The sequence below is a fragment of the Lissotriton vulgaris genome, chromosome 11 (genome assembly GCF_964263255.1).
Source record: "Lissotriton vulgaris chromosome 11, aLisVul1.2, whole genome shotgun sequence".
NCBI lineage: Eukaryota > Metazoa > Chordata > Amphibia > Caudata > Salamandridae > Lissotriton > Lissotriton vulgaris.
This window is the reverse complement of record NC_141699.1, coordinates 913,414,028-913,702,385: the sequence shown is the minus strand read 5'-3', so window position 1 is coordinate 913,702,385 and position 288,358 is coordinate 913,414,028. Positions and strand designations below refer to the sequence as shown.

At 44.3% G+C, this 288,358-nt stretch overlaps 1 pseudogene; it reads right to left on the bottom strand.

The window, feature by feature from the left end:
- Positions 1–132,979: 132,979 nt before the first annotated feature.
- LOC147683682 (uncharacterized) lies at positions 132,980–134,517 on the bottom strand (annotated as a pseudogene).
- Between the last annotated feature and the right edge of the window lie 153,841 nt (positions 134,518–288,358).

Here is a 288,358-nt window from a genome sequence, read left to right as displayed (position 1 = left end):
ACCTCAGGCAGGTATCAGTATACCCTGAAGAACAGAGATTGGATGGCATTGAGGACATGGAGATGGAAAGGAACCAAACCAATCAGAATCTAGACCACTTAACCCAATTGGGTGAGAATTAACTTCCTTATTGAATTATGCACTTCCAAGTTACTTTAGGTAGCTACACTATAAAATGTCATTTCATCATGTGTTACTTGTCTGGCAACATGTTGCATAGTTGCTTTGGTGATCCCTCTTGCTACATTTCAAACCAGGCTTCCGATTCCAACACCTTTGATTTGTTCTCCCAGTTGGTACCCTTTTTCTCTTCTTCCTAGATCCTTGTCTCCCCTCCATCAATGTGTTTGTGGTGCCTTGTTGAATGTATGACGGAATTCCGCATGTGTTTTTCACCATGCCTTAGGAAATCCGTCATATGTACAAATGTGTCTTTAGCACACATTCGTTCTGCACACGTCATTTTAATGACTTGCCTTGGGGGGGTACTGGATATTGGAATAGTTTAATTTACTGTTCCAACTCCAGTCTGCACAAGAGTAGGAAAGGTGTTGGACTTTAATTCCAACACCATTCCACCATTGCACCCCCTCAAAGGAAGTTGCTGTAAGGACTTGCGTGCAGAACATTAGAGTGCTAAAGATGCATTTGTTCTGTTGCCGGTGCTGTTAAGGTACAGCATGATTCCGGCTTCATCCTAAAGGACTTTACTAGCCTTGTTACTGTGTATTTCCTCCTGTATTTTCCTGCCAATCTCCAACAGTCCCACAAATGCTAGAAAGACTGCTGGTATTTTTGTCAATGATCAGTATTCCGCTTCATTTTGAGACTGGTAAGCTGTATTTCAATTGCCTTAATAATGTTTTCTATGAAAAGCTGATTCCATATGAATCTATTGTTCAGTGAGTAGATCAGAAAACCAGTGAAATAAAATCCTGCACTACATGAGAGTAATACCTGGGACTGCATCATTACCAGGGGATGCGATTTTTGTTTCCCTATTCCAACCACCATTATCCCTAGGTTGTCTCTTCCAGTAACAGGTCAGTCTCCTGCTGGGTTACGGACTCTGGCGGGTGAGGCTATCCATCAGTTTCATTGTTTGACTTCTTGAGTATTTAGCTATTTTATATCGGATCTGTTGGCATTTTATTTTGGTTGTGTGGCTAAATGATCGGAGGCTGTGTGGTAGGATTTTTTAGACATTTGTTGTTTTTTGAGCACGTGTGAGATAGGGTGCATGCCATTTAATAGTGGAAGGACTGTCATAGGTTTGCAGGAGCCTGACATATTTATAGCAACTTGTATGATGATTATTGTATGGGGTTATGATATTAGGTGAGTTGGCATACAGTGTTGGAAATGTGATCATATTTTGATTGGCTAGGTGGGTCAGTGGTCCTTATAAACTGAAAGGCTATTGAAAGACACTTTACTAACCATGGGTAAAATATAGATTAGTTGGGAACACAGGAAAGAAGGATTTTCATTTTGAAAATTAAAAAAAACAATGCCCCCCTCGTCATTGAAACTTACTCCCATGGGAGGTGGGCATTGAACACTTTTTATTGCCTCCTACCCCCAGGTATTTCCTGGTGGTGATGAGCCCTAGAAATCTACTGCATATCCAACTCTCTCAATAAGGTTGGTGGACATATAGCCAATCTTCCAATGGCCCTTGCTCCATCTGAGGGATTTGACCATGGCGGAGAACTTGTAGTCTTGGCCATCAATAAACCACAGATTTGCACAGTAGCGGCCCGTAGATATCAGGGGGGTGCTGTGGGGCGGGTGGGGGAGCCGACAGATGATGACTAGGGGAAATTAAATAAATATTAAATTTTCTTCCATCGTCGTCTGTTTTCAAGTCAAGTCAAGTTAAAGTAGGCTTTATTTCGATATGAATATATCTTTAAAGGCATCACAATGCAGTTTTAAAATACATAAAAAGCCTTATTTGAATACATATGAAGCATTAATTCATAAGAAAAACAGTTATACAAAAATTGATTATGTAATACAAATGGCGGCAATAAATTACATAAAATAGCCATAAAATCTCAATTAAACCTTTTGGACCTGATCAACCAGGCCCAGTTTAAAAACGTTGCTAAGCCACAGACAAGTAGGGGCCGTGTGTCCGATTTCAGAATGCGTAGGGCATCACCACAATGTCTTGTACCTAATTCTTTGCAGAGGGGTTTCAACCACCTAATGCGAGGGGCATTGTATGCGGGACAAACAAAAAAAAGATGAGGTACTGTCTCGATCATGGTCTCACAGAATGGGCAGAATGGAATGGTCTGTGCTGGGGGCTTCCATCTGGCAGTCAATTCGTGGACAGGCAGCACTCGGACTCTAAATTTAAAATATAGAGCCCTATCTCTAGGTTTAGTGATGATATCGAGATAGGGCTCTCAGAATGCTACCTCCTTATGCAATAGGAATTCGAAAGTAGAACTACCTATATTAGGATTTAAGTTCCTCGAATCCCTTACCCATTTCCAATAAGAGTTTTTCCGGACAGACTTGGGGAGTGCGGTCCTAGACTGCCAAATGTTTCCAAGACCCACTTCTCCAAGTAACCATTTCACATCCCTTAACCATCTTATTTTATGCCAGCCAGGCATTGATAAAACCTCTTTTAACCCCTCCGCATAACTCGCAAGTTCCGGAACTCTCCATAGGCGCGCCCAGAGGAGAAGAGGGCATAACCTTGCCTGATCCTTGATAGAGCGACAGCCAGTATCAAGGAGTAGGGGAACAGTGGGGGCACTATAAGGGAGACCCATCAAGTCCTTCAAGAATTTGTGTTCAGAACAGGTTAACTCATCCACATTCTGCGCCCCCCAGAGCTCTGCCCCGTACAACGCCGCACTCACACCTCTTGCCTTACAGATATCCAGTACCGGGGGGGGTTTAAAGGTAGAGGAACGCTGTTCTTTGACCAGGGCCCCCACCACCCTTTTGTGATTTAACAGCATTTTTTGAAGATGACAGTTCCACCTCATGGTGTCGGTGAGGCGGATTCCTAAATAGTCAAACTCCTTGACCCTTTTGAGGCATACTGAGTTCAACCCGGGAGGTCTGCCTATCCTCTTCGGGGGATTCAGGATCAGATATTTGGTCTTCCCCGTATTGATTTCTAACCCCCTCGCTTCACAAAATGATTGGAACCTATCAAGGAGGCTCTGCAGCCCAACCGGGGTCTTCGAAATCAGTAGGGTGTCATCTGCAAATAAGAGTGTAGGTATTCTTTTGCCCTCCAGGGATGGAGCATCTGCAGGGTATTGTAAAAGATGCTCCACCACACCATTAGCATATAAGGAAAACAGTGTGGGGGCTAAAACACAACCCTGGCGGACCCCTCTATTTACAGATATTCTAGCAGTCTTTTGGCCCTGATTTCCCCACCGAACCTGGGCAAAATTATCTTCGTGGAACTTAATTATCAGGGGTAATAGGTACAGTGGCATGCCCAAATCAGATAGGACCTTCCATAGACGGTTGCGGGGCACTAGGTCAAAGGCAGTCCGTAGGTCTATGAAGGCGAGATACAGACTGCCTTTGCCCAACAGAACCGCCTTCCACTATAACAACAATAAGCGAAATAGTTGTTTAATGGTCCCTGTACCAGCCCTGAAACCTGCCTGGAAATCAGAAAGTATCCCATTCTCCTCTACTCACTGTTGCACTCTCCCCAAAACCACCTTGCCTGCAACCTTCTGGGTGGAGTCCAATAAACTTATAGGGCGATAATTAGCGGGGTCGTCCCGACTCCCTTTTTTGAAAATCGGGACGACCTCAGCGCCCATCCATGAGCTTGGAAGGGGGGCATCATAGAAGCTAGCATTAAGTAGGGATGCTATGAGCTTTCCCCATTCTAGTTTGGAGATGCGAATCAAGTCTCCTGGAAGTCCGTCCAGTTCAGCAGCTTTGTTTGGGATAAGACATGAGATTGCAACCTCTACTTCCTTCCCTGTGAACAAACAGATCTCGTCTAGCCCAAGGAAGTCTAAGGAATAATTCTCAGTACAATTGTCCTCCACACCCGAGGCCGCGGTATACAGTTTAGAAAAGTGATTAAACCATGACACCTCTGGGATATTATATGTTACAAGGGAGTCCAAGGGTTTATCCTTGGCTCTGACCAAATCCCAGAAACTCCTAGAGTCCCTCCCAGCACTCGCCAGTTTTAGGTCACACCAATGTTGATCCTCCCACTCTTTCTTCGCTATACGGATAGCGCACCCATACGTCTTCCTGGCAGTACTGATTAAGCTACTGTTCCTAGTTTTAACCGCCTTAATTACATCTCTTTTGGTGCTTCGGCAAGAGGCAGAATGCGAGCCTGGGTTGCATTTGGGGTGCCCCAACCTGCTGGCCCTGTGTCCTGGATTCTGTATGATGAAAAGGTCACCCAATGCTTTAGTAGTGTTGCTAAATATAGTAGAAACCTCGTGGGGATTTGCTGCAACAGTGTCCAAACTGATGAGAGCACAGACCATAATAGATCTTATTTCCAGTATCTTTCCTTCATCCAAAGCAACCTTTTCCCATTTCAGGCGTCTCCCACAGTTAGAGGGGCGGACTTCGGACGCGACTTTCAGGCCTGGGGTACTTGGGGATTTTTCCTACCCAACCAACTAGAGGACAGTGACAGAGATAGTGGATTGGGATCACTGTCAATTGAGGGCAGAACTGCCATGTACAGCAAAAATTCCCAGAAACTAAAGTTCAACAGAATGTAGTCAATTCGAGATGCATGGCCTACCCTGTTAAAAGTATGGGCCCCACCAATATCTGACTTTGTCCGTCCATTAACTGCCCTGACACCATGTTCCAGAGTCAGGGCAGTTAAGTGGATTGCTCTTGGGTCCAACTCTTGATTGGTGGAATTGAGAGGAATGGGATACCTCTCCTACCATCGTCCTCTTGGCAGCCCAAAATGTCATCCACCGCTAGGGGTTCAAAGGTGCAATTGAAATACCCTCCTATCATTATAAATGAGTCGACACAACCAGAACTAAGTTCGCCTTCGGGAGCTAATAGAGTCGATGAGGGCTTGCTTCCTTTTGAGGGTCTAGCATAAACATTAAAAATCTCTAGGAACTTCCCCCCAGGGGGCCCTCTAATTGATAATCTCTGTAAATCCAGAGACCTGGTGAATCTGCTCGTTATACAATAACCCAGAGAAATACTTATCCAGATCAGTAATCCACCTGAAGGGCGACCTCTCCCTGAGGGGGGAAGGATTGCGGAAACAAAATAGGTGGTATATCAGACCTTATATCGAGGTTCCACGCACCAAGTTTCCTGGAATAAGCATATTCCAAAAGCCTCAATGAAGAGGTTCCATTCGGGCATATCCAGATTACGCGATAAGCCCGCTATGTTCCAGCTAACTATTTTCAGCGTCTCATCCTCTGCCATAACCGGTGTAAGAGAGGGGCTCTGAACAAGCAAACCATCCCCAGGCCCAGAATAATTGGATCAGCACTCCCTAGCATCTTCTGGTTGGGGGCAACAGGGGCGGAGTCGCCAGGGTTTAGGTGCATGATCGAGACCCCAAGATTGGAGGCAAGAATGCCATCAGGGACCTGAGGTGCAAACTTATTTAACTGAAGCTCGGGAGAGTCATGCGTGCAATTTGGCTCGATATTTTTTTCAGACCTGGCCAACACTCTGCTGTCCGATTCATGGACAACAAACGTATGATAAAGTCAATCCACCCCCTCTAAGCCTGAAAGAGCCTCGTAACGATTTTGGAGGGGTATGAAGTGATTGTCCTGAGAATAAGTTAGGACCCTAAGATTGGGCATATTAACCAATGAGGATCTGGGGTAAAAATAGGTCAAATCATAGGGTATGATGGAACTATTACCATTTTCTGGAAACCAGTTTAGAATATAGCTTACTGTTCTATGGTCCCTAAAATTTATGACAATGATGTCTCCCTTTTTGTCCTTTACTCTACTTCCAAGCCATGGGAGACGGCGAACATGTAATATCTTGCCGTTTAAATGAGGAGGAAGGGGACGATTCTGCCTGAGCCAACGCGTGGTTTTGTTTTTTAGCTGGGCATAATTTTCCCTCTTTCCAACCTCTAATATTGGGACTCCAGTAAGGACCACCACCAGCGGATCCGCCTCGGGTGGCAAGTCCACTTGGAGACCCCTTGGCTTTGTGAACCTGACTGGACTTAATTTCCTCTGCTTGTTTGAAGCAGTGGATTTATCAGGTGGTCTCTCTCCCTCCTGTGTCTCTCTGGGAACATGTTGTACAGTTTGGAACGTAGGTTTATGGATGACTAACTTTGGGGATTTGGGTTTTTCCGGCTCAATGGTATGTGGATTTTTTTGAGCAATAGTATTTGGAACTTGTACCATAGGTGGGGGAGCCAATGCTGGCATCACATTGTGCTTTGGAGCCCCTGAGGTTACCGCTAGTGCTTCCTCTAATGATTTAAGGTGATCTTCTAGTCTAGTTAGTCTCTCTATCAACAACAAAGTTGAGCATTTAATTGACTGTTCCATAGTTCCCTTCAGATCCATATCGTGAGGGTCTCGTATCAACCGTGGTGCTGGGGAACCTTGTACTGGTACAGTGGATGTCTTTGGTGGCAAGCCATTAGAAGGTTTGCCAAAGTCAGTATGGCTGATCTTTTTCCTCTGAGGATCAGTTCCCCTTCTCCTTCTTTTTCTTGGGGGTGAGCCTTGTGTTCTAGGTTGCTTTGTATTAATAGGCTTTTTCCGCATAACCTTTACTGCCGGTAAGGGTTTGTTGGATATAACTTCCACTACTGGTAATGGTTCACAGGGAGAAGATGAAACAAAATCCGAAGTAGAAGTTACATCTCGCAAAAGGAGTGGGATTGGGATACTGTTAAATATTGTGTCAGAATCCTCATTTACATCGGGACAACTAATATGCAATGATGTATCTAGCTGCGATAGACCAGGGGAGGGACGTTTGTTTTTAAGTGATTCAACAGAGCGGCGTCGCTCAGCGCGTTGCTCTGCGAGTAGACTTTCCCTCTCAGTATCTGGAACTTCCCTAAACACAAAATTATCCAATGTCCCTTTGTTACCACCATTAGCCAAAGGCAATGATCCTTTTGTTGAGCACGAACTCATGATGTGTTGCAATTTGGGCCTAAAGCAATATAGGGCACATGAACATATAAACAGCTATAGAAGGTAGGAGAACAACCCCACTATATTAGCACTTACTAACTAGTATGACACTTTACTTTGGGATGGTGGACAGAATAGCTGGAATGACGACAGAAAGTCGGCCCAGGCCGGCCTCCCTCGGCTCCTGAGGGCAACAGAGGGCCCGTCCTTTGCCCGGGCTTTGCCCGGCGTCCCGCTCGACGGGGGAAAGGGCAGATTAATAGGTCACGTGACAGGCCATGGGCGGGGCTAGCAGGGGGCGCCGGCAAGCAGTAAAACGCCGTGCAGAGACTCCTGGTCAAACAAGTCCCTGCAGCGCTCCTCCCCTACAGGTGTTGGTCTCGCCCCCAGTGCACACAAGTTCCACGGCGGCCCCTCCAAAAAGTCAAACGCGAAGCCGGTGCGGCGAGTCTCGGCGGCAAGACAGGGCAGGTCAGCTCAAGGGATCCCTGCACCAGCCACCTCCAGGTGGGTCCTCTCTCTAGTACAGCGTCGTCTGCAGAACTTCCACCCCACCCCACTGCTCTTATCTGCATGGACCACTCTTGTGTTACCCTGACTCTGAATCGGATCGGCAGACCACAACGTTGGCAGGGGGGAACTCTGTCCCCATTTTGATGGAGCTTCCTTTGAGGCAACATATAAATCAGGCCCTTAATGTCAACATATGGATAGAGCTGACATATTTTGCACCATGTTTAGTCTTTTAGTGACCTTAGGCCCTGATTTAAATATAAGTGGAGATGGTGCTTCATCGCAACAGCGATGGAGTTCCCTCACTGCCAATATAGTGGTCCACCTGGCGAATTTACATGTGAGCGGCCTTAAGGTTAATCACAGCGGAGACTACTCTGTCTCGGCCTTGATTAATCCCCTCTGATAGCCCTGCGGAGTAAAGGCCATCAGAGAAATGGATAGATATCTGTCCATCCATTTTGGAAGGGCAGATATGTAGTCATCCTTTACTGTTTCTTACTACCAGATAAACCTGGCAGTAATAAACAAAAAAAAATGTTAGAATGTTCCCCTCACATTATAGTTTTTCTTTTCAAAATGAAAATCCTGTTTCCGGATTTTCTTTTTGAAAAGAAAAATTGGATAATCTGTGCTACAGGGCTGCATCCTACTGATGCAGCCATGAAGCAGAGAATAAAATTCATTGACACGAACCGCAGTCACAGGGGTTCCAAGTAATGCTTTTTTAAATGATTGCCTGCCTGGTGATTGTTTATCAATTTGGAGGCAGGTCCTTCTACAAGGACAACCAAGTGACTTAGGGCTTGATTTAGATCTTATTGTAATGATCCTGCCATTACATTTACAATGGTTTCACCTCACACCTACAAAGGCATCATAGGCAATAGCCGCTGTCAGAGGGAGTCCAGTCAGGATTACTGCTGGCATAATTACTGTGTGCCTTTCTGTCTGGGAAGACTGTGGTGGGGATACTGCCATACTTGAGTTGGCAGAATTGAAAGTGATCAGCTAAAAATGTACCTCTTTTTCTGTTTCCCACTTCCTTTTCTGTCCTAAACCCCACTGTCTGGGACCTTCCCTCACTGCTACAACTTGAACACAATGCTACTCAACTCCGTTGTCACTGGTATCAAAAGTACTTTTTCTTACACTTTTCCTACTATGAATCGTGTGTGAACATTTGCTTTACCCTCGTGCATTTTTACATTGCCCTTACATGTAATTTGTTTCTTTTATGTTATGCATTAGTGTTCATTTTACTGCTTATCAAGGGTAAATGAACACACCTGTATTGCCACTGAATTGTATTTAATAATTGAGTGTGCATTCAATAGTGTGTGTATGTTGTATGTGTGTGATGCTATATGTTCAAAAAGGGCGAGGCACAGTACCAACATATATTTTTTAACCAATCACAACTTATGTGTCTATTGACATATTATAAAAGTGGTATTTACCAGTCTCGAATCCACCAGGGACTAATTCTGCGAGTCATCTGCAGCTAGGACAACCCCAGCACAACAAATAAATCTAAGTTAACTTAGCACAAACCCTCCGACCTGAAGGTGACAGAGTACTATTAGCCACCAATGGAGTCCGCCGCATCGGCGGAGATGTGCCACTTATGTGACCGTGAACAGTCTGCTGATGCAGACGGTGGTTCAGCCAGCCAACTTCTAAATAAGGTGGACAATACTACGTCAGCTCGACAGACTACTTGTTACCGCTGCCTCGGAAGGATGACTGGAGTCCTGCCAAGATCTAAATCACACACTTTATCCATTGCCATGGCGGACCGATGGGAAGTAGGCCTGGATTCAAATCAGGCCCTTAGTGCCTCTAAACCCTAGTTTGAAAATATAAGATAAAATCAGTAGTCGAATGGTATAAAACACCCCAAGATTTTCCTTTTTTCTTGAATATCTAACTAACTTCAATGCAACAAAAATAGCGATTTTTAGAAATTGGCTTTCTGGATGGCAGAGGTATGCACCCTGCCAATCAGGAACCACAATCCCTATCAGGGTAAGTCAAATACACACCTTAAATTACCCTGTGCTCACCCTCTGGTAGCTTGACACAGAGCAGGCAGGCTTAATTTACGAGGCAATGCGTAATGTATTTGTGCAACACTTCAAACAGTAACACAGTGAAAACACCACAAATAGACTCCACACCAGTTTAGATCAATAGCTTAAATGTTTATGAACAAAACAAGACTAAAACAACAAAACTCCAATTTAGTATAACTGGAGTTACGAATTTTTAAAGATTAGTTGAAAATATAGGGCTTAAAAGCGCCAACCAAGGCTATCTGGTCGAGTTAGACCGTGACATATCTGAAAGTTCAAGTCAACTGTGATGGAGCACAGTTCAGATGCAGGGACCAACCTTCGCCAGCTGAAAAGAACCTTAGATGCATCGTCATCGAAGAACAGGATTGTAGGCGATGTGTCATCATCGAGCTGTGCAAATCGAGGATGTGTCAGCATCAATTCTTATTTTTGTCTTATCTGTAAACATGATACAAAATAGGAATAATATTCGTCCAACCACAAAAATGAATGCAAATGATCTTTGCATGTTGGAAAATGTGCATCTTGAATAACAGAAACTGATTTCATTTATTGGAGATATATCCTCTCTAGTGATACAATGTCCCAAATACTCCATACCTTCCACCTTAAACTAACATTTCTCATTTTTAATAGTTAGCCCAGTACCCTGCTGAATTTTTAACACCCTCCTCATAATCCCCAAACACCAACATATCATCTTGGAAATATGTCACACTGGGGATGTTGTTTAATAAATGGTGCATAGCCCTTTAAAAAAGCTGAAGCTAGGCCAAACGCTAGGCCAAAAGGCATCTGTTTGTATCTATAAGCTCCTCCAGGTGTGACAAATTATGTTAATGGTCTTGACTCAGAATGTAGCACTATCTGGTGGTAGGCTGAGGAGAGATCATAAGTGGAAAAACTTTTGCTCCCTTGAAGGTGGTAAACAACATTGGGCAGAGGATGAACATCTACCCATTTTGCAGCATTTAAATCCCTTAAGCCTACGTACAACCTGATGTCAGCATTCCCCTACTTAGCCATTACCACCGGAGCTAACCACTCTGACAATTCTATTTCCTTAATTGTCCCACTCTCACACAACCTATGTAATTCTTGACACAGGTGTCCCGTCATCATTAGTGGCACACTCCAGGGTTTATGGGCCACAGGCGTCACCTCATTGATGAACACAATCTTATTCATGAATCCTTTGAGAGTCCCCACTTGATCCTTGAATACATCCAGATACTCAGTGATGTATGGTACCACAGCTTCCACCTTACTTTTGAGCACCCAGCACCTGATCTGTATGATTGGGATCTAAACTAATACCCACATCCCTTTGTTGAGGCCGACCCAACAGACATGAACCCTCCTTGGCAAAATATACTTTAGACAATATATCCCTGTTGGAATTCTAGTGGATTGCACTTATGCGGAACTCTGTGAAGTGACTAAAAAGCCATGCTGTGCTACAGGGAGCCCCGTAAGTGACAATATATATTAGGCTGTGCCGTTCACGCTGAATTTTAGCACTGGGACTGGGTTCTGGAAAACCCTCGAAATGCATCATGAATAGCGCAAGAGAGCATTGCTTTTTTCTGTCACTAGAGTAGATGTTCTACTCGAGTAGCAGCGTCCTCAACGTGAACGGAAGGTTTTTCAATGTAGACGTAGCGGCCATCCTCGACTGCCCACATTGAGAAATATTACCAAGAGGTGGTCTAGAGTAAGATTTTCCTTGATCCTGCGCTTGCCAACTTAGCGTTGGCGAGCAAGGAAAAAACTCTGCTTTGCTACGCTGAGTGCAGGGTGTGAAAACGTGGTAAAATCCACAAGCAGAGCAGACTGTTGCACCCAGGCCTACTTTTATGGACAAAGGCACATTTCATAATAGTTTTAGCTGTCATTTTTCTGAACATGGACAGCTACCAGTCAAACATTTTGAGGACATTACAAGTTTTTCTAAAAAAAAAGAGGAAAACCAAGCACAACATGATCTGAAAACATGGGCAGTTCTATCACACAATAGGTCTATTCTTGTCACTTCACCACAAGAACTATCATATATGTAAAGTGTATTTTTGATATGCTCACATTATGGTTGACACTGATGGCCTACATTGTTTTGAGTTTTGCACACATCCGACCTTCACCATGCAATGATTAGATCAGCAATAGCATTTGTGAACATCTTGCACTGTTTTGAACTCTAATAATATGAAGTAAGCTTCATTCTAAGCAATAGGTGGTACTTTATTCTGAGCTGCCAGCACAAGGTCAGACTTGTAGTACTTTGTAGCTTCCTGTGGAAATAGAACATGCTGCACATGGCTTAACAGGTGAAACATACAAGACAGATTTAAATGTCTCAATTCTATATGCCACCCTTAACTCCTTATCACCTAAACTCTCTCTTTACCTGTTGTGTAATACATGAGAGCATCAAATAAATGACAATCATTGTGTAAGACCATGTTGCAGTATTATTTGAGTGAGCCATTTCAGATAATCGCGCTGCTGGTAGGCTCCCTAAGAGACAGAGGGAATCCAGATCGTGGAATAAAATGGTGGGTTCTGAGTTAGCAGTAACACTCACCTCTTCAGCACACCAAATGCCCCTAGACATGGAGGAGGCCACCACGCTATATACTAATTGGCTGGAGGCAGCCTATAATAAACTAGCCCCAAAGAAAATCCTATTTCTAAATAGGGTACATCCCACCGCTCCATGGTACACGAGGGAACTCAGAGACCAGAAAGTGTGTTGTAAACGGTTGGAGAGGACTTGGAGGAAAGAGTATAAAGAATTGGAGAAAAGTATTTATAAACAAAGCCTATTGAGTTATGCTACTTTTCAAGAGAAAGCAAGTGTTCTTTGCTAATCAAATTAACTTAGCTAACAATTCGGCCAAAGAGAGTTTCAAAACAGTAACTAGTCTAGAACACCCCCGCCCAGCAAATATTTTAATGAGCCAGGGACTATGTAATGAAATTGCCAGGTTTTTATAGGAAAAAGTTGAGGCCATTTTTTCAACGTTCAAAGGACCAACAATTATTGGACAGTGGACCCGACAAAGGGTCATATGTCAGTTGCTGGTCCACAGTCAATTTCTGACAAGTTTGCACCACTATCCGCTATGGACACTCTTAATCTTCTTATGTCCACTAAATCAGGATCCCCTTATGATCCGTGTCCTGTCGCGGTGCTAAAACTAGCCCCTGAACCTTTTGTCCTGACACTTAACTCTCTATTTAATGCAAATAATATATTTTGTTTGGTACTTTCCCAAATCCTGGAAAATTACTTCAATATTACCACTTCTCAAAAAGCCTAGTTGGGACCTCAAGGATCCAAACAGTTTGCGACCCATCTCACGTCTCCCATTTCCAGCAAAACGTTGAGAAAAGAGAATAAATATACAATTGAGCATTTATCTGCGAGAAGCTCAAGCTCTGGATCCTACCCAATATGGCATTAGAGAGGGGCACAGCACGGAGTCCGTGCTACTAAAATCTATGAAAGAGATTAGGGTTGCCCTAGATCCGGGAGGCAAGGCCGCTATGATTGTGCTGGACCTCTCTGCGGCCTTCGATACAGTTCATCACGATCTGTTGATGGACCGATTCCAGAACTGCGGAGTCCAGAGCAAAGCATGGAAACTTTTGAAGTCTTTCTTCTCGGACAGATTGCAAATTGTCTCATTAGGTGAATTTTGCTCCACACCATTTAGTCTGCCTTGTGGAGTCCCACAGGGGTCATCCATGAGCCCAACACTCTTTAATGTGCATGTGTCCTCCTTGGCCCCCTTTATTTATTACTTTGGCTTTTGCATAGTCCTCTTACGCTGACGACACACTAATCATGGTGTCGGTGCTACGTAATCAGGAAATTGGAATAGGAAAACAGTTCCATGATTGCATGGAAGTGGTGGGGAGATGGATGTCTCAAAACTGTCTAACTCAAGTAAAACGGATCTTGTTTGGGAATGGCCCTAACTTTTGGACCCCGAGCTGGTGGCTGGATTCTGTGCGTTCTCTCCCCCCACCCACCAGGAAATTAAAAAACTGGGAGTTTTAATAGACAACAGACTAAATTTTGGTGACCAAGTCAACACAGTAGCCTTGGCCACGTCATATGTCCTTAGAACATGCAAGAAAATAATGCCTTTTTTGCCAAGGGAACAGTCAGTGAATGGTGATTACATCACTAACTATGTCAAGGCTAGACTATTGTAATAGCCAATATCGGAACATTCAGGAGCGTTTTCTGCATAAACTTCAACTTTTGCAGAACGCGGTTGCTAGACTGCTAACGAGCACATCTAAATTTGCATCTGTCTTGATGTCAAGAAGCATGGTTTATCATTCAGGCCCTGGCAGGTGATGGGGTATAACTCTCCAAACCTGCTCACACTAACTTCACTTGAATGAAAGAAAGGCTTATAGTGGTCCCAGAGTGTGAGCGCCAGTTATCAAAAGGCCTCTTGTCTTTGGAGAATGCACTGCACAATGGCACCTGAAAACAAAACTTCATTTACGTAGGAATCTTTGAATTCTACCACTGTTGTAAATAAAAGTTACCATTTTCAAACACTGGGTATAACGTTCCTAATGTTTCAAGGCATCGGTGCAAGACAATTGATCTATAATATTGCTGCAACCAGGACCTTGCTATTTTAGACTCATGATTTCATTTGGAATTCAATTGGTTCCATGAGAAAATGAAGAACTATGGTTAGTATTAAGAAGTTCTGTTGTGTTAATAATTCAAACTTTGACCTATTATTTGTATATTGACTTGGAGAAGGTAATGTCTTTACAGAGGTTGTTCAATTCGAACTCCAGGTTACTTATCGTTATATAACGGAGACAATTCTTGCACTGAACTGTTCAATATTCAAGATATGTATATACGACTCTGTGCAAAGGTACCATTGGTGTTTTGGCTAGTATATATGCAATGCTAGATTGATAATTGTGCATTGCTTTTCAGTTGCACATACTCATTAAGCATATGTATCTGAACGCTCAGCTTATTTTCAGAACAAAGAGAGATTGTTACATACAAACACTTTTCAGGCATATCTTTTGCACAATTCAGTTTAGATGCAACACCTTAATAACTGGTTATTAAGATATGTTTTCTTGCCTTAGATATCCACTTCACCCTGCAGATGTCAGTGCTTCACACAGAGATGAGCCGGTGTAGTTTTATCCAATGTTTCAGTTTTCTCTTCCGAGCACTATATACCATGAAGGAAGGACCCGGCCTTTATGATGACACACCCACAATTCCACCAAGGCCCATTTACGAAGAAGCCATCGAGATCAACATGCGTGAAGTTTTAAATGCAATAAATAAGCTTCCCTTCGGCAAAGCACCAGGATTGGATAAGCTTCCGGGGGGCCTTTTCCAGGAAGAACCGAAAATATGGGAACCTTACCTATGGGTTTTATTTAATGCTATCATGAAAGGTATGCTGATCCCTGAAACATGGGCAGGGGAAGGAATTGTCACAGTCTTCAAATAGGGTTCACCACTTCTCCCTGCAAACTACAGACGATCAGTTTGATTGATGTCACACAAAAACTGTTTGCACGTGTACTTCTTGATCGTCTTCAGGGGTGGATGGAAGAACACGAAATATTGGGCCCATATCAAGCCAGATTCAGAAAGAACATTTCCACCGTCAATCAAATATATAGACTCCAACTCATATTTTAGAAAATGGTGTGAATGTAGAGTGAATGGAGAGTGGCAGCCTCAAATTAATCTTTGTGGATCTGACAACAGCATTTGATTTGGTGCCCAGAGTGAAGTTATGGGGGGTACTTAAAGACATGGGGATCCCGCTACCTTCTGAGCATGCTCATGAGATTGCACAAAAGTAATGTTGCCCAAGTAAGGCATGGGACAGGAGGTGAACTAACTTCCTGATTCCCAATTGACCGAGGAGTAAGGCAGGGGTGGGTTCTTGCACCTACCCTGTTTTGGCTCTTTGTCAACGTATTGGTTGCCCAACTTACTGAGGTAAAGGACAATGACGCCCTTAAGCTAGCAAGTACAAAGATTCCAGCAATGATGTTTATGGATGACACCCTTCTAATGTCAAAATCGCCCATGGACATCCAGACGGTTTCAGATAGCTTTGTTATCTTTTGTAACAAAAGGGGGCTGGAGATTAACACCCTGAAGGCCAGGTTTATGGTCTTCAACCCAGCCAAAACAACCAGCTCCATCCCTTGTCTAGATGGCACTATGCTGGAGAAGGTGTTGTTCATTTTGTTCAATAAACCTTTATTCGTCTATCAAAAGTACGTCATACAAAGAAAAACCATGTATAGACTATAAATAACATCTTTTCATTTCTTACAATAAAACTGTACATCCAAATTCATTTTAGTACATTACCAAAAATAAAGCCATAGTGATCAGAATTCTATTACTAATATTCTAAAGTTCCTTGAATCATGTCATTTCCTTTCTGCTAGATACTCAAAGTTGTTCTCATGTTAATAGCTTTCAGGATGAGCAGGGCAACACAGTGACAAGTCAGGGGATCACCCAATGTCACCAAGAATGTCACCGCTTCTTTGTGTGACCTGATATGATGGCTAAGGAAAAGAGGCTTCAAAAGAAAACATCTAAAATTCTTATAAAATTTGCAAAATAGCAAAAAATGCATTGTACTCTGCTTACTCCTGTTGTCACATGGACATAGCATATCTTTAGGTGGATGAATCTGCATAATAGGGAAAGCTACAAGATAATGAGCAGTGCCACATCTTAATCTAATTCGCACAAATAAATGATGGGCATAAGTCACATGTAACAGATATTTTTTTGTGCTTGCCTCTATGCTATTTGAAATATACTGTAACACAATAGATTTGTCCTTTTCCGCCTTAGATCTCATGTCCAACCTAAGTTCTAGGAAGGTGTTTTTAATCTCTTTCTTTGTGTACATCCGTGTCTTAGAAATTTCTGACAATATTGTTACCTCATACACGTTTTGCAAGGCGGAATTAATATATGACAACCATGGCAGTTTCTTCCCTTTTCCATACTGATTCCCAGAATACTAATGGTTGTACCAATAGGAGGTCTTCTGTAAACTGAAGACCTGTCCCATAATGTGCAATGGTATTAGAAGCTGATGGTGGTAAATATAGCAAGCGTTTCAGGAGAAGGTGTCAGCATTTGATTATTTGGGTTTCACTCTTAAACCTGGTAGCATTGGTGTGAGTCTCCCTTCCATTTTTTATGGCTTGCCTCCTCTTTTTTTAACTTGTTTGCTGGTTAGACGCTTTGGGCACTGTGCCACTGCTATTCAGTGCCACAGTGCAAGTGCTCCCTGTGTTAAATTGATGTATTGATTAGTGACTCTATGATTGAGTTATTTGATTTACTTGTCAGACCCTAGTACAGTGCACCATGTGTGCCCAGGGCCTGTAAATCAAATGCTGCTGGTGTGCTTGCAGCACTGGTTGTGCCACCCACAGAAGCAGCTTGTAAAAGTGTGTCTCAGGCCTGCATTGCAGAGCCTGTGTGCAGTCTAGTACTGCCATGTTCGAATTGGCAAAATCACCCACTTTACAGTCCCTAAACCTTCCCTTTTCTAAATTTTAGGTTCCCTAAGGTGGGCCCTAGGGCAGGGTGCATTGTATGTAAAAGGTAGGCCATGCCCTGGTGTGTGTGGCATGACCTAATAGTGAATTACAGCCTACTTTCTTTTTCACTATTGCAAGGCTAGCTGTCCCCGTAGGCCAGAATGGGCAGTTTGTTTATAACATCTTATAATCCTAACTGACACAGGGGACATGGTAGAAATTCGAATTTAGTATGCCTGAACTCAGAATGATAAAATACATCTTTCAGTGAAGTTGGTTTTAAAGTTCTGTGTTTGAAAATACCACTTTTAGAAAGTGTTTATTTTCTTGCCTAAACATCCAGTCTGCCTCTGCTAGCGTGTGTATTGTATGTGTGGTTTGTGAGTGACAGGGGCTGGGGTAGCTCCAGGAGACAGGGTGAGTCAGCACAAGGCAGAATAGACCTATCTGCATGTAGATGGGTGGGAGGAGTAGCATCTGAATAGGGCTGTGCCTGCCTTCCACAATGCTAGCTCTACCTCCTGTGGTGTGTCTGATGACCCTGGCCAACCCTGCCAAAGGAAAGAAGGAGTCCTGTAAACAAAGTGCTCCAGGACTGCACAGAGCAGGTTTGGACTAGGTACAGGCCCCTCTGCCTTCAGAGGACAAAGGATTTTGCAGCATAAATATGGGGACTCAGACCCCAAGACTTTAGATCTCTTCTGGAACAACAAGACAAACCTCTGCCAAGGAGAAGAACTAAGGAAGCTGTAGGTGTTAGACTCCCCCCACCAGTGTGCTGTGTTGCTGGGTTGGCCTACAGTGGTGTCTTCAGTGTCAAGGAGAGGAGAAGCAACTTTCAAAGAACTTTCATAATTTTGCAGAGTATTACATATTACTCAAAGGGCTTGAACTTGTGCTTGCCTCCTGCTGAAGTCTCAGGGGCAAAAGACTTCACCACCAGCTCCGCTCTGAATTTCCATGCTGGGAATTCTGTCTGCAGAAGCCTGCGTGTCGTTGGGAGCTGGACGCGTGACTCAACGAGAAGAAGCATGTCGCAGTTGCAGTTGTTGCCGTCGCATCGCCAGAGAAGTATGTCGCCGCAGCAGAGGTTGCCGCCCCATCCCAAGAGAAGCGTGTTGCCGCCGCACAGCTGCCGGGCGAGCAAGCATCATCTTCGCATCATTTTATCAAGGGCACCATCTTTTCGCATTGCACTGGATTGTCACATTGCATCGAGAAGCCATATTGCTGCATCATAACCATAATGCAGTACGAGAATCAATGCATCACCTCCTCTCCGATGAGGACCAAGACGCGTTCACTACTCTGCGCAGCATTGAGGTGTGACCCATCGTCTCCCCCGAAGCAAGAACCCAAAACATCTCCTTCCCTGCGAACCTTTTGTTTGTTTTGCTTTATGTATCCAGGTACTTTTGTGAGAACTGTGTCGCACTTATCCTCAACTTGAAGTAAGTGACTTCTACCATCTTTAAGTCTATTTTGAGTAAAGTATTGTGGATTTTTGTCGTTTGTGGTCTTGTAATAAGTCTAATTAAAGAATACCATTTTTATAAAACCTGTGTTGTGTCCATTTGTAGTGTTTTCACTTTATTACTGTATGTGTTCATAAATGCTTAACACACTGCCTCTGAGGTAAGCCTGTCTGCTCATGCCAAGCTACCAAGGGGGTGAGCAAGAGTCATCCAGTAGTGTAATCCCCTTTCTCTAACTTAAAAGCAAGGGTCCCCATTTGGTCAAAGATGTATACCATTGCCAAGTAGAGACCCCCAGTTCTAATATTGGTGGCAGCGGTGACGATTTGGACTTGCATTTGCAATCATATTAGGTGATCGGTATACACTTCTAGTGAGTGCAGACCAAACGCGACCACATACTATTTTGGTAGATTTTTTTTTGTCCTTGGACTGCCGTGAGTAGACCAGTATCTGTAGCATCTATGGATCTAGATTTTGAGGAAGAGAGGTTGAAAACCTACAATTTGAAACAACTCATGCATCTCTTCAGAAAATTGAAGTTGCTACCACAGGCATTTCCAAAAAGGATGAAACCAAAAGGTGCTGAGGGCCTGGGAAAAAGCAAGAAATTCACCTGAGCTGGTGGTGGAGCCAGCTGGGGATGCAGATGGGCAGCTGGATAGGCCAGTCTTTCCAGCTAGGGAAGGGGTACCCTCCCCGCATGGCAGTAGCGTCTTTTCCAAGGACCTGTTCCCCAGAGAGCTTGAAGACAGGTAGAAAAATAGGATGCACATGCTGGAGATGGCTAAGCTTAAGATGGAGGGTCAGAGGGAAATAGAGAATAACAGGTTGTCCTTGGAGAGAGAGAGAATGAGAATGGAGCATGAGAGAATGTTGAGGGAGTTAGAGATCAAGGCAAAGGGCTTAGAGATCAATCAGTCTGGTGTCAGCACACCATCTGTTCCTGCAGAAGGAAGGGTATATTTCACAAGGATGTCATCAAGGATTTCCATAAGCATGAAGATATTGGGCAGTGGTTTGCAGCCTATGAGATAGCAATGTTTGCCCAACGGATCCCTAAAAAGCATTGGGGAGTGGGGTTGTGGGCCTGCTTTGTGAGTGAAGCGAGGGATACCTTGTTAGACCTACCCTGTGAAAATAGGATGTCTTGCGCCCACATGAAGTAAGCCCTGATGACAAGGTATGGTTTCACCCCAGAACTCTATAGACAGAGGTTCAGGAATTGCATGAACCTGAAGGTAACCACTTGGGTAGACCACATATCTTTCTTTTGCAGAGCTATGGATGTTGGGTGAAGTGTAGCAAAGTGGATACTTTTGAAGCCCTCTATGATTTGTTTGCATGGGAGCCCTTGTCTGCTAATTGTTTTCCAGAGCTATGCCAGCACCTATTGATAGCAAGTTAGCTAACCCTAGGAAGCTTGCTGAGGAGGCGGACAGCTGGGTCAGTACCAGGGTCCACAAGGGTCATGTGGGTGACTCCCCCAAAGGTGGGCAGGGTTCCCAGCAAGGGAGTGGGGGGGACAAGGGTAAATAAAGGGAGTTCCAAAAAGGCCCCCAAAGCAGCTCCCAAGGGAACCTAGGGATGGGTTCCCAACCTCCCCCTGAGAAGAAGCAAGAGGCCCCAACAGGTAAACCTTTTCAGAGGGGCCCATACTAGTGCTTTATGTGTGGTAAAGTGGGCCACCGTTCGTATGATGCACAGTGCCCCCTGATGGATTCCAAAGCACCACCACATGCACCACCCCATCAGATGGCGAGTGTAGCCCTGGGGGGAGGAGATGGGTGGTCAAGGTGGGTGGGGTCCCGCAGAAATGCTCCTTGTCTCTTTAGGAGATTTGAGATGGTCCCTAAATTTCAACTGCCTGATAAAACTAAAAAATACAGGGAGTGGGTGACCATCAATGGTCATAGAGTTGAGGCTCTTAGAGACACCAGAGCCAGTATGACAGCTGTCAGGTGTCACTTGGTGTCTGAAGAGCAGGTGGTCCTCAATGCATTTTCCCAAGTTGTTGCTGCTGACAACACAGACAGCCACCGCAAGGTGGCTCTGGTTCCCTTCAAGTGAGGGGGGGTCTCAGGTGGTCACCAAGTAGCTGTGAGGACAGCCATGCCTGTTGATTGTCTGTTGGGCAATGATTTAGAAAGCCCCCCTTGGGAGAAGGTGGGGAAGAAGGCTCATTTCGAGATGTTGGGTCTGCCGAGTGGTCGTGTGTAACCACTCGGTCTATGGCAGCCAGTAGGGTGTTCAAGAGGTCCTTAACCCTGAAAGTAAGGCCCAGAAACCTGCCTTAAAGAGAAGAGGTAGGGTGCACTGGAAACCCACCCAAAATGTTCCCAGAGTCCAGGAGGAGGCAGCACTTGAGGGGGATGTCCTGGAACCTACAGGGGAACACATTGCTGAACTGGGGGACCTACCTGAGCTCACCCAGTGGCAGCAAGATGGAGTACCCTCCAGGGAGGAATTGTGTGCAGAGCAGAGGAAGTGCCCTTCTCTTGTGGGTTTGCGGCAACAGGCTACAAACCAGGCAGCTTGTGGTCAGTCTTGATCACATTGGACCTACTGGGAGAACAACCTCCTGTATACCGAGCCCAAGGTTGCTGAGCCTGGGTCAGCCCATGTGCTGGTGGTAGCCCAGCGCTTCAGAGCTTTCCTACTGGGTTTGGCTCATGATGTGCCTTTAGGTGTACATCTGGGGCAGGACAAGACATTTGAAAGGCTTGTCATCCACTTTTATTCGCCCCAGATGCGGAAGAGTTCAGACACTCATTGTAGACTTGTCAAACTTGCCAGGCAAGTGAGAAAAGTGGAAGGAAGCAAAAGGCTCCTCTCCAATCTTTCCCTGTACACTGTACCCCCTTTGAATGGGTGAGCATTGACATTGTGGGGCCACTGTACCCCAAGACAGCCTTGGGCAACAGGGTTATCCTGGTCTTGGTGGACCATGCTACCCGGTACCCAGAAGCCATCCCGCTCAGGACAGTGATGGCCCCTGTGGTGAGACGTGCACTGATGGGGATTTTCTCTCCTGTGGGGTTCCCCAGACAGGTGGTGTCAGGCCGTGATACAAACTTCATATCTAATTATATGAAGTCCCTGTGGCAGGAGTTTAGTGTTACATACAAGATCACCACTCCTTACCACCCCAAGGTAATGGGCTGGTTGGGAGATTCAACCGAACCCTTAAAGGCATGTTTATTGGCCTTGAGGAGCCTATGAGGCATAAGTGGGACGCCCTCTTGCCATCCTTTTTGCCTACCGTGAGGTGCCACAGAAGTCCCTAGGGTTCAGTCCCTTTGAACTGCTGTATGGACACCCGGTAGGAAGACCTTTGAGTCTGGTCAAGGAAGGCTAGGAGCAATCTCCCAAGAAACTTCCCCAGGATGTAAACAGTTACATGCTGGTCATCAGGATCCAGACTAGGCGACTCAGACACCTCACTCAGGCGAATCTGGAAGCCAGTCAGGAGGAAATGAAGCAGTGGTATTATCATAATGCCACTCTGATTTAGCTTTAACCTGCTCAGAAGGTTTGGGTCATGGCCCCTGTAGGGCCTTGTGTGCTCCAGGATAGGTGGACCAGACCATTTGAGGTGGTGGAGTGCAAGAGTGATGTCACCTACCTGGTGAACTTGCGGTCTCCTTGGAAACCTTTGCGGGTCCTGCATGTTAACTGCCTGAAGCCCCACTTAGAAAGGTATGAAGTGGACATGCCCCTAGCGACATATGTTGGAATGGAGGAGGAGACTGAGCCTCTCCCTGACCTTCTGTCTGCAACAGAGCAAGATGGATCAGTGGATAGTGTCATCCCCTCTGCCACATTGACTCCTGAGCAGCAGGGTGATTGTCACCAACTATTGAGGCAATTCTCTGATTTGTTCTCCCTGGTTCCTGGTGTCACTCAGTGGTGCGTCCATGATGTGGGCACGGGGGACAGCACTCCTGTGAAGCACAAGGCCTACAGAGTGACTGATAAGGTCAGAGCCTACATCAAGGAGGAGGTCTCCAAGATGTTTGCTTTAGGGGTAGTTAAGTCCTCTAGCAGTCCTTGGGCCAGCCCAGTGGTCTTGGTCACAAAGGCTGCAGCACCTGGTGCTTCACCAGAACTTTGGTTCTGTGTGGATTACCGAGGACTCAATTCAGTCACCAAGACTGACGCACACCCCATCCCGAGAGCTGATGAGCTTATAGATTGGTTGGGGGCTTCCCGGTACCTTAGTACGTTTGATCTAACGTCTGGGTACTGGCAGATCGCCTTGACTGATGTTGCAAAAGAGAGGTCTACATTCTCCACACCAGATGGGCACTACCAGTTCCGGGTTATGCCCTTTGGGATGCAGAATGCCACTGCCACCTTCCAGAGGTTGGTCAACCAGGTATTGGCTGGACTGAAGGATTTCAGCGCCGCCTACCTGGATGACATAGCAGTGTTCAACGCCAGCTGGGAGGAACACTTGCGCCACCTCCAAGAAGTGTTGTTGGCCCTGCGCAGAGCAGGCCTCACAATTAAGGCCAGCAGATGCCAGATTGGGCAGGGTTCAGTGGTGTACTTGGGGCACCAAGTAGGGAGCGGTAAGGTGGCCCCCCTGCAACCCAAGATAGATGCCATCCTGGCTTGGGCACCACCCAAAACCCGCACTCAGGTGAGAGCCTTCTTAGGTCTCACGGGTCACTACAGGAGGTTTGTCAAGGGGTATGGCAACATTGTGCACCCCTTGAATTCGCGGACTTCCAGGAAGCAGCCAAGACTTTTGATCTGGACTGATGCCTGTCAGACGGCCTTTGACACCTTGAAGACTGCAATGTGTACAGCACCAATACTCCAGGCCCCCAACTTTTCCAAGGAATTTATTGTCCAGATGGACGCTTCAGAGCATGGCATGGGGGCTGTTCTAGCACAGATGAATGAGGAGAGCTGAGACTTACCTGTAGCCTTCATCAGTAGGAGGTTACTGCCCAGGGAACAGAGGTGGAGTGCGATAGAGCGAGAAGCATTTGCTGTGGTCTGGGCGCTGAAGAAGCTAAGACCCTACCTGTTTGGGACTCACTTCCGGGTTCAGACAGACCACAGGCCCCTCAGATGGTTGATGCAGATGAGGGGTGAGAACCCAAAGCTGTTGAGGTGGTCCATTTCCCTACAGGGGATGGACTTCACAGTGGAACACCGCCCTGGTACAGATCACGCCAATACTGATGGTCTGTCCAGATTTTTCCGCCTTAGTGATGAGGACTCCCAAGGTGAAGGGTAGTTCTCCCCACATTTCAGCTGGAGGGGACACGTGTTAGACCAGGCATCATTGGCATGAGTCTCTCCTCTATTTTTGTCTGTTTGCCTCCTCTGTTTACAATGTTTTGCTGGAATATTGCTTTGGGCACTGTGCCACGGCTGATCAGTGCCACAGTGCAAGTGCTCCCTATGTTAAATTAGTACATTCATTGGATTCCATGTTTGGCTTATTTTGGTTTACTGTCTGTCCCTAGTCTAGTGCACCAGGAGTGCCAGGGCTTGTAAATACAAATGCTGCTGGTGGGCTTGCAGCACTGGTTGTGCCAAACCTATACCAAGGACAAGAAGCCTGCTGATACAAGGACTTGCCTGCCCCTTCTGCCAGAGTGCTGTTTGCTGGGGGGAATCCTGCAGTTGCTTCTTTATTTTTTCCAAGGAACAAGGAGATAGGAACTAAGTGTGTACTCTCAAGCTTTGCCAAGAAAATCTCCAAGGGCTGGAAGAGTGCCAGTCTCCTGTTGAAGTCACAGGGTTAAAGGACTTCTGCTAAAATTGCCTGTTGCTGGAACGTGGGAGTCCAGCACACCTAAAGAAACCAGCAATCACGTCGCCGCCGATGCCGCCGAATCGACATCGTGAGAACGGCTCCAGTGTCCCGCACCTTCGATGCCGGCAGCCGGGCCCGATCGCCTTGACACCACAGTCCCTCTCGACGCCGTGAGCGCTGCTCACTCTTGCAACGACGACATCAACAACGACGCCGTATCCTGCTTTGCCACCGTGAGCGCTGCTCCGGCCCGACATTTCTCGACGCCGCTGCGGATCGCCCCGACTCCAAGGCTCGATTGACGCCGACGCCTCGACGCCGACACTTCTCGACGCCGTGGATCATCGTTTTCTTCATTCTAAAAGGTACTGTGTTTTTGGGGTCTGTTTCGACTCCGGGCTCGACGTAGCGCTCCTCGCGGACGCCGCTGAAACTTTGGAATAGCTTTACATTGTTGCCAAGAACTGTGCTTCAGAGAAGAAGAGTTACTTTTATTGCTAGAGAACTATTTACGAAGAAGAAACTTTACCTGAACTATTGTTTTTCCTTCCAAAGAGTATTTATTGAGATTGCGGTATATTTTTGTCGTTATTTGGTCTGGTGCTAAGCCTTATATAAACGTCCTTATTTTTATCATACCTTCTGTGTTGTGTCCGTTTGTGGTGTATTCACTTTATTTCTGTATTTGGTCTTAAATGCCTAACACACTGCCTCTGAGATAAGCCTGTCTGCTCTGCCAAGCTGCCAAGGGGGTGAGCAGGGGTTATCTGAGTGTGTGATCCCCTGCCCTGACTAGAGGAGGTGGGTCCCTATTTGTCAGAAGTATTTACCTCTGCTAACTAGAGACCAGCCGATTCTAAGAGTCTCCCTTCCATTTTTTTACGGATTGCCTCCTCTGTTTTTGACATGTTTGCTGGTTAGACGCTTTGGGCACTGTGCTACTGCTATTTAGTGCCACAGTGCAAGTGCTCCCTATGTTAAATTGATGTATTGATTAGTCACTCCATGATTGGGTTATTTGATTTACTTGTTCAACCCTAGTACAGTGCACCATGTGTGCCCATGGCCTGTAAATCAAATGCTGCTGCTGGGCTTGCAGCACTGGTTGTGCCACCCACAGAGGTAGCTTGTAAAGTGTGTCTCAGGCCTGCCATTGCAGAGCCTGTGTGCAGACTAGTTCTGCCATGGCGTCTTGGCAAGTGCACCCACTTGCCAGTCCCTAAACCTTCCCTTTTCTACATTTTATTCACCCCTAAGGTAGGCCCTAGGGCAGGGTGCATTGTATGTTACAGTTAGGTCATGCCTTAGTATATGTGTCATGACCTAATAGTGAAGTACAGCCTATTTCATTTTCCACTATTGCAAGGCTACCTGTCCCGTTAGGCCAGAAAGGGCAGTTTGATTATAAAATCTTATAACCCTAACTGACCCAGGGAACATGGTAGAAATTCGAATTTAGTATGCCTGAACTCAGAATGATAAAATACATGTTTTAGTGAAGTTGGTTTTAACATTCTGTGTTTGAAAATGCCACTTTTAGAAAGTGGGTATTTTTTTGCCTAACCATCCAGCCTGCCTCTGCTAGCTTGTGTTTTGTATGTATTGTTTGTGAGTGACAGGGGCTGGGGTGGCTCCAGGAGACAGGGTGAGTGAGCACAAGGCTGAATAGACCTATCTGCATGTAGATGGTTGGGAGGAGTAGCACCTGGGTCTGAATAGGGCTGTGCCTGCCTTCCACAATGCTGGCTCCACCTCCCCTGGTGTGTTTGATGGCCCTGACCCACCCTGCCAACGGAAAGAAGGAGTCCTGTAAACAAAGAGCTCCAGGACTGCAAAGAACTGGTTTGGACTAGGTACAGGCCCCTCTGCCTTCAGAGGACAAAGGTTTTTGCAGTATAAATATGGGGACCCAGTACCCAAAACTTTAGATCACTTCTGGAGCAACAAGATGAACGTCTGCCAAGGAGAAGAAACAAGGAAGCTGTAGTAGTTGGACTGCCCCCCTGCCAGTGTGCTGTGTTGCTAGGGTGGCCTACAGTGGTGTCTTCAGTGCCAAGGAGAGGAGAAGGAACTTTCAAAGAACTTTCATCATCTTGCAGAATATTACATTTTATTCCAAGGGCTTGAACTTGTGCTTGCCTCATACTGAAATCTCAGGGAAAAAATACTTCACCACCAGCTCCCCTCCGAATTTCTTTGCTGGGAATTCTGTCTGTTGAAGCCTGCGCGTCCATGAGAGCTGAAAGCGTTACTCAACGAGAAGGAGTGTGTCGCAGTCGCAGCTGTTGCCCTTGCATCGCCAGAGAAGAGTGTCGCCACTGCGTCACCAGAGAAGCGTGCCTTTGTCAAAGCTCTTACCCTACACATCACCGGAGAAGCGTGTCGCTGCCGGAGACGTCGCCATTGCATCACCAGAGAAGCGTGTCGTAGGGCCTGTCGCGGTTCCAAAGTTACAGAGTCGCCGCGCGGCCACAGGGTGTGCACACATAATCTTCACCTAATCGTATCAAGGGTGTCATCTTATTACAGCACACCGGATTGTTCCATCACAGCGTCTTCTTGCCGCGTCGTAACTGGAACGCAGTACGAGAATCAATGCATCACCTCCGATCCGGTAAGGACCAAGATGCATCCCCTACTCTGTACAAGCATTGAGGTGCGATGCATCATCTCCCCCGAAGCAAGGAACTGACACATCTCCATCCCTGCTAACCTTTAGTTTCTTTCTGCGTTATGCATCCGGGTACTTTTGTGAGAACTGTGTCGCACTTATCATCAACTTGAACTAAGTGACTTCTACCATCTTTAAGTCTATTTTGAGTACAGTATTGTGGATTTTTGTAGTTTGTGGTCTTTTCTTAAGTCTATATAACCTATTTTTAGTCTATACCTATTTTTATAAAACCTGTGTTGTTTCCATCTGTAGTGTTTTTGCTGTATTACTGTATGTGTTCACAAATGCTTAACACACTGCCTCTGAGATAAGCCAGTCTGCTCGTGCCAAGCTTTGAAGGGGGTAAGCTGGGGTTATCCAGTAGTGTAATCCCCTTTTCCTGGCTTAGAAGCAAGGGTCCCTATTTGGTCAAAGGTGTATACCATTGCCAACTAGAGACCCCCAGTAGTTCTAACAGTCACCCTGACAGAAAATATGGAGTGGGGGCCACAAATAGCCAAATCTAAGCCTAGGTTAGCCCAGAGTACCGGAGGAATTGCAAAATTACTTAGAAATGCCTCCTCCAAACCGGTTGGGTCTATAGCAATGAATTATAAGGTGCAAGCCATGGGTGCGACAATGTATTGGCCTGAATTGTGGGGTCACTGTTGCTGTAGTAATGTGAGTAAAGTAGAGAATAGCTTTATGAGACAGATTTTCAGTCTCCCCTCTAGTACCCCCCTAATCCCCCTAAGGCTGTATCTAGGAATTAGACCAATTGGGGATGAGATTGGTCTAAGATCCCTAACTTTTTGGCGCAGATTGTGGGTGACCCCGAAACTGGCAGTTTATTGATCAGAATTAAAAGAGCTATTGAGTTTCCCGGGTGTAGAAAAAAATCCCTTGGTTGCATACGTCAAGGATGAATGCAGCAGGCTGGGAAAACCAAGACTTTGGAGTAATCCAGAGAAAGCCTGTCATGGTAAAAACCTATTGAATGAACAAACTTGCAGCCATCCAAGAGAGTTCGACCTTAGGAAACTTGACAGCCACATTTCTATTACAAAAGACAAGTATATAATAGAGCCCTTCCTGGATGATATCCAACCATCCACCGCAAGGAAATTATATGTCCAGTTTAGATTTGCTACCCTGCCGCTCCGTGTCTTTTCCTGTAAATGGAGGCAACCGAAGGAGTCAGGTCCGTGGCGGGACTGAGGGGGAGCTGGACCGTAATACTGAGAAACCAATGTGAATTGTCCACATCTCAATTATTGGAATTTATTTAGAAGAAGGCAAGTGTAAATCAATGATACCTGAGCAGGTAATTTTATTTATACCCATTACTCATATTTTTTGTTTTTTTATGAAATTTCTTTTACAGACAGAAAATATACACTCTAACAATCATCACAATGACTAAACAACTTATACAAAAGGAAAACAATCAATATGGCAAATGGAAACACAGAACACAACATATTAACACATCAGTTCATTAATATTTACAAATGAATTCCTATTCCATGACAACTAAAGCTCAGTGAAAGCAAGAGCAAGAACTGTATTTTTTTTTTTACAGAAACACTTAATGAAACACTTGGCTCCTGCAGAATGCCGACGCGTTTCAGGTTCGAATGACACGTTTTCGAACCCTCATCAGGGCTTTATGAGTTGTCTGTGAGTGAAACATAAAACAACAATGGGCCTTTAGTGAAAACCTAATACTCAAATATGATGGTAACAATGGACGTTACGTCCCTATACACGCAAATTCCCCAGGAAGAGGCCCTGGAAGTGATCGAGCTGTACCTAGAGATGCGAGAGCGTCCTCATAGGGTACCTACATGTTTTATTCTAAAGTTGGCTGAAATCGCCCTCAAGAAAAATTATTTTGTATTTGATGACCAGTTTTACATGCAAGTGAAGGGCACTGCCATGGGGTGTCCTTATGCCCCAGAAATGGCATTGCTCTACATGGCACAATACGAAATGAGATTCATTGACAGTAACAACTCATACAAAAGAAATATCATTCAATGGTGGCGTTACATTGATGACGTCTGGCTCCTGTGGCAGGGGAGCCAGACCGATTTAACTAGATTCCACGAATGGATCAACATGAGGCACAGCGACATAAAATTTTCCATGGAAGCGAGTAACAATAGAATGACTTTCCTGGACGTAGAAGTCACTTGCCTGGATGGAGCATTGAAGGCCTCACTACATAGAAAGGCCACTGATAAAAATACAATCTTGCATCACAGCAGCCACCATCCGAGAAATTTAAAAACTAATCTACCTTTTGGGCAACTACTGCGTATACGCAGGAATTGTACGGAGATGGGTGATTTTGATCACCATGCAAAAACATTTTGCGAAGAGATGACACATAGGGGTTACCCAAAGAAACTCCTCAAGCATTCATACAAACGTGCAAGGTTCATGCCAAGAGAATGTCTGTTACAAACAAAAGATAGAAAAGAACTGGACCGTTTGGTGTGCATGACCACATTTGGTCCCAACACGCACAAAGTGAGACAAACTATTCTCAAAAATTGGCACTTACTAGACGGGCTGGAATGCCCCTTTCCCCGCCCCATCTTCACCTACAGAAAGAACAAAAGCATTGGACAACAAATTGTTAGAGCCAATGTAGCATTGCCAAAACCGAAACATGACATTTTGTCTTGCTGGAACATGAAACCAATTGATGGGCATCATAGATGCGGCAATTGCGTGGCGTGTTTCAGCACAATCAAAATCAGTGAATTTGTCCACCAGGACACCAAGTGGAAGCACTCTGGCTTCTCTAATTGCAAGACTAAAAACGTCATATATGTCATCCTGTGCCCATGTCAAAAGATCTATATTGGGAAAACGAACCAGCAAGTAAAGCTACGCATAAGTCAGCATATTCCCGAATAAAAAGGAAAGTGTTAACGGCCCCCATGGTCGAACATTTCATGGAGAAATCCCATTCAGAATTAGAATTCAAATGGTCGGTACTTTTCACAATTGGTACAACACAGCACCCAGCAGACATCGAAAAGACGAAACTACAAAAAGAAGCCTATTTAATTCTTACATTTAATGGCACACTCACAGGGCTGAACAGTATGTCTGAATTATCAAGGTTTTGACTGCTTTCCGACAATAGCTGCCTTTCAATCAGAAAATGACTCCCGACCAGTCTTGTTCAAACATGATTAATGCGGACGTCCGGGACTTGTAAATACGTTTTTTACATCCCTGCCTCAAATCTCTGTTTTATAATCGAGTTTTCTCAACTCCATTTCATAATTGCCAGAGGTATCACGATCTGGTTTCCTCCAGGAAACATTTGGCGCTTCTATCATTAGGTATTGGACCACATGTCCCAGAATGCATCAGGACGCCAATCAGTCTCGTATTCAAATAGCACTAAGATGGCCCCCGCGCGTTGTCAGGCATTCGAGCTGAAGCCTCACACTGGGGACATCGATTGTTCAACCGCAGGTAAGAACAAGCTCTGCTTGCTCGCGTGCACGGTCTGTTTACATTAGCTCACGGCGCCCCCATTCATGCCGCCTCGCTTTTTTTTTTTTTTCACAGAGCGCGCCCTGAAACACGGAGCCGAATTATCGAGCTCCATCTACAAACGCCTGGGTGACTGAGACACATGCCGCCAACCCAGGTAGGCTGCAGTCCGCCCTTACAAAAAGTTGTTGTCAGTCCTTCGACACACGTATTAGTATTGACAATTCCTCCGATTTTGTAGGTCGGAAAACAACATGCAAATTGTTGTTACAGATCGGATTATATTTTCTCCACTGCATTATCAAGACGAGAGGTACGGGGTCACTTTAAATTTCCTCAATTTTGTAAAGAAGCTATCATTCTCGCACAGTACTAGCCTGTCGTTTTTTTGAAATAGGATAAGATCAGCGACCACAATCTCCTCCCTCTAAAGAGGCGCCGGACGGTGCATGTAGAGGTAGGTGGCATTTAATGATACTACGCCACCCTTTAAACATGAGATCAGAACATCCAAATTCTCAAATAGTGTACACTCTATTTTATTATAGAATCTAACCACAGGGGTGCCGTCCCCCATGTCCACCACCTAAAATCTAAGGAGCCTGATACTCACAGGTACATTTCCTTACAATCCTATTGATTAGAGGCAACTATTTGAGTATTAGGTTTTCACTAAAGGCCCATTGTTGTTTTATGTTTCAATCACAGACAACTCATAAAGCCCTGATGAGGGTTCGAAAACGTGTCATTCGAACCTGAAACGCGTCGGCATTCTGCAGGAGCCAAGTGTTTCATTAAGTGTTTCTGTAAAAAAGAAAAATACAGTTCTTGCTCTTGCTTTCACTGAGCTTTAGTTGTCGCAGAATAGAAATTCATTTGTAAATATTAATGAACTGATGTGTTAATATGTTGTGTTCTGTGTTTCCATTTGCCATATTGATTGTTTTCCTTTTGTATAAGTTGTTTAGTCATTGTGATGATTGTTAGAGTGTATCTTTTATGCCTCTAAAAGAAATTTCATAAAAAAACAAAAAATATGAATAATGGGTATAAATAAAATTACCTGCTCAGGTGTCATTGATTTACACTTGCCTTCTTCTAAATAAATTTCAATAATTGAGGTGTGGGCAATTCACATTTATTTCTCAGTATTACGGTCCAGCCCCCCCTCAGTCCCGCCACGGACCTGACTCCTTCGGTTGCCTCAATATAGAGCGGGTTTCAACTCGCGAGAGTGTTAGGGACAGTAAACAATTTTCCCCAAGCTGGGCGAAGGGTTCTTTCCCTTCAAACAGTATGGCAGAAAAAGACACACTTTCCTTCAGTGAAAGCCATATTCAATCTCTCATTGCCTCGTCACCCTTTGCTTCGATTTCATTAAGCACAACTGCGAAGCAACAAAACAAATCTGAAAAACTCATAAGATTGTGTAAAAACACGTTAGAACTGAGCTCCATGGTCATTTTCTCCTTAGACATTTGAAAGGAGGGACTATCCCTTGGGGGTTCAAGGTGAAAAATATACCTGTAATCTTCACCGAAGACGAAGAGTATAAGAAAGGGTTCAGCTTCATAAAAACCAAATGTAGCAGGGACCTTATGGTCCATATTATAAAGACCGCACAACGTCTATGCCTCAAGGAGGTTGAGGAGATTGAGGAACTAACGAAAGCTATTGTCGAAAATCCAGCCATCATAGACGCTAAAGCGCTCCTAGACAAAATCGAGAAAGACATACAAGTCTTTAAGGACATTACTATCAACAACAAAACCACTAAATACGAGCGTGACATTAAGACTTTTAAAATTGAACAGGTATATCCTTTCCTTAAAGAAGACTATTATTCCCTTGTCGACTCACGCAGGGCGCTGTACGACTACCAAGGCAGATCACGCAACCGATTTACCACTTTTTCAGAAACCTCTTCTTCAGGGTCTTCGGATTCAGACACCAGGGGGAACAACCCCAGGAAACAAGTGTCTTTTTTAGACAGTGGCCAGCAACCAAAAACCAGATACAAACCAGCATGGGAAATGCGAACAAGAAACAGGTTCTACAAATCGTAGAGAAACCCAACGTCATTGTGAACCTATCAGATAGAGTTTTAACACATGATGAGAAGTCTGTATTAAATCTTGGACTCAAGTTTGTCCCCAGTAGAAGGACTCACTTCACTAAATTAAAAATAGAGACTCTAGAGTTTTGCAGGAAATTGAGGTTCGGGCCTTTTTCTTCCATCAACCCACTCCAGTGGATAAGGAAATGACGGGCCTAAGGAACAAGTCTAGCTTTGTTCCCCACCAAAACATCCCTAAACAGGTTCTGGCTTTCAAACAGGTGCTATTGGCATCCATTAACAAAATGAAGAGAACTACAAAATATGTACCTCAAAACATCAGTTTCTGCCAACGCAAAGCGATACAAAGCTTGAAAGATGACCCCTCGCTGATAATTAAGCAGGCGGATAAAGGGGGTGCAGTCGTGCTATGGCCCAGAGACCAATATCTGAACGAAGGCTTGAAATAAGTTAACAATGAAACATGGTACCGAAAGTTGCAAGAAGATCCCACAAAACATATCCAGGGTCTCATTTCACAGATATTGACTTAGGGCAAGGAGGAAGGATTCCTTGGCCCTAAGGAATTTGTTTTCCTCAATAAACAGTTTCCGCGCATCCCAATATTGTATCTTCTACCAAAGATCCACAAGAGCCTGGCCGACCCTCCCGGAAGGCCCATAGTCTCCGGTGTGGATTCCTGCTTGGAACCCATACCTAAATATGTCGATTTTTTCTTGAAACCTTTTATCAGAAACGTCAAATCATTTCTGAGAAATACTACTGATTTCCTAGTTAAGGTTGAAGGAACATCATTCGACCCCGACACAACAAATGATGGTAACAATGGACGTTACGTCCCTATACACGCAAATTCCCCAGGAAGAGGCCCTGGAAGTGATCGAGCTGTACCTAGAGATGCGAGAGCATCCTCATAGGGTACCTACATGTTTTAGTCTAAAGTTGGCTGAAATCGCCCTCAAGAAAAACTATTTTGTATTTGATGACCAATTTTACATGCAAGTGAAGGGCACTGCCATGGGGTGTCCTTATGCCACAGAAATGGCAGTGCTCTACATGGCACAATACGAAATGAGATTCATTGACAGTAACAACCCATACAAAAGAAATATCATTCAATGGTGGCGTTACATTGATGACGTCTGGCTCCTGTGGCAGGGGAGCCAGACCGATTTAACTAGATTCGACGAATGGATCAACATGAGGCACAGCGACATAAAAATTTCCATGGAAGCGAGTAACACTAGAATGACTTTTCTGGACGTAGAAGTCACTTGCTTGGATGGAGCATTGAAGGCCTCACTACATAGAAAGGCCACTGACAAAAATACAATCTTGCATCACAGCAGCCACCAACAGAGAAATTTAAAAACTAATCTACCTTTTGGACAACTACTGAGTATACGCAGGAATTGTATAGAGATAAGTGATTTTGATCACCATGCAAAAACATTTTGCGAAGAGATGACACATAGGGGTTACCCAAAGAAACTCCTCGAGCATTCATACAAACGTGCACGGTTCACGCCAAGAGAATGCCTGTTACAAACAAAAGATAGGAAAGAACTGGACCGTTTGGTGTGCGTGAGCACATTTGGTCCCGACACGCACAAAATGAGACAAACGATTCTCAAAAATTGGCACTTACTAGACGGGCTGGAATGCCCCTTGCCCCGCCCCATCTTCGCCTACAGAAAGAACAAAAGCATTGGACAAAAAATTGTTAGAGCCAATGTAGCATTGCCAAAACCGAAACATGACATTTTTTCTTGCTGGAACATGAAACCAATTGATGGGCATCATAGATGCGGCAATTGCGTGGCGTGTTCCAGCACAATCGAAGGCAGTGAATTTGTCCACCAGGGGACCAAGTGGAAGCACTCTGGCTTCTCTAATTGCAAGACTAAAAATGTCATATATGTCATCCTGTGCCCATGTCAAAAGATCTATATTGGGAAAACGAACCAGCAAGTAAACCTACGCATAAGTCAGCATAGGTCCCGAATAAAAAGGAAAAGTGTTAACTGGTCAAACATTTCATGGAGAAATCCCATTCAGAATTAGAATTCAAATGGTCGGTACTTTTCACAATTGGTACAATACAGCGCCCAGCAGACGTCGACAAGGCGTTACTACAAAAAGAAGCCTATTTTATTCTTGAATTTAATAGCACACTCACAGGGCTGAACAGTATGTCTGAATTATTCCTACAATTGATTTTATAATTGTTTGCAATTAGTATTGTGCCTTTTAAAAACTTTTAAATTACTGTCACCTTCATAGCGCTTGTGATTTGGCCCCCCTGTGCCCCGTTCCACCGCGGCTCCCTGGTGCCGATTGTTGTGGAGGGCTAGACGGGCGCCATCTTTAGTCAGGCTCGGACCCGGCTGGACCCGAGTTAGCGGTCCAGCGGAGGGAGGGGCTGTGGTTATAAATAGAAGCGGAGTAGGTGGGTCTGAGCGTTTGTTGGAGGTGGTGGCAGCACCTCGATATTTCGCTTTGCGAAGGCGAGCAGATTGCGAGGGTTCTCCTCTGCTCTCTCCCACTGAATTACCGAGTCATCTGTAAAATTTCCTACAATTGATTTTATAATTGTTTGCAATTAGTATTGTGCCTTTTAAAAACTTTTAAATTACTGTCACCTTCATAGCGCTTGTGATTTGGCCCCCCTGTGCCCCGTTCCACCGCGGCTCCCTGGTGCCGATTGTTGTGGAGGGCTAGACGGGCGCCATCTTTAGTCAGGCTCGGACCCGGCTGGACCCGAGTTAGCGGTCCAGCGGAGGGAGGGGCTGTGGTTATAAATAAACATGCACTTTAAGACGCACAGCGGCCACGCGCAGCGGGCGCGCCGTCTGCGCGCCGAAGGAGCGCCCGTCCGTGCCTCGGACGGGCCTAGGGCCAACATCTCTACTAACGCTCCCAGGCGCCCCTCTAATAATTTCATGCGGTACTCACGCGGGTACCTCATGACGCTGAAACCCAGTCCCTGCCCATGTAACACCTCTTGGGAAGTGGGAAACAGCGCATCTCGAGTCTGCCAGGTCTGTAACTTTTGCTTTCAGCCTATGCTCAACTATGTACACCTCCGATCCTCTGATTCTTCACTGGTTCAAGCGGGTTTGATCAATGCCAGGTCATTGGTTAAACATGCCGCAGATATCTATGAGCTGCTGAGTGAAAGTCAACTAGATTTACTTTTTATAACGGAAACCTGGCTTAATGAAACCTGTGCCCCCTCTGTTGAATTGGCCATTCCACGCGGTTTCAAGATTTTTAGATCTGATCGACCCCTAGGTAGAGGAGGTGGGATTGCGGCTGTCTTTAGGGAGCAGTGGATTTTCTCTTATGACTCCCAACAACAACTGCCTGAGGCCGAGATGCTCCACTTTTCCCTAAAATTCAACGCTCATTCCTCCATAGGCGGTACGTTGGTCTATCGCCCTCCTGGCCACGTGGGTAATTTTGTACAAACCCTAGAAGAGTTAATAGTCCCTCGGATCTTACGCCATTCCCGGTATCTCCTCCTGGGGGACTTTAATATTCATGTTGACTGTTCGGACCTCCCAGAGGCAGTTCGCCTTACAGAAGCTCTTGCTATGGCCCAGTTAAGACAATGGGTGGATGCCCCAACCCATCTAGGAGGACATATCTTGGATCTGGTATGCTCAAATTTCGACATTACTATGGCCCAACCTGAGCCAGTAATCTGGTCGGACCACAAGCTTGTCAGATTTTCCTGGCCTCTTTCGACTTCTGCTGTGGCTCAACCCCAAACTGCCCACACACAGAAGATTAATTTGAATACCCTCTCTGAGGGACTTGATGCGTCTCGTCCTTTGCTTCCCCCTGACATTGAGGCTGCTGCCAGCGCATTTAATTCATGGATGGAATGCGCGTCTGCTGCATCAACTAACAGCAGCCGGGTTTGCAGGCTTCGTTCTACCCCCTCCAAACCTTGGTTTTCCCATGCCCTCCGCGACCTCAAATCAGGCTGCAAAAAGCTTGAGAGGGCGTGGAGACAAGCTTATCTCCCTGAGGCAAAAAAAGATCTGCGGGCCGCACAAAAAAAGTATTATGCAGCCATTAGATCTGCCAAGTGCAGCTATTTTACAGGACGTATTAATAAAGCGAACAACAACAGTAAGGAAATCTTTACTATTGTAAAAAGCTTTACATCTCCCTGTGCTTCTCAACCTAAGTTACCTGCATCAAAGGAATGGTGTGAAGAACTATCTGAGTTCTTCATTGAAAAAATTGTTAAAATCCAGGAGGACCTGCAAAAGGTTTGTAATGGCTCCACATTACCTTCACTTACTCTGCTTCCCTCAATGCCCCCACGCACGGAGCAGCTGGCTGAATTCACCCTCCAATTAAATTCTGATATCAGCTCTACTATTGCTGCTTTAAAATCAGGATCTCCTTCTGACCCTTGCCCGGCTAGAGTATTTGCGGGCCTAGCAGAAACAGTGGGAAATGAGGTTACCCAGCTTATTAACCTCTCACTCCATACGGCTACTGTCCCCGCTTGTTGGAAGCAAGCAAAATTGCTCCCATTGCTTAAAAAAAATGGTCTAGACCCGACCACGCCGTCCAATTTTCGACCTATATCTCTGCTCCCAGCTCTTGCAAAAATCTGTGCAAAGACCGTCTTCAAGCAGCTGGATAAATTTGTCGAATCAACAGAGGCTCTACATCCAGCTCAGTCTGGCTTTAGGGCCACTTATAGCACCGAGACGGCCTTAGTTGAAATCTCGGAGGCCATCCGGGAGTGTCTTGACGAGGGTGGCAGAGCGGCTCTGATTTTATTGGACCTCTCTGCTGCCTTCGATACGGTGCCTCACTCCCTCCTACTCGCCAGACTAGCTGATATTGGTGTTACCGGCCCTGCACTTGATTGGCTAACTTCATTCTTAGATAACCGCACACAACAAATTTGGCTGCCTCCTTTTGCCTCCACCCCTAAATTACTTTCTACAGGTGTTCCCCAGGGGTCCATCCTAAGTCCCCTACTTTTTAATGTCTACCTTACCCCTTTGATTTACCTTGCTGAACAGTTGGGTGCAAAAATTATGGCATACGCCGACGACACGCAGCTTTTGTTTACCTGGCCCAGAGGTAATTTAGATGCGTCGGTGGCCCAACATTGTTTGTCCTCTGTCTTTCAATGGTTAGCACGTGCCCAGTTGAAATGCAACAAAAGTAAATCTGAGATCTTGTTGTATGGCTCTTTCCCTGAGGACTTTAATGAGCGCCTCTGGCCTGCTGATCTACCCCCTCCTAAAGTCACATCTGGCCCAGTAAAAAACCTAGGAGTCTGGTTCAGTAAGAACCTTAAGTTTGAGGATCACATTAAGAAACTCACGGGGGTCTGTTTTGCCACCCTAAAAACTCTACGTAGGTTCTTCCCTCTCCTGCCGAAAGAAGCCAAAGAGACCGTTATTCGCGCTTTGATTCTCTCTAGATTGGATTACGCGAATGGACTGTTTGGCGGATTACCAGCATATTTGATCCACCGCCTCCAGGTCATTCAGAACGCTGCTGCCAGGCTCTTATTTAATGTTCCTAGGCGTTCCAGTGCACACCCTCTGCTGTGTGCTCTCCATTGGCTTCCTGTTGCCCTTAGGATTCAGTTCAAAATCCTAGTGATGGCCTACCGAGCCATTCATCAAACTGGCCCTATCTACTTGTGGAAAAGGTTCCGTTTGTATGTCCCTAATCGCCTCTTGTGATCGGCCAACCTGTGCCAAATGTCCGTTCCCAAATTCAAATACTGTAGACTTGGCGGCCAATCTATTTCGGTAAGAGCAGCAAAATCCTGGAACACCCTTCCCCTTCACCTAAAAACTGCTTCGACTCTCATTGTTTTTAAGAAAGGACTAAAAACTCACCTCTTTAATACAATAGTTTAACTGTTTTTCTTATGTTCAGTTATTAGTCATTAGTCCTCTCCCAAAATGCTCTGCCTTCAGCGCGCCAGGATACTATTTTTTTAGTAATAGAGCGCGATACAAAAGCCTTTAATAATAATAATAATAATAATAATAATAATTATCAAGGATTTGACTGCTTTCCGACAATAGCTGCCTTTCAATCAGAAAATGACCCCCGACCAGTCTTGTTCACACATGATTAATGCGGACATCCGGGACTTGTAAATACGTTTTTTACATCCCTGCCTCAAATCTCTGTTTTATAATCGAGTTTTCTCAACTCCATTTCATAATTGCCAGAGGTATCACGATCTGGTTTCCTCCAGGAAACATTTGGCGCTTCTATCATTAGGTATTGGACCACATGTCCCAGAATGCATCAGGACGCCAATCAGTCTCGTATTCAAATAGCACTAAGATCGCCCACGCGCGTTGTCAGGCATTCGAGCTGAAGCCTCACACTGGGGACATCGATTGTTCAACCGCAGGTGAGAACAATCTCTGCTTGCTCGCGTGCACGTTCTGTTTACATTAGCTCACGGCGCCCGCATTCATGCCGTCTCGCTTTTTTTTTTTTTATTCACAGAGCGCGCCCTGAAACACGGAGCCGAATTGTAGAGCTCCTTCTACAAATGCTTGGGTGACTGAGACACACGCCGCCAACCCAAGTAGGCTGCAGTCCGCCCTTACAAAAAGTTGTTGTCAGTCCTTCGACACACGTATTAGTATTGACAATTACTCCGATTTTCCAGGTCGGAAATCAACACGCAAATTGTCGTTACAGATCGGATTATATTTTCTCCACTGCATTATCAAGACGAGAGGTACGGTGTCACTTTAAATTTCCTCAATTTTGTAAAGAAGCTATCATTCTCGCACAGTACTAGCCTGTCGTTTTTTTGAAATAGGATAAGATCAGCGACCACAATCTCCTCCCTCTAAAGAGGCGCCGGACGGTGCATGTAGAGGTAGGTGGCATTTAATGATACTACGCCGCCATTTAAACATGAGATCAGAACATCCAAATTCTCAAATAGTGTACACTCTATTTTATTATAGAATCAACCACAGAGGTGCCGTCCCCCATGTCCACCACCTAAAATCTAAGGAGCCTGATACTCACAGGTACATTTCCTTACAATCTTATTGATTAGAGGCAACTATTTGAGTATTAGGTTTTCACTAAAGGCCCATTGTTGTTTTATGTTTCACTCACAGACAACTCATAAAGCCCTGATGAGAGTTCGAAAACGTGTCATTCGAACCTGAAACGCGTCGGCATTCTGCAGGAGCCAAGTGTTTCATTAAGTGTTTCTGTAAAAAAGAAAAATACAGTTCTTGCTCTTGCTTTCACTGAGCTTTAGTTGTCACGGAATAGGAATTCATTTGTAAATATTAATGAACTGATGTGTTAATATGTTGTGTTCTGTGTTTCCATATGCCATATTGATTGTTTTCCTTTTGTATAAGTTGTTTAGTCATTGTGATGATTGTTAGAGTGTATCTTTTCTGTCTCTAAAAGAAATTTCATAAAAAAACAAAAAATATGAGTAATGGGTATAAATAAAATTACCTGCTCAGGTGTCATTGATTTACACTTGCCTTCTTCTAAATAAATTTCAATAATTGAGGTGTGGGCAATTCACATTGGTTTTTCCTGTAAATGGTCAAAAAACTGCCTTGCGAGGGTGCCCTGCCTGCAACTGTGAGGAAGAATCAGAGCTCAATGTTTTCTTTTTTTGCCCTGGCTACAAACAAGCAAGGCAGCGCTGGCTTATCCAGCTGTGCAGGAATCTAGTGTTCGTGCACTGTGAGGAGGCATTTAGAGTCCTGAAGTTTGACACCCGCTAGCCCATTGTTTTTGCTGTATCTCAATTCTTCATTTCAATGCGGAGCCGGTGCTGGAATTTTTTTAATCTGTTATCATAGTCGCAAGCGCACACACTGTCCCTATCTGCTAATAGTAACATCTACATTTTTTATCCTTTTAATGTCTCAAATTCTAACTTTATTGATGATCTAAGTGTGTACTCTTTCTTTGTATGTGTAACTTTTTATCTCTAAGAAGGCTTTTGATACGATTTCCCTGGATCCACCATTTTATGACCCCTGCAAAGCACCTTAACGCTGTTTAAAACCAACTGCACTTGTAAAGCCACCAATGATTGGTCCTATTTTGTGCTTGCCTCTTCCTGTTATGCCTTTTGTAATGCACATATAACGCACAGGCCATTGGATTTGGACATGTGTCATTGTACATTGTTTTTATGGGATATTAAGGTGATGCACATGCACTTTTCTAAAGACGGATGTATTCATTTTATTCTCTAATGAAATGTATTGTACTGTGCATGTACGTTTATGGTCTTATTGACCGAAATAACGTTTTTTTTAACTGAACTGGTATATTCTGCTTTGTTTGCATTTTTGGTGCTCGAAAACTGATTTCTCATTAGTAAAACCAAGTTTAATATGAATCAGTCAAAGACAGAAAATCTATTCAGTACAGTCACGGTTATTTCTGCTAAATGTTTTTCTAAAGGCACTCTTTACAGCTTTGTTTCTCAAACTGTACAAAACGGGGTTGGCAAAAGTAGTGACATTCATGAAAGTAAAATTGAATAATCTGTTTTTATCCCAAAAATAGCTGGACTTTGGCCGTAAATATATAAATAGAACAGATGTATATGATAAAATTACCATACTGAGATGTGAAGCACAGGCATAAAAAGCGTTAACTCTCCCATCCTTGGTCCGTATTTTCAATATTGCATGAACAATGTAAATGTAAGATACCAATATAAGCAGGGCGGGGACATTGAATGTTAGAGAGCCAATCAACTGAAACACTGATTCATAAATATAGTATATCGACGTGCAGTTTGAGGCCAGTATGATCACTTGTGCAACATCACAATAAAAGTGGTTTATCACATTCGACTCACAGTATGGCAGTGAAAATACTAACACAGTCTGTCCCAGTGAAGACATAAAACTGATTATTAATAGTATCACAAGAAACGTCCTGCAAATAGTGCCAGTGATGATGAGTTTATACCGTAAAGGATTGCTCACAGCTACATAGCGATCATAAGCCATAACCACCACCATGAAAAGTGACCCACTGCCCAGGAAAATAGTAAAAAACATCTGGACAGCACATCCATTCGAGGAAATTCTGTAATTCCCAGTGAGGAAGCTGACTGTCAGTCTTGGCAACACAGTCAAAGTGGTGCCTAATTCTAGAAAAGTAAAATTCCAGAGGAAGAAGTACATAGGGACATGAAGCCGACTGTCAGCTATTATTATTGTCAACAAAGCAATATTTTCTAGAAAAATTACCCAAAAAATTAGGGAACAAATGACAAACAGCAAGATGTGAAGCTCTTGCATTGTTGAAAATGCCAATAAAACGAATTCTGTCACTAGACTCTGGTTTCCTCTTTGCATTTTATCTGTGGAGAGAAAAAGAAATGAAAATTGAAAATACAACATTCAATCAGCCTGGGTTCGATATTTAAGGGTATGAGAAGTTGCGAAATTTTTTCACACAATCGCCACATATTTTGTGCAAAAACGACAAAAAATGGCAACGGTTTTGTAAGTCTATGAAAATTGGACTTTGGATTGCCGAGACACTCGTGAGAAAAAACATTAGGCAAGGTCTGCACTTGTATGCGAAATGTTTGTGAATTACCAGAGCTACACGGTTTCTGAGTCTTTGAAAAAAAAAACTGAAGCAAGCCTTACAGTTGCTTACACAAAGTTTTCAAGTTTCCAACACCAACTAACAATCACTGTAGAAATGTACGCTAGTGAATGGGGCTAAGAAAGACTCGACATTCTGCATACTTCCAGAAGCCACAGTATCGAGAAATCTATGAGACTATTCTTGCTTAACTAAAACGTCACACACACCTAGTGGCAGTATGTTCAATGTTTAAAATAATGATTGCTGGATCTACTAGCAACAGCACAACATCTGATTAGTTACACCTCTCGTACATATATTAGCGATAGAATTAAAAGATATAATGTCGTAAAAGTGGACCCTTGTTTCTTCATATTATGTTATAAACTGTTGGATCTGGACCTCTCCACAGGGTCACACCCAAACCTTTTGCCTTTTACTCTCCACTTTTATTTTCATCCTTTTTTGTTGGCCCTGGGGCTCTGTGCACTTTACCACTGCCAATGAGTGCCAAAGTCCTTGTGCTCTCTTCCGAAATCACAGTCAAATTGGACTATATCCAATTAGCATATTGAATTTACTTGTAAGTCCCTTGTAGAGTGGTATAACACATACTAGGGCCTGTAAGTTGAATGCTATCGGTGTGCCTGCAGCACGTATTGTGCCACACATCTAAGTAGCACTCTGAATCTTTCCCCAGGCCTGCCATTGCAGCTTGACAGCAGTGCCCTACTGCCATGTAGACTAGGTAATAAAATCCTCTTGCAAAGCATTAAACTCCCCTGTTAGTATGTATAAGTCACCCCTAAGGTAGGCCCTAGGTAGCCCATAGGACAGGGTGCTGTGTAACTGAAAGGTTGGACACATACTTTTAAGTTTTACATGTCCTGGTAGTGACAAACTCCCAAATTCATTTTTCACTACTGTGAGGCATACTGCTCCCATAGGATACCATGGGGGATTCTTGATTACATTTAATTAGCTTCAATTCCTAATTGAGACGAGGTAGATATTTCATATTCGGTACCTATGGACTTGTAATGATAATCTCTCTTTAATGGTAACGTAGGATTTGTCATTACAATTGTGAAAATGCCACTTTTAGAAAGTTGGCATTTTTCTGACCTTCACCAAAGGGGTACTCGACCTCGTAGAACTGTCTTCGACTACAACCCTCTGCTTCATCCCACTGGAGGTTTTCGACTTCCATTTCGGCAACGATGTCCTAAGATACAAATACGCACTGCAGCTTTGATCCACGACCATCTGACGATGATGATTCCTCTTCGGACACTGCTGCAGCCTTACCCCACTGAACTTCTACTGTATCAGACATTTTTCTTTCAAAATGTTATAATTTCGAAGGTAAGTGCTGACCTGGCCCATCCCACTTCTTTTATCTAAACCGGGCTCCATTGTGGTCAGCCTTAACTTCCAACTTAGACCCCATCTCGAACGACCAGATGTCGGCGGTTGGTCCTTTGATCTTTTAAGCACTATTTTGAACTTTACACTTTAAAAAAAAAGAATTCTGATTCTACTTATGAGATGTTTGTCATTTTTTATTAAAATCTACTTTATATTTCTAAATTGGTTGGGTATTTTTCTTGGATTGTATTTACCTTATTGTTGCTGTTTGTGGGCTGCACAAATACTTTACACATTGCCTCCAAATTAAGCCTGACTGCTTTTTGAGCCAAGCTACCCAGGGTTAAGCACATGTTAATTTAGTGAGTTTTGTGGCTCACCCTGCAAGGGATTGTGGCTGTTGCTTGACCAGGGCTCACACCTTAGTTAACCAACAACCCAATATGTCACAATCACCAATATGACAAATTATTACCCAGCCAAATTATTTATTCATTTATGATTTTTATGCTCTGGTCAGAGTTTGTAAGCTTCTCTCAACAATTAGTAGGCTATTTCAGGAGAATGCTAATGACGCACTAGGAAGTGGAAAAGAAGTTGAATATCTTTTTTTCCAGTTATTTGCTGACAGATGAATGCCATCATACTGGATCAAACATGTACAGAATAAGGTACAAGGATCTTAGCAGGCTACTAGTTGGATTTTATGGTTTTGGTGGAAATGGGTGGTAGCCATTCTGAAACATCAATTGGAACATCTGGCTAGGAAATGACGGCTTACAAAGCCTTAACAATGCCGGTTCTAGAGCAATAAGTAATGGTCAAACAGATTCATGTTTAACGAAGGATTTTATTAGGAGTTTGACGACAGACTAAGTAGCAGGTACATAGAGGCTAAAAGTTCCTTTGAAGCAGGATAATTAAAATAAGTGTGAAGTTGACTTATCTCAGATATCAGGGATAGCATTTTAGATTAACTAGTCTTGTTAAGATTAACCCTAAATATTGCACGGAATGGCCACTGCCTTTCAGCTGTCTGTTGTCAGGTTTGATAAATAGTTGGGATAAAGGTCTTTTGATTAATATACCAAGATGCAGCCTTCAAGGGTCTTGTAAGTCTGGCGCAGAGTTCTCGTTGTGCTTGATAGGATATCAGCATGGGGTCTTCAAGTCAGCCATGAGGTGTCACAAGCCAAAAATGAGTCATAAATGATCACAGATTCTGCATTCTTTGAAGCTTCAAGGACTTCTTTTAACAAGCCTATGGACCACAGGGTGTGTGGGCAAGTGATCATGTGTGAGGTGACTGATTCATTGCTTAATCAGCAGTGTCTATTCATTATCCACATTGAAAGAGTGGCTAAGAAACTATGAGGTTGCATCACTTGCTGGCCGTCAGAGATTGTCATTGCACAACCCTAGCTGAGAAGCATTGGCTGCTCAAAGATTGGGAAAAACACTAGGGAATGAATTATGAGATTTACAGAGAGGCAATGACATGTAAATTATGATTGTGTAGGGAGGTAGAGTGTATATGAAGAAATGAGATTTCAGTTTTTTCGACTTTACAGCAGTACAGATTTTTCAGGGGATACTGTTCCATATCCTTGTAACATAAACTGGGTAGGTCTGTCTTAGATTTATTTATTTCTTCCATACGTTCATTTCCAGTGTGACACTATCCTGGCTCCGGCTTTAGTGCAGTCGTTATGAGGTGGTTAGTTTGATGACTAGGTATGTAGGGTACCTTTCTGTTGGCCTGTTAAGTGGAGGAGCTTTCCTTGAATATAGTACAGGCCTTGGATGGAAAAACAAAGCAATTTCTTCAATGTCCAATTCGGTTTTAGGGCCTAACATAGCACAGAAACGGCATCAATAAAAACCACGGACAAACTCAAAACCATTCCTGAAGAGAAGGCTCTGCAGCTCTAGTCCTCCCAGACTTGTCGGCGGCGTTTGACACTGTCGATCATCCCACTCTCATTGATCGCTTAAAACAAATAGGCATTACTGGCAAAGTACTTGACCTACTTAGTTCCTTTTTATTTGACAGGGAGCAGTCGGTTATGATGAAGAATGATACATCTAAATGTTTCTCTCTCCCGGACCCCACACAAACCCCTCACCCACACACTAACCCATATCTACACTAATTTGGCATTGTGCGCAACTTCATTCCATTTCTCACTTCCAGATTGCAACTTTGACTCTCTCCATCTCCAGGATTGTCTGTTATTTATGTCATCCCAACCGTTCTGCCATTATATCCATCTAGGAACGAACTTGATGTTGAAATAACAAAATGACCATCATGCTTCATCTCTCTCAGACTTTTTCATAATATAAAATAATATAAACCTGGAGGAATCAACTTGGTGCCCTAAAACAAACAAACATTTACCACTGTCAATTCTTCCCATCTGTAAGCATTTTCATTCACTTGTCCAAAATACGATCACTATTCATTTTACCCTTCCATTCTTTTTCTGAAATTACACCATCTGTAAGTGCACAGCATATTCTTTGGGCCAGTACTCCTCCTGTCTCTTCTCCACATTGCTCCATTCACTCACACAGTTATCAACTAATGTAGACAACTAATCTGCAACCTTGTTCCTGATCCAGGCAAATATTCAATATCAAAAGTAAATTCCTGCAAGCTGATGATCCAACTCTTTATTTTGCTTGACACTGCTTCTAAGCTCTTCTTCACACAAATGTATTCAAGTGGTTTGAGGCCACAATGTGCTTTAAATGTGTTACCCCGAATTAAACTCATGAACGTATTCAAAGCCCAAAACACGGCCCAGGCCTCTCTCTCTATAACAGAGTAATTAACTTTGGCCTCTCATAAGGCATTTGAGGCAAACTTCATGATGTCAGTCAATCCCTATAGTCTCTTCACCTGACACATGTTCCTGTACTACTACAGCCCCAGTCATTTTGAGCTTACATCAGTTGCAATAATAACGAGTTTCTGCCCAGGAACAATTTGTGTTATGGGAACATATGACAAACGCTTTTACATCCTCAAACTCATTATTGCATGTCTTGACCCACTCAAAAGTCTCTTTTTTCTTAATTAATCCACTCATATGATATACTAAATTGACAACAATCCTCCTGTAGAATTCTACCATTCCCAAAAAACGAATGCAATTCCTCTTTGTTTTTGGGAGCAACCAGACCCAAAATAGTGTGTATTAACATGTCTTTATGTTCCACTCCCTCAGCAGTCACTCTGTGGCCCAAGATGTTGGGTTCTTCACATCCACACTTGTATTGTTTCATTGTGACACTAAAACCATTCTCTCGAAATGTCTCTAGAATCAATCTCACTATTTTGTCTTGCTGTGGATTGGTATTACCACACACTAACACATTTTCCTGGTAATAAAATATGCCTGGTATAGTTACAAGCATTGAGGACATATCACTCTGGAAAACAGAAGCTGTGGATACCAGTCTAAATGGTATCCACTTAAGCCTAAATGCCCCGTGGACATAATAGATGCTGTAAGTTGTTGTAAGCATATAACCTCACCTAATGGTACACTGACACCAAGTCCAACATTGAGAAAAACTTGCCCCAGCAAGCACTGCTAAAATCTCTTAAATGTTAGATAGAGGAAATCTTTCCAAAACCACTTTCTTGTTGAGAGCTCTCAGATCGACACATACACAGTTTTCCCACCACCTTTGTCGGCTACCATGATGATCTTGCAAACAGATTGGTAACCTTTTCACCTTTAATTCCACAGGAACAGACCCTTTCTTAATTTTATCTTCTGTACACATGTCCTAAGACAGCCTAGCTTTTATTTGAAGACCCCTGGAAACTCCTTTTCAAAAGTCAATTGTTCATGAATGCAGGAGTGTAGCATAGTCAATAATCCTAGGGGAGTGAGTCTGAGATTTCCCAACTAGCAACAAACTAAAAAAAATATAGGGGACTCTGAGGGTCACTGAATGGTGGTAATGGACTGGCTTAGGGCCATTTGTTTTCAATTATTTGCAAAAGCAAGGCCTCAGTGAGATAGTCTGGACTACGTTGTTCACTCTAGTCTGTTCTTCATCCCAGCAATGTAGGTCAAAGGGACCCAGCAGAGAAGACTAGCATAAGCCAGTATCTAACATCAGCAAACCAGGCTTAGGATGAGCAGCAAGTTTAGGTCTTTTAGTAGGCCAGGCTCAGCAGCAGAGAATGCTTGGTAGAAGAAAGGAATCAGGGAGAGAAGGCTAAGTTAAAATTTCAAAATAGTAGAAAATGCAGCAGAAATCTAGCAATGTGTAAATACATAGGCACCCAAAACTCCTAGAAAGGAAACTTTGAAACTACCTGTACCATAAAGCACTGTAGTGCTCTACACAGCAAGGAACCAGTTATGTCTATTTCATTTTCCCCTTTAATAGCAAATGTAAAAATTATATAGCAATTTTAAAAATATGATAATTATGTGTGTCGATTTGGGTGCAGATGGACATTGCAATTTGATTTGTTCTACTGGGTCTACAGCTGTCCATTGCTTTCTACAAGTGGCTGTAACATGTTGAGCTAAATTTCCTAATGATATGGCTTTTATGGCATTCAAAGTGTTTTAATTACTGCCCGATGTGAAAACTGGTAGGACCCCACCCACTTAAAACCCTGCAGTTGGCACATGGATGTGGAGTGCATGGCAGGCAAAGGCCCTATTAGATCCATGCCCTGCCTGTGAATCACACATATCTTTGTAGGTCGCTTTGCCTTTCCAGGCCCAGTCTTAGAGGTGAGTGAGTTAAAGAAACCTCAAGCCAGATGCCTGGCTCTGGCTCATCTCAAAGCCTCTTGGACCCTCGAATCCACAATGTGTTAGGCTTTCATGTGGAATCTCTCTCTCCCCCATTCTAACCTAATGCAACACATGACAAAGTTGTGAACTGCATGAAATGGGTAGGGGAATAACATATCTATCTAGAAACTGAAAGCAGAAAATCTAGGATCATCAACAGCTTCCCCGCTTTTCAAATTGGATGATCCAAAGCAAATATGTTATTTCACCAAATCTCCTTTTTCTTCATTATCACATTTGAGAGTACTTTAAAATGCATACATTCAAGAAGAACGCTGTACAAAATACTTGTCTTTGATTTAAATTACAATGTTACTCCATCTATAATAAGAATCTAGGCCACATACATGGTGCACATCACATCTGACTCACCTCTCATTTCACTAGTGGTGTTGTCGTTGGGGCTAGGCCTGAATATTTTTAAGTTTGTGTTTTACAGGTATCACTTTTAATAAATGCCTCTCTACACAGTGATACAATCTGAAGTACTAAGGAGAAAAGCTTCCACATAATAAAGATAATGTATTGTTTTGAATTTTGGTGTGACTCAATGATGTTTTTGCTTGATTAGCCGGGTCTGGTGGCTCAGTGGACTAATGCATCCACTGCAGGGGCCTGTGTTCGACCTCATGGTCACAGGTTCAAATCCCGGCGGGTCCACTCAGCCTTTCATCCATCTGAGGTCGATAAAATGAGTACCATTGAGTTGGGTAACAATAAACATCTGTTATTCAGCGCCAAGAAACCGCTGGGTGAACGTGCGCTTTACAAATACACATGTTATGTTATGTTATGTTATGTTGATGCTTTTGCAAACTTTACATGCCAATCTATTTTGATGGCTCAGCTCATGCACAGGCTGTTAGAGCTACGCCATCCATGAGCTTGGGTTTGACTTAGCTGTCTCTCTTAAAAAGTTGGTTTACTCACCTTTACTCAGTCTGTAGCAACAGTGACTTGATGATGTCAATGTTGCTGCAGACATCCAATCCAACTGGTTTTTCCAGCCAAAGACGCGCCTAAGGATTTATTGTGGGGTGTCCCACCCCATACTCCCCTCTTAAAACTACGTCCAGCATGAATGGTTTGTACCTGAGTCTGGTGCTATGCATTTGGCTCTAATATACTTTTATATCCATTTACACTAGCCACCCCAACATTTTGTACCATCTTACTGAAAAATCTATTGTTGTACTCAATTCTACCCTAAAAGAATCCCTTCATCTTTATGGGATGACCTCCATAACAATCAGGGTGTATCTCTGTCTCTTTAACAATAACATTTTTATAAAAACAAATCTTTTTAGCACCTTTAAAAAAATAATAGTTAATCTCAAGCATGAATCAAACATGATCTCAATCTCTATGATATCAATATTCACTACATCTTTTGGATAAACTATATCAATATCATTCATCTGCAAAACTATTTCATCACAAATTTCAATTCTTGAACAATTTCCATTTCTCTTTCACAATGTGTTGCATCTGTAAGTAATGCCCATTTTCCCACACTTGTTGCGTATCTCTTTTATAGCAGGACACTATTTATAGCTGGCAATATGTCCTGTCTGTCGACAACAAAAACATTGTTATTTGAAATTGCCATCATTACCATCAGGACCATTGCTAATTTCTCCTTTCTTTACTTTTACAACATTTACCACATCTTTGCTTTATATATATTTCTTAATTTCCTTTACACAAATCAACATATCTTCCATTTGTTTAGCCACAACTAGCTCTAGCTCCATCTGTGATCGCTTACCAAAATGGTAGCGCTCCAAAATGGTGCTAACACAGGAAGGAAATGCATGTCCAATGTTGTATGCAAATATAAAAAACATTTAAACAACTACAATCGTCTATACTTAAATCGGAAAGATCTTCCAATATCTTCTGTCCCTCTGAACCCAAACAATGTTGCAGTAGTGCAACGTTCCTTTCCAATTCAATGTTTGGTCCACATATTGCTGCATGACACAATCGTATACATTACCTACGTCTTCTTGCACTAGTCACAGTGTGTGAATCACTGTTAACCACAGCAACCCACTAGTATTGTATGAATCACTGCAAGATCACTAAAATGCATTCCTTGCACCAGCTTCAGTTAGTTTATGGATCAAATGTGACCAAAGCAATCAACTTTTAGTGTGTGGATCATTGTTAAAGTGCAAGTTCAGTGTAACTTCCATGTTACTCCTCAGTCATATCCATAGATGGCGCTGGCTCTGATCACCCACAGAAAAAGCAGATAATGTAGAATGCCAGGGAACTCAATTCCAAATGCAGATTCCAATTAGATTATGGGTGTGCCAGAGGACCTCCTCTTACAATTAGCTGCTGATTTCCCCTTCGAAAGTCTTTTTTTTGCTCTCTATTTTATTTTATTTTTTTACTGAAATTACATCTGAATAAAAGCCGGGAAATTTGTGTGGCAGTTCCTTTCCCATTTGTGGGAACAAGCAATACTTTCCTGACCACACAACATTGATTTTCACCCTCCACAAGAGACCTCAGACTTCCTTGCAGTCAGCCTCATTCACGTCTGGCACAAACAGAAGACTGTAACTTCTTCAAGAATCTGTTAATCCATAAGCTGGATGGTTGAAAACAGGCGCACAATAAGTCTTATCAAACTGTGCACTGCAGTGTAATTTTTTTGATGCAGCGGAGGTGCAATCGGTGCTTTACACTGCTCCGTATTTACAAACTGATGCATTGGGCCCAAAGTGTCAATTTGTAGAGGCCAGCATCATAATATACCTGTGCCAGGTATAATGTATGCAGGGTAGGGGTTTCCACTCCAAAAGTCATGTAGAACTGAGCAGTGAAATTTAAAACTTTTCACTGCGCCTCTCCACAACTCGACTGCGTCAAAATCCCTATGCCTTCTCAAACTAGGCATAAGGATTGACTCAGGGCTTTTAACATGGGACTGGTCTCTGTGTGTGTTCTGATGCATTGCTGGAGTTGGTTCAGTCTTAGGACTAACTCCAGTAATATGTCACTTTAGCACCAAAAGATGTATCAGAATTTCTGATGCATCCATGAATCCTTCGTAATTCAGCACATCCATGATGCGTTAGGACATTTTCAGGACACACAAGAAATCTGACGCGCCAATGTGTCAGTACTTGTAAATATGCTCCATAGTTTGCTCAAACTTATTGGACAAATTGGTATAAAGGTTCACTACCCTGTTCCAGACTTTGCCATGCATGGAGCTACATGAGAAGTTACATGCCTTTATTCCACATTGAAGATCTATTCTTTTTTCCTCCCAAACAATGTAGTGCATATTCATGTCTCTCACAGAATACTTGTGTGTTGAGTAGTCCCTGAATGCTACGTGCTGCCCGTAGTCAGTGTGAAATTGCACTCAGCACAAATGAGTATAGGCTGAGAAGTTGAAGCAGGTTCATTTATCCAAGACAGGACACCCCAGCCACTGCTCAGGCAACAGACATCTCAAACAAATAGCAAAGTAACCAGCCTCTAAACAATGAGTATTCTGTAACCCTCATTACCTCCTAATAAATCATCCTCGTCACATGACTAACAAAGTGAGCTTCAGATCCACACCAGAACCCTCCAAAGCAAAGAAGTCAGTCTCACATGCCTTCCATCCCTTCCCAATATGGCCAACCCAGTTCACCCATGACCTCTATAAGAGGCCGGTCGGCCCAACCCATCAGCCTGTTTTTTTGGTTCTGCGCTGCAGATCCTCCAGAACATCAGGTAAGTTGGGGCGAGGTCCTGCTCCAGCAGGTCCCAGGGTCCTGGGGAGAAGGCCCTGCTCTAGCGGGCTCACACGCTGGTTCCCCCACCTTCTGGCCCTTGCTCTACCATTTGGGTTCCAGCTCTGCCCTGGCGGGCCCTGGTGGTTACGGGCTCTTGGGATTTGCCCCCCCCTTGTATTTTGATGCCCAGCTATAGCGGGCTCGAGGGTTTGGGCTTTGCCGTTTGGCAGCCCGTCTCTGTGGGCTCTGGCGGGGAGTGATTCCAGCCCTGGTCCCAGGGGCAGCTGCGAGTTTCATTTAATGTTGGGCAGAAACAGTTCCGGCCTAGGGCCCGACTCGACCTGCTGCTGCCTTTACCATTTTGCAGGCTCCCGCAGTTCTTGGGTCAGGTCTCTTTCCCTGTATCAGGGGTGGGCATCCTCTGGTTCCTGCTCCTCCCCCATGTCTGGTGGCGTTTCTGCCCGGCTCTAGCGGGCTCTGGGGCATGGGGTTGTCATGGGGGGCCCTGCGCGGTCGGGCCCTGTTGGGAGCTCTCGAGGCTGCCTGTCACTTCCTGCTCCTGCAATTGTTTTATCAATATTCAGACTCGTGGCCCTTTGAATTAGGAGCAACACCATTCCCTTCCATCTCCAGTGGAGGCTGCTCACACCTACAGTTGGTTATCACCACGTTGACGCTCATTTGGATTATTTGTTACCAGGTCTCCTCATTGTATCTTACTTTTGCTTCTCTGGCTCTTGTTGTGGGCTGCTGCCACGGCCTCTGTCGGTTCCTGTCCTGACAGCATGTCGCGACTTCACCCGCTCCTATGGTGCAGGGTCGGCACTGGGGCCGTCTTGCAGGCAGCTCCCTTCGGAGCTTTGACACAGCAGCAGGAGTGGAGGGCCCTGCAGGTGATGCTTTTGCCAAAGTGACGCTTGGACCCCGATTGCGGGAGCGGGCTGCACTGCGTATACTACAGTGTCTTTTGTGCCTCCCCTTCACGCACATTATTCTCTTATTATTACTACTGTCCCACATTGGTTCACTTCCTCCGACATGTGGGTTGTGTTTCATTATGTATTGTGCATTTTCCGGTTTGTGTTTACTGGAACTGTGCTACGCCTTCCTGCTTTTGGTCCAACTGTTTGTTGACGGTCGCTTGCTCCCTCGTATGCGCACCTCGTTGGTCTCCCGCAGTGGGATGCGTCCCTGGGTTTACAACTGTCAGTGGGCGAGTGTTGTTGTGCTCTTGTCTTGGCTCGGTTGGGTCCTGGTGTCCCAGTCCTGTTTTGTGGGTGCAACATACTCTTGGAGAGTGAGCTATATCTTTATTTGAAAGGATTCATGGAGGTGTTTTCTGCCTCCATTTCCAGCGGTATGTCTGTTTGTTGCCTTTTCACTTTCACTCGAGGTTATGCTTAATTTTCCCTTTCGGGGTGTGTTGGTTTCCCCCGTTATGCCTTTTGTTGCTGGACCTGCTTCTTAGGCTGGGTGTTTATGGGAGGGGTGGGGATGTGGCCTTGTGGCTAGAGCTGTCAGCCCTGAGGCTGGGGTAGCTGGTTCGTGTCTGGGCTGCGACGCTCAACATCCGGTGATTCTTGTATTTTGCTAGATGTTCTTTCCCTGCTTTCCAATGCTCACTGTCGACTGGGTCCTCTACATTTCTTTATTTTTTGCCTGCAGGTCATTCCTGACTTTGCATTGTGGTGCGGTGTTGTGATTTTATTTTTCTTACAGCAGCGTCATGGAGTCTGGTGTACGCTGTCACATGCACTGATTTACTCTGCCTTTGGCCCTTCCGGAGGCTTCTGCCAGGTAGCTTTTGCTATATGGTTCATCTTGTGCCTCTAGTACACTGCTCCGACAGGACTGGGGTAAATACCTTCCTATTGCTGTCTGGTGTCCCATGTGGTCCATGTTGCTGCATTCATTCAGGTTGTGAGTTCCTGTCCTGGTGTTTGCCGGGTACGTTGGGGGGGTGTAGTGCGGGGCAATGTCTCTGTCTTGTTGGCTGTGTGTTGCCCCTGTCTCCTTCCATTTTTTGTTTTAGGCCTGGGGTACGTTCGTCCTGTATGCGCCTGTTCCCGCCTTCTCTCCATGGGGTGCGGGGTCTGACCTGCTCAGGCCCTGGTTGGTCACCCACCTGGGGCTTTCTGGGGCTGTTGGCGGCTGCAGGTCTGATGGGGGCATGTTGCTGTTGGCACATGTCCGTCCTTCTCTGGGCTGCGTCTGTAGTCTCTGATTGGGATTTTTGCTTTTGCTTCTGGTCCTTTGGGCTTGCCCTCTCCTGTAGGAGTCCGCGCTCTTGGTTTCTCATCTAGGTTCTTGGCTCTGCATACGGCTGCAGGGGCTCTTGTCTGGGTCCTGCTTCTCCTCTGCACCTGACCTTTGTCCACCTACTGCTGCGCCTCTCAGTTGTTGGTCTTGGCGGTCTCCCTGGTGCTCCTCTGGGGGGGCCTGGTCTGGTGGGGACTTGGGGCCCTTCCTGTTCCTGGCGATCCTCCTTGATTTTTCCTCTGGCCCCCTTCCTTTTGGTTTGGGTCATCCTCTGAAGGTGTCCTGATGCCTTGTGGGCTGACTGTGCTTAGCATGGTCCTTTTCTTAGGGGCTTGTACCTTCCAGTCGTTCTCACAAACTGCTGGTCCATCCTGGGTTCTGGTTCAGTTTCCTCTTAGCCTGTTACCATGAAGGGACTTTTCTCTGTCCCGCACTCGGTTCCGTTGGCCGGTGGTTATGTCTCCACGGTTTTGGTGCGGTCTGTGTTGCTGGTTTCTGTTCTCTTCCCTTTCCTTTTGGTCACTGGTCGGGCATACGATACCCCCTGCCATGTGTTGCAGCCCTTTCCGGCCTGTGGAGCTGGGGGGCATGTTTGGGTTCCCGGTCGCCCTGCTGGAGGGTTCCTGGTCTGGTTTCATGTGGCCTCTCCTTGCCTTGACTGGAGTTTGCCCTGCCCTGCGGGGGGTTCTCTGGTGTATCTTCTGGACTGGATTTTACCTGCCTCGTTCTCCGCGGGATTGCTGGGATGACCCCTTTTGGCAAGGCGTTGCTGTCTTTGACAGGGTCTCCTTTGTTCAGGTTTCACTGTGGGTCCCTGGTGGTGGATCTCTCTGCCTTCTCGTCCCGGCTTCCAGTTCTGCGCTTTCCTCTGGTCCCTATGCTTACGGGCGTATGGGATTGTCTTGCCTGGGCGGGGTATTTGCCTCGTTGGTGGTGCCCTCCTGGGGGCTTCTATCTTGTTGTCTGCTGCTACGTGTGTTGGGCCATGGAGCTATAGCTCGTCGTTGCGTATAGCGCTTCAGGGGGCATGGCTTGCTCTGGTCCAGGATTTGTCTCCTGCTGCATCTTTCGCCTTTTCCCACATTGGTGTGTGTTTGGGTGGTGCCTTTACTTGTCCGGGGTGGCTGGGTTTGCCTGGCTACCGTTCCCCGGGTGGGGACTTTTGATCCCTGTGTGGTCTTTGCATCCTTTCTTCCTTGTACCTGGTTTTGGATGCATCTCTGTGGCTTGATGGTTGTGGTCTCTGCCTATTACCCTGTTGGTTCTGTGTTATGGACCCGGTTTCTGGGGCGTACTTTTAGGTACTGTAGCCTGCGGGCTCAGGTTTGTTTCCTGATGTTGTTGATGTTGCTCGGGCTCGTTAGCCCAGTTCTTCTGTCATTCTCAACTTGGGTGTGTTGCTACCTGTGGCCTTGCCTCCCTGTGGGCTCCTGTTCCTTTCGGCCTTTCCTTGTTAGGCTGTATCGGGCCTGGTTGTTGGTTGGCTGTATGGCCTCCGGGGTGCTCGCTTGGGCCGCTTGCTTCCTCCTTGTGGTACATTGCTGGGACATTTTGCTTTGCCCCTGGGCGGGGAGGTGTCACTCCTCCGTGCTCCTTTCCCCTCCCTACTGAGTTCTGTATGCTTTCTTGGGCGTGGTAGCCCCTGGTGGGCTTTCGCTTCCTGGTGGCTGGGCCCTGGGCCTGGTCCCTTCCACTCTTCGAACTCCATGGATGGCCTCCTCGGTTTTCAGTTTCTCACTGTTGGCCGGTTGGTTTCCCTTGTGGTTCGGGTCATTCCGGCAGCTTCCAGGGTCTTTTTGCCTTGTGCCTGCCTGGTTTTTCTCTTTTAGTGATGCTCTTCCTTCTGGGGGGTCCTTTGTGCGACTGGGGTCAGTCTCCCGCATGTTTCTTTCACAATTGCGGGTGGGGTTTTGGTGACCTTCATTTTTTTGTTCGGTTGGCATGCTGGGTTCCTTTTGCATCTCGATCCGTTGCGGCTCCTGCCAGTATGTTTGATTGCATCTGGTTCCTCTGCCCCGTTCCCCTGATGGTTTCGGCTGTCTCCTGGTTGGTGGTCCTCCTTGCGGTGTTGCTGTGTTTTGGGCGGACTCCATCTCTTTTCTGCTGTGGCTTGTTGGGTCACTGTGGTGGGATTGCCCTGTTTCTTCGGTTCCACTGTCTGGGCTTTTTCTCCCCTCTCGCTTTTGGCTGTTCGTTGGGCAGTCTTGGTGTGTTTGGTCTGGCTTGCTGCTTTCTGGTCTGGGGCCTATTTGTTGCTGCTTTTGACTCCGTGCCCTCTCTTTCCTCTTTCGGCCATTGGTCCGGGTGGATTTTCTGGTGGCCCTAAGTGTCTCTGGAGTCCTGGTTTTCGGCCCTCCCGGTGTCTCTTTCCTGGGCTGGTTCTTCCTTCTCGTGGTTGCCTCTCTCTTGGGTGGTTCTCCCTGCTCGAGGTTGCCTCTCTCGTGGGTGGTTATTTCACTTGTCTGGTCTTTTGGGTTGGCTTAATAAAACGTTCTGGGCTACACAAGCACAATCACAAATAACATCTTCAAAATGCAGAAAATAGTGCACTATGATGAACATGTACACATGATTCATGCCTAACATTGCTGTCCAGACAAGCATCTCTCCCCTGAATTCGGGATATTACTGGCTATATCCAGTATTAGTAACTCTCTATGAAGCAACAATAGATTAAGCGCTTATACATGAGATGCACCCTTCTTCTTAGTAAGTGTGGGCAAAAAATCTGTTCTGCTCCTGACATTGGCGGATTTTCTGCAATTTTGCGATCCGTGAATCACGCAAAATTGCCAAAAAACCTGCAAATCTGCTCGCGCACTGATTTTTTTTGTTGGCCCACAGGAAGCACAGTTAACAAGGCAGGTGCTCGAGTTAAAGCTAAGTTTGTAACCATTTTAGAATGGTGCCGGCAAGCTGCCAGAGTTGAAATTGCTTACTTGTAAGTTACAACTTCAATTCTGGCAGCTTGCCGACGCCATTCTAGAATGATTACACAGTTAGCTTCAACTCGGGCACCTGCCTTAAGTCTGTAAGTGCTTCCTGTTGACCAAAAATTGAACCTCAACAGGAAGCACTTACAGATATAAATAAAGCAGGTGCACAAGTTGAAGCTCAAATTCAGTAACGTTTTAATCAGCCCAAAACATTAGTGAGCAGGGTCGAGGCGGGGCAAGTGTGCTTTAACCCCATATCTGCTGTTGAAAATTAGCTTGAATACTCGAGGGAGGTCTTTGCATCCATGAGTTTCTCGAGTCCAACCCCCTTGTAGTTCCTGTGACCAGGAGGCTGCTTTCGCCTCACCTGCTGCCCTGCTCGCTCTCTGACCTAATACACAAGAGGCATGTGACAAGCATAGAAGCCCCGCACCACAAACTAGCGGTATCAAACGTCTTTCCGCCCTTTCCCAATCCCAACTATGATGGACAGCTCACTCGAGGAACCTCAGTGTATTTTGGCGTGGTGGCAAGTTACAGGCACACATGGTCAGTGGAGACAAATCTTCTGGCCCTTTACGCAGCTGCAGTGTAGGAAAAGCAATATAATTTACCCAAAGAGGAAGCACTTACTGATTAGCCAGTAGAAAGTACTCCAGTTGAGTAGAGGTATTGCACAAAACGGTGGCAGCTTCGTGGATAACTATGCAGGGCAGGATTCATTCTGGAATGAGGCTCCTGTCACAAAAATTAAACCTCAACAGGAAGCACTTACAGATATAAATAAAGCAGGTGCCCGAGTTGAAGCTCAAATTCAGTAACATTTTAATCAGCCCAAAACATTAGTGAGCAGGGTCGAGGCTGGGAAAGTGTGCTTTAACCCCATATCTGCAGTCGAAAATTAGCTGTAATACTCGAGGGAGGTCTTTGCATCCATGAGTTTCTCGAGTGCAACCCCCTTGTAGTTCCTGTGACCAGGAGGCTGCTTTCTCCTCACCTGCTGCCCTGCTCGCTCTCTGACCTTATGCACAAGAGGCATGTGACACGCATAGAAGCCCCGCACCACAAAATAGCGGTATCAAACATCTTCCCGCCCTTTCCTAATCCCTACAGCTTTTGTAAGCTTCTTAAAACATGGTTATTCAACCAGTAAGGCTTCTGGGTATTGGTCCTTCTGAATAGTCACATGCGCCGAGACACCTTCGGGTAATTGTCGCGCAATAAAAATCTCAAAATAAATAAAATAAAATAAATAAACTATGATGGACAGCTCACTCGAGGGACCTCGGCGCATTTTGGCGTGGCGGCAAGTTACAGGCAAACATGGTCAGTGGAGACAAATCTTCTGGCCCTTTACGCAGCTGCAGTGTAGGAAAAGCACTATCATTTACCCAACGAGGTAGCACTTACTGATTAGCCAGTAGAAAATACTCCAGTTGAGTAGAGGTATTGCACAAAAAGGTGGCATCTTCGTGGATAACTATGCAGGGCAGGATTAATGCAGGCACGAGGCTCCTGTCACAAAAATTAAACCTCAACAGGAAGCACTTACAGATATAAATAAAGCAGGTGTCCGAGTTGAAGCTCAAATTCAGTAACGTTTTAATCAGGCCAAAACATTAGTGAGCAGGGTCGAGGCTGGGCAAGTGTTTTTTAACCCCATATCTGCAGTCGAAAATTAGCTGTAATACTCGAGGGAGGTCTTTGCATAGATGAGTCTCTCGAGTGCAACCCCCTTGTAGTTCCTGTGACCAGGAGGCTGCTTTCTCCTCACCTGCTGCCCTGCTCGCTCTCTGACCTTATACACAAGAGGCATGTGACACGCATAGAAGCCCTGCTCCACAAACTAGCGGTATCAAACGTCTTCCCGCCCTTTCCAAATCCCAACTATGATGGACAGCTCACTCGAGGAACCTCAGTGCATTTTGGCGTGGTGGCAAGTTACAGGCACACATGGTCAGTGGAGAAAATCTTCTGGCCCTTTACGCAGCTACAGTGTAGGAAAAGCACTATGATTTACCCAATGAGGTAGCACTTACTGATTAGCCAGTAGAAAGTACTCCAGTTGAGTGGAGGTATTGCACAAAACGGTGGCATCTTCGTGGATAACTATGCAGGGCAGGATTCATTCTGGCACGAGGCTCCTGTCACAAAAAATAAACCTCAACAGGAAGCACTTACAGATATAAATAAAGCAGGTGCCCGAGTTGAAGCTCAAATTCAGTAATGTTTTAATCAGCCCAAAACAATAATGAGCAGGGTCGAGGCTGGGCAAGTGTGTTTCAACCCCATATCTGCAGTCGAAAATTAGCTGTAATACTCGAGGGGGGTCTTTGCATCCATGAGTTTCTTGAGTGCAACCCCCTTGTAGTTCCTGTGACCAGGAGGCTGCTTTCTCCTCACCCGCTGCCCTGCTCGCTCTTGGCCTAATACACAAGAGGCATGTGACACGCATAGAAGCCCCGCACCACAAACTAGCGTTATCAAACGTCTTCCCGCCCTTTCCAAATCCAAACTATGATGGATAGCTCACTCGAGGGACCTCAGTGCATTTTGGCGTGGTGGCAAGTTACAGGCACACATGGTCAGTGGAGACAAATCTTCTGGCCCTTTATGCAGCTGCAGTGTAGGAAAAGCAATATCATTTACTCAACGAGGAAGCACTTACTGATTAGCCAGTAGAAAGTACTCCAGTTGAGTAGAGGTATTGCACAAAATGGTGGCATCTTCGTGGATAACTATGCAGGGCAGGATTCATTCTGGCACGAGGCTCCTGTCACAAAAATTAAACCTCAACAGGAAGCACTTACAGATATAAATAAAGCAGGTGCCCGAGTTGAAGCTCAAATTCAGTAATGTTTTAAGCAGCCCAAAACATTAATGAGCAGGGTCGAGGCTGGGCAAGTGTGTTTTAACCCCATATCTGCAGTCGAAAATTAGCTGTAATACTCGAGGGGGGTCTTTGCATCCATGAGTTTCTTGAGTGCAACCCCCTTGTAGTTCCTGTGACCAGGAGGCTGCTTTCTCCTCACCTGCTGCCCTGCTCGCTCTCTGACCTTATACACAAGAGGCATGTGACACGCATAGAAGCCCTGCACCACAAACTAGCGGTATCAAACATCTTCCCGCCCTTTCCCAATCCCAACTATGATGGACAGCTCACTCGAGGCACCTCAGCGCATTTTGGCGTGGTGGCAAGTTACAGGCGCACATGGTCAGTGGAGACAAATCTTCTGGCCCTTTACGCAGCTGCAGTGTAGGAAAAGCACTATGATTTACCCAACGAGGTAGCACTTACTGATTAGCCAGTAGAAAGTACTCCAGTTGAGTAGAGGTATTGCACAAAACGGTGGCATCTTCGTGGATAACTATGCAGGGCAGGATTCATTCTGGCACGAGGCTCCTGTCACAAAAATTAAACCTCAACAGGAAGCACTTACAGATATAAATAAAGCAGATGCCCGAGTTAAAGTTCAAATTCAGTAACGTTTTAATCAGTCCAAATCATTAGTGAGCACGGTCTAGGTTGGGCAAGTGTGCTTTAACCCCATATCTGCAGTCGAAAATTAGCTGTAATACTCGAGGGAGGTCTTTGCATCCATGAGTTTCTCAAGCGCAACCCCTGTGTAGTTCATGTGACCAGGAGGCTGCTTTCTCCTCACCTGCTGCCCTGCTCGCTCTCTGACCTTATACACAAGAGGCATGTGACATGCATAGAAGCCCCGCACAACACACTAGCGGTAACAAATGTCTTCCCGCCCTTTCCCAATCCCATCCATGATGGACAGCTCACTAAGGGTACCTCGGCGCCTTTTGGCGTGGTGGCAATGTTACAGACACACAGGGTCAGTGGACACAAATCTTCTGGCCCTTTACGCAGCTGCAGTGTAGGAAAAGCACTATCATTTACCCAACGAGGTAGCACTTATTGATTAGCCAGTAGACAGTACTCCAGTTGAGTAGAGGTATTGCAGAAAACTGTGGCATCTTCGTGGATAACTATGCAGGGCATGATTCATTCTGGCACGAGGTTCCTGTCACAAAAATTAAACCTCAACAGGAAGCACTTACAGATATAAATAAAGCAGATGCCCGAGTTAAAGTTCAAATTCAGTAACGTTTTAATCAGTCCAAATCATTAGTGAGCACGGTCTAGGTTGGGCAAGTGTGCTTTAACCCCATATCTGCAGTCGAAAATTAGCTGTAATACTCGAGGGAGGTCTTTGCATCCATGAGTTTCTCAAGCGCAACCCCTGTGTAGTTCCTGTGACAAGGAGGCTGCTTTCTCCTCACCTGCTGCCCAGCTCGCTCTCTGACCTTATACACAAGAGGCATGTGACACGCATAGAAGCCCCGCACCTCACACTAGCGGTATCAAACGTCTTCCCACCCTTTCCCATTCCCAACTTTGATGGACAGCTCACTCAAGGGACCTCTGCGCCTTTTGGCGTGGTGGCAAAGTTACAGGCATACATGGTCAGTGGAGACAAATCTTCTAGCCCTTCACGCAGCTGCAGTGTAGGAAAAGCACTATACATTTATCTAACAAGGTAGCACTTACCGATTAGCCAGTAGAAAGTACTCCAGTTGAGTAGATGGAAATCGCAAACAAATCCGCGAGTTTGCGAGAAAATCTGCGAATTCCCAGACTTTTTTTCGATTTTGCACAAATTTGCGGACCGCAGATCTGAAAAATTCGCCCCTACTTACTTCTTAGTCGCTATACAGATGTACAGGTCGGACCGGATGGTCTAAGGCCCCAAAGAAATATAGATCTCATTTCTTAATATCAAGGTCGCGGCCTCTTGCACCTATACCAGAGAAAGTTGAGATGGTTTTTCCTGAAGAAGGTATACACACCGAAACGAGCATAGTGTTTCCATCTACTGCTAGTTCTTTAATTGTTTTCCAGTTCATCTATTTTTTCTCGCATTTTAGATTTATGTATAGTATGTGTGAGCCATTCCTGGTTTTTGCTGTAGCACGATATTTGTTAATTGTGTTGAGGATTAGGCAAAAGATGAGCCAGCAACCAATGCCCTGACAATCACGATGATCTGTGCCCTCTCTGATTGAACACCACTTTAATTACTAGAGGAGGCCAGAATGTATGTTGTAAATAATGTTGATATGATTTTAGACTTGTCTCAAGTGTTATATGCTGTCCTAAGACTAACATAATTTGTTACCAGCTCTGTCTCTACAAATGGCACAATGTACTTTTCCAGTCCACATCACAGGACTTTTTGCTGAGGTTTGACAGTGTTGCCACTGCAGATACATGCCAAACACTAAAGATCTAATACTGAAATTCATTTAGTTTGCCTGGTTGTTCAGATTATATATATATTAATATTTATATCTGTAAAATATTGCCTGCCTTCTGCACCCTCTTTCACCATAGAACATCATCGCACTCCTAGATAGAGGGGTAGGTGTGGAGGTGTGAAGTGCTGCTTCTCAACATGAGGAAGAGGTTGGTGCTGGGGGTGTTCCTTTAACCTGTCAGTCTGGAGCCAGTGTAGGCATTTCTGTTCAGTACATACAAATAAGATTGGCTGCCAGGCATGCAGGACATGGCAACATGGGGGTAGTTGTGGTCAGAATGGGTGTGCTGCTAGCATGGCCCGCACTCTGTCATTGCATACCCAACTCTGTGACACCAGAGCTGTCTACCAACATCCTATAGGGTGATTAGATGGATGGCAGTTTTGTCTGTGAGTTCACCAGGAAGGAGCAATTATATAAGTAACCATAAATGTAGCCTTCCTAGTGCAGCAACACTACCTTGCCCACCAGGATGGCTCAGCCCAAAAGAGCAGCACCACCATTCCCTCATCCCTGCCATCCACCACCGTAACCTCCCGCTCCTCTCAATTGCAACCCTGGCAGGCCAAGCAGAGGAACTGTCTATGCTGCCCATCTTTCAGGGTTATATAGACACCTCCTAAGAAAACTGGACATTGATTGTCAAACAGCACATGATTTTGTATATCTTTCTTTTGTAACAATGAAACTTTGATTGGTATATGTGTATTTCAACCGTAAGTGAAATAAGTTACCACTGTATGGAGGTGGAGGAGAAATTCGAGGATGGTTCTCCATTTCTGCAGGGCATAACTGAGGACCCCTGAAGCCCTAAAATCTGGGGGGGGGGTGGCAGGGTTCCTTGTTTTGGAGGGGACCACATCACCTCCCAAAGCCATCCCATTGCATACCTTGCAGAATGTGTGCAATGTCATGGACTAAGAAAGAGAAGCATTCTTGGGAAAGTCACTAGGCTTTCCCAAGCAAGCCACCTGCATCATGGGAGGAGGCATCCCTTCAGGAGGACCCTATTAAGCCAAGACCAATGAATATCTGTGTGATCTGGGAAATGATATGGCCCCTCATAATATTTTGTAGGGAGGCCCCATCATTTTGTATTACGCCACTGATATTTGCATGCCCCATCTGCTCATGAAAATCAATTAGGGGTCATTTGTGGTAGTTGCTAACCCTGCTTGCTCTTTGCAAATCCTGGCAGTTTCCTTGCAACTGCAACCTTCTCCCGGCCACATCAGAAAGGACTTGCCGATTAATGTTTGTTTTTTTAAAAGAAAATATGTGTGAGATACCTTGTCTTTAAAATAGCCAAAATACTTATTAAGCATTGAGTTATTTTCTCTGCCTTTCTATTGTCCAAACACAGAGCTTTAGGATTTTTGTTGCTTGAATCGAGACCAGGCCTTGTTTCCAGTTTTGGTTTTGCACTCGCTCACAAGCACCACAATACTTTTGGGCTGCTAGCGAGTTTCCAACTGTAACAACACCTATGTAGTACTGATTACAGTCGCAAACTCAGCACTTGAGTAGTTTTTGTGCTCAAGAAGCAGCTAAAGAGGTTGTTCGAGTGTATTAGTTTCATCAATGGACTGTTTTTTGTGCGCCGAGCCTTTGTTTTAAAAAACTTTTTCTCCCAACAGGATGGAATGGCCCCAGAGACTCCAACTCCCTTTTCCTGTCCAGCAGGCTCCTCCCTGTGCTTTGTCCATCTCCTTTTTCCTTTGGATTTCGAAGGATCACTATCCTCAATGCTGCATATGTACTATTGGATTTAAAGACTTTGTATTTGAAATTTTACAAGTACGTTAAAAAAACTCTTGTATAAAGGTGTTGCTTGTGTGATAGAGAGCATGCACCAGTATTTATTTGTACTTCTTATTCGATTTTCAAAGTTATTTTGGTGGTTAGCCTGCATTTTTAGTAGGGCCATAGTTATATTTTTGCATTAAGTATTCTTCTTTTGCAAAGAAACAATGCTGCACATTTCAGTACATTTCCCCCATGTTTGTTAAATTAGCAATATTTATTTATTTTACTATGTGGCCTAGTGTTACGAGCCACCCACCTGAATCCCTGATGGTTCCCATAGGGTGACACTAGATCGCTGATTTCCTCCTAGTGCCTACCACCAGGGACAGGAAATGACACTGTATTGGTGGCAGGCCCCAAGGGAAAAGGCAGTTGGAATTGAGAAATACAAGCAAGACGCTGTGGTGCTCCACCAGTGCAGGTAGTGTGGGGTCACAAAGGGCCTGTCACACATCTTGTGTTAACGCCTAGTCAGAGGAGTATCTGTGAAGAACAAGAATAGTGATTTAACTCACAATGTAGTGTTCAAACAATAACATCAAAACATATTTGCGTGCTATTTGTTCATACCCCGACCAGAAATCTATTAGTGCTCTGTCTTTCCGATCAGAAGGATTGTGTCACCTTTGAGTATGGATTCTCAATTAATCACTCGACGGATGTCCTCACAATTATTCTGTGGTGTCCCAAATGTAGTCCTTGTGTCAAGCCGGTATCTGCCCAACTGTACTCCTAGAGCGCACTGAAGTTCTAGAAAGGTTCATTCTTAGCAAAGCCCTGTCAGTACACTATTCTGCGCTTTAAAAATCAAAGGATTGCTACTGAGCTCACAGAAAAAAACACAAGAATAGTAAAAAACAAAAATACCTGATGTCAGTTTTTTTTCTTTTGTTGGCATTTTCTTTCTCTAGGGAATTCAATGCTGGAGCGGTCGCCGGGCAAGGACCAGGTCAGGAAGCGGCTGCAGCCTGAAGGGGAGAGCTGGAGCAGCATTTAGACGTGAACTGGAACTGAAGAGGGGGCTCGGCGTAGGAAATTGGGTGAGTGGGGGACAGGAGGAAACCAGGGTAGGAGCAGTCTTTGAATAGAAAACAGCTGCTTGTTTCTGGAAAATAACACCTGTTGATTTCTGGCACTTACGCCTCATGAGTTTGATTGGCAAGGGCACCTGCTGCTGCCGCCAGGGTCATGGAAAGTTCTACCTGGGGAAAGTAATTAGTCTTGAAGTGCACCTGCTGCTGCACCCAGGGCTATGGAAAGTTCAACTGGAGCATATAATTTAGTCTTAGAGTGCACCTGCTGCAGCCCCGGATTCATGGAATGTTCAACTTGAGCATAGTAATTAGTCTTGAAGTGCACCTCTTGCTGGCCCCAGGGACATGGAACATTCAGATTTGGCAGAGCTATTAGTCTTGACAGTTTCTCCTCATGACTTTAATTAATAGATGCATCTGTCACCGATACCAAGATTCTTGAGTGCTCCTATGGATTTTTAATGAGCAGACTATTGAGTTTAGTCAACTGTCTGTTAAGGCCAATAGCTCCCACTATGCCACCAGGGAAGAAACACACAGCAACCCACACCACAAAATGAGCATGTAATTCGGGGAAGGGGGAGGGAACAATGAAAAAGGAGAACTGTCTAACTAAATCACAGGTGCATAGAGGGACTAGCAGTGACTTTGACCCTGACACCTAGTCTGCCAAGGGGCCCTTCAGTGGGCCCAGGCCAGAGCTAGTAATGGGTGCAGGAAACAACTGTTTCTGTGGAATATGCTGCTTTAAAACATCATTTAGCTCTAGGATGGCATTGCATTAAATTCAAAATGTTTTTTTTGTATTTCATGTTTTTTGTTTACAAAAGTGTATATTTGCAATAATATTTGATGCCTTGGGAGGATGTGTGTTGTTGTAAATTTGTGTAGCTCAGTTAATTTTTGTTTTTGACATTGCTGAATTAATAGCAGTGTTTTCTTCAGTGTTACCATGCCTCCTTTGTCTGTCCAATGTGTGTGTGTGTGTTTTCTATGGGCCACCATTGATTTGTCTCTGTTCTTATACCATTTGGTTGGGGGCCATTTTGTGGAGTCTGTGTTCTTAGGTCTGAATGTGTTCAATCAATCAATCAATCAACAATTTGTAAAGTGCACTACTCACCCAGTAGGGTCTCAAGGCTCTGGGGGAGGGGATCGTTACTGCTCAAAAAGCCAGGTCTTGAGTTGTTTCCTGAAGGAGAGGTGGTCCTGGGTCAGTCGTAGGTGGATGGGGAGGGAGTTCCATGTCTTGGTTGCCAGGTAGGAGAATGATCTTCCTCCAGTGGTGGCTCTGCAAATGGGTGGTACGGCGGCGAGGGCGAGGCTGGCCGATCGTAGCTGGCGGGTGGGTGTGTAGAAGGTGAGGCGGCTGTTGAGGTACTTCAGGCCCATGAGAGCCTTGTGTGCATGGGTGAGGAGTCTGAACATGATCCTCTTGTTGACGGGGAGCCAGTGCAGGTGTTCTATTTGTTCTCTATGCCTCCTTACTTCCTGTTTGTTGTTTGCCCATTTGGCTGAAGGCCATTTTGTGTATCCAGACAGTGTGCCTTTTGTCAGATGAGACTCCAGCCACTCACCTGAATGTCCAGGAAGATTTGCAGGGGCGATGCTAGATCCAAATCCTCTTGGGACAATTCTCAAAGCTACTGGAGGAACAGCAGGCTTGGCAATTGTCCCAAAAGGGAAGGGGATTGTGAGGACAAGAGAGAAAAGAGATTACACCGCAATCATCTGCCACCTGGACCCGCCAGGATCCGAGTTCTTGTGAGCAGGTGTTATGTGTGTATCTTCTTTCTGTAAACAATAGGCGGAATATGCTCAGACATCAATGAAACATAATTAGCTGTAAAAGAGAATCAAGCTGTGCCTAGAATTAACTTAATAATAACTGTTGATGCACAGTAAATCTCTCTTGGGTACACACTGGAACCATGATTCTACTCTATCTGGACATCCGGGTTATAAAAAGACCTTAGAATTACGTTACCAAAGCTTTTGGTGACCCACGCAGGCTAAAGACGTAGAACATGTGCACTCCTGTCCCACCTGCATTCAAGCTAAATCATCACATGTTGCACCTGCTGATCTATTACAACCCATGCCCATACCACCCATGCCTTGGCATACAATTAGTATGGATTTTGTCACTGATTTATCAACATCATTTGGGTAGTAATCGACTATTTAACTAAAATGGCTCATTTCCATCCCTTAAAGAAAATGCCCTCAGACAAAGAACTAACCACATTATTCATACAACACATTGGTTGTTAGGGCACACGGCCTGCCAACCATCATAATTTCCGATAGGGGCCCTCAATTTATTTCCAGGTTTTGGCAAACCTTTTGCTCGTCCCTAAAAATTGATTGTCATCTATCTTCTGCTCATCACCCACAAACTGATGGACAGACTGAACTATTAAAAAAAAACATGGAACAAAACCTATGTTGCCTAATGTCTACCTGGACAACCGAATGGGATAAAGCTTTACCAGGAGCAGAACGTAAATCACAGAAACATGATTAAAATAGACCCCAGAATGATGTTGACAAATGACACAGGTATGGTGGGAGTTCTGTACATGAGAATTCCTAACACCTTTGCCAATGGCTTGCATGTGTTCTTTGTTGTCCATGCCTCCTTGGTTGCTGTTTTTGTTTGGCCGCGTGGCTGGCAGCCATTTTGTGCATCCAGCTAGTGTGTATTTGCCATAGGCTTGCATCTGTTCTTTTTTCCCATACTTCCTTGGTTGCTGTTGTTGTTTGGCCATGTGGCTGGCATACACTTTGCGCATTAATCCAGTGTGCCTTTGACGTAAGCTTGCACGTGGTCTTTGTTTCCCAAGCCCCCTTGCTTGCTGCTGTGGTTTTAGCCATGTGGCTGGCAGCCAATTTACCCGTCTAGCCACTGTGCTTTTGCCATAGGCTTCTATGTTGTCCTTGTTCCCCATGCCTCCTTGCTTGCTGTTGTTGTTTAGCCATGTGTCTGGCAGCCATTTTGCGCATCCAGCCAGTGTGCCTTTGCCATAGGCTTGGATGTGTTCTTTGTTCTTTGTTCCTCATGACTCCTTGCTTACTGCTGTTGCTTGACCATGTGGCACAGGCTGGAACCATGTTGTGCAGTGCATTCAGCCAGTGTGCCTTTGCCATAGGCTTGCATGGGTAGCTGTAATATCAGTTTAATCATTTACTTGAGGATCATTTTAGTATGTATATTAAGAATATGGTTTTAATGAATAGTGCTTATATATTACATGAATTAAAAAAAAAAAATTAGCAGCTTCTTGCCTTACAATAGGTTTCTTCTCCCACACAAACATTGGCAATGACTGAATTTTTAACGTGAATTTTTATTTAATCTTTGACATTTTTTTTATTGTATTTTTTCTTTTATATATTTGAATTTTTTCTTAATTTTACTTCTTTTAATTTTAAATTTCTATTTAATTTTTCCATTTTGCTTTGGTTGATCCATTCATCCTTCTAACCATCCACCATAGGTGCAGAGCTGCGCGAATGCATTCAGTTTTTTTAGGTATAATTCCATTTTCTCCTGGCCACCCTAGCTGCGGTGCATTGCAGACGCCTCACCATAATGCATTTTTTTAGGATCATTCCAATTGTAATGGCCCACATTGCCTGCCATGGGCACAAACCAATCTCCATTTTTTAAAAGATTGTTATTCCATTTACCCATGCAGTTCCCTGAGTGCCACAGGTGACTCTTTTCGAATATATGGGCATAAAGGAAAGAGCTCCATCTGTGTGTTGTGTGTTATCCTGAAGGGGAATGGCATTTTATGATGGTGTGGTTTGAATTTAAAGTGATTATATTAGCTAAGTAACCAACCACACTAATATTGCCTTTGTACTAAAACTGTAACAATGCCACGTTTCACTAAGTGTTTTTCTTGATTGTTTGCTTTAGGTGCACAAGAGAAGAGACATCACCCACAATACTGCCAAAATGAAGGCCTGTACAGTGACGTCACACGGCAGTCCCCCAATCGCTTCCACTTGTGTAGCTTAGTGCCACTGCCAATTGAGAGCTTTAAGATAACCCCAGAGAAATTTGCTACCAAAAAAGTGGTCAGTAAGAAGATGCAGCTTTCCACCAGTGGTGTGTCAGTCCAAACCTTTTTCGGAAAACTTTGTGTGCCTGCTGCATTGGCAACCAGGGAGCAAGCTGAGAGCAGCACTCCCCCTTCAACAGCACCGCCCACACCTAAGCCCAAGTCCATGTCTGTCAGTGAGGCAGCAACAGCAATCATGGCAATGTCCAGGAGCAGTGACTTTGAATTTAATTTATTCCTTTTGCAAATTAGTATCCGATCATTTCATGAAACAGACCAAAGGGGACAGCAGCCGCATCCAGCAATACTACATTTTACTGATATCGGAGAAGAACTGGAGGTTGAGCATCCTGCCGAGCAAGAACCTCTTCCTTTAGAATATTGGCTACTAGACCTTCAGCAAGGAAAATGAAGAGTACTACTCCACCATCTTCTTCAAGCACCACTTCTGATGATAATGATAGAGACACACAGTGGACCCTGCCAGAGTCTGGGAGACACCAGGAGAGGCAATGGAAAAGAAGAGTTCTTGAAACCCTTAGAATGATGGATGGGGATGATGAGGAGGAGGATGACTACAATAAGCTAGTCATTGTGGAAGGTGACACAAAGGAGACTGACATTTCTATTTAACCTGCGTCGGTGGATGTGGAACAGGTAGCACCACCAGCTCCCATATTTGCAAAGACTCAGCTGAGACCAGCACTAACCATTACCTCAGTAGAAGTATGTGCTGCAGAGCGGCAAATGATGACACACACACCTACCTCCAGTTGTTCAGGCTTTTACAGTGCCTAAGTATAAAAGTACTTCTGCACAGGTTGGGACTTTTTTATGGTTACCAAAGATACAGAGAAAATTGCAATATGCACCATTTGCAAAATGAGCGTTCATCGATGTAAGCCTGGTTCACATTATGGTACTGGAGGCAAAATGGCCCATATGAAAAAACATCATGCAATCCAGATGGAGGAGCACCTTAAAAAAATAGATGAACGTGGTTGTGGTGGTGAAAGTGAGGTGAGCCGGGGAACATCAGCTCCAAGTCTAATTAACTGTAGGAGGTGATGAGGAAGAAAAGGAGGATTTCCTCTTGTAAAGCAGCCCTGTCCCAAGCAGTGCGCCTGCAGAATTACCTGTCTTAGCAACTTCCCAAATGGCACAAGACTTAGAGTCAGATGAGTTCACCATGGCATACAGTGATTGCCTCACCACGATGCTCACTGAGTCTACTACCACCTACTTCTCAAAAGCCACATGCATCAGTGGCCCCTGAAAAGAAGAAAAGAATACAGGCTACTAATATAACTGGCATGTTTAGGCCTTACAACCACAACCACCCAATGGCACACTTGCACAATGGGTAGCTGGCAAAAATGTTTAGTGATGGACTGTCTCCCTTTTTCTTTTTTGGAAAAAGTGGATTCTTAGAATTTTTGTTGCTTGGACATGCTTTGTAGCAAAGTTTTGTTCACACTGTCCACCTGATGAAAGACATGTGGAACAGTTGTCAGGTGACTGATTACATGTGCATCACTTCACACTGGATCTCTTTGGTGCGGGTAAAGCAAAAGATATCTGCAGACGATGGTCCTTAAGAAAGTTTTAAGAGTGTTCGACTACATGCAATATTTGGCATGTTTGCCATGGAGAAATCACTATAGTTGCAAACATCAAATTTAACAGCAAGGTATCTGAATGGCTATGACCCAGAATTTGATTTGCTGCCACAGACAATTTCAGTAACATAGTCAAGGCTTTCTAAAAAAATAAGACATAGTCAGCAACATCCAGACCACCTGTGGAAGAATCTGCCCTCAATTCACCTCTTATTTTAAAGCCCAGAATTAGTTGTGGATTATTCAGCATGCAAACTGAGTAGCAGTTAAAGCTCTGATACAGGAGGTTCCAAAATGTTGGAACACGGCCAATTTGATGTTGCAATATCTGTTTGAGCAGTACAAACAGTTCAATGATTATGTCATTCAAAGAGGATGGGATGCAGTGGGGAAAGCTATGACCATGGATGTGGAGAAATGGGGCCTAGTCAATACAGTACAATGGGCCATCTATAGAAGGTGTCTAAAAAGGTAAGCCATCGCAGGTGTGAATGAAAACACAGAAGCGCATGCCTTGGTTGAGAGCTTACTCTTTTGACTGGATTCCAATGCAAGGATGCAAGAATATATCATCTCATCCAAACAGTTCCCATGTGCCACAGTACTTGATCCACGGTACTAAAAAATTGTGCCCATTTTCATTCCTTTGCATGAAGGGGATGTTTCAAAATGCAAGAGGTGGATTGTTGAGGAAGGAGGAGGCCTGGAAGAACAACGACTGGAACTTATAGTCCCACCCGCAGTTCTGGGGTGTCACCTTCAACTTCCAGAGAGGGCAGTCATGTCTCACAGGAGCCAACAACACCATCAACAAGAACAACAGCAGCAACAGCAGCAGAAGAACTGGACCCAGCCTCTGCATTGTATTGGTATAAATCGGCAGGGCTTAAGTCCAGTGCAGAGGCGATGCAAAAAGAGTTTGAGCAAGTGTCAGCCCAATGACCATTCAGAGTATATTCCAGGAGTATATGAATGATCCAAAAGCAGTCTATGAGGAACAAAACCATTTATGTGATGGTATGGGAAGATAGACCAATGGCCAGATCCCAGGAGGCTGGCAATAAAGTATCTGGCTTGTCCTGTAGCCAGTGTGTCTGCTGTGCAGGAGTTCAGTGCACCTGGTGCTGTTGTTACATTGAGAAGGACCGGTCTCTTGCCTCAAACCATGGAGATATTGACTATGAAAATCAAAATGGATCAACATTTCATACCACATAATTACACCATTCCTGAAACAGCATAGGAGGAGGATGATGATGATTGGTCAGAATCAAGTGTGTTAGCTGACGGGAGACAGCCATTACAATGCAACTTTTACAACGCGATGCCATTACAATGCATCTTTTACATCGCAAGGTCCATTACAACGCATGCCATTACAACACATGCCATTACAACGCAGATACCATTTCAACACATGCCTTTACAATGCAATTTTGCTTAATTTTTGTAATAAAATGTAAAATAACCACTGGCACGGGATGCAGAGAAAATAACGGTTTGGGGTGGGGAAGTGTATTAAAATGTGGGCAGAAACGGGGGTAATTATTTTAATAATCAAATAAAAAAGGTATTTTTTTAATAATTGAGTAAATTAAAATTAGGAGCATGCAACATATTTTTAAACTGTGTAAAATAACCACTGGCACAGGATGCAGGGAAACTAGGGGTTTTGGGTGGGGAAGTGTATTAAAATGTGGGCAGAAACTGTACAAACTGATCAAAAAATAAACGATCAATAAAATTAATACTCAGGTAAATATTTTAATGATTAAATAAAAAAGTTACTTTTTAAATACCCGAGTAAATTTTAAAAAAAACCTGGAAACATATTTTATCAATTTGCAAAATACGCAAAGTACATGGGTTGCAGAGATAATAGGGGTTTTGGTATTTATTAAAATAAAAGAGAGAAAGTTTTAAAAGAAAAAGTGCAAATACGTATGAGGATATAAAACAAAACTAAAACTGTTTGACAAGTTTCAGGTTTACAAAAATACGTGCGCAAGTTAAACAGTGGAAATGTGAGAACATGTCAACTGTAAAACGTGAGCAAAAAATAGTGACTTCGATAAGCAAAAAGTATATAAACCACACCTGTTGGGCGATTAGTTTGGTTTCTGAGAATCAATTACGGGAGATCAAACTATGAGCAAGGTAAACTTTTCGAGCATCAGATTCATCTTCAGTTTATCTTCCATTTCCTTAGAGGGAACATAAAGTTAATGTATATATTGTAATATATAAAACATTATGTTCCCTCCAGAGTAGTTGGATGTAGGTTGACAGAAGGAGGAAAGAATTTTAAAGAGAGGTAAATTAATGCTATAAGGTTATGCTTCATATATTTTTTAAATGCAAGAATGTTATTATGATTTGTAAATGTAGAGTGTATAAGTATAATTGAACTTTAGAAAAGTAATGACCTAAGAACAAATCATGTTTTATCGTAGATCAAAGATGAGTAGCTTAGTGTCTGTGATTTATTTACGAGTGACCAAACTATGAGCAAGGTAAAGTTTACGAGCGTCGGATCGATCTTCATTTTATCTTCCTTTTCCTCAGAGGGAAAATAAAGTTAATGTATATATTGTATTATATTAAACATTATTTTCCTCTAGAGGAGTTGGATGTATGTCGACGGAAGAAGGAAACAATTTTGTAGAGACGTAAATCAATGAAATAAGTTTATACTTCATATATATTTTTCAAATGCAAATATAATATTATGATTTGTAAATGTAGTAAAATAGAACGAAGAAGTGGTTAAAAGAAGGTTTGAAATATGTACAAATAAAGTTTAAAAAGGATCAAATAATTCTCTTTTTCTTCTAGAGTGAAAATGGTTTTATCAGTATGTATATTGTGTAGTGCTGTGCACTATTTTCACTCATGAGGAAGTGGAGGTCTATTGTGGTGAGCAGCAAACATGAAAAATAATTAATTATGTCAATGAAAAAATAATAAAATATTGCTTTTTAACAGTCACAGTGATTTCATAAAGAGTATTTGAAAGGAAATGTACAAAGAACAAAAAAAAAATATGATGTAGTGAGGGAGTGTTTGTTGTAGCACTTTATATGAAAGTAAATCATACCCTCCTAGAATAATAAGAAGACGGGGCAACACTTTAAAAATGATATGAATAGAAAAAGGGAGTGTGCCAACGCGTAAGAAAATCGGTTTGAATACCGATTTTGTATGTCACCCGTCTGATATGTTGATTGTTTAATGTATGCATAATTTAATAGAATAAGAATTAATAAAAATATTTTCAAACCATGTCTTTTTTTCTGCTGCGTAATTACACTTATACATTTAATGCGAGTAAGTAGTAATCCACGGTAAAGAAGAAAACAGAGCACTATTAATATAGTTTATAAATAATGATTGTTCCAGATAAGTAGTATTGTACAAGCTAGATGTATGACGATACCACGCATGCACAAACTACATTTTTAAATTTAAATAAAAGCCAATGCGCATTTTGTTGAAGATGCAAACCTGTCATACATTTACAATATTTGGTGTAAGGAAGTTCCACCCTCAAACACAAACGTACACAGAAAATCATTATTTATAAAGGCAAGTGAAAAAAAATATTTTTTTTACCTTGCCTGTCCGCCAACTTGTGACCACTGTACCAAGTTTATAGTGCAAAATACCTTCCTGCAACTGCTATTTTTCACATTGGCATTTAATGTGCTACGTCGATGGTGAGGGAATGGTTAACGAAACTTTAAGATTGAATCATTCAAAGCCAATCAACTTTATGCGATGGAAGCTCCGGTTTAAAACTCTACAGCCAATAAGATGTCTCTGCCACTCAGCGCAGGGGAAGGGAATTGTTGCTGTTAAACCTAACATCATTGGTGTTAGTCTCCCTTCCATTTTTGACGGATTGCCTCCTCTGTTTTGATATGTTTTTGCTGGTTATATGTTTTGGGCACGGTGCCACTGCTAATCAGTGCCACAGTGCAAGTGCTCCCTATGTTAAATTGATGTACTAATTAGTTATTGCATTATTGGGTTATTTGATTTACTGTCAGCCCCTAGTCCAGTGCACCATGTGTGCTAAGGGGTTGTAGATGAAATGCTCCTGGTGGGCTTGCAGCACTGGTTGTGCTACCCACAGAAGCAGCTTGTAAAGTGTGTCTCAGGCCTGTCATTGCAAGGCCAATGTGTAGTCTGTGACTACCATGTTGACTTGGCCAAGTGCACCCACTTGCCAGTCCCTAAGCATTCCCTTTGCTTCATTTTAGACACCCCTATGGTAGGCCCAAGGGCAGGGTGCATTGTAAGTATAAGGTAGGACATGCTCTGATGTGTGTAGCATGTCCTAATAGTGAATTACAGCCATTCTCGTTTTTTACTATTGAAGGCTACCTGTTCTCCATAGGTTAGAATAGGCAGTTAGATTATTACATTCATATAATCCTAACTGACTCAGAGAACATGGTAGAAATTCGAATTTAGTATGCCTGAACTCAGAATAATAAAATGCATCTTTTAATAAAGTTAGTTTTAATATTCTGTGTTTGAAAATACCACTTTTAAAAAGTAGGTCTTTTCTTTTCTAACTATCCAGGCCTATCTCTGCTGGGTTGAGTATTCCTTGTCTGGGTTTGTGAGTGACAGGGCTGGGGAATTCCAGGAGACAGGCTGGGGCAGCCCAGTGGGGAATACAGAGATCTACATATAGATGGGAGGGAGAAGTTGCACTTGGGACTTGAATAGGGCAGGGCCTTCCCTCTACAATGCTGGCTCCACCCCCTGTGGCTTGTCTGATGTCTCTGCCCTGCACTGTGAAAGGAGAAGAGGAATCTTGTCAACAGAGTGCTCCAGAGCTGTATCTTCCCTCCCCTGTGCTGGCTCCACCTCCTGTGGGGCGGCTGATGTCTCTGCCCTGCACAGTGAAAGGAAGAAGAGAGTCATGTAAACAAAGTGCTCAGGACCTGGTTTGGACTAGGCATAGGCCTCTCTGCCTTCAGAGAACAAAGGATTTTGGGGTGTAAATATTGGGACCCTCATCCCAAGAAATTAGATCACTTCTGGAACAAGAAAACTTTCTGCCAAGGAGAAGTACCTAGGAAGCTACAGGAGTTTGGACTGCCCCTCTGGCAGTGGGCTGTTTGCTGGGTTGGCCTGCAGTGGTTGCTTCATTGCCAAGGGAATAGAGAAGGAACTTTTTAAGGACTTTCATTTATCTACAGAATATTCTCCAAGTGCTTGAACTGTGCTTTCCTCCTACTGAAGTCTCAGGGACAAAAGACTTCACCTCCAGCTCCCTCCTGAATTTCCTTGCTGGGAATTCTGACTCCAGTCACTTGCGTGCCGCTGGGAGCCGGAAGCGCGACACATCGAGAGGAAGCGTGTCGCCGCCGCAGCTGAAATCTATGCAACGCCGGAGAAGCGAGCCTTCACCGCATCTCCCTGGAAGCGTGTGTTCATCAAAGCTATCTGCTATCTCATCACCGGAGAAGCGTGACACCATCCTGAGAGTTCCAATCGTATCACCGGAGAAGCGTGTTGCAGGGCCTTTCGCAGCTCCAAAGTACAGAGTCGTCGCAAGGCTGCCAGAGAGTCATCGCATCGTCATCGCATCATCGCATCATCGCATCAAGGGTGCCATCTTCTTGCATTGCAACCGGATCATCGCGGCGCCATCTTGCGCACCATAACAGGCCCGCAGGCCGAGAATCTACGCATCGCCTCCACATTGGTAAGAAGCACGACGCATCCCCTACCCTGCGCAAGCTTTGAGGCACGATGCATCATCTCCCCCGGATCCAGGAACCGACACATCTCCCCTTTTGCGAGCATTTTGTTTACTTTGCGTTACGCATCCAGGTACTTTGTTGAGAACTTTGTCGCATTTATCATCAACTTGAACTAAGCAACTTGAATCATCTTTTAAGCAATCTTAAGTGTAGTGTTGTGGATTTTTGTCGTTTGTGGTCTTGTGTTTCAGTCTATATAAAGGATACTTATTTTTATAAAACCTGTGTTGTGTCCATCTGAAGTGTTTTCACTGTATTACTGTGTATGTTCACAAATGCTTAACACACTGCCTCTGACATAAGCCTGTCTGCTCGTGCCAAGCTACCAAGGGGGTGAGCAGAGGTTATTAAGGAGTGTAATCCCCTTATCCTGACTTAGAAGTAAGGGTCTTTATTTGGACAAAGGTGAATACCATTGCCAACTAGAGACCCCCAGATCTAACCGTTGGTAATACTTCTACTTAAAATGGTTGTCACTCAATGAAAATTAAAAATAGTGAATCAGAAGTCCTTTAAACTCCGCGCAGGCGGTAGGAATGGCTGCTAACAACACAGACAAAAAATGAGAATTACGAACCACGCCTAGGGACAAAACACATGCGTGTTTCTAAAAAAGAAGATTGCAAGGTGCAGCATTCCGCACTACGTGATATAAATATGGGTTAGCGTAAGATTCACGACCCATATGTGAAGGGTGTATGGTTCGGTACAAGTTGTTAAGAGATGAGTTATAGTGTTATGCATGGAACTGAACTAGAATTATTTTGAATTATATTGAAGTATTTAAATAAATTAGAACATTGGAATGTTGTGAGCTCTATTGTAGACAATGGTTTGCTCCCTGCTTCTACGGGGAGGTAATGGACCGCAGAGCAACATTCCAATGTCTTACAAAGGCTTCTCTAAGCTTGAGGTTATATAAAGTCATTCGAGCCTCAAGAGGAATTAGTTTTATTTGTTAAAACATTCAGCCCTCTAGTGGCAGAATGTTGTAATTACCTTATAGCTCTTCGTGCCAGGGATATAAAGGCTATTAAAGTCTCAATTTTTTCAAAAAAGTACCTCGCATTTGGATCTGACCTTTAACCTGGCATTTAAACTCCTACACTATCCCAAAAATACCCTATGCACCACCCTGGAGTTAGAATAGTAATTTTTACTCTTAAACTATCCAGCACTATCCAGCACTTACTATACAGGTGCACCCCCCCCCCCGGAGTTAGAATATTAAATGTTACCCCTACACTATCCAGCACTTACCCTACAGATGCAGCCCCCTGGAGTGAGAATAGTGATTGTTACCCCTACACTATCCTTCACTTACCCTACAGATGCACCCCCCTGGAGTGAGAATAGTAATTGTTACCCCTACACTATCCTGAACTTACCCTACAGATGTACCCCTTGGAGTGAGAATAGTGATTGTTACCCCTACACTATCCTGCACTTACCCTACAGATGCACACCCTGGAGTGAGAATAGTAATTGTTAGCCCTACACTATCCTGAACTTACCCTACAGATTTACCCCCTGGAGTGAGAATAGTAATTGTTACCCCTACAGTATCCAGCACATACCCTACAGGTTCACCCCTCTGGAGTTAGAATAGTAATTTTTACTCCTACACTATCCAGCACTTACCGAAAAGGTGCCCCACCCTTGAGTGCTAATAGTAATTGTTACCCCTACACTTTCAGCACTTAGCATAAAGATGCACCCCCCTGGAGTTAGAATAGTAATCGTTTCTCCTACACTATCCAGCAATTACTCTGTAGGTGCACCCCCTTGGAGTGAGAATAGTAATTGTTACCCCTACACTAACAGCACTTACCCTACAGGTGCACCCCCCTGGAGTTAGAATAGTAATTGTTACTCCTACACTATCCAGCACTTACCCGACAGGTGCACCACCCTGGAGTGAGAGTAGTAATTGTTACCCCTACACTATTCAGCACTTACCCTACAGGTGCACCACCCTGGAGTGAGAATAGTAAGTGTTACCCCTACACTATCCAGCACTTACACTACAGGTGCACCCCCTGCATTGAGAATAGTAATTGTTACCGCTGGTATGTAACTTTTACCACGGATTTTTTTACAACGCATACCATTACCATGCATACATTTACAACGCAGGTCTTTTTACAACGCATACCTTTACAACGCAATACACTACAACGCACATACTATTACAACGCATACCATTACAACGTAAGTATTATTATAGGTAAGTTTATCTTTTTTTTAAAACATTTTTTAGTGGTATTTGGTTATGGGGTACAGGGTTATTTTTACGTTTTAGGGCTAGGTATGGGTTTTGGGGTACAGGGGTATTTTTAGGTTTTAGGGCTGGGTTTGGGTTTTGGGGTACAAGGGTATTTTTAGGTTTTAGGGCTGGGTTTGGGTTTTGGGGTACAGGGGTATTTTTAGGTTTTAGGGCTGGGTATGGGTTTTGGGGTACAGAGGTATTTTTAGGTTTTAGGGCAGGGTTTGGGTTTTGGGGTACAGGGGTATTTTTAGGTTTTAGGGCTGGGTTTGGGTTTTGGGGTACAGGGGTATTTTTAGGTTTTAGGGCTGGGTATGGGTTTTGGGGTACAGGGGTATTTTTAGGTTTTAGGGCTGGGTTTGGGTTTTGGGGTACAGGGGTATTTTTATGTTTTAGGGCTGGGTTTGGGTTTTGGGGTACAGGGGTATTTTTAGGTTTTAGGGCTGGGTTTGGGTTTTGGGGTACAGGGGTATTTTTAGGTTTTAGGGCTGGGTATGGGTTTTGGGTTATAGGGGTATTTTTAGGTTTTAGGGCTGGGTTTGGGTTGTGGGGTACAGGGTTATTTTTAGGTTTTAGGGCTGGGTTTGTATTTTGGGGTACAGGGGTATTTTTAGGTTTTAGGGTTGGGTTTGGGTTTTTGGGTACAGGGGTATTTTTAGGTTTTAGGGATGGGTTTGGGTTTTTGGGGACAGGGGTATTTTTAGGTTTTAGGGCTGGGTTTGGGTTTTGGGATACTGGGGTATTTTTAGGTTTTAGGGCTGGGTATGGGATTTGGGGTACAGGGGTATTTTTAGGTTTTAGGGTTGGGTTTGGGTTTTGGGGTACTGGGGTATTTTTAGGTTTTAGGGCTGGGTTTGGGTTTTGGGGTACTGGGGTATTTTTAGGTTTTAGGGCTGGGTTTGGGTTTTGGGGTACAGGGGTATTTTTAGGTTTTAGGGCTGGGTTTGGGTTTTGGGGTACAGGGGTATTTTTAGGTTTTAGGGCTGGGTTTGGGTTTTGGGGTACAGGGGTATTTTTAGGTTTTATGGCTGGGTTTGGGTTTTGGGGTACATGGGTATTTTTAGATTTTAGGGCTGGGTTTGGGTTTTGGGGTTCAGGGGTATTTTTAATATATATTTACAAATAATACAATTAAAATTAATTTCATTAATATAATTTTTTAATAATTAAATAATGAATAATTAAATTAAAAATTACAAAAAAAAATATTTAAAATATATATTAATATTATATACTTACCTATACTTACGTTGTAATGGTATGCGTTGTAATAGTATCTGCGTTGTAGTGTATTGCGTTGTAAAGGTATCCGTTGTAAAATAACCTGCGTTGTAAAAAATCCGTGGTAATGGTATGCGTGCTAAAAGTACGCGTTGTAACATCATATATCCGTTACCGCTACACTATCCAGCACTTAGCTGGAAGATGCACCCCCTGGAGTGAGAACAGTAATTGTTACCCCTACACTATCCAGCACTTAGCCTAAAGATCCCCCCCCCAGGAGTGGGAATAGTAATTGTTACCCCTACACTATCCAGCACTTACCCTACTGATGCACCCATCAGGAGTTAGAATAGTAATTGTTTCCCCTATACTATTTAGCACTTACCCTATAGGTGCACCCCCCCTTGGAGTGAGAATAGTAATTGTTACCCCTACACTATCCATCACTTACCCTACAGTTGCACCCCCCTGGAGTGAGAATAGTAATTGTTACCCCCACACTATCCAGCACTTACCCTACAGGTGCACCACCCTGGCGTTAGAATAGTAATTGTTAATCCTACACTATCCATGACATAACCTACAGGTGCACCACCCTTGAGTGAAAATAGTAATTGTTACCCCTACACTATCCAGCACTTACCCTACAGATGCACCCCCCTGGAGTGTGAATAGTAATTGGTACCCTTACACTATCCAGCACTTGTCCTAAAGATGTACCTCCCTGGAGTGAGAATTGTAATTGTTACCCCTACACTATCCAGTACCTTCCTTACAGTTGGCTTATGAAACAGCTAAAAGGTAATAAAAATGTAATAATCTAAACAACATACTATATAGAGTAGTAGTTAATGAATAATATATTATTTTAATTTCCGTAAAATGTACACACACTGTTATTTGCTTAAAAAAATATATTATTGATTTGATATCAAAATATATTTTAAAAAGAACTTTATCATCTATATATAATTATCAAAATAAATTCAATTAAAATAAAAACTGTTTATTATTTACATTAAGTTAAATATAATGTTAAAGTCCTTTTTCTTTTTTTGTTGCTCGATATGACGTTTACGTGTATACGTCAAACATGTAGGCAGCCATTTTGATTAGCGTCGTCGGAAAGAGCTGAAGCAAGGGAGAACTGCGCTTAGGTTAGAAACTTTTTAAAAGTTTATTTATTTCGTACATGAGTGACTTTTATTGCAAGAAGAGAAGAGGGAGCCTTATAGAAGTAAATATTATGTTTACAATGTTAAATCGTTACATGTCACAAACCATGGTGTTAGTGTATGCCCATGTTGGTTCACGTGTTTACATTGAAAAAAACTAATCATCGGAAATTTCAAAATGGATTTGTAAGATAAAGACTTGAAAAAAAATATCTAAGGTTAGGTGACCCGACTTATAACTTTGATATAATGTTTAAAAATAAACCCAATTTAATAGAGTTGTACAATTTTGGGCAAAACAGGAAAGTAAAAGTTTAGTGAGTATTAGTAATGGAGAATGTGAGCAACATTATCCAGGTAGTCTGTACCCACACACAACGATAAATGTTGTAAAGTTTCCAATTGTCTTTCAGACATTTCTTTAGTTTTTTTGCTAATTCGTGGGTTCAGACTACCTGTTAATGCTTGACTCATTCTCATTTCTTGAAAATATTGCTTCTTCCTCAAAGTTTCCAAAAAATGATAAAAGTTAGGGTGTGCTTTACCAATTGTGTGGTTGAAGGAGTTGTGCCATCCCTCTATGGCATTGTTTGTCTTTGTTTCTCCTTCTAAACAGCTTGAATAGCAGTTCCACCACTTCACATGGAAACGTGGCTTCCTCCTGCGACCCAATCTTTTTAGATGCCCAATACATATGTCTTCAAAATAATTGGGTAAGGGTGACAATTTTTCTTCATTTGTTGTATAAAAGTCAGATTCAGTAATTGCAGTGTAGTACTCGTCTACAATATCAGGAGGAACAAAGCAAAGTAAAGTTCGTTTTTTTTGTTCGAATTGCAGTTTACTATCCGATACGTAATATACAACTAAGGATGTTTTTTGTATCTTACGCCAAAATGCTGGGAAAAGTGGAAAAAACATCCTTGAATTTGGGTATCCTTGTATGTTTTATAAATAACATTGATCACTGCAAATTCAAAATCAATAATAATTTTCCTAGGACTTTTGTTGGATGTTAAAAGTTCAGTGTAAGTTGTGCATTGCTTATCAGGTAGCAAACTGTATAGCAAGGGGACTACTCTATTATTAATTTTGGTATGAATACTGCATATTTGGTTCAAGGATGGGACTTGCTTTGAAAAGTCCCAACCATCATCCAAACATCACTATTCTCCAAGTTAACTAGATTACATGGTGTACTAAAGATGAGGATCAGTTTTTGAGGGTTTTGGTTGTCATCTAGTAAGAAAGGTTCATTAGAAATAGATAAAGAGAGCTCAGGAGGAATAAGAATGACAGAAATGATTTGTGGTGTATCTCTTTGTGGGTTACTTGCCTGTCTTTCACGTTGTATAATTCATCTCAGATTGGGAATATTGGGCATACTGCTGGCAACATGACTTGGGACATGTTGTGCAACCTCCCTTAAAATAGAACCACAGGAGTCATTGAAGGTGCATGCAAAATCCTTCTTTTAATTTATAGTTTCTCTCACCTCAATCTCCATTGCAGAGGCAGAGTAGTTACGATCTGTAGTTTTTAAAACAGACTCACCCAGAGTAACCGCTCTCCCTGTGCAATGTGTTGAGTAATATTGCACACACAGCCAATGACACCTTGGTTCTGTTAGTCTCTCCTTGCAATAAATGTATCCTGCATATTTTAAGAGGCGGTTTCCCTTGCTCGAAGTTATATAATGTGCTGTGTTGTCAGTTGACATTATCTGAAAAGATAAGAAAAATTAGATTATATTTTATTCATTATTTCTTTGTTTATTTATTTTTTATTTTTATAAAACTTTTGGAAATGCTTTGAAAAACTTTTTTCATCTATTTTATTAAAAAGTAAATATTAGTTTGTTCCAGTTTTTATACCTTTTGGTTTGGTTGTTTTTGCTTCAAGTTGCTCTCTGTTGACCTTTAATTTGGTCTTTGTATTGTAGATTATTTTAATCTGGAAGAGAAAAGGAGATATGTTTCCTTGATTAATTAATTTTTTTAATTTTAAGTATGTTGGTTGTTTAGAAGAAAAAGGTGTAATTATAATTTTTAAAAAAAAACGTTTTTTACAAGATCTTACCTTTACTATTTCTTTAAGAGGTTCAGAAGATGCTCGTAATTTTGTTTCAAAGGACTCGTAAAGCAGTTGTTTTATGGATTTCCAATGAGATCGTTTCTTATGGTTGATGTCTGTGTAAATTCATGAAACATACTTTTTATTAGTTTTGGAATTGAGATTATCTTTTATGCTACCTAGAAATGCATTATTAAAGGGAAAGAAGTAAAACATGGTTAACAATATTGAAATAATGATGCTCATAATAATAATCAATATTTACTAAAGTACATTCGAATTGTGATGCTATAAAAATCTTGTAGAAATGTTTGTTTTTAAACATTAAATGTTTTATTTTCTGTTTTTTTTTATACATTGCCAACTTTTAAAAAAGAGAGAGACATGTTTAATTTGGTCTTTGTAGTGTAGATTATTTTAATCTGGAAGAGAAAAGGAGATATTTTTCCTTGATTAATTTTTTTAATTTTAAGTATGTTGGTTTTTTAGGAGAAAAAGGTGTAATTATAATTTTTAAAAATACATTTTTTACAAGATCTTACCTTTACTATTTCTTTAAGTGGTTCAGAAGATGCTCGTAATTTTGTTCAAAGGACTGGTAAAGCAGTTGTTTTATGAATTTCCAAAGAGAACGTTTCTTATGGTTGATGTCTGTGTAAATTTATGAAACATACCTTTAATTAGTTTTGGAATTGAGATTATCTTTTATGCTACCTAGAAATGCATTATTAAAGGGAAATAAGTAAAACATGGTTAACAATATTGAAATAATGATGCTAATATTAATAATCAATATTTACTAAAGTACATTCGAATGGAAAGGGGCGACCACTCGGTCCCCCCGAACGTATGGTTGGGTGCCCCGATCCCCCCGGGAAACCATTTTGGGCGGGAGGCGTGTCTCGGCTGGTATGCCCGAAGTGGCGTAGCCGGGGCGCGCCTTTTCCCGCCCAAGAGGGGTTCTCCTAGACACCTACACCATTGGACACGCCCCCGTAGGCAGATGGAGGAGGGTCCACGCCCTCCCGAGGAAGAATAAAAGGAGCAACAATCCAAGGAAGCATCCTCTTGTTCCTGTGCTTTGAAGCTGCACCTCCTCGTTGCACGTGAGCCCGAGACGGAACAAGGAGCCAATTTTGAGAACTTGTAATTTTTGTGTTTCTCCTTTCAGTGATTCCGAAGCTTTGGAACCAGGACCTCGAGTCAAATATCCGTGAACGATGCCTGGCAAGAAGGTCGGAAAGAAGGTCGGGACCGAACAAATGCTTCGCATGCTGATGAAGGACATGGCGAACATGAAGAAGCAGATGGCGGCAAGGAATGGTATGGGTAGACCGAAGAAAGTCATCGGTCCAGCATTGCCGGGAGTAGTCCCTGCCGGGAGAGGTAAAAGGGCCAGGAATAGGGCGGCAGGAGGGGAGGCCCCGGTTCCCGAGTCACCTCCGGCGAGCCCGGTCAGTCCGGTGGAGGCCCCAGTTCTGATCCCGAACGCGGGACTGCCGATCCCTGTGGTAGTTACATCTGTTAACGAGGGGGATATGCCTCCCGAGCTGGCCGCCCAGTTGGTGGCGTGGTTGGGCAAGAACAACGAGGGTGCTGTGGCACCGGGAGACACGGCCGAAGAGGCCAGGTTAATAATGAAGCAGTTGCTGCAATCGAGAGATGCTGCGAAGGCACCTTGTCCTCTTGTTTCCCCGCAGGTTCCCTCGGAACAACCGGCGTCGAGCGTTGGAACAGCAGCGACAACAGATCCAGCTACTGGCTCGGGTAAGCAGCCGTTGCCAATGGCGGGGGAGGGATCGTTACCCTCGAGGAGGGAAAAAGTGGTCCAACATATCCCGATGGATGTGAAAGAAAGGATCTGGGCGGATAAATATGTGAACATGTTTTCACTGTTGACCGATCACTATGAGATAGAGCACGTTAAAAATCAGAAGGAGTTGTTGCATCCGAGTGTATGGCGTGCCAAAATGGCGGGTTTCAGAGTAGATGAAACGATCGCTAATTGGGCCAGGGCGTTTGGAATGTTCACTGCAATCATGGGGGAACGTAGGCCTGAAGTATTGTTGGAATTAGCTTGTTACCAGACACGTATTATGGAATTTTATGAAATGTATGAAGGCAATCAATGGATGGGTTATGATAACAAATTTCGTAAGGCCAAGGAGCACGACTCATCCCTGACGTGGGATTGTTTCGACTCCATTTCCTGGCAGAAACAGGTTATGCCGAACTCAACCAAGTCATCTTCTTTTGGCGGGAATGGGGCGGAGCCTTCCCGCCATTATTTGGCGGCGCCCTTTCGGGCGGGCGCCAACAGTGATCAGCACTCAAAGAATAATGGGAACTCGGGTAGAAAAGGGATCTGTTGGAGCTTTAACAGAGGCAAGTGCACTAGGCCACAAGGGACATGCAGGTTCAGGCATGAGTGTGCAGGGTGCGGACAGTCTTCACACCCCGAGAGTTCGTGCAGAGCCAAAAATGGTGATACAGGAGGTAGAGGGGAGGCCAAACAGGTCTAATATCGACCGAGGGGCACCGTTACCTACTCCAGTTGACATCATGGCAATGATCCCTTGGCTGAATGAATACCCTGATCATGCTTCCGCCGGGGTGTTGCGAGACGGTTTCTCATATGGTTTCCACATCCCGGCGGGGGATTTTCGGGGGGAAGCACAGTGTAAAAACCAACTATCGGTTCAACAAAATACGGCGGTGGTACAGGCAAAGATTGCAAAGGAGGTGGCCCGAGGTCGGGTTGCGGGACCATTTGGGAACCCGACAGTTGTTAACTTTGTTTGTTCACCGTTGGGAGTAGTCCCCAAGAAGGACCCAGGTGAGTTTAGGTTAATCCATAATTTGTCCGCTCCTAGGGGTCTTTCGGTGAACGATGCGATTGACCAGGGAGTTTGTTTGGTGCGGTATGCATCCTTTGATGAGGCCGTCGCCATGTTGAATCGCCTGGGCCCCGGAGCGCTGATGGCTAAATCAGATATCGAGTCAGCGTTCCGGTTGCTCCCGGTACACCCACAGGATCAGCGTCTCTTAGGTTTTGTGTTTCAAGGACGCTACTACATGGATAAATGTATGCCGATGGGTTGCTCCATCTCTTGTGCGTATTTTGAGAAGTTCAGTACTTTTTTGCAATGGGCGTTCACCAGAGCCACGGGCTTTACGCAGGTTATGCATTACCTTGATGATTTTCTGTTTCTGGGGGCAGCCGGGGACACGGAATGTGCACAGGCTTTGAGTGAATTCTGTAATCTCATGAAACGATTTGGCGTGCCACTGGCACCAGGCAAGACAGTGGGGCCATCTACGTCACTCGAGTTTCTGGGAATTGAGCTCGATTCTGTAGAGGGGTGCTTCCGTTTGCCCAAGGAGAAGGTAATGAAATTTAAGGCCTCGCTTGAAATGTGCCTCGGCGAGAGAAAAGTTATTCTCCATCAGTTGCAACAAGCTGTGGGTCAGCTTAACTTTGCCCTTAGAGTGATACCGATGGCCCGCCCCTTTTCCCGCTCTATCGCACAAGCCATGGTTGGCCTCAAGGAAGGGCACCACCGCACAAGACTGTCAGCAGAGGTTCGCCAGGATATGCGCATATGGCTGGCATTTCTGGCGGATTTCAACGGTCACGTCGTGTGGAACAAACCGCCAGCTTCCTCCGAGGAGCTGGGGTTGTGGACTGACTCGGCAGGGAGTGTGGGTTTTGGCGCCATCTTTGGTAATCAATGGTCGGCACGAACATGGCCGGCGTGGTGGCACGATAGTGGGCTCACAGGTAACATTGGGTTTCTTGAGCTGTTCCCCATTCTGGTGGCCTTGAAAACATGGCCAGAGGGGTTTCGTGATCGCTCTGTGGTGTTCTGGTCTGATAATATGACCGTGGTTGAATGTATCATAATCAGGCAGCACGCTGCAAATGGATTTTGAGATTGCTGAAAGAAATTGTCCTGCTATGTATGAGACTAAACGTCCACTTTAGGGCAAGACACGTGCCGGGGGTACTGAACCAGGCAGCTGATGCACTCTCTCGTTCCCATATGCAGGCCTTCCGGGGTTTTCTGCCCTCAGTGGACTTGGTGGCGGCACCATTTCCCGAAGCTCTCTGGTCTCTCGGTGCCCCGGATTACAAAACCTCGTGGGAGAGAGTCTAGCACCCAGGACAAGGAAGGCATATGAAGGAGCGTTCCGTTCCTATTGGTCATTTTTGGGTTCAGCTAGGGGGGAGCATTGGGGGCAGGAGGAGTATGTCCTGAAATTTCTGGTATCACTACATCAGGCAGGCCGATCACTGGCAACAGCCAATAGGCACAGGGCCGCCATTGCCTTCATGGCGCAGGCTCATGGCATCCTGGATCCCACATCGTCCTTTCTCGTAAAGAAGGCACTGCGTGGGTGGCAACGCCTTGAGGGTCGTAGAGTGGATGAAAGGCACCCGATAGGTCTAGCAAGGTTGTCCGTGTTAATGTCCGTACTCCCTGCGACATGTTCATCTCAATCAGAGACGGTGCTGTTCCGGGCCGCTTTTGCATTAGCATTCCATGGGGCTATGCGGGTGAGCAAACTGGTAGCAAGGAATAAGCAGGATACGGGGGGAGGTCTGTGTCGAGAACTCATTCAAATTAAGGGGGAGACGATGGTAGTCTCAATTGCCAGGTCCAAGACCGATCAGGGAGCGATCGGGGACAGTGTGGTAGTTCAGTGGATTCCGGGGTCTCCCATGTGCCCGGTAAAATGCGTGGAGGAGTATTTAGCGCAGAGGGCGGCATCATGGGGGGGAAGCTTGCTGAGGCACACCGACGCCACCCCACTGACTAGGTTTCAGTTTCAGCGGGTGTTAACAATGGCAATCGCGGCAGCGGGCTTGAACCCGACCGATTTTGGGACCCATTCCTTCCGGATAGGGGCTGCTACAGAGGCTACAGCCAGGGGTCTGAGTGTTGAAAAGGTGAAACAGTTGGGGCGTTGGTCCTCGAACTGTTATAAAAGGTATGTGCGGTTGCACATGTTGTGAAGCTAATGTCATGCACTCACGCTTCTTGTTTTCTGTTTGGTTTACAGTTTCGCGAGCAGGCTTTGCAGGGCGGACTGTGCAGTTGACCCGACACCTGGGGACCAGCGGTCAAAGATCACCGGCTGAGGGAAGAGTGGTGTGGGTCGTTGGCCACTCATACGTGAGGCGCGCCGCAGACGTATTCAAAGCAGGTGACATGATTCACGTGGCTGGGGAATACGGGTACAGGGTTACCTTCCACGGAAGGGGCGGGCTCTGTATTGACCAGTTTCAAAGTTTTGTGGAGGGACTGTTAGTGCGGACAAGGTCACCGCCATCTGTAATCATAGTACATCTTGGGGGCAATGATTTGGTGACCATTGGTCGACGAGTACTTCTTGAGTCAATGTTATCCGCAGTAAGCTGGTTGGCGAGAAGGGTTCCGGGGTGCACGATCGCATGGTCACACATGATTCCTCGGAAGGTGTGGCGGGGGGCCCACTCTGTGTCAGCTTTAAATCAGTCAGTAAAGAAGGTTAATAACAAACTGGGTAGGTTGTTTCGTAAAGGAAAATTGCATTGTATTCCACATGGATGTATCCGGGGGGACCATATGTATCTGGAGGATGGGGTCCATTTGTCCCCGGAGGGAAATGTCTTACTCATAGGAGACTTCATAGCTTGGTTAAAGAGTTTGTATAGCCATGACCTTTAGTAGGAGTTTTGTGGGGGGTCCAGATAGCCGGTCAACTATCCGGCCTGTGGCGGTAAGGTCATGATCGGTGAGCAGTAATTGGAAGATCCCTAGAGGTGGGGCGCAACCCATTATGGATTGGAGCGCCCGGGGGGAGGCGGCCATTGGCCCCTCACACGGGGAGGCGGTACCCTCTAAGGATGGGGCCACCGAAAGGGAAGGCGGTCATAGGCCCCTCCCTGGGGAGGAGGGGCTACGGGCCCCTCCTGGGAATTTCCGGGGGCCAGGACATCCACGACGGCGGATGTGGTAAGCAGTGTGGGGTGGGAGGGGGGTCTACGCTACCTTCTAGACACCTCACACGAGTCCTCGGACGACCACCAAGATGGCGTCGAGTAAATATGGGGCCCCCGCTAAGACAAGGGAAATTGGAAGTTGGCACAGAGGTACAGTCCTCTGTGCGCCCGCCCCTCACAAGTAAGGGGGGGAGTTCTGGTATTAGGGATCTGACACCGGTTACGACCTTGCCGTTGGCCCGTAATGTTAGGATGTACAATTTGAAGTTTGAGAAATGCATTTACAGGATGTTTTAGAATCGGCTAGGAGAACCTTTGTATTAGAGATATGTTAAGGTTAGCCAATAAACATCGGAATGTGTAAATGAAATTGTACATGATATGAAACTGTTTTTTAAATGTTTTAATTTTGTTTCATATTTTTAATAAATACGGCCGGGAGGGTAACTCCCTCCCGCCTTCCAAAAGTTCAAGGACCGTTTCCGTCTTCCCATTCTTGGGGATTGTGTTGGGAGGGGGTGACGGGTATCCCGGCCATATGGAAAGGGGCGACCACTCGGTCCCCCCGAACGTATGGTTGGGTGCCCCGATCCCCCCGGGAAACCATTTTGGGCGGGAGGCGTGTCTCGGCTGGTATGCCCGAAGTGGCGTAGCCGGGGCGCGCCTTTTCCCGCCCAAGAGGGGTTGTCCTAGACACCTACACCGTTGGACACGCCCCCGTAGGCGGATGGAGGAGGGTCCACGCCCTCCCGAGGAAGAATAAAAGGAGCAACAATCCAAGGAAGCATCCTCTTGTTCCTGTGCTTGGAAGCTGCACCTCCTCGTTGCACGTGAGCCCGAGACGGAACAAGGAGCCAATTTTGACCCACCCACCAACCCCTGATGGCAGCGATTTGTATTGCAATAAAGTCGATTAACGAGGATATTATCTCTTTTTCAGGTTGTTTCTAATAAAGTTTGGTTGTTTGATGTGACGATAAAATGGTTGCTCTTTAGCATGTACTTAGGCGAAGTATCGCAGCTGAGTTGTAAGAGGTGTTATTGCAGGGTTAGAAGTTTCTACTTTGAAAGGCGCAGTATAACTCTTTATTCCGTCCTCATTAGGTTAAAAAATGTCGTATTTATTTTTTGGTCGGGCGGTAAGGTCATGATCGGTGAGCAGTAATTGGAAGATCCCTAGAGGTAGGGCGCCACCCATTATGGATGGGAGCGCCCGGGGGGGAGGCGGCCATTGGCCCCTCACACGGGGAGGCGGTACCCTCTAAGGATGGGGCCGCCGAAAGGGAAGGCGGTCATAGGCCCCTCCCTGGGGAGGAGGGGCTATGGGCCCCTCCTGGGAATTTCCCGGGGCCAGGACATCCGCGACGGCGGATGTGGTAAGCAGTGTGGGGTGGGAGGGGGGTCTACGCTACCTTCTAGACACCTCACACGAGTCCTCGGACGACCACCAAGATGGCGTCGAGTAAATATGGGGCCCCCGCTAAGACAAGGGAAATTGGAAGTTGGCACAGAGGTACAGTCCTCTGTGCGCCCGCCCCTCACAAGTAAGGGGGGGAGTTCTGGTATTAGGGATCTGACACCGGTTACGACCTTGCCGTTGGCCCGTAATGTTAGGATGTACAATTTGAAGTTTGAGAAATGCATTTACAGGATGTTTTAGAATCGGCTAGGAGAACCTTTGTATTAGAGATATGTTAAGGTTAGCCAATAAACATCGGAATGTGTAAATGAAATTGTACATGATATGAAACTGTTATTTTAATGTTTTAATTTTGTTTCATATTTTTAATAAATACGGCCGGGAGGGTAACTCCCTCCCGCCTTCCAAAAGTTCAAGGACCGTTTCCGTCTTCCCATTCTTGGGGATTGTGTTGGGAGGGGGTGACGGGTATCCCGGCCATATTGTGATGTTATACAAATCTTGTAGAAATGTTTGTTTTTAAACATTAAACGTTTTATTTTCAGTTTTTTTTATACATTGTAAACTTTTAAAAAAGAGAGAGACATGTTAAAAAATTTGCATTACATTAGAAATTTCTTGCTTTCTCACCTTGCATATGATATTGAAAATATTGCTTTAAAAAGTGAATATTATTTTGTATTCTGCATATAATATCTGGTAGGAGTACGTTCTTTTTTTATTTTAAAAATAGCAAGACACTACTATAAGAAATAATTTTCTTGTTGAATAAAGACAGATTATATTATGTATATTTATTTTGCTAATGTTACCTTTTCTTCAATGATGTCTCGTCCTTGTTCGTAGAAAGTGTTTCTTTTTTCTTCAGATCTGTTTGAGTAATTTAAAAAAATAATTAGAAAATGTTCTATGTTTATAATGTGATTGTAAGTCTAAACTAATGTATTTTTTAAAAAATGGTACTCACAAAATGTTATGTGCTATCTGGATGAAGGATTTTGGGGACTTGTATTCCTTGAGGAATTTTCTTTTCTTTGTATAATCTTCGCTGTGAATACACTGTAATCAATATAAAAACATACTCTTAGGTAGATCATATAGGTTTATAAATATTAAAATGAACTGCACATTTCATGTTTTTGAGAATATTGTACAAGGTTGAATGAATATACCTTTTTAGATATTTTAATTATCTAATCCAGTATGTATCTTTTCATCAGAGGCAGATTCATTTAATTATTCATAATTATTTATTTTATTAAAAAATTCAAAATCATTGTTTTGTTGTTTTTTTATTGATTTAAATTATAAATAAAATGTTTTGACTTACTTTCAAGTTTATTAAACCAAAAACATTGAGGGGCATATTACCAAGCAATAGCGATAATTATCGCTATTGCTTGGTTAGAGACAAAAAATTACCGCTGAGCTGCGGCGATTTTTACCGCAAATAAACTTTGGTATTACGAAGGTTTATCGCAAATGCGATAAAAATCGCCGCAATGCATGAATATCGCTGAAAAGTCAGCGATATTCATGCATTACCGAGCTAATGCTCTTAGCCATGTTATCCACCTCCCATTGGATAACATGGCTAAGAACTGCTCAGGGCAGGTGTTAGCTTTTGGAGATATTCGCGCTTAGCGCGAATATCTCCAAAAGTTGGTAATAGGAGATAGCGATGTTAGCTACTGTTTTCAGTCTCTAACATCTTGGCACGCCCACTTTGCATGTCATTAGTGATAAATATCACTGACATGCAAAGTGGGGCCCAAGATGGTCGCTATCTCCTATTAGCTGTCGCTAACTGGTGTTAGAGACAGCTAGGTAATAGGGAGATAATTTTATCTCCGCTTTCTTGGCTTTTAAAGCCAAAAAAGAGGAGATAAACACCCTTGATAATATTCCCCTGAGTTTTTCTCGAATCTTTAAATTCAGTGCACAGGTTTGGAATAAACTGCAAATTAAAACAACATATTTAAAATATTTAAAAGTATTGTTTTTTTTTCAAAAAAGTTACTTAGATATTTATTAGCAATTTATTATACTTGCTTGTTTATTTTCAGAGGCTGTTATGTGACTTCGATGCGACTTTTTGTGTGAGAGAGAGTGTGGGCTTACAATGCTTCAGCTCTCGCTAGTAGTCAGTTGACCACGGTTTTCAAAATTTTGGACGTATTCTTTTTATACTTTTTTTGAGTACCACCATTATTTAAATCAAAATATCTGTTGTGTTTCTTATTTTTTCCTTGTTAATTTGATGTGTAAACATATAATTTAATATTCTTTTTAAAAAGGGCCAGTTTCAATGGTTTGTGTTTGTTTTGTCCTCAATTTCGTGTTCTAGATGACGTATTTCATGTCATGGAAACTGTAGTGGGACTTTTTTTAACCCTTGTATATGAAATGGTGCTCTTCTTCTTTTCGATTTTGAAGACTTCCTTTCGAAATATATTATATTCCGATATTTTTAAATATTAAGTATATGATTGTTTGTTTCAAATTTGCAAGTTTGTGATTTCCCCCGATATTTTAATACTCAGTAAATACCTGGGTATTAAAATTACTACCCGAGTATCCATTTTCTAAATGAGTACCGTTTGTATAATTTGTTTGTTCAATTTCTTAACACATTTCAATACACTTACCCACCCAAAACCCCTATTTTCCCTGCATCCCGTGCCTGGATTTATTTTACTAAATAATTTTAAAAGAATATATTTTTGCGTTGTCATGATATGCGTAGTATTGTACTGCTTAGTACTAGCACTAAAATGCCTTTTATATATATTGCGTTGTAATGGTTATTGTTGTAAAATATTGTGTAGTAACAGCATATGTGTTGTAAAAAATGCTTTGTAAAAGTATGCGTTGTAAAAGCATGTGTTGTATCATCATACATCCTTAGCTGACCAACATCTGGGTGAACCACCTGAGTTTGAGGAAAAATTGTTTTTTGTTAAGCATCTTTCTTTGAAAAAAATGTAGCTAGTGGAACATTATGCTTGTGTCAGTTTTATGCTGCCCCACCAATTTTTTGTCACATATATAGTCTAATTACAGTTGGACCAATGTGCAGTGAAGAAGCCTCCATAATTTCTTCTCGGAATTTGAGACAATGCCCGCCTCCTGTGCATGCCTATCCTTTTTGGCATCACTTAGCAGGGCTGCCCCAAAAGATCATTGATTTACAAGAGTGCCAATTATCCCATGTGTTACCTGCATTAAAGATACAATTGTTTAACTACTACCTAATCTACCCCGGCTTGAATTGGAAGAGCTAACTAAAACTATTGCAATAGTGAGTGAGTGATTGTGAGTGATGATTGATGATTCATGTGGTGGCAGATAGTGAGGGAGAGTGTTTAACTGTAGTTTGTACTCTTGATTGAGATTATTTGTAATCTTTGGTGTCTGAATGATGAATGCTAATTTTTCCTTGTGGTGATTGTCCTTTACAAACTTGCTTAGTGAAAATCAACCTGTACGGTCCACTTCTATGATCCATATTTTTTTCATCACATAGAAGATATGCCCCCGTAGTTCATTTGGTTTATAATACTGCCAAATTCCAATCTGTTGCTTGCATCAAAGAGGAGATACAATTGTGCACCTACCACCGTGCTTGGATTGGAACAGGTAACTTTTGCACCAATGAGTGAGATATTATTGCGTGACTGTGATTGATGATTGATGATTCATGTGGTGGCGGACAGTAATTAAGGGTGTTCAACTATAATTTGGAAGGATGGAAGAACTCAGGGTGGGACTACCTCATCAACCGCTAGAAAAAAGAAATTATCAATTTGAATTGAAACCATGACTTTGAGGCCTAGAGCTCAACTATGTTGAATGGAGAGAGGTGCTTTGATTTAGGATATGCTTCTGAGTATGTGTATTGCACAGGGGGAAAAAGTGAAACTCAGAGCCCTCTAGTTTTTTGATCTTCTCTGAGTCTTCTTGGTCTACTCCTCACGAAGATTAAATTTCTTCTATTCTTCTCCTTGACTCTACAATGTAGTTTCTGTTTTACAATCCGCAGGCCTTCTCATCTCCTGCACGAACGAAAGGCAAAAGGTAAGCTTAACACTCCTGCCTACCTACCGGACTGGTCCAGACCAGCACCCAAGTGTGATGGACATTCCCAAGTAGAATGCCGATTCACCACCCAATTTGGCAATACAGTTTAATTTTTCTTTTAAAAATCTTATTTTTGTAACTGGGTGGGTTCATTACTCCATAATTAGAATTTTTCAGACCTAGAATACAGAGCATTTAGATAGCTAATAACTTGGATCTGTTGGGTAGAATGACTGTTTGCAATGCATTTAACTGTACTGTGTCATACTGATTCTTTTGTTTCCTTCCCCAACAGATTGATGATGAAGATGTGCTTCTCAACACCCAGATTAATCTTATCCTTATGTAATATGTTTCTTTGTCACACCTTTCCTTACATCCCTTTTCCCATCCATTCATCAAATACCCAACGCTCTTCCCCTGGGCTGTGTGATTTTGAGATGTGTGACCTAATTACCGCATAAATGGATCACACACTTAATGGGTTGGATGTGGTGAAAGTAACACCATCTTCCAGCAGGATTTTCTATTACTTAATGTAAAAGAGCACAATGGTCTCATTTATCCACCCACAAATAAAGGTGATCCATATTGTAGTTTTGGAAGAAAGTCAGTCGTGAGCATCATCAATCAGGCTTAGTGTTGTGTAAACGCTTAACCTTGTCCACTCCAGATTTTGAGCGCATCTTTCATGACTCAATCAATATATTCTTTATTCAGTTGCCTTACTTTTTAGGAAACCATAAAAGTACATAAGAAACATTTCATGATGTAAAACTTTTAAAAACATGGATGAAAAAGAAAGCAGATTTAATTTTACATACAATTATTGTTACAGTGCAGGAAATTCAGAGAACACAAAGCTGGTTAAAGTACTAGTGCATCAGGAATTAATCATAGTTATGGCGATATTTAATACAGGCCTTCAAAAAACAAGCAATAGATTGAGCACAGTGTTCAGAATCTAAAAATTGTAGTGCAAGGAAGGCAGGGCGACAACATCGCAAACCCAGGTGTCTCAGTAGAGGAATAATCCATCTCCTTCGTGGGAACTCATAATATCTACGGAAGAAAACTATATGCATTAAAGATAGTACCGAGATTCCCTCACACAGACACTCTGTGAGGGTCTTAGACCAATCATTCTGCTTCGGGAAAGTTATAATACGATGATAGATGTTAAAGCGGAACCGAGTCAATAGATATTTCTCATAGGTATTCAAGTTGTACAATAGATACGGTTGCACCCCGGGAGCGGTCTGTATGGTTAGGATCTGGCGGATAGAGATTTTACTGATTTCTTGGGTTAGTCATAACTCTCATAGATGGGATAAACATGTAGTTTTTAGATTTTTCCTTGTTGCTTCTAGAATAGGTAATGGATGGAAAAAATAGGATGCTAGTTTACATCTTTCAGAAAATTACACACGTAGGCCAACCAAGAGATCTTGTTCCAATTTGCCAACCCAAGACAGTCAGTATTAAGAGAACGTGTCAATTTGCAGCGATCCATTGTCCAAACACTGTGCCATAAGAGATTTGGCTGGATTCTGATATTATCTGTTATATAATCCAGGCCTAGTTCAATGTGACAACCGTAAGTCGGAGAGCTCTGCGGGACTGCCAACAGATATCTTATAAAACTGTTCTCTACCTTCTGTAAGGGATCTACAGCAACATGACCCCACACCCCAGCACCATATATTGCTACACTGAGGCATTTCGCCTGATATATTTTGATCATTTCTTGGGGAGGCCGCTTCCCTAACTTTTGGGCGAATGCTACCAGAGCAGTCACAGCTCTGAGAAATAACAGTTTTCTTGCAATGATGGCCTGCTGCCAGCGTGATTTATTATCAATTAATATTCCCAAATATGGATAAACGTTGGTACATTCCAATTTGGTGTTATCAATAAAATTAGCTTTTGAATTTTTTACACTATTGCCTGCATGCATTACAAAGGTTTTCTTAATGTTAAACATGAGGTCTAGGGATGCTATGAATTTGCGATATCCCTGAACTTGAACTTGAACTTAGCAAGGAAATACTGTAATTGAAGTGGTGTTCTAGCCATAATCACTGTTTTGTCCGCGTATAGTAATGCGGGAATTGGTCGACGATCAAATTACGGACAGGTCCTGACTCCCTTCCAACATTGCAAGTTCTAAACCATTAGTATAGAGGTCAAAAAGAAAGGGAGCCAGGACACAACCCTGTCTGACCCCCTTTGTCACGGGAAATGAGTCGGTGAGTTCCCCTCCAAGGCCATGTCTAACTCTGGCTGATGCCTCAGAGTAGAGTTCTCGTAAAAAGACGACCAACGGGGTATCTACACCCATTTTCAGGAGTATTGATCACAGTTTTGAATAGGAAACACAATCGAACGCTGCGGTCAGGTCTACATAGGCCAGATGTAAATGTCCACTCTTTGCACCAACATATTTTCCCATTAACAGGGAGAGATTTAATGCTTGCTCTAAAGTTCCTAGTCCCTCCCGGAACCCGTCTTGTAAATCAGATATTATCTGGTTTTCGTTGGCCCAGTCCTGTAATCGTTCGAGAACTATTCGGCCAGCCACTTTACCAAGGGAATCCAAGAGGGAAATGGGCCTGTAGCAAGCTGGGTTATTTCGGTCTCCCTTTTTAAATATGGGGAGCAATGTTGAGGTAGACCATGATTTAACTAAGCCTATCGAAGTTGCAGCTTCGAGGACCCGAGTAAGAATTGGTGACCATAAGTCCAAGTTATGGTTGAATATATCCACAGGCACCCTGTTTGGGCCTGGAGCTTTCCCACCTTTAGAGGCTCCCAGGGCAATGATCACTTCGTCATGGTCAAACACTAGTTGGATCGGGTAAATTGGTTGATCAGGAGGGGCGCCCCCGGTCTTCCACTATACAAGTTTGATTTACATCTACACTAGAGCAGAACATTTTAGAAAAATGATTAACCCCAGGCGATTGCGTCCACCGCTACTTCTATTTTTGGGGCAGAATTTGAAACTGAAGAAAGGGAGCTTTAACTGCACGCCAGAAAGTAGTACTATCGTTCATGCAACAGCTCATATGGAGTAGTCCCCATAGGCCATTTTTTATTTCCGTCCTACACTTTTTTATGGCCAAATTGTACTCCTTTCTTAATTTAATAATTTCATCTTTCTCTCTTTTGGTCTTGCGTAGAGCAACTTTTAATCTGGAATAAGCCTTCGTACATTCTGGATTAAACAACCCTTTTTTAATCTATTGTTAGTTTTCTGTTTTCGAAATAGCTCATCACCTATGATATTGGTAATGTCCAGAAAACTGGACAGGATCAGCTTGTGTGGAGATTCTAAATTAAGGTGAGTTTCCAATAAGGGGAGTGCTCGACTCACCACTTTGGTTGTAGTTTTAACAGGATCTACTTTTTCCCACTTTATAGAATACCCATTTAACCGATCCAAACTCAGTGCTTGTTGATTTAGTAAGCTGGAAGGGCTACACTTTTTGAGGGCACTTAACACTGACAGGGTAATACTATTTGGAAAGTGGTCACTGCTGGCATTATCTCATGTGTTAAAATTACACAAGTGATCTTTCAAGTTTTGAGATATAAATATGAAATCAATTAAGCTAGAAAAGCCCCTTCCATTAAAAGTGGGGGAAAACTCAACGGCGGGGACTACTAGTTCATTCACAAAACCCAACTCCAGAGTAAACAAGATCTCATTGAGGCAATTCCCATTATTGGTATGTGAGAAATGAGTTAGGTTTCTCCCGCATTCATCCTGGATTCCGCATTTTATAGTGTTGTTATCTTTACAGAGTGTTAAATTGAAATCTCCACCCCAAATCAAATTAAATGATGTGTTCATATATTTATTCCGCATTTCCATTAAGAAGTAGAAAATATTATTTAAAACATGGATTGAATCCTGAGGAGGCAAATTATTATAAAAATGTATTAAACAATAGGTGGACGATTTATTCACCACTATTTTAAGGATTTGATAGTTGACTTCCTGCTTCAGCTCAACTATATCTTTGACTAAGATCTTATTTGAGATATATAATATCAAACCTCCTTTAGCCCTTCCCGAAACAGAGGGTTGAGCGTATGAGTTGTAGGACTTGTACCCCTGAAGATGAATTGGGGAAGTTAACCAAGTCATTGTGAGGTTAAGGTTAGGATCTTTTGGAGCTCCAAATTTTAGATGGTCACCAAGTACATTAGAGACTAAATCAGGGTTGGGGTTAGAAACGGATATAGGCAACTCTGCCAAGGTTGGAGGAGACCCACCATCATCTGGGGATCCATCTGGAATTAAAGATTGAGGATACATAAGTAGGTTAGGGTTGCCAGTAGACTTATCTGAAATTGTCATTTCAAACTGGGTAATAACCTTGGTGGGAGAAGAGTAGAAAGAACTCTGTATGTCCGTAACATTTAGTCATTCGTTGTCATCCAACCCTGATAATACATTAAATCTATTCTGGGTGAAATACAATTGGGACTGATTTTGGGCACCAAGTTGATTTCTCCAAAAAGGGATATTCAGATTTTTCCTAACTGGGGGTAGAAGAAACAAAGGGGTAGAATATTAATCCCAAGCGGGTCTAGGGGGTAGGTTGCACCTAATCTCAAGAGCTAATTAACTAAAAGAGGGGAAGCAAAAGTCATGATTATGCAATCACCTCTGAATATTTTCTGCCTAGATCCCACCCACTTGACTCTCCTAACCATCTGAAATTCCTGGAATTGATGTTTGCTCAAAGCTACCCTTGTACACAGCCAGTGTAATGATTTATTTTTAACGCAGTCCAGCATTCTTCAACTGGGGTGCATTGTTGAGGAGCATTGGTTAGTACTGTGATGAAGAGAGTAGTTTCTAGAGCTAGTTCTAAGTATTGGGCTGCTACGTTTGTTTTTTGCAGCGGAAAGATACGTTGAGAGAAATGTTGGACTTGGCCAGGGGTGGGTATATGTTTTTGAGGAGGGCCAACCTGGATTTCTAATGGCCTAGTATCAGAGACGTTATCCTGGGAATTAAACTGTTGGAGCCCCCGTTTGTCATAAATTATTCTTGAGCTCTTTCTATTGGGAGAACTGCTCTTAGATGTAACGAAAGCCTCCTGTGTAGATGGATTCTTCTTTGAAGGGGAATGTAGGGTTCCTGTGCTAGTACCCTTAGGGAGCATGGAGATGGAATTACCCTTCAAGTTATCATTGGCCTTAGTAGGTTTGACTAGCTTCTCAGTAAGGAGTTCCTCGATGTTAGCCATCCTTGATGTTAATTGATCTAACCTGACCCTTATATAGAGGTCCAAGCATTCAACAAGTGAGACAAAGCTCTTCATATCCATTAGCGAACTGACATTACTACTATTTGGAAGCTTTCTAGTTGGTTGGGTTTTCCTATGTCCTGTTCGCTTTTTCATTGTTAGTGAGGGTTTGACTACTTTTTTTGGGTCTGGCTGGAGATGAACAGTAGCTTGAATTGTATTTTTACCAGTCTCAGTGGTGATACCTTCAGTTATACTAGGGTTTTTTGGACGTTTTTGGGGGGTTGTGATGGGGAGTCATTTACTAGAGAAATAATCTCATCAGAGCAAGATTAAATACAAACATTATGTGGTTGATCTGGGATATTCCCTAGTTCTAAATCGACCCTATCAGAATGGGGGGAAGAATCCTAGCTTAATCTTGAAGTTGTTCCCTCGATTAACTCCTCAACCGAGAGAATCTGCTTATCCAGTACACCCACCGCCCCAGTTAGATAATTCAATTGGGTCTGTTGGGAATTAGTAATAACACCATTGCCCTTAGGTGGTTTAGGGCTTATATGCTTCCTTTGTCCCATAATAACGAACAGAGATCAACTGCAGGTAATTATTATTGCTAAGTTCCACGAGACACAAATTGCAGTTGAAGATAAATTATGCAAGTTTACAGAGTAAAACAAAGAACTTGGTTGGAGCCACAAAAGAAGCCCGCTTTGGGCTGTATTGTCCAGGATGTTTCGCTAATAAAGCCCAGATAAAACCCAGGGCTCACTACCTCGCTCAGAACTGAGCGACCCTCCGGAAATTATGATCAGGGCAGCACAATGTCCATGATAACCGGAACTAACAAACCAAAAAGGAAAATGAAGGAGAAGAGCAATGGGCAAATAGGACCCCCCCCAAAGATGGTTTGAGCAAATCAGGACAGGACAGCGTGGACAAGTTGTCCCTTAAGTAACAGTAGCTTTGGAAATAGAGAACCAACAGATCTCGGGGCAACAAACAACAAACAAAAAAATCAGATGAAAGTTACCAGTGGTTTCAGATGTAAAGTCAGTTCCAAACCAGTCCTTCGCGATGTGATCAAGGGACCTAGCCCAGCCCAGCCTTTTCTGGCCTCTGAGGGCCACAGAGGGCCCGCCCTTTGCCCGGGCTTAGCCCAGCAACACCTGCGCGCGTCCTGCGGCGCGCGGGCTCTTGTTGGTTTTTATGCGCCTCCAGGCACTGAACAGGCATTTGTGGCTTCCTGGCCCTAGGGACGCTGGGTAATGTAGTCCCCTCCTCACTGCGGCCACACCTAGGTTTCGAGAGGCTGCGGCGGTGGGGGGAGACCGGCATCAGGGGTGCGATGTTTGGCACTATGAGCAGGGAGACAGAAAATGTCCAGGAACCACAGTGAGCAGGTTAGTCCAGGAATACAAGTAGGAACCTTGCTCCCTCGGGGCTCTCGTTGGTTTTTGTGCGCCTCCAGGCGCGGAACAGGAGTGTGCGGCTTCCTGGCCCTAGGGACACTGGTTAATGTAGTCCCCCCCTCACTGCGGCTGCGCCTAGGTTTCGAGAGGCTGCGGCGGCGGGGGGAGACGAGCGTCAGGGGTGCGATGTTTTGCACTATGAGCAGGGAGCCAGAAAATGTCCAGGAACCGTAGTGAGCAGGTTAGTCCAGGAATACAATAGGAGCCCCGCTCCACCGGGGCTCTCGTTGGTTTTTGTGCGCCTCCAGGCGCGGAACAGGCGTGTGCGGCTTCCTGGCCCTAGGGATGCTGGGTAATGTAGTCCACCCCTCACTGCGGCCGCGCCTAGGTTTCGAGAGGGTGCGGCGGCGGGGGGAGACCGGCATCAGGGGTGCGATGTTTGCCACTACGAGCAGGGAGCCAGAAAATGTCCAGGAACTACAGTGAGCAGGTTAGTCCATGAATACAATAGGAGCCCACTCAAGGATTTCGTAATTTTAATTGTAATTTTAAATTAATACTAGCTCGCCATTGCTCAGAAAAAGTTACTATTGCTATTTTTTTTAATTTTATCTCTATCAAGTATTCTTTCTTGTGTCATATAGTAGTCTGGTCTCAATTCTTGGTAAAGCTATGGTATAATTTATCTCCCACTAACTCAGTGTTTTTATTTAGTTGCCTGCAATGAACCATTCTTCTGATTAATCCTACATTTGGAGCTTACCTGGGTGGGAGTGGGACCTCGTTTGTGAAGTTGTGATGCCTTCCCTGTTATTGCTTCATCAATGGTCAGGTAAGAGAACTATGGAGTGAAGTGAACTAGTTAAGTAAGTAGTAAGTAAGCAACTAACTGCTACATCACATTAGTAATTGTTTATCTAGGTTGCTGTAGTCAATATAGGTCATGGCATCATTCCCCCTAATGGCCAAGATAGTGAGAGAGGGTAATAAGACAAGGGTATATAACTAACTATAAGTAAACAGTGTAGACATTTATAAACTATTTAAAAAAAACAGTCTGCACAAAAATTCAGCAGTGTAAAGTAAAAGTAAAACACAAATAAACTACTTCAGGCATAAAGTTTGCAAAAACAATTTTCCCCTTGAATATTTTACATGAAAAACATCCTCTCCACCCACAAAATTGACACATCCTCAACCAATATCCAAGCAAAAGTCCAACAAAAATACACCCAGTCCAAAATCGCTTATCACCCTCTCCACCCACAAGAAGTCCCTCCCACCAATAAAAAAAAAGTGCTTAGAAGAGGGCACCGTCCATACGGGTCTGGAGCTGGTCCAGGCTCTGCTCTAAGCTCTCTAGCCAGCTGTTAATATGGTCGAGCCACTGCAGGAGACAAGCTGAAATTGTCTGTTGAGCGGGAGGGAGTGGCAGTAGTGACAGTCAAGACGATCTGACAGCTGGTGACGGTGCCAGAAATGTAATGGCTGGGAGACAGGAAACGGACTGGCTTGCTGAACTGGGGCCTATGTCAGAGGCAGCTACTTGTGCCTCTTCATTCTCAGGGTTCACCAGCTGCCGGTATTCAGACTTGATGGTCTCCATGCTCTGCCGCTGCAGAGGGGTTACTATCTCCTGTCATATAGAATTTTGGAGAAATAGTGCTTTCTGCGAGACCATTGTGCCACACGTTGAGGGAAATTGTCATGCTCTAGGGTGTCATCCTGCACCACATGGGACAATTTGACAAGAGTGCCCTCCTGTGTGACCCCAGAGACCAGTGAATAAGTATCTGAGAGGGTCTCATTTAAATTTAGTGGGGCAGCCCCTATTTAATTATTTTTATTTTTTTCATCCAGATTCGCACACCTAGCGCGTATTCTGACATTTTTATTTTTAAATGAAAAATATTTTTTGGGCCTGAGGGTCCTTGTGGAACCCCCATGAGCAGAACTACGGGATCAGAGAGTTTCTACCCTGCCCCCTTTTCTTCTCTTTTAATCTTTTTTCGACTGTTTTCTTGTGACTCGGTTCTACCGAGTCACAAGATGGCTGCCAACACTTCCTGGCTTGGAGTGTTGGCAGCCAATCACAGTGAAGCTCATGGGCGGAAGGGTGGGAAAACCCACCGCTGCCCCAGATATCGAAACTTTTATTTTTTTAATTTCTCGGCAACTCCTGAACGGATTTCCACCATTTAAAAAAAAGACGCTTTCTGAATCAAGCACTACCTTTTTGCCAGATTTGGTGCAAGTTGGGGGATTAAGTCCCCTTCACTCCTGAGGGTCCCTGGTGTCCAACTAGCCCACTAGGTATCCTCCAGTAAGTGCCATAGAGCTGCATTGAAGAGAGGTGTAAAAGGGGGCAGAGCCTGGACTACCTCTCTGTAACTCAGGCTTGTGGTGCTTACTGGAGCTACCTGGTGGGCTAGTTGGCCCATAGGGACCTTTAGGATTGAAGGGGAATTACTTCCCTAACTTAAAATGCGCCACAGGGCCTGTTTGCAGATATGTCACCTCAGGCCCTGCCCCCTCCCTTCACCACTGTGCAAATGCACCCCGTGGTGCATTTTAAGTTGGGGGATTAAGTCTCCTTGAATCCTGAGGGTCCCTGGGGTCCACCTACCCCACCAGGTACCTCCAGTAAGCGTCACAGAGCTTGCCTCTATTGGCCCCAGGGGCAACATCCCCCGGGCCGGACTTTATTTATTACAAATTTTATTTGGGGAGTGGGGCCATGTGCCTCCCCTCCTGGGCAACTTCTGGCCCCAGAGACCCCCACCCCCCATCCCCCATCCCCCGGGACCTGGCCATCCTTTTTTATTTTTATTTTTTGGAGGGAGCCACGTGACCCCCTTCCTCAGGCCAAATATGACCCCAGGGACCCCATCCCCCAGGGCCTGGCCTCTACGTTTAGAAAAATATATCTTCAAAGGGGAGGGAGGTCGCTTGGCCCCTCTCCCGGGCCACCTCTGGCCCCAGGGACCCCATCCTCCAGGGCTTGCCTACTTTGTTGGGGACTGTGGGGGGAGCCCCAATGCCCCCACGGTCCCTGTCGGCTCCCCACCTCCTGTGGAGCTGGCATTGCTTTTCCACATGGGGAGCTGCATGTTAGCAGCTCCCCATGTGGAAAAGCAATGTTGTTTGATTTTTAAAATTGAGAGCACGTTTCCTGCTCTTGCTTTCAAAACCCAAAGCACAGTTTGTTATGACAGCGCCCTGTCATAACAAACAGCAGTGTCCTGGGGGTGGGCACCCCGGGACACTGCAGGAGCTGGCCCTGGGGATCCCTATGGCCATGAAGGGCTCCAGGAGGGGGGCCGCACGGCAACCCTTCTATCACATGCACGGCCCAAGATATTCCCCGTGTGGGGGATCGACTGATTCCTGCTCTGCTCTACGCAGATGATGCAGCTTTATCGGCACGTACCGCCATGGGGCTTCAACATCTGTTATCATTGTTTGCTGATTTTATGGGCGCACTGGACTTAAACGTCAACTTTTCCAAATCACACGCCATGAGTCTGGGAGAAAAGACCAGTAAAATCAAGATGTTTGGTTGTGATGGTAACAAAATAAGCAGGGTCACCTCATTTCCTTATCTTGGCGTCTTATTTGATAAGAGATGCTCTTGGGTTGCACAGAGGAGGGCAAAAAGATTAGCCATGGCCCGCTTCACAGGTTCGATACTTGACTTTGCACGAAGGTTAGGTGCTAAACCAATAAAGCCAATGTTAAACATTTATAAAGTGTATAGCTATTGCTTGTTATGGCTCTGATATCTGGGGTTCACAAATTGCCCAGAGATCCAAATTGCAGAAACAAATTTTTAAGAAGCTTGCTTTCAGTTCCTCAGTCTACATTGTCGTATATTGTACATGAGGAACTGGTCGTTGGCTATGTGACCGATGTAATTAAAATGTCACCTTTTATTAAGTGGCTCTCTATATGGTGTACCCCAGTTCTGGAGCTAAATTGCAAGATCATTAGGGATTGTATGTCATTGGATAGGGCCAGTAGGATTCCATGGCTTAATTACGTGAAAAACATTACAAGGGAGCTAGGTCGCCCAATGTTTTAATAACCCAGAAAATCTATGTAACAAGCATGTGGGTTGGGGAAAGACAGCATTTTTGCGCCTTTCAACCACAGAAAGAGAGGTTTCTGAACTATCAAAACCCACAGTACGAGCCCATCAGATTTAAAAAACTTCCATCATGATGGAGACCTACCTGGACGTAGTCACTAAACCTAGACATCGTTTTTTATTAACCAGGTTGAGGTTTAACCTTTTACATTATTTGTTGGCTGAGCCCCTGGGTTGGAGCCGGCCAGAGGACTTGGGCCCCTGTTCTTGTGATAGTTTTTCAAGGCAAGACAACATGCACTTTTTAATGTTTTGCAATCATTACTTGCAGTAATGGAAGCGTTTTATTTTCCAAATTTTAAAAAATAAGGGCTTCTTGCAGGTTCGACCAGCCTTAGTGTACCTGCAGATGCTGAACAGCCATTGGGAAATTTTTAATATTGCTAGTTTTTTAGTTGCAGCAGTCAGAGCAAGAAGCAAAAGAAAATAACCCCTTATGTGGCTGTTCTAATATGTGTGCAATTCTTGCTTCTCTATTGACCGTTGCTTTTAAATTGTTTTAATAATTTGTGTAGTAGATTCTTCTGTTACACTGTACACTATTAACATGACATATTTAGCCCTGAATCTTATTGCTTATTGCTTATGGAATGTTATAGATTTCATCTTTTTGGAATATTGTGCATCTTTGTATGCTTTTATGATTTTAATTGATCAAATAAAGCAATTTTGACTGACTGACTGACTGACACATGCATAGCCCCTGGGAGGTGTTGGTCCCCGGGGCTCGGGGGCCCATAACGGACCCCCTCATTTAAATTTTAGTGCCCCGGGGAGGTGGTGGTCCCCGGGGTGTGTGGGGGGGTCAAGTCCCCCACTCACAGGTGTATTCTTTTTTTTAAAAGCCCCAGGGGGTGACAGTCCCCGGGGCAGCGGGGGCCCTGTGCCCCCACTGATTAATTAATAAAAGTCCAAGGCCCCCCACAGATTAAAAAAGAAGCCCCAGGGGTAGCGTTTCCTGGGGCTGCGTGGGCTGCATGTACCCCGCAACTCAATTATTTTGCCCCGGGGAGGTGGTGTTCCCTGGGGCAATGTGGGAAGGATTGGGGCCACCCCACACTTTTTTTTCACTGCCCCCGGGACCTGGCCCACCCAGGGGCTTCATTACAACAAAGCATGAGACCCTGTGCTTCATTTATTCTGCCAGAATTTGCGCACCCAGCATGAATTCGGCTGATTTAATAAAAAAATGCTTTTCTGACCAGGCCTAGGGGGTCAGGGTGTTTCTGTTCAGCAATTCGAGCTGTAGCCGTGTCTAAAGTTTCCTATGGGAAATACATTTTTTGACCTTTTTTTTCCACAGGAACTACTGAACAGATTTTCCCCAGTTCAATTCAATTTTTTTTTTCAATTCAAAAATACTTTATTCGGATTGCAAGAAATCCATAAAAGCAACACATTTAAAAGATACATTAAAAATAGTTACGAAACTTTCACAAATGGTTAAAGACTGTAGATGTTATACGAGCGTTAATGTAAACAGTCAATATAATTCAATTTACTAAAGTGCAGTCCAATCTACTAAAGTGCAAGAGCATGGGGAACTGTACGGCACATAAACATTTCAGGGAGATTCCATCGATTTGCGTGTAGAAAAGATAACTTTCAGGAATGAACTTACACGAAAAATCAATTCATCACTTTCTAGTTTTAAAAGCATAGAGTAGGATTGAGTCAGGGAAACTGGTCTTTGTTTTTTAAAATATGGGACTAAAAACCACTTAATGTATTTCATGTAAAATTTACAGTTAAAAAAGAAGTGTAAATCATTTTGCCTGCCGTATCCATCGCAGGGGCAGGGGCATAGCGTCTTTCCAGAGCTCATCATGCCATGGCCCATGGGGAAGCAAAGTGAGTATTTTATAGTCCCAGCTCTCAAGCGATATAATAACTATCTTTCCCAGTTGGTCAATGGAAGTCTTAGGTATAGAGGGATTTGCTGTGGAGATGAGTCATTATTTACGTTATTCACATATGATTTGACAGTCTGTTTTTGCAATTCATTCTCCAACCTCTTTTCCCTATAAAGGGCGTAGAGTTCAGATTGTACATCCTTTTTGTCCGTACTCTTAATCTGGGAGGGGTTATTAAAAAGATGGATTTTGCCAATGCTGTTTAGGCTTTCCTTTGTCGCCCGGAGCCACGGGATACTCATACCTTTATCACAAGCCAGACATTCAGACACAATTTCCTGTGCTAAGGTGGCGCGGTCATTGGCCCATGTGGCAATAAAATCAGTTATATAGGGCAGATTAAGTTCAGCGTGGCAAATGTACCCGGATGAAGAGATTGGGGCTCCAAGAAGTTTCCTGCATAACCGATTCTCTTCTGTCTGCAGGCTAGATGTTTTCACTATCCCCCAAAATCTCAGCGCCATAGGTTGCTACCGGGACACATTGCAGTCTGTATATTTTCACAATTGCCTTAGTTGTTTCGATCCTCTTTGGCCGTGGAAGGGAAAGGATTGAATTTATGGCCTTTGAGAACTTGCCTGTGGCGTGGGCGAGATGCCCACTCCACAGGCCGTTCGCAGCAAAGACCATACCTAAATAGGGAAATGATTTTGTAAAGTGCAACTTATCTTGTCCTATGGAGATGGAATTGATTTGTTTGGCCCCTGGCCCGCAGGTCATAATAAACGATTTTTTAAAATTCACTTTCAGGTCCAAGTTCCCCATAAAATGTGCAAAGTTCTTGACCAGGGCACATAGGGCATTTGGTGTTAAGCCCATAATCACCGCATCGTTGGCATGCAGGAGTGCGGGTAACAGTCTCCCTTGAATTCTCGGGGCATCGGTTGTCGTCTTTTTCAGAGAGTCACTTAGTCCGTTTATATAAATGATGAACAGCAGGGGTGCTAAAACGCACCCCTGTTGGACGCCTCTTTCAACCTTGATTGCCCCTGAGATCTCACCCCCCATGCCAATTCGTACCTGAGCTTTAGTGTCTGCGTGTAAGTAAGCCAGGAAATGTACCAAAGGTTCGTCGAGGCCATAGGAGAGAAGGGTCGCCCACAATTTTGACCTGTTCACTAGGTCGAATGCGGACGATAAGTCCATAAATGCTAGGTGAATAGGTGAAGCCCTAGCTATGGTGTATTTGCCAATTACGAGATTGAGATTCAAGCATTGTTCTGTTGTCCTGACCTTACTTCTGAAGCCCATTTGGCATCTGTCCATAACCCCTGCTTCTTCCGCCCAGTCATTCACTCTATTATACAGCACCCGGCCCAAAATTTTCAAAGTGTTGTCTAAGAGTGAGATGGGCCTATAATTTGCAGGGTCAGATCTTTCACCTTTTTTGTAGATGGGCACTATTATACTTGTGGACCAGGTATCAGGAATGGCGACCAGCGGCAAGCAGTTGAAAACATTAACCAGAATGGGTCCCCAAAATTCTGGCTTGTATTTGATTAAATCGATTGGGAAGCCATCCGGCCCAGGCGCCTTGTTCCCGAGGCTTTGATTAATAGCCAGGATGACCTCCCCCTGGGTTATATCTAGTGAGATCAGTTTGCCAGGGCTATAATCTTCTGTAGAAGCAATAGGGTTGGCATATATTTTGGATAAATGTTGTTCCCATTGCTGGCTTGAGATGGTACAGCTAATTGATGATAACTGTTTTCCCATGTCCCGCATCTTCCTTACTGCAGGCCAGAAGGTAGCGCTATTTCCCACAGCAGCGGAGACAGTTAGTTCCTTCCAATGTTCTTCCACCATAGCGGCCTTCCTTATCCCTATAGCTGTTTTGTAGGTTTGTCTGGCGGACCGTACATCTGCTTGGCTCCTGGGTTTGGAATGTAAGGCCCTACGGAGAGCCTTATTTGCCGCTGAACAGCGGCTGTCGAACCACCTAGGCTCATCATTATGTTTTCTGTTGGGGACAGTCAGGAGAGTCTTAATAACATTACAAAGATTTGCAAAGTCTTTGACTATCCTTTGGTGGTTCCCATCAGTAAGTGAACACGAATCGACTATTGATTGGTGGTTACTTATGATTGTGTTCATAATGCGTCCACTGTCCACCCCTTTCCACTTCAGCCTTAAGTTGTTAGTTGATGGCACAATATCCCTGGCTCCCAAAGTGCGAGGCGGTGCTTGGATCGGACCCAGTCTTAAGGTGACTTCCAGTGCATTGTGGTCTCCAAAGGCTGTTTCTAAAACTCTTGCCTGGGTAACTCTGTCTAATAGTTCTACAGACATAAAGATATAGTCCACCGTGCTGGAGAAGTCTCTGCCTCTAAAGGTTGGAATATATGCAGTATCACTAGTTTTGCATATGTCCATAATATCCAATAGGGTGTGCGTGTTTATGAAACTTTCTAGTTCCTTTCCACGTTTGGTAGGCCTGTCTAGTTGGGTGACACCTTCTTTAGTTTTAGCCAGTTTGGCATTAAAATCTCCAGCTAGGATGATCCTATTGTTCGCACAGTTGTTAAGGGGTTCAGTTATCTTTGCAATGTTCCTGAATAGCTCTATGTAATTCCTGTTAGGAGTCGAGTGAAAATCATTATTATAGAAGTTGATCAGATATAACGGGAACCTGCGTGTAAACTCAATTATTTGAATGTTTGGGCTTTTAGTTGGTATTAATTTGATAGCCCCCCCTAAAGTTATCCTGAATCCAATCAGGAGGCCTCCCATAGGGCGTCCAAAAACTGGCTTCTGTGCGCTAATGCTATGACATTCAAAGCCCTCTATAGCTATTTCAGAAGTAGCCCAAGTCTCTTGTAGCATTATTATATCTTTGTTGGATATAAATTTTAACCATTCCAGGTCCAGCACCCGCTGTTGGAGTCCAGCTACGTTCCAGCTAATGATCCTTAGTTCGTTGTTAGATTTTTTGTGTGGGTATGGTTTCCCGTGGATCATGTGCTTGTCAGGGGCTTTTTGGAGGCTGTAAGGATCTCGGGGGTCAGATGTTACGGGCCCTTTAGTATAACCGCCTACTTGCTCTTCTCTTATTGGTGACATCCTCATACAGGTTTGAGCTAGGTGTGTACTAGGGCTCTCCTTATCATACACCTCTGTGTTTTTAGTAATCTCGTTGGGACAGCCCTGTTTGGTTCCCTTCAGTTCAGTGTTCAGTGGCCGGGATGGTGATGGAAGTCAGTCAACCATCTCTAGGCTGCTGAATCTATTGAAAACTGGAATTCCCCAATAGGCATCTCTACTTATTATATTTCTCTGAGGGTATCTATAGTTGTCTCGCCCCCACTCACCCCAGTTGTTCGCCCGCGTCTCTTTGCCCCACACGACACCAACCTCCATCAAAGGCCTGGTCGTGCTGGTCAAACCTGCCATGATTCCTAGATGGGTAGAAAAAAGAGAGGTGCCTTGTCTCTATGCCTTCGCTATATCCCTCACTTCTCCATGAACAGATGTGTTCTACCGTGCGTGGGTCCTCGAAGTTAATAATCACACAATCACCATGTGTTTTCTTTATCTCGTGGCCCACCCACGGTACTCTCCTAACTGTTAGAATTTTACTCTTGCAATATGGGGGTAAGGGTCTGTTGTTATTTAGCCAATAACTGACTTTATTTAGTAAGGACCAAGTGGGTTCGTCAGTATTGTCTGATATCTCAGGAACTCCCGTCATCACCACTACATATGGACTTGATCCAGGGGGCAGGTTAGCGGGAAATCTTTCTTGATTTCCTTTGTTCCTGTCCTTGTTGTTGTTGATACTACCCCCCTTTGGTTGTGACGGGTTAGGTTGTTTTCCTTGTGGATTTGTGTTTATAGTGGGTGGGATTGGTTTTTTCGTGACACCCTTTGGAGGTGAAGTTAACTTGGGTGTGTTGCTAGAAACGGCAACAGGTTTTTTCACGGGTTGTCCCAGAGGTTGTTGGGTGTGCGGTTTGGCTGCCACTAGAGTTGATATTCCTTTTGTGGATGGGGTTTTGACTAGGACACTTAGTTCATTTAATTGTTTTTCTATGTTCCCTAGTCTCTTATCTATAGTTGCTAGATGGGCGTTTATGAATTCCCGAACCTTCGTTATAATTTGGTTTGTTGAGGGGCAATCTTTACATAATGACTCCATGATGGACGAGTCTCCTTTATGATCCAACCCTTTATTAGATTTCTTATTTGCCTTTTTTGAGTTGTTGAATAGGCTTTTCCCCTGCTTTCTCCGAGGTAGAGAATTCCCCTTAGGTATGGAGGTATTTGAACCTTGGGGCTGTTTCTGTATGGCTCCCTCCCTTAAACCACGCGATGCTCTTGAAATGGGAGTTGAGTCCTCAAAGGTGTGTATAATGGCTGATTCTCGGGGGGGGGGGGGGGGATATATTAGTAGCCATCAAGTCAGAGTCTATAATCAGGATCGGGTCAGTGGCAAGAGCATGTGTGGTATCTGTTATCGGAATAGAGGGTAGCTGGGACTCCAAGATAGGCGTTGTGGTCAGATTCTCAGAAAAACTCATAGCTGGAATAGAGTTGGTAACGAGATCTAATTGTGTGTTGAAGTTGTCTGTAACATCTAAGTTTGGGGATTTCTCCAAACTCCGTAATGATTCTGAAAGTAGTTGTGTTGCTGATAAATCCACAGTGTTAGGCATGGTGTGAATCTCTGCTCTAGCACTAACTACGGGTATGCCGTCAGCAGGGTTATTCCTATTAGGGGTGTTAGCTGAGGCGAGGAGTCCCAAGGAAGAGCGTTTGGCTTGGGCCAGTTCCAGGGAGACTCTGCGCTCCAGGAGTAATATTCCATGGTCAATTGCTTCATTGGCCCTGGATATAAAATTATCGATTGGGCATGTGACCTTCCCTGCTCCTGCAGCAGTCTTGCTGCGACTACCCCTTGTGGACATAGCAATATATATGAAGATTAGTCGCCTTGTAGAGGCGAGGCGTAAATAGGAGGGGTGTCTATAAGGAACTTACTTGGGAATGTCAGATAGCGTGGGACTAAATGGGGTGGCCCGTCCCGTCCTCCGTCGTCCTCGGATGGCCTTAGACGGCCCGCCCTTTGCCCGGGCTTCGCCCTGGGCGTCCCGCGATGCGGAGGGCTCGCTTCCTATGAAGCCCCTCCTGTCGCCTGTAACGCGTCAGGGAACGCGCCGCCGCAAAGGCTGCTGGGAACTGTAGTCCCAGAGCGGCGGCGCGACTGGTGGCGGCGATATACTGTCGGCGTTTGGCCAAGGGTCAGCTCCAGGCTCCGATGTCCACTTGTGGCTCGATTCTTTCCTCCACAAAATACCAAGGCTTAAGGTGCTCCGCTGTGTAAGACCCCCCGCTTCACCGAGGGCTCGCTTCCTATGAAGCCCCTCCTGTCGCGTGTAACGTGTCAGGGAACGCGCCGCCGCAAAGGCTGCTGGGAACTGTAGTCCCAGAGCGGCGGCGCGACTGGTGGCGGCGATATACTGTCGGCGTTTGGCCAAGGGTCAGCTCCAGGCTCCGATGTCCACTTGTGGCTCGATTCTTTCCTCCACAAAATACCAAGGCTTAAGGTGCTCCGCTGTGTAAGACCCCCCGCTTCACCGAGGGCTCGCTTCCTATGAAGCCCCTCCTGTCGCGTGTAACGCGTCAGGGAACGCGCCGCCGCAAAGGCTGCTGGGAACTGTAGTCCCAGAGCGGCGGCGCGACTGGTGGCGGCGATATACTGTCGGCGTTTGGCCAAGGGTCAGCTCCAGGCTCCGATGTCCACTTGTGGCTCGATTATTTCCTCCACAAAATACCAAGGCTTAAGGTGCTCCGCTGTGTAAGACCCCCCCCTTCACCGAGGGCTCGCTTCCTATGAAGCCCGTCCTGTCGCGTGTAACGTGTCAGGGAACGCGCCGCCGCAAAGGCTGCTGGGAACTGTAGTCCCAGAGCGGCGGCGCGACTAGTGGCGGCGATATACTGTCGGCGTTTGGCCAAGGGTCAGCTCCAGGCTCTGATGTCCACTTGTGGCTCGATTCTTTCCTCCACAAAATACCAAGGCTTAAGGTGCTCCGCTGTGTAAAACCCCCCGCTTCACCGAGGGCTCGCTTCCTATGAAGCCCCTCCTGTCGCGTGTAACGCGTCAGGGAACGCGCCACCGCAAAGGCTGCTGGGAACTGTAGTCCCAGAGCGGCGGCGCGACTGGTGGTGGCGATATACTGTCGGCGTTTGGCCAAGGGTCAGCTCCGGTATACACCTGTTACAACGCATTTGTTACAACGCACTACCATTACAATGCGACTTTTACAACGCATACCATTACAACGCATTGCGCTGGGGGGCGCTCTAGGATAGGGAATAAGTATAATTTACTATCCAACACCTTCCCTAGGGTCCACGGGGACTGGAGTTAGAATACTAAATTATACTTACCACTATCCAGCACCTCAAAGCGCTATGCGTTGTAATGGTATGCGTTGTAATGGTCGCGTTGTAATGGTAGGTAGTTGTAACGGTATGCGTTGTAACATGGTACATCCGTCAGCTCCAGGCTCCGATGTCCACTTGTGGCTCGATTCTTTCCTCCACAAAATACCAAGGCTTAAGGTGCTCCGCTGTGTAAGTCCCCAATTAACAAAAAGAGTTCTTTCTAAAATAAGGGCTACCTTTTTGCCAAATTTGGTGTAATTCCGTTCAGCAGTTCAGGCTGTAGCAGTGTCTAAAATTTCCTATGGAAAAAACCATGAAAAAAACTAGTGGTGTGCGGAAGTCGCGGAAGGAACTATCGCAGAGAGGCACAGAGATTGAACCCGAGCCCTCCTGCCCACCTCTTGCCTGCTTCCCACTTGCCTTCCGCCCACCTTATTATAACATATTTACATGCTACAATTCAACTTAAATAAAACGTACCTTATTGCGCTGCAAACTTCCCCATCGTGGTTCCTTCTTTGAAACTGCGCATGCGCGAGAGCCTGCGCATTCTTTGCCGGGCATGGGCATAAGGTGGGCGGGAGGCGGGCGGAAAGCGGGAGGCAGGAGGCGGGCGGGCGGCCAACTTCCGTCCCGCCCGCAAATGTGCGGAAATGTGACCCGTTTTTCTGCCTTCTGTAAGGAAGGCGGAAGGTGCAAATTTCTGCACATTCCATGGGCGGAACGGAATTGTCCGTCCACCCCTAAAAAAAACACGTTTGGGACCCCCTTTTCTCTCTACCTCCACTTGGCGAATCACCCCGCAACTTTCAGGATAGGAACGGGACACAAGTTTTGAAAATTTTGCGAAGATTCGTCAACCGGCCACAAAGTTATTGGGAAAACACAAAACGCGTTTCCTATGGAAACTAAGTCCTAACTATAACTATCTACTATATATATATATATATATATATATATATATATTCACTGAAAAAACCATAGGTTATAGACCATATATAGTTAGAAATTTGCATTTACAAAACCTTGAAAATTCACTGAAAAAACCATAGGTTAGAGACCATATATAGTTAGCTGGACATTTTATTGACATAAAACCAATGAAATTCCATATATAGTTAGTTGCACTAACTATATATCGCGCACCCGCAATCCACTGCTGATGATGTCACATATTACATCATTCATGACATGGTCAGTGACATCACTGATGACATCACTGATGACATCTCAAATGACATCACTGATGACATCACTGATGACATCTCAAATGACATCACTGATGACATCTTCTAGTGTCTGTGTGTTTTTGTAAAGTTTAAATATGTTTTACATATTGAAGAATGAGTGGATGTATGGAAGACTGAGTGTGTGTATGGCTGGCTGGGAGGTGTGTGACTCTGTGCATATCAATGTGTACTTGTATCAGTGATTGTATAAGAGAGTAAGTATGTGTTAGTATATGTGTGAAAAGTATGGTGTTCTGTGTTTAACTGTATAGATGAGGAAATCGAAGTGTGATTGATTCTTCACAGGACTGACTAGGTGTATGAGTGCATATGATAGTGTTGTAATAATGAGTGACTGTATGTATGAGTGATTGTATGGGTGAATGAGTGAATGTGTGTGTAGACGTAGGAATCAGTGAGTGCGTATGTAGTAACTGGTATTGGTGTGTCATGATGTCATCAGTGATGTCATTTGAGATGTCATCAGTGATGTCATTTGAGATGTCATCAGTGATGTCATCAGTGATGTCACTGAAGTATGGTGTTCTGTGTTTAACTGTATAGATGAGGAAATGGAAGTGTGATTGATTCTTTACAGGACTGACTAGGTGTGTGAGTAACTCCATGGATGAGTGGCAGTGTGTGAGTGTCTGCATAGGTGTATGAGTGCATATGATAGTGTTGTAATAATGAGTGACTGTATGTATGAGTGATTGTATGGGTGAATGAGTGAATGTGTGTGTAGACGTAGGAATCAGTGAGTGCGTATGTAGTAACTGGTATTGGTGTGTCATGATGTCATCAGTGATGTCATTTGAGATGTCATCAGTGATGTCATCAGTGATGTCATTTGAGATGTCATCAGTGATGTCATCAGTGATGTCACTGACCATGTCATGAATGATGTAATATGTGACATCATCAGCAGTGGATTGCGGGTGCGCGATATATAGTTAGTGCAACTAACTATATATGGAATTTCATTGGTTTTATGTCAATAAAATGTCCAGCTAACTATATATGGTCTCTAACCTATGGTTTTTTCAGTGAATTTTCAAGGTTTTGTAAATGCAAATTCCTAACTATATATGGTCTATAACCTATGGTTTTTTCAGTGAATTTCATTGGTTTTTTAAAAGCTAATATCTATAGCTGTAAAATATATTCTTTATTACGTGACGTATCACGTAGCCACGTGAGACGCCTCATGACGCGTCGCATAACCGTGACATATCGGCTCTGCAGCGCAAACAAAACCCGTAACGTAAGCGTGCCGGAGCACGCTTACAGATATATATATTTTTTTTAACCTTAATTAGACAAAATCCACACGTGCACATATCTTGAGGCCTTGCAAAGGCGCATCAAACAAACAGTCCCTACAATTTTGCCAAGTTTGCTGGAAATCTATTCCCTTAATTTTTTTTTTACTGTTTCTCTTGGTTTTCCCCTTGTTACGCTTACCAGGACGCTACCCGGTACGCGAACCGGACGCTCCAAAAACACAAGATGGCGGACTCCCGTTACGCTGCCGGTTAGCTGCCCGGTTCGCGTACCGGGAAGCGCCTCTACCGCGAAAAATCGCGGGGGACTTTAATATCCCCCTCATCAATCCTAGGGGGTCAGGAGGGGTTTACCTTGCCCCCTTTCCTTCATTTCCCCCTTCTTTTTTCACCACATCTTGTCTCTCGAACTTACCGAGAGACAAGATGGCGGCCGCTCCGGACTGTTTACAATGTTGACAGCTACGCTGCCGGTTAGCTGCCCGGTTAGCTGCTCGGTGAGCTGCCCGGTTCGCTGCCCGGTTCGCGTACCGGGACGCGCCTCTACGGCGTAAAATCGCAAAAAAAATTTTTTTTTTATTTATTGCCCCGCGGGGCACTTTAATATCCCCCTCATCAATCCTAGGGGGTCAGGAGTGGTCTACCTTGCCCCCTTTCCTTCATTTCCCCCTTCATTTTTCACCACATCTTGTCTCTCGATCGTACCGAGAGACAAGATGGCGGCCGCTCCGGACTGTTTAGAATGTTGACAGACACCGGAGAGCCAATCAGCTTCGCTTCGCGAAGTTCCGTTACGCGCCAGGTACGCGAACCGGGGCGCTAACCGGAGCGCTGTCACAGATATATATATTTTTTTAACGTTAATTTCTCAAAATCCACTGGAGAACATATATTGAGACATAGCAAAGGCACGTCGGGCAAACCATATCTACAATTTTGCCAAGTTTCATGTAAATCTATTCAGCTGTTCGAGCTAAAAGTGAGTCCAACCGCCCTATGGAAAAATGAATGGGAAAACGCGTTTTGGGACCCCCCTTTTTTCTCGGCCCCCCCTTGACGAAACCCCCCCAAATTTTCAGGGGCTGCTCAGAAACAAACTGTGCCCTTTTCCTGAAAATGTCAGCCAATTCCGTCCACAAACGCCAAAGTTATTAGACATAGAATTTTCAGAAATCCCATAGAGAAAAAATCCTAACTATATATACCCACTGGCTATCGCCAGTAGGTAATATACATATATAAACATATATAATCTGCATATCTATATAAATATAAATGCATGCATACATATACATATATGCATACATATGCATGTTATTTACATGAAAGTTTTTAAAACACTAATAAAAGCAAAGCTAAAAAGCCACCTCATTACAAACAGAATGGCTTTAACTTAAACGAGGGCGAGATCTATTGCATTTTCAATGCTTGTTTACTTTGGTTCTATCAAGAAGGCATTCAGATGTGTCACACATTTGCCATAAATTCTGAATGTTAGCACTCTAGTTGCTCATTAGATCACTGTAGTAAAGCTAGTGCTCACCAAAGAAGTCTGCTGCTAATCATGGTTTGCAGCCATTTTCCCGCATTTTTTATCCCGCAGACTTTCAGTCCGCATACCATTATCCCGCAAGGTCATTGACCTCGCATACCATTATCCCGCATTTTTTCAAAACGCATGTGCATTTATCGCGCATGCCTTTACAAAGAATTACGTTTTAAAGGCATGTATGGTAAATGCATTTGCGTTGTGAAAACCACGATGACGAGAGAGGTAAGTGGGTTTGTGTTAATTTTTTCGTGGGTTAGTGATTGTGTAGTGTAGTGTAGTGTTGTGTAGTGTAGTGTTGTGTTAGTGTAGTGTAGAGTTGTGGTGGTTGTTTAGTGTAGGGTCATGCTGGGGGTAGTGTTTTAGGGTTTAGGGTTGTGTTGTAGTGTTTGCGTAGTGTAGGGTCATGCTGGGGGTAGTGTTTTAGGGTTTAGGGTAGTGTTGTAGTGTTTGCGTAGTGTAGGGTCATGCTGGGGGTAGTGTTTTAGGGTTTAGGGTTGTGTTGTAGTGTTTGCGTAGTGTAGGGTCATGCTGGGGCTAGTGTTTTAGGGTTTAGGGTAGTGTTGTAGTGTTTGCGTAGTGTAGGGTCATGCTGGGCGTAGTGTTTTAGGGTTTAGGATAGTGTTGTAGTGTTTGCGTAGTGTAGGGTCATGCTGGGGGTAGTGTTTTAGGGTTTTGGGTAGTGTTGTAGTGTTTGCGTAGTGTAGGGTCATGCTGGGGTGTAGTATTTTAGGGTTTAGGGTAGTGTTGTAGTGTTTGTGTAGTGTAGGGTCATGCTGGGGGTAGTGTTTTAGGGTTTTGGGTAGTGTTGTAGTGTTTGCGTAGTGTAGGGTCATGCTGGGGGTAGTGTTTTAGGGTTTTGGGTAGTGTTGTAGTGTTTGCGTAGTGTAGGGTCATGCTGGGGTGTAGTGTTTTGGGTAGTGTTGTAGTGTTTGCGTAGTGTAGGGTCATGCTGGGGTGTAGTGTTTTAGGGTTTTGGGTAGTGTTGTAGTGTTTGCGTAGTGTAGGGTCATGCTGGGGGTAGTGTTTTAGGGTTTTGGGTAGTGTTGTAGTGTTTGCGTAGTGTAGGGTCATGCTGGGGGTAGTGTTTTAGGGTTTTGGGTAGTGTTGTAGTGTTTGCGTAGTGTAGGGTCATGCTGGGGGTAGTGTTTTAGGGTTTAGGGTAGTGTTGTAGTGTTTACGCAGTGTAGGGTCATGCTGGGGGCAGTGTTTTAGGGTTTAGGGTAGTGTTGTAGTGTTTGCGTAGTGTAGGGTCATGCTGGGGTAGTGTTTTAGGGTTTAGGGTAGTGTTGTAGTGTTTGCGTAGTGTAGGGTCATGCTGGGGGTAGTGTTTTAGGGTTTAGGGTAGTGTTGTAGTGTTTGCGTAGTGTAGGGTCATGCTGGGGTGTAGTGTTTTAGGGTTTAGGGTAGTGTTGTAGTGTTTGCGTAGTGTAGGGTCATGCTGGGGGTAGTGTTTTAGGGTTTAGGGTAGTGTTGTAGTGTTTGCGTAGTGTAGGGTCATGCTGGGGGTAGTGTTTTAGGGTTTAGGGTTGTGTTGTAGTGTTTGCGTAGTGTAAGGTCATGCTGGGGGTAGTGTTTTAGGGTTTAGGGTTGTGTTGTAGTGTTTGTGTAGTGTAGGGTCATGCTGGGGGTAGTGTTTTAGGGTTTAGGGTAGTGTTGTAGTGTTTGCGTAGTGTAGGGTCATGCTGGGGTGTAGTGTTTTAGGGTTTTGGGTAGTGTTGTAGTGTTTGCGTAGTGTAGGGTCATGCTGGGGGTAGTGTTTTAGGGTTTAGGGTAGTGTTGTAGTGTTTGCGTAGTGTAGGGTCATGCTGGGGGTAGTGTTTTAGGATTTAGGGTAGTGTTGTACTGTTTGTGTAGCGTAGGGTCATGCTGGGGGTAGTGTTTTAGGGTTTAGGGTAGTTTAGTTGTTTAGTGTATACTAAAGGCATATTCGTTCTAAAAGTTTTCGTTATTTTAATTTGCAGCCTAATAGTACATGCAGGATTTTTTTTGCGGACTGATGGTATGCGGGATTTTGTCATATATTTGCTAATCATACTTTCTATGGCAAAATGAACCCCCTCATTTTGTTCCTTTTTAAATTAAATGTTTTAAGAGTTGCCACTTTATTCCAATCAAGATGGCTTCAGGTGTGCCATACCTTTGTAATAAGCAGGACTGTTAGCACTCTAGTTGTTCTTTAGAACTCTCTGGGACATTCTGTCATTGGGCTATAGTTGGGCTACATCTGGCTGATATTTGGGCTACATTTTTTTTTTTGTCTCTGGTGGCCATCTTTGGGCTACATTGGGCTACATTGGGCTACATTGGGCTACATTTGGGCTCCAACATATATATAGCCCAATGTAGCCCAATATATATTTTTCAAAGTTAATTTTCGTAAAAACCACTGGAGCCTATATCTTGAGACATAGCAAAGGCACATCAGGCTACCAGTCCCTACAATTTTGCCAAGTTTGGTGTAAATCCATTCAGCCGTTCAGGCTAAAAGTGAGGCCAACCGCCCTATGGAAAATTGCATGGGAAAAACACGTTTTGGGACCCCCCTTTTTTCTCGGCCCCCCTTTGACGAAACCCCCCCAAATTTTCAGGGGCTGCTCAGAAACAAAATGTTCCATTTTCCTGAAAATTTCAGCCAATTCTGTCCTCAAACGTCAAAGTTATTCGACATAGAATTTTCAAAAATCCCATAGGAAAAAAATCCTAACTATATATACCTACTGGCTATCGCCAGTAGGTAATATATATATATATATATATATATATATATATATATATATATATATATATATATATATCAAGCATTCCGCCGTCCCGCCTGTCTTGGAAATATCAATCTGTCAGGCAAGTACCACTCGGACACGGACCAGTAAGGTTTTCTTCTTATTTATTTAGTGCAGAAAAACAGTCTATGACGTTTCGGCTCCCACGAGCCTTGTTCACATGACAATGTTTGTTTGTTGGTGTTCCTCTTTTAAAGTGCCAGTGATGTGTGATTGGTTACACCTGTGAAGCTCTGAGGTATAGACATGGAAAACATACTCAAGGTAATGTTCTAAATAAACACATTTGGCTCCGCTATTGTGGTAGAGGGCAACAGATCAAAAATACTGGTTAAATACCAAAATTATCTATTTAAAGTCATCCTATAATTTCTTCAAAAAATATATATATAGTTATAGTTAAGACCCTTTATCCATAGGAAATACGCAACATTCTATTGCCAATAACTTTGCCACAGATTGATGAATCTTTGCAAAAAGTCCGAAATATCAAATCTGCCTTTGTCGTAGGGCTGTGTCAGTATGGACCACCCAATCCTCGGTTGTTTACCGCCCCAAAATAACCGTATAAGTTCTATGTGTAATGTCTTGAAACAAAAACGCTCCGGGGTGGTATGGGATATTTAAGAAGAGGTACAGGAATCGCGGTAAGACTATCATTTTAATAAGTGAAGCCCTGCCAGCCATGGATAATGGCAACGATATCCATCGTGTAACGTGAGATGTCAGTTTAGTAATTGCCGTGCCATAATTAAGCCTATAAATATGACCCTGTCTCTGGAGTTCTGTGTCCCCAAATAGCGAAGATCATCATGACACCCTGCAATTGGATAGTCCAAAGGGAACTGCTGGAGTAAAACTGCGATTTACCCCAATTGATGTGTATCCTTGACAGTCTGCCAAAATACCAGGAATTCACGGAGCAGTGCATTCAGAATCTGCTGTGGGTCCACAACATATAGTGTCAGGTCATCAGCATATAGTGAGATCGCAAGCTGCCGTTGAAAGCACTTAAACGCACTCTGGCGATGGAGTTGACGAATCCGACATGCCTGTGGTTCAATCACTATATCAGCCAACAAAGGGGAAAGCAGACACCCCTGTCTGGTGCCCCGTTTTATAATGAGTGGATCTGATAAGTGGCCATTTATTTATAATCGAGCTGTAGGCTGAGTATAAAGGAGTTGTACCCATGAGATAAACAGGCTGGGAAAGCCCATTCTCCTCAGTACTTCGAAGAGGTAGTTCCACTCAACCGAATCGAACGCTTTTGAGGCGTCGAGGAACATTTCGGTAACTGGGAAATCCGGTGCGACAGTTTGTATTAATGAAAAGAGTGTGCACAAATTGTGATTTGTAGCTCTGCTAGGGAGAAAACCAGCCTGATCTGGAAGTATTATCTTTGTCATTAAGAGGGACAGTCTCATGGCCAACACTTTAGCCAAAATTTTACCATCACAATTGATCAGGGAAAGGGGTCTGTAAGAGTCACAGCTTGTGGGATTTTTACTAGGTTTCAGGAGGGACGTTATCACTACCTCTCGCATCGATCGGGGTAGTATACCCACCTCGAGCGATTCTTTAAAGACTTCACGCAGCAACTTAGCCATTATGTGTATGTAACACTTAAAGAATTCCGCAGGTAGCCCGTCGAGAACAGGTGCTTTCCCATTCTTGAGAGACATTATTGCCTCCCTAATCTCGCCCAGCTCTAAAGGTGCTTTGAGAAATGTCCCGTGGACATCACTAAGCCAACATACCGCAATGTCCGCCATGAAATCATCCATCCCTTCCACCCCTCCTGCCGTTGAGGTATACAGTTGCCTGGAGTGTGTCGCAAATATTTCTAGCATACCCTCCGTGTCCTGACACATCCCCCTCCTGGCTTATCTATTTCTGAGATACATGTATTGAAACGTGGGTTCCTGGTAAGTTCCGCTAAAGCCTTCCCCGGCCTCTCCCCCTCACAATACTTCCTCGCCACCCAATGTCGGCCTCGGAATTTAGCCTCTCTTGCAGCTTCCTCTTCATAATCTGAGAGTTTGTTTCTAAAAGCCTCATGCATAGTTCCCGGTCTGTTGTGAACCATTAGAGTTTCTAACCTTCTTAAGTCTTTTTCTAGGGAGCTAAGTTTTCTCTGTATATCTCGTAATACCTCAAAGCTTTTAGAGATACAATAACCTCTGACCGGGACTTTAAAGGCTTCCCACACAACTTCAACCTCATCTACGGAGTCCTTGCTACGGGGGAAAAAGGCTTTTATCTCTTCTCCGAGGTCAGTCTGGAACACCTCATCTAACAGAGCAGTAGGTTGTAATCGCCACGTCCGTTGAGCATACCCAGGCAACCTTAGCTGCACCCAGACAGGACAGTGATCAGAGTACGTTCTAGCGAAGTGCTGAGCTCTCAACAGGCCCGTACTCAAACCTTTGGAAATAAAGCAGTAATCAAGACGTGCCCATGGGCTTGTATACGACGTGAAATGCGTACCCTCCTATCTCAAGGGGTTTGCAAAGCGCCAACTATCCAAAAACCACTCTCTTCTAGGATTCCCTGCATTGCCTCCCTAGATTTGGTATGATAGGTCGCAATCCCATCCGCTCTATCCATGCTAGGATTCATGGCTATGTTGAAATCCCCTTCCCAGACAACATGCATTGATCCTATATTCATTATGCAACCCCATAATGTCGTAAAAAATGCAGGAGTGTCTATATTTGGGGCGTAGCAGTTCACAATAGTTATGGTGTCCGTGCCCAGTCTGCCGCACACTACTACAAACCTCCCGTATTGGTCAAGAATGTTACCCAAGACTGTAAATGGTATGGTCTTTTTTATCAGAAGGGCAGCACCCCGTGTGTATGAGGAGTATGAAGAAAAAAAACGGACGTTTGCCCATTTACTGGCGAAGGGGTTATGTGATTGCGGATGAATATGTGTCTCCTGCAGCAGTATTATGTGCACCTGATGCGTTCTATATATGACAAAACATTCCTCCATTTCCTCGCATTGTTTTACCATCTAACATTCCAAGACATGATCGTCACTGACGATTCTAGGTCAGCCTCTGCGATTGTAGGTCATATGTAATACATACCAATTGTGTAATATACAGTGAAACGACCATTTGTCTGTCTTCCACAACAGTCTAGTCAACTTTGCCATGTGTAGTACCATCCCGATTCGTACAGCAAAACATACCCCATCCCCTCCTCCCCCCCTCCCACTGCAGCATCCCAATCATGCCAGGTAGAACTCTCACCCCCCTCCAACCCCCCAACCAACCAAGGTAATTGGGGTACACCCATAGGGGCTGCTGGTCCAGGTGAAACACCTATTCCCCGCGTTTTAGTCAGGGGGCCACTGAGACATGTGAGCCCCCCATAAAGAAACCACAGGAGTGTCCGGCATCGTGTATTTAGTGAACTAAGACCCCCCCACATTCAGCTGATTATTACCTCAACCAAACCAGGTACCTCTCCTGGTGCTTAAACATGAAATCATACGTTACATTTGTCGATAGTCCGAAGCATGTACTGGAGTCTCACATCGCCAGGCGGGCATCATGTCCCCCCGTAGTCTGCAACAGTGGCTCTTCCTGATTCATTTATTCATCATCCGACAATGTTGCTTCGTCCTGCTCCACCCTGTCCACATCATCCTGTCTGCGGCGCTTGAGCATTTTCAAAAACTTCTCCGCCGACTGTGACGTCCGCCGTCATGTGAATTGTTTGTTTTCCTTGATGCGTGATGCGCAGCCGTGCAGGATATATTAATGCATAGTCCACCTGCTCTTGCCTCAGTTTTAGTTTCACAGGAGTGAACTTCCTCCGTTCTTCTTGCACCCGCATTGTAAAATCCGGAAACACTGTGAAGTTGACCCCTTTGCAGTTTAGTTGTTTCTTCTCCCTTGCCACTCTTAGAACTGCATCGCGGTCCCTGTAGTTGAAAAGGCACGCTATAATTGGTCTGGGAGGAGCTCCTGGAGGTGGCCGTGGGGCCAACGATCTGTGTGCCCTCTCTACTATAAATTGGGCCGATAGTGTTCCCTCATCCGAGACCGCATTCAGTATTTTCTCAACGTAGTGTTCCAGCCGCCCTGTGTTGGTACTCTCCGGTACTCCCAAAATTCACACATTGTTGCGGCGACTTCGAGCTTCAATGTCCTCATTTTTAGCATCAATAATTTTGAGGAGTTTGTCCATTTGAGTGACCATTGTCTTCAGCTGTTCCGCAACATCCTCCGAATCAGAGATTCGCTGCTCGGCTTCCTTAAGGCAGGTATCATGTGAGTCCAGTTTGTGTGTAATATTGTCTAGTCTCGTCGTTAGCGTGTCCACCTTCCCTGCAATAGTGGCAAATCCTTGCCGCATTTGTGTAAGGAGCATTTGCATGTCACCAGGCGTCGTAGACCTGCCAGCTAATTCTTCCGGTGTTCCTTCCGGTCCCTCCGCTGGTGTTTTTTTTGGGCCACGTTTAGTCTCAACGGTGAGATGTGGCTGTCTAGAGTCTTGTTTAACAATCACGCGACTCTGCCACTCCACGAGCGTGGTCCCTGGTAGTTGTAGACTAGTGGGAATCAGGCAGCGCAAGTTAGACGATCAGATGCTTTCCAGGGGATACCAGTGCCACTTGCCCCTGGAGGCTGTCGGCCCAATGAAGGTGTCCCTCCAACTTTGTATTGACCCTTCCACAGAATAGTCAGGCATGGCTGGCCCGTGAAGCAGGAGGCGGCCAATATCTAGCGTATTCAAGTCTGTAGTGCGCAAAGAGAAGAAAAGGGAACCACTATCTTTCATGCGTATCGTGAACCGCTTCTCCTTCAGCGCACTATTGGTAGGCAGTGCCCAGTCCCCGCATAGGCCGCACTCTTCACAATCCTATCCACTCCAAGTCTCTTGGCTCCTCATATCATCTCAGCTGTATGCACCTTAAGGATCAAGTGTCCCAATTGTATTATGTCCTCGCCGAGTGAGGAGGATTCTGAATGTGTGATGAAAACGCTCCTCTGGCAGTGTCGCTCCATATGTTTAGTAGGCCCTAAGGAGGGTTCTCAAGTCATGGCCGCCGACATTACACTCCACCCCATCGGGTATTTCTGCGCTGCGGCCGCGTCAATATGGGGCCAGGTTCCTCCTCAATATATTGGCAGTCATTCAAGGGGGAGTATCATAGGCTATGCTGTGGTTAGCCTCTCCACTCTGGACATCAAACCTGGGCCCCAGTGTTTCGTCGTATCCCCGGGGCAAGGCCTACTTCTGGCGGTGGAGCCGCGCCTCTTGCGTGACAGCCCGCCCTCCTAGCTCGCTGTTGTGAGCCTGCCGCAAACCCGTCTGTGATATGCAGTGGACTCTTGCCCTCCGCCGATGCGCTATTCGTTGCTGCTGTTGCCCCTTGCTGTGTATCGTGCCCAGCAGTGTTGATGGGTAGTGCCCTCAGTATCCCATAGTCCCCATATGCAGCGCAGCGTTCATAATGGTGGCCTGGCAGGCGGCAATGGCGGCCGGTGACACCACGTACTCACTGTTAATGTCCTCAGAAATCAGAGTCCTCCCGCAGCATCACTGCACTTTTTCAGGCCATTTCCTTGGGCCTAGCATACTCTGAGAATTCGGGGTCAGCTGCACAGCTCCGCCGGGCCTGCGCGCCACGTGGGGACCGCAACACTTGCGTAGATGTCGCATCCTGGCACCAGTTCCACCGTGCCACCAGGTCACTCCGCCAGAACTTTGGTAGCCTCAGCGTGCACCGTTATCGTTGCTGAAGGGACAAATATTTTACACCGCTACAGTCATTAGTCCCTAGGCAGTTGAGGACGATCCCAAAAATCTAATTCGGGGATCTTAGAACCAGGATTAATTAAGGATCATTAGCCAGACGACGGGAGCCTCACGAAATCGCGGCCATTCTGTCGTGCGCCACCTAGCGCCCCCAAGTATTTATTGAAGTTCATTGTGAATCGTGAAGCAACACTGTCTAATTGTGATCGATAAAGAATTGAATGAGTTGTGTACTTGTTTTGCTCGTATTGTGCTTAGGGGCAGATTTACAAGTTCATTGCGTTACTATTGCATCACTTTTAAGATGGGACAAGTGACGCGAAAGTGGTGCAAGGGTATTGTAAATCTGATTTTGAAAGAGAGAGCAGGGTGCATCTGTAGGATAAGTGCGGGTTAGTGTAGGGGTAACAATTAGTAGTCGAACTCCAGGGTGGTGCATCTGTACGGTTTGTGCTGGATCAGTGTATCAGTAAAAAGAAATATTCCAACCCCAAGGTGGTGTATCTGTAGGGTATGTGCTTGATAGTGTATGAGTAACAATTGCCTCTCGCTGTGTGTACTTGCAAGGTCATCTGATTTGCTTGTATGTTCAAAACAGAAACTTTCTACACCTGTTTTCATTGGTTGTGAAGCATTATAAGAAGACGTATTACAGACCAATCCCTTTCCTTGCGCAGATTTTGAAAAACATTTGATTGGCTGTTGTGTGGTTAACTCTACCTTCATGATCCTAATGTTGATTGGCTTGTTTTTTCTATGTGACGTTACAATATCCTCACCATGTACGTAGTACATTTTGAGACGCACTTTATTTTACAATACGTTTCAAAACTTGTTAACTTAAACTGCGTACTCGTTTTACGAGTTTGTTGATTGTAAAGATATTTGAAAATATTATTTTATTTTCTATTGTATCATATTTGTGCTAACTTTTCTCTTTTAGCATGGAGTACTTTGTATTAACATTAAAAGTATAATTCTTCAAAGAATCCTTCAAAGAAAAATGCACAAGTTTTCAAAATATTTTAATTTGAGTCTTGTATATTCATCACATGGGTGAAACGCAAAATCTTTTTTTCATTCATTGGTATCACGCGCTGGACCAATTTTTTTTTATTTTATCATACGCACTCATTCCTTAAGTTTACATTATATAACTGTTACCCCATCATCTTTCCTTTAATGTTAGGGCTTTTTTTACTTTCAGATAAAGTAGAATAGAAGAGCTACGACAAATACTCACTCACTACTTCATCTTTCATTTTTTATTTACATTTCATGTCATTATTGCTTTTTACAATCATTTTTAAAAATTGATAGCATTAACATTAACATTTGAAGACACAATTATATTATTTTTTTCAAAAAAAGTGTTTGCGAAGATAATCCTCCTGTTCTTCACGAGTGAAAATTGATAAAAGCACTACTCAATATAAATACTTTTAGCCCATTTTCATTCAAGAAGGCAAAGAGTATTCTCCTTTATACCAAAGTATTTCCTTTTTTCGTCTATAGTTTATTTCTACTACATTTTCAATCATTAAGAAATACTTGCATACTACAAAAAAATATTATTTATTAATTGTATAAAATCCTCTGTTGAAAGTCATGCAACTCCAGTTGAAGGATCATATAGTTATATATAAATTAAAATATACATTAACAATATGATCCATCTGTGGAAATGAAAGATAAACTCAAGAAGATGGCATCGCTCCTAATCCTTACTTTCACATAGTAATTCCTTAATTAACCTAGATTTCTTGTAATGGTTCTTTCGTCAACTCGTTATTATATTCCACTTAAACGTAATCATACCCCATTATATGATCATTTAAATATTTTTGCATTCTTTTGAAAAAATATCAAACATATACTCATTCAGATAATTTACCTCTCTTCGATATTCTTTCCTTCCTCAATCGAAATTCATCCAACTCCTATGGAAGGAAGATAATGTTTAATGTATTTTTAAATATACATTAACAATATGTTCTCTCTGAGGAAATGAAAGATATTCTCAAGATGCTTCCGCAGCCCGGAATCATTACCTTGCTTGATTGCTTGGCAGGGTAGGGGTGAAGGAGAGGCCACAGCTGACAATCGCTGTCTGGTCGCACAGCGAGGCTGCTTTAATTTTCTGTGTCTCTGTCTCTGTGCCCTCTGTGGGCCGTTTTTTTTTCTCCCCTTTCCTAGTCCACTCTCTGTGGACTGGGACAGGGGAGAAAACAAAACGGCCCACAGAGGGCACTGAGGCATCGGCCCTTCGGCCCATGCCCGAATGCCCGCCTTGCCAATCCGCCCCTGCTCTTGCAGTAAAGCCAGGCTTTAGGGTATGCAGTGCTTCAAACTCATATGCATTATGCATGTAGCGGTGTAACCACCTTCACATTTGTGCTTCGGGCCTACAATTCCCCAGTCACTATACATATACTCCAGCAAACACAGTGTGACTGATGTTGCAATTTCAAAATGACTCTTTCAGTACCATGTAGTAATTCATTCAATAAAGTAAAAGTCAACCAATTATGAATTCACTATACGTACCAGGGGTCTCCAATCAGTAGCTCGGGAGCTACTGGTAGCTCACCAGCACCCTGAAAGTAGTTCTTAGAGGTGAAGCCAAACCAAGCCAATCTCAGAGATTCTGTGTATATTAAAGAAGGTAGTGTTGCTCATTTCACTACCCTTAAGAGTTACAGACAGCCAAACCAATGGCAGGGCCTGTTGATAACACTCAAACACACACTTTGGTGGCGTATCAATTAATCAATTAGGGATGTACAGAGCGCACTATCCACCTGTGAGGGTTTCCAGGTGCCGGGGGAGTATGTGGGGGGATTTGTGCAGCTTTGGTCATTCAAAAAGACAGGTCTTATGGCTCTTCCTGAATACTTTCAGTGTGGGGCTTCATCTGATGCTGAGGGGGAGTTCATTCCAGGTCTTGGCCATGATGTAGGAGAAGGGTGTGACTCCTGTCTGGTTCTGTAGATATAGAGGATTTCGGCCAAGGCCTGGTCAGTGGAGTGGAGGTTTCTTTTTGGGGTGTAGAAGGAGATTGAGGTATTGGAGTCCAGTGTTGTGGAGGGTTTTATAGGTGTGTGTGTGAGCAGCTTGAAGGTCACTGTTTTTTCGACGGGGAGCAAGTGGAGTGTTAATTTATGCTGGGTAATGTGGTCTTGTCGTGGGATGCTAAGGATGAGTCTGGCTGTGGTGTTCTGGACAGTCTGAAGTTTGTGGAGTAGAGATTTGTTGATTCCTGCATAGAGGGTGTTCCCGTAGTCCAGCCTGCTGGTGATGAGTGCTTGGGTGACGGTCTTCCTTGATTTGGGGGTGGGTCTATTTGAAGGTCTTGCTGAGTATGTGGAGGGAGTGAAAGCATGTGGAAGCTGCAGCGTTGGCTTATTGGTCTGTCACATGAAACATGTTTATCCACTTTGAATCTAAGTTGGGGAGACTTATTGTTGTGATAATACCATTTGTGGCACACTGCATGTGATGATTTGAATTTTACTTGATTAGAAGCATTTAATATTGATAAACGTTTTCCTAGCATTCTGCTGATAACTTCACCTGGAATTTTTGGGTGGTTACACTGATAATTTTTCTTAGGGTGGTCGTAGTGTAATGTTAATACATACCTCCAGCATAACCCATACACTTCACAATTACCACTACACTACCCTAAACCCTAAACCAGTACCCCCCCAGCATGAACCTCTACAGTACATAAACACCACTGCACTACTCAGAATCAGAATCAGAAGTTTTATTTGCATAATTAATAAAAATTATTACAAAATTTACATGATAAAATATTACAATACAAAGTTTAAAAAAAACTGCAATTGTGTCTCGCTGTCTCTGTTTTGTTAGGGCCGGTGCATATTAGGTCTTTGGATTAAAAGGGTCCCTGATGGCCCGCCAGTTGGCTCATCCTCCTGTTCAATTGATTCTGAGGCTTTTTTTGCTATAGCCAAAAATGTAACCCCCCGGCAAGGCAGGATTATAGATGATCCTACAAGCCAGCTTGTAACTGCGAGTCTGCAGGAACGAATTTTTAACTCGTTGAAGATAGGTTTCAATAAAAGTCGTCTCTGACTTATCAGGGCCGGACATGTGCAAAAAAGGTGTACAAGTGATTCCATTTTATACCCACAGAGACAGCATTTTTCCGTCTGGTCAGACTGTTTCCAGGACGGTAGCAGGTCCTTTGCCACGTGCATCCCCATCCGATAGGCTAGAAATTATTTTTTTAGGTGGCCACTGAAGTGTGTTACTAAATATGCAGGTGGTTTTAAGGATTTAAAAGAGTTTATAATGGTCCAGCTGTGCCGCCGTTTTGCCAATAGATCTTTATCCTCCAAAAAGGATTTCCTTTTTGCTGCCGCATTAGCTTATTTGCTTAGGCTAGCTTTGTCTGTCCCCGATTTCCAGGCTGGTTCCAGCTCCAGCTTTTCCACACAGAGTTTCAGGTACTTACCCCAAGTGTTCGGTGTATTGCTTTCCCCCTGTTTTTTTATTTCCTCCCAACTCAGCCAGTCAAGTGAATCAGAGTCCACTGCTCGAAGTTTGCAACAGAGTTTCATGAAGCCGCTCATGCTCCGGAACTTCTGGTTTAGCAGGCTGAATTCTAGCCTAACTTGGGAGGCTGAGGCGGATTTAGGCAGATTGAAAACCGCTTTATAGATTTTTATCTGTAGAGCATTTAAGAGATCAACCTCCTTGCCACACCACGTAACTAGGCCGTAAGTTAGGGTGAGCATAATTTGTGCTGCCATTACTTTTATTAAGTGGTTATGATTTGGACAATCCATTTTGTTTTTTAAAGAGCGGTGCGAGAAGATTAAGGATTCTGCTTTTGCTTTTAATTCAGTTCTGTGATCCATTTGGCTTTCACCTTTTGTTAGTGTTATTCCCAAGTACTTGTAATACTCTTGTTCTTTCACTATTACCCCTTGGGCCGTCCATTTGTACTTTAGTTTTTTCTGATCCACGAGCCGAACCACTTTGGTTTTTTTCTTTGGTTAGTTCGAGGATTTCTCGTTCTAAATACGATGTTAGTTTGTTGATGGCCCTTTCTAGGCCGATTGGTGTTTGACTCAACAAAACTATTTTGTCTGCATATTGTAAGAAGTGTATTGATTTGTTTGCCAGAGAAGGAGGGTGACTATCTACTGAGACGATCTCGCTTGAGAGATCAGAGAGAAAAAGATTAAAGAGGGTGGGAGCTAATACGCAGCCTTGTTTTAAGCCTTGGTGCGTTTGAATGCTCCTAGTTGTACTGCCTCCATTACCTAATTTCACTCTTGCCCAGGTGTGATGATAAAGAGCTTTGATGGCTGTTAAGAGTTGGTGTGGCAATCCCCAGGTCTCTAATTTACTCCACAGGCGCTCTCTGTTCACCCGGTCGAAGGCTGATTTAATGTCTATGAAACAGGCGTACAAATGAGTGCCTTTCGCTACCGCAGTGTCCCTTAGGATAGACAGACAAGTTAGGTTGGTTATTGTTCCCATTCCTTGCCTGAATCCTGTTTTGGAATAATGGCATGATCCTTGTTTCTGTTATCCACGCTTATTGGTAAAGTAAAAGGCAGGCGGCATTAAGTTTAGCTTCAACGTCTATTAATGATATTAGTCTATAGTTTTTGGGGTTACGGTGGTCGCCGTGCTTAAAAATGGGATGGATAATACTACCATTCCAGGATGCTGGTAACTCTGGTTGTCTGTATATTTGATTGAACAGTGGCGTTAGGGTCTCTGACCACAGATCTGGATCATGTTTAAAGATTGCGTTCGGTAGGCCATTTGGGCCTGCTGCGCCCTCTGACTTGAATCTTAAAATGATTTTACGTAATTTCTTTATGGAGGTAAGGTCGTCTGGCTCCTTCTGCCCGTTCGATAGTCTTTCATGTTCAGGATCCCTGTGCTCCTTGCTATTTGCTCTTTTTAAATTTTCCGAATTATCTTTAGCTGCCCATGAACCGTTTGCATGGCCTTGATCTGTTTTGCTGTATAAAGCTTGTACATGTCTAGTCCAGGTATCAGATCCGACCCCGGCTTATTCTTGGAGTTTTACCCCTTGATTTAAATCATTTATAATACCCCAGAAGACTTGGCTGTTTTGGTGTTTGCCCGCTATTAACAGTTTGTTCCAGGTGGTTTCTTTGTATTTGTACTTAGCGGCCCTCAGTGCCTTCCTGTAGATACTCCTGGCACCCCTTAGTTTGGATTTATTTACCACTGACCCTGATGTTTTTTGGCTTGCCAGTGTTCGAATCTCCTTTGCAATCAATCTTTTTTTAGCTCTTAACTTCATGTCAAACCATGGCTCCTTCTTAATGTTACATTTGCTACGGGTCCCTGGTCTTGCTGGGAATTGATCCTGCAAGACCTGAATCATTTGCTCCCAGTTGGGTACTCGTTCCTCTTCCTTTTGAGTTCCAAGATTTGCCAAATGGGTTTTTACTAGGTCCGTAATTTTACCCAGTCCTTCACCGTGCCATTTTTATTTCCTCAAGTTGAAATTTGAAACGTGGAGCAGAAGGGAGGTCGTTGTTGGCGCCGTACTTGGTACAATGTTCAGCCTTATTAGTTGTGGAAAATGGTCGCTTTCTGCTCGCTGTTCTATGTAAAAGGATTCGATACGGGGAAGTAACTCGTCACTTACTATTGAATAGTCAATTATTGAGTACGCCCTGCCACTCAAATATGTGACAGCTGCCAGCCTATCCCCCTTGTTGTCATTCAGGATTGATAATCCGTGTTCAGTTAACTGGAGGCCAAATTTTTTCCGATACAGTCAGTGGGCTTCTTTACCTTCGCTTTATTGTGGTCAATGAGCACGTTGTTAAAATCTCCTGAGATAACCAACGGGTGCAGTAGGTAGGTCCTTTGCATGGCCTTAATAAGTGACACAAGAATCGCATACTTTTCTTTTCGAGATTTTTTATTTGGATGAATGTAGACGGTAAATAATAACATTTGCCACGGTGTTGTCCCCTGCGTCGGGGTTTTGAATATTCTGATCACTTGGGCCCACTTTAGGCCCACGTCTATCTCCTCTGAACATGTGGGTTATATATGTCGATAACCCGCCCCGGGGGTGTCCATGCTTGGAGAAGCTTTCCGCATGTATATGGTGTCCCTTAAAACTTGGGATTGGTGAGGGTTGTAATATCCATGTCTCCTGGGTCATGATTATGTCTTGTCGTAGGAAGAATGCTAGGGTTTCGTGATCATGGGCCATTTCTCGAAATCCGTGCACGTTCCACGAACAGATTGAAACTATTGATTTCTTTGTTAGATTTTGAGGGGGCATCTCATTCCGTAAGGTTACTAAGGGATTTTGGGCCTGGTTAGGTAGCTTTATTGCTCAGGACATTGGGTACCCATGACCAGTTCGTTCTGTGTGCATGGTGAGGACCGATTGTTTGTTGAGGGTGACTTGTTCTTAGTGGCTCTGGCGTGGATGCTCGGGCACCATGTAGACAGGAGGCTTGTTGACTTGTTCTCTCCTGCCCCTTATTTTGCTCATGAGTGTTAATTTGTAAAGGGTAGGGGTACCTCGGGCATTTATGTTGTATTATAGATATACCCCCTAGTTCAAATTGTTGTCTTGCGAGGTAAATCCTTTCTACCAGGTCCCTTAAGGTCCAAGTTGTGACTGTTTCTTCAATTGCCACATTGTTTACATTTTGCCTGAATTCAACAGAGTACAGGTCCTGGGAAGTAATTTCTTTTAGGCCTGTTGTTTCCTTGAATAATTTCCCTCAATTCAAGATATCTTGAGGCCCCCTTGTAGGATATTCTGGGATAAAGGTGAGTTTTAAGTCAAATAGTTCTTGAACGTTGCTTGGCTCCTTTTGAATTGGGCCAGCATTGCACAATGGCAGGTTGTGAGGTTGGATACTTTCGCACGCAAATTGATTCTTTTTATGTTCTTGCTCATTCTGTACTGACTCAGATCTATTTAAGTTTTTCTGGGTTATTACTGCATTGGTTAGCTTCGTGGGGGCCATACTTTGCTCCTTTCGAATTAGCGAACATTTACGTTCCTTTTCCAAGACAGTGATTCGCATTGGGGTTGACACGATTTTAGTTTCTCGTGCTGCTGCTGATCCAATTGCCTCATATAGTTTTCCTCCAACTGTTATAGATATTTGTTGTTCAAATATGTCTTTTATACCAGAGTTGGAGTCCTCTTTGTGAGTACGTTTTATGTCCAAGGCTATTTTCTCCGGGGTTGACAGCGACTCGGTTTGCTCCCTCCCTCCTGGAACATCCGTTTGTATGGGTTTACTTTTTTCTTTTTCCCGCTTTTTTACTAATGATTGCTGGGACGGTGTAATTTCCATTTGGCTGATGGCGCTTAAGGATGGGAATGACGTTAAGTTGCCTCCAGTCCTGGGGCCCTCGCCCCTTAGTGAGTTTGATATATTTGATATGTCGAATCGGTCTGAAAATATTTCCTCTCCTGTAGGTGACCCATTCGAAAAATTAGATTTTATTTCATGGTTGATTTTCGATTGAAATATAGGGAAGATTTTGCCCGAATCTACGTTTGGTTGTTTCTTGTACTTGAGCCTAGCCTTTCTTGCCCTTTTTCTTTGCCGCTTTGTTGGTTTATCCTTAGTTATGGAATTTTAGATAGGTTGTATATCATCCATATCTAAGGATTTTTGCCTAGATAGCCCTCCTTTGGTGCTTCTTCTCGATCCGTTACATGTTTGGTTCTTATAAGATCTTCAAGCCCTTTCTTGGGTGGTTGGACTTTCTCCATGATAGGCTTGATTTCCTTAATCTGGCTGTGGCCGCTCGCTTGTTTAACCTCCCCTAGAATGTCCTTCAAAATGTCCGGGAGTCTTGCTAGCTTTTCAATTATACTTCCACATCCACAAATTCCTTGTTGATTACTCCGGTTTGTGTTATGCTCTGATTTTCCATATACTATTATGAGTGATGATAGGGAGTCCAGTTTAGCGTTTATGCCCGAGATGTGTCCGGCCACTAATGTGATAAGCTCAATCTGGACTTTCATTTTATTGGATTGATAATTCAGCACCTTTATCGCTTGTTCCAAAGTGCTTAGTAGAGATTGAGTCCATGGAGTGAAGGGCTCATCTTTTTGAATTTTACTTAAATCTTTGGTTTCTAAGTCCGACGTGTTCCCTGATGAAATTGTGATTTGCGCAGTATGGATGGAATCTTTGGGTTCCAGTTCCGACGTGTTCCCTGAGGAAATTGCAATTGGCTCAGCATAAATGGGCTGTAATTTATTTGTCTGCGCGGTGATGCTGTCATTTGCGCAAGCACTTTGTTGGCTTCTTTGTGTCTTACAATCCCGGGGGGTTGACACCAGCATACCTGGACTCAGATGACGATCGTCAAAACCATGTTCTGGTTGTGATGCTCTCCCTTGTGAGTCGATGTACTTTGTAATTCTCTCTGTGAGTCCCGCAAGTTGAGAATCGTTAGGTAAAAAGAGGGACTTTATCCATGAGTCCCCTTCTTGCCCAGATGAGTTGGGTAAGTTTTTGGGCCCAATGGTTCCTTCCTGTACGCCCATAATTTCCATAGTTTGGTCACTAGCTTCAGTTGGCTCCGCAGGTACCACACTTATTTGCTTCTTCGGCCTGATGTCCCTTACTGGGCTGTTGTCTAAGTTGTTCTTTACGACTGTACTTCCCCTGATTTCGTTTGGAGCTAAGGGAGTGTTGGGGCAGGGCACCTGGGCGGTCACTAATGTTTGATTACCTTGAAGAGGAGGACCCATGCTCAATTTGGGTGATTGACGCCCGGGTCCTCGCTTACCTTGTTCTGCAGGTTGTTTGCCGATGGGGGGGCATTCAGTGGCGCGATGGGGCTTGGTAGTTTGCTAGCTTCAGCGGTTGGAGCGTAAATTGCTGCCATTGGGTCCTTAAGATAACAGAACTTTAGAAAACCTGATTTCTGTCTGGTGTCTGAGTTTAACTCAGGAGTTGGTGCTGATACCAACCTCTCCCTTGAGGTTGCATCAGACCCTTTTTCCAATGGCATTGTCAATTCCGCAGGTGTTTTCCTCGGTTTTGTTTGGGATTTCTTGCTTTCCGCTGGTTGGCGTACTTTCCCTAATCTCATTTCCCCAAGCGGGACCTCACTGTTCTTTTACCTTCTTTTACCTTCTTTGGGGATCTAGTTGTGTTAAATAAAATTATAATGATGATGTTTTTTGTCTGGACGGGTAGTTTGCAGACTGTATATGGGTATAAGGGCTACTCGGCCAGTTTAATGGGGACTGAGTGACTGATGTCAGGTTTGATCTGTGTCCTGCTGTCAAGGGGTTTCCGTCTCCAAGACCTCCAGGATCCACAGATCCTCCCCCACCTCTGCTCACGCTGACCCTCTTACCACTCTTTGGGCTGCTGTCCACTACTTGCACTTCAGTGCTGCTTGGCTCCCGCAAATGCTCCTGCGCTCCTGCTGGCTTTCATGGTAGGGTGTGGCGGGGCTGGGCGAGCCTGACAGTGGGGCCCCAATGGGTTCGGCGTGCCCGGCGAGGCTGCAGCTACTGCTGTTCTTCCTGTTGTTTTGTCATTCTGGCAGGGCTGGCGTGACAACTCTCTACTGCTTTCTGCCCGGTTGTGCCCGGGTCCGGGTCCGGGTCAGTTTCCAAACTCCAGGCTGTTGACCGCTGCCAACCGCCGGCTCTCACCTACTTTCTGCTGTGGTGGAAGAGATCAGTTTTCCAGTCTCCAAGCTGCCAGCTCGTGAAATTGTGGCTCAGGAGGGCGCTGGACGCGGGATCACACCGGCCAGCCCAGCTTGCTGTGTCGTAATTGGCATGGCCGCGTTAGCGATTAGCTGAAACTACACGTTGTCCTCCTTAACTTGGCTATATATGAAAACGCCATTTTGAATGTTGCGGCGGCCATCTTAGACCATAAGCGGCCTCGTGGCCGGCGTGCCCTTTAGTCCGTTGTCCGTTCCACTGACCACTTCAGTCTGCCCAGCAACAGGCTATTTTTAGTACTGGTCAAGCTTGCACATGCGCAGTCCCAACTGACCAGTAAGCCTTAAGGAATGTGCGCCAAACTGACCAGCGGAGTTGTGCCCCCTCCAATGAGCAGGCAGTATTCCAAAACATGACCATATATGTACCTAAATGTGTTCTAAACTTGTGCCGCCTATCTTTTATTGCCCCAAAACTGTATATAAATCGGGGTCACACCGGTGTTCGGTGTGATACCTCTTGCATTACCGAAGGGTGCTGTTTGAGTGTACCACCACCCCATGGGGTCTTAATAAACTTGTCCTTTGCCTTTTACAGTTTCCGTGCCAACAGTTCTTGAGTGTAAGTGGGTTGTCTTCGGAGCATGTAGGCCTTGGGAACCCTGATTACTTCAAATTGGCGACCACGACCAGGGACTCATCGGTGACTCGGATGCCCGAAGGAGAGGTCGTGACGAAGGCTTGGAAACTCGCCATGGACGCGCGCTGCCACTGAGTGACCCGAGTCTTGGCTCCCACGGTGTTTTTTCCTTTCCTTCCGATCTGACCTTCCAGGTGGCGCCGGTCTCCGACTGAGTTTTCGAGTGTCTGCGTTGCTGGGAAAGTGCCGTTTGGCTGATTTGAAATACAAGACCTTGGCAGTTGGAATCTGGACATTTGAGAATTTGGGTAAGACTTGTGTTCGGTAAGGTAGTCTTCGGACGCTTACTGAAGTTCTATGATTTGTGTTCGGTAAGGTTGTCTTCGGACGCTTACTGAAGTTCTATGATTTGTGATCGGTAAGGTAGTCCTCGGACGCTTGCCGAAGTCCTACGATCTACGTTTTGATTTGAGTTAGCTAACATTGTGACTTTGTGATCTTTGAACTTATATGTGTAGTGCACTTCACATAGGCAGGCATGTAGAGATGTTTCTCTAACTTTGTTTTTTTTCCTCTGAGCGGCACATTTGTGTGAAGTACTGTAAGTGCCATTTTGTACGGTGTCACGCTTTCGTGATACTTTTTGAACATGCCTGTTTTCAGCACACTCCGAGGGATGTGCTGTCTTGGAGATGGTACCACAATTAGGTTAGCGGAAGCACAGCCGGCTCCCCCAGAAGGAACACCAAATCGTGAGATGTACATCAAACTTGGCCTTCCCCCTATTATGTACAGCAAATTATGGCATAAGTATACAAAGGCCGATCCTGAATTGCAATGGCCTCTACATGGGTCGTTCGATTTACGAAAAGTACAGTTTGTGGAGCAATGTTTGTTTCAACGCAGGTATAGACAAAACATGTTTGATTGTGTGCGAATGTGGGAGAAAGCGGTGCGTGAGCGAATGAAGCGTGAAGTTGCCTTGGCGGACAAAGAGCAGCGCAAGGCTGCTCGGGATAAGGCTTTACAGCTTGAGGAAAAGGAGGCTCAGGAGAAGAAAGAAAGGGAGGAACGGGAACGTAAGTTGCAGACGACTGGTCAATTTCCTATCCGCCGACCGCTTTATCCTGTCCTTAATAATGAAACTGATGATTTTTCTTTGCTAGATCGGTCACCGCCTCCGTACGTTTGCCGACGGCTCCAGCTGCAGATTCGGAGGATGATGGACAGGATAAGTCGGACCAGAAGGGGGTATCCGCTCTCAGGTTTACTGCGTCGAGGTCTGCACATTTACGTAGTTGGGCTCGTAAAGTGAATAAGAAATGTGTTTCTCAGGCTGAGGTGATTGCGGAGAAGTGTTCATGGTCGGATCTTGAATTAATGTTTTTTTTGTCTAGTTTGGCGGATGAAGTTGTTACTGCGTATCGAGAACTTTCAGACACGCTAGAACCTAAATCTGTGTCAGTGCATCGTGAGAATTTGGTTAAAGGTGAATTTGATCTTTCAGATGTTGATGACCTTTTCCAGCAACTGATCAAGCTGCGGGATGAAACGACCAGATTGCGGGAGGAGCGAAAGAGGAGGCAAAAGGAGGCTGAGTCGGAGCCTGACGAGCAGATTAAGCAGTGTTCTCTCCGTGGTTCAGATAAGAGTTCTGCATTGCATGTTATGCCTATGCGTGAAGCTGCACCTTTGTATGTCCCTCCTAAAGGGCAAGGTACGGATGAGGATAAATTGTCAAAGGATGCGAAGGGGTATTTTGTATACAATTGGGTGTACACGCCCTGGAATAGAGCAGATGTTATGGCATTGAAAAATTCCTTGATTGACAAAAAGGGGACTCAGTTGTTCCTGAGGGAAGAGTCAAGGTCAAGGAGGGAAGAAAATGGGTGGTGCTCAATGGAGTGCTGCCCTGGGCATCCCATTAGTTGGAATGAATGGCCTCACACACTCTTGCGAGTGTCATGCTTCATCATAGGCCGTTGCTCCTCGTTGGACAGGCGGTGCAATGTCCTACGGGCTCACCTCTAGGAGGGGCTCTTTATCGGAGATCTTTTTTCCAACAGCCTGTGGGTGAAGTGCAAGTGAGGGGCCAAGTAAGGAGTGAATAGTGTAGGTGGGTGGTTTCTTCCCTCCTTGACCTTGACTCTTCCCTCAGGAACAACTGAGTCCCCTTTTTGTCAATCATTGCTATTTGGGGCTCTGACTCATGTTGGACCTTCCATTCTTTTTCTTGGAATGGTAAATTGAGCCTAAGGATCAACACTTGATCCAATTCTGCTACCCCTCTTTTGTTACACATTGAAAAATTCCTTACCTGATCTTCGGAAAAATCCGGCGGCATTCTATGAAGGGGTGGAAGGGGCTATTTCGTCTTGTGTGATGACTCTTGTGGATATAGATTTGTTCTTTGGGCTAATCCTACCACCTGATATGTGGAGGCAGATTCGTAAAAATAATGATGAAACAATATTGGGGGGCACATGGAAAGAAATCAATACTGCCGATTTAGAAAGGGAGCCGGCATGTAAGCCTTGTCAATTAATTCTAGATCTTCCGGCAGCTATCTTGATTAAATTAAAGACGCTTGTTCCCTCTAAAAAGATCGATTGGACTATGCTAACGTCGTGCAAACAGAAACCCGATGAAACGGTCTCAGATTTCTTTACACGCTTCGAGGAGGCATTCCATGATTACAGTGGTCAATCTTTAACAGACGATACGGGTCGGCATTTGTTTGTAGATAAGTATGTGGCTAATCTCCTACCGGAGATTGCAAAACGATTGAAGTCGAGTGAAAGTTCCTGGGCCACGGCGACCCCTGCGTCTTTGTTAACTATGGCTCAGTATTATGAGCGGCAGGAATTGGAGGCTAAAGAAAGTGTTGAGAAAAAGGCAAAGGAATTGAAAACGAAGGTGATGTTGGCACAGGTTCGGGGAACACAGGGTAGAGGGAATGATAGAGGTAGATGAGGTGGAGGAAATACGTCGTATGGTCGTACGGACATAGCGGAGGATCAGTGTGCTTATTGTAAGGAGTTTGGGCATTGGGCTGATGATTGTCCGGTACTTCGTGAGCAGCGTAGTCAGTGTGGTCGAGGAGGTGGTAGGTCGAGAGGAGGTTATACGGGAGCGAGAGGTGGCGGAAGTGATCGTGGAAAGGTTGAGGAGAGGGGCCGTGGCCAGGATGAACGAAACACGTTTGATAGGCGGAATCAATATCAGATTTCGGAGGGTGAGAATGTGGAACACCAGGATTATGTGCATGCATAGGACTGCGTAGGATGGGGTAAGGAATCAGTTGAAGTGCCGGTAGATCAGCAGGGTCCATATGTAACAGCGGGTATTCTGGGTTCTACTGATCAATTTCTAGTCGACACAGGAGCTACACGTAGCGCTTTGTCGAAAAACTTGGTTCCGAGGGCTCCCCTGTCTGGCGAAATGATTACATGTGTAGGGTTCGATGGCACACCCTCCCCTAGCCCATTGTCCAAGCCCCTTGCACTATGTCTTGACAAATACTTTAGTTTTGGTCAATTTTTGTTATCACCCCATACACCAGATAATATTCTGGGTATTGATTTGCTTAAATATTTTCGAGCAACGATACGTTGCGCTCCTGAGGGAGTGCGGGTTATCCTGAATGACAATTATCCTGACCCCGACAGGTTTTACGCCATCTTAGATATTCCAGCTTTGGCCTCTCTACCGCATACGTTATGGGCGACCTCAGATACGGATGTGGGAGAGATGCGTATTCCGCCAATACACATTACTGTTAAGGAGGGGGCCCCTCTACCACGAGTGCCACAGTATAAGATCTCGAGAGAAGGTGAAATTGCATTGACACATATTGTTCAGGATTTAATTTCTGCAGGGGTTGTGGAGGAGGTCCCTTATAATGTTTGCAACAGTCCTATTCTTCCGATCCTTAAAAGAGATACTGACGACAAAGTCTATCGCTTTATTATTGACTTGCGAGAGATCAACAAAATTGTCATCCCCCAATACCCGGTGGTGTCTGATATTACGACCTTGCTTACATTGGTCCCACCCACGGCCATCACGTTTAGTGTAATCGATTTGAAAAATGCGTTCTTTTCCATCCCTGTTCATCCTGATAGCAGATACCTGTTTGGCTTTACGCTAAATAATAAATCGTATAGATTTTGTCGTGTTCCCCAAGGTTATACTGAAAGCCCTAGCATCTACAGCCAGGCTTTGAAAAGGCAGCTAGATTCCTTTAAATTGCAGTCTGGCGTTGCTCTCATCCAGTACGTGGATGACCTTCTGCTTGCTGCTGACTCTTATGCACAATGTGAAGAAAGTACACTTGCTTTGCTTTCTTTTTTGGCACAGAACAATCATAAGGTTTCGAAGAAAAAGCTTCAATACTGTAGACCTCAGGTGACCTACCTCGGTCATCTGTTGTCTAAAGAGGGGCGTGCATTAACATCTGATCGAATTCAAGCAATTTTAGACACACCAGTCCCCCGCACGCAGAGAGATGTACGTGCCTTCATAGGGTTGACGTCCCTTTGTAGACAGTGGATCATGGGTTTTTCACACATCATAAAACCCTTGCTAGCGTTATTGTCCAAAGCTACACCAATGCCCCTAGAATGGACAGATGAATGTCAGAAGGCTTTTGAACAGTTGAGGCAGGCCCTTTGTTCCGCACCCGTGTTAGGTACACCAGACTACACGAAACTTTTCACATTGTACGTGCACGAGAATGATGGGTGCGCGTTGTCAGTGTTAGTGCAATTACACGGGGATAAGCAGAGACCATGTGCATACTTCTCTGCCATTCTGGATCCTGTAGCACGAAGGTTGCCTGGGTGTTTTCGAGCGGTAGCAGCAACAGCAGTAGCCATACGACAGAGTGTGGGAATAGTGTTATCGCACAAACTGCTGGTGTTAGTTCCTCACGCAGTAGATGCTCTGCTAAACCAAACAAAGACCCAATACCTCACGAGTGCACGGCTAACAGGATATGAGCTGACACTTTTGGCGCCACATATTACACTGAAAAGATGCGCTACTTTGAACCCTGACACTTTATTGACCTATCCGGCCGAGGAGGGTCAGGAAGAAAAACATCACGATTGTGTTTTCCTGACCGAGGAACAGACAAAGGGTCGTGTCGACTTACAGGATGTCCCACTTCCAGATGTGGATGGGGAACTGTGGGTTGATGGATCGTGTTTAAGGCTGCCAGATGGCACGACTTCCGCAGCCTATGCGATCACGACACTTAAGACAGTGGTAGAAACAGCTAGGATACCACAAAAATCGGCTCAGGCAGCAGAGCTGATAGCTTTAACAAGAGCCTGCGAACTGAGTGCTGGTCTATGTGTGAACATATACACAGACAGCCGGTACGCCTTCGGAGTGGCACATGACTTCGGGCTACTCTGGAGAGAACGTGGGTTTTTGTCATCTCACGGAGAACACATTATGCACGGAGAGCTAGTGCGTGATCTCCTAAACGCGTTACTTGGCCCAAAGAAAGTAGCGATAGTAAAATGCAGTGCCCACAAAAAGATCACGGATAAAGTGGGTCAAGGAAATGCCTTCGCAGACAGCATAGCGAGACAAACGGCGATGTCCCGAACTAGCTCCCCCATGTATGTGATACAATCGCAGGCTGAGCGATGGAGTGATGCTAGAGCAGAAATATTGGACATTCAAAATCAGCTACTGAATCTGAACTTGCGGCATGGGCAGCAGATGGGGTACTAGATGACGAGGGTTGTTGGAGAAGCAAAGACATGGAGAAATGGAAATTGCCTGCGGCTTACTTGCAGGCGATGGTCCAGATGACACATGGACTGGCGCATGTCGGAGCTCTTGCAATCACTCGGCTCTTAACACGAGTTTGGGAACATCCTGAGATTGCTAATACTGCGAAGAGAGTAGTGCAGACCTGCCTGGTGTGTTTGCAACACAATCCTGGAAAGGGGACCCATACTCCGAAAGGAGGGTTCGTTCCACCTTCTGCACCATTTGAGGTACTCCAAATGGATTACATCCAACTCGAGCGCTGCAACAACCTGAAGTACGTCCTAGTGGTGGTATGTGCCTTTAGCAAATGGGTTGAGGCCTTCCCCACGAAAGATAATACGGCTTTGACAACAGCTAAGGTGTTGCTTAAGGAATTCTTTCCTCGCTTTGGAGTTTGCAAATTTCTGTGGAGCGATAATGGGCCTCATTTTGTTGGAAAGATTGTGGAGTATGTACTGAAGGGGTTAGGGATTCAGCAGAAGTTCCACGCTGTATTCCACCCTCAGTCGGCAGGTCTGGTCGAGCCGTACAATGCTACGTTGAAACTTAAGCTGGCCAAAATTGTGGCGTCTACATCGTTGAAGTGGCCAGACGCTTTGCCGCTAGCACTGCTCTCTCTTAGATCAGTACCCCATTCACGAACTGGCCTTACGCCCTAAGAGGTGGAGTTTGGGCGCCCCATGAACATCTGGGGGGTGCCTAAGCCGCGATTAATACATGATGTGCCTTGTGTTATGATGAACGACTATTTGGCACGATTAACAAATGATTTACTCTCTATTCATCAACAGGTTCGAGAAGCGCTCCCTGACAACTCTACTGGAGAGGGCCATGATCTCCGTCCTGGGGACCACGTGATGATTCGGTCGTTTGAGAGAGCGAGCAGTCTGGAGCCCAGGTGGAAGGGCCCCGAACAGGTCCTCCTTGCAACCCGAACCGCTGTACGAGTGACCAACAGGAAGCGGTGGGTGCATTCGACACACTGCCGCCGTGTCTCTCCGGATCTGGTGACTCCTGCTGTGCTGACCGACTACAAAGAGATCTTGGAGAAAGAAAAGAGCCCAGCTGTGACGTCGGCCGAAGTTGAGGGAGCCTTCCCGGACCACGCTGTTGCCGGACGAGAGCGCTACAACCTGCGTCCTCGATAAGAAGATTTTTTTGGGTTTTTTAATGACTGGTTGGTTACCGCTCCAGGTTTGTGAAACGGACTCGGGAATTCCAAGGGGGGGGGATCAGTTCTGCCAGTGTAGCGACACCCGTCTTGGCCCGGAGAAGAAAACAACGGCTACCTCGGAGTTCAGCACCGCATTTTTTCTTTTTTAGGTATACACGCACGTGTATCTGAGACTCTGTGAACAATTTGTGCTATTTGAGACTTTGCACGAACATTCCTGAACTATGGCATCAACGGCATCACGAGATAAACGAGTATTGGGTGCCTTTCTCTTTGTTCTGACTATTGTGGTGATAGCTGTAATAGCCTGGGTAGTTGAACTTGTGGTGCCTGTACGTGAACATTTGCTGCCGACTACCCCGGCTCCATCTGAACATTTTCACTTTACATTACCCTATCATGAAGAACGACATCGGCAAACCTATCTGAATAACAGTTTTATTCAGATTCTTCATCACACACATAATATGACCAATACCTCGAATTGCTGGGTGTGTGGGATGTTGCCGGGGCACCAGAAGAGAGGGGGCACCCCACTCATTCCACTCCCGTTTTCACATAATGGATCATGCAACGCCTGGTACACCCTCCTCTTTACCTTGAGATGGCCAACAAAAGGGGGGGTGCTTTTCCGTTTGAATAAAGTATGCTCCCATGACAAGGATGGGTTTCCACGGGCTGAGGGTACTCGATTTGAATGGGAGGAGTACAGGCCCGACAACGTGTCTGCCCCACGTGTGTACAGTAATCAAAGAAATATTAATGTATCCAGTGCACATGTCATTAATTTCATTGCTACTAAAGCCGATTTGTGTATTAGGAATAAGGGTTCGATTGCAGTGGGGAAAAGCGAATGTAACACTACTCTCACTTTTGATAGCCCGAATGGCATCTCATTTGTAGCATCACGAAACACGTATTTTATTTGTGGACCGAAGGGTTACCATCAGCTTCCATTGGGATGGTTGGGCACGTGCTACGTATCGTTTGTGCTACCTCCTGTATTTATTGCCCCACCAATGTATCACAATGATTATACTTTATATCATGATTTTGTCCTGAATAGGGTTAAGCGGACTGTTGTTCTGGATGACATAGACCAGACTGATACTGCTTTGCAACAGTAAGTGGACTTTAATTTGGGACTATTTTCCTTCGTGGGGGCTGCATTGAACAGCTGGAAAATAAGACGACTGACACGTGTTGTTGAGGCTGTAGCGAATGACACTGCCATCGCCCTGGGAAACATCACTGAGGAACTACAGATTTCCAGAATTGTTACGCTCCAAAATAGGATGGTGTTGGACGTAGTTTTGGCTGACCGTGGGGGGGCATGCAGAATTATCGGAAGCAGCTGCTGTGTATACATACCGGACAATTCTCCATCTGTTTAAGATGCCATATCCAAGCTCCACAAGATCGCAGCTGAGATACATCCGGACAATGGAACTTGGACACTTTCAGGATGGTTCTGGTCCATGCTTGCTACCTGGGGCTGGAAACTGTTGACGATTCTATGTATAATCGTGGGAGCAATGTTTTTTATATGTCTATGTATTCAATGTGGCCCAGCCTTATGTTCTATGTGCCTATCAGCTTGCATACCATCAAGACGAGCTCTTGCTCATGACAAAATGATGCTTCATAAAGAAGTAACCCAAATAATGTTAATAGACATCGAGGACGAACATCCTGATTATGTTCACTATGAGGTAGATTCAGCTAAACGCTAAAAGGGTCGTCTGTCGTAATTGGCATGGCCGCGTTAGCGATTAGCTGAAACTACACGTTGTCCTCCTTAACTTGGCTATATATGAAAACGCCATTTTGAATGTTGCGGCGGCCATCTTAGACCATAAGCGGCCTCGTGGCCGGCGTGCCCTTTAGTCCGTTGTCCGTTCCACTGACCACTTCAGTCTGCCCAGCAACAGGCTATTTTTAGTACTGGTCAAGCTTGCACATGCGCAGTCCCAACTGACCAGTAAGCCTTTAGGAATGTGCGCCAAACTGACCAGCGGAGTTGTGCCCCCTCCAATGAGCTGGCAGTATTCCAAAACATGACCATATATGTACCTAAATGTGTTCTAAACTTGTGCCGCCTATCTTTTATTGCCCCAAAACTGTATATAAATCGGGGTCACACCGGTGTTCGTTGTGATACCTCTTGCATTACCGAAGGGTGCTGTTTGAGTGTACCACCACCCCATGGGGTCTTAATAAACTTGTCCTTTGCCTTTTACAGTTTCCGTGCCAACAGTTCTTGAGTGTAAGTGGGTTGTCTTCGGAGCATGTAGGCCTTGGGAACCCTGATTACTTCAGCTGCTCTTAGAGTACATCTGCGGTTACCCCTACGTTTTCTCCTGACTGGTGCTGCTGCGGCGGTCTTGTTATCTCAGCGCGACCGAAGTCAGCGCTCCAAACCGCCCACAGCTATCTGCAGCTCCCTTCTAGTCAGGGTACCGCACAGTGACTCGGTGACTCTCCGACGGTGAACTCCCCTGCAGCTATAGCGTTCTCCCAGCGTTCAACCAGGGGCTTGCTGGTGCTTGTAGTTTTTCGCGGCTGTTGTAATGGCCGCTGCCGGATGCCGCCGGGCGACCCCCCCAGGACGGCTCGGGAATCAGCCACTGCCTGTCTCCTCCGCCTGGTTCGACTCGGTAGAACTGTAGAGCAGTACCGCAGTACCGCAGAAACAGCGGCGATACAGCGGCGGGTATTATTCTCCCTGCTTGGCTCTCCTGGTGGTAGAATCCCCAAGTAGAACCCCCGGGATGAGGCTTGCGGTAACATTCTTTTCCCAGCGCTAGGCTCAGCGCTCACGCCTGCACGCAGCCTGGCTCCTCTGGTCTCCGCTCTCTGCTCTCCGCTCTCAAACATTGCAGATATGGTGGTCCTAGACACAGAATTCTACACACAATTATTCAAAAGTTTCTCAGCTCAATTATCAATCATATCAGAAATTGCACTAGTGGCAATTCATACCCTGACTACTCGAACACTTTTTTAGAGGAGGACCAATGGGGGGATTACCAAGGCAGAGGCCGTCCCTGGGGGAGACCCAGGGGCCGCGGACAATCCAACTGGAACCGAGGGAGGGGAGGAACAGTGAAGAAACAGGTCCACTTCAGACCGGAACAGCATGGGGAGATCAGAACCCGACACAAGCATTACAGGTGGTAGCTTACCGAAAGGAAAAAGGGCAAACTAGCTCTATCATCAACCTGTCTACATATACCCTTAAACCAGAAGAATCCAGAATACTGGAGAAGGGTCTCTCTTTTGTCCCTACCAGCCTCCCCAATTCCTTCAATCTGAAAACGGAGTTACACCAGTTCTTCAGGAAGGTTAGGTTAAAACACCATTTTAACAAAATACCTTTTAAACCGGTATTCAGCAATACTGGTTTACGGCCCCCATCCACTTTCACACCACCTGCTCAAATGATGTCCAACAAAATCTTGGCATTTGAGCAAGTGGTTATGAGAGACATCAACCAGGTACTAGCCAAAAAGAAATATACTAGGTTTAATACCAGCAAACAAGAAAAATTGGCATTGGAAGCACTCAAACAAAACTCTGACATCGTGATTAAACCAGCCGACAAGGGTGGGGCGATCGTCATTCAAAGTAGGGATGACTATAAGTCTGAAATACTCTCACAACTAGGGGTGGAGGGGAATTATAAAAAACTGCAGTCTGACCCTACCAAAGAAATAAGTGCTGACATCAAATCTATTACTAGGAAGGCCCTAGATGATGGCTTCCTATCTAAACATGAACACGACTACCTTAATAACAGCCACCCTAGGTTACCTACTATTTACACGCTACCTAAGGTCCACAAACGCTTGGAGATACCGCCGGGAAGACCAATCGTCTCCGGTTGCGGCTCAGTGCTAGAACCCCTGTGTAAGTATGTGGACATATTCCTGAAACCTATTGCTGAGGCAACCACAGCTTATCTAAGAGACACCATGCAGGTAATACAACTAGTGGATGAGTACCCTTTTGACCAAACTAATAATCTGTTGGTCACTATGGATGTAACCTCACTTTATACCAATATCCCTCAAGAAGCAGCACTTGATGTCATTAGAGGTGTCCTGGACGAGAGGCCAAGACCCAGCCAAGTCCCAACGACCTTCATCTTGGATCTCCTCGAGATCGCCATGAAGAAGAACTTCTTCTACTTTGATGGAGATTATTATGTCCAAACAAAGGGTGTAGCCATGGGGGCAAGCTTTGCCCCAGATCTGGCGATAATCTTCATGGATGCATACGAACACAACTTTGTACTCAATGTAACCAACCCATTTCATGACAACATCGTGCTATGGCGTCGTTACATAGACGATGTGCTGATGATATGGCAGGGGAGTGAGGAGCAGTTGAAGAATTTTCATACCTGGCTTAACAACTGCTCCAACGACATCCAATTTTCTTTGGATTTCAGTAACCATCAAATCAACTTCCTTGATATTAGCATAGTTCAGGAAGAGGGGCACTTGCGAACCACACTCTTTAGAAAACCCAGCGAGAGAAACACCTTACTCCGCTACTCAAGTCATCATCCACGTAACCTCAGAGACAACCTGCCCTACGGCCAATTTCTGAGGCTACGTAGGAACTGTAGCCGGAAGGTGGACTATTTTACAGAATCATCCCTACTCATTGAAAGATTAGCAGACAGGGGTTACCCTCGTAGACTGCTAAAAAAGTCCCGCAAGAAGGCATGGTTTTGCCACAGAGAATTTCTTCTTGAACCTAAAACCAAAGAAAAGGACACCAACACTAGAATGACCTGTGTGACTACCTTCAACACCAGGAGTAATGATATCAAGAGAGTCATAAACAGTCATTGGCATCTTGTGGCAGATGAAATAGGGATCCCAGAACCCCCTATGCATGCTTTTAGGAAAGGGAAAAGCATCAGGGACTATGTTGTCCAATCCCTCCTACATAGCAAACCGAGCAACTCACAAACAACTCTGTGGAACACCCCACCAGTGGTCGGCCATTACAAATGTGGTGCGTGCAAGGCATGCCCTTTGACTCTGGAAATCAAGCAGTGCACACACAACAACTACACCCACACCTTACGCCATCAAACAAACTGTAACTCGGCGGGTGTTATATATGCCATCAAATGTCCGTGTGATTTCCTATATGTAGGCCAGACCATACAAAAAGTAAAAGCTCGCATCTTGCAGCATGTAAGCAGAATACGCTGTAGAGTACAGGGCGCTCCATTGGTGGAACATTTTCTGACCTTCGGTCACCCACCTGAAAGTCTTAGGTGGTGGATCTTGGAAAAAGTACAGGTGAACATCAGGGGTGGGAACTTTGCCAGTACCCTTGGTCTCCGAGAGTGCAAATGGATGCACATATTTGATACAGTCAATCGGGGTCTGAATGAGTACGAAGAAACAACAAGACAAATGTCTACCTTGTACAATGGCTGAATGTTCTACTTGCTGTTTACGTTCGTACCACAGTTGTTCATTAGAAATTATATGGAACTTTGTGTTTCGGATGCATATTTCATTTGTATCTTGTAAATATGTACTGTACAAGGCAAATAATGTATATTATGTTCCGATTGCACGTAAATGCCTCCATGTCTACTATGCTTTCCAAACTTCTAAGACGCCTAGAGTCTGTCTTCTTTTCCACACCACGCATGTTGCTAGGCAACAGCCCTGCCTTAGCGTGATATGTCAGTAGCGTGCACGTTGACGTCACGTTCAGTACTTAACCCGGCGCTGATCGAGCTTCTCTCAGCAGTCACCGACAGACAGATCCCCATTGATAGGCCACGCAGTTCTACGGAGGAGGTATGTTATGACAACAAACATCCCCGAGGTTACATGTACCGTCTCCGACTTTGTAACGGTTGACCCACTTAGCTCATTATACATTCTTGTCCACAGACACAGCGTGTATATTGCTTCACCGAAAATCCAACCCATCATCTTTCGCCGACTGAGCGAAGGTGAGTCTAATTAGCTCCCATTTAGTGTGACATTGTTCATTTTTTGTCCTTGTTTAGTCGATGTCTTGTATGTGCGAATTACATTATAAGAAACACAGCACTGATGGCTTTATGTTTCTTATTTTTTCTCCAGTACTCGAGAGCACGCTTGATCGGCTCTTTTTTAACGAATTGACCAGTTGGCATATAGGCGCACCACTAACAGGGTGAGTGCTTATGGAGTACTTATCTTAAACCTTCATGTTGTTGGTTTTATATAAAAAACAAACTGAGCCCTCACATTTGTGTTACAGGTGTCCAACTTTACTACTGGGGTTACATGAATGCAATGTAACTATGCTCTTTCCCCTCACCATCCCGTCCTGATGAAGACCCGCCTATGAGGATACAATTTGCCCTGTTAATCCTTGGGTCGAAACGTCGACATCCTTTCCCTACAGTGAGCCGGCATCTCTTATGCCCCTGCCCATCCACCCTTCTTTGAAGACCAAAAAAACCATCTGAGCGAAGTGACCGTTGTAGAGACAATTACAACTCCTTCACTAACTAACTTTTGAGGGCTGGCTCTGTCTAGAATCTAAGCCAACAGATTTTTCTATGATCATACCATTCAATATTCCCTGACCGCTTGGTCTTTTCTATCCTTTGCACGAGCACAAGAATTTCACTCTACGCACTTTGTTTTCTCTCCGTAACCCCTTCTGTTCCGAATTGTAGATATTGTATATTTGTGTACTGCCATATGAGGAGATTTTTATTATGAATAAATAGTAGAGTTCTCTCCTCTACTTTTAATAACGATAACAAGAAACCGTTTTTGTGTGTTTGTATCGGACACCTGTGTGTTTTGGGCTATTTTGCTTTTTGTTTTTTCACTTTAGGAATCAATTTCTGATATGATTAATAATTGAGCTGAGAAACTTTTGAATAATTGTGTGTAGAATTCTGTGTCTAGGACCACCATATCTGCAATACTTGATACCCAGGTCCTAGGACTCATTTCGGGTTACCCCATATATAATAACGACCTCCGCTCTCAAACGGCAAAGCTGACCGCAAAACTTGGACCTCACTCGACGCCGTGACTGAATGACCAGTGGTGAGCACTACTCAAAACTCTAAAACACTCCCCCCTACAGTAGACGAACACCACTGCACTATCCTAAACCCTAAAGCACTGCCCTTAGCACTACCCACTACACTACACAAACACCACTGTACTACCCTACACCCTAAGTCTACCATCAACACACCCTCCTTCTCTACACAAAGACCAATGCAGTACCTTAAAACCTAAATCTATCCCCAGCACAACCCGTTCATTACACAAACACCACTACACTACCCTAAACCCTAAAACACTACCCCAACACTTATACAAACAGCACTTCATTTATTCATATTGATAGTAACTCATAGTTAGTGTTATAAAATAAATATTACAAGTATACAGTTATCCATACAGTTACTCATGCAATCACATGTATACTTCTTTATATACAACAAATGTCACATACAATGCCTTTTATTTGTGTACCTTGTTGCACATGTACCATTGAGAGATATATTTGCTCATCACCACACCTATAAAGATATTAACTCACCCAAACAATTGTTATTACATGTATTCTTAACGTCACATACCTAGTGAATCACCTATTCACACATCTTTGATCAGTCAGACATTCCCCACTGAACCACACACACATTCACTCTCCCATACAAATACTCAGTTAACTAATCAGTAAGTGATATAGACTTTCACGTAGCTAGTAACCAACTGGTGCAGCAGTTTACAGAACTACTGAGAAAGTAATACAGATATTCACTAAGGGTGGGCGTGGTTCGCAAAGTAGCGCTACGCATAGCTATGCAAAGTGCACTTTGCTTTACACGAGCTACGCATAGCACTACGCGAACTGGGTAGTAGCATGTTTGCACTGTGCAAGATTCCGTTTTCAATGATTGCACAGTGCGGACAAGCATCCGGCACTGTGCAGTCATTGAAAACGGCATCTTGCCACTCGAGTGGTTTTTTACTCGAGCTGCAGCTTTCTCAGCGTGGACTGGTAGTTTCTCATCGCGAGTGGTCGCAAGCATGCACGACCACTCGCAATGAGAAACCTGACCTCCTGCCTTGAGAATCTCGCCAGGAGGTTTATTTTCCACGCTCGCGATCGGCAACTTGATGTTGCTGATCGCGATTGAGAAAAAGTCTCGCGAGGAAGTCATTTTGCTTGCTCGCGGATGCGAACTTGACGTTGAGGATCGCGAGCAAGCAAAAAATAACCGATGCACTACGCTACGCTACACATGTTTGCACTGTGCTACGTGCAGTTCGCGTAGTGCGAAGTTGCGCAAACTTTGCAAACTACGCGAGAGTAGCGTAGTACTTTGCCCAGGGTTAATATTCACACAGTTTAGTCACTATCCAATATATTTAATGAGACACTGTAAATTACTCAATTATACAATCAATCACACTGCTACTAAATCCTTTATCCAGTTTTTTTTATATCCACTCATTCTTCGATGGAGATTGCTATATATATAATTCATATTTAAATAACAAACCAAACCACATTCACTGGATGATGTCATCAGTGATGTCATTAGTGATGTCATATGAGATGTTATCAGTGATATGATCAGTGATGTCACTAACCATGTCATGAATGATGTAATATTTATACTAAAGAGCTGCGTATGAAGGGGCCGTATTATGAAGGAAAGGAAAAGACACGCAGGGTAACTTTTTCTCTTCTTGTAAATATGGAGGAGCCACCTGCACAACCAGTGCGTCACAAAAAGTGATGTACTGGTGGCGCAGAGAGCTTGTAAATCTGCTGCTGAATTGTTTTCATTTCTCCTCATTTTTTTCTTCCAATATATGCAACAATGCACAGCATACATTGTAAGAGAAAAATGCCTTCACTGATCGTTTTTGTGGAGGAAGGTGTGTCTTCCTGCACAAAAACAAACTCCACACGACAGGACAGTACTGCCTGGCAAATCTTGCATGTTACTTTGGTGGCATTACATTTCTTTTGCCCCCCCCGGAAAAGTAAAACACTTCCATACGATGGATGTGAATCTTTGGGGAGGGTGAGGTTCTGGTAGAAATTGTTCAGTAACAAAATCATCAGAATCAGATGATTCTTGCAGTGTTGTAGCCATTTCTTACTCCAAAAAAGAAGTACAGGTTTCCAATGAACAAAAAGTGACAATCTTTTCAGGATCGGTCTTCTCCTAAAGAAGGTCTAAGAAGAGTAATTGAAATGGGTGGGGTTCTTCAATAGTTAGAACACTAAGGGCCAGATGTAGGTCGGTCGGTAACGGCCGAAAATCAGTATTTTTGGCCGTTACCGATCGGTAAATAGGTGATAGGTATGTAGGGGGCATTATTTTACCGAATCGGTAAAATTACTGATTCGGTAATTTTACCGATTCGGTAAAATAAAAAATCGGTAAATTTACCAAATCTGAGCCACCCAGATGTAGGTGGAACTCTTCAGAGTCCCAGGAGCCTTACCTAATCGGTTTTTTACCATCAAATCCAATTTGATGGTAAAATACTGATTCCGGTGTGCATGCACATGTGTGCATGCACACCTATGCCATGTGACTGGCAGACCTGCCCTTAGGGCATGTATGCCTGCCACATGGCACCGAGGCTGTTTTGGGGGTTGCCAGAGGGGTTGCCAGAGGGTGTCAAAGTGACACCCCCTGCACCCTTGTGAAAATCTGTATTTACCGATTCGGTAAATACTGAATCGGTAATGCCCATTCATTCCTATGGGCTTTAAAGCCCATAGGAATGAATGGGCATTACCGATTCGGTATTTACCGTATCAGTAAATACCGAAATCATCCGAATCGGTATTCCAGCACTCCTGGAATACCTACATGTCCACCCCATAGATTTACCGATTTTTAATTACCGAATCGGTAAAATTTGGTAATTAAAAATCGGTAAATCTATTTCACCTACATCTGGCCCTAAGTGTTATAAACCAATTAAATCTTTTTTTTTTGGTCACATGGGATCCGCGTTGGGTGCGTACAAGCAGCACACATCTAGCGCCACTTCTCCAAATTGCATTTAAAAGTAATATAAGTGTATTAAAACTAAAAGAATATTATTTTTTCCCCTTAATATTTATATTAAATACATATATATATATATATCTTTTTTTAATTTCGAAAAATTTCACTGAAGTCGTGTGCACACCGCATTGAACATGTAGATGACGTCCCGCAGAAACGCGCGCGCACAGTGTGGCATGATACGTATATGTTGCGTATGCGCTTGAAGTCACGTACTGGTCGCATAGCAATCACGCATGAAAATACGCACCTATCGCACACCCTATGCGGATCCTACAGAACAATTGTAAAATGGCGGCTAATTTCTGCGCAGCAATCGAGAGAGGTGCACTTTGGGTGCGGGACTGCTCAAAAAATTGTAAAAAAAAAGAAAGCAGGAAATATTATACAAATATTTTAAAATATATATACATATTTCATTTTTTTTTTCAAAAATTTAATGTAATCTAAAAAATAAGATATTTAAAAATAAATATATTTAAAAAAATTGTAAATCAGTATCAAATAAATAAATATAACATTAATACATTTAAAAATTGTTATTGAATACATCTTTGAAAATCACTGAAAAAAACCTGGGTTTCAGGCTTGTTATACTTTGGAATTATCTTTTAAAAAACCTTCGAAATTCACTAAAAAAAACATAGGTTTCAGGCAGGTTACAGTTAGGAATTATAATGTAAAAAACCTTAGAAATTGACTGAAAAAACCATAGGCTTCAGGCAGATTATAGTTAGGAATTATCATTTAAAAAACCTTTGAAATTCACTGAAAAAAACCATAGGTTTCACACAGGTTATAGTTAGGAATTATCATTTAAAAAACCTTAGAAATTCACTGAAAAAAACATAGGTTTCAGAAGTGTTATAGTTAGCTGGACATTTCACTCATACAAAACCATTGAAATTTCTCTGTTATAGTTAGTTGTACTAACTGTAACTCTCGCGCCCGCCATCCACTGGTGATGATGTCACATTTACATCACTCATGACATGGCCAGTGACATTACTGATGGAAGAGATTTTGGACGGCTGGCCTTAGCCGTTGAGAGGAGCACCGCTCTGCCCACAGAGACTGCAACTGTGAAGCAGAGATGCTGTGGTGAAGAACGGCTCTTCGCCGCCTGGTACGATGTGATAAGCCACGCCCACTGAGGGCGGTCATTTTCAATTAATAAATAAATGTTGAAACACGGAGGTGAGCCGTCATGTGTGCAATAATTTTGGAGAAGGGGAGTGAACTGTTAAAGAGGCAAGCAAGCGCGAGTGCAGAGACAACGTGAGTGACCTCTCAAAGCGCAAAAGCTTTTGGTGGAAACAATTTTGGACGGCTGGCCTTAGCCGTTGAGAGGAGCACCGCTCTGCCCACTGCAACTGTGAAGCAGAGATGCCGTGGTGAAGAACGGCTCTTCGCCGCCTAGTACGATGTCTCATCAAATAATGACAGTTCCTGCCCCAAGTCTCCCTTCCTACTAAAGGTGTTCAAAGGACTGTAAAAATGAATGCAGGAGCATACAGCCTACTTAAGGGAGTGTTGTACTCACCTCACGGACTACAAAGACCATCGTGCTCGATGGTGTCAGTGATAAGCCACAGCACTGAGGGCGGTCGTTTTCAATTAATAAATAAATGTTGAAACACGGAGGTGAGCCGTCTTGTGTGCTTCTGCATTGTCCCCTGAATGAAGAGGCAGTGTGGCCTCGAAACGCGTCGGGATTCAAGCAATAATTTTGGAGAAGGGGAGTGAACTGTTAAAGAGGCAAGCAAGCGCGAGTGCAGAGACAACGTGAGTGACCTCTCGAAGCGCAAGAGCATTTGGTGGAAAAAATTTTGGACGGCTGGCCTTAGCCGTTGAGAGGAGCACCGCTCTGCCCACAGAGACTGCAACTGTGAAGCAGAGATGCCGTGGTGAAGAACGGCTCTTCGCCGCCTGGTACGATGTCTCATCAAAAAATGACAGTTCCTGCCCCAAGTCTCCCTTCCTACTAAAGGTGTTCAAAGGACTGTAAAAATGAATGCAGGAGCATAGAGCCTACTTAAGGGAGTGTTGTACTCACCTCACGGACTACAAAGACCATCGTGCTCGATGGTGTCAGTGATAAGCCACGCCCACTGAGGGCGGTCGTTTTCAATTAATAAATAAATGTTGAAACACGGAGGTGAGCCGTCTTGTGTGCTTCTACATTGTCCCCTGGATGAAGAGGCGGTGTGGCCTTGAAACGCGTCGGGATTCAAGCAATAATTTTGGAGAAGGGGAGTGAACTGTTAAAGAGGCAAGCAAGCCCGAGTGCAGAGACAACGTGAGTGACCTCTCGAAGCGCAAGAGCTTTTGGTGGGAAAAAAAAAATATATATATATATATATACACATATACATATATATATATATATATTACCTACTGGCGATAGCCAGTAGGTATATATAGTTAGGACCTAGCTACCATAGGATATCCGCAACATTCTATTGGGAATAACTTTGGCGCCGGTTGAAGAATTTGCGTGTAATTGTCCAAAATTTTGGCCAGCTCCGCTGCGCTCCTTACCTGAAAGTTTCGGGGGGATTCGTGAAGTGGTGGCTGTGAAAAAAGGGGGGTCCCAAAACGAATATTCCCCATGTTAATTTCCAAAGGACGGTCTGACAAGTCTACAGCCTGAACCGCTGAACGGAATTACACCAAACTTGGCAAATTTGTAAGGACTGGTACGCAGATGTGCCTTTGCTATGTTTCGTGAAAATTGTTCCAGTAGTTTTTATGAAATTTAACTTCAAAAACACATATATATCTGGGAGGAGCCTAACCACACATCTCATCGTGAGATCTGATTGGCTGTTAGCACTATATCCAAGAAGTGTTGGCAGCCATCTTGGGACCAATATACATGATAGCACCTCATTAAAAAGCATTGAAGTTAATGGAGGGTTTTAGGACTTTAGTTACATTATAAATCATTTCTTGATGGTACGTACTCATTTTAGGAATTGTGGTGTGTTCTAAGCTGATTTTACCATGTGAAAAAGCCTTCTGCTGGGATATCATGAATCATGTTTGAAAGAGAACTATTATCTCATGCTTTTTCCACAGTGGTTTGGAAGGGGGTCTATAAGCTAAACTGAAAGCATATTTTCTGTAAATTCACATTATCTGTCTCAGTCATGTGAGAATGAAGTCTGACTTTCTCAGTTAAACATGTACATCCAACAAGGACAGAGACTGTCAGTTGATTCCTTTGTGTTCTTCTGCAGCCTCCTAGAGTGTTCTAAAGAACAACTAGAGCGCTAACAGTCCTACTTATTACAAAGGTATGGCACACCTGAAGCCATCTTGATTGGAATAAAGTGGTAACTCTTAAAACATTTATTTAAAAAGGAACAAAATGAGGGGGTATATTTTGCCATGGAAAGTATGATTAGTGCTGCAGAAAGAAAAATTAGGGCACATTTTGAGTGACTTCTCAAATCCTCTTCTTTTTCATTAAAAAATTCTGACATGCAGTCTCCCAAGATGGCCACCAGAGACAAAAGAGCCCAAATGTAGCCCAAATATCACCCAGATGTAGCCCAAGTATAGCCCAATGACATAATGTCCCAGAGTGTTCTAAAGATCAACTAGAGCGCTAACAGTCCTACTTATTACAAAGGTACGGCACACCTGAAACTATCTTGATTGGAATACAGTGGTATCTCTTAAAACATTTAATTTAAAAATGAACAAAATGAGGGGGTATATTTTGCCATAGAAAGTATGATTAGTGCTGCAGAAAGAAAAATGAGGGCACATTTTGAGTGACTTATCAAATCCTCTTCTTTCTCATTAAAAAATTCTGACATGCAGTCTCCCAGGATGGCCACCAGAGACAAAAGAGCCCAAATGTAGCCCAAATATCACCCAGATGTAGCCCAAGTATAGCCCAATGACATAATGTCCCAGAGTGTTCTAAAGAACAACTAGAGCGCTAACAGTCCTACTTATTACAAAGGTAGGGCACACCTGAAGCCATCTTGATTGGAATAAAGTGGTTACTCTTAAAACATTTAATTTAAAAAGGAACAAAATGAGGTGGTATATTTTGCCATAGAAAGTATGATTAGTGCTGCAGAAAGAAAAATTAGGGCACATTTTGAGTGACTTCTCAAATCCTCTTCAATTTCATAAAAAAATTCTGACATGCAGTCTCCCAAGATGGCCACCAGAGACAAAAGAGCCCAAATGTAGCCCAAATATCACCCAGTGAAAAAAATTCTGACATGCAGACTGAAACATGCACTTTGAATACCAGCAGCAGACTTCCCTGGTGAGCAGTAGCTTTACTACAGTGGTCTAATGAGCAACTAGAGTGCTAACATTCAGAATTTATGGCAAATGTGTGACACATCTGAATGCCTTCTTGATGGAACCAAAGTAAACAAGCATTGAAAATGCAATAGATCTCGCCCTCGTTTAAGTTAAAGCCATTCTGTTTGTAATGAGGTGGCTTTTTAGCTTTGCTTTTATTAGTGTTTTTAAAACTTTCATGTAAATAACATGCATATGTATGCACATATGTATATGTATGCATGCATTTATATTTGTATTTATATAGATATGCAGATTATATATGTTTATATATGAATGTATATATACACACATACATATATATATATAAATGCATATGCATATATATGCATATATATGCATATATATATATGTGTGTATATGTGTCCGTGTAGAGAGAGGTAGAGAGGAAGAGGTAGAGATGTAGAGGTAGAGAGGTAGAGACTATTAGAGAGAGAAGTAGAGAGAGGTAGAGAGGTAGAGAGTAGAAAGTGAGTAATAGAGAGTTGAGAGTGAGTAGTAGAGAGCAGTAGAGAGAGTAGCAGAGAGTGAGTAGTAGAGAGTAGTAGAGTGAATAGTAGAGTGAGTAGTAGAGAGTAGTAGAGAGTGAGTAGTAGAGAGTGAGTAGAGAGTAAGTAGTAGAGTTAGTAGTAGAGAGCAGTAGAGAGTGAGTAGTAGAGAGTAGTAAATAGTGAGTAGTAGAGAGTGAGTAGTAGAGAGTGAGTAGTAGAGAGTAGTAGAGAGTGAGTAGCAGAGAGAGAGAATAGTAGAGAGTAGTAGAGAGTGAGTAGTAAGAGTAGTGGAGAGAGAGTAGTAGAGAGTGAGTAGTAGAGAGTGAGTAGTAGAGTGAGTAGTAGAGAGTGAGTAGTAGAGAGTAGTAGAGAGATGGTAGTAGAGAGTGAGTAGTAGAGAGTAGTAGAGAGCGAGTAGTAAAGAGTGAGTAGTAGAGAGAGAGTAGTAGAGAGTGAGTAGTAGAGAGTAGAGAGTAGTAGAGAGTGAGTAGTAGAGAGTAGTAGATAGTGAATAGTAGGGAGTGAGTAGTAGAGAGAGAGTAGTAGAGAGTTGTAGAGTAGTAGAGAATGAGTAGTAGAGAGTGAGTATTAGAGAGTAGTAGAGAGTAAGAGGTTGAGAGTAGTGGAGAATATTCCAAAGTTTGGCAGAGCACCACTTGAACAATACGTTCAATCAAATCATATCACTTAGAGTCCTTATTGAAGTGCTGAATCTAGGTGTATATTCAAATGCTTTTATTTTCCTTAAGTTTACGTACCACAGCCAGCCGGCGCGTTTCGTTCTGTACAACAAAACTTCTTCAGGGCGTTCTTATGTCCTTCAAGTTATGTCGGTATCCTGTTGTCATATAACTAGATATTTCTTTCAAATGTTAGACAAGACGTAAATACATTCTTATTCAAAGTGACTAGGTATCAATTTTACCCACACAATTCGGGCAGTAATTTATAGCATCCTCAAAGTCAGTCTTTCGAAAATTCCAAAGTATAGGACATGATAATCAAAATCCAAATGTTTCTCAGGAAAAGTCATTTCCAATCGTTCGGAATATCGACATTTGTGCAGATATGGCCATGGGACCTCCAGTATGCAAGGGGAACTAGTCCCCCCTCTGCAAACGCGCCAGTGGCCTGCGTTGCAGAGAGGTGTAAAATGGGGCATAGCCTCATTACACCTCTGTGCAATGCAGCCCCCTGGTGCATACTGGAGGTTCCAGGTGGGCTAGTTGGCCCCCAGGGACCCATAGTATGCAAGGGGAATTAGTTCCCCCTCTTCAAACATGCACGGGGCTGCGTTGCAGAGAGGTGTAAAAAAGGGTGTGGCCTCATTACACCTCTCTGCAATGCACCCCCCTGGCGCATACTGGAGGCTCCTGGTGGGCTAGTTGGCCCCCAGGGACCCCAATTATGCAAGGGGAATTAGTTCCCCCTCTGCAAACACGCCAGGGGGCTGCATTGCGGAGAGGTGTAACAAGGGGCATAGCCTCATTACACCTCTGCAATGCAGCCCCCTGGTGTATACTGGAGGTTCCAGTTGGGCTAGTTGGCCCCCAGGGGCCCCCAGTATGCAAGGGGAATTAGTTCCCCCTCTTCAAACATGCACGGGGGCTGCGTTGCAGAGAGGTGTAAAAAGGGGCGTGGCTTCATTACACCTCTCTGCAATGCAGTCCCCTGGTGGGCTTTCAGGTCTTATATTGTTAGGAATTAGCATTAAAAAAACCTTTGAAATTCACTGAAAAAAACATAGGTTTCAGGCCTTGTATAGTTAGGAATTAGCATTTAAAAAACCTTGCAAATTCACTGAAAAAACCATATGTTTCATGCCTTATATAGTTAGGAATTAGCATTTAAAAAACCTTTGAAATTCATTGAAAACAACATAGGTTTCAGGCCTTATATAGTTAGGAATCAGCATTTAAAAAACCTTTAAAATTCACTCAAAAAACTATAAGTTTTAGGGTTGTTAGAGTTAGCTGGACATTTCACTTACACAAAACCATTGAAATTGCTCCTGTATAGTTAGTTGTACTAACTATATTTCGCACACCTGCAATCCACTGCTGATGATGTCACATATTACATCATTCATGACATGGTCAGTAACATCACTAATGACATCTCAAATGACATCACTGATGACATCACTGATGACATCATCCACGTGACAATCACATACACCTTTTCATACACTAGTAAAATCTTTCATCACTCTTTGTAAAATACAGAGTATCATATTTGAATCCATTGACACATCAATACAAGTATCTAAAAACCCACTCAGTGATTCCTAGATGTATACACACATCTAATCACTTACCTGTAGATTCAATCATACATGCTGTCAATGAAAAGTAGAACACTATGAAAAATACTTATACACCTATATTGTCATTACACACCAGCACACAACGTATTAAAATATGAAGATATCCTACTCATTTAAGCAAACAATGGATCATACTTACATACTTACCTAGCTACACACTTATACAAACACCACTTCATCTATTCATTTACATAGTAAGTCATACTTACTGTATTATAAAATCATTATTACAAGTATACAGTCATCCATATAGTCACTTACAGAATCATTGAGTCTTATGAATACTTATTTATATACAAAAACTGACATATAAACTGACATATACACTGCCTTTTATTTTTCTACTTTGTTGGACATGCACCAAAGAGAAATATATTTGCTCATCACCACTCCCATAAAGATATTCACTCACCCAAACAACTATTATAACATGTAGTTTTAACTTCATATATCTACTGAATTAACTATTCACACATCTTTGGGCACTCACACACCCCCCAATGAACCACACACACATTCACTCTCCAATACAAATACTCAGTTAACTAATTAATAAGTAATATAGACTTTCACATAGCTAGTAACCAACTGGAGAACCAGTTTACACAACAACTGACAAAGTGATACAGATATTCACACAGTTTAGTCACTATCCACTATATTTAGTGAGACACTATACATTGTTAAAGTAAACAGTCAATTACATTGCTACTAAATCCTCCGTCCAAATATTTATTTTTATATATCCACTCATTCTGCATTGCAAATTGCTATATATAATGAATAGTTAAATAACGAAGCAAACCACATTCACTGGATGATGTCATCAGTGAGGTCATCAGTGATGTCATTTGAGATGTCATCAGTGATGTCACTGACCATGTCATGAATGATAAAATATGTGACATCATCAGCGGTGGATTGCGGGTGCGCGAAATATAGTTAGTACAACTCACTACATAGGAGCAATTTTAATGGTTTTGTATGAGTGAAATGTCCAGCTAACTCTAACACCCCTAAAACTTATAGTTTTTTTAGTGAATTTTAAAAGTTTTTTAAATGCTAATTCCTAACTATATAAGGCCTGAAACCTATGGTTTTTTCAGTGAATATATATACAGATATATATGCACAAACAACACTGAAGGCTGATTTAAGAGTAAAACTGAACGATTCTCCCCTGTAATATTTTCCTTCAAACATTTGCCACTTTCTTAGCTACATTTTCTAATGGCTAGGGCGGGATTTAGATCTCGGCTGATGGGTTAATACCCAATGGCTCTCCCAGCTGCCTATCTGCATTCTCATCCCCTTGCTCATTCTCAGGGGTATTCCTAGATTCCATACAGGCCCTCAGCGCCTTTTGGAAATCCTGCTTTCTGGAAATACCGGTCACAGAAACTTTGAACCTCCTACAGAAGTGCTTAAGCTGGTTAACAGTGTAGCATTCCAATTTCCCCTCTTTCCAATTATTATCAACTGATGCTATGGATGCTGCTTAATCCATGGTAGTTAACCTTGGCAAAAATAGAAAGTCACAGAAAAAACAATCTACCAAAAGTATGTATTTGTGTTTTGGTCCGCACTCACTAGTAGTGTTCACCAATCACTGTACATGAGTCACAAATGCAAGTCCAAAATCCTCACTGCTGCCCACCAATGTTAGATTTGGGGGTCTCTAGTTGGCACAGGCAGGTACTTGTGACAAAAAAGGACCCTTGCCTCTAGTCAGGGTAAGGGGGTACACTCCTAAAAGCACCCCTTCTCACCCCCTTGGTAGCTTCGAATGAGCAGACAGGCTTATCTCAGAGTCAGTGTATAAAGCATTTATGAACATATACAGTAACTGAATGTCAACACTACAGATGAACACCACACAGGTTTTATATCAAAAACAAGTATTCTTTATATAGACTGATCAAAAGTTTACAAATGAGAAATACTGTACTTTAATTGGTAGAATTAGCTTAGTTCTCTTTAGATCTTGAGTCAATGTACCTTAAGATGCGACATGCAGGGCATCAAAAGTTTTGCAGGAAAGGTGATGCGGTAGTCCATTACACGCAAAGACGTTGGTGCGTTGAAGATCTGGTGCAAAGAAATAAAGATGGTGCTTTCTCCTTGATGCAACATGCATCCCGGTGATGAGGGCGGCGTCTGCTGTGACGTCCATCCTCTTCTCCGGCGATACAAGATGCTTTACACAATGTGAACTGCGACAGGCCCTGCAACACGACTCCAGTGATGCGGCGGCGTCTGCTGTGATGTCGATCCTCTCCCCCGGCGATGTGAGTAGCTTCCACAATGATGTGAGCCGCAACAGGCCCTGCAACACTCTTCCCGGTAATGCGGTGGCGTCTGCTGCGACATCTATCCTCTTCTCCGGCGATGAGCTGTGACAGGCCCTGCGACACGCTTCTCTGAGATGCGGCGGCATCTGATGCAATGTCGATCCTCTTCTCCTGCGACACGTTTCCCGGTGATGCGGTGACGTCGATTCTCTTCTCCGGCGATGCGAGGCGCTACGTGTTGTGAAGTGGCAGCGGCAGTTTGGCAACACGCTTCCAGTTCTAGAGTCACGCTTCCAGCTCCTTGTGACAAGCAAGTCCTAAAAAACTCCAGCACAGCTGCAGGCACTTCCAGAGAACTTTTGAGGAGCTGGTGGGTGAAGTCTGTTGTCCCTGAGACTTCAGCAGGAGGCAAGCTCTGTTCCAAGCCCTTGGAGATTCTTCACAGGTTGAAACAAGGTACACAAAGTTCCTTTCTCCTTCCTTTGGCAATCAGGCAACCACTGCAGGCAAATCCCCTAAGCAGCACTTCAGATTAGGGATAGTCTCTCCTCAGTCTCTCTGGTTCCTCTCCTCAGCAAAGGTTTCTTCTTGTTTGTCCTGGTTTACATGACTCCTTCTTTCCTATTCAGGTCCCAGGTGCAACTCCTCCCTCCCATCTAGATGCAGATCTCTATATTCAGCACTGGGATGACTCACCCTGTCTCCTGTACTACCCCACCTGGGACCTGAATAGGTCTGTGCCCTCCCTCCACAATGCTGGCTTCACCTCCTGTGGTGCGTCTGATGTCTCTGCCCTGCACTGTGAAAGGAAAGAAGGAGTCATGTAAACCAGGTGCTCCAGGACTGACCAGAACTGGATTGGATTAGGCAAAGGCCTCTCTGCCTTCAGAGAACAAAGAGAAACTTTGTATAAAAGAGGGGACCCAAACGCCAGAAACTTTAGGTCACTTTTGGAGGCAAGAAATCCAGCCCCCGGCTTTGCGGCCCGTGACTCCAGTGATTGCTGCCCGATCCCTGGCCCTGGCGGATTGCCCACAGTAGACCGCTCCACGGCGGGACTGGTCCTCCGGGGACGCCTCAAAGACTCTGAGCGGGGAGCCGGCCCCAGTGCAGCCGAGCCCTGCCCGGGTGGCCTGCTCTGAAACCGGGTCTCGGGGCCGACGATTAGGGTCCCTGAACCCGTCTGACCTGTGGCGCTACCTTTGGCGGAGAGCCCGGTAGAGGCTCGGATCCGGCCGCTGCAGCAACGAGTTAGGCCCAGGTGACACTGGGTCAGAGACTTCCTGTGCACTGGGGACTGCATCCTCTCCCTTGGGGGAGCCCGGCTGGGACCGCTTAGGGCCGCCTGAGCCCCGACCTCGAGCCGTGTGAGTTGCCGGCGCCCCTGCTTTGAGAGCTGGGAGAGACCGGCGGAGACCTCCTGAGACCGCTACGGCCCGGCCTCGAGCTCTGGGCGAGACCCACCTGGGACTACCGGCACACCAACCCTGAGAGCTGGGAGAGACCGCCTGAGACCGCCTGCCCCACCCCGGTACTCTGGGGAGGCGCCCCCCGCCTGCGGGACACTGAAAGTTTGGGGAGCAGGTTGGGGCTTGACTACTCCTTTTTCTGGGTGAAGGCGGCTCCGACCCGCCACTGCTGCACGGTGCGGATGCCCTGAAGAGGGGCTGAGTGAGGAGAGGGGACCGGAGCTTGCCGCGCGGACCCCGAAGTGGACCCCTAGCTCTCGGGGCAGTAGAGGTGCACTGTGTGACCCCGAAGTGATATTCCCACGACTGGTGCCCGACCTGATCCCCACGGACCTCCCCTGAGGAATCATTACACCACCGGACGTCGAGCCGGTAGCGGAGCCGCCGAGGGGCCGCCGGCAAGCCTGTTGCTGGGGTCATCGTCACTGCCCGACCGGCTTTGGAGGCCCGGACCCGCTCTGAGGGTGGAAGATGGGGAAACCTAAAGGACCCAAGGGAGAGGGGGGCCCATCCACGGAAATGCCGGACAACTCCTCACGACCTCCCACGGAGCTCCAACAGATGCAAGACCGGTTACTAGACGCCATTGCTGCCACGAAGGAGGCACTACACCAGGATGTTGGTCAGGTGGCGACGGGGTTGGGGCTTCTGCGGGCGGACCATGCGAAGCTGGTGGACAGGGTCAAGGAAACGGAAGATGCCCTAAAAGATGTTGTACCGGCTCAAAAATCGATGGAGGGGCGGCTCACGGACGCGATGGAGCGGATACAAACCCTGGAGAGGAGAGCAGAGGATGCAGAAAACCGCAGTCGGCGGAATAATGTGCGTCTGGTGGGCCTTCCGGAAAAAAAAGAGGGCACGGACATGGTGGGTTACCTGACCGACTGGCTGAAAACTGTGGTTGCCCTGGAGGGCCTGTCTCCCTTCTTCACCTTGGAGCGGGCGCACCGCGTGCCTTCCCGACCCCCGCGTGAGGGCTTGCCGCCCCGCCCGGTGGTCATCAAACTGCTCCACTACAAGGACAGGGATTGGCTCCTACAGCGGGCCAGGGACGCAGGCCCATTTCAAGTGGATAACAGCAGGGTTACATTATTCCTGGACTACACGTTTGAGACCCAGAGACAGCGTGCCTCCTTCCTCTCTATCAAAAAGGAACTGCGTACAGAAGGGCTGCAGTATTCGCTGCTGTTCCCGGCCAAACTCCGAGTGATTGTAGATGAGAAGGCGTTGTTTTTTGAAACATCTGCAGAGGCGTGGACTTGGTGGGACACCTACAAAGCGGGAACGGACGGGGCCCGGTTTCGGGCGGAGGAAGAGCGCCAGAACCACTCAATCAGACGATCACGTAGGCTTCGTAACCGCGGCAGGGGCCCCAGAAGGCCGACAACCTCACAAACGGAGGAAGAACAGAGGGCGGCACTACTGGCGGTGAAAGAGGTGTCGGGAACGGCACCGGCCCTCTCGACAAGGGACTCGGCCTCGGAGGCCCTGGCTACGGGCTCGGACACTGACTTGTCGGGATTGGACGGCGCCAGGGGCCCGAAGGTCACGCCGCAAACTTCGGGAGAGATCATCGAAACCTGACAGCTGTCCATGATTACGGAGAGGTGTGACTCTGAAGGCGACGCCTCCACGACCACTGGGACAGACCACTGTGAGACTTTTCTTTTATGAGTCACATTGAGTACTATAGGGCGGGGGGGTATGGGGACGGGATTGGAAAGGGTCAGTAGCCAGTTCACGTACCACAGGGCCCATAAGGCCTCCGTGGTGTTTACTACGGACTACAAAGTTTAGTGGGCACGTTTGCTCACCGGTTTGGATGGGAGCGACTACTTTGCAGTTGGGTCCTATTCTGGGGGTGGGGGGGCCTGGAGTAGTTGGGGTGACTCGAGGTGGGGTTTGGGGTGGGGGGAAGGGGGGGGGGTGTTGGGGATGGGAGGGGGTGGGATGGTGTCTGGTGTCCGGGTGCGAACTGTTATTGGACTGCAGCGAAGAAGTTGGGGCAATGGCTAATGTGGGTTCGCTGATATGTGTGTCCTGGAATGTGCGGGGACTGAATTCAATGACGAGGAGGCACAAGATACATTCCCACCTTGTTCGTAGAGGGGTACACATTGCTTTCTTGCAAGAGACCCATTTAACTAAAAAAGAGGGGGTTGCTTTGCAAAGGAGGTGGAGGGGTCACCTGTTTCACACCACATACTCGGCGTTTGCTAGGGGGACACTAATTTGGATCCGGGCGGGGGTTCCCTTCCAGGTCACTAGGCACACTGTAGACCCAGACGGGAGATATGTGGCGGTTGAGGGGTTACTCAGGGGTCGCCAGATTGTCCTTTGTAGCGCCTATGCGCCGAACGTGGAGCAGGCTTCATACTTCACCAGGCTATCCAGGCTGTTGGCCTCTTATTTAACTGGGCCGGTGCTGATGGGGGGGGATTTCAACTCTATAGAGGACACCACCTTGGACAGATCGCACCCACCACTGCAGGCGTCTCCGGTACACAGACTAGCGAGGCACAGATCTACTTGGCAGGGGCGGTGGGACCTGAAGGACGCATGGCGCGCACAGCACCCGACTGAGAGGGATTATTCCTTCTACTCGGGCATACACGACCTTCATGTCCGCATTGACGCTTTCCTGTGCTCCCACTCGGTAATTCCATTGGTTGCCCGGACGGAGTACCTGGCGCGAACGATATCGGACCACAACCCCTTGCTCCTCACGCTAGCCTTTGATGAACGAAGTCTCACCGATCCCGACGTGGCGGCTTCACCCAGACACGCTGGATGACCCACCGTTCAGCGGAGAGTTGGAAGACAGGATCTCCCAGTACTTCGCGGAGAATGAAGGAACTGCCTCCTCCAGGGCCGTGGAATGGGACGCGCTAAAGGTAGTGGTGAGGGGGCACTGTATAGGGAAATTTGCGGGTGCGCGGCGGACGCTAGTGGATGACCTGGATAGGGCTGAGCGAACCCTGCGAGTAGTAGAGAAACAGAGACCCAACCGCCCCGATTTGCAGGACAGGGTATGCGCTGCGCAAGAGGCAGTAGCTGTAGAAGTAGAGCGCCTCCGTAGTTTTGATTATAAAACGTACCTAACTAAGGCGCTTGCTGAGGGGGATAAGACTGGGACACTCCTGGCCTGGCTGGCAAACCCCAGCAGAGGCGCTGCTCCGATACTGTCACTGGCGAGTGCGGATGGCATTTCATCCAACTCCCAGCCGGACATATTACGTTGTTTCAGAGCGTATTACGAGCGGCTGTATGGGAGAGACCCGGTGGATCGAGCCGAGATGACAGACGCCTTGCTATCGGAGATCCAATTGCCACACCTCGAGCAAGAACAAGCAGAAGCCCTCGGGGGCCCGATTGAATTGGCGGAAATTAGAGGGGCCATAAAAAGAATGGCGCGCAATAAAACACCGGGTGTAGATGGACTACCAGTTGAATTTTATGGCAAATATATTGATATCCTAGCACCACGACTCCAAATCGTATACCACGAGGCGAAAGAGAAAGGGGAGTTGCCCCGCTCGATGCGCGAGGCGATCATGATTCCCCTACTAAAACCGTGTAGGGACGGCTCTGATCCGGCATCGTACCGACCTTTGTCGATGCTGATGACAGATTATAAAATACTGAGTACTGTAATGGCGATCGACATAGAGAAGGCCTTTGACAGCCTGGATTGGTGCTACCTGTACAGGGTGATGCACAGTTTTGGCATCGGTGAGGGCTATGTGCGATGGACGAAAGTGCTCTATGCGTCGGTTGGAGCTAGGGTACGGATAGGAGCGATGATATCGGATCCCTATGCAGTGCATAAGGGTACTAGGCAGGGGTGTGCGCTCTCCCCCCTGTTATTTGTCCTCGCGATGGAACCACTGGCGGCGCTGGCCAGGAGAGGAGACTATTACCAGGGGCTGGAAGTCGGCGGGGTCCACCACTACATATCATTGTACGCGGACGACCTCCTGCTGTTCTTGGACATCGCAGAGGAAGCAGTGGAGGGGGCGGAGCGCCTTTTGGCGCGATTCGGGGAGGTCTCGGGTCTGAGAGTGAATTGGGCAAAGACATGCCTCTTCCCACTCCGGAGGGCGGAGCGATGTCCCTGGGCCCGCCCCAGGCTCCGCTGGAAGCCAGACTGCCTCCCTTATTTAGGGGTACACGTCTACCATGAGCCCGCAGACCTGCTGGAAGGCAACGTCGGCCGCTGTATCCGTACGTTACAAGGTAACATGACCTTTTGGGCCACTCTTCCGCTGTCCATGACAGGCCGGGTATCTCTGCTTAAAATGATAGCCCTGCCACGATTGTTATACTTCTTTAGGACGCTCCCAGTGTGGATACCGGGAAGCGTCTTTCGACGCCTGAAGTCCCAGGTGGTGTCTTTTCTATGGGGTACTGGCAGGCGGAGGATAGCTTTGGCGACCCTGACCCGCCCGAAGAATGAGGGCGGACTCGCGGTCCCGGATTTTGAACTCTATTATTTAGCTGCCCAGCTGCAGTTTTTCACGCAGGAGGTGGCAAGGGTATACCGGGGCCCGGAACAGGAGAGGGACACTGGCACCCCCCGCCACGTATTGGCGTATATTACCTTGCAGCAGAAACTCACACTCGGGGGATTGTCCCAGGAAGAACGGACGCTGAGGCTCTGCTGGAATCGCATGCAGAGGCGGGCGGGTCCTGATCATCCATATGCGCTTGAAATCCCACTGGGTATGCTGACAGCGTTTCCACATGGCGGCGACTGGTCGAACCTCCAAGGTTGGGAGGAGTCTGGCCTGCAGATGTTGGGGGACCTATACACTGATGGGGTGCTCATGCCATACCAGACCTTGCAGGAGCAATACGACCTCCCGAGGGGAGACTACCTTTTGCATGCGGCCGTGGTACGCGTGATCCAGGCGCACTGGGGGGAAGGGCTGCTTGAACACCCAACATCGCCAGCATGCCAATACACGATGATGGCTGCAGGGACGGTCAAGGCAGTCACATGTCTGCACTCTAGACTACTCAAGGCTAATTTGCAGCCCCTGACGCGTCTAAAAACCCAATGGGAGACGGACCTGCAGAAGGAAATCCCGGACACGACGTGGGCTCAATTGGTTCAGAGAGCCAGGAAAAGCACCAGAAACGCCCGCTTCCAATTAATACACCTCTACATACTCCATAGGGCCTACCTTACCCCGCATAAAATATCACGATACTTTGGCGCGGTGGACGCAGCGTGTCCCAGATGTGCGCTATTAGGCACGGACTTACTGCACATGTTAAGGGGCTGTCCACACCTGCAGGACTTCTGGAGGGAAGTGGGCGACACCCTGAACGAGGTCACGGACAGGGATCTGCAATATGATAGTGCGACTACACTCTTACATTGGTTCCCACACACACGCAAAAATAAACTGACGGGCAAATTCATAGACATGGGCCTACTTATCGCAAAGAGGGAACTCACCAGGGGATGGAAATCAAAGACGGCGCCGACACACCGGAAATGGCTGACCGAGTTTCAGAAATGGGCGGCGGCAGAGAGCACAATCAGATACCAACTAGCACGACGGGGGTCAGACGAGAAAGCTCAGGAAACGGCACTGGCATGGGAAATCCTAGTCCAAGCACTCAGGGACAGTGCAGTGGAGAGCGAGGAGGAAGGGGAAGCAGTAGACCCTGGGGTCCAGGGGGAGGCGGTGCCGATCCATGCGCCTACCACGGACACACACACTCAATGATTTACTCCAAACTCTGTAGCTTACCCACACACTTCAGTACACTACTACCGGACACAGGCACTGGACACCACAGAACACCGGAGGGGAGGGGGGAGGGAAGTGCGAAGGGGGAGGGAGGTGCAGCACCCCAATGACACCAAGAATCTCAGTACACACTGATCGGATGCTGGGGGGGGGGGACTTGTTGATAAAAAGTTAAAAGCAGATGGCGGTTGACCACTGGAGGTGCCAACACTGAGTAGTGAGGAGTATGCACTGATTGCGATGAACGCCACCCGGCCTCAGGGATGCGGGTTATAAGGCTGTGTACATACTACTTAGAAGTAATGTGAGAAACTGGGGTCCCGCGCAAACATAATTGCAAATACACTGTAATGTTCGCATTGGAATCTGCAATAAAAATTGTTTTACAAAAAAAAAAAAAAATGATTTGTTTGATGTACCCCTTTGATGCAAAACAATAAAAACAATTTTAAAAAAAATCATTCCATGTTTTTGGCATTAATGTTGTTAAGGGCATGTCATTGGCATGCAAGACTGTGGTACTGTGGGCTGGAGGGCCATGTTCGGACTGACTATTATGATCACTAATGTCCATCTTTATCTTGTAAATCAAATTTAAAAAACTATACCCAATGTTTTTCTTTTCAGAGTATTATTTCATCAAACCTTGGGAACATAAAGCTATGCCATTAATACAATGTTATTGTTGAAGTCTGCATTGTATGTTCTCCGTCTGGAGATTAGGTAGCATGGGCATGCACCTGCAGGGAAGTGGTACTTGCAGCGAGGCATGCAGCTGATTTAAAGACACTCTGTCGGCAGACTGCATTAGAACTACAGTGCATTTATATAAAATGAGCCAACATAGGTCGGCAATCTGCATCCTATTCACCCTTCTTCTTGTTGCTGTACTTCGTCAGAAGCGCCTTGAGACCTGTCGGTGATTTGGCGCAATATAAAACCCAGATACAAATACAAATACAAACATATCTAATCTGGACTGCAGAGACTTTAAGTCGCACAGCAGATGCTTCTCTGCGGGACTCAGTACTCAGGGCCAGTTTTAATGTCATACAGAAGATAACTGTGTACTGTAAGCGCATTCTCTCGCTTTGCCCTTGACTCAGATATTTGCAACAACTTCACAATGGGAACAAGAACCCTGGCTTGCTTGCCTTTTGGATTCATTTTGCGTGGAAACCCATGCAGTAGCTCCACTTCTTATGGGCCAGTGATGTTCAGCCAGAGCATGGGTGCTACAGTGGGGGAGGTTAGGGTGGCTAGGGGTTTCAGAACAATATACATAACAGAGGATTAGCATTATCTCACTTACCGTTACAGAGAATAAAGCTCCAGATCACACCTGCTTGATTCCACTCCTACGTGTGACGAATGGGAAAGGGTGGAATCTATGCCTGTGAATGAGGAACTTCTGCTCTCACGCAGGGATGGAGACAACAATGCCCGAAACCATGACGCTAAAAGCATCACTGGCCTACAGCAGATACTGCCATAGAATACAATGGCAACAATTCATTATGAAGGGCTTTAGAACAGTAAGCCCTGCGTTGTGTGTGCAGTTCAGAAAGTTGATTGACTGCCTGGCTTCTGTCTCCTGCTTCAGAGCAAGGCAGGGCAGGCAGCCTGGGATGCACAGTCCAGATTGAAATACATTGAATTGTTCAGAGATACGATCTTCTCTCTGAACAAATCTATCTATTTCATGTTTGTAAGGGAATGTGAAGGAATGTCAGTGGGGCGCAGCCCCAGAGCCCTAATGGAGAATCCTCCCCTGCTAGAATCATTATAGTAACGAAAATAGAAAGAGCAACCATAGTATCATTGGGTGAACTCCATTCAACCATGGTGCACTTGAGGCAAAACAAAACTACATACGGGACCAATCTGCTAGTCACTAGGGCCAAGAATCCTGCTCTCCGGAAGTGTTGCTGCTATCTTGCTCCATATCTAACACGTCAGGATTCAAAGGAGACCGACTGGAGTGCATGAAGATGGGAGAAGAGGACTGGACCACCAAACACAGCCCCAGAATGAAGGGACAAGCCTTTTGCCTCCTTCTGTGGCATGACTTGGATGAGGGGCCGCAGCCATCTGGCTCCTATGGAAAAGAAGTTAGTCAAAATAATCCAGTAGTTAGGTGACCTAAGCGCCATATTTAGGCCCCAGTTTGTGTCGCTCTTGCACCACGCAACAGGGTGAAATAGAGATGCAAAAGTTGTCATATTCTTGAATCCACACAAAGCAACTTTGCGGGGCTTTGAGTGGCTCCAAAAATATGGAGTAACGCAATGCAGAGAAAATTGTTGCGTTGCTTTACTCTGCACTGGGTTTTGCATGGGTGTTCCCACACACCTTCGATGGCTTTTGACACATTCGTCAGATTTACAAGATCTTGTAAACCTGGGAATGCGCCAAAGAGATATGACATTTTTTTTACTTCTCCTTGTTTTTTCCACTTTCTATATATGTTACATTCTGCAGCACACATAGATAGAGGAAAACGCCTCTCAGTATGTTTTTTGTGCAGGAAGGGGCCCCTTCCTGCACTAAAACAATTCTGCTTCTAACACATGCACCCCTGCACCACAGTGGAAGGTTGCCTGCGTTGTCGCTAGGCTGCCAAACCAGCGCCAGTGCAAGTAAAGGATACATGGATTTGCCTTACTGGAGAAATACGGTGCATTCCTGGCCTTTCCCTGTGATGCAGGACAACACAGCAAGGTGCCTTCATGCGCTGCCTTGCGCCACTAAGGTCTTAAATATGTCCCTAAGAGTCTGTGGCAAGACAAGACTGGGTACAAATTGCAGTAAGAGCCGGGATTCATGGGAGAGAATGGTGGTCTTGAAATATGGATTGATAGCACCCTGAATGAGGTCGCAAAAAATACAGGGCCACAAATAAAAGACACACAATCTCCACCCTTTCATGTAACCTAATCTCCTAATCATTGGATGAATCTGCAACTGACTTGTATGCGCTCACACAACATTTTTTTTCTTTTTTTTCAAACTTTTTTATTGAAAACAGTGTTCAGCATACAGAGTATATAGGAAAGGAACACAGCTTAACATTGCATGTTCAGTGTAAGAAAAAACAGCATGTAGTAACCAAATTCAAGTTCACAATCAGGATGGCGCTTGTACTGAGAATGCACACTTCAAGAAAGAATCAACAGTTTCAACCAAATTGATTGGAAACCCCCCATCACATCCAACAGCCGCCTATGTTTAGGACCCCAGTATGGCACACCAGGCCTTACAGGGGTTACCTGTAGTTTCGGTGCATTTTGTGACAAAAAACAAACACATAGATGGGGTTAAAAATAAAAAAATGACAAACAGTGCAATAGCCATAACAAAAGCAAAAATATACTTTAAAGGAAAACGGTTTCTTTCTGTGTACCACTGAGGTAAACTAAAATATTATAACATGACCCAGGACACACAGAAGCAGGTGGCATGCTGTATGGGGGATGGATGGATGGATTTTTATATAGCGCAATATCACCGCCAGGTCTCAAAGCGCTTTGCATTGGGAACCCGTCCTGGTTTTTCCCTGTGAGATAGCCCCTACTGGGTATCCCCAAGGTGAAAGCCAGGCATCCCGCCGCGGGGGCCGTAGTGGAGATTAAGCAAGCTATTGCCCAGAGTTGCAGAGTGTGAACCTGTGATTCGAGTAGGCACCGAAGCGAGAACTCCCGAGTCCGTGGACATTTTGGGCTCAAGACCCTGCCGCGTCGGGAATTGAACCCTGGTCCCGGGTCTGATCTCAGCGTCCAGGTCTGCCTCCTCTAACCAGTGAGCCACACTTCTCCTGCATGATGATCAGGGGCCTATCATCATGCAGACTGCGTCTGGGGTCGGTGTGCTACTTTTTGGCTTCTTAAGCGCATAAATTAACTTGAAAAAACTCAGGGGCAGATTTACAAGCCCCCTGAGCCATCAGTACGTCACTTCTTGTGACCTACTGATGGCTCAGGAGGCTCCTCCATATTTACAACAAGGACGGGAAAAGCCACCCTGCTTGACTTTTCCTCTCCTTGTAAATACAGCCTCTTCACACGCAGCAGTTTGCATTGAAGATACGTCTCCAGATTTACAAGAAATGTCGCAAATCAGGAGATGCGTCTGAATGCTACGCCACCCTAGAGGTGGCGATAGGGAGGCGCAACGAGGAGAAATGTTTTAATTTCTACTCGTTTTTTCCTCTTTCAATGCATGCTGCATTCTACAGCAGGCATTGAAGGAGGAAAAGCCTTTAGTGATTGTTTTTGTGCAGGAAGGTGCCCCTTCCTGCACAAAATCAATCTCCCCATGACGCAGGCATCCTTGCACCATGGTGCAAGGGTGCCTGCGCCGGAGCTTGGCACCCGTTTGTGCGTCAGCGCAAGGGAGAGCACAGGAATGCAATATATTCTTGTAAATATGTCGCATTCCTGTGCTCTGAAAGTGCCGCAGTGTAGCGCAGCCAAAGGGCTTGCGGTGCCACGCTGTGGCACTTTCTTGTAGATCTGCCCTCGGAGCTAATGCACATTTGGTGACATAAGAGCTCGGAGCCACAAAGAGCCAATTACTGCCCTGTGTTTCCAAGCTGAAGCTACGCTCTTAGCAAATAATATGCACTAACTCGGAGATTTTTGAAGTTAATGTATACGTTAAATACGCTTATGCGCCGACACAAGCCAGAAAAAGGCATCATGATAGTGCCCCAGTCAAAGAATTTGCTTTTTATCTCCCTGGGGGCTCGCAGCCACAGAATACAGCTCAGGCATGTTATAGAAACAGCGCCAGACACCTCCCCACCTATACGGGGTCAAAAGTGAATTAGTTGGCGTGCGTTTTCCGAGCTTATAATAGAGAGCAATTGAAAGTGTTCGGCTGCTGGGTCTGCGCAGGTGTGCTGCCCAGACCCAATCTGTGTTTGAGTTTTCACTGCCTCGAACAGCAGCCCGTCTCGGTGGCCTAACGAAACTTGAGGGTGCCCCCTGCGAAGCAATGGAGGTGGGCCCCCACCATCGACACCCAACTAGGAGTTCTCATTGCATGGACCCACTGCCCCGATCGAAATACCAAGGGCTCCCCCCAGGAGGTCGGGGCTTCCCCACCCCGGGGGATGCGGGAGCTAATGTTACGCCACATACCCGTCTGTCATTTTAAAACGCTCGTGCGATGCTTCATTTGATTCGATGGTTTCCGGTGCTCGGCACCGGCACTTAATTGCCAGAACTTACATTGGTGCCACATGGTGGCGCCGTTTGTGCAATTTAAAGATTAGCGGACAAACAGTTGTTTGTTAGTTCAGTATTTAGCCATTCTTAAAGCTTTGGCGGCCTCGAACAGTCTGAACGGTCACACTTGTAACTGTAACTGTGCTGGTTAGTAGTTGTGTAAGTGCAGTGACCATGTGTGGTGCCAACTGCGGTGGCCTCTTGACAAGAGTCCTGGCTCTTATTTTTTTTATTTTTTTTTTATTTTTTTATTTACAAATTAAGCACTGCCTGCCGTGGATTGCAGGCAGGTGCCGAATGGCCGGCTTTTGTTCTCTGAGCGTCCTGCTGAAAATTACCCCCTTCCCACTGTGACATGTGAATCCAATGGTTTAATTTAGTTTAATTGAGGGCATTTATAAAGCGCACTTAGACTTACCTAGGATATCAAGTCACCTTCTACAATAATGCTGAAAGTCAAAGAAATAAGACTTGTACATAATAATACGTCATCTTGTGGTCGAACAAGCTATAAGTTTCTGAATCTTAGTGAGCACAAAAGGGCTTTGTACATCAACTTGAGCATCGTGCGTCACAAAGATTGTAATTTGCTGGCTGCCGACTGGTGCAATGCCTGCAATTTATAAAAAATCAACATTGACTCCTTTGATTAAAACGCATTACTTGTTGGAGAGATACTACACAATTCTTGTCGCGTGTCAGAGATTCAGGCGAAGGTGTTACCTTCCCAGCTGCAGAGCTTCCTGCACTTCCTGCACGTGCGTCACCTTTTCCCCTGAGTGACGCACCGGTGGCGCAAGGGGTTTATAAATATGCCCCTGTAGACATACATTTTTTCCATCTTTGTGTCCTAGTACTTATTATAATATCTTGTCCAACGTAAGAGTGATCCATCTCAAACTATTGGTTATGCTACACTATACAAAATCTAAAATAAATAATCAAATCGATAAAATGTCGGAGTTAAAAAGAACAACTGGTGAAGGATAACCAAGACTGATTTGTTAAGTCCTCTTGTGATGACGCAGACAGCCGAAAAAAATGATGATGTAGAAAAGTAAACTCTGGAGTGCTGAGGAATTCAGGCATTCCCATCAGTACCTTGTGGTCAATCTCATAATATTCATCATAACTCCCCCTTTGAAGCCACGATTCATTAATTCATTCTCTCTCTCTCTCCCCTCCTATATTATTATTATTATTTCTGAAGCTTCAGTGATCCATCCAATTCTACAAAGGGGGATCTTTTTTATCTAAACAGCAACCACTATTTGACTTCGACAGATGTGAAATAAAGCTGTATAAAATAAAAATTGACAACCTATTCAAGAGAGTCGCTGTGAACAGGATTCCATTCTGAATATCGCAGAACATTTGCCTTATTTTGAACTGTCAGACATATGCACATAAAATGCACATAGAATAATTGTGCATAGAATAATCGTGCCAATAGTGCCACAAGGCTAAGGGAAGTATCATGCCGCTTTGCTCTCGTGCGCGACACAATAGTGCGCCTTTTTTTTAAACTGCACTTCCTAAAGCGCACACGTTTACCTCAAAAGTTAGTGCATGCACTGCTGATAAAACAGTAGCAGTGGTTGCCTCTCTCTGTTTCTGAGTAGTGTTGTCTGCAGTGCATAGACTAACTCAGATACATTTTCTGTTGAATGTGTTCACCTTTGAAAGTGCAAGCACATAAAAACTGGTGCAGAGCTGTACCCTGGATGAACGCCACCTATTTGATAGGCCCAAGATTCTACCAATTTTGATTTGGTTGGGCAGGAGCAGCTGTAACAGAAATGTATACCTCAGAATTAGACTTACTTTACACTGCAAAGTCACAGGGGCATATTACCAAGCAATAGCGATAATTATCGCTATTGCTTGGTTAGAGACAAAAATTTACCACTGAGCTGCAGCGATTTTTATCGCAGATAAACCTTGGTATTACCAAGGTTTATCTCAAACGGGATAAAAATCGGCCGCAATGCATGAATATCGCTGAAAAGTCAGCGATATTCATGCATTACCGAGCTAATGCTCTTAGCCATGTTATCCACCTCCCATTGGATAACATGGCTAAGAACTGCTCAGGGCAGGTGTTAGCTTTTGGAGATATTCGCGCTTAGCGCGAATATCTCCAAAAGTTGGTAATGGGAGATAGCGATGTTAGCGACTGTTTCCAGTCGCTAACATCTTGGCACGCCCACTTTGCATGTCATTAGTGATAAATATCACTGACATGCAAAGTGGGGCCCGAGATGGTCGCTATCTCCTACTAGCTGTCGCTAACTGGTGTTAGCGACAGCTAGGTAATAGGGAGATAATTTTATCTCCGCTTTCTTGGCTTTTAAAGCCAAAAAAGCGGAGATAAACCCCCTTGATAATATGTCCCACAGAGTACTAAGCCTAAGCCCTGCTGTGTGGGGCTGAAGAACTGGCGATATGGGCATTAGACTTCACAAACGTTACACTTGTTGGTGCTTTGTGGCATTTAAAGGGCTGATTGATTGGGAAAATGTGTGAATCTAACCCAGCCCAGAGCCCTGCATTTAATAAAACATTACCCAGACTACAAAGCAAATCCACTTACGAAAAACTCACACAGGATTCAAAGTACAAACCATGAAGGTTCATTAAAATGTATTTATACATTCAGAAACAACAGGCATTGGTTAGTCAATTCAAACATAAATGCTCAAAATGCACAATGTATGGATAATATAATTGGCAGTGGAATCTAAACAATAATCTAGCAGATAACCAGCGCCAAAAATGGTTTAGAATAAGTTTATTGAGGATCATGGAGCATTAGTAATATGGACTGCTCAGTAAACTGGAGAGGACCAAGGAATTCTTCCAAGTCAAAAGTGACGCGCTGACCAGCATGAAGTCTGCTCCCTAAAATGAGCCGTAATAAGACCTAACTCTTTCCCAAAATGATGGCTTGCATAACTTTTTTATACAAAAGAAGGTGTGCAGTAATTTTCCTCTGACAAAGAAAGTAACATAAAACAAGCAATAGGAAACAAAAACGCATCACATGGTATAATAACCTTTGCTCTAAATCTAATAGCTGTACAATGCCTCACACAGTAAGGAAATGTCCTTCAATTTCTTTACAGAACTGAACTTCGTCATGTCCAGAAACGAAAAACATTACTTTTTATAAATGTTAAAGTACATGCAAGACCATTGAACAAACTGAATCTGGTATTTACCAAGCAGTCGAGGTCAAAATGGAAGCTCACAATATGCTGTCATGAAGGGAGAAAATGATCCAGTGTCAGCTTTGTCAAGAGGTAGAAACCAAACATTAAAAATGAGCTAACTGAAAACACAAGTAGGCCTAAAGACTCACTCCTGCCAATTCAAGCTTCTTGTTTTATAAAATTCAGTTGAACCATTGCATTTGCTACTCTTTAGTGTTAATTAATATAGCCGTACAGCCCGCTGACGTGGGCTATACTGGCCATTAAAGGCTCTCTCCACTGTTAAGCGCCAGAGGCGAGTTCCTTTAAGAAGGGAGTGAGTGGGAATTTCGTGCTGGGATAGCCCAGCTACAGAGGGCTATAGGGCTATTGGACTATTCCACCACTAGAGGGCATAATGTTCTAACAAATAAAACAAAGGCCTCTTGGAGCCCCATGATATTCCCTCGGGCTCGGTGAGGCCTTTGTTCAAAGCAACATCTGTGAACCACAACATTGAAATGCTGGAGCTCCAGGCTTCTACCGCCCATTAGAAGCCTGGAGCACTCCATTGTTTCAATGGAGCTCTCAACATTCCAATGTTCTAATATGAATAATTATTAACTGTAGGGGAGATGAGTTGGCCTAATGGCTAGGCAGTAAACTTTGAATCTGGGAAATGGGGTTGGAGTCTCGGCAATGGCGCTGAACTTCCTGTGATTCTGGGAAAATCACCTAATCTCCCTGTGCCTAACAAAAATGAATGTGTCCTTATGTAACGCAACTGATGCTATGTAAAGTGCTCTGATACCCGATACCTTTGGGTCAAGTTTGCGTTATATAAAACTCCGTAATAAAAAAAAAACTGTGGAATCTGTTTCTACACTCATATGGCTCTTGTTTGTCTAGGGGTGTTTGCGTTGGGACTATTTTGAGTACAATATGGCGGACTAGAAACCCAGACCTCATATATTTCACCAATTAGTCGTAGTCCTTTGGGGAACGTCTGAAACAGAGATGAAGTAGGGAACACTCCAACTAACTTCTGGACATTTAAACAGAGGAGAGCAAACAAGCAATGGGTAAGACTCTCTAGATTGAATTATGAAGCATTTCTATACTGGCGCTATTATATGTCCTTGGCTCAAAAGCTGTGCTTGGCACAAACACTTTTGCCACCATAATATTAAAGCTGATTATTGCATGTGGTCATGTATGACAAGATCATTTGGGCATAATTGTTTCTTTGCATTTTGCAGTGGTGGTGATGTTCTGTGGTGTTTTCTGTGCTGTTGTAGTTCTGTGTTGCATTAGTATATTCCATTATTAAAGGGATGGATGCAAAGTACACCCTCTTTCATTTGCGTCGATGCTAGGGTTTTAACATGGACAGTCATCAACATTCAGTAAGGACCATACAAACGTTTGATCAGAATAGATAGGAGATCTGCACTGGCACATTGTTGTGCCCCCTCCATGGTAGATGCACTGGTGTCTGGAAAGAAATACAGCGTCGCTTGAGGACAAGAAATAAAAACTTTGATTTTCTAACACACATATGGTTGATATGATGAGGGACGCTTTTCCCGACGTTTTCAACAAATATTTAAAAAATCATTTAGGGAGAAGGACACATTTTATGAACAACTCCAAGAAATAAAAATTAATGTTTAAAAAAAAAAAGATATTTAATAAATATATCAATAGGAGTAATGGCTATAGCACAGGATGGATAAAAAAAAGCAAAATCTCCACAGATACTAAAACGTAAAAATAAAAACTCATTCTTACTTTCGGGTGATTCCGAGCAGATTAGACCAATTTAGAAAGTCTGTATGCAGGGCATAAGCAATACTCCGAGCATTTTAAAAATCCAAAGACATTGGTTTCTCTATTGTGGAAGAATATACTTTGTGAAAAATCATTTACTGAATGTAAAGCAGAGAATAGCTTTTGGTTTCAAGCAGATTTATCACGCGCACTTCACTGACCAAGTTGTGAAATGTAAGCCAGAAGGGGTGACTGAAACATTTGGCCGTGGGATCGCAGGGCAGGTGCGGGTCTGTAGATTATGCCATGCTTTTGCACATAAGTTCCTGAACACGCCAAACTGACTAAAAATGCTAATTTCTCAGAATTCCAACTCGATAAAATATTTCCAACGAAACGCATCAGATAAGCATGTTCCCTGCTCTTACAAATGCAAAGGTGTCATTTCATAAACCTACCTACAAATGCAACAATGACGGTGCACAGGAAGGCGTTGCCTGTTGATTGCTGTTTTATGGAAGACAGTTGTGTGCTGTTCTTAATTTGAAAAGCTTAGTAGAGGCACACAGACCATAACAGAGAGATCAGGCAAATGCCCGAAGGTGTCTGCCAAATCTCTATTAAATAAAAGTAAAAAAAACAAAAAGTTATATTTTCCTTGGGGTTCCTTAGATGGCTACATTCAGATCACAGTCTGAAAGAGTCTCTTGGTGTATGGAGAATAAATAATCTGTGGGAGAATCTCAAAGGTATGATCCTCTTGAAATTTGATCCTTGGGGGTTGTGCAGAGACAACATCAAGGTGCATTTGTACTCTTTGTGGCTCAGCTCATTAATAAAGCAATAGATATTTTTTCAAATATCACTGTTAAATCAATTTAATGTGAAGGCTTCCCATCATTTAAGGTGTAGACAATGTTATGAACTCATTTTTGGTCAAGAAGGCAATGATTGTTGAAAGTAACTATGACCTCTCTATGAATGTCCCTGCAATTTTCAGTTTGTAGAGCTGACTGAAGGTTTGAGAATTTCGGTTTAAGAAGTGTATGGCAATTGCCTCATGACTGACAACAGGTCGAAATGTGACCTTTGTTCATGCCTGGGTCGATTAAAAAAAACATTTTCCACCATCCAAAGTCAGAAAGGGATAATGCAAGATCTATTTTTTCAAGACATAAAGAAGTCCACTGAAGTGGCTATTCACATCTTTCAAATGTTGTTGGGAAATCGGATTTTCCATTGGTCCACATGAGAGAGTTACTCGTGGATGAAAGTATGGTCAGTAATACCTAGAGTAGACTCAGCGACTCGCAACCTACCCAAACATGTTTGTCTGATGTATTAATCTGATGTATTAATCAACTGACCTATCTTAATAAGAATGCAAAGTATGGCTGCTTGGTTACAGGCACAAACAGACACACACAAACACCCACTCGTTCTACTCTTTGAGCTATCTTAATTCATTTGAAATGGTGTGCACCCTGAATATCAACATCAGAATACTGCTTGGACAGAATATCAAGGACAAAAATATAAAAAAAAAATATTTACATTTTCTATACCTAATTGTTCATATATGTACCTGTGCAATACATATATCTTCAAGCTATATAGATTTGGAGTTAGGAATAATAAACCTATTATTCCCTATATGCACTTACCTTTCAATATTTTGTTCCATGATATTCTGTCCTCGATATTTTTGTATCATGACATTCTGGGGGTCGGCGTAGAGAGCTACAGTGACTGCAATCAGTTATACATATGTCTCTGGATCTGGTGTCTTGACCTATAAGACTTTCTTGAAGCGACTAGAACCTGTTACATGCAGTGTTTATGCAGGACTCTGCAGCAAGGCACTTAGCCCACAGCACTTTCTTACTGGGATTGGTACATGTGTCCTTCAAATTAGACAAAACTTGTAAAATACTGCCTCTCTGTACAGTGTGCAGAAATGAAGTACGCTATGTCGAGAGTGTGAGTAATCCCCAGAGGAAGAAAGAGGCAACAAATAGATAATACTAATTATTTGTTTGTGGTAGTGTGGACGAGCAGTTAGGCTTATCAGAGGACAGTGTAAAGTAGTTGTTGTATGTTTTCGATTAACCACGTTACATGACGAGCTCAGCTCGTCATCCGCACACGTCACCCGTGGCTGATGACGAGCTGAGCTCGTCATCGCCATCGAAGGGGATAAATGAGACACACACTCAAGAATAAATCCGAGACCAATTTTGTATAAAAAGAACACTTATTTTTATATACATATATATTTTGAGCAGCAAGACATTCAAATCTGGAATATACTTTATATAGTTCGATTTGCTAATAAAGACTTTGTAGATTTTTAAGCAACAAGAGAAAATGCAGTTCGGTTCAAGTATGTAGAACTTTTGATATCTAAGCACACAGCGGTCAATACCGTCAGATATTTACAATTGCCTACATCATTTAAAGCAATAGAAGTGTATAGTTGGAATGGAGTTTAGGGGACGGCCAACATAATTACTGTTGCAGTTGCTGGGAGCAGGTGTCTGTAGGTAAATGGATGATGAATGCCACCACCTCAGCAGTCATGATTGTGGTGCATGGAAGAAGGTGTAAAATTGGCTAGCGGAGGATTGTCATCTCAGATGTCATTGCAGTCACTGGATGCCTGATTTTGCCAGGGTGGTTCAGACTTCTCCGGCACCGGGAAGGCAACAGGTGTAATGCAGAGCAGACCGTCACAGAGAATGCGGTCATGCCAACGTTGATTAGGTCCACCATCAAAGTCGCTGTTTTGAGAGGATCCCTCAAGGTGATGGAGTCGTGCAGGGGTCGGCTGCACTGCTCTGGTGAACCAACAGTTCTGGGGAGTGGCAATGTTTCTTTTTAGTGGTAAGTTGGGTGGACACAGAGTGTGCTAGTCCTTAACCATGGTGGTTTCTTTACCAGGTTCTTGGGGAGCCACCTAAATACTGATGTTAGGAGCATTTTTAGGGGAAGCTGGGTAGTAGCCAATGGGTTATCTACCTGTAGGGTGTACACATCCTCTTTATGCTCATCCTATGAGGCAGGTGGGCATACCCTGACTTCTAATTGGCTACTATCCCCATCCTCAAGATGGTGTATAGTGAAAAGTGGGGTCTACCTCATCTGCCCCACCTGAGGGATGGTGCAGGGTGAAGATAGACTCACCTTCTATTTTACCAAATGTTCCTGCCAGTACTCCTTCCAAAAATGAAGTAGGACTTGGGGGGGTCACCATCTGCTTCTAACAGCAGAGGCTGGGGCCGTTTTCAAAGGCGGAATGTCCTTTGAAGTTCCCCTTCCGCCAAGCAGATCCTGCAGGGAGGAATGTGTGATCATCTACTCTGCACAGAGCAGGCATTTTTTCTGGATCCGGAGATCTATGTCTTTCTACCCAGACGTCCAGAAACACGTCTGGCGATGGCAAGCTGTCTAAAACTAGACAGGGACAACACCAGTGGTTGTTGGTTTCAGAGGTACCTCTAGTGGTGTTTCCTGTGTGAATTTATTAATAAATCCAATACTAGCATCAGTATGGATTTATTAAGACAAGATGTTTGGTACAAAATATCTTATAAATCAGTAAAGCTATCATGGAGCTAGGAAACTCGTGTTGATGAGTATCCAGCCCATGTACTCTTTATGGCTTTACTGTTCAATTATGACCCCCAGAATGAACTGGATATTGTAGGGGCCCACACATAGGATATAGTGCACCCAGCTTTAGGGCTAAAGCTCTGCAGTAGGGGTGGCTTGCCTATATCTTATGCAGTGCTGGGTTGGCATGACACACAGGGCTGTTAGCCATGTCAGCTCTTCAGTTTGTTCTGCACCTGGACACATGACCTGTGACAGGGACACCTCTGAATCCAGGTGAGGGGTCCATAGGCAACCTCCTTCTGTCCTCATGCCTTGGGTACAGTGGGTACCATTTAATGAGACTTACAGAGGGTGTGCCAATTGTGATACTTTTTTAGGGAAGGAGATCCGGCACTTGGATCCTGATAACCAGGGACTCAGTGCACTTAGTTTGAAATCACATCCAACGTCAGGCAAAAAGTGGGGGGCTTACCATGTAAAAAGAGGCCCTTTCCTTAAAAAAATCCCAACTAGAGTTATGATAGGGAGAAATAGGTTGACCATTCCTATTGAATCTTTCTTGTACATGTAATTCAGCTTTTGTAATGTGCATCAAAATTACAGATAACATAAAAACAAATCTGAGTAAATTAAATACCCACACCTCAAGTGAGACAACATTGGCACTTTGATTCTATGAACTTCAGTAAGATATTGTTCTTATAAATCCATGTATACGCTTTTGGCAAAACACAATTGCTCACCTCTCTGCTGTATTTCTCCCTTTGCAGCTGAGTTTTGTAGAACAAGTTATAGTTACAAGTGTGAATAAAAATTTGACTTTTGAATTACCTTAGCATGGTTTAGGCACTTCTGGAAAGATTCACTTACGCCTGTTGACCACTTTGATTCTATGAACTCCAGTAATATATTGTTCTCATAAATCCACGTGTACGTTCTTGGCAAAACAGAAGGACTTTCTTCACTCAGGTGAAATACTGTATGAACTATATTGTCAATCTGTCAGAAATCACTAACCTCATACGTCAGATCCAACAGTGAGTGATGCACTCTTACATACCTCACCTCTTCCACCTATCAAGGCTCAAATTAAAATAATTAGAAGGGTCTAGATGTAGGATTGGAGCTGTCTGAGCCGACATAAGACTAAGTTTAGGCACTTCTGGAAAGATTCACTTAGGCCTGTTGACCACTTTGATTCTATGAACTTCAGTAAGATATTGTTCTTATAAATCCATGTGTACACTCTTGGCAAAACAGAAAGGCTTTCTTCACACAGGTGAAATACTGTATGAACAATATGTTTAGACAGTCTTATGGTATTTAAGGCTACCCAAAATCTACTTCCAAGAATTTGGGCAATGAGTTCTCTGTATAGTATATTATCATCAGGGAAGAATATTCCATAAAAAGCCATTATCTGTTTAACCTTCTGAAAGTAAAATATTCCCCTTCGTACATGACCAGTCATAATGTGAAAGATCAAATGCAAAGTACTGGGACTATATTGTCAATCTGTCCGAAATCACTAACCTTATACTTCAGACCCAACAGTGAGTGATGCACTCTTACATACCTCACCTCTTCCACCTATCAAGGCTTTAATTAAAATAATTAGAAGGGTCTAGATCAGGGGTCTCCATGCCAGATTTTTTGGATATCCCCATTGAGATACATGTAGTTATTTTAAAAATCTGACATGGATCCGGCCCTCCAGGACCGGTTTGGAGACCCCTGGTCTAGATGTAGGATTTGGTCTGTCTGAGCCGGCATAAAACTAAGTCCAAGCATAATCAAACGTAAGAGAATATTCTAAGTCAAAACTATAAAGGTTTAATCAAAATTAAAATGATTGCATGAGGCAAAAAGTAGGTAGTTAGAGAATTAGCAACAAATCTCTCAAGGAAATCAAAATAATGCAAGAGTATTGACATAAGGTTACTTCCAAAGCAGGTAAGAAGCATGAACCAAATATAATTCAAATTACAGACTAACACAGAATCTGCACACAGGCTCCCCTCACGGTCCTGGTGATCTGCAGAAAGAGGCAGAATGAAGTTCAGACACAAACAGAAAGAGGCAGATTAAAGGTCAGAAAGAAGCAAGATAAAAGTGAGAAACGAGCAGCAAAAGGCAGAATAAAGGTGATAAACAAGCAAAAAGAGGGAGAATAAAGGTTAGCAATGAGCAGAAAGAGGGAGAATAAACATCAGCAATGAGTAGAAAGAGGCTACATAAAGGTAATAAACTAGCAGCAAGAGGCAGAATAGATGTCAGAAACGAGCAGAAAGAGGCAGAATAGAGGTCAGAAATGAGCAGCAAGAAGCAGAATCAAAGTAAGAAACGTGTAGAAAAAAGGTAGAATAAAGGTCAGAAATGAGACTCAAGAGGTAGAACAGAAGTCAGAAATGAGCAGGAATAGGCAGGATAGAGGTCAGAAATGAGCAGCAAGAGGCACAATATAGGTGGGAAAGAGTGGAAAGAGACAGAATAAAGGTCAGAAACTATCAGAAAGAGGTAGAATAAAGACCACAAATGAGCAGCAAGAGGCAGAATAGAAGTCAGAAATGAGCAGAGTCAGAATGGAGGTTCGAAACGAGCAGTAAGAGGAAGAATAAAGGTCTGAAATGAGCCTCAAGAGGCAGAATAAAGGCCAGAAATGAGCAGAAAGATTCAAGATGAAACTGTAGGAGAGTAGGGTCTGCTATCCTATGGTCACCCCAATTATTTGCTTTTTGCTTCACTGGTTTTCGACTTACTGAGGCTTTGGGCCTGCTAATCAGAACCCCAGCCTGCTGTTCTCTCTCTAAATTCACATACATGTACTATAGGTACATAACCCAATTGGAAAATGGACTCCTTGTCAGCCCCTGTACCATGCACTATAGGTGCTCAGGGCATAGGTGCCACCAAGGCCTACCAGGGGCTGAAGCACAGCTTTTGCCACCCCTGGCTGGTTCGTAAATTGACACAACTGGCTGATCACTCAGCTGGGGCAAGTTGGTGTAATCACCCCCTTGCTTAGATATAGTATACCTATATCTAAACCTATATCTGGACACATATAAACCTGTGAGCCACTCCTATGAAAGGCCTCATCAATCCTGGAGGCAAAGTGCGTGGTTTAATGTGAGATGGAGCTCTGGCAAGAGCTGAGCCTGTCTGCAGCTGTCCGGAACAACTCCCTAAGCTTTTCCGGGATAATGCCAAACCATATACTATTAAGTGCGTTATAATCCTCACGTTTATATAGCAACTTTGGTTTGGCTTTATCAAAACATGTTGTGTAAGGTGTCATACGATTTGGAATGCTATCCCCTCGACAGTTCTGTCTACGGGGATAGCATTCCACCCCTCTAGAGGGAGAAGACATGTTACTTTACTGAAACACGGTTGATTTTTAAAAGAGCCTCAGATCCACAAAATGGATGCTTCTGCCACAGACACAAGTCTGACCTCCTGCTGCAGACCGAAACTCAGCAGAGGAGGCCTGGACAAAGGCTTTCCTGTCGCAGGGAGGTGTTACACCACCCCAGACAGGAGATAGTGGATTGTAGCAGGGAGGTTTGAAAGAAACCAGACACTGCCTGGGGAGCACAAGGCTTCCCCTTGCATATTCCGGCCAAACCGGTTCTGGGGCACACCAGTGTCTGTCCCAGCGCGGCCTGGATCAAAGGAAAGGGGTGTATCCACCCCCTTCCTGGGTCCCACCCATAGGAGGGGACCTAGCAGGTAATCCAGCCCCCTAGATTGGTATAAGAATGGGAGCAGTGCCAATACACTCAGATTATCCTGATGAAACATTGGAAACAAAACTCTGGACCCTTCGACATCCTACTCAAAGTAGAAGACTGAAGAATCTCCCTTGTGGTCAAGGAATGACCACCCTGTGCAAACAGGCACCATCAACCACCTCAACATCTGCTTTGTTGCAGTTCACGCCGGAACTCGAGGGACAGAGATCAACGAGATCAAGCTTGCCTGCCTTGCTACAGCCTGATCCACAGTCCCTGCAGAGCTGAGACCCGTGGAGGTGACCGGAAGCGTGGGGCACGCCATTTTGAAAAGACCATGAGACGCTGACTGTGCAGCCCACGAGTGACCCTCGACGTTGTACACTGGGGTTTGAGAAGCCCCAACCCTGAGCCACTTTTGCACCAAAGCTCACCCCTCTACACTCGACGAGTGCTGCGTGGGGCCCTTCTGCTTGCTTTGGCTTGACGTGTTGGCCCGGTCACTTGCCAGCTGGCTTGTGGCCCCTGTGCCAACGAAAACCTAAAACCGACTTGCAATTCTGGTTGCTCCAGACTTGCACCAGCTCCTCTGAAAAGGAGCACCCGCTCTGACCCTCCTGGTCCGAGTGAGAAGCAATCTTCTAGTCCTGCGTGGATTGCTCTAGCCAAGTGTTGTTTGCTCCAATCTTGAAGCCGATAGCGCCGACGGTGAGAACCTGCGTAGGACAGCTCGTGACCCGCTCCTGGACGACGCAGATGCCCCAGAGCCCACGTGGCAGTGGAGAGAAGCTCCTCAACAACCACCTGATTGCGCCCGACATTGCCTGGTTCCGTCCTGGTTCCACCCTGGTCACTGCTGAGTGACCCAGACTCTGTCCCCTCTGCTTTCAGGTACTTTTCGACTCTGATCCACCCTTGGATCACACCGGACACTTCTCCTTCACTTCGCCTGCAGCATCTTCAGCTTCAAGCACCAAGAACCTGCGTGACAAAACCCGACACCACTTCGACCCTATGCACCCGCTTCCTGTGGGTGAGGTAACATTGCAACACCAGTGTTCCCACACTGGTACACACCTCTAGGGTCTGTGTCTAAAGTTTTGTCCATCTAGGTTCAGCGGAAGTATCCTAAAACTCTATCTGTGTAACTTTTACGCACCGTTGACTTTGCAATGGTGCATGCGTGTGCTTTAAGCGCTGCACCCGAATCCCGCGGGCTTTTCCCGACTTCAGCATTGCTTGTCCTGACTGCTCCCAGCGATTTCCTAGGCCCTAGGCCTAACCACTGTTCAATTGGTATCTCTTATACCAGTTTCTTAATATATGGTTTGAGTGGCCACCCGCCCTCATCCATAATTGTGGAACTTTGTATGTTATACTGTGCTTTTGATTTAACGCTTGTGCCCCTTTGCTCATAAAGAGTACTGGGGATTATTTTAGAAATAAACACATATATTTTTATAATATATACTTGTGTGGTGTCCTTTCATTTGATATTACAGGATTGTGATTGGTAAAACAGCTCGCTTAACATGACATCTTGAGTTTAGCCTTTAAGGCTGCTTAGTCTATGCTACCATTAAGATAGCTTGTCTATAAGGTTGACTTACAACCAGACACCATAAGGGATTGTTTGGACTGATACAAGGTGGTTCCAGAATTGGAAACATCATATATCAGGCCAACTTCTCACATTGGTGTGCAGCGGTGCGGATTTGAGCTTGCTGTTGTTTTACCATTGCAATCTTTTTATAAAATTGAAAGATCACATCAAGTACCTTAGGTACATATAAATCAAAAGATTAGTATATTAAGTTCTACTGAACTTAGTAGTTGTAGATTAAAGGGATTAGCACACCCTGACTACAACTCACTAGCAAGGTACATTAGGAAAACACTTAGTGTAGGTAAGTGCACCACTTGCACCTCACTAGCAGTCATGTCTGGCACAGGAGGAGCTTCAGGCTCTGCCTCTGTGACAGTTGACCTTACCAAGGCAACTTCCAGCTATGACAAACTTAGCCACTAAGACTTGGGTGCCTTGTGCATTGCAAGGGGGCTAAAAAGGGGCAGAAACCCCACCATTCCTTCCCTGATAGCCATCCTGGAAAAGGATGACTTCGAGAAGGCGAGTGCAGCTCTCTTAGACTTAGGAGATGGAGTGAACACCCCTGGGAATGAGACCACTCCAGAGGAGGAAGAAGAGGAGGAAGAGGAGGAGGAAGGCTCAGAAGCAGATGAGCCTGAGGATCAGGATCAGAGGGGTGACCAGGTTGTAGTTGCCAGGCTTAACCAGGCCAACTTAGACCTACATGGGAATGGAGAGGGCCAGCACCTCCCCAGATCCCATAACATAATTCTCCCAGGCAACAGGAGGGTGAGATCTCCATCAGGGGACTCTCACATTTCTAGTGTCTCAAGAGAATCTCAGAGGGGAATGACTTCACCCTAGAGGAAAGAGCATAGGGCCAGGATGAGGGCTGTCCAACTCCAAATAGAGAGGGAAGAGATAGCTTTGGCTCAAGCTAAACTTGCTTTAGCAAGAGAACAAAAGTTGTGTGGCTTAGATGCCACGGGTGGCATCAATATTCCTATAGAGAAAGACAGGAGCTATGACAATAGAAACCTGACAAAAATTGTGCCCCCCTACAAGGAAGGGGATGACATTCACAAATGGATGACTGCTCTTGAGAGAGCCTGCATGGTACAGCAGGTTCCTCAGGATCAGTGGGCTGCAATTTTATGGTACTCCTTTTCTGAGAAAGGGAGGGATAGGCTCCTCACAGTTAGACCTGAGGATGCCAAAAACTACTCTGTCCTGGAGAGTGCTCTTATTGAAGGGTTTGGCCTAACCACTGAGCAATACAGGTTGTTGTTCAGAGACACCCAAAAAGCACAGACTCAGGACTGGACTGATTTTGTTGATTGTGCCACTAAGGCTCTGGAGGGTTGGCTGCAGGGAAGTAAAGTCTCAGACTATACAGGATTGTACAATCTTATAATGAGAGAGCAGATCCTTAATAACTGTCAGAACCAGCTGTTGCATCAATACCTTATTGACTCTGCTCTGACCTCTCCCCAAGAATTGGGAAAGAAGGCAGACAAATGGGTCAGAACAAGGATTAAGCAGAAACCCCAGAACCATGGTGGTGACAAGAAGAAAACAGACCAGAAGGGTGGGAATCATAAAGATAAAGAAAAGGACCAGAAGTCTTTAGGCCCCCAATCTAGTAATAAGGAGGGTGGTTCCCAAAATGACAAAAAGAAAAAGAAGAATGATGGCCCAAAGAAACCTTGGTGTAATACCTGCAAATCAGTTTCACACTGGGGCAGTGAATGCACCAAGAAAAATCCAGTTCCTACCACTGCAGCTCCTAAAGCAAATGCACCCCCTAGTACAGTCAGCAGTAGTAGTGCACAACCTAAAGGGATAGTAGGGTTAACCTTGGGTACTGAGATGGGATCTGGCCTAGTCAGAGTCCCTACTCAGGCAGTTCTCCTATATGATGTGGCCTTATCTTTGTCCACTACTGTGAGTCCCAGTAACCTGGGCTAGTATAGGCAGACACATTTGATAAACGAGAAACTGGCTCAGGCCTACAGGGACACTTGTGCCAGTGTCACTATGGTGACACCTGACCTTGTGGACCCTGGTCATATTGTACTAGGTGAGAATTACCTAGTGACCAATGCAAGCAACACCACTACTACACATAGTGTGGCTGTTGTGAACTTCTCCTGGGGAGGGGTGGATGGCCTAAAGAAAGTTGTGGTAAGTGCAGACCTCCCAGTAGACTGTCTGTTAGGCAATGATCTTGAAAGATCAGTTTGGTCAGAAGTGGAGTACAGGACTCATGCAGAAATGCTAGGGGTTTCAGCACATGTCCTTGCAGTGACAAGTACTCAGGCTAAGAAGTGCCTTCCTGAACCAGTGGTGGATCTTGGAACAATAGACCAACCACAACCCAAGAGAAGGAGCAAGAGGGTTAAGGCTGTGCCTTCCCACTTGCCCCAGGTTGAGGATCAGCCTTCACAGGAAGCTGATTCTGCAGTCCAAGAGGAGACTGTCTCAGAGGAACTGGAGCCTGATCAGGTTGAGTTTCTGGGGACAGGGGGACCCTCAAGGGAAGACCGGGGGCAGGCCCAATTAGATTGCCCTTCACTTGAACCCCTCAGACAGCAAGCTGCTGCTGAGGCTGCAGGGAATGCTCAAGGTGCCCATAAAGTATATTGGGATGATGGACTCCTTTACTCAGAGGCTAGAGACCCCAAGTCTGGTACCACCAGGAGGTTGGTTATACCTTTGAAGTTTAGGGGCTTCCTTCTTACCTTGGCCCATGATATTCCCCTTGCAGGACACTTAGGCCAGAACAAGACTTGGGACAGGCTTGTCCCTCACTTTCACTGGCCTCATATGTCAGAAAATGTCAAGGAGTTTTGTCACTCCTGTGTCACTTGCCAAGCCAGTGGTAAGTCAGGTGGCACAACAAAGGCCCCCCTGATGTTGTACATAAAACAGCGATAAATGTTAAGCATTCGCTGAAGACATATTGTTGTGTCTTCAGTGTAGTTCCCGTTTTTCTCATATTTACGGCCAGACTCCATTTTGTTTTCTGGCCTCAATCTTGTGGGCCACATTGTGCCATGTGCTCGCCACGAGGCAAGTCCTACCTCACTGACCGTCACCCCTGGAGTTTGCCCAGCAACAAGCTATAAATAGTTCCAGCCTATCTAGCGCATGCTCAGTACGTGTAACATCTGTTTCTGCTTAGAGGGGATTGGAATGTGCATTTGGTGGGCTTCATGAACCGTTAACTCCACCCATGTATTGATCATGTTCAAGAAATGTCCTTATATGGTTGTAAATCATACTTTTGAGCTGTAACCGCCCACTTATGAAGTTATGAACCCCTTCTTTTGTGTATAAAAGGGGACCGCGTGTCCGAGTTCTTTGTGCTACCTTGTCCAATACTGAAGGGTGTTGTGTGGGCTGTAGTACCACCTTTAAAGGTTTATTAAACTTTGTCTTTGTATTTCCAGTTTCTGTGCCAATTTCTTATATAGTCTGAGGACTTATTGCGTACAGAAGAGCAAACCTTTCGCACTTGCGGGCCTGTCAGAGGCCTGAACTCATCAATTGGCGCCCGTCACCTGGGGCTCATCGGCGACTCGGATGCTCGAAGGACTGGTCGTGATGAAGGATTGGAACCTTGCCGGGGACGTGATCACTGCCAGCGGCGCCTTTAGTCCTGGCATCCTGAGGTATTCTTCCTTCCCTTCCGATCTGACCATCTGGGTGGCGCCGGTCCTCGACTGAGACCTCTTCTGTCGGTTTGCCGCGTAGTGGCCGTTTGGGGGAATTCAGAACTTGGCAGTTGGAACCTGGACGCTCTTGACTGGTAAGAATCGTTGTACGATACTTGCCCCGAGCTTTTGATAGTCTTGATTGGCAAGGCAGTTTTAGGATACGCTTGCCCCGACTAATTTGTTTGAATTTGAAATTGACTAGTCATTATTGAATGTGTCTATGAATGTGATATATGAGTTGCAACCCATATAGGCGGGCAATGTGGGGAATTTTCTCCTGATCTATGATTTTGAACAGCGCAATGTTTTAAGTGCCATTTTATTGTAATATTGCATATTCTGCTTTATTTTTGAGACATGCCAGTTTTTAGCGCACTTCGTAAGTGGTGCTGCTGTTTTGGAAATGACCGGTTGGTACTTGAAGAATCACAGCCGGCTCCCCCGGAAGGGACGCCGAATAGGGATATGTATGTAAAATGTGTTCTTTCCCCTATAATGTACAGCACGTTGTCGCGGAAATACACGAAGAAGGATCCTGAGTTGCGATGGCCTATGTATGGATCGTTTGATTTGAGGAAAATTGAGTATGTGGAACAGTGTATGTGTAAGCGGAGAGTGCGACAAGATATGTTTGAATGTATATGTATGTGGGTGAAAGAGGTACGAGAGCGTGAGAAGCGTGAGCAAGCATTGATCGAGAAAGAGCATCGAAAGAGTGAGCGTGAGAAAGCTCAAGAGCTGAAAAAGCGTGAAGCTAAGGAGTTAGAAGAAAAGCAGGAGAAGGAACGGCGGTTGCAAATATCTGGCCAATATTCTGTTCGCCAGCCACTCTATCCTGTCCTTAATAAATCGGATGATGATTTTTCATTATTAGATCGTTCACCACCACCTTACGCTGGTCCGACCGCCCCGAATGGAGGATATTCGGATTCTAGACCGTCGGATCAGAAGAGGGATACGCGGTCTATGTTATCGGCCGATCGTATGACTGATCTCCGTAAGATTGTTTATCGGGTCATCAAAGATACTGTGTCTTTACTTGATGTGTTAACAGAGCTTGAGACATGGGAGGATAGAGAAAGACTGTATTTTGTTAGTTTTCTTTCTGATGAAGTGGTGACCGCCTTTCGAAAATACTCCGATGTTCTTGAACCAGAGGATGTGGTAGCTGATGCCAAAGAATTACGTAAAGGTCTTTTTCTTTCTTCCCAGGTACCCAATGCAGTTCGACGACTCTTTGCATTGCGGGATGAAATGTTTCAACTCCGGGAAGAGGCGCGGAAACGGAAGGCTGGCGACGAGTCTTTGAGTCCGACTAGCGCCGGGAAGCAGTCACCCATCTTTCATTCAGATAAGATCGACACTGTGCATGCTAAACCGATGCGGGAGGCAGCGCCCTTGTACGTTCCCCGTAAGGGAGCGGGTACCAGTTTGGATAAGGGGTCACCTGATGCTCAAGGGTATTTCATTTATAATTGGGTATATACTCCTTGGAATAGAGCAGATGTCATGGCATTGAAAGCAGCATTACCCGATCCCCGAAAGAATCCCGCAGCCTTTTATGAGGAAGTTGAGGGGGCTCTAAATTCTTGTACTATGACTTTGGCCGATATTGATTTGTTTTTCGGGCTTATTTTGCCACCAGATATGTGGAGGCCGATCTGAAAGGTTGACGATCTTACGATATTTAAAGCTCGATGGGCTGATCTTGAGGACGAGGACAGGGAGAGAAAACCAGCACAGAAACCGCCCCAATCGATTTTAGATCTTCCCGCTGCCATAGTCACTAAATTGAAAACGCTTATCCCCCCTAAAAAGATTGATTGGACTATGTTAGCATCCTGTAAACAGAAAGTAGATGAATCTGTGTCGGATTTCTTTACATGATTTGAAGAAACGTTTCATGATTTTAGTGGTCAGACGCTTACGGACGACACGGGCCGACATCTTTTTGTTGATAAATATGTTTCAAACTTATTACCTAGTATAGCAGCTCGACTAAAAGCGAGTGAAAGTTCTTGGACTACTTCGACACCAGCATCCCTCCTGACAATGGCTCAGTATTATGAGCATCAGGAATTAGAAGCGAAAGGGAGTGAGGAAAAGAAAACGAAGGATTTGAAAACGAAGGTTATGTTAGCGCAGGTATATGGGCCGCCTCGTAGGGGAAATGAGCGAGGTGGCAGGAATTTTTCTACTCCCTCGCAGGGTCGTACTGATGTGGCCCGGGATCAATGTGCGTATTGTAAACAGAAAGGCCATTGGGCATGCGATTGCCCGGTGTTACGTGCACATCGCCAAGAGCGTGGGCAAGGGTCTGTGAGGGGTAGAGGTAATTTTTCAGGTCCTAGATACAACACAAATGACCGAGCTCGATTCGATTCAAATGTGCGATCCCGTGATGGGGCCAATGTTTTTGATCGTCGAAACCAATACCAAATGTCTGAGTATGCACCTCCCGAACAGCATGATTCTCAGTATGCATAGGATTGCGTAGGATGGGGTAAGGAACCAGTTGAAGTGCCAGTAGATCAGAGGGGTCCTTATGTTACAGCACATGTTTTGGGCTCTACTGATAAGTTCCTGGTTGATACGGGAGCTACTCGTAGCGCTTTGTCCAGAAAATTGGTTCCGAGGGCTCCCCTGTCTGGCTCATCGATTACGTCAATAGGGTTCGATGGAACTCCTTCTGTTAGCCCACTGTCACAACCTCTTGTACTTTATGTTGATCAGTTTGCTGCACCATGTCCATTCCTACTTTCTCCAAACACTCCTGATAACATCGTTGGCCTGGATATGCTTAAGTATTTCCGGGCCACGATAAGGTGCTCCCCTGAGGGAGTACGTGTTATTTTGAATGATAATTATCCGTCAATGGAGAGGGTATACTTGATTACTGTAGAAGTTGCATTGGCCTCTTTGCCTGAATCTTTGTGGGCTACATCCGATACCGACGTAGGACAAATGATTATTCCTCCAGTGCACATTAGTGTACAGGAGGGAGCTGTGCTGCCACGTCTGCCTCAGTATCGGATTTCACAGGAGGGGGAGGAGGCGCTTATACAAATAGTGCAGGATTTGATTAAAGCCGGAGTGGTTGAAGAAGTCCCTTACAATGTGTGTAACAGTCCTATCCTACCGATTTTGAAAAAGGATACTGATACTAGGATTTATCGATTTATTATCGATCTGAGGGAGGTTAATAAGATTGTGATTCCTCAATATCCTGTGGTCTCAGACATCACAACACTTCTCACTTTGGTCCCACCAACTGCCACAACGTTCTCTGTTATAGACTTGAAGAATGCCTTCTTTTCGATCCCTATTCATCCTGACAGCCGATATCTTTTCGGTTTCACTTTGAATAACAGATCGTATAGATTCTGTAGAGTTCCCCAAGGCTATACCGAAAGTCCCAGTATCTATAGTCAGGCATTAAAACGTCAACTGGATTCTTTTGTTTTACCTGACGGTGTGGCGCTTATACAATATGTCGATGGCATCTTGTTGGCTGCCGACAACCCGGAGCAATGTGAAACATGTACTCTGTCTTTACTTACATTTTTGGCATCCCACAATCATAAAGTGTCGAAGAAAAAATTGCAATATTGTAGACCAGAGGTGACCTACTTAGGTCACCTTTTGTCTAAGGAGGAGCGTGCACTCACGCCAGATCATATTCAAGCCATTTTAGACACACCAGTACCCTCCACGCAGAAAGAAGTTCAAGCCTTTTTGGGTCTTACCTCCTTTTGTAGACAGTGGATATTAGGATTTTCACACATAGTCAAACCACTGTTAGCCCTCTTGACAAAGGATTCCCCTTACATGGACAGATGAATGTGAGAATGCTTTTCACCAATTACAGCAAGCCCTTTGTTCAGCACCAGTGTTAGGCACCCCTGATTATACAAAGCCCTTTACATTGTATGTGCATGAGAGAGATGGATGCGCGTTATCAGTGTAAGTGCAGATGCACGGCGATAAGCAGTGCTCTTGTGCATACTTCTCGGCAGTGCTCGATCCTGTTGCCCGAGCATTGCCTGGATGTTTTCGCTCAGTTGCAGCGACAGCTGTGTCAATACGCCAGAGTGAAGGGATAGTCTTATCTCATAAGCTGTTTGTGTTGGTCCCCCATGCTGTTGATGCCCTTTTGAATCAGACAAAGACGCAGCATTTGACTAGTGCTCGTCTTACAGGATATGAGCTGATATTACTGGCTCCTCATATAACTTTGAAAAGATGTGCAACACTGAACCCAGCTACATTGTTGCCCTTCCCAGCGACCCAGCCTGAGGCACAAGAGACGCATGACTGTGTCTTTGTGACCGAGGAACAGACAAAGGGTCGCATTGATTTACAAGACACACCCTTTGCAGATGTGGATGGAGAACTGTGGGTGGATGGGTCCTGTTTAAAATTACCAGATGGAACCACTTCTGCAGCATATGCAATCACCACATTACACACGGTAGTGGAGACAGCACGCATACCACAGAAATCAACTCAGGCAGCCAAACTGATAGCATTGACACGAGCTTGCGAGCATAGCACAGGATTATGTGTGAATGTTTACACCGATAGCCGCTATGCTTTCGGAGTAGCGCACGATGTTGGCCTGCTCTGGAAGGAAAGGGTTTTTTTGACATCACACGGAACTCAGATTATGTATGGAGAATTAGTACACCAGCTTTTGACTGCATTGAACCTCCCTAAAAGAATAGCCATAGTAAAATGTAGTGCGCACAAGAAAGTGACAAACAAAGTGGGACAAGGAAATGCCTTTGTAGATTGAGTGGGACGAGAAACTGCGATGCAGCCTGGTTCCACTTCTATGTATGTTGTCAAGTCACAAGCTGAACGGTGGCATGATGCAAGGGAGAAAGTACTAGAAATGCAAAAGATTGCTACTGATAAGGAACGCGAGCAATGGTCCAAAGATGGAGAATTGGACGATGAGGGTTGTTGGCGGAATAAGCAGATGGATAGATGGAAGTTACCCACAGCCTTAGTACAACCTATGAATCAGATGGCACATGGGCTAGCACATGTTGGAGCTACGGCGATTGTGAAATTGCTTACACAAGTCTGGGAGGATCCAGAGATTGCTAGCACGGCTAAAAGAGTAGTACAGACTTGCATGATTTGCCTTAAGTACAATCCAGGAAAAGGGACACGAACTCCGGCAGGAGGATTTGCAACACCCACTGCACCTTTTGAAGTATTGCAAATGGATTATATTCAGCTGGAACGCTGTAATAATCTGAAGTACGTCCTGGTTGTGGTTTGTGCGTTCAGTAAATGGGTTGAAGCATACCCTACTAAGGACAATACTGCAATGACCACTGCTAAGGTGCTTCTGAAGGAATTCTTTCCTCGATTCGGTGTTTGCAGATTGTTGTGGAGTGATACCGGGCCCCATTTTGTGGCGGACGTTATTAAGTATGTCCTGAAGTGATTGGGTATCGTGCAAAAGTTCCATGCAGTATTCCACCTACAATCAGCAGGACTGGTGGAGAAGTACAACGGAACTTTGAAATTGAAAATTGCAAAAGTATAGGCGTCTACTTCTTTGACTTGGCCAGATGCTTTGCCTTTGGCGTTGTTGTCTATCAGATCGGTACCACACTCTTGGACAGGCTTGACGCCTTATGAGATCGTTTTCGGGCGCCCCATGAACATATGGGGGGTGCCCAAACCGAGTTCAGTGTATGATGTACCTTGCGTTTTAATGAATGACTATTTTGCACAATTAACTGATATTTTGGTTTCTATTCACCAACAGGTTCGAGAAACACTCCCTGATCGGTCCACAGGAGAAGGTCATAATCTCCGGCCTGGCGATTTTGTCCTCGTGAAGTCCTTTGAGAGCTCGAATAGTTTGGAGCCGAGATGGTGTGGCCCTGAGCAAGTTCTTCTAGCCACAAGAACAGCAGTGCGAGTAACGAAATGGAAAAATTGGATCCACTCGATCCATTGCCGGAAGGTGCAACCTGACCTGGTGGAGCCTGCTGTACTAACTAACCATCGAGACATCCTGACTACAGAGAAAGGCCGTGCTGAGGGACCTGACGATTCTGAGGAGTTCTTCCCGGACCAGACAACGCCTGCATCGAGGAGATATGATCTACGACCAAGAAAAGAATCTGCAATTGTGTGAGAAGTTGTCAGAACGGTCCCTAGGTTTGTGAAACGGAGAGCCGATGAGGCAAGGGGGGGGGGATCAACCATGCATTAGAGTAGTGACACCCGTCTTGGCCCGATGATGAAGAAAACAACGGCTGCCTAGGGGTAAGAGTTCTGACAACACTTTAAAAACAGGAAGATACTGTGACTTTTGTTCAAGATGGACAAGAAGAAAGTTTTTGGTTTTGTAGGGTTTATCTTCGTTATAGCAGTCATCGCTACAGTCATGTAGTTTGTTGAGGAGAAAGCTCCTGCCCGTGAACTGTATGTTGTCTCTACTCCTGTTCCTGATGAGCATTTCTTTTATACACTCCCTTATCAAGAATTGAAGCATCGGCAGTCTTATCTGAATAACACTTTTATACAGATGTTGCATCATACCCACGTTGCTACAAACGCTACAGACTGTTGGATATGTGGGATGATGCCAGCGCACCAGAAGAAAGGGGGAACACTGTTTATACCACTTCCCTTTTCACACAATGGCTCTTGTAGAGCATGGTATACTTTGCTTTTTGCTACACGGAAACCTACTGTAGGACGATTGATTTTTAAACTGAATAAAGAATGCCATCAAGATAAAGATGGCTATCCACAAGCCAATGGAACTATATGGGAGTGGGAAGAATATCGACCAGACAATGCATCAACTCCGTATATCTTCACGAATACCAGAGACACTGTTGGACAGGAGAAATTTGTAATCTCTGTGGCCCAAGCACAAGCTCATTTATGTGTACAAAGTGTAGGCCATATTCCTGTAGGTGTTAGTGATTGCATTGTTGTTTTGAATATTGACGGTTTGAATAACAGTACTTTCCTTGCTTCACATAATACTTATTTTGTATGCGGGAATAAGGGTTATTATCGATTACCAGCCGGATGGTCTGGAGTATGTTATGTGTCATTTCTATTGCCACCTGTATTCCTGGCACCTGCATCTTATCATAAGGATTTGAAATTGTTGAACAATGTAACTGTGAATAGATTTAAGCAAACTTTATCTGTAGATGATGTGGATCAGACAGACACTAGTCTGCAACAGTATATAGACTTTAACTTAGGATTGTTCTTCTTTGTGGGACCAGCTCTGAACAGCAGAAAGATACGTTGATTAACGCGAGTAGTGGAGGCTGTTACAAATCAAACTGCAGCAGCTCTAGGGAACCTTACTGAAGAGCTACAGATTACTAGGTTGTAGCATTACATTATAGGATGGTCCTTGATGTAATGTTAGCAGATAGAGATGGAGCTTGCAGAATTATCGGAAGTAGTTGTTGTGTCTTTATACCTGATCATACTCCTTCTGTATACAAAGCTATTAATAAGTTGCACAAAATTGCAGCAGATATACATCAAGAAAATGGGTCTTGGACGTTTTCCGGGTGGTTCTGGACCTTAATTTCTACATGGGGTTGGAAGGTTCTTAACGGACTCTGTATAGTTATTGGCATACTGTTCACCTGTTGTGTTTGTATTCAATGTAGCCCTATGATCTGTTCGTTATGCATTTCATTTTGTGTGCCCAATAAAGAAGCTGTTGCGGATGCTGCCCATAAGAAAACCATAACTAGAGAGATAGCGGACATGATGAGCATCGATATAAACGATGAGTATCTAGATTATCCAAAGAAACCGAATGTCTTCAGCAAATGCTGAAAGGGTCGTCTGTTGTAAATAAAACAGCGATAAATGTTAAGCATTCTCTGAAGACATATTGTTGTGTCTTCAGTGTAGTTCCTGTATTTCTCATATTTATGGCCAGACTCCATTTTGTTTTCTGGCCTCCATCTTGTGGGACACATTGTGCCATGTGCTCGCCACGAGGCAAGTCCTACCTCACTGACCGTCACCCCTGGAGTTTGCCCAGCAACAAGCTATAAATAGTTCCAGCCTATCTAGCTCATGCTCAGTACGTGTAACATCTGTTTCTGCTTAGAGGGGATTGGAATGTGCATTTGGGGGGCTTCATGAACCGTTAACTCCACCCATGTATTGATCATGTTCAAGAAATGTCCTTATATGGTTGTAAATCATACTTTTGAGCTGTAACCGCCCACTTATGAGCCCCTTCTTTTGTGTATAAAAGGGGACCGCGTGCCCGAGTTCTTTGTGCTACCTTGTACAATACTGAAGGGTGTTGTGTGGGCTGTAGTACCACCTTTAAAGGTTTATTAAACTTTGTCTTTGTATTTCCAGTTTCTGTGCCAATTTCTTATATAGTCTGAGGACTTATTGCGTACAGAAGAGCGAACCTTTCGCACTTGCGGGCCTGGCTGAGGCCTGAACTCATCACTGATACCCCTACCTGTGGTGGGGGTACCCTTTGAAAGAGCTGGAATAGACATTGTGGGTCTCTGGATCCTCAAACAGCATTTGGGCACAGATTTATACTAGTGGTAGTGGATCATGCCACCAGGTACCCAGAGGCTATTCCCCTGAGGACCACAACAGCACCTGTTGTGGCAAAAGCCCTCATTGCAGTTTTCTCAAGAGTGGGCTTTCCAAAGGAGGTTCTTTCAGATAGAGGTACCAACTTCATGTCTGGATACTTAAAAGCAATGTGGAAGGAGTGTGGAGTAAACTACAAGTTTACCACACCCTATCACCCACAGTGCAATGGGCTTGTGAAGAGATTCAACAAGATCCTCAAGGGAATGATAACAGGACTACCAGAGAAGCTTAGGCGGAAATGGGACACCCTTTTACCCTGCTTGCTCTTTGCTTACAGAGAGGTCCCACAGAAGGGGGTTAGCTACAGCCCTTTTGAACTTTTGTTTGGCCACCCTGTGAGGGGTCCACTATGTTTGGTGAAGAAAGGATGGGAGTTACCTCTCAAAAAGCCTAAGCTAGATGTTGTGGACTATGTACTTGGTCTCCTCTCCAGGATGGCTGAGTATATGGAAAGAGCATCCAAAAACCTGGAGGCCAGTCAAGAATTACAGAAAGCTTGGCATGACCAAAAGGCTGTTCTGGTTGAGTTCCAGCCAGGGCAGAAGGTGTGGGTGTTGGACCCAGTGGGCCCAGCAGCACTCCAGGACAAATGGACTGAACCCTACCCTATTATTGAGAAAAAGGGAGAAGTCACCTATGTGGTTGATATGGAACCCCTAGGAGCCCCCACAGGGTGCTCCATGTAAATCGTTTGAAAGCATTTGTTGACAGGGAGGACATGAGTCTCCTCATGGCCACAGATGGGGATCAGGAGGAAGAGAGTGACCCTCTCCCAGACCTGCTTTCCCAGAACTCTGATGATGGTTCAGTTGATGGAGTAGCCTTGGCAGGCAGCCTCACTGAGCAGCAACAGGTGGACTGCAGACAGGTGTTGCAGGCCCACAGACATATGTTTTTACTCACACCCAGTCAAAATAACTGGTGCACCCATGAGGTGGACACTGGTGACAGTCTGCCTGTGAAGAATAAGATCTACAGGCAACCTGACCATGTCAGGGATTGTATAAAGGCTGAGGTGCAAAAGATGTAGGAGCTTGGAGTGATTGAGCCATCAGAGAGCCCATGGGCTAGCCTAGTGGTCCTTGTGCCAAAACCTCATACCAAATATGGAAAGAGAGAAATGAGGTTTTGTGTGGACTACAGAGGTCTCAATGCTGTCACTAGGACAGATGCACATCCCATTCCAAGAGCAGATGAGCTCATTGATAAATTGGCTTCTGCCAAGTTTCTGAGCACATTTGATTTGAGAGCTGGCTACTGGCAGATCAGACTAGCTGAAGAGTCAAAAGCCAAAACAGCATTCTCTACCCCTAGTGGACATTATCAGTTGGTGGTGATGCCCTTTGGTTTGAAGAATGCACCTGCCACCTTCCAAAGGTTGGTGAATCAAGTCCTTGCTGGGTTGGATGACTTTTGCGCAGCATATCTAGATGATATTGCTGTCTTTTGCTCCACCTGGGAGGATCACCTGATCTACCTGAAGAAGGTTCTGGAGGCCCCGCAAAAGGCAGGCCTGACTATCAAGGCTACCAAGTGCCAGATAGGGCAGAGCAAGGTTGTGTACCTGGGCCACCTAGTAGGTGAGGGTCAGGTTCAACCATTGGAGAGCAAGATCCAGACCATACAGGGCTGGGCTCCTCCAACTACCCAGACACAAGTCAGAGCCTTCTTGGGCCGGACTGGGTATTACAGAAAATTTGTGAAAAACTATGGGTCCATTGTGACACCATTGAATGACTTGCCATCCAAGAAGATGCCCAAAAAGGTTCAGTGGACAGTTAGCTGTCAAAAGGCATTTGATGACCTGTAGAAGACCATGTGCTCTGCACCTATCCTGAAGAGTCCTGACTACTCCAAACAGTTCATTGTACAGACAAATGCTTCTGAGTTGGGGGTGGGAGCTGTGCTTTCACAACTTAATCAAGATGATCAAGACCAGCCCATTGCTTTTATTAGCAGAAGGCTGACCCCCAGGGAGAAACGTTGGTCAGCTATTGAGAGGGAGGCCTTTGCTGTGGTTTGGGCCCTGAAGAAGTTGAGGCCATACTTGTTTGGAACTCACTTCCTAATTCAGACAGACCATAAGCCCCTCTTGTGGTTAAATCAGATGCAGGGTGAAAATCCCAAACTGCTTAGGTGGTCCATTTCCCTACAGGGGATGGACTTTACAGAGGAGCACCGCCCAGGGACTGACCATGGTAATGCAGATGGTCTCTCCAGGTACTTCCACTTAGAACATGAAGACTTATATGGTCAAGGTTAAGTTTAATGTCCCTGCGTTTGGGGGGGTTGTGTAGGAGAGTAGGGTCTGCTATCCTATGGTCACCCCAATTTTTGTTTTTGCTTCACTGGTTTTCAAATTACTGAGGCTGTGGGCCTGCTAAACAGACCCCCAGCCTGCTGTTCTCTCTCTAAATTCACATACATGTACTATAGGTACATAACCCAATTGGAAAATGGACTCCTTGTCTGCCCCTGTACCATGCACTATAGGTGCTCAGGGCATAGGTGCCACCAAGGCCTACCAGGGGTTGAAGCATAGCTTTTGCCACCCCTGGCTGGTTCCTAAATTGACACAACTGGCTGATCACTCAGCTGGGGCAAGTTGGTGTAATCACCCCCTTGCTTAGATATAGTATACCTATATCTAAACCTATATATAGACACATATAAACCTGTGAGCCACTCCTATGGAAGGCCGCATCAATCCTGGAGGCAGAGTGCATGGTTTAATGTGAGATGGAGCTCTGGCATGAGCTGAGCCTGTCTGCAGCTGTCCGGAACAACTCCCTAAGCTGTTCCGGGATAATGCCAAACAATATACTATTAAGTGCATTATAATCCTCGCGGTTATATAGCAACTTTGGTTTGGCTTTATCAAAACATGTTGTGTAAGGTGTCATACGATTTGGAATGCTATTCCCTCAACAGTTCTGTCGACGGGGATAGCATTCCACCCCTCTAGAGGGAGAAGACATGTTACTTTACTGAAACTTGGTTGATTTTTAAAAGAGCCTCAGATACACAAAATGGATGCTTCTGCCACAGACACAAGTCTGACCTCCTGCTGCTGACTGAAACTCAGCAGAGGAGGCCTAGACAAAGGCTTTCCTGTCGCAGGGAGGTGTTACACCACCCCAGACAGGAGATAGTGGATTGTAGCAGGGAGGTTTGAAAGAAACCAGACACTGCCTGGGGAGCACAAGGCTTCCCCTTGCATAATCCGGCCAAACCGGTTCTGGGGCACACCAGCCCCTGTCCCAGCGCGGCCTGGATCAAAGGAAAGGGGTGTATCCACCCCCTTCCTGGGTCCCACCCATAGGAGGGTACCTAGCAGGTAATCCAGCCTCTTAGATTGGTATAAGAATGGGAGCAGTGCCAACGCACTCAGATTATCCTGATGAAACATTGGAAACGAAACTCTGGACCCTTCGACATCCTACTCAACGTAGAAGACTGAAGAATCTCCCTTGCGGTCAAGGAGTGACCACCCTGTGCAAACAGGCACCATCCAGCACCTCGACGTCTGCTTTGTTGCAGTTCCCGCCGGAACTCGAGCGACAGAGATTGACGAGATCAAGCTTGCCTTTCTTCTTACAGCCCAATCCACAATCCCTGCAGAGCTGAGACCTGTGGAGGCGACCGGAAGCGTGGGGCACGCCATCTTGAAAAGACCATGAGACGCTGACCGTGCAGCCCACGAGTGACCCTCGAAGCTGTACACCAAGGTTTGAGAAGCCCCAACCCTGAGCCACTCTTGCACCAAAGCTCACCCCTCTACACTCGACGAGTGCTGCGTGGGGCCCTTCTGCTTGCTTTGGCTCGATGCGTTGGCCCGGTCACTTGCCAGCTGGCTTGTGGCCACTGTGCCGACGAAACCTAAAACCGACTTGCGATTCTGGTTGCTCTAAACTTGCACCAGCTCCTCTGAAAAGGAGCACCCGCTCTGACCCTTCTGGTCTGAGTGAGAAGCAATCTTCCAGTTCTGCGTGGATTGCTCTTGCCAAGTGTTGTTTGCTCCGATCTTGAAGACGACAGCGCCGACGGTGAGAGCCTGCGTGGGAGCGGAGAGAAGCTCCTCAACAACCACCTGATTGCCCCCTACATTGCCTGGTTCCGTCCTGGTTCCACCCTGGTCACTGCTGACTGACCCAGACTCTGTCCCCTCTGCTTTCAGGTACTTTTCTACTCTGATCCACCCTTGGATCACACCGGACACTTCTCCTTCACTTCGCCTGCAGCATCTTCAGTTTCAAGCACCAAGAACCTGCGTGACGAAATCCGACGCCACTTCGACCCTATGCACCCGCTGCCTCTGGGTGAGGTAACATTGCAACGCCAGTGTTCCCACTCTGGTACACACCTCTAGGGTCTGTGTCTAAAGTTTTGTCCATCTAGGTTCAGCGGACGTACCCTAAAACTCTATCTGGGTAACTTTTACGCACCATTGACTTTGCATTGGTGCATGCGTGTGCTTTAAGCGCTGCACCCGAATCCCGCAGGCTTTTCCCGACTTCAGCATTGCTTGTCCCGACTGCTCCCAGCGATTCCCTAGGGCCCTGGCCTAACCACTGTTTGATTGGTATCTCTTATACCACTTTCTTAATATATGGTTTGAGTGGCCACCTGCCCTCATCCATAATTGTGCAACTTTGTATGTTATACTGTGCTTTTGATTTAACGCTTGTGCCCCTTTGCTCATAAAGAGTACTGGGGATTATTTTAGAAATAAACACATATAGTTTTATAATATATACTTGTGTGGTGTCCTTTCATTTGATATTACAGGATTGTGATTGGTAAAACAGCTCGCTTAACACGACCTCCTGAGTTTAGCCTTTAAGGCTGCTTAGTCTATGCTACCATTAAGATAGCTTGTCTATAAGGTTGCCTTACAACCAGACACCATAAGGGATTGTTTGGACTGATACAAGGTGGTTCCAGAATTGGAAACATCATATATCAGGCCAACTTCTAACAGAAACAATCAGAAAAAGGCAAAATAAAGGGAAAAAACGACCAGCAAGACACAAAATAAAGGTTAGAAATTTGCAAAATAGGGAAAATAAAGAAAATAATTGAGCAGCAGGAGGCAAGGTTAGAAATAAGCAGTTAAATAAAGGTCAGAAACGAGCAAAAAGATGCAAAATAGAGGTGTGAAAAGAGCAGCAATAATGGTCAGAAATGAGCAGAAAGTGGCAGAAAAAAGGTTAGAAATGAGCAGAAAGAGCCAGAACAGAGGTCAGAAATGAGCAGCAAGAGGCAGAATTAAGGTCAGAAACTAGCAGCAAGAGGCAGAAAGAAGGCCAGCAATGAGCAGAAAGATGCGAAATAGAGATCAGAAACTAGCAGAAAGAGGTAAAAAAGGTAACAATTGAGCAGAAAGACACTAAAATAAAGGTACAAAATGAGCAGAAAGAGGAAAAACTAAAGGAAATAAATGAGCAGCAGGAGGCATCGTCAGAAACGAGCAGGAAAATGTTGAATAAAGGTCAGAAACGAGCAGTAAGACACAAAATAGAGGTCAGAAAAGAGCAGCAAGAGGCAGAATAAAGGTCGGGAATTAGCAGAAAGAGTATGAATAAAGGTTAGAAATGAGTAGAATAAAGGTCAGAAATTAGTTTGCTGAGACCTCGTAGGAGGCCCTGGCCCCTTTCTCAACCACTCTGCACAGGGACCTCCTAGGTTACTACTTAGGGGTTGAACTCCTCTCGGCTGGTGATGGTCATTGATGGCCAAGAATCCCAATTGTTTTAATGACTAATTCAATCAAAGCCAGATTTCTGAGATGCCATTGGAGGTCCCCTTTCTCAACTACTCTGCAAAGGGGCCTCCCGGCCCACTATCAGTTGGGTGATAAGCCCCCTTTTGAGGGTCTTCGGGAGCCAAGTGCCCCTCCTGTTACCTCCAGTAAGTCCCAGTCACCTCAATTCCTGGGAGCTGGTCGGAGGCCTCACCCCTTTCTTCACCACTCTGTGAATGTGCCTTTTGGCACACTATTGGTTGGGAAAATGAAGTCCTCTTGGATGCTGAGGGTCCTTGGGAGCCAAGAAGCACTCCTGTTACCCCCAGCAAGTGAGACACAATGGGATTCCTGAGAGCTGGTCAGAAGCCTTCCCCCCTTTCTCCACCACATGCAAACATGACTACTAGTTAAAAAACCATAGAAATTCACAGATAAAAACAAAGGTTACAAGAATGTTATAGTTAGGGAATATATTTTGAAAAAACCTTCGAAATAGACTGAAGAAAACAAAGGTTAGAGGGACATTATAGTTAGGAAATAGAATTTTAAAAAACTTAGAAATTCACCGCAAAAAACAAAGGCTACAAGGATGTTTTAGTTAGGCTCAGAAATTCAGCAGATAAATTTACTTGAGCTAAATATAACTTGCGCCCTGCAATATACTGCTTGTAACCTCACATATTAGATTGCTTATGACATGGTCAGTGACATCACTAATGACATAATCCATAGACCCACTCACATACCTACTCACCCCATACAACCTCTTATATACCCCTCACACACCCACACAACCACTCACATACGCATACCACCACTCGTTCTCTGCCATAGAGTCACTCACACACACCCTCACTTACTTGTACAGCCGCTCACACAACCATGTATGCACCCATATAGCTACTCACAACCAGGTACTCACCCATACAGCCCGTCACATAGCTACACACTCACCGATATAGCTACTTAAACACCCACTTATTTACCTACACTGTTACTCACACACCCACTCACTTCCCCTTATAGCCTCTGAACACAGGCACTTACCCATACAAGTACTCACACACTCACTCACTCACCCACACAACAACTTACATACCCATTCACACAGCACTCACATATCCGCTCACTCCACCATACAGTCATTCACACATACACTCACTCTCCAATAAAGCCACTCACACACCAAATCACTTAACCAAATACCCACTTAAACAGCCACTCTTTCACCCATACAGCTACTTACTCACACATCCACTCACTCATACAGCCAGATACCCACCCATAGTCACTACACACACACATACCCACTCATAGAGCCACTCACACAGCAACTAACTCACCCACACAGCTAATCACACACCCACTCATACACCCATCCAGCAACTCACACACCCATACACACAAGAATACATACAGTCACACAGCCACTCAAATAATATATGTTAGAAGCAGTATCACTCAGTAGTAGTGCACCTGGTATACTAATTCATTTTTTGTAGTACCTTAGTATATAATTTTAACACTCATAAATTCTTGAAAAATACTCATACTCACAAGATGATGTTGCCAAGGATGTCACTGTCCATGTCATGAGTGAAGTAATATGTGTTGTCATAAGCAGTGCAGTGTGGGGGTGTATGTTATAGTTAGCTCAGGTAAGTATAACTGCTGAATTTCTATGGTTTTGTAGTGAAATCTGATCCTAACTTTAAAGTCCCTGTAACCTGTGTTTTCTTCAGTGAATATCTATCTATCTATATCTAAATATATATATGTATATCTATCTATATCTAAATATATATCTATATATATATCTATGTCTGTATATATATATATATATATATATTCACTGAAAAAACCATAGGTTTCACACCAGTTATAGTTAGGTGGAATTTTTACTCGCATAAAACCATTGAAATTCCCACGTTATAGTTAGTTGGACTCACTATAACTTGCGCGTGCAATGCACTGCTGATGACGTCACATATTACATCACTCATGACATGGTCAGTGACATCACTCATGACATCACTGATGACATCTCAAATGACATCACTAATGACAACATCCTTGTGACAAAGTGGCAGACCTCCTATCAGCATTAAATAAACTTTGACACACACATTCAAAAATAGAAACTAACATTTTCTTAAAAAAGGAGAAACCAATACCAATTACAACAACTTATTAGGTAATTCCAACATCTACATACACATCCACTCATTCACCAACAGTTCTATATAGTCACTCATGCATGTACTTACTCATCATATGTACTCATACACCTATACATCATGTTACACACTAATACTCATCCATATAGTTACTCACACACAAATTCACACATGCAAATAAACTATCAAAAAACTATTTACTTGATTATACTGCTATATACACACCACTACACATACTTCTACAGAAACGGAAACATATTTCCTCTCTTAAACAATCAATTATAAAAACACATACTCACTAACCCACCCATACACACAATCATCCACCCATACAGTCTTGCACACATGCTGTCTTCAAAATACATACAAATAGTGAGTCACTCATTCATGCATCTGTGCTCTAAGTAATATCCCCTACCGAACCATACAGACACTGATACTGATACTCAAAAAAACAACTAATAACCCATATACACACTCATGTAGCTACTCACCAACCCATGCAGCCACTTATACACAAAGTGAGACACAGATACAGATATTTAAATATTTAAACATTACTCGCTAATATATGTATTCACTAAGATACATTTAATAAGTCAGTTAACCAATCAATTTTACACAAAAAAAATCCATTTAGACATTTATTTACCCATTTATTCTTCCATCAACCTTTAGATATACATATATAAAAAATATTTATTTTTCAGAAAGATACACATTCACTGGATGATGTCATCAGTGATGTCATTTGAGATGTCATCAGTGATGTCATGAGTGATGTCACTGACCATGTCATGAGAGATGTAATATGTGACGCGCAAGTTATAGTGAGTCCAACTAACTATAACGGGGGAATTTCAATGGTTTTATGCGAGTAAAATTTCCACCTAACTATAACTGGTGTGAAACCTATGGTTTTTTCAGTGAATTTAATAGGTTTTTTAAATGCTAATTCCTAACTATAACTGGTGTGAAACCTATGGTTTTTTCAGTGAATATATATAGGCAAGAAGGTTTCACCCACCTGACGGAGGCACCCGCTGCTGTGTTCGAACGACCGGTGAATGGAGTTGTGGATATTAATTGGTATGTTTGAACCCCCGCTAAACCAGCGCTTGGTGTCGGAAGGCGCGGACTAGTCAAGCCTGGGGTGCTCCGTTCATAGGAGGGTCACCCACAAGCGTCTGCATTTGGTGTCATCAGCGGGAAGCGAGGGGAACCTGCTCAAATCCGACATGAATGCAAGGGCTTCACATCGAGCAAAGCGACAGGAATGCTGTTTAAATTATGAATAACAAGAACGAAAAACAATTATTGGTGCATTATGGAACATGAAGTTCACGCTGCTTCCGTTCTTGTTTCCTATTGGAGGAACTGCCGCTTTGAACTGATTGAAGCCCCGCCAATGAGGTGATTAGAAGTATGTCAAATTTGGGGGCTGAGCAGAGGACTAACTAGAGGCTTGGCACTGAAGAAGGTACAAATAACCGAAATGCATTTTCCGAAATAAAGCCATCATGTTGACTTGTCCCGAAGTGCTCCGTGTGTTTACTGTGCTAGCGAGGCAAGAAGGTTTCACCCACCTGACGGAGGCACCCGCTGCTGTGTTCGAACGACCGGTGAATGGAGTTGTGGATATTAATTGGTATGTTTAAACCCCCGCTAAACCAGCGCTTGGTGTCGGAAGGCGCAGACTAGTCAAGCCTGGGGTGCTCCGTTCATAGGAGGGTCACCCACAAGCGTCTGCGTTTGGTGTCATCAGCGGGAAGCGAGGGGAACCTGCTCAAATCCGACATGAATGCAAGGGCTTCACATCGAGCAAAGTAACAGGAATGCTGTTTAAATTATGAATAACAAGAACGAAAAACAATTATTGGTGCATTATGGAACATGAAGTTCACGCTGCTTCCGTTCTTGTTTCCTATTGGAGGAACTGCCGCTTTGAACTGATTGAAGCCCCGCCAATGAGGTGATTAGAAGTATGTCAAATTTGGGGGCTGAGCAGAGGACTAACTTGAGGCTTGGCACTGAAGAAGGTACAATTAACCGAAATGCATTTGCCGAAATAAAGCCATCATGTTGACTTGTCCCAAAGTGCTCCGTGTGTTTACTGTGCTAGCGAGGCAAGAAGGTTTCACCCACCTGACGGAGGCACCCGCTGCTGTGTTCGAACGACCGGTGAATGGAGTTGTGGATATTAATTGGTATGTTTGAACCCCCGCTAAACCAGCGCTTGGTGTCGGAAGGCGCGGACTAGACAAGCCTGGGGTGCTCCGTTCATAGGAGGGTCACCCACAAGCGTCTGCGTTTTGTGTCATCAGCGGGAAGCGAGGGGAACCTGCTCAAATCCGACATGAATGCAAGGGCTTCACATCGAGCAAAGCGACAGGAATGCTGTTTAAATTATGAACAACAAGAACGAAAAACATTTATTGGTGCATTATGGAACATGAAGTTCACGCTGCTTCCGTTCTTGTTTCCTATTGGAGGAACTGCCGCTTTGAACTGATTGAAGCCCCGCCAATGAGGTGATTAGAAGTATGTCAAATTTGGGGGCTGAGCAGAGGACTAACTAGAGGCTTGGCACTGAAGAAGGTACAATTAACCGAAATGCATTTGCCGAAATAAAGCCATCATGTTGACTTGTCCCGAAGTGCTCTGTGTGTTTACTGTGCTAGCGAGGCAAGAAGGTTTCACCCACCTGACGGAGGCACCCGCTGCTGTGTTCGAACGACCGGTGAATGGAGTTGTGGATATTAATTGGTATGTTTGAACCCCCGCTAAACCAGCGCTTGGTGTCGGAAGGCGCGGACTAGTCAAGCCTGGGGTGCTCCGTTCATAGGAGGGTCACCCACAAGCGTCTGCGTTTGGTGTCATCAGCGGGAAGCGAGGGGAACCTGCTTAAATCCGACATGAATGCAAGGGCTTCACATCGAGCAAAGCGACAGGAATGCTGTTTAAATTATGAATAACAAGAACGAAAAACAATTATTGGTGCATTATGGAACATGAAGTTCACGCTGCTTCCGTTCTTGTTTCCTATTGGAAGAACTGCCACTTTGAACTGATTGAAGCCCCGCCAATGAGGTGATTAGAAGTATGTCAAATTTGGGGGCTGAGCAGAGGACTAACTAGAGGCTTGGCACTGAAGAAGGTACAATTAACCTAAATGCATTTGCCGAAATAAAGCCATCATGTTGACTTGTCCCGAAGTGCTCCGTGTGTCTACTGTGCTAGCGAGGCAAGAAGGTTTCACCCACCTGACGGAGGCACCCGCTGCTGTGTTCGAACGACCGGTGAATGGAGTTGTGGAGATATATACATATATATATATATATATATATATATATATATATATATATATATATATATATATATATATATATATATATATATATATATATATATATATATATATATATATATATGTATAAAATTTCTATGGCAATATGAAACCCCTCATTTTGTTCCTTTTCAAATTAAATGTATTGAGTGTTACCACTTTATTCCAATTAAGATGACTTCAGGTGTGCCATACTTTTGTCATAAGTAAGACTGTTAGCATTCTAGTTGTTCTTTAGAACACTCTGGGACATTCTGTCATTGGGCTATAGTTGGGCTACATCTGGCTGATATTTGGGCTACATTTGGGCTCTTTTGTCTCTGGTGGCCATCTTGGGAGACTGCATATCAGAATTTTTTAATGAAATATAAGAGGATTTAAGAAGTCACTCAAAATGTGCCCTAATTTTTCTTTCTTCAGCACTAATCATAATTTCTATGGCAAAATGAACCCCCTCATTTTGTTCCTTTGCAAATTAGATGTTTTAAGTGTTAACACTTTAATCCAATCAAGATGACTTCAGGTGTGCCATACTTTAGTCATAAGTAAGACTGTTAGCGCTCTAGTTGTTCTTTAGAACACTCTGGGACATTCTGTCATTGGGCTATAGTTTGGCTACATCTGGCTGATATTTGGGCTACATTTAATTTTTTTTGTCTCTGGTGGCCATCTTTGGGCTACATTGGGCTACATTGGGCTACATTTGGGCTCTAACATATATATAGCCCAATGTAGCCCAATATATATTTTTTCAAAGTTAATTTTCATAAAAACCACTGGAGCACATATCTTGAGACATAGCAAAGGCACATCGGGCTACCAGTCCTTACAATTTTGCCAAGTTTGGTGCAAATCCATTCAGCCGTTCAGGTTAAAAGTGAGTTTGACCGGCTTATGGAAATAAACATGGGTACAACACGTTTTGGGACCCCCCTTTTATCTCGGCCCCCGCTTGACGAATCCCCCCAAACATTCAGGGAAGGACCGGAGCTCCGCGAGCCAAATTTTAAGGAAATTTTCAGGCAGATTCGTCACCCGACGCCAAAGTTATTCTCAATAGAATTTTGCGATTTTGCATTGAAAAAAATAACCTAACTATAACTACCATATAAATATATATGTATATGTATGTATATGTATATGTATATATATATACAATAACAGTCTACTTCTTACCAAAAGGTAAGACTTTGTTGTAACAAACCGAATTTCATTTCTATATTCCATATTAATGGGAGATTCATTAACCGGTATTACGCATAATTTCCACAGAGCATTACTCGACTCGCCGTGGGCAACTAATAAATAGGGAAATATAATAACAAACTTGATCTTCAAGCGGGAAACTACTGGCATAATGTAAGTCTATAGTATACTTACTCTGAACAGAACCGTTTTTAAATATAGAATGTCGTAATAAACTACAGTTTGAGTTAGGGGAAGATGCACTTCGTAATTGACGATGTAGAGATTGGTTGTGTGACAGGCTAAGTGGCGCGGTTATTTCTGATATAAAACAGAGTGACTGTATCTATAATAAAGAATAGGTTTTTAATTGGCTGCAGCTTTGTATGGATGAAATGCAGACCCATGTATAGTAATCTGGACTACCGATCTGATTACAGAATTGATTTCTTATTGGATACTCGGACTGGGTATTTGCGGTCAAGAGCCCGGCTGGGTTGGAAATATCACCAGCTGAGCGGTGAGCTTTTAATTAATTTTTTGTTCCTCGCATTTTCACTACTGTGTTGTTTTTTGCCTGAGAAATGGATATTTGACAAATAATAATGCGATTTTTCTGGTTGTCATGTGCTTATCTTTCTTTCGTGTGGATAATTAGACCTTCTGACTGGAACACAGCCAATTAGGTATGTGACGGATATATTCTTAGGCCAAGAATTTCTAGCCTACTCACAGATTCACGAAGCATGAAGTGTGACTGAGTCGTACACAAATGGATCACTTTTCAAATATAGACTCTGTTTCAGAGTATTTATAATTCTGTCACACTCACGAGATAATACACAAAATCACTATTGAACTGCACGGCTAAAGATAATAGTGTCAAATCTTACACTTACGACACGGATGTGTTGGGGTGACACTTAGGAATCACAGATAGTTCCTTTTCTGGACACTTAATTTAGTTGACGTAAATAATTAATTTACTCTCTTAATTTCTATGCAGGTAAGTACTTAATCAATAATAACTCAGATCGGATGAAAAAAGACAGAGTCCGTGGTGTTAGAGTTCTAAGGGGTTTTATTCCTTAAAAAGGAATGGTCATGGCCAAGATATCATGTTCTGACCACCACACAGGGTGTCAGAAGGGATAGAGCGCTACATTTTATTAACAGTACATAGCTTATATACTTATTTCATTCCATAAGTAACAGTGCAAGAGGCGTAACAGCTGAGAGAAGACAAGATAACAATATACACGTGGTACATGTGCGTAGTCAAGAGGCGTGAACTAGAGGTGTGTTCTGGAAACGTCACTGATAGGTGTCACAGAGGGGTGGCACTAACAGAAAATGTGGCAATGTCAGCAGAAATCGGAAGCTTGGATGCGTGCGCAGCTGCATGACGTGTAATTGGAGGGGTGCAGGGGACTTGACATTTACACTGACGGAAAGAGACAGAAGTCTGGCATGTCAGATCAACTTGTGCTTCTATCATATCTGATATCTGATGTTTAGGAACTAAGCTATCTGGGCAGAAAGGTCTCTAGAGCAGAAGCTATTCTATACTTGCTGTGAGTGCGTGTATAAGCGCCTGAGTGTCTGTATGAGAAGCGTGGGGGCATGGGGCCTTCCATGGAAGCATGGCAACAGATAACTCGAAGGTTATAGTCAATCTTGGCAGGCAGCGGGCTGAGCTGAGCACGGAGGGCCGCGCTAGAAGTAAGTCAGAGTTTACGGGTACGGGGGCTGCCTGGGCAGAGATTTCTCGGAGTCAGAAGCCAAAAAAAGAGGCTCGGTGGCAGAGATTCAGGGCCTACTTCAGCCAGGGCTGAAAAACATAGGAGTACACTACAAAAAGACGTTGGCATAGCATACTTAGGAACGGACCATTCAACCCATTCATGGTGGGTCTGAAAGAGGACATGTTAACGTTGGACGCAAATGTATTTGCGTCTTCATAGCTGACACAGGAGGGAAGTTACATGCACTTTAACTCGTACATGGAGTCGGTGGGGTACTCGCTAGGGAACACAACTTGACCATAAAATTTATATTACCTCATAGTAGAAGCAATCACTGAGCATGCAAGACCATGTAACCAGGTCTTATTGTATACTTGATCTCTGTGAGATACATGCTCCATTGTCAACCTTTGTTCATTTCAGCCCTGAGGAATCGCGAGTGCGATGAAACACGTGTCGGCTGGCTGTATGCAACATTAAAGACTCCAAGATTTACCTATCGAGAGTTCTCTTGTTTTGATAATTCTGTCATTTTGTTAACTGTGGATTGCTTTTTGTTACTTAACATTGTATACACTGTCTTGAGTGCAACGGCAACCAATTTTGTTCTTGCTAGGGTAGGTGTTCTTCTACTCTATTGAGTGGTTCAAGGTTTTTCCACTCGCCGTCTTGCACCTAAATAGTCAGCAATTCTATACTGATGTGCGTATATACGGGCAGTGCACCCGGAGCCTAACTGATCAAAAGCCTTCCTAAGTTCTCACTCTATTATCAGTTAAGGGTAGCCGCCACGCCCAACGTTTAATTCTTCTTCATTCCGATTTATGTAGAATACCCCTAGATAGGGAAACTTATCTTTCCACAACATGGATCGTACCAAAGTGGCAGAAGAGCTTTTTGATAACCTAGCCAAAGGGATGTCCACTCAATCTGCTTCTACTAGTACTAATCCCCCTCGTGTAGAGGGTCTCAAGGACAACGTTCTGAAATTGGAAAGATTAAAGAAATTGGAAAACTCAAAATGGTGGGATGGGGTGACCCTAAAACAATATCTAAGATTAAAACGTATTCCTAGAGGGTTAAGAGGCCAAATATTCCCCACCTATGACGACCTAGATGCAGATCTCATGGTAAAATGGGAGGAATCTCTGACCAATAACTCCATCACTCTTATGGAGATATTGATTGTTAGTTCGGAACGTAAGGTGACAAAATTGCAGGCAGATATAGCTACCTTAGAACAAGAAATTAAGGATCTGAACCTGCCCGAACCAACTGTCAAAAATTACACTATTTTGGATGAAATCCTTTTGAAACACCAATCGGATATCAAGAATAGGAAAGCTCGGCAACTTAGAAGGGACGAGTTGGATTACGCGCGTGGAAGAATTTTCACGTTTGATAAGAAATATGACTCCATGATCCCGAATAGTGCCAAAACTAATAGTAAAAACAAGACTAGCTCAGAACCTGCCTCCCTGTCCTCTAGTAATGCCTCTTTAAACTCTGTCAATACCACTGGGGGTGATTCAGATAACCAAGACAGACAAAATATGCCTGCATTTTTTCAAGAGGTTTTACGTATAAGGAAGGGCAACAGATTCGTGCCCCCAAGAAACCAGCCCGATCAAAAACAAGACGAGGTAGGGGCAGCAAGCTCAGAGGACCATCGAAGAAAACTGAGATCAGGAGCCAACAAGAATCAGTAAACACTGAGAATCAGGGTGTACAGGTTATCAATCTCTCAAAACTAATCCTTACTCCAGATATGATTTCTCTCTTGAGTAGGGGTTTGAACTTTAACCCTTACGCCACGGGAGATATCTGTAAACTGAAAATTGATCTTTTCAAATTTATACGGAATCTTAAGTTGAAAAAGCATTTCTATGGATCAGAAAATAGGGAGAGAGAAATGAGAATTACACCTGTACAATGTACTCCTGATACATTATCAATAAAAGATGTACATGCAACCCACCTTCTGTTGTCATTAACTGATATGGAAGATTCTCCTCTAGACATGGACCAACTGCTGGAGGAGCTAGATATAGAATCTGATTTTAGCATTGTCAGTGGTTTAAGATCTAAATCCAAATGGATTCCCACATTACCTTGTGGCAATGCAATAGACACGTTTCACAAACGTGTAATAGAGGACTTGGATAACCTGAACAGTCATCGAAAAGACAGGATGTTTAAATACAAGGATAACCTTACTCATGGGGAAAGACATGCACTAACGACACTTATGAAAGATAGCACCATCACTATCAGGGAAGCAGACAAAGGGGGCAACGTAGTGATAATGGATCGTGTAGACTATCACCATGAAATCTCCCAGCAATTACAGGATGAGTCTTGCTACGAACACCTTACACATAACCCCATGGGTCCTTTAACATTGGAGATCAACTCACATTTACTCAAATGGAAACAATCTGGGCTATTGAACGAGGAAGAATATCTAAATCTTAAAGTGTTCAGACCAACTTATCCATGGCTTTATACACTCCCAAAAGTCCACAAAAAACTCCCATTTCCACCAGGGAGACCAATTGTTTCTGGCATTGGGGGCCCCACCGAAAGAATAGCGGAATACGTAGACATTTTCCTGGGTCCTCTGGTCAGAAACTTACCTTCCTACATACAGGACAGTAAACACATTCTAAGTACTCTAGCAGACATCCAGTGGCAAGAGGGGTCTCTACTTGTCACGTTAGATGTAGTTTCACTGTACACCAGTATTAATCTAGATCTAGGCATACAGACAGTAAACAAGTTTCTGCACAATAGACCTGCCACACTTTGGCAACATACTGTAATGCTATCCACAATGATTGAGCTTATACTCAGAAACAACGTTTTTATGTTTGACAAAAACTGGTACTGTCAAAAGAAGGGAGTGGCCATGGGATCAAAAATATCACCCTCGTTTGCCAACTTGTTCATGGGTGCACTGGAATCCGACCTCATTTGGAGCAAGAAGGGTGCGCAATATATCGACTCCATTATTTTCTGGGGTCGGTATATTGATGATTGTATCCTGATCTGGTCCGGCTCTGAGGAGCTTTTACAAGACTTTTTCAGATATCTCAATGACAACTCCTGGGATATCAGATTTACCATGAATTGGAGCAAAACCAATATTGAATTTCTGGATATTGAGTTCTATGTTTCAGCCAACTGTCTTCACAGTAGACTGTTCAGAAAATCCACTGCATGCAATGCAGTCTTGCATGCCTCGAGCTCACATCCCCCTCACCAAATAAACGCCATACCATATGGCGAGTTCTTAAGGGCAAAAAGGAACTGTAGTGAGGATGGAGAGTTCAGGAGATGTTTGACTGGCATGAAGGAAAGATTTTATAACAGAGGGTATTCCAACAAAACTATTGAGAAAGCAGAAAAAAGGGTCAAGAAAGTAAAGAGAACACATACCCTTACCTCTACACACAAGCCCACCACATCTGGTAGGGAACAGATTAGAGTGGTGACTGACTACAATTCATTCCATGATGCTTTACGCAAAAGCCTCACCAAACATTGGGGTCTCTTAAAGTCAGAAAGAGCTCTCGCAAATTGTATCACAGACAGACCTCAAATTACATTCAGAAGAGGTAATACGCTTAGAAGTAAATTGAGTCCAACGGTACCTAGAGACACTACAGCAACAACTTGGATGACACAACACAGTCTAGGCTTTTATAAGTGTGGATTTTGTAGTATGTGTAAATGGGCTAAACATGGCACCACCGAATTCATGGGCCCTGATGGTGTAGCCTACACTGTAAAGTATAACATTAATTGTACCACCAAATTTGTGATCTATATCATCGAATGTGTATGTGGAAAATTTTACGTGGGGAGCACTATCAGACAACTGAAAGAGAGAATGATGGAACATGTCAGGGCAATACTTAACGGCGATCCTAAATATCCGGTGGCCCTACATGTAGCCTCCTGTCAAAGTGATAGGGCCAACAAAGTGGTTAAATTCTTTGGTATTGACACAGTCCCCCAGGATGTCAGAGGGGGTAACCGGGAATTAAAACTTAGACGCACAGAGGCAACTTGGATCATGCGTCTGAGGTCCGAGGACCGGGGACTCAACTATGACCATGAGATGCAGTATTTTTTGGGTAACTGACATATGAAATGGGATTGTTGACAGGATTCTGTTACGCATTATATTTTTTGAATCAAACAATGTTATGGACATCAGAATGGTACGATTATGGAATTCCCTCATGCTAGAATAACCCTCCTGTACGTATTTCTGACACTATGTATGTCCAACATCTGTATATTCAAATGGGATTGTATATATACACATGTGATTAAGAAGTGTAAATGTACTGTAGATAGATATGTATATTGTAATACCCACGTGTGATTGGGATGGGCACCGATAGTCTGTTGATTGGAATGCACGGTGTTCACAAAATTAGCTCACCAGCCTTAACATAGCTTCCTGTTTATGATAATCGACCGGGGATATGTGTGGGAATTAATTAATCCCTCTAGGTCGTACCTCACGCTTTGCCGACCACATAGACCAATATGTATATCATTATATCCTCCCCCATGGGTTATTTGCCTTTAATGCCTTTAATGCCAAATAGATATATAACAATATGTAGTGTCATGTTAATAACGCGGTGCGCGACAAATCCTAAGGAGGATGGTTGATGGTTAGGTTTTGAAGAGGAACCCAACATGGAGGACGAGCTAGACGATGCGAGCGGTCTAGTTCCAGTAGTACATCACGGCGAAACGCTACTTAGCGTCGTGGGTACGCCGGTCACGTGTCCAAACAGGAACACGGATCCGGACGCATTACACGCCGCGTCTCCGCTTGAACGAGGTAAGCGGCAGGAATATATGCCGGTCGGAGTTTTTCATATTGAGCATAGCTCGCAAATAACGTAGGATAATTCCGGAGCATAACTCCTCCCTTATTTTGGTGTCTTTTTAGCTGGAAGCGCCTACACTTCGGACGCAATCACGGCAATAACAGTCTACTTCTTACCAAAAGGTAAGACTTTGTTGTGACAAACCGAATTTCATATCTATATTCCATATTAATGGGAGATTCATTAACCGGTATTACGCATAATTTCCACAGAGCATTACTCGACTCGCCGTGGGCAACTAATAAAGAGGGAAATATAATAACAAACTTGATCTTCAAGCGGGAAACTACTGACATAATGTAAGTCTATAGTATACTTACTCTGAACAGAACCGTTTTTAAATATAGAATGTCGTAATAAACTACAGTTTGAGTTAGGGGAAGATGCACTTCGTAATTGACGATGTAGAGATTGGTTGTGTGACAGGCTAAGTGGCGCGGTTATTTCTGATATAAAACAGAGTGACTGTATCTATAATAAAGAATAGGTTTTTAATTGGCTGCAGCTTTGTATGGATGAAATGCAGACCCATGTATAGGAATCTGGACTACCGATCTGATTACAGAATTGATTTCTTATTGGATACTCGGACTGTGTATTTGCGGTCAAGAGCCCGGCTGGGTTGGAAATATCACCAGCTGAGCGGTGAGCTTTTAATTAATTTTTTGTTCCTCGCATTTTCACTACTGTGTTGTTTTTTGCCTGAGAAATGGATATTTGACAAATAATAATGGGATTTTTCTGGTTGTCATGTGCTTATCTTTCTTTCGTGTGGATAATTAGACCTTCTGACTGGAACACAGCCAATTAGGTATGTGACGGATATATTCTTAGGCCAAGAATTTCTAGCCTACTCACAGATTCACGAAGCATGAAGTGTGACTGAGTCGTACACAAATGGATCACTTTTCAAATATAGACTCTGTTTCAGAGTATTTATAATTCTGTCACACTCACGAGATAATACACAAAATCACTATTGAACTGCACGGCTAAAGATAATAGTGTCAAATCTTACACTTACGACACGGATGTGTTGGGGTGACACTTAGGAATCACAGATAGTTCCTTTTCTGGACACTTAATTTAGTAGAAGCAATCACTGAGCATGCAAGACCATGTAACCAGGTCTTATTGTATACTTGATCTCTGTGAGATACATGCTCCATTGTCAACCTTTGTTCATTTCAGCCCTGAGGAATCGCGAGTGCGATGAAACACGTGTCGGCTGGCTGTATGCAACATTAAAGACTCCAAGATTTACCTATCGAGAGTTCTCTTGTTTTGATAATTCTGTCATTTTGTTAACTGTGGATTGCTTTTTGTTACTTAACATTGTATACACCGTCTTGAGTGCAACGGCAACCAATTATATATATATATATATATATATATATATATATAAAAGATAAACTCGACGAGCCACCTCCAATCGTCCAGATCGGCGAAGCAAAGGAGAGACGGACCACAGGATCTGGCTTCAATAGATTTTAATGTGCAGGTGAGGCAACAACAGCAGGACGCGTTTCGGACCCGTGGGCTCTTGGCCTAGGATATATGAATATATCCTACTGGCGGTCACCAGTAGTTAGTTATAGTCAGGACCTATTATCCATAGGAAATCCACAATATTCTATTTGGAATAACTTTGGCGCCGGTTGACAAATCTTTGGGAAATTTTCAAAACTCGTGCCCGCTCCGGTCCGCTCCTATCCTGAAAGTCTCGGGTGATTAGTCAAGTGTGGGCCAAGAAAAAAGGAGGTCCCAAAACATGTTTTCCCCATGCAATTTTCCATAGGGACCTTTAGTCACAGCTACAGCCCGATCTGCTGAACGGAATTACACCAAATTTAGTAGAAAGGTAGACCTTGTTTCAGAGTCGTGCCTTTTGCCTAAATGGTGTAAATCCGTTCAGTAGTTCCTGAGAAAATCAAAATCAAAATCACATATATATCTATGGCTGCGCTGGATCCGCGCATCCTGAGCGCACTTTGAGCGCACCCTCCCAATCACAAGCTGCATTCTAATTGGCTGTCAACTGTCTGTCAACACAGGAAGTGTTGGCTGCCATTTTGTGCCTTGGTAGAAGCAAGACTGAGGAAGTCAGTGGAACTAGTGCATACAGCTTATAAAGTGGGAAGGGTAGAAATACTCTGACCCTCTAGACCTGCTTGGCGGGTCCCTGCTGTAAATACTTATTTATTTTTAAATGGCAAAAATCACGCAGGGTGCGCAGATCCTGTTGCAAAAAAAAATGAAGAGAGGGCTTTAATAATTAGCCCCCGGGGGGGCCAAATCCCCGGGGAAAAAGTTTAAAATTTTATCAGGAAACCTGCTCTCCCTTTCAAAATGCAAACCATTTTGCTTTTCCACATCGGGAGCTGCATGTTAGCAGCTCCCAGTGTGGAAAAGCAATGCCGGCTCTCGAAGGACGCAGGGTGCCGGCTGGGACGTGGGGGCATTGGGTCTCCTCCCACGGTCCCCAACGTTATACATGAGCCCCGGGAGATTGGGTCCCTGGGAAGAATACAAATTAGTGATAGGTGCTATTTTGTTTTTTTATGATAAAATTAGGAGTAGTGCGGCGCTCAGCACGTCCCCTGGTGTGCACGCGTTGGGTGCACGACTCCTAATGTGCTTGGTGCACGACTCCAGCACGTTGGCTGCACGATTTCTCATGTTGGGTGAGCGACTCCTAATGCATTGGGAGCGCACCTCCAAGCAAAAACAAAAAAAATATTTTTAAGATATACATCAAGCTTATGTGTTTAGATCTTGGGTAGCTCTAAAAAGAGCTGTTTTGCCTATTGACAGATTTTGGTACCTACAAGTAAGTACCGATGCAGAGTCTAAAGTTCATGAGGAAGACACTGTTACCCTCATCTGTGAAATGTGCACCATCTCTCCTATAGATGCCATCCATTTTGAAGCGCAGATTATTGTGGTAAATGGACTCCATTCTATAATCTTGGAGAAAAGCAGAAACAGATTTATTGACATGTTTTCTAGCTTTCTCAATGACATGTTTTCTAGCTTTCTCAATCTGTGGACAAAATTGATTGGACCAGTCCCATTACTGCCTTTGGCATATGGTAGAATAGGCAAAGGCAGTTTGGGGGAAAAGTGACATCAATTCTCCAAAGGTATCCTTCATAAGCATTTCCAGACCTACCCCAGTCAAAGTGCCTAGGTCATTGCCACAACAGTGAACAATTATGAGGTCAGGGTGTTGGAGATGAAAAAAGGATTTTACCAATGGCATCAATTGGTGCCACTTTAACCCTCTCTGTCCAATCCATTTAATGTCTACATTTGGCAAAACTAGGTCTTTGTCAATGCCTCTATTTTCTGCATACCTTTGGCTCCAGAGAATATAGCTGTGTCCCACAATCCACTCTCTAAGCATCTTGAAGGGAGGTCTGAATGCACTCAGATGGTCTCTCTAAATGAAATGGCAGTTTGAAAAGCAAGATTTTTTTTAAATGGTGGATAAGATGCAGTTTTGAAAAAAGAAAAGAGATGATTGGTTGTTTGACAACATTCTAGACTCAAAACTAGGGTGCATGTTTCTGTTTTTTAAAAGCATGATTCTTATTGCTTAACAAAAACTTTTTGAAAGGAACGTTACATAGGATAAGCTGATATGTTGAAACGTCAAGCACCCTTGCTGTTTTGATTAGCAACACTGTGTGCTGAACTTATGACCTGTATGCTCAGTTGAGTGTTTCATGAACTGTTTCTATGGTAACAGGCAGAAGGCAGATTGGGGTAGGGTTCAAAGTTATGTCAATTGGAAAGGGTTGAAATGTATAACCAATAGAAATGTGTGTTTGCTTTTGAATTAATGTGGGAAGCAATGTGATTTGATATTTACATGTACAAGGGTGCAGAATGAGAGGGAAAGTTTGCCATTCTTTGGTTTTCCTGAAAGGAGTACAATAGATATATTCTGTATAAGAAAATCTGGTGTGTACTGACATACTTCTTAATCTACAAAACAATTTGAAAGGTGAGTTATTAATTTGTGAGGGGATGTATGTGGTGCATTTTGTTTTTAATAAGAGTAACGTGTTACTCTTGCTAAAATGCGGGGAGTAGTTTTTTTTGTCTAGAATCTTATTGTGAGTGTGTTTGCATTTAGGAACCATTCTGAGATAAGCATTTGTGTATTTCATGTGTTTGTAGACAGATCACTGCTTAGAAATCTATGCTGTTCTCATGTTTTGGTAGAATTAGAAACCAGTCATTGCTATGTATTTTCAAAATGAGTCAGGCTTCTACACTACAATGCAGTACCCCTTTCAGACTACTAAATGTGTTTTGGTAAAATCCAAGGGATAGTGTTTGCTGTCTAGAATCACACTGTGAGTCTGTGTGCATTTAGGAATCATTCTGAGAGAAGCAGTTTGGTATTTCATGTGTTTGCAGACACATAACTGCTTAAAAACCTATCCTGTACTCACATTTTGGTAGAATTAGAAACCAGTCATTGATTATGTTTTTGCAAAAGGAGTCAGGCTTCAACAGTAAAATGCAGTACCCCTTCCAGACTACTTAATGTGTTTTGGTAAAATGCAAGGGATAGTGTTGCTTGTCTAGAATCACACTGTGAGTCTGTGTGCATTTAGGAAGCATTGTGAGAAAAACATTTCGGTATTTCATGTGTTTGCAGACACATAACTGATTAAAAACCTATCCTGTTCTCACATTTTGGTAGAATTAGAAACTAGTCATTGCTTATGTATTTGCAAAATGAGTCAGGCTTCTACAGTAAAATGCAGTACCCCTTCCAAACTACTAAATGTGTTTTGGTAAAATCGAAGGGATAGTGTTTGTTGTCTAGAATCACACTGTGAGTCTGTGTGCACTTAGGAATCATTCTGAGAGAAGCATTCCGGTATTTCATGTGTTTGCAGACACATACCTGATTAAAAACCTATCCTGTTCTCACATTTCGGTCGAATTAGAAAGCAGTCATTGTTTATGTATTTGCAAAATGAGTCAGGCTTCTACACTAAAATGCAGTACTCCTTCCAGGACTACTTAATGTGTTCTGGTAAAATGCAAGGGATAGTGTTGCTTGTCTAGAATCACATTGTGAGTTTGGGTGCATTTAGGAAGCATTCTGAGAGAAGCATTCTACACTAATGTGCAGTAGTAAATTTTGTGGAATATGTGCGGTCACATTACCTCTTCTAGACTAGTAAATGTGTTTTGCTAAAATCCAAGGGATAGTGTTTGTTGTCTAGAATCACACTGTGAATCTGTGTGCATTTAGGAACCATTGAGACTGAATCATTTCGGTAGTTCATGCGAGCCGGGCCTTAGGACATGGACTGCTTCAAACTCATATGCACTATGCATTTAGTGGTCTAACCATCTTTTCACTTGTGTTTCAGGCCTACAATTCCCCAGTCAGTATCCATACACTCCAGCAAACACCCTGTCACTTCTCTTGCAATCCCATAGTTTCCCTTTCACACCACGTACTAATTCATTAATTGAAGTAAAACTGAACCAATTATAAAATCACCCAGTGTCTCCTTGTATTACTCTAATCATTCAGCCAGTATCCATGTACTCATGCAGTGAGGTAGGCCTTAGGACATGGATGGCCTTAAAGTCCTATGCACTAAGCGTGTAGAGCTCTAACCACCTTTACATTTCTGTTTCAGGCCTACAATTCCCCAGTCAGTATCCATACACTGCTGAAAACACCCTGTTACTGCCCTTGTGCTCCTGTAGTGACCCTTTCAGCAGCATGTACTAATCCATTCACTAAAGTAAAACTGAACCAATTATAAATTCACCCAATGTCTCTCCTTGTAGTACTGTAATATTTGAATCAGTATGTAAGTACTCATGCAGTGATGCAGGGCCTTAACACTTGGACTTGTACAAACTCCTATGCACAATGCATGTACTCCTCTAACCACTTACACACTTGTGTTTCAGGCATACAATATCCCAGTCAGTTTACAAACACTATTTAAAATACCCTGTTAGTGGCCTTGCACTCCTCTAGTGACCCTTTGTGCACCATGTATTAATCTTTTCACTGCAGTAAAACTCAACCAATCACAAATTCACCCAGTGTCTCTCCTTGTACTACTCTAATCATTCAGCCAGTATCCATGTACTCATGCAGTGAGCCAGGCCTTAGCACATGGACTGCTTTAAAGTCCTATGCACTAAGCATGTAGTGTTCTAACCACCTTTACGCTTATCTTTCAGGCTTACAATTTCCCATTGAGTATCCATACACTCCAGCAAACACCCTGCCACTACTCTTGTAATCCCATAGTAACCCTTTGAGCACCATGTACTAATCATTCCCACTGGTACAAACCCTTGTCCATTACACATGCAGACGTGTAATCACCTATACAATTATCTTTACAGCTCGAATTAAAATTTCAATTAGTGATTACAAAAGAAAGTGGTTTAATGGTTTTTATATAGACTGTGTTTGCATAGTAATATATACATTTATTAAAATACGTTTATTTATGTTTATTTTTTACAGATATTGATTATCATCATTAAATTAAAGTTATCGTGCCTGAAAAATCAAGAAAGAGAAAAGGACAGCAAAAGGAGAATTATCTGAAGAAAATTCAACAAACAGTTTTGGATGACCAACATCATGTGGCTAAAAAGAAGAAGAGCCTCTACATTGCAGCGGAGCACCTTACACCCTGCGGAGCACTTGGCCCAGCCTTACCTTTGCCGCAGTATTCTTTTGCCACCGGACGCCACCAGCAACCGTGCCGCCACCCCGGGACTACATCCCCCGGCATCCTCAGCGGCGGCGCGCACCAGTGACGCTCCAGCAGCCCCAGGAGGTGCATTTAGCAGCGCGTACCTCCGCGTCGCAGGATGCGCCAGGCGAAGCCTGGGCCAAGGGCGGGCCCATTTGAGCCCGTTCAAGAACGTTTCGAGGACGGACCGGGCCACATCCGGTTGATGCCATATCAAGGTCAGTGGTGACTAGTCTCTGGGGATATAAGGTCAAAGCATCTACATATTACTAGATGCAAGTTGACGGACTGGCAAAGGGTTCCGCTATCATTTACTAAAGAATAAAAGCAGGTATGTCTGTCAAAGGGCGAAAGGAGCAAAAATTGCCCCTACTGGCACCATTATGGGAACGCTGGACCAATTCATAGTATGGGCTTGATCAATTGTAGCGCACGAAATCGATTGTGCTGAGAAAAGGCTGTGGATGGAATCTGCTCTTAAAAAGAGGTCCTCAATTGGAGCACTGGCTAGGGTGGTTTCCCCCATAACAACTCAAGGCCCTACTGCCCCCAAGGGCGAAGGCATGGGGGGAAATCAAGTCTCTCATTCTGCTCTAATTCATAGGGACCATGGGGAGTCTGGTCATTTATGTTCACACCAAGAAAACTTGCAGGAAGTAGAATATAGTGGTGCAGATCAAAGCATTTTGAACAGCCCGAAGGGGTGCCCCCCAAGAACGCGCCAAACGCACGGTTCAAAGCAAGCTGAATCAGTAATAGCAACAAAAAGGAAAAGAGGGGGCTGAATCCAGAAGGGGAGAAAATCTAAAGTAAAGAAGATAAACTCACACAGAGAATCATCTGAGGCTCAAACTTTACCCTTAAATACTGCCGAGTCATTATCTCCGGTAAATGATTTAAGAGACCTAGTGACGCCTTAAAGGATGGATACCCCACAGGATTGGTCACAAGAAACATGGGATAAACTTGAACAGCTTTTTTATAGGTCTTGTATCCCCATTTACAATAGACTGGTTGCCTTGGAAAAGAGATTGTCAATTTTGGAAGGAACAGGGAGCAGGGACACAGATATTGGTGGATCTGTGATTAGTATAAGAAGTGTTCAGGAGCCTATGAGTGCCCCTGAGGCTCCTGAAGTCACTGTAAATGGCAATGTTAACCCCCTACCTAATTTAATGCACGTATCAAGATCAAAAGATAACACTGTTAGAACTACAAGTGACCCCGTCGCTCTGTCCAGTTCAAGCGCAACCGAAGGTGCACAAGCTATGGGTAATGGAGGCCTTGGGAAAGGGGGCGCAAACCCGGGTCTTTACAAACCGGGCCCCAATAAACGGGCCAATAGTGATCCATTAGTGGGCTGTCTCCCACGCATAGATCTCCCCCAGCCTCTGTCCCCTATGTGTGTATTCTGACGGGGGTACCTCCATTAAGACCAGGTCAACGTGAGGACTACCCGGACATGAAAAACAAGTGTATATATTGGCTTAATGCCAATCTGTCCCTTCCGCCTTGGATGTTGGCGGAAATCCTTTTTGTAAGGATTGGGTGGGTTCGAGGCCCAAGGATATAAAGGGGGATAGTGTCATTATAAACTTCAGAGAACATAGAGTTGTGGATCACATTTGTAGTTGGGGTAATTTGGGTACTGACACTTGCATTAAACCACTTGCATTAACCTACTTTTACCCATCAAATGCCCAGGGCCCTTGGAACAACCAGGGAGGAAGAGGAGGGTTTATGGAAGGTGTTGAGTATGGCTTTGGAATTCGCACATCGAATAAGTACAACGCTTTAACTGGCCTAGACGAGTGCGATTGACTTAAAGCTGACTTTAGTAACCGGAGCCCACTAGGTGACGTGAAAGCTGCCAATCCATCCACTTCTGATTATGTATTGGGTGACCCAGGTTATGCCATATCTAGCTCCATTATTATCCCGCCAGGGGGGCTTATTTCTTGCCCTATTCCCGTGGCTAGTAACCCGAGTTCCTTGAGTAGTTCGGGGGTAAAGGGATTGTTACCAGTCATGGAACTGACCCCGAGACAGGGCCAATCCCTCAGCCAGCAAAGAGATTCGGTGCCAATTGATCATGAGACTCGTAGGGCGGCAAATGTGACACTGTTATCCTGGAATGTTGCAGGACTAGGCTCCAAGATTGTACTCCCCGAATGGTCTGATTTTATTGAATCCCATGACATATGCCTCCTACAGGAGACTTGGGCGACTGAACCTGTGTTCAGAGTGGGGTATCTAACTTTTCATGCCTTAGCGATCAAGCAAGTAAAGGGCAGAGCAATGGGGGGCCTGTTGGTTTGGGTGCGCCAGGCATTGTGCTGTAAAATATCTCAGGACCCTACCAACAACGCTGACATACTTCAGATAAGAATTAGCCCTGTGCTTGGCCCTAATTAGTGTATTTTTAATGTATATGCACGAGGCCTTAAAGGTGGAAAAAGCTCTGAGGTTATAGCAAATTTGGATCAGTTGTTAGATGGTATGCCAAGGGGCACTAGTGTAATAATAGCGGAGGATTTCAATACCATGTTCGAACCACTTGGGGTGGAGGATTTGGCCCTAATGGAAGATGAAGATATGAAATGGGGCATACCTACTCTTGAGATCGAGCCTATTAAAAAGTGGACGGACGCGGCAGTCCAACTAAAGGGGATCTGCGTAGGCCAGCAGTTGAGAGCCTTGAATGGGCGATCACAGTCAGATAGACAGGGGGCCAATACTTTCAATAACGGGGTCAGGTTGAGCCGCATTGACTATGTCCTTGTAAGCCTATTATTGTGGCAGTTTATAAGGGACCTGACCGTTATCACACGAGCCGAAAGTGATCATGACCCGTTAATAGTCACGGTAACCGGCCTATCTGGTGCAGCCAATCCCCAGAGGATTGAGGTATGGGTAGTGATTTGGCATTATCTAATGACATGCGGCACCTGAAATGGAGTAACATTTCCAATTCCCCAGATGCTTTGGTAGCCATGAATAAGGAGGTGGGCAGGGTAGTGGAAGAGTGGGGAACCGGTGAGGATAACCAGTCCTCATTGTCTAATGTCACAGTAACACATACTGCCCTTTTCGACCGGCTAAAATTATTTTTCTGTAAACCTAGTAATCCCAACAGAACCAAGCTCCAGAAAGTGGAAGAGTGGTTCAACATGAAATGTCGCTTAGCACGGAGGTCTTTAGGGACAGCACTTGGCACTCGGGATTCAGCAAAAATAAGGCCGGCACGTGACTCTTATAGAAAGGTAATAAAAGAAGCAAAAAAGATCTGGGACCAGGCGAGATGGCAGGAGCTAAAGGAGGCATGTGCGTCCAGGAACCCTAAATTATTTTGAGACACATACAAGTGGGACTGGGGGGTGCCCAGACCCCCCACAAAATGATGTTGCCCACCACTCCTGGGTTGAGCACTTCAAACCCCAATATGCATCTTTGGGGGACGAGGTGAATATTGACCCCTATGCCCACTGTTTTTTCCCAAGCAAGATATTCACACTAGCGGATGTGGATAGGGCGTTAAACTCTATAACATCAGGAAGAGCACCAGGAATAGATAGTGTCCCTGCAGATGTGTTTCTGAGTTACAAATCCTCCTGGCGATTGTACATTAGACACCTAGCAAATGCAATTGCCCTTGGTGCCCCAATTCCGGCTTCCTGGAAGGGGGCAGAGATAATCCCAGTATTTAAAAAAGGGGATAAGTCCATGGCAGCAAACTATAGACCAATTAGTCTTATAGACTCTATTCAAAAGATCATTGGTCGTCTGGTTCTACAAAAAGTTCAGGTGTGGATGGAGGATGAGAAGATTCTATCCCCATTGCAAGCGGGCTTCCGTCCCCTTATTAGTACCATCAACCAGGTCTTCCGGTTTATTAACATCTACTGGAAGACAGTTGTTTTGGGGAAAGGTGCCTTGTATGCGGTTTTTGTGGATCTCAAGGCAGCCTTTGATCTAGTGCCTTGTCACAGGCTGTGGAGTGTCCTGGGGGAAATGGGGATGTCGTCTGACTTATTATCCCTGATCGCCCACCTGCATGAGGGTAACCACGCGCGGGTGCGGTGGGGGGCGCGGGGGGAGGTGACGGAGTCATTTCCCGTTGATAGGGGGGTGCGACAGGGTTGTGTGCTTGCACCGACCCTTTTCTCACTCTTCGTCAACTGGGTGGCTGGTTTCCTCTCCGCGGTCCCCCTGGAGGCCCCGATGCTGGCAAATGAACAAATACCCATCCTCATGTTTGCGGATGACACTTTAATCATGTCTAAGACCCCCAGTGGACTACAGAAAGCCCTAAGTAGGTTTGAGGATTTTTGTTGTATGCGGGGCCTTACCATTAACACGGAAAAAACAAAGTTCATGTCTTTCAACGAACATAGGTCATTCCTTGGTAAGGTATATATGAATAAGGTCCCCCTTGAAAAAGTTGATGCTTTTACCTACTTAGGAGTGACGATTCAGGCAAATATGGGGTGGTCAAAACAAATCGATATTGCCACCATAAAGCATAAGCAGCAGGCTGGGATCCTTGTAACCAAGTTCGGATCCTCACTGTCTAAACCAATTAGTCCATTGACGGAAATCTATGGTATGAAGGTCTTAAGTTCAGCGCTCTACAGAGCAGAGCTCTGGGGATTTGCAAATGTATCATCATTGTCATTAGCCGAAAACTCCTTTTTTCGGAAGGCCACCAGTGTCCCAAAAAGTACTCCAATGTGCCCACTGTTGCTGGATCTGGGTAAAAAAACTGTACACGATCTGGCGAAACTCCGACCTCTTCTATACTGGAGAAGACTTTGGCGTACGGCTGAGCTCGCCCATTATGCTAATGGACTTAAAGATGTAATGGCTACAGATCGATTCCATAAGATCAGATGGCTGAGGGAAATCAGGGTGCTGCTGGAAAACCTTGGTTTGCACGAACTGTGGACCGATCCCGGCAATGCCTAATTTCCTTTGAGTTTTTTTTTGAAGGAGATGTACTGGGATAAGATCATGGTCACAGTCTGCACAAACAGTTCAGTAAGACATTTGACCGGTCGATTTCTCGGATTTAAGACTAGGCCTGTACTTGAAAAGTATTGGGATCCTATTGAAAAACCACTAGATAGAAAGCTGTACTTTCAATTGAGGGTCGGCACATTACCCGTTAGGTCATTTACATGCAAATGGGCAGGGGCCTCTGAGAAGGTGTGCCCAAAAGGTAATGAGGTACAAGAAACAACTAGCCATTTGTTGTTTTTTTGCCCGCTGTATAAGAAACCTTGTGCCATGTGGGTAATACCAATTTGTAAACTGTTTGGTTTTAGCAGGCATGAAGAGGCACTGAGAGTACTAACAACGGACTCCTCTCCAACAATTGCAGTTGATGTAGCCACATTTTTGGGCTGGGCCTGGAATATTCGGATTAAGGCACTTTGCTAGGGTTGTTTTATGGTTCTAATCCCACAGTGTTGCTATTGTACTGTATTACCCGCAATGAATTGGGGCTTTAGAATATTTGATGTATATCGCTGATGATGAACTCGTTCTATCAATTTTATCTAGAGCCTTATCCGGCAGTTATTTGAGGTTTAATAATATTTTTAAATTTGTTTTAAAATTTGCAATATTTATTGTCCTTAATTGTTATATCTGTATGTTGTGCTTTTATGACAAATCTGTCGAATAAAGCTTTGAACTGTGAAAAAAAGAAGTCTTCCGATAAGACAACCAAGGAATTCATTAAAAAACTTTCAAAGCCTATAATTAGTGTGCGGAATGTGCAAAGTAATGACAATGAGTTGACTAGAAAAAAGGAAATCCATAACAGGAAAATAAAAAAATAAAATTTACATGCAAAAGATTCGAAGTATGTTTAAAGAAGGCAAAATCAGTACAAAGAAATACGTACACAATCTTTTTACAAAAGACTGGTTCTTAATTTGTTGAAAGGTATGAAAAAATATAGAAAAAGAGCACAATTTTATAAAAAGAACAAGCATATTGAAGCTATTGTTGAAAAGGCTTTTGAAGTAAAAAGGAATCTATTTATTTTAGTTTTTAGAATTCGATCACTGGATAAACCAATCCATTTAATGAAGGCCAAAAGTAAGAGTGAAAGAGTAGTTAACAGAACTAATATTTGTGATTTTTTTGGGTGAATGGAAACACAGTTCAAGTTCTGAGCCTTTCTTTAATGAAGAAAGTTATTTTCAGACCAATGATTTGCTGCATGCAGTTGATACCAGTGGTTGAGCTTATGATGTTAGAAATGGTTGTCCAATTGAGAAAGAGAAAATGGTTCCTAGAAATGCAGAAGAAGTGACAGCTGATAAAGTTTTAGGAAGACGTCCTAAAGCCCCAGTGTACACTTGGGATTGCAATAGTATTTGTAGTGTACGCCAAGAATCTATTGATAAATTACGCAATTTCTTACGAGCATATAGTACAAAATCTGTAAAACAAAAGATTAAGATATTGCAAGGACTAGACCCTTGAAGAATGAGAAAAAATACTTGTTTGCAAGGTCATTCTCCGGCTTGTCTTTCTAGGAAAGTATGTCAAACTTTTTTTCATCATTTCAGGATGTTAGCAGTACATCATACTCAAATGCGGAAGTTAGTCAAAAGATTGTAGTATGCAAAAAGTACAGCACTAATGTTAAATGAGTTGAACAGTGCTCTTTTGCGTGAATCAGTATCAGATGTGAGGAAGGTTTTGTAGTGTAGTTCCTATATTCCCAATAGGCTCTGCGCATTGGAATAATATATCCTATAGTTTAGGCGTATGACTGAGGTCGACTATGTCTCTATTGAATATATTAAACTTAATAGTGAGTGCCAGCCAGCTCAGAGGTCACCAGAAACTTTCTCGAATTCACAAGAAGGGATTAGTTTCTGACAACTGCATAAACTTGAAAACTTTGTTTCCCAAGAATAAGAAATGTATCTCTAGAGTCGCAGAAACAATAGATAAGAATTTCACTCAGTCATCCGTGCATGCTTCGTTTCTACAGAGTTGCAGAGAAATAGAGAGGCAGGCGTTTTCAATCAAAAGGGGTTTATTGAACAGTCTTCTTTCTCATGCAAAAGAAGTGAACTGCTACAATCATAATGCAGACTGCAAAGTATAATGCGTACAGCGAGAACAATATTATAAAATAAAACTGTAAGAGCATTGTATGGTTTCTAAGCCATATAAAAATACATACATAAATAAAAATGACTAAAAATACTCAACTGGTGCTTCTAAAATACGCCTACCCCGGTATACCTAACCTAAGTCTAGTACAAGGGAAGAAGTAAGTATTGTGTAGCCTAGGTCTAGTTATCTTTGTCAAGAATCTATCTAAAATTTCTCTTAGGTTCTAATCAGCTCCATTCCTTAGTTTAGAATGAAGGAGGTCTTGTATCTCTGTCTCGGGACTCGATTTCCCAACATCCCACGAGGGGAGCTTGGAAACACTGGAGCTGGATTCTCAGCAAGAGAAAGGACAGCTTCTCAATCAGTGCATAAACTGGAGGGTCGGCTTCCTTCGGCACTTGCTGTAGCGAGCTGTGTCGGGCATGTAGATAGTCGAACTGCTCCGAACCACCGTGTCTTGCTAGAGCAAGTGAAGGCATATTTATGCCTTGAAGGTGTCTAGTTTGACGTAAAGTCGAGCATGATAACGTCAGGAAAGAACCCCTAGGGAATAGTAGTTCTTTGTAAAGTACATAATTTCTTGGACAAATCAATATTCAAGCAAGGGGAAGGTCCCTTACTGCTTAAGCCGATTTTCCTAGAAATCGTTGTGACGTTTTGTACAGGTGGAAGTAGCCATGCCTGTATTGGTCTGCATGAGCTATGTCTAAATAAGGGAATGATTTCTATGCCTATATTAGGGCAAATGTGAATTGTACCAATATAAGGGCATGAATCGGGAAAATTCACTCTGAGCCTAAAACGCCACACAACAGTTTGTGATGAAATTAAGTTTTGCTACTTTGGTTCTGAACACGAGAGTGCAGAAACTGATACATTAATAGAAGAAAATGTTGAAGATAATGTTACATAGTAGTACAAAAAATTTGGAAGAGCAAATTACAAAGTTTAAGGTGATTTCAGGTGAAAGGCCAAATTATACTTGTATTTGTTGCCGGCGAACTCCCTAGAAAAATCAGACTCGGACTGATGATCTGTATTTAAAAAGTGAAAGAGAAAATAATGATAAGTGGAAGGAATTTGCAACGTATTTGTTGGTAGAGAATTGTTTTGATTTGAGTTCTGACCAGCGCATTCGCAAATATTGTTATAACAAATTAGATGAGAATAAAATGCCTGCTAGAGCTGCTCATAATAATCTAGAGTTGGTTGCTATTCCTCCAGAACTGATATATTTAAATACCTATGAGTCTATTCTCATTCAATGTGTTCACCCGTTTCAGGCTATTGTTCGTATGGAGCCTACAACAGGCAAATTGTCTCCTGTAGATTTACAGAGAGGATTGAAAGGAAGAGTTGTATATCTACCTGTAGATTTAAAGAAAAATATTGAAACTATTGGTGTAGAGAAAGTAGAAAATGAACCACAATTTATTCTAGTTAATGGCGTTCCTACTAAGAGTAAGAAAATCTGGCAAGAGTTAGTGGATGTTAGGAAAGTGCAAAAGTCAACATTGTAACTGATAAAAAACAATGAGTACTATAGAAATGTGTATGTGGGAGAAGAAGAAATAGTTTTAGTAGATACTGAAATGTCAAGTGGACAAATTGAAAAAGTGGATATGTCCAGAACTGAAGAAATCTATGAATATTACAGTATACATCCACTTCATTCAATACAAGTGATGGGGAATACTATTGAGCGACCCTTGACCTTGCTGGTAGGTCGCTCCCCCACCACACAGCTCCACCTCTGTGTCTCCGGACCCTGCCCCAGCTGCCGCTGCTGTAGAAGTTGAGGCCCTCCTCCACCCGCAGGCTACCACCTGTGCCTCATCCCTGGTGGCCAGTGGTAGGCCTTAGGTTTGTATCACTGTCGCTGTCTGTCTGTCTTCCCTGTACTGCCCATACTGTCTTCTGGTGTCTGTGACCACTGTTGCCTGTCTACCCCCAGTACCTGCATTCTTATCTGTGCCCATTCTCTTGCCTTCTGTTCCCTGATTGTGCTCATTTTCTTGCCGTCTGCTCTCCTGATTGTACTCATTTTTCTTGCCTTCTGCTCCCCTGATTGTGCTCGTTTTCTTGCCTTCTGCTTCCCTGATTGCACTCGTTTTTCTTGCCTTCTGCTCCCCTGATTGCACTCGTTTTTCTTGCCTCCGCTTCCCTGATTGTACCTGTTTTTCGTGCCTTCTGCTCCCCTGATTGCACTCGTTTTTCTTGCCTTCTGCTCCCCTGATTGCACTAATTTTTGTTGCCTTCTGCTCCCCTGATTGCATTCGTTTTTCTTGCCTCTGCTCCCCTGATTGTACCCGTTTTCCATGCCTTCTGCTCCCCTGATTGCACTCGTTTTTCTTGCATTCTCCTCCCATGATTGTACTCATTTTTCTTGCCTCTACTCCCCTTTGTGCCTATATGCCACTCGTTTCCCCCATTTTTTGTGACCTTTCTGCCCTTTCTTGGGACCTTTGTGCCTCTGTGCCACTCGTTTCCCCCCATTTCTTGTGACCTTTTCTGCCCCTTCTTGTGACCTTTCTGCCTCTGTGCCACTCTTTTCCCCCGTTTTTTGTGACCTTTCTGCCCTTTCTTGTGACCTTTCTGCCTCTGTGCCACTCGTTTCGCCCTGTTTTCTGTGACCTTTTCTGCCCTTTCTTGTGACCTTTCTGCCTCTGTGCCACTCGTTTCCACCCATTTTTTTTTACCTTTTCTGCCATTTCTTGTGACCTTTGTGCCTCTGTGCCACTCGTTTCCCCTGTTTTTTGTGACCTTTCTGCGCTTTTTTGTGACCTTTGACCCTGCTTGCAGCCAGGTCGCCCCCACGCCGCTGCTAGTCACCTGACTGCCTTGTTCCTGCCTCCTTGTTTCCTGGGTTTTTCCCTCCCCTCTGCCCTGTTCACCTGTTCCCCCCGCCCCCGCCGCACCCGATCCGACCCTTTCCCGCCACTGCATCCCTGCGGCCCCGCCCCCCCTGCACACCCATTTGCCTCCCCGCTCCCGCCTCCCAGCTGCTTCTCCCTCCCAAGCCACCTCATATGCAGGCCGAGAAGCAGCCGCGCAGCGGGCGCGCCGCTGGTGCACCGTGCCCATCCGCGCCTGGACCACGCCCAGCAGCAGAACCCCTGGACCCCGCGAACGCCACGACACCAGAATCCACTACGACGCCAACACCCTGCATGCACTCAACGCCGGCCGAAATCACACCTGCTTCCATTCGCAGTCGAGCTCTGGAATCTACTCGACACCTCCGCCCCAGAGGTGGCCTTCCTGACAGAGACATGGTGGAACGACTCCTTGGCGCCCGACATCGCCATAGCCATCTCGGACTGCTACAAGATCACCCGCAGGGATTGCTCCAACGGAATCGGAGGAGGAATAGCCATCGTCCACAAGTCCACCCTCAAGGTCGCCACCCACGCAGACAACACCCTCAACACCGCCGAACACCTGCACTTCCGGATCCACACCGACCCCAACACCACCCTCAGAGGAACACTCATCTACAGACCCCCCCGGACCTCGGGCTCAGTTCAGCGACTCCATCGCCGACCTCGCCAGCACCCAAGCACTCGCCTCCATGGACTACATCCCCCTCGGGGACCTGAACTTCCACCTCGAGAACAACAATGACGCCAACTCCGCCACCCTGATCACCAACCTCGCCTACCTGGGCCTCAGACAACTTGTCACTGCACCCGTCCATGCCACCAGCCACACGCTGGATCCCGTCTTCTCCACAGGCTCCCATGTCGCCTTCGACCACACCACCGAACTCCACTGGGCCAACCACCGCTGCATCCATTTCACCTTCAAGAAACCAACCACGCACCACCGCACCCAACAGCTGCCTCAGCGCTGCTGGAGCAAAGTCACTGAAGACCAGCTGATCACCTCCCTCACCAAGAACCCACCCACCGACCCCACCAACCCAGACGCCGCAGCCCAAAACCTCAGACAGTAGATCAACGACTGCGCCAACACCCTCGCCAGCTCAAGAAACCCTCCAACAGCCACGCCAACAAGAGGGCCACCTGGTTCACCAATGAGCTCCAGACCTCTAAACGCGCATGCCGGAAACTGGAGAAGACATGGCTCCACGAACGCACACCGGATAACCACGCAGCCCACAAGGACGCCACCCGCAGACACCAATACCTCATCAGATTAGCCAAGAGATCCTCCTTCAAAGATCGCTTGGATAACAATGCACACAACAGCAAAGAGCTCTTCAGCATTGTAAAGGAACTCTCCAACCCCAGCGGCAATGCCAACGACATCCCGCCCTCACAAGAACTGTGCGACTCACTAGCCCTCTTCTTCCACCACAAGATCGCTGACATCCACGACAGCTTCAACACCACGACCGCCCCGACTACGCCAGACTCCACCTCCCCTGTGAACACCATCAGCGCCAACCGCCTATCCTCCTGGTAACCAACTTAAGCTCAATCTGGACAAGACGGAGTTGGTCCTGACTGGCCATTCCATCTCCCCCTGGTCGCCTGCTTTTTGGCCCTCCATCTTTGGCCCTTCGCCCATACCAGCGGCCTCTGCAAAGACCCTGGGCATTAAAGTCAGTGGGGACCTCTCCATGCATGCCCAGATTAGCTCCGTTGTCTCATCTTGTTTTCTCTCCCTCTGTATTATTCGGAAAGTGTCCCGTTTCTTCTCCACCGATGCCCTCAAACTTATTATGCTATGAATGATTCTCTCCCGTCTTGACTACGGGAACAGTCTCTACGTGGGCATTCCGGCTTACGAACTTCTCCGTTTGCAGGCCATTTAGAACTAGGCTGCTCGAATTGTTCATCACCTGCCCAAATCTTCTCACATCACGCCTGTCTTGAAATCCCTTCACTGGCTTCCCATCTGCCAAAGATCTCTCTTTAAGATGGGATGCCTGGCTTTCATGGCCCGTATTCGTATTGCCCCAGCCTTCATCAATTCACTCATCATCCCTTACACTCCCACCCGTGCCCTCCGTTCTTCCAACCAATTCCTCCTTAATGTTCCGCGGTTTCGTAGATCTAAAACGGGAGGCACCAGATTCTCGGTATTGGCTCCCCGTTTCTGGAATAGCCTCCCTCTGTCAATTAGGTCTATCCCAACCTACCCCCAATTCCATAAAGCCCTCAAGACACATCTGTTCTCCATAGCGTACTCCAGCTGAATTACTTTCAGCATTCTCCATCTTCCTTAGCTTTCTACTTTCAGCGCCAGGAAGCCGCTTGGTCGCAGTGCGCTTTGTTAAGAACTTTCTTCATTCTTCATTCTTCATTCCAACGTCAACGACGAGGAGACACTCAAGGTCATGAACTCCATTCACTCAGGATCCCTGTCTGACCCGTGCCCACATCAAGTATTCAACAAAGCAGACACAGCCATCACACCCCAACTACAAAAGGTCATCAACATCTCCTTTGAAACAGCGACATTCCCGGAAAGCTGGAAGCACACCGAAATCAACGCCCTCCTCAAGAACCCCAAGGACCCCAAGGACCTCAAGGACCCCAAGGACCTCAAGAACGTCCGGCCCATATCCCTGCTCCCGTTCCCGGCAAAGGTCATCGAGAAAATCGTCAACATGCAACTGGCCCGCCACCTCGAATAGGTCCCAGTCTGGATTCAGACGAAACCACAGCACCAAGACAGCCCTCATCGCCACCACAGACGACATCAGGCGCCAACTAGACAATGGTGAAACATCAGCACTCATCCGTCTGGACCTGTCAGCCGCCTTCGACACCGTCTGCCATTGCACTCTAAAGACATGCCTCCTAGAAGACGGAATCCAAGAGAAAGCTCTTGACTGGTCCACCTCCTTCCTCTCTGGCAGAACCAAGGGCGTCCAACTCCCACCCTTCTGATCCGAAGCCACCAACATCATCTGTGGCGTCCCCCAGGGCTCATCCCTCAGCCCAATGCTGTTCAATGTATACATGGCCCCCCTCGCACAAGAGGGCCTGCCATCACAACCTCAACATCATCTTCTACGCTTCCGACTCCCAGCTCATCCTCTCCCTCACCAAGGACCCGCACATTACGAAAACCAACCTCCACGAAGGAATGAAGGCCGTTGTCACGGTTCGCGGCGTTGCGGCGGCCGGCCTTCCCCGCATACACACACGGAAGCCGGGATACTCACTTCCGGCCGTAAGTCGAGTTCCCGGTCTAGTCCCAGGCAGCGGCCTGGGAGCACGGAAGCACTTCTGGGGGAAGCGCTTAAACAGCGTTTTTCCCGCCGGCTCGGAGCTTCGGATTCCTTGCTGGGGATCCCGCTGCTGAGACCTGCCTATTCCAGAGACGAGCCGCGCTGGAGCGCTGCTCGGCTGTTCTGTCAGCCACACGTAGGAGTGATTCCATTCACTCAACTTGTAACTAGGAGGCAACCCGCACTGGAGCGCAACCCTGCCTCACGTCTGCGTCAATCAGAGGCGCTTGTTCATTCCTTCTCCTGGGGGTTCCAGGAACGTGCCAGTTTCTTTTGTTTCCTTAACCCTTATTGCGCAGGAGCGCCTAGAGGGTGTTTAGAGGACCTAAGTTGCGTTTTGGGATTTGTACTTCGGTGTCCCACCATGCAGGAGCGCCAAAGGGATACCACTGGTGGAGTGACTGGTGACCATTTACTGCTACACGCGCAGGAGCGCTTTCTTTTAGTTTTGGACTTGACTGTAACGCGCAGGAGCGCCTTACCATCGCTATTCACGTCCGGAGCTGCTCTTATCTGGGGATCTTCTTCCTGGAATCATTGGTGAGTCCTCAGAGGGTGACAAGGTCTGTGTGTGTATGTGGGGGGTGGTTCCTTTTCGGGTCTGACTCTGTTTCTGAACTATCTCCTTTGGTTTCCAGTTGACACCCGGACGCCCCCGCCAGCTCCACGCTATCCACTAACCCTACACCCTGGCTCCCATCCCTGCGTCCATCTCATCCCTGTTGGGTATCGCCTTCCATGAGGGTCAGGTGGGTACAGGGACGGGTGCTCTTGTCGTCTCTGCGGAATTGCGTCACAAGCAAAGGTAAGACTTGTGAGGCATCTGACAGCCGTCGCCAATTGAATGAGGAGCAGCCGTCTAAAGCTGAACACGGACAAGACGGAGACCCTCATCTTTGGACCCACCCACTCCGCTTGGGATGACTCCTGGTGGCTGACCACACTGGGAACAGCACCAACACCCACCGACCATGCACGAAATCTAGGATTCATCCTCAAATCCTCCCTCTCCATGTCTAAGCAGGTCAACGCCGTCTCCTCCTCCTGCTACGACACCCTCCGCATGCTCCGCAGGATCTACAAGTGGATCCCGAATGAAACAAGAAGAACAGTGACACAGGCCCTCATCAGCATCAGACTGGACTACGGCAACGCACTCTATGCAGGAATCCCAGCCAAACACCTACAATGACTACAATGCATCCAAAACGCCTCTGCCCGACTGATCGTCAATGTCCCCTGCCGCAGCCACATCACCCCCACCTGAGAGACCTACACTGGCTCCCCGTTGACAAGAGGATCACCTTCAAGCTCCTCACCCACGCACACAAAGCACTCCACAACGCCGGACCAGTCTACCTGAACTGCAGACTCATCTTCCACACCCCCACCCGCCAGCTCCGCTCTGCCAGCCTCGCCCTCGCCGCTGTCCCCCGCATCCAACGAACAACCTCCAGCAGCAGATCCTTCTCCTACCTCGCCGCCTAGACCTGGAACACCCTCCCTACCCACATACAACAGACCCAAGACATACTCGCCTTCAGAAGACTCCTCAAGACCTGGCTCTTCGAGCAGTAGCAGCACCCCCCCTCCCCTCAGCGCCTTGGGACCCTCACGGGTAATTAGCGCACTTTACACATACTCAGATTGATTGATTGATTGATTGATTGAGTTATTCCAAATGAAAAAAGTGAAGGGAAGTCCCATGAGTGTATGGGAAGAAAGCTTGGAAGCTCGTTGTTTTCTGCAGTTGTTCTCAACAGGAAAAGGAGGACAATATGATGAACGACCTGTGCAGATTCCTGCATCTGAATATCGGACAACAAGACTGTATGCAGAAGATCCAAGGTTTCGACAATGTATCCCATATATATTTCATCTTTTGTTTGAGAGTCTGGAATTTCATATGCAGTGAATCACATATTGAAAACAGGAGTAGATCTTTCGTTTTTATCTGTTCACTGTCAATTTTCGCGCACATTATTTTTTGATGTAACTGGTTAAAATGTTGTGTTAACCGCCGCATACCTGCACATAATTGTTAAAAGCACAGCGTTTGGAGCGGATCCCTTTCCCCTTCGGGGCTGCACTGTGCCACCAGAGCGGTGGACATCTTGGGTGGGGGATGGGGATTGGAGCGGTCTAGTGGTCACAAGGACGCTAGACCGGTATTTAAAGCAGGCAAATTAGGCGGCCGAACACTTGGAAAGTGCTTTGGTGATTTTAGCAACTTAGAGAGGCTCTGCTAGCTTGTGGAGCGCAGCGTGCTCATTAGGAGCATTATAGCTTTTAAAAAACAATTTCTTCGTTTTTATCTGTTCACTGTCAATTTTCGCGCACATTATTTTTTGATGTAACTTGTTAAAATGTTGTGTTAACCGCCGCATACCTGCACATAATTGTTAAAAGCACCGCGTTTGGAGCGGATCCCTTTCCCCTTCGGGGCTGCACTGTGCCACCAGAGTGGCGGACATCTTGGGTGGGGGCTGGGGATTGGAGCGGTCTAGTGGTCACAAGGACGCTAGACCGATATTTAAAGCAGCCATGCTGACGCGCAGCGGGCACGCGCAGCGGGCTCGCCGGAGCATCGCCGGAGTCACGCCAGAGTCCAGCCCGTCTGCGCCCGTCCGCGCACGGACAGGCACAGGGGCCGGGACTACTGGCCAGCGGCATATTTACTCAATGGAGGAGTTATGCACCTTGAATAGAGGTGAGCCGCTTGTAGATCAGGCAGTCCTACTGACGCTTAAGAAATACGCAATACTGCACCCCGATAAGGTCACGCCCCCGCCGGTTCAGCACCCTATAATAAAGATAGTCAGCCTTAACACTCGTTCGCTCCATCGCCATCATTTGGAGGTCTACAGCATGCTTCAGGACAATGACATCGATGTTCTGACTCTTTCGGAGACCTGGACGGGTGAGAACTCGATGCCGGATATCATCGCCGCTCTCCCAAGCGGATATGATGTAATGTGGCACAACCGCCCAGGTAGCTCACGGGGAGGAGGGGTAGCTATTTTCTATAGGAAGACCCTGTTGGTTGAGAAGCTGCTATCAGAGACAGTTGACCTGACTGATTTGCTGGGGGTAAAGGTCACGGTGCACAATGTGTGCTGGGTGATCTTGTCAGTCTACCGTCCACCCAACTCAACCCCACTCTTCTATGACCTATTCTGCCCCATTATATCTGACTTATGTTCCAGATATATGAAAATTCTGGTAACTGGAGATTTTAATTTACATTGGGATAAACCCAACTGGGACCTGCCCACGCGCCAGCTGGACACCCTAATGTCTGCGGTGGGTTTTAAACAAATTGTGGGTTTCCCCACACACGAAAAAGGCCACACTCTTGGCCTTGTGTGGACCACAGATGCTAGTCTAACCCTTAAAGACGTAGCCCCTTGCATCTGGTCTGATCACCACCTGATATCTTGTGAGGCCCGCATTAAAAGTGGTATTACCAGCTGTCCGCCTGGTATCAGGAAAACCCGGAAATGGGCCGAGGTTGATCTAGCATCCCTGACTAAGGTGCTCCCAGTAACATCCCAGGTCGCTGATCTGGGACGCACCCTGGACCGTGAATACTCTGATCTAACCAGGAGCATGACCCGGGCCATTGATCAAATAGCGCCGGTGAGAACGCAGCAAATAAAGCGATCCGGTAAAGGGGCTCCCTGGTTTACGCCAGACTTAAGGGAAACAAAAAGAAAGCTTAGAGCTCTGGAAAGAGTGTGGAGGAAAACCAAGCAGGATACTGACAGGAAACTCTATAAAGCCTCCCTTCATCTATATAAAAACCTTATGACCCAAGCTAAAGCGGACCACTTTGAGTCCCGCCTAAGTAAGGCAGCGAATATTCAGAAGGAGACCTTTAAAATACTGGCAGAGTTGAGCAAAAAAACAGATAACTCCAAGGCCCCTATTGACTGTAACACCTTTCAGGCTTACTTTTTAGAGAAGGTGAAGATCATCATCCAGGAGATAAAGAACGGGGTGGTATTGGGGACTGCTATAACATCAGCACCTGAGATCATGACCGACTGCTCCCTTGAAAAGTTTCCAGAGTTGGATGTATTGATTCTAGAACAGCTGATGAGTAAAATTAAATCTGGCTCCCCAGCTGATCCATGCCCACCTGAGATCTTCCGTGTTGCGCGCCCCTTGTTAGAGGAATGTATCATCTCCCTCCTCAATAGATCATTAGATACGGGGTACCTACCGGTTGAGCTTAAGGAGGCGCGTGTAAGACCTCTACTGAAAAAGTCTGGATCGGATCCTGCGGTGTTAAAGAATTACAGACCTATTTCCCAGCTGCCTTTTCACTCAAAAGTTCTTGAGCAGCATGTATTAAAGTCCCTGTCCCTCTATCTGGAAACTCATCATCTACTCCATGAGCGACAGGCAGGTTTCCGAGCTCATCACAGCACCGAGTTGGTGATGCTCTCGGTGTTGGATGAACTAAGAGGCATGGCTGACTGCAAGAAACCGAGCGCCCTGATTTTGCTGGACTTATCAGCGGCGTTCGATACTGTCAGCCATGCCTTGCTTTTGGAAAGACTGAAGGACTTTGGGATTAAGGGCCTGGCCTTTCAATGGTTGCAATCATTCCTTACAGGAAGGACCCAAAAGATACAACTGGGGGATGAAACATCTGAGATAGGGATTTTAGAGTGTGGGGTGCCACAGGGGTCCGCCCTGTCCCCGCTTCTATTTAATCTCTACCTGCAACCATTGATTGCTTCTTTGGCCACCATGGGCTACAAAGTCTTTAACTACGCGGACGACACGCAACTGCTGTTAAGTGTCGATGACACTTTGGCCGCACAACTCCAAGCCCAGAACATCTTGCGGTTCACAGTGCAATGGATGACGGATAACCTGTTAAAAATTAACCCTGATAAGACTGAGGTACTAGTGATTCCATCCACTGCCTCACCTTGGTGTGATCTCTACTGGCCCACAGAGCTAGGCCCTGCTCCAAAACCAAGCCCGTCTGTAAATAGCCTGGGGATCAAGCTGGATGATGATCTGTCAATGGCCCCTCAGATCTCCGCGGTTGTGGGAAGTTGCACAAACATCATTCGGCAACTGCGGAAGTGAATTCCTGTCCTCTCACAACCCATGATGCAATCAATAGTAGCGGCCACCATCATCTCCAGAATTGATTACGGTAATGCCCTTTACCTTGGCTTACCTAAAACTCTGACCAGTAGGCTTCAGGTCATAATGAATGACGCTGCCCGGTTGATCTTCAGGCTACCGAGGAGATCTAAAGCCACTCCCCTACTACAAAGTTTGCACTGGCTCCCCATTAAAGAAAGAGTGGAATTTAAGAACTTATGCACGGCCCATATGGCAATCTATGGCAAAGCCCCAACCTACATCAAAGATCGTCTACAACTTTATTGCCCTATGAGAACACTTCGATCTTCAGACTCCCAATTACTGGTCTGCCCTCGCTACAGGTTAGTGACCAAGGGAGGGAGAGCCTTTTCAGTGCTAGTTCCCCAGCTATGGAACAGGCTGCCGGAGGTGCTGCGCCGGGAAGGGAATCTATTACGATTCAGGAAGAGCCTAAAAACATTTCTGTTCCGCAAAAGCATGAGCACAGTATAATCTAGCTATAACCTCAGCTTTCATCTTGCTAAGTTATTGTCTGTTACCATCTTTCCAGGCGCTTAGAGACCTGCAGGTGATTAGGCGCGATATAAAAACTCACTAACAATAACAATAGCAATCTGCAAAATGGTTCTGCAAAGGAATTTATGTCTAAAGTACATCAGAGAGATGATCATTTAGAATCTCAGCTGATTAATCTGATGGCATGTCAGCAGGGCACTAATGAGTATTGATACCGTCGTCATGGAGAACTTAAATGTATTCTAAGGAACTTAGGAACTCCTACATGCTTCCTTACCCTAAGCTGTGCTGAATACGCTTGGGATGATTTACTTGAATTTCTTCGAGAGGCAAATTCGAATAAAAATTATATTGAATACAAGACACCTGGAGATTTGTGCTCTTTGGCTCCAGTTAATGTAGGCAGGTATTTCAAACATAGTTTTGAAGCTATGATGTCTTTTATCTGCAATAAATAAATCCTCCTCTTGGAGAAGTTGTGGATTTCTTTTGGAGAAAGGAGTATCAAGCAAGAGGTGTTCCTCATATACATATGCTGATATGGATCAAGGATGCCCCTAAATTCGGAATAGATTCAGATGATACTGTTTTGTCTTTTATTAAACAATATGCCCCATGTTCTATACCCAAAATATTAGAAGTTAACAAGTAAAGACAACAAGTCTTACGATTCCAAAGCCATCACTGTGGAAAATACTGTTGACGAAAGTACAAGTCTAAGGAAAAGTTTTATACCAAATGTCATTTTGCATTTCCACGTCCTGTAATATCCAAAGGAAGAGTGAACAGTTTTATGCCAGCTATGCAACATACCATCACAAGAAAGTTTCCAAAAAATACCTACATTTTGAGCAGAAGGGAAGGATCAAAATACATAAATGATTACAATCCAGGTATTCTGTCCATGTGGAATGCTAACATGGATATTTAGTACGTAGCGGACAATTGCATTGCTGTTGCTCGATATGTAACATCTTACATTACAAAATCAGAAAAGACGGAATTGTAAAATGTGGGAAGATATTTTTCACGAGAAGAGTCTCAGTAAGAAATGATACAGTTTCAGTTTGAAGATGTTATCCCATCGAGAAATCGGAGCATACGAATGCTCAGATCAGTTATCATCTGCAAGTCTATACTCCAAATCTAGAAGAATCATTTGGGTGAGTCTAGGTCTTGTTTGCAATGCGAAATCGAGTACTTAAATCTGTACAAGAAATTGAACATTTAGCGGAAAAAGATCCAGAAAGTACAGATATTTTGAAATCGAATATGTTGGACACATATTAGCCAAACAGAAGTCATCATCTTGAGAACATGTCTCTCTATGAATTGCTGCAAAACTACACTTTTATCCGGAATACTACAGAGAACATCAATGATGGAAAATATGGAGTTATTGGTTCCAACAGATGTTTGGTGAAACAAACACAAGGAAATTTGATTAATCACAGGAAGCTGAGTTGCGACACTCCTGATAAAAGGGAATTTTACTATTTAGCACTATTACCACTCTTCAAACTGTCGCGTTCAGAATTGGAATTAATTGGAGATTTTTAGAGCTATGAAGATTCCTTCAATGCTTGTAAAGGTATCATACAAGGGACAGTTTTTGCAAATTATCTCAAAATGTTGAATGATGAAATTGATCAAGAAGCTACTATTGGAGCTGAGATTGCTAAAGACAGTTCTCAAGACAGTCAAAATTCCGCTCCGCTAAGTCAAGATCCACTAGGACAACCAATTTTTGAAAATGAAGCAGCAATCGCCATGAATGAGGTGGAAACAGCAATGCATCAAGCTCAAGAAAATACTATGGATTTTGCAAACGTGGAAGAACAACTAAATGTTGAACAGAAAGAAATATATCAGCAAGTGAGACAACAGATTGACCATGGATTACTTCATGAAAAGAAAGAATGCACATGCACATCATTTCAACCTATCCGAATGTATGTGAGTGGACAAGCTGGAACAGAAATAAGTTTCTTAATTAAAGTAATCACCAGTTATCTACAGAAAACAACTGAGTCACATTTGTCTTATGTTGTAACTGCTCCAACTGGGTGGGCAGCAAACAACATTAAAGGAATTACATTGCATTGTTTACTTATGCTACCAGTGAAGCATGAAAACAAATTGGATTATCACAAGTTATCTGGAGAAGCTTGTTGTGAAGTTTCAAGAGTCCTGAAGAAAATGAGACTTCTGATTATTGATGAGGTAAGCATGGTCTCAAACGTAATGCTTGCTTTTGTGTATTTAAGAATGCAGCAAATTCTTAAAACAGAGTACGACGTGTTATTTGGAGGAAAACGCGTCATGGTTTTTGGAGATCTATTGCAACTTACTCCCGTAAAAGGACAACCAGTATTTAAAACATCTGCGCAAGAAGATACTAGAAAGTCTCTGGGTAGTGTTGGAAACATTAACATTTGGTCATATTTTGAATACAAAAAACTCATTAAAAATATGCAACAGGCAAATGATGTTGATTATGGAACTATTCTTCAAGTTATATGAATTGTAGTACTGACAGAACATGGGAAACAAGCTTTGCAGAGTCGGTTAGTTTCCACTTTGTTTCCAAATGAAAATAAAGGAATCACTATTATTTTGACAGAAAAGTTGAAAACAAACTTGGATTCTTTAGAAAAATCGATATCTAACACGGCTGGTTTAGAAAAGAAACTATATGCATGTATAAACTGTTGGGTAATTTTAAGGCGTAATTTGGATGTAGAAAAAGGTTTAGTTAATGAAGCAATGGGCAAAGTTGTGGATTTTGTTAATTATCCGAATAAAGATGGTATTGAATTTTTAAAAATTACATTTGATCAGATTGAAGAAGTGAAACAAATTGGTTGTTCAGTTCGTTTTTTGCTTGTTAAATATGTATATGTCTGTAGAAAACAGTTTCCAGTTTCTCTGGCATATGCAGTGACTATTCATAAATCTCAAGGTTGAAGTGTAGACAGTGCTTTGGTGAACATTGGAAGTACCGTGATTAAGGAAGGTATGGCATATGTTGCTTTGTCCCTAGTCAGAACTTTATTTGGTTTGTTTTTGATTGATTTTGATGACACAAAGGTTACTGCAGATGCAAACTGTGTAAAAGAGTATAATAGGTTAGGAAGATTGTATGCTCCCAATTTAGGTCAATATCCTATATTTATTGCAAGCAAAAAGAAAAAGGACACTGTTGAAGAGATTGTTGGTTATCAGCTTGAAAATAATTCAGGTGTCAACTGCTATGCTAGTGTAGTGGTCAATGTTTTTTTTCTTGAAGGTTTGCAACAGCAAATTATGGAGAATCGGGAAAAATAGATGTTGTTCCTTGTTGCATTGTGTTCATGAAAAATTGAGAATTGATAAAAGTAAAATACAAAACATTTGTGATATTCGTAATCTTTTGGATGGATGTTCTGGTTCTACACAATTTACGCAGAATATCCAACATGATAATCAGGAATTTCTAATGTATATGCTTACCATATTGGAAAATGAATGCATTGAAATTGAACATTTTTTGGCCTTTATTATAAATGGGAACATTATTGTGAAAATTGTATGTTTACATGTAGCACTAACATAGACACTAAAAGATGTATATATGACATTACCAGACTGTAAATCAGTGTCTTTCAATAAACTAGTTAAAATAGCAAATCAAAACATTGAGTGTAGCCAATGCAAATCAGAAATGTTATCAACATTATTTATACAAAGATACGAACAATATATAATTTTAACGTTGTACAGCTGATGGAAGAAAATTGGACACTTTAATATACAATTTTGCAGCAAGTCAACTATCAATATCAGGAAGGACTTTAGTAGCAGTAGCAATAATTTTCCATGATTGTCCTTCCACAACATCTGGACATTACACTGCCTATTTAAAATTTGGTTAAGGCTGGGCATATTGTAATGATGCTCAGTTGGTTTTTAAACAACGTTTGCCAAGTGAATTACCAAATTCCTATCTAATACTTTTAAAGCCAAAGTTTTAGGAACATAATTGAGCCTCTGAGGAATTTATTAATATGATGTAATACGATTACTATTGGACAATTTTAATAAAAAGGATTTCAATAGTATCATTTGGCCTCAAGGAAAGGTGTATTTTTGAATCATGGACTTTTTCTTGCACTGTGTCTCAGCGTATATTTTTAAGCAACAACATTTACAGTGTTTATAAATTTAACTTAGAAAATTTTCGTAGGAGTAAGCATTTTATATATGTGTGATTAGTATTATATAGTATGTTATTCCGGATGTAAAAAAAGGATTTAAAAACAATCTTATTGATTGTTTTTTTTTTGCCCGCTGTTATGTGATGAGTACAATTGAAATCACTGTTTCTAGTGAAATTCAATATATTCCAAGAACAGCAAAGAAGGCTGTATTTTTTTTTCTCTTTCACAGATCCTAATTCTAAAATATGAAATTCTCAACAATTGAGATTAAAAAAAACAACTGGAGAAAATGTGTAGTGTTTTTTATTTCTATTGCTGTGAAGGTGCGTTTAACTTAGAATTAAAATGCACAATAGCCTGTGTGTGTACACAGGTGAAGAAAGGGGAGGTCAACGGAGTAGATATATGTGTAAAGATGCTTTGTGGGCATTTTAAGTTACAAGATAAAGTTAAAATGAATACTGAGTGTCACGGGGGGCCAACTAACCCACCAGATATGTGCAGAAAGTGCAAGAGAGTTGCATTACATAGAGGTATAAAATAGGACGCGGCATCAGAGCACCTCTCTGCAACATGCCTGTATGGTATTTAATAGAGAGACATTTTGGGCTAGTAGGGCTGAGGGATTTTGAGGATTAAAAGAGACAAAGGGCCATATGTAGGAGGCCAAATACCGGTCGGTAACGGCCGATTTCGGACGTTACCGACTGGTATTTGGAGTATCAGATGTAGGGGGCCAAAATATTTCTGAATCTGTAAATTTACTGAATCGGTAATTTTACTGATTCTGTAAATTACCGATTCTGTAAATTTACAGATTCGGTAATATGGGATGTTGGTGGCACTGAAAACAGTGCCACAGGCCCTAAATAATTCGTTATTTACCATCAAATTCTATTTGATGGTAAATAACGAATTCCTGTGTACATGCACATCGGTGCATGTATACCTGTGCCATGTGACACACATACATGTCCTAAGGGCATGTATGTGTTTGTCACATGGCACAGAAGCCTGAATCTGGGGTGCAACAGGGTGTCAAAGTGACACCCTGTCCCCGTTGTAAAATCGGTCATTTTACCGAATCGGTATTTACCGATTCGGTAATTGCCATTGGTTCCTATAGGCCTCAAGGCCCATAGGAATCAATGGCAATTACCGAAACGGTAAATACAGATTCGGTAATTACCGAATGTTACCGATTCGGTAAGTATTTCGGTAAAAATACCTACAAAGCATTTACCGATTTGTAAATACCGAATCGGTAAAATTCGGTATTTACGAATCGGTAAATGCCATTTACCTACATATGGCCCAAAATTCCTTAACTTAAAACACGTCACAGAGTGGGTTTGCACATGTCACATCAGGCCCGTCCCATCTCTTCACTAATCTATAAACGTGTCCTATCAGTTTGCCAAAACGTAAGTACTTATAAATTTATCTTGTTGTGTGTTTGCTGTACTTAAATTGCTGTACTTATTACTCGTATAGTTAAGGATTGGCCTAAACATTAATCCTAGTACAAATAAATTAATTTATATACTATGCAAACATATCTGTAAGAAGCTACAAAGTATTAATACAGTCTTGAAAACACCCAGTTCATACCTATTTAGTTTTTGAATCTCACTGTCATAGGATATTGTGTAACCTGAAAAAAAGATTTGATTGGTTCAGAATATTTCCTATTCCACCTATTGAAGAACCGCAATCATTTCAATCATTCTTCTTTGAGACATAAGTCTGTGCTTACCTCCTATCACTCTCATGCAATTTTTCAAAACAATTGACTAGCAATATGTTGTTATTGTAACAGTCTGCCAATACCTATACACTTATGGGGCAAATTTAGAAGCATTCTGTACCAACAATATGTCACTTTTTATAACATAGTTATAGCGCAAGACACTCTTTCATATTTACAAAGAGTATAAAAGGCAGTCTGTGTACCTTTTCTTCTCCATGTAAATAAGACCTCATCATCATACCACTTTGCATTGAAAGGGCGTTCTATAGGTGTTGCTGTGCGTGTTTGCACAGAACACTCATAGAACAAGGCATATCTCCAGATTTATCAGAAATTATAAATCTGGACATGTGTGTGAATGCTACAGCATCCTCCAATTGGTATAGCAAGGCACAACAAGGAGAATTATTTTCATTTCTCCTAATTTTTTCTCTTTGAATGTATGCTAAAACGCACAGCATACATTGAAGGAGAAAAATGCCTTCACAGATGGTTTTTGTGCAGAAGGTGTGTCTTTTTGCACAAAAACAAACTACACACGACACAGATATCCTTGCACCATGGTGCAAGGGTGCCTGTGTTACCACATGGCTGCAGTTTAGGCAGCAGTGCAGAGGGAAGCATAGACTTGCAACATATTTATGTGCATATGCTGAATCACTATTCTTCAGAAGTACCACAGCACGCTGTACATAAAGAGCTTAGAGTGTCATGCTGCAGCACTTCCTTATAGTTCTGCGCTTATACATTCACCATACACCACAAATGCATTCTTTCAGTCAATTATCCACTACATATACATTTATCTAAACTTTCACAAACTAGCATACAAATGTAGCTGTTTTTTTAACCAGAGTAGTTAGTTCTGAAAATATATATATATATTTTTTTGTAGTTTTATAAAAAAATTATTTGATTTTTTGAATGATTTTTTTTTTTTTAAAAGAACAAAAAGTCAACGGGACAAACAAAACCATGAACTTCAGGTTGGGGAAAAAAAACTCTATCAATGATGATTATCGATTGCCCTGCAAACCAAATCAACAGATTGCTCACCATAGCAAAGCAATCAATTAGACTTCACACAGTGTATTTTGGCATTTGCAAGCTGGGGACGTATATCCAGTTGAGGCAGGGTTGGAAGAAGATGCCCCAGAAGTGCTAGGGACTGCCGGTGTTGGATTTTCCTGCAGTTCTCTGCACTCTTCAAGTGCTAGATTCATTGGATGAAGTGATTTTAAATGCTTAAGCATGCTTGCGGTCTCGCATGAATATTTCTTTCTTGGGTCTCCAGCGCCGACACAACTTGACACATTGTGCATGTTACTTTAGTTGCGTTTGCTTTTTTCTGTCCTTCTGGAAGGCTGGAAAATTTCCAGACAATAGAAGTGTACTTTGGAGGGTGTGGAGTTTCTTCTAAAAATCCTTCTGGATTGGAATGTTCTGACTCAGACAATTCCTGCTGTTGTGAAGCCATTTTCAATCCACTAAAGGGAAAACAGGAGTCCAAGCAGGAACAAATCAGGTTCTTCTCAGCAGAGGTGTTCTCCCAAGAATGGTCTAAGAAGAGTGATTGAAATGGGTGGGGTCCTTCAATAGTTGGAATAGGAAGTGTTATGAACCAATGAAATCTCTTTTTTTCTGGTCACATGGGATCCGCGTAGGGTGAGCACAGACAGCACGCACCCAGCGCACCTTCGCGAAAATGCATTTAAAAGTAATATAATTTTTTTGATTAGCTCAGATAATGTCTTGCCTTAATATTTATATTAAATACGTATATATATCTTTTTAGACATTAAAAGATTTTGCCGGAGTTTTTCACCCACCTCGTCCAACAATTATATTACATCACACAGAAACGTGCGAGCGTCGCGTAATGTAATACGTACATGTTGCATATGCGCCAGGAGTCGCGTACGAGTCACATAGCAATAGCGTAGGAAAATACGCACCCATTGCATACCCTTCGTGGATCCTGCACAACATTCCTAAAATGGCGGCTAGGTTCCGCCAGTAATCGAGGAAGGTGCGCTTTGGGTGCGCGCCTCCCAAAAAAATATAAAAAGGAAAAAAGAAAATATTATAAATACATTTTAAGAAATATAAAATAGAATTAAAAAATATGGAATTTCAATATTTTGTAAAATAAAATTTCAATTTATGTTAAAAATATATAATGTCATTTTTTAAAAAAAATCTAAAAATAAATAGTTTTAAAAAAATTAGTAAATCAGTTAAAAAAAATGAACATACTAATATTACATTTAAACATTGTCATTGAAAAAACCTTTGAAATTCACAGAAAAATCCATAGGTTTCAGACATGTTATAGTTAGGAATTAGCATTTAAAATACCTTTAAAATTAACTGAAAAAAACCATAGGTTTCAGGCCTGTTATAGTTAGGAATTAGCATTTAAAAAACCTTAGAGATCTAGTCAAAAAAACATAGATTTTAGGGGTGTTATAGTTAGCTGGACATTTCACTCGCACAAAGCCACTGAAATTCCTCCGTTAACTCGCGCGCCCGCAATCCACTGCTGATGATGTCACATATTACATCATTCATGACATGGTCAGTGACATCACTGATGACATCTCAAATGACATCACTGATGACATCATCCACGTGAAAATCTGAAACACCGAATCACACAATACTATAACCTTTCATCATTCAGTATAAAATATAGAGTACCATGTTTAACCATTGACACACCAATACAAGTTTCGAAAAACCCACTCAGTCATTTGTAGATCTACACACACATCTAAACACTTACCTATATATTTCCTCATCCATGATGAGAAAGATCAATAGCAGACTATTAAATATACTTATACACCTATATCGACATTAGACACCAGCACACATCCTATTCACTTATGCAGTCATCCTACTCACTTATGGAAACAATTGATCATACTTACATGTACTCAGCTACACACTTATACAAACACCACATTATTTATTCATATAGATATTAAGTCATACTTAGTATGTTATAAAAACACTATTATAAGTATATAGTTTTCCATATAGTTACTCAAACTATCACTGAGGATAATATATACTTATTTATATACAACAATTGTCACATACATTGCCTTTTATATTTCTGCTTTGTTGGACATATATCATTGAGAAATATATTTATTCATCAACACAACATAAGCAGATTCACTCACCCAAATAACTTTTTCACATACAGTCTTAACCTCATATATCTACTTAATTAACTATTTACACATCTTTGGACAGTTACACACCTTCCATCCAACTACACACACGTTCACTCTCTGATACAAATACTCACTTAACTAATTAAAAACTAATATAGAGTTTCATATAGCTAGTAACCAACGTATTCAGTAGTTTACACAACAAGACACAGAGTAAAACAAATATTCACACAGTTAAATCACTATCCCATGTATTTAGTGAGACACTTTAAATTAGTCACTTACACAGTCATTCATAGTAGTATTAAATCCTACATCCAGACACTTCTACATCCGCTCAGTTTTCAATGCAGATTCCTATATATATATAATACTTATTTAAATAACAAACCAAACCACATTCACTGGATGATGTCATCAATGATGTAATTCGGGATGTCATCAGTGATGTCATCAGTGATGTCTCTGATCATGTCATGAACGATGTAATATGTGACATCATCAGCAGTGGATTGCAGACACGCGAGTTATAGTATAACTATAGTCTATAACAGAGGAATTTCAATGGTTTTGTACGAGTGAAATGTCCAGCTAACTATAACACCCCTAAAACCTATGTTTTTTTCAGTGAATATATATATAAATCGCGCTCTGTGGGGTGTCCAAAAAGTGAGAAGCACTCGAGTCACAGACTGCTTTTCCCCAGTAAAAGCCTTTATTGGTGAGTACGAACCAGTAATTTAGCGGACCGCCGCCTGACGCGTTTCGAGATTCACTCTTTATCAAAGGCAGCTGCGGTCGCAAAAGGGCATGACGGGCTGCAAAGTCCTTATCTGTTCGATTGTGGGTCCTGATTGGGCCGTTCTGAATGAGCCTTCATGTTGCATGCTGGAATATGAAGTCCCACTTATGTCCTCAATTGACACACCAATACAAGTTTCTAAAAACCCACTCAGTGATTCCTAGATCTATACACACATCTAATCACTTACCTACAGATTCACTCTTACATGCAGTCAATGAACAAAAGAACACTATCAAATATACTTATACACCTATATCGACATTACACACCAGCACACATCCTACTCACTTATGAAGTCATCCTATTCACTTATGCAACCAATGGATCATACTTACATTTACTTAGCTATACACTTATACAAACACCACTTTATCTATTCATATAGATAGTAACTTATACGTAGTGTGTTATAAAATCACTATTACAAGTATACAGTTATCCATACAGTCACGCATACAATCACTGAGTTTTATGTATACTTATTTATAAACAACAACTGACACATACATTGCCTTTTATTTTTCTACTTTGTTGGACATGTACCATTAAGAGAGATATTTGCTCATCACCACACCCATAAAGATATTCACTCACCCAAACAACTGTTATAACATGTAGTCTTAACGTCATATACCTACTAAATCAACTATTCACACATCTTTGGGCAGTCACACACCTTTCACCGAACCACACACACATTCACTCTCCCATACAAATACTCAGTTAACTATTCAATAACTAATATAGACTTTCAAATAGCTAGTAACTAACTGGAGAAGTAGTTTTTACAACAACTGACAAAGTGATACAGATGTTCACACAGTTTAGTCACTATCCAATATATTTAGAGAGACACTTTAAATTAGTCAAGTTAACAGTCAATCACACTGCTACTAAATCCTCCATCCAGATATTTATATTTATATATCCACTCATTCTTCAATGCAAATTGCTATATATAATACATATTTAAATAACGAAGCAAACCACATCCACTGGATGATGTCATCAGTGAAGTCATTTGAGATGTCATCAGTGATGTCACTGACCACGTCATGAATGATGTAATATGTGACATCATCAGCAGTGGATTGCGAGCGCGCGAGATATAGTTAGTACAACTAACTATATCGGAGGAATTTCAATGGTTTTGTATGAGTGAAATGTCCAGCTAACTATAACACCCCTAAAACTTTTTTCAGTGAATTTCTAAGGTTTTTTAAATGCTAATTCCTAACTATATCAGGCCTGAAACCTATGGTTTTTTCAGTGAATATATATATAGACACATATTAACCTATAAGTCACTCCTATGGCAGGCCTTGACAATCCTGGATGCAGAGTGCTTGGTTTTTGTGTGAGAGGGTGCCCTAGCATGAGCTTAGCCCCTCTGCAGCTTTCGGAACCATCTCCTTATAGCGGTTCTATGATATACCCATACCATATACTCTTAAGTGCATTATAATCCTCGTGATTAAAGCTAACTTTGGTTTGGCTTTATCAAAACATGTCGTGTAAGGTGTCAAACACTTTGGAATACTAACCCCCACCATTCCTGGTGGCGGGGGTAGTATTCCACCCTTCTAGAGGGAGAAGACATGTAGTTACTGGTAAACCTGGTTAAAGTTAAACAGAGCCACAGCATCACAAAATGGATGCTGTTGCCACAGACATGAGTCTGCCCTCCTGCTGCTTGACAAAACACTGGCAGGGAAGGCCTGGACAATATGTTTCCAGTCCAGAGAGGTGCCAGCACCTCTCCAGAAAGGCTTTAGTGTATTGGGGCAGGGTGGATTGCATTCAGTGAATGCTTTTCAGACACTGCCAGGGGCACAATAGGTGTTCCATGCATTTCCCAGTTTAAACCAGTTGCCGGGGCACTAAGACCCATCTCTGGCATGAAACTAGATAAAGGGGAAGGGCTGTAACCACCCCCTCCCCGGGTCCACCCATAGTAGGGACCTTAGAGTTAGTCCAACCCCTAAACTTACTATAAGTATAGAACCCCAGTCCCTAGGACTTTAGATTACCCTGGACGAAACTCTGCAACATATATCTTGCACCTTTGACATTCCATATCGACTGGAAGACGGAAGACGGAAGAAATCTCCCTTGTGGTCAAGGAGTGACCCCCCTGTTCAAAAAGGGCCCAACTGCATCTTTGCTGGTCTGCATTTTCGAGGCTCCCGCCGGATCCCGAAGAATCTGCAACACAGGACATGGACTTCAGACACCTCTGACCTGTGCTCTCAGCAAAGCTGAGACCTGTAGCGGACACAAGAGACGTGGGACCAGAACTCCTGGACATCCTGCATTTTGCAACCTGCACCTACAACCCAAGGTATCGCAAAGTTGTGCATTGGGGTGTTTGAAGCCCCTGCTCCGAGCAACTTTTGCACCGAAGCTCAGAGGTCCACACTCCACGAGTGACCCATGCACCCGCTTTGTGCATTTCAGCTTGATGTGTCTTTGCAGTTCCTAGTCCGTTGGCTAGTGATGCCCCCAAGAAGACCCATCCTTGATTTACTTTACTTTCCTGGTTGCTCCAGGCTTGCTCCAACTTCTTTCCAAAGGAGAAGTTCCTCAGACCTTGCTGGTCTGCACAAAAGCTAATAATGACATCTTGTGTGGATTGCATTTGCCAAGGCTTGTTGGCTCCAGTCCGGATATCAACACAGCAGTCAACTAGATCCTTTGTGGGACAGCTCGAATCCAGCTTCTGGTCATTGTCAACGCCTCCTGAACTACGTGGCTGAAGAGACAAGTTTCACCTTTTCACTTGAAATCACCCGACATTGGCTGGCAGCTTCCCATCGCCATCCTGGTCACTGGCTAGTGACCCAGACTCTGTCCCTTCTGCTTTCAGGTTCTTCACATCTCCGATCCACCCTTGGATCCACCCAGACACTTTTCCTCTGGTCGCCTGCAGCACTTCTTTGCAGCTCTTCATTGGAATCGACGACGAAACCTGACACGAAAAGACACCTATGCACCCGGCTTCCCTGGGTGAGGTAACACGAGTACTCCGGTGCTCCCATGGGTATTGACTCTCCAAGTGTCCTTGTCTAAAAGGATTCCATCGCAGTTCACCTTCTTGTACCCATAACCTTTAAAATTGTAACTTGTTCATTTTCCATAGAAATTAAATGGTAACCCGCGGCTGAGTTTAGACACTGCACACATCTCCCGTGGGCCTCCTACATACTAACCTTTGGTGGTTCTAGGCAGCCCCAGCAATTCCACAGGCCCTAGGCCTGCTTTCTATTCCACTCATGGTTCTTATACCACTATTTTAGTATATGGTTTGTGAGGCCCCTAAGGCATAACGTATACTGTGCAACTTATTGTATGCTAATTAAGTTCCTTGTATTGTACTTTTTCCTCTGACCTCCTAAAGAGTCCAGAGGGGTTGTGTTTAGAATAAATAAATATATATTTGATAAATACCTTGTGTGGTGTACTTTCATTTGATCATTCAAGAGATTATAATTGGTAAAACAATTTGCTTAACTCGCCTCTAAGTCTTAGCTGAAGGCTGCTCTCCACAGCTACCACTAGGATAGCTTTCTATAAGGTTGACTTTACAACCTACCATCAATAAGGGTTGTTTAGACAGGTGCAAGGGGCTAACTAGAATAGTGGACATCATATACCAGGCCAACTTCTCACATTGGTGTGCAGCATGTGGGATTACAGCTTGCATTGTTTTACCAAATAATCTTGAGAATATCATTTGAAAAATCATATTAAGGTACCAGTCGGTACATATTAATAAAGACTTATAATACATAAGTTCTACTGAACTTAGAAGTTGTAGGTGGTAAGGGCTTAGCACACCCTGACTAAAACTCCTAGAGAGGTTCTAGTAGGAAACCAAGTAGTGTAGGTAGGTGCACACACCACACCTCACTAGTGATGGCTTTAAGGGCAGGAGCAAGTGCATCTCTGCGATATGTCAGCCAGGAGCGGACATGTAAATATGACACATTCTCTCACCAAGAGTTCAGAGGTTTGTGTGCTATAAGGAAATTAAAGCAAGGACAGAGTCCCACCACTCAACACCTGATATATATCTTAGTGGCAGATGACTTAGCCAAAGCATCAGATCCAGATACACAAGGTGGGGATGGGGGCCATCCATCATCAGAAGAAGATCCTAGTGGGGCCCCCCACCAGGACTCTGAGGATGATGAGGATGCAGACCAGGAAGTGTTTAATGAACCCAATCTGGAACAACAGGACTACCTGGAGATGGAGAGGGCCTAGGAAGGCCTTCCTCTATCCCTCCACGTAGGCCTACTGGTGTACCTAGAAGGAACAGATCACTTTCAGTAGAATCCAACCATTCTGGTTCATCAATAGGGTCCTCTGCCTCATCTCACAGGAGAAGAACTTCTCCTGAGAGGAGGGAACATGAAGCTAGAATGAGAGAAGTCAAGCTTAGAATCAAGAGGCAAGAAACTGCCTTGGAGAAAGAGACCCTAGCTCTTGATAGAGAGAGGAAAATTGCAGGACTAGAGTCCCCTGGTGGCAGCAAAATCCCTAGTGGTAGGGATAGGTCTTATGACCATAAAAACCTAAGCAAGATTGTCCCTCCCTATCAGAGTGGGGATGACATCCACAAATAAATAACTGCTCTGGAAAGGGCCTGCAAAGTACAGCAGGTACCCCCTAAGCAGTGGGCAGCAATCTTGTGGCTCTCCTGTGCAGACAACGGTAGAGACAATCTCCTCACTGTAAGAGAAGAGGATGCTGACAATAACAATGTCCTAAAGAGTGCTCTGATAGATGGGTTTGGCCTAACCCCTGAACAGTATAGGTTGCTGATCAGAGATACCCAGTAGACACAGACTCAGGACTGGACTGACTTCGTAGATTGTGCTACTAAGGCTTTAGAGGGCTGGTTACTAGGCAGTAAAGTGAACGACTGTACAGGATTGTATAATCTAATCATGAGAGAACAGGTTCTTAATAATTGTCAGAACCAGTTATTGCATCAGCACTTGGTGGACTCTGATTTGACCTCTCCCCAAGAATTGGGTAAGAATGCAGACAAATGGGTCAGAACCAGGGTGAAGCAGAACGTACAGAACCAAGGTGGTGACCAGAAGAAGCAAGACCAAAAGGGTGGGGAGAAAGCTAAAGACCAGAAGTCTTCGCAAGGTCCCCAAAAAGCTTTTAATGGTGGAGGTACCCAACAATCCAAAAAGAAAGAAGGCCAAAAGAAACCATGGTGCAAGAGTTGTAAGGTTAATACTCACTGGACCAGTGATTGCACCAAGAAGGAGACAGCTCCAACCACCATTGCCCCTAAGGCAACTGTTCCCCCTAGTTCAGCTCCATGTGGTGGTTCTCAACAGAAGAATGTAGTAGGGTTAACCCTGGGAACTGAGATGGACTCTGGCCTAGTCAGAGTACCACCTCAAGCTGTTTTGATCTGTGATGGAGGCATGGATATGGTCTCCTCTGTGAGTCCCAGTAACCTGGCCAAGTACAGACAAACTCCTTTAGTCAATGAGAAAAAGGCTCAGGCCTACAGGGACACAGGTGCCAGTGTCACAATGGTGATACCTGACTTTGTGGACCCTGGACAGATCATACTAGGTGAAACTTACCTAGTGACCAATGCTAGCAATGTCACTACCACACACAGTATGGCAGTTGTTAATTTCTCCTGGGCAGAGGTAACTGGCCTTACGAAGGTTGTTGTTAGTTCAGACCTCCCTGTAGAATGTTTGCTTGGCAATGAGCTAGAGACTTCAACCTGGTCTTAAGTGGAGTTTAGGACTCATGCAGAAATGTTAGGAATCTCAGCACATGTCCTTATATTGACTAGGTCACAGGTCAAAAAGTCTCACACTTCACAGGCACTGGATTCTGGAATAATGGACCAGTTGCCTACCAGGAAAAGGAGCAGTAGGGTTAAGGCAGTGCCTTCCCCCCTGCCTCAGGATTAGGATCAGCCTTCTTAGGAAGCTGATTGTGAGCCTGAAGAAGGAACTGTCCTAGAAGAAGTTGAACCTGATCAGGTTGAGTTTCTTAGGGCAGGGGGCCCTTCCAGGGCAGATCTGAGGCAGGCACAGTTGGACTGAACTTCTCTTGAACCTCTCAGACAGCAAGCTACTGCTGAGGCTGCAGGGAATGCTAGTGGCACCCATAACGTTTATTGGGATGAAGGGCTCCTGTATTCAGAGGGTAGAGACCCCAAGCCTGGTGCTTCCAGGAGGTTGGTCATACTTTTGGCATTCATGGGCTTCCTTTTGACACTAGCCCATGATATTCCCCTTGCAGGACATCTTGGCCAGAACAAGACTTGGGACAGGGTGGTCCCTCACTTTCACTGGCCTCACATGTCAGAAGACACCAAGGACTTTTGTCGCTCCTGTGTAACCTGCCAGGCCAGTGGCAAAGCAGGTGGTACTACAAAGGCCCCCCTTATACCACTACCTGTGGTGGGGGTTCCCTTTGAAAGGGTGGGGATTGACATTGTTGGACCAATGGATACTCAGACATCATCTGGGCACAGGGATATCCTGGTGGTAGTGGATCATGCCACCAGGTACCCAGAAGCTATACCACTTAGGACCACTACAGCACCTGTTGGGGCAAGAGCCCTCTTGGGAGTTTTCTCAAGAGTGGGTTTCCCTAAGGAGGTTGTATCAGGCTGAGGTGTAAACTGTATGTCTATTTACTTAACTGCAATGTGGAAGGAGTGTGGAGTGAACTACAAGTTCACCACACCCTATCACCCACAGTGCAATGGTCTAGTTGAGAGATTAACAAGACCTTAAAGGGTATGATTAAGGGTCTTCCTGAAAAGCTCAGGTGGAGATGGGATATCCTACTGCCCTGCCTTTTATTTGCATACAGAGAGGTCCCACAGAAGGGGGTTGGCTACAGCCCCTTCGAACTTCTGTTTGAGCATCCTGTAAGAGGACACATTTGTCTGGTGAAGGAAGGACAAATGTTTTCACTGACTCCAAGTCAGACTACCTGGTGCACTCATAAAGTGGACACTGGAGGCAGTCGGCTTGTTAAAAGTAAGATTTACAGGCAACCTGATCATGTCAGGGACTGCACCAGGACTGAAGTCCAGAAAATGTTGGAATTGGGAGTGATTGAAACTTCAGATAGCCCTCATGCTAGTCCAGTAGTCCTAGTGCCAAAACTTCACACCCAGGGTGGTAAGAGAGCCATAAGGTTTTGTGTAGACTACAGAGGTCTCAATGCTGTCACTAAGACAGATGCCCATCCAATACCCAGAGCAGATGAGCTCATAGATAAGTTGGCCTCTGCTAAATTTCTGAGCATATTTGATCTAACAGCTGCCTACTGGCAGATCAGGCTAGCTGATGATGCAAAGACAGCATTTTCAACCCCCTAGTGGACATTATCAATTGGTGGTAATGCCCTTTGGTCTGAAAAATACACCTGCTACATGTCAAAGGTTGATGAATAAACTCCTCACGGGCCTGGTTGACTACTGCGTAGCTTATCTTGATGATATTGCTGTCTTTAGCTCCAACTGGGAAGATCACCTGATCCACCTGAAAAATGTTTTGGAGGCCCTGCAAAAGGCAAGCCTAACAATCATGGCTACTAAGTGCCAGATAGGGCAGATTCAGGTTGTGTACCTGGGCCACCTAGTAGGTGGAGGCCAGGTTCAACCATTGCATAGCAAAATCCAGACAATAATGAGCTGAGTTGCTCCAATCACCCAGACTCAGGTCAGAGCTTTCTTGGGCCTGACTGGGTACTATAGGAGATTTGTCAAGGGGTATGGTTCCATAGTGACACCCCTGAATGACTTAACTTCTACAATAATCCGTAAGAAAGTTCAGTGGACAATCAGCTGTCAAAAGGCATTTGATGACCTGAAGCAGGCCATGTGCACTGCACCAATTCTGCAAAGTCCTAACTACTCCAAAGAATTCATTGTTCAAACAGATGCTTTTGAGTTGGGGGTAGGGGATGTGCTATCACAATTTAATGAAGAAGGTCAGAACCAGCCAGTAGCTTTTATAAGCAGAAGGCTGACCGCTAGAGAGAAACAGTAGTCAGCTATTGAGAGGGAGGCCTTTGCAGTGGTTTGGACCCGGATGAAGCTGAGGCCATACTTGTTTGGTACTCACTTCACAGTTCAGACAGACCATAAGCCCCTCTTGTAGCTAAAACAGATAAAGGGTGAAAGTCCCAAACTGCATAGGTGGTCTATTTCCCTACAGGGGATAGACTATACAGTAGAACATAGACCTGGGAGTAACCATGCCAATTCATTCGGTTATACTCTCCAGATATTTCCACTTAGAAAATGAAGACTCAACAGGTCAAGTTTGTTTAATGTCCCTGCTTGGGGGGGGGGGTGTAGGAGAGTAGGGTCTGCTTCCTATGGTTACCCTCACTTTTTGCTGTGATTTACTGGTTTTTCTACTTTAGTATGGCTGTGGCCCTGCTAATCAGGCCCAAAGCCTAGCTGTTCTTGCTCTAAATTGATACCGTGCACTTTAGTTACATACCAGATTGGTTACTGGGTCACCCTTGTGAGCCCCTGTATATGGTACTCTATGTACCCAGGGCATAGGTACACCCCAGGCCTACCAGGGGCTGCAGCATGTATTGTGCCACCCCTGGTTAGCCTTCAAAAATGACACCACAGGTCTGCACTTGTAGCCTGGGTAAGGTGGTGTAATCACCCCTTACTTAGATATTGTATCTATATATATATCTATCTATCTATATCTATATATATATCTATATATATATCTATATATATATATCTCTATATATATATATATATATATATATATATATATATATATATATATATATATATATAATATATATATATATTACCTACTGGCGGTCGCCAGTAGGTAGTTATAGTTAGGATTTTTTTCAATGTTAAATCTCAAAATTCTATTTGGAATAACTTTGCCACCGGTTGACGAATCTGCCTGAAAATTTCCTGAAAATGGCCTCGTCGAGCTCCGGTCCTTCCTTGAAAGTTTGGGGGGGATTCGTCAAGCGGGGGCCGAGATAAAAGGGGGGTCCCAAAACGCGTTTTCCCCATGTTAATTTCCATAGGGCGGTCGATTTCACTTTTAGCCCGAACGGCTGAATGGATTTACACCAAACTTGGCAAAATTGTAGGGACTGGTAGCCCGATGTGCCTTTGCTATGTCTCAAGATATGTGCTCCAGTGGATTTTGAGTAATTTAGGTTCAAAAAAATATATATATCTATAGCAGCGCACCGGTGCGCGCACCGGAGAGCGCTCCAGGCGCGACACGCGAGGTGCGCATGAAAAGCTGATTGGCTCTCGGGTGTCTGTAAACATTCCAAACAGTCCAGAGCGGTCGCCATCTTGTGTCTCGGTAAAATCGAGACATAAGAGGCGGCTAAAACAAAGTGGGAACTGACCATAAGGCGTCAGGGATAGACCCCTTTGACCCCCTAGGTTTGATGTGGGGGCTATAAAAGGGCCCCGCGGGGCATTTAAAATATTTTTTTTTTCGTTTTGCGCGGGGGAAGCGCACGGTGCGCGCACCAGGTAGCGCACCGGGGAGCGTAAAATGAGGGAAAAAGATGACAGAGTTTTCAAAAAAATTAAGTTTTTATTTAGAAATTGGAGGTAGTTCTAAAAAGAACTTTTTTTTTTCTTCTTTTTGTTGTTTTATATTTTTTTTGTGTTTTTTGAACTTTTTGAACTTTTTTTGGCTTTTCAAAACAGTTTTATATTTTTTTTTGTATTTTTTAGGGAGAGAAACAAAAAAAGGGAATTGAAACTGGCTCAACTGGAGCAAAAAAACAAAAAACCCAAAAAATTATTTCTTTTTGGGGCACTTGTGATTATCACCTGCAAGGACGATGAGCTTAATACTTTGTTCCCCATAGGAGATAAGCTTGCCACAAGCAGTACAAGTAATTTTAAAATCAGCAAATCTCGGCTGAATGCAAGGCATCACCTCAGATGTTTCTGGTTGCGAGGAAGTGGGTTGGTTTCTTTGGGAGGGGGTCCTTGATGACTGGGGGAGGTTACTGGCCAGTTCCCGGAACTCTGCTCGAGAGTAGTTGTTTGGATGCTTTCTTGTCATGTGCCGAATCATGGTATAGTTACCAAAAGAATATTTCTTGTTTGGGTTGCCCCGTGAAAGTTCATCATTGCAGATGAGGCAAGTCACCTTGGGAGCATTCACCTTTTTTTTCCCCTCTGGAATTGAAAAAAACTGCCAAATAATGTGTGGTTTGGGTTTATAAGGTGTATTTTCTTCTGGCAGCCATCTTCTTCTCCCCTCCTCCTCTTCCTCTTCCTCCTCCTCCTGTTCTTGACCACCAATATAATTTGGAGCTGGTCCTCTTGGTGGTGGTGGTGGTGGTGGTGGGGCAGATGCACCAGCTGATGCTACTAATGAAGCCATTATTTAGAGCAAAAAAGTAGAGAGAGCAACAAACAGGTCTTCCTCAGTCAAAGGACAAAGTCAGAATAAGGAAAAAAGGTGGGGTCTTTCATCATTTAGAAAAAAAAACTGTCCTGAACCAATGAGAAGTGTTATTTTCAGGTCACAAGACCAGGGGCTTCATCATTATGAAACTAAAACTGTTATGAACCAATGAAAAGTGTTATTTTCTGCTCACATGACCCGACGCGCTTACGCTACGCGCCCGGGGGCGCGGCCCGGGTCGCGCAGCGTAAGCGCGCCGGAAGTTTACGTTGTGCGATCGTATTCGCTCGAGTACTTCCGGGTGCGCTTACGCCGTGCGTATCACGCGGTCGCGGCTACGCGATACGTCACGATCATGTTTTCGTTTGCGATATTGACGCTTACGAGACGCTCCCCGGAGCGCGCCCGGGGGCGCTTTTCAGAAATACGCTTTTCGGGGCGCACTCCGGGGCGCGCTCCGGGAGCGCTCCCCCCAAAAATTAAAAAAAAAAAAATGGGATAATTGTAGAGACAGGTAGCCCTATTCTGAAGTGGTTTGTAAAAAAATTAACTTTATAAAAATATGTATTGTGCTACATTGGGCTTAATATATGTTAGAGCCAAAATGCAGCCCAAATGTAGCCCAAAGTAGCCCAATGTAGCCCAAAGATGGCCACCAGAGATCAAAAATTGTAAATGTAGCCCAAAATTCAACTAGATGTAGCCCAACTGTAGCCCAATGACAGAATGTACCAGAGTGTTAAAAAGAACAACTAGAGTGCTAACAGTCTTATTTATAAAGTGAAACTTATAGTTAGGAATTAGCATTAAAAAAACCTTTGAAATTCACTGAAAAAAACCATAGGTTTCACACCAGTTATAGTTAGGAATTAGCATTTAAAAAACCTATTAAATTCACTGAAAAAACCATAGGTTTCACACCAGTTATAGTTAGCTGGAAATTTTACTGATATAAAACCATTGAAATTCCCACGTTATAGTTAGTCGGACTCACTATAACTTGCGCGTGCAATGCACTGCTGATGACATCACATATTACATCACTCATGACATGGTCAGTGACATCACTCATGACATCACTGATGACACCATCCTTGTGACACAGTCACAGACCTCCTCTCAGTGTAAAGTAACCCTTGAGACACATATTCAAAAATAGAAACTGAAATTTTTAAAAAATGGACATACCTATATCAGTTACAACAAGCAATTCTGTACTTCCACTATCTATGTACACATCCATTCATTCACCAACAGTTCTATATAGTCACTCATACATATACTCACTCATCATATGAAGAGATACACCTATACATCCTGTTACACACCGACATTCATCCAAAAGTTACTCACACACATATTCACACGTGCAAATAAACTATTGAACAACCATTTATTTGAATATAGAGTTATACACACACTTCCACCTTACTTCTATTGAAAATTACACATATTTATTCTCTTAAACAATCACTTATAGAAACGCATACTTATTTAAACAGGAAATCTTACAATCTCTTACTCTCACATATACTCACTTATATACATCAATATTCATATATACTAGATTAAAACATATGTAGTTACTGATAAAGACACTAGTGGGACAGTCATTCACTCACTAACAAACACATATAGACACTCATCCACCCATACAGTCCTGTACATATGCTGTCTTCAAAACACATACAAACAAAGAGTCAGTCACTCATGCATCTATGTGCTAAGTAATACCTCCACCAAACCATATAGACACTCATACTGATACTACTAAAAATATCAAATAACCCATATACATACGCATGTAGCTACTTATCAACACACGTAGCCACTTATACACAAAGTGAAACACTAATATATGAATTTAAATATTAAAACATAACTCACTAATATTTATTTTTCAGAAAGACACATATTCACTGGATGGTGTCATCAGTGATGTCATGAGTGATGTCACTGACCATGTCATGAGTGATGTAATATGTGATGTCATCAGCAGTGCATTGCACGCGCAAGTTATAGTGAGTCCGACTAACTATAACGTGGGAATTTCAATGGTTTTATATCAGTAAAATTTCCAGCTAACTATAACTGGTGTGAAACCTATGGTTTTTTCAGTGAATTTAATAGGTTTTTTAAATGCTAATTCCTAACTATAACTGGTGTGAAACCTATGGTTTTTTTCAGTGAATATATATATATATATATATACATATATATATTACCTACTGGAGGCCGCCAGTAGGTAGTTATAGTTAGGATTTTTTTCAATGTTAAATCTCAAAATTCTATTTGGAATAACTTTGGCGCCGGTTGACGAATCTGACTGATTAAGGAGCCGCCGTTCCGCCAAGAGGCTGCCTGCTTTTCTGGTACACTTCTGTGTTCGCAGATACGGAGTCAGCTCAGTTATGGGCTTACAGGCAGCTCACCTACTCAGCGCTAAAGCCAAGGGACACTGCTCAAAAGGCAGCCCGTGACTACACGGGAGAGTTTGGTGCAATCTCGCCAACTCACAACCCAGAGGACCGGCGCTTTGAAGGTTGGAACGTTTGGCGGGGACTCGAGGGGTCAGGACATTAAGAAGAGCACTTCATCAAGTGTGCCCGGATTTGTAAACGCCAAAAAACGAAAAGAAACAGCTTTGGTTTCCCACAACACGCATCCCAGACACATAGCTTTCTGGGAGTTGGAGTTTGACATTGGCTGCAACTCGGCGGTTGATCACATGATTAGGGCGGCGTTTACAAATGGATTTGTCATTAAACCACGAACATTGCAACAGGGCACTACGGACATGAGGAGCGGCAGCCAGGGGTGTCTGAAGAAGGTGTCATTACCGAAATGCGTAATGCCCAGCTGCCTTAGTTTCCATTAAAAAAATCCCTGCGTGTGGCTCCTTCCTTTCATAGCTTTGGAGGGTGGATGGTGATATTACGTGCCAGCCAGAGACACGTTAAGGAGCCGCCGTTCCACCAAGAGGCTGCCTGCTTTCCTGGTACACTTCTGTGTTCGCAGATACGGAGTCAGCTCAGTTATGGGCTTACAGGCAGCTCACCTACTCAGCGCTGAAGCCAAGGGACACTGTTCAAAAGGCAGCCCGTGACTACACGGGAGAGTTTGGTGCAATCTCGCCAACTCACAACCCAGAGGACCGGCGCTTTGAAGGTTGGAACGTTTGGCGGGGACTCGAGGGGTCAGGACATTTAGAAGAGCACTTCATCAAGTGTGCCCGGATTTGTAAACGCCAAAAAACAAAAAGAAACAGCTTTGGTTTCCCACAACACGCATCCCAGACACATAGCTTTCTGGGAGTTGGAGTTTGACATTGGCTGCAACTCGGCGGTTGATCACATGATTGGGGCGGCGTTTACAAATGGATTTGTCATTAAACCACGAACATTGCAACAGGGCACTACGGACATGCGGAGCGGCAGCGAGGGGTGTCTGAAGAAGGTGTCATTACCGAAATGCATAATGCCCAGCTGCCTTAGTTTCCATTAAAAAAGAACCCCACCTGTTAAATCCCTGCGTGTGGCTCCTTCCTTTCATAGCTTTGGAGGGTGGATGGTGATATATATATATATATATATATATATATATATATATATATATATATATATATATATATATATATATATATATATATATATATATATTACCTACTGGCGGTCGCCAGTAGGTAGTTATAGATAGGATTTTTTTCAATGTTAAATCTCAAAATTCTATTTGGAATAACTTTAGTGCCGGTTGAGGAATCTGACTGAAAACGTCTTCAAAATGGCCTCGCGGCGTTCCGGTCCTTCCCTGAAAGTTTGGGGGGGATTCGTCAAGCGGGGGCAGAGATAAAAGGGGGTCTCAGAACGCGTTTTCCCCATGTTAATTTCCATAGGGCGGTCGATTTCACTTTTAGCCCGAACGGCTGAATGGATTTCATATGTAGTGATACACCTATACATCCTGTTACACACCGACAGTCATCCAAAAGTTACTCACACACATACTCACACATGCAAATAAACTATTGAACATCCATTTATTTGCATATACAGCTATACACACACTACCACCTTACTTCTAAGGAAAATTACACACACTTAATCTCTTAAACAATCACTTATAGAAACACATACTTATTTAAACAAGAACTCTTTCAATCTCTCACTCTCACATATACTCACTCACATACATCAATACTCACATATACTAGATTAAAACATATGTAGTTACTGATAAAGACACTAATGAGACAATCATTCACTTACTAACACACGCATATACACACTCATCCACCCATACAGTCCTGCACATATGCCGTCTTCAAAACAAATACAAACAGTGAGTCAGTCATTGATGCATCTATGTGCTAAGTAACACTCCCACCAAACCATACAGACACTCATATTGATACTAAAAAAAACATCTAATAACCCATATACACACACATGTAGCTACTCACCAACCCATGCAGCCATTTATACACAAAGTGAAACACTGATACATATATTTAAATATTTAAACATTACTCGTTAATATATGTATTCAATAAGATACACTTAATAAGCCAGTTAACCAATAATTTTTTTTTTTAAAACACTCATTTACACACTTATTTAAACATTTATTCTTCCATCGACCTTTACATATACATATATAAAACATATTTATTTTTCAGAAAGGCACACATTCACTGGATGGTGTCATCAGTGATGTCATGAGTGATGTCACTGACCATGTCATGAGTGATGTAATATGTGACGTCATCAGCAGTGCATTACACGCACAAGTTATAGTGAGTCCATCTAACTATAACGTGGAATTTCAATGGTTTTATGTCAGTAAAATTTCCAGCTAACTATAACTGATGTGAAACCTAAGGTTTTTTTAGTGAATATATATATATATATATATATATATATATATATATATATATATATATATATATATATATATATATATATATATAATATATATATATATATATATATATATATATATATATTACCTACTGGCTATCGCCAGTAGGTATATATAGTTAGGATTTTTTCCCTATGGCATTTTTGAAAATTCTATGTCTAATAACTTTGGCGTTTGTGGACGGAATCGGCTGAAATTTTCAGGAAAATGGCACATTTTGTTTCTGAGCAGCCCTTGAAAATTTGGGGGGGTTTTGTCGAGGGGGGGCCGAGAAAAAAGGGGGGTCCCAAAACACGTTTTTCCCATGTTAATTTCCATAGGGCGGTTGGACTCACTTTTAGCTCGAACGGCTGAATGGATTTGCACAAAACTTGGCAAAATTGTAGGGACTGTTAGCCCGATGTGCCTTTGCTAGGTCTCAATATATGTGCTCCAGTAGTTTTTGAGAAATTAACGTTTAAATCAAGATATATATCTGTAACAGCGCTCCAGGCTGCGCTCCGGTTCGCTTACTTTTCGCGAAACGGAACTTTGAGCGCAGAAAGCTGATTGGCTCTCCGGTGTCTGTCAACATTCTAAACAGTCCGGAGCGGCCGCCATCTTATCTCTCGGTAGGATCGAGAGAGAAGAAGAGGTGAAAAACGAAGGGGGAATTTAATGAAAGGGGGCAAGGTATACCCCTCTTGACCCCCTAGGAATGTTGTTGGGGTTATTAAAGGGTCCCGTGGGGAAAATTTAAAAAAAAATGATTTTTCACGGTAGAAGCGCTTCGCGGGCCGCGAACTGGGCCGCAAACTGGTTGGTAGCGAAACGGGAATTCGCCATTTTGTGCTTCGTTAATTAAATTACTAGGTATAAGGGGGTGCGGGAGACGTATCCTAATCCCCTATGTTTCATGAGGGTGGCTGAGGAGGCTCATATATGTTGATACATCTCTTCCAGCGGCTGTGCGTGAGCTTTTTATTTTTTTTGCTGCGTGACAGTCCGGAGCGGCCGCCATCTTATCTCTCGGTAGGATCGAGAGAAAGGAAGAGGTGAAAAACGAAGGGGGAATTTAATGAAAGGGGGCAAGGTATACCCCTCTTGACCTCCTAGGAATGTTGTTGGGGTTATTAAAGGGTCCCGTGGGGAAAATAAAAAAAAAAATGATTTTTCACGGTAGAAGCGCTTCACAGGCCGCGAACTGGGCCGCAAACTGGTAGCGAAACGAGAATTCGCCATTTTGTGCTTCGTTTTAATTAAATTACTAGGTATAAGGGGGTGCGGGAGACGTATCCTAATCCCCTATGTTTCATGAGGGTGGCTGAGGAGGCTCATATATGTTGATACATCTCTTCCAGCGGCTGTGCGTGAGCTTTTTTTTTTTTTGCTGCGTGACAGTCCGGAGCGGCCGCCATCTTATCTCTCGGTAGGATCGAGAGAGAAGAAGAGGTGAAAAACGAAGGGGGAATTTAATGAAAGGGGGCAAGGTATCCCCCTCTTGACCCCCTAGGAATGTTGTTGGGGTTATTAAAGGGTCCTGTGGGTAAAATAAAAAAAAAATGATTTTTCACGGTAGAAGCGCTTCACGGGCCGCGAACTGGGCCGCAAACTGGTAGCGAAACGGGAATTCGCCATTTTGTGCTTCGTTAATTAAATTACTAGGTATAAGGGGGTGCGGGAGACGTATCCTAATCCCCTATGTTTCATGAGGGTGGCTGAGGAGGCTCATATATGTTGATACATCTCTTCCAGCGGCTGTGCGTGAGCTTTTTTTTTTTTTGCTGCGTGACAGTCCGGAGCGGCCGCCATCTTATCTCTCGGTAGGATCGAGAGAGAAGAAGAGGTGAAAAACGAAGGGGGAATTTAATGAAAGGGGGCAAGGTATCCCCCTCTTGACCCCCTAGGAATGTTGTTGGGGTTATTAAAGGGTCCTGTGGGTAAAATAAAAAAAAAATGATTTTTCACGGTAGAAGCGCTTCACGGGCCGCGAACTGGGCCGCAAACTGGTAGCGAAACGGGAATTCGCCATTTTGTGCTTCGTTAATTAAATTACTAGGTATAAGGGGGTGCGGGAGACGTATCCTAATCCCCTATGTTTCATGAGGGTGGCTGAGGAGGCTCATATATGTTGATACATCTCTTCCAGCGGCTGTGCGTGAGCTTTTTATTTTTTTTGCTGCGTGACAGTCCGGAGCGGCCGCCATCTTAACTCTCGGTAGGATCGAGAGAGAAGAAGAGGTGAAAAACGAAGGGGGAATTTAATGAAAGGGGGCAAGGTATACCCCTCTTGACCTCCTAGGAATGTTGTTGGGGTTATTAAAGGGTCCCGTGGGGAAAATAAAAAAAAATGATTTTTCACGGTAGAAGCGCTTCACAGGCCGCGAACTGGGCCGCAAACTGGTAGCGAAACGAGAATTCGCCATTTTGTGCTTCGTTTTAATTAAATTACTAGGTATAAGGGGGTGCGGGAGACGTATCCTAATCCCCTATGTTTTATGAGGGTGGCTGAGGAGGCTCATATATGTTGATACATCTCTTCCAGCGGCTGTGCGTGAGCTTTTTTTTTTTTTGCTGCGTGACAGTCCGGAGCGGCCGCCATCTTATCTCTCGGTAGGATCGAGAGAGAAGAAGAGGTGAAAAACGAAGGGGGAATTTAATGAAAGGGGGCAAGGTATCCCCCTCTTGACCCCCTAGGAATGTTGTTGGGGTTATTAAAGGGTCCTGTGGGTAAAATAAAAAAAAAATGATTTTTCACGGTAGAAGCGCTACACGGGCCGCGAACTGGGCCGCAAACTGGTAGCGAAACGGGAATTCGCCATTTTGTGCTTCGTTAATTAAATTACTAGGTATAAGGGGGTGCGGGAGACACGTATCCTAATCCCCTATGTTTCCTGAGGGTGGCTGAGGAGGCTCATATATGTTGATACATCTCTTCCAGCGGCTGCGCCATCTTGCCTTTTTTCCAATGCCACAATTTTGTCGTGCACGGCAGCCATTTTAGATGCCAGGCTGGTCCCAGGCTATCACCTACCCCTGCGGATGTAGTTTATGGCCCCAGCTGTAGAGAATTCAGACATGCCAACCCTCCCGATTCAGGCGTGAGACTACTGATTTCAGTGCTAGTCTCCCGCCTCCCGATTTCTGCAAGCAAAAACCCGGGGGCATATTACGAACAACTAGCGATAATTTTTGTCTCTAACTTGTTTTGAGACAAAAATTATCGCCGCACATCGGCGATTTTTATCGCAGATAAACTTTGCTATTATCGCAGAAAAGTCAGCGATATTCATGTATTATCGAGCAAATGCTCTTAGCCATGTTATCCACCTACCATTGGATAACATGGCTAAGAACTGCTCAGGGCAGGTGTTAGATTTTGGAGATATTCGCGCTTAGCGCGAATATCTCCAAAAGTTGGTAATAGGAGATAGCGATGTTAGGGACTGTTTCCAGTCGCTAACATCTTGGCACGCCACTTTGCATGTCATTAGTGATAAGTATCACTGACATGCAAAGCGGGCCCAAGATGGTCGCTATCTCCTTTTAGCTGTCACTAACTGGTGTTAGCGACAGCTTGGTAATAGGGAGATAATTTTATCTCCGCTTTCATGGCTTTTAAAGCCAAAAAAGCGGAGATAAACCCCCTTGATAATATGCCCCATGATTCCTTGGGGGTTTCAGCTGACAGGGCTTGGTATTGTGTTACATGGTAATTTTTCCAGGAAACGTCAGAGGGTCGATGCAGGGGTTCTAGAAGAGGTGATAAACCATTTAAGCCTCATGAACAAGCGCATGGTCTTTTAAAGATTTGTGAAGTACTCGGGGCGGCGGTGTGTGTGTGCCCTCTTTCAGGAGCGGGCGGGGGGGCACTGCCAGCAACTTGCCAGGTCAGGTAGTGTTCAACACGTGCATCACCCTTTCTCTGCCTGCTATTACGCTCCATGCTTCGGAAAGGTAAGAAAAAGAACGTGCATTTGAGTTTGAAATGTCCGATCCTGCAGCAGCACACTTCCAAAGCCCACACATGACAGTAACCCGATTCAAGGCCCCATTCACCCGTTTTTAAAAAAATAGATAACACTCCAACAAAGTAAGATTATAAAACTTTATTAACTTTTAACTATAATGAACGGAACAAAAACTGTAAAAACATTTAAACATTTTTCACCCAAAAAAGCAACAATGGTCAGAAGCTGTCTTTTGTGCGAATAATCCCAAGGCAGCACAACGTGCAGAGTTCTGGACGGCACCCAGGTGATGTCGCCTGGGTGCCGCACTGGTTTTAGGATCCTACAATGCTGCTCCGAAAATTGGCGTGGGGCGTCCCGGGTGGTGCGGGGGGAGGCCTCGTCAGTAGCGGTCTGTTGTGCGAATAGTCCCAAGGCAGCAGAACGCGCTGAGATGTTGATGGCACCCAGGTGATGTCCAGTAAACTGCCGCACTGGTTTTGGTATCCTACAATGCTGCTCCGAAAATTGGCGTGCGGCGGCCCGGGGGGGGGGGGGGCGTGGGGGAGGCGGCGTGAACGGGCCTCCCCAGGTGGCGGCCATCCAGCTGAGTTGCGCCCGCTCTTGCGGCTACAGCGTCTCGCTCACCATGTTGTTGAGTTGCTCCCACTCTTGCAGTGCAGCGATAGGCGGCTGCAACATGACTCTTAAAATGGCGGACGGCTCTTCGGTTTTGGGCCTGGTCCACTGAAATGGCCCTGGGACACCTTGGAACTCGGACGCTTGCCTGCTAGGGCTTGGGCTCCATTCTCGAAAAGCGTCCCCTCAGCCGTGAAGATTCTACAAAAGTCTTGGGGGCCCCCGACTCCCGCAGGCTTCCGGTGGGGAGCGGCTGCCATGATTGCTCGTGGAATGACCACGACGGAGCCACGAGATGGTGGTGCTCTCATGCTGACGCCAGCTTCAGTCTGAATGATCCAGAAACAAGGTGGGGCTTTCATCGTTTGGGAAAAAAAAATGTTCTAAACCAATGAAAAGTGTTATTTTTAGGTCATATGACCAAACCTTCGATCTTTAGGAAACCAAAAGTAAAATGAACCAATGAAAAGTTTTATAAACAAGTCACATGACCTGTTCTGCGGCATAGGGCTACAAAAAGCGTAGAAAATCCGTTGGCACGTGAGGCGGCGTCAGTAGCGGACCGATGTGCGAATAGGCCGAAGGCAGCACAACGCGTCGAGATCCGGATGGCACCGAGGTGGTGTCCAGCAAATTGCCGCACTGGTGTGGCCATCCTACAATGCTGCGCCGAAAGACGGCGTGTCCAGCTGAGTTGCGGTCACTCTTGCGGTACAGTGACTCGAACGCGCCGAGATCCGGATGGCACCGAGGTGGTGTCCAGCAAATTGCCGCACTGGTGTGGCCATCCTACAATGCTGCGCCGAAAGACGGCGTGTCCAGCTGAGTTCCGGTCACTTTTGCGGTACAGTGACTCGAACGCGCCGAGATCCGGATGGCACCGAGGTGGTGTCCAGCAAATTGCCGCACCTGTGTGGCCATCCTACAATGCTGCGCCGAAAGACGGCGTGTCCAGCTGAGTTGCGGTCACTCTTGCGGTACAGTGAGTCGAACGTGCCGAGATCCGGATGGCACCGAGGTTGTGTCCAGCAAGTTGCCGCACTGGTGTGGCCATCCTACAATGCTGCGCCGAAAGTCAAATGAAATCAAGTGAGAGGCCTAATTTCACTTGTGTGTGTTGTCGACGCACTTATTATAAGAATCAGACTAAGTTGAAGACTGTCTGAAGCTTATTTGCACCTGCTGCAGGTTCACTATTGCCCTGGTGTGGCCAAAAGTCGCATATGACATAGGCGGCCGGCTCCCGAGGTCCGGCGGAACTTTTTTCCTTTTCCTTTCTGCTTCTTTTCGTACAATCCGTTTCATCTGAAGACACGACCAGGTCCATGAATGTGTGCAGGGGGACGCTATTGATTGAATGAAAATGGCGGCTTGACACAAAGCTGACTCAAGCGTTGCTGTTGATGCTATACAGACAAAAATTGGTTTTCAGTTTGTACATTCTTCAGGATTTTTTTTTCTATCCAAGTCTGATTGAGAGTTTGTAGAAAAATGGCTTCAGATTTTCCACATACTACTCTTCAACATTCTTCCTAAATGTAACAATGTGAAACTCACTAGGAGAACGGCTGTTTCTGTTTCCTTTCAAAATGCTGCCAACAATATTTTCTGAATGGAAGACACCATCTTGTAGCATAAAGGGCCGAAAGGGGTTCTGGTCTGGCCGATGGTTGGTGGAGACATTTTGACTATATCTTGGACCTGCCCGGCCTCGCCCAAAATGGCGCCGGTATAAATGGGACTCGTAACTCCTTGCCCGCAAATGTATATCTAGAAAATGTTATTGTAAGTGGCCCTGTCGTATTTTAATTACAAAATGTACGTTCACCGATTCCGCAACTGTTAGACACCTTTGTTCTTGCAACCTAATGGCCCGCTCGTTACGTTCCTCTACAGTGTAAATGTCTCCTCATCATATACGATTTCAGTTTGCTCCGTGGCCGGCCCACGTGGTTATAGGCCCGTATTTGTATACTGACATTTTCACAATAAAGGTTTTTAAAACAAAACACGGTAGTAGTATTTACATTGGTAAAGTTTTTACTTTTAGTCACTGTTTTCGAATCAGTAAAAGGCAAGTGAAATAAAGTAGTCCAATTACATGACGGATAAAAGGTATAATATGTAGGAACGCAGTAAAGATAAATGGCCAAGGGCAGTTGTGTTTTTCATTTCTGCAACATAAAGTGATCGATAAGAATCTGATAATCAGGCGTATCGGCGACTAAGACAGCAGGCCGAATCTCTTTTACTCAACGGCTCCGTCATGGAAGGAAGAAACGCCCTTTTTCTCGAAAAAGGAATATATTTTACTTGCAGGACAGTTGTAAATTTTCCGGGAAAGTACATTAGCCTGGAATATTATAACATATGTTTTAAAAAAAATAATGTTCGAAAACAATAAAAAGCGTAATTTTTAGGTCATATGACCAAGCTTTTCATCATTAAAATAACAAAAGTAAAATGAACCAATGAAAAGTTTTATTAACAAGTCACATGACCTGTTATGCTTACGTTACGCGCTGCGCGCCGCGCCTCGGATCACTTCCGGGTGCGCTAACGCGGCGTGTCATATAACGCATTACGCGACAACGTAGGTCAAGATATAGCCAAAATGTCTCCACCAACCAGCGTTCGGAACACAACCCCTTTCAGCAGTCCAAAAAGTTCTGTTAAATGACAACAGAGGGGACAGGCAACAAGAACCATCAGTCAAAGAGGGGAGGGCAAGTTCTTCTCTTCCGGGTCATGTTGGGGCGCTACCGGAACTGATCGAATTGGTAGTCTACAGTGTTTCTGGATGTTTCAGACTAAAGCTGGCGTCAGCATGAGAGCACTTCCATCTCGTAGCTCAGTCGTGGCCATTCCACGAGCAATCATGGCAGCCGCTCCCCACCAGAAGCCTGCGGGAGTCGGAGGCCCCCAAGACTTTTGTAGAATCTTCACGGCTGAGGGGACGCTTTCGAGAATGGGACCCAAGCCCTATCAGGGAAGCGTTCGAGTTCAAAGGTGTCCCAGGGCCATTTTAGTGGACCAGGCCCAAAACCGAAGAGCCGGTCGCCATTTTGAGAGTCCTGTGGCAGCCGCCTATCGCTGCACCGCAAGAGCGGGAGCAACTCAACTACATGATGAGCGAGACGCTGTAGTCGCAAGAGCGGGCGGTAAACAGCTGAATGGCGGAAGAGGCACAGTGTAGCAAAAGCGGGCGGAATGGCAACTGAAACGGTAAAGGGGCGCCCCACTACAGCGTGTCTTCAGGTCAAACGGATTGTGGGACAAGGTCCAGAATTGAAGAGTCATCAAAAGGCAAAAAGTTCCGCCGGACCCCGGGAGCCGGCCGCCTATGTCGGGGGCGATCTCAGGCTACACCAGTGCTATAAGACTTGGGGAGGGTGTCGGAGCCAAGCGTCTTCTCCGAGTCCATGGCCATCACACCGCCCCTCAGGGGCCTCCGTCAAGCTGTTTAGGAAGGTAACATATCACATTGTTTTCTAATGCAGTCAGGTCCACAAACGACACTCACTTACTTTGAGAATAGTGAAGCTGCAGTAGGTGGAAATAAGCTTCAGACAGTGTTACAAGCACTGCTCAGAACTCTTAACTATGGCACCCAACATCCAGAACTTATGCCATTTGAGAATGGCAGTGGCATTGAAGCAACTCAGGGACCAAAACCATTAACGTACTTTCACGTATGAAAATCTTACTTGGGGAGGGGGCAGGAGCGAAGCGCCCCCTCCCAGTCCGCGCCACCACACTGTATGTTGAAAATCTGAAGCCATCGTTCTACAAAGTGAACCAACCTTGGATTGAAAAATCTAGAAAAATGTACAAACTGAAAACCAGTTTTGGTCTGCATAGCATCAGTAGCAACGCTTGCTATCAGAGTGCATGAGTTTCATGCTCGATCGATTGAGCTAGCCGGATCGGGCAATAAAAAGTATAAAATAGTTATGTAAATAGTTATTTAATAAAATGTTTTACCCTGTTTCTTTGCTGGTGTGTTGTCTATATTTTTAATATTTGCATAGGGTTTGTTGTTATTTTGGGCGGGGTGGGTGACGGAGTCGAGCTGTCTTGCAGCCCTCATGGTGTGGAGCTCAGTTCATCTCACTATTTTCGTATTTCTCATGAAGGGTTGTTCCTAATATTTCTATTTTAGCGAGGTCAAAAAGACATCCAATTAGTGGCCTACTGATTTTGCTCGATTACTTTTATTTTTTACACGATTTTTCACTATCTGCAAAGACTAAACAGAGTATTGCGACTTTGTGCTTGTTTGTAAATAGAGAATGATCCAAAGAGAACCAATTCTAAAACAGTAAATGCTTGGATAACAATCAATCAAATGGAGAGACAAGCAGGCACGACGGATTACAACGGGGGCAAAGGCCTGCGTTAACTACCGTTCACTATCTGCAAAGAGAGAGTACTACTAAGAGAAAAGAGGGGAGGGGGGGGCAGCGTTCAAAGCACATCAGCGTGCATAAATACGAAAATGTTTTTATCTATCACGTACTTGACATTTTAAAGCTTTTCATATTTGCTATTAAAAAACCAATGAAATTCACAGAAAAAACCATAGGTTATAGTGGATATATAGTTAGGAATTTGCATTTACAAAACCTTGAAAATTCAATGAAAAAACCATTGGTTTTAGGCCATATATAGTTAGGGATTTGCATTTACAAAACCTTATTTTACTCGCATAAAACCATTGAAATTCCATATATAGTTATAAGCGCTAACTATATATCGCGCACCCGCAATCCACTGCTGATGATGTCACATATTACATCATTCATGACATGGTTAGTGACATCACTGATGACATCACTGATGACATCTCAAATGACATCACTGATGACATCACTGAAAACATCTCATTTGACATGACTGATAACATCACTGATGATATCATTCATGTGATAATACCATGAACCTCTTCAGACTCTAATATAACCTTAGATACAATCAGTGTAAACAGACAGTCACAGACTGTCACTCATCCATGGAGTTACTCACACACCTAGTCAGTTATGCCAAAAATCAATCACACCTCCATTTTCTCAACTATACAGTTATACACACCTTACTTATTCAAACATATACTAACACATATTTACTTTACTCTCTTATACAATCTCTGATACATGTTCACAATGATCCATACAGCCACTCACACATTCACTGGCTCTTATGCACAGTTATTTATAGATGTCAACTCTCACATGTACTGTGTTTTACGGATGTATGTCGATACGACGCATACCGTTACAACGCGGTATGTTACAACGTGGTTTTAACAATGCAAGTCATTATGTCGACTTGCACTGGGGGGTGCTGGATTTAGGAATAGTGCTAATTACTATTCCAACTCCAGCCTACGTACAGTAGGGAAGGTGTTGGAATAGTAATTCACACTATTCCTTAGTCTAGAGCGCCCTCCAGTGCAAGTCGACATAATGACTTGCGTTGTTAAAACCACGTTGTTACATACCGCGTTGTAACGGTTGCGTGGTAAAGGATGTTTCCCGTGTTTTACATATGTACTTAATTTGACATGTAGCACTGAGATATCCATTCACTCACTAATACACTCATGCACAGTCAACCGCCCATACAGCTCTTTGCACATGCACTTTTGAATCTATACATATAGTGAATCAACTACTCACACATCTATGTACAGAGTCACACACCTCCCAGCCACCCATACACACACACTCAGTTTCCCATACAAATACTTGGACAACCAATCAATAACCCATACAGTTACTCATATAGCTACTGATCAACATATGCAGCAGTTTGTAGAACAACAGATATAATGATGCACAAATTAAAACAGTTTAGTCACTAACCCATGCACTCAGTGAGACACATTTAATCACTCACTCAATCAGTCAGTCATGCACCTAGTAAATCCTTCATCCAGACACTTATATATCCACTCATTCTTCAATATGTAAAACATATTTTAACTTTACAGAAACATACAGTCACTGGATGTTGTAATCAGTGATGTCATCAGTGATGTCATTTGAGATGTCATCAGTGATGTCATCAGTGATGTCACTAACCATGTCATGAATGATGTAATATGTGACATCATCAGCAGTGGATTGCGGGTGCGCGATATATAGTTAGCGCTTATAACTATATATGGAATTTCAATGGTTTTATGCGAGTAAAATAAGGTTTTGTAAATGCAAATCCCTAACTATATATGGCCTAAAACCAATGGTTTTTTCATTGAATTTTCAAGGTTTTGTAAATGCAAATTCCTAACTATATATCCACTATAACCTATGTTTTTGTCTGTGAATATATATATATATATATATATATATATATATATATATATATATATATATATATATATATATATATATATATATATATATATATATATAATATATATATATATATATAACAAGGTTCACAAGTTACCCAAAGGGCGGGGCTCACTCCACGATCAGCGCGTTCCACACAGGAGGAGAGAAAGGCATAACCAGCCTCAGCAGAGCCTGACGCGTTTCGGGATCCTCCCTTCTTCAAAGGCTTTTCTGCTACTGAATGACAGCCAACAACAAGAAACCGGTATTTGTCCCTCTTTTATTGTGACATTTGCACTCAGGTGAGTAAAATATCCACACAGCATTCTGGGACCGGTAGTCTGGGATTACAGAACTATTTTACTGAATTGCAGCCTTCAGCCCACTGGGGTTTCATTGCAAAGACTACCGGTCCCAGAATGCTGTGTGGATATTTTACTCACCTGAGTGCAAATGTCACAATAAAAGAGGGACAAATACCGGTTTCTTGTTGTTGGCTGTCATTCGGTAGCAGAAAAGCCTTTGAAGAAGGGAGGATCCCGAAACGCGTCAGGCTCTGCTGAGGCTGGTTAGGCCTTTCTCTCCTCCTGTGTGGAACGCGCTGATCGTGGAGTGAGCCCCGCCCTTTGGGTAACTTGTGAACCTTGTTATATGTATGGCTGACCCGGCCAGGGGGCGCACCGCCGCATATGCTTGCGGTTCTGCTGCGGGTTGGAACAAACTGCGGATCAGACCTTTCTGGTGCAAACTTGAACAGGGGAGAATATGAGAGGCACACCCGTGATTACAGAACTATTTTACTGAATTGCAGCCTTCAGCCCACTGGGGTTTCATTGCAAAGACTACCGGTCCCAGAATGCTGTGTGGATATTTTACTCACCTGAGTGCAAATGTCACAATAAAAGAGGGACAAATAACGGTTTCTTGTTGTTGGCTGTCATTCGGTAGCCGAAAAGCCTTTGAAGAAGGGAGGATCCCGAAACGCGTCAGGCTCTGCTGAGGCTGGTTATGCCTTTCTCTCCTCCTGTGTGGAACGTGCTGATCGTGGAGTGAGCCCCGCCCTTTGGGTAACTTGTGAACCTTGTTATATGTATGGCTGACCCGGCCAGGGGGCGCACCGCCGCATATGCTTGCGGTTCTGCTGCGGGTTGGAACAAACTGCGGATCAGACCTTTCTGGTGCAAACTTGAACGGGGAAGAATATGAGAGGCACACCCGTGATTACAGAACTATTTTACTGAATTGCAGCCTTCAGCCCACTGGGGTTTCATTGCAAAGACTACCGGTCCCAGAATGCTGTGTGGATATTTTACTCACCTGAGTGCAAATGTCACAATAAAAGAGGGACAAATACCGGTTTCTTGTTGTTGGCTGTCATTCGGTAGCAGAAAAGCCTTTGAAGAAGGGAGGATCCCGAAACGCGTCAGGCTCTACTGAGGCTGGTTATGCCTTTCTCTCCTCCTGTGTGGAACGCGCTGATCGTGGAGTGAGCCCCGCCCTTTGGGTAACTTGTGAACCTTGTTATATGTATGGCTGACCCGGCCAGGGGGCGCACCGCCGCATATGCTTGCGGTTCTGCTGCGGGTTGGAACAAACTGCGGATCAGACCTTTCTGGTGCAAACTTGAACGGGGGAGAATATGAGAGGCACACCCGTGATTACAGAACTATTTTACTGAATTGCAGCCTTCAGCCCACTGGGGTTTCATTGCAAAGACTACCGGTCCCAGAATGCTGTGTGGATATTTTACTCACCTGAGTGCAAATGTCACAATAAAAGAGGGACAAATACCGGTTTCTTGTTGTTGGCTGTCATTCGGTAGCAGAAAAGCCTTTGAAGAAGGGAGGATCCTGAAACGCGTCAGGCTCTGCTGAGGCTGGTTATGCCTTTCTCTCCTCCTGTGTGGAACGCGCTGATCGTGGAGTGAGCCCCGCCCTTTGGGTAACTTGTGAACCTTGTTATATATATATATATATATATATATATATATATATATATATATATATATATATATATATATATATATATATATATATATATATATATATATATATATATATATATATATATATATATATATATATATATATATATATATATATATATATATATATATATATATATATATATATATATATATATTCACTGAAAAAACCATAGGTTTCACACCAGTTATAGTTAGCCGGAAATTGGGGTGGTGATGGACGGAGCATCTGAACCAATCAAACACTCACACCCAGTCAAGAGATCTGGGTTTAATCCATCACCGTTCTTTAGCCCACTCTGCCACCCCAGTTCAGACATGGCCATATGCAAATCAGTCTGACCCTGTGCCTCATGGGAACAGTCCAGCCCGAACTGCCAAGCTATGCCTTCCCTGGACCGGAAACAAGCTTCCGAGGAGCGGTTTCTGGCATTTCAGCCGTCTTCAGCCCGGCTTGCTTGAATTCAATGGCAAAGTGAGCAAGGGACTCACGTCTGAGCATACCCTGCCAACTTATGGCAAACAAAGCGGTACCGCTTTGTTCTATGATATAGCCATACCATATACTCTTAAGTGGACTTTAGATTACCCTCGACGAAACTCTGCAACATATATCTTGGACCTTTGACATTCCATATCGACTGGAACACAGAAGAAATCTCCCTTGTGGTTAAGGAGTGACCACCCTGTTCAAAAAGGCACCAACTGAATCTTTGCCGGTCTGCATTTTCGAGGCTCCCACCAGATCTCGAAGAATCTGCAACACAGGAGATGGACTTCCAGACATCTCTGATGCTGACCTGCGCTCACAGCAAAGCTGAGACCTGTAGCGGACACGAGAGAAGTGGGACCGTAACTCCTGGACATCCTGCATTTTGCAACCTACACCTACTTCCCGAGGTATTCCGAAGTTGTGCATTGGGGAGTTTGAAGCCCCTGCCCCGGGCATCTTTTGCACCGAAGCTCGGAGGCCCACACTCCACGAGCGACCCGTGGGCCCACTTTGTTCATTTCAGCTTGACACGTCTTCACGGTTCCTAGTCCATTGGCTAGTGAGCCCCCAAAAAGACCAATCCTAGGGCCCGATTCATAGAACTAATTTAAGACAAAATCCTAAACCTACTACTTTTGGTATTCACAGAAGTTGGGATTTTGTCTTAAGCTTGTCTTAAGACAGACTTAAGACAGACTTAAGTTAGGATTTTGTCTTAAGTCTGTCTTAAGTCTGGGAGGGCGGGAGCCATGAGACTCCCTCCCTCTCATAGCAAACAGCAATGTCCCAGGGGTAGGCATTCCAGGACACTGCAGGAGCCGGCCCTGGGGTGTGGAGGTCTCCAGGGCTGTCGAGGGCACCAGGCCGAGGGCCACACAGCTCTCTTCATGCAATACAGAAATCTCCGGGGAGGTGGTTGTTCCTGGGGTTTAAGGGGTGTCATTTAGGCCCACACACTTTTGATTTTGTATGGAGGGCCTTGGACGTGAAAGTGGTGCAACGGGATTGTAAATCTGGTACACAGTGTTTTGTTTTACTTTCCTTTGTCTTG